The 239952-nt window shown below is 35.2% G+C and overlaps 2 protein-coding genes across 3 annotated transcripts in view; both read right to left on the reverse strand.

Moving 5' to 3' along the window:
- The window catches only part of LOC136033179 (long-chain-fatty-acid--CoA ligase 4-like), a gene marked incomplete in the record, with an annotated part of 65913 nt that extends 27519 nt beyond the window's left edge, over positions 1-38394 (reverse strand). The window contains 7 exon segments of the mRNA XM_065713879.1: positions 4708-4908; positions 8207-8327; positions 11019-11149; positions 20798-20975; positions 28135-28350; positions 32257-32423; positions 38284-38394. Of these exon segments, the coding sequence (XP_065569951.1) occupies positions 4708-4908; positions 8207-8327; positions 11019-11149; positions 20798-20975; positions 28135-28350; positions 32257-32385 (976 nt within the window).
- Positions 38395-63740: 25346 nt separating this feature from the next.
- LOC136033184 (FERM, ARHGEF and pleckstrin domain-containing protein 2-like) lies at positions 63741-221966 on the reverse strand. Of its 2 annotated transcripts, none has more exons than XM_065713892.1 (23): positions 221889-221966; positions 189402-189602; positions 188286-188390; positions 183001-183223; positions 176516-176639; positions 172173-172260; positions 160127-160285; positions 151025-151188; positions 149279-149353; positions 146445-146548; positions 143019-143168; positions 132404-132615; positions 127522-127611; positions 111824-111957; positions 110535-110616; positions 105335-105521; positions 100433-100542; positions 85226-85366; positions 80713-80864; positions 77440-77570; positions 71665-71810; positions 68620-68879; positions 63741-63923 (listed from the first exon to the last, which is right to left on the reverse strand). In XM_065713892.1, the coding sequence occupies exons 2-23, from the start codon at positions 189558-189560 to the stop codon at positions 63842-63844; spliced, it is 3078 nt and encodes a 1025-aa protein (XP_065569964.1). In that variant the 5' UTR covers positions 189561-189602; positions 221889-221966; the 3' UTR covers positions 63741-63841. The 2 variants fall into 2 exon arrangements, with proteins under 2 accessions (XP_065569964.1, XP_065569969.1); XM_065713897.1 differs by lacking the exon at positions 221889-221966 and adding an exon at positions 207658-207767.
- Positions 221967-239952: the final 17986 nt, after the last annotated feature.

The raw sequence follows: 239952 nt of genomic DNA on the forward strand, positions 1-239952 counted from the left end.
CAAAACGAGTAAAGCTTAAGTTGAATATGCAAATCAAGCTTGAAACAATTATATTATTTTGCTATTGAAGCATAAATGAAAGTCAAAACGAACAGAAATTAAATAAACAATCATAGCAAACAAGCAAACATCAGTTACTAATATAAATGAGTAAAGAAATCTTAAAACGAGTGAAACTTAAATTGAATATGGAAATCCAGCTTAAAACGAACAAAACCTCTACAAAGAAAAGTTTGGGGTTTGCCTCCTTCTTCACTGTAAAAGTCTAAAACCTACAACGTTGTTGGCACTTTACTGAAAACTATATACTTGAACAGTCCTGAAAAGTACAAATAAAATCGGACCGAATGCATGATATATAATGCTATTAATTACTGAAAGACCATCAGTTTCAGATTTTATTACACTGTAATTTTATTTTCATTTTCAATGCTGCAAAAACTGGAAAAAAAAAATTTGTAATACAATTCGTTTTCAGTGAAGCACTAATGATGTAGTACGCTTTACGAGTTTTACAGTTAGGTAAGGGGGCAGTATCTAAACTCCTGTTAGCAGTGTAGCTAAATTTGTCTTGAATAGTCTTGGAAAGAACTAATATATTAAACTAAATATTTGATATATAATAATATTAATTGCTGAAAGCTTATCAGTTCAAAATTTAATTTTACTGAAATGTTTATGTTTGTTTTCAATGTTTTATAAGTAAAAAAGAAAATATTTGTAATATAATTCGTTCTCAGTAAAGTAGGTTTTAGACTTTTACGCTGAAAGGAGGAGGCAAAACCCAAACTCCTCTTTGTAGAGATTTTTTTTTTCGTTTCAAGCTGGATTTGCATATTCAATTTAAGTTTCACTCGTTTTAAGATTATTTACTCAATTATATTAGCAACTGATGTTTCCTTGTTTGTTTAATTTCTGCTCGTTTTGTGTTTCATTTATGCCTCAACAGCAAAATAACAAACAGAAAGGTTGCCCCTAGCCCCCCCCCCCATTGCAGTTCCTGGCTGAAGGGCCACAAAACAGAGATCAGCACCGCTGTTATGGACCTTAAGAGTCTAGTGTCGTCTTACTTACAATAGCAAAATATTTTTTTTTGTTTTAAGCTTCATTTACATATTCAACTTAAGCTTTACTCGTTTTGAGATTGATTTATTCATTTATATTAGCACCTGTTGTATGCTAGTTTGCTATGATAGTTTATTCAGTTTCTGTTCGCTTTGGGTTTCATTTATTCTTTAATAGTTATTTCTGGTTATTTTGAGTGGTAGTAGGGTTCCATTTCTTCTGATCTTCAATTTAATATGGCTAATACTTTTCTTTAGAAAACATCTTTTCAAAAAATAATTTTTTTAAAATCAATTTCTGTCATTTTTGATTGCCAAAGTTTCAAGTTTTTCAAAAAAAATTCATATCAAAAACCTCTATTTTCTCTAAAATTTTTGAAAGTTTTATGTACATTTTCCTCTTTGACGAAATTCACGATAAAATCAACCCAAATCAGTTTGGCGTTAGGCCGAATCATAGCACCACGCATTGATTAATCTATATACTTGACACCGTTTTCAAACATCTTGAGCTAAATAGTTCCTACGTTGAGGCTGTTTTTGCTAATATTAGCAATCTTTTGACAACTTGATCATCAGAAAGTAATTGATAATGCAAGGGCTATGGGTGCCAGAGATTTTGTTTACGTATAGTAGCTATTTTTTTGTCTGGCCGTGAGCAATGTGTGGTCCTTCCTAACGGAGATTTATCAGGTTGTACCTTGATTTCCTGTGGAGCACCTAAAAGAAATAAATTAAGTCCTTTAGCATTTTAATTGTTTTTAACTATGTTTTACCAAGTTTTGACAACACTTTTAAATTTGTGGAAGATTTGACATTACTAAACCTTAGTCAAACCTCTAATACTTCGGACGTTAAACTTAACTCACTCATTAACAACTTAAAGAATGATCTTCACAATGTTGAACTCAATCAAATCATACCCAAAAGCAGTTTTATGCTATTCTCCTTTTTTAAAAATATACCCTATATCAATAATTACCTTTGCATACCAAATTTAAATACGGTCAAACTGCTTGGTGTGCAGTTGGACAATGACCTTAAATGGAAGTCCCACACTTCTCACTTATTTAAATCTGGTAGTTTTCTCCTTAAATCTTCTCCCTTCTCAGTCCAAAACCTTAAAATAATTCATTGTTCTTATATTAGACCCTGTCTTGAATATGCTTTGCCTGTCTGGCCCCCTGGGTTGACCAAAAACCAATGTTCTAAAATTGAAAACATTCAATAAAGAGCAATAAAAATTATACTTGGGACGTCCTATACTACATACGATGAATGTTTGGCTAGACTTGAGCTTACTACACTGGAATTGCGACGTCACATCCTTACAATGAGTTTTGGTCACAATTGCCTTATTTCTGACTATCATCGACGTCTTCTTCCCCCCTTCAAAGAAAATCCCCTAATCCTTCCTAATACAAGACTTAATGCTCGTAGATCTAAAAATACCCAACTTGACTTGTGTCCCCAAATGTTGACCATGAGGTACAAAAACTCTTTTGTTCCCTATTTTGTTTCGCATTTTAATAATTGATTGAATTTTTTAATTACGTTTATCCCTAATATCTGTTTTGTCATTGTAACTGTTCTGACGTGCTTATGCTAGCTTGTGTGCTATTTTAGCCAATAAATCATATTCTTTCCAATCAAATGAAAAAAACTCTCCAAAGTTTATACGAACATTTCTTTCATAAGAACCATATATGCCCCAAGAGTATAACTTACAACGCCTACCCCCAGGCCCTGGGCGGTTGTGTCGACACAGGAGTTTTTCTTATCTGACGTTAGAATTATTTTTAACAAAATGGCTATCTCAAGGTTTTATCCCTTTCATAAGAGCCATATATACCACCAGAGCATAACTTACAACCCCTGCACCCAGGCCCTGGGAGGTTGCGTCGATACAGGATTTTTTTCTAATCTGACCTTTGAACTATTTTTAACAAAATGGCTATCTCAAAATTTTATCTGATGTTTTTGGGTAAAAAAAGGGTGTGTGTGTGGTAGGGGAGGGGGCTAGGTTACCCTAAGATCTCTTTTGATTCTTAAAAAGTGAATTATAATTTTCAATTTCCAAAAAAATGAGCCCTCTCTGAAGTTTATATGAGCATCCCTCTCACCACGACATAACTTAAAACACCTGCCCCCTGGCCCTGGGGGGTTGTGTCGACACCGGAGTTTTTATTATTCAATTTTGAACTATTTTCTGAATGTAAAAGATGGGTTTGGGTAAAAAGAGCGTGGGGGGAGTTGCCCTCCGATCTATTTAGCTTTTAAAAACTGAACTGCAACTTTCAATTTCCAGTCAAATGAGCCTTGTATGAAGTTTATACGAGCATCCTTTCCATAGAAATCATATATGCCCCCAGGGCATAACTTAGAATGCCTGCTCCCCGGTCCTGGATGGTTGTATCGACACCAGAGTTTTTCTCATCTGACTTTTGAACTCTTTAATAAAATCAGACTCTTTAATAAAATAGACATCTCGAAATTTTCACCGGATGCAATTGGGGTAAAAGGGGCGTAGGGGACTAGTTGCCTTCCAATTTCTTTTGACTCTCGAAAACTGAACTAGAAATTCCAACTTCGAATCAAGAAAGCCCTTTCTGATTTTTCTACGAGTATCCCTTCAATAAGAACCATACGAGTCCCCAGGGCACAGTTTATATGAGCATCCCTCTCATAAGAACCTTGATATAACTTACAACGCCTGCCCCTGGGCCCCGGGGGTTTGTGTCGACCCCAGAGTTTTCGTTATACGATCTTCATATAACGTATTTAAGTATTTAAAAGTATTTAAAAAAAATTGCTATCTCAAAGTTCTTATCGGATGGATTTGAGGAAAAAAGGGCACAGAGGGGGGAAATAAAAAAGGATAAAGGGGTATGGGAGCTGGTTGTCCTCCGATCACTTCGACTCTTAAAAAAGGCACTAGCACTTCCAATTTCCAATCGAGTGAGCCCCCTCCAAAGTTTATGTGACGACCCATCCATATGAAGTGCCTCTGAAAAATAATAATAAAATAAAACATTGGAGCCGTGTGGCCTTTACTATAGGCAACGCTATAGTGTTGCCTCTGATTCGGCTAAAATTGTAGCTGCATCTTGGTCACCAAATTCCATGTTTTTGAAAATATTTTTCTTTCTAAAAAAACAAAATAAAACAATCTGAAGCTAATTTCGAAACTGTAATGAGGCGAATTCATAAAGCTAAATCTCAGCTATCGAATAATACCAAAAATTGTCGTTTTTCGTTGGAACTTGAACTTAAATCAGCTTAACCTAAAAAAAAAGAAGCTGACAACCTTTAGACTGGTCTTCAAAAACTAAAAAGTGAGATCCGAAAATTTCAACAAATAAAAAATAATAAGAACAACCTAATGACAAGTCTAAAATAAAATAAGGGTCTTCATATATAAGCTGCAGCAAAATATTTGAATTTTGAGAATGTGTGACTGGTCAGGCATTTTAAAAAGCAGATAGACAGATATGCAAAAGCAGATAGACAGTATTTCCACCTAAAGACCAGTTGAAACTGTCTTTTGAAAAAGAGCAGATAGATTTTAGACAAGGTAGGCAGATAGATTGGACAAGAAAAAAAAAAACAGATGATGGTCAAAAAGAAGAAAAAGAATACTCACCAGCAATCAGCTCAAGGACATGAGCTAAAGGCAAATATGCCATATAGACATCATTGTTGAACATCTTACTAACAACATTTGTGTATGACATTAGGGCTGATATGATATTTTTATGAGTCATCATGACTCCTTTTGGAGTTCCAGTTGATCCGCTTGTGTACATTATAATGGCAATATCATTGGCAGATGGCCAAGTACCAGCTGGAAACGTAAATATTTATTAGCAAGGATATTCACCTGCGTAAAAAGATATGAGCTGTAAAAAATGATTAACTCAAAATTTCAAAAATATTAAGCAACCGTCACTGTCCGGGATATTCATTGTTACAGCAGTATATGCAGTCAAATAAAGAACGTCCCGTGGCGCATAGTACCTTCAAATATAAAATTATTACAAAAAGAGTCGTAAATATATGTGTTGGTGGCAGTCGTTGAGGATATGTTATCTTGATAGGTTGTTATGTGTGAACTAGACCAGAATACAATTACATTAGATAGGTTGAATAAAAGAGCAATCAATTTTTTATTTTTGTGCTATGGTAAAACAAAAAAAAATCTGTATTTTATTTTTATCCCAAATATGTAAAGTTAACAAGTTTAAAGGCAATCACCAAACTTATTAGCAGAAACCAATTCGCATAATTCCAGAAAAAAAGGGGGTTGGGAAGAACGCCATTCAAAAGTGATACAATCCTGAAGAAAACTTGCACTGCCAAATTCTGGAAGTCCAAGAATCGTCCTACACAATTCTGAAGGCCTCTAACTACAAGAATACGGATATTTTTCCCGTTACAAGTGCAAGTTAATTTGGTTTTTATTTCCCTTCTCACTAGGAGTGGTCATATCGAACCAGTATAAGTTATACGAACTATCATATTACCTCAAGAGGGCTTCCATTCGAAAGGTAATTGGAAATGTGCCCTATAGGAGCAGGAACTGACATACAACAACTAAGCCTTGCTAAAGGGGTTGAACTAGGCCTTGTCCCCCTCCTCTGCTCGACATCTATCGAGACAAGTATAGTGTTGTGAAAAAAATGCAGAAAACTCGTTTCAAAATCAAACTGCTAGATCGAAAAAAAAACAAACAAATTTGACACATGAGTAGAAACTGCTATGTATGTTTATCTTTAAAGTAAAACTTTATCATGAAAATAATTTTTCAAGAATCTCGAAAAGAGCGCAAAACGGTGATTTGTCTTTTTTCTCTCCAGTACTAGCACAGAACTCGAGCATTTTAGAGAGTTCTTTGAGGCCTAGTTTAATGTTTACGTATACCGTATTTCTACGTGTTTTGTATAAATTTGTCTTGACATCGTCATAGTAAAATGTCTACCAAGACTATCATATCATATGAATAGTCTGATAGAATATTCTACCAAAATCATCTGTCCAAAATGGCTTTAGCTTCGGAACCTTTTTCTCCTATGGAAACTTTTCTTTCCCCCAATTTTCCTGAAAATTAAGTCCTAAACACTACATCTCTTGTCGATCCTGAATGAATTTCGACAAACGATTCATGAATTAAACGCCACGCATTTAGAAATAGGGATAGCAATTCACAATTTGGGATCTTTACCCAAGCTTATGTTTTTGAAAGAAATTTGTTGGTGAGAGGTAGTGCGGGCCATAGAAGTCACCGAACTTGTTTATTCTTCCAACCCCATAGAGTTAACTTATTAACAAGACTTCTGTTACAAAAAGCTGCAACTTGTCAACATTCAATGCAACTGCTGGGGGGAAGGAAGGGTGTTAGCGGGGAAGAAGGAAAAATTTCTTCCACCAATTATATGAATTTAATCCGTTACGTGGTTTATTGGTTTTAACAGGGTGTAACTATCCACCTTTTTCCCTAAAATATATTCGTCAAGAATGGGATATTTTATAGTTTGGAACCTTGGCTCAACATATGCTATCGTTCAGAAAGGCGCTAAGACTTTGGAGCTTCAATGAAATGAGCCACCTTCACATTTTAACGATAATCTATCCTACCCAAAGGGACCAAGGGAAAAGCTCAACACATGTTACTTCTCTATTCAATCAAGGCCGTATTCTGGATATACCCTTGCACTGATCATCCCGAAGGTAAATATATTGGAGCTTTCGAATATTCCAATGAAACGGCCAATTCAAAAATAATGCCTGATAATTGAGGAGAGAGTGAGGGTGGGCTAAAGGAGTAACTATAGAGAAGAAAGGCAGAAATTAGATCATTGGCCTCCGATCATATTTGGCTGTTCAGAAAGGCGCTAGGACTTTAGATCTTCAATGAAATGAGCCACCTTCACATTTTAACGATAATTTATCAGAAAAGCAGCCATGGGGACACACTCCTCTTCACTAACTGAAGTGTCCTGTGCTGAGAGTTAAAACCAAATTAAGGACATCCAAGCAATTACAGGCATGGCAGATTACAGGCTTTTTTTTCAGCAGTCAGAAATCCTATTTGGGTTTACTGAAAAGTGTACAGTGAATTGAATTGAAACCGATTTAACTATCAGTTATAGTTGATGAAAACGAGCATCACACAAAAATGTTCTGAATCGGTCTTCCTCGGGTGGGACACAAGGCTTTCTAAATTCTTTATGTTTTCGAAAGTCATATAGCTTTTGGTTCATTGCTCAAGATGGAAATCAAAATGCCCAATACCGATTCTGATTATATCAATCATTACAGTCCTATGTTTCCGAGCAATAGCCTAAACATAAATCAAGGAGATTTTTAGGAGGGAGGAGGGGATTAAACATACGAGGAATATCGCTCTTTAGTAACGAAAGAAACCAGGGCATCCAGACCCCGGGGTTCGTCATATTATTAGAGCGAAGTTCCAATGCAGTAATTTTAATCCAAATAATTGAAAACGTTAAACATGGGTTTCCGACGACATGAAGAAAGCCGCCCCGAGAAGAAGCACACCAGATAAAACCAATATTCAACCTGAATAAGTAAAATTTTTTAACTTGGAATAACGTCATATAGATGACCCGAAAAAAATCGAAGTAAGCTTTTCTCAATGAATAAAAAGGAACAAAGATAAAAAAAAATCATAAGCCTAAATGAAAGAAACAAATCCTGGATTGATACCTATCATTCCTTTTTTTCATGTTTCCTATAGTCCTCACAAGAACTCCTTCACAGTCCTTCTGCAGCTTAAACAGTTTTGCTGTTTATTCAGCACGAGTGCGCTGAATTTATTCTAAAGTGAAATATACCCATTACGGTGAACATCCGAGTTGTATCTATAAATTGGCCCTGCAAAGGCGCCATTTAACGTCAAGTTATCTGAATGTTTTTCAGTGAAGGTTCTATATGTAATCTAGAGTAATTTTCATGATCCAAGATTGCTTTCTAAAAATTTAAAGATCCTAGCTTGAATGACACAGCTGTTAAAGCCCTCAAACACGGAAGTTTGAGTTTCTGTATTTATAGACAGGTAGATTTGTACAGACAGATAAGTTGAACAATATAAATAAATACTGGCAGGAATGAATAAGGAATACCTTTTGTTGACTTAGATCCCAGCTCAATTACATCAGTGTAGCGACTGAATTTTACTTCTTTGTTAAAATCCACAAAACTCAGAGGTTTAAGCTGTCCTTCAAAGACTATAACGTTCTTTACCTGAAGAGAAATAATTAATCACTACAAATATTTATTGAGTCATAACAGATAAATAATCAATTAATTAACCATTAAGAAATAATTAATCATTGCAAATATTAGAAATCTAGAAGAATTAGTCCAAACTCGAGGTAAATTTTCGATAATCAAGTTTCAGCCAAGGTTCAGTAAGTCCAAAACTCGATTAATATAGAGGATAATCAATCATTTGCTTGCTCAAGACAATGGATAATAAAAAATTACCGTCAATTCCTCTTGATGTAAATGCAAAACTGACTAAATGCTGGCTATTTTCATATACTATAAGCATTTCAGGGACTAAATTACTTGCTTTCCGCGTTTTTTGGATTAAATGCAATAACTAATTATTAATCGTATTTGTAGCGGTATCTACAACCAAGTAAATGACGAACATCACTCATAGTAACAAAAAAATAGCCTGAACCTCTAGAAATGACGTTGGATCGCAACAAAAGCACACCCTTGAAATCGCCTTGGCCAAAAACCCTTACACAAGAAATTTGCAGTCCTTTAGCTTGGACAACAAGGAAGATCTATGGCCTGAAAAATGAGGGAAATCACTTGCTTTAGATGGGAAGTACCTTTTTACATTCTAAGGTCACACTGGCTATACATGACGCATGAAAAATAGGAAAAAATATATATAAATAGTAAAATTAAAAGAAAACAAGGGTAATATCAGGTAGTGTTTCTACCTATTTTTTCATTAAGCATCTTTTTCCCGTTTCAGTCAACAATCGCACTTGAGTTCCGGAGCTCACCAAGAGAAATACACTCCTCGCGCAAGAAAAATAAAGAAGTAGAAAGAGTAGAAGCAGAGCAAAAACTAGGAAACATAGAACCTCAAATTATCTTCGTTTAACATCCATTTAAGAACATTATTTACCTTCAAATTAATTTCATGGGAAATAAAAAAAAAGAAAAAAAAGAAGAATCGAAAAAAAGAAAAAAGAAATGCAGAAGGGAGAAAAAAGAGAGAAACGAAGTTTGAATGGAATCTCTTCTACTATCCAAAGACTCGAAATAATTTACCACATCTTCGTAAAATCGGGATACAATAAGACTAGCTACAAAATTCATTGGTTTCAAGAAGGTAATTGTATACGTGAGTAATTATGTATATATATTAGTAAACCTGTTTTAGTTTTATACATATTTTTATCTATATTACTTTAGTTTTAGATTTCAGTTGTTTTATCTTTTATCTACACTGAAAACGCCTTGTTGTATACGGGCAAAATATTCATTTGATTTTTGTTCTCTTCGTTTCCTTTTACTGGCCACAGTCCCGTTTGTCATTTTCAGATTCATTTCAAGAATCGAAAAGGGAAAATAGAGCGACGAGAGAGAGAGAGAAAAAAAAGAGAGAAGCGAAGTATGAATACTTTCTCTTCCACTATCCAGAAACAAAACAATTTTTACCCCATCTGCGTCATAGTGAGGTACAAAAAACTTGCCCAAATTACAGGCTTTTCTTACCCATTTGATTTGTTTATTCTATTTGTCGATATTCTTTTATTTGACTATGCTGAAAAGAGAACTAACACTGCAACATTGACAGAAGCGGCGGATAATAAACAGTTGACAATAAACCCTGAGTTTGTAAATATCATACAGTAGATTTTGTTTGTATCATAGATTTTTTCAGTAGTTAAGTCAAGACTTAAAATATCGCAAGGCTTACAGATAAGAGCGGTGCTATCTCCCCAATTTAATCCCCCCCCCAAAAAAAAAATTAAATAAGGGTAAGGGGCTTACAGTTTAAAGGACACAGTAGTCCTACTCCTTTCTGTAGCAGTTTGTCTTAGTTTTAAGTTTAACTTAATTGTTTTTTTTATTTCCGCTCGTTTTGGGACTTACTCGTTGATCTATAGCAGTATCTGTTATCTTTACGTATAATGTGATTGTTTACTTTTATTTCCGTTCGTTTTTGGTTTGATTGACTTTTTGTTTTGCATTGACTACGCATACGTCTTAGGACAAATGCGTTAGTGTGTGGAAGAAAATATCTGAAACTAAGAGATAAATAGCCTTTCGGTATCTCTAAACACAGGGCCGTTCCTAGGGTTGGTGGTGCCTTGGGAAAAATTAACTATAGCTCTCATTAATTTGATAGTTTTGTTGAAACATTTTTTACTGATTAATGCAGAACTTGAACTGATTTTTTTTAAGCAAAAAAAAAAAAAAAAAAAAACCGAATCAAAGTAAGAAATTCGATCTAAGTGACGATTTGTACTAGTCTCAATGATAGACTCAGCATATAATTTTCTAGGAATGTCGTCATACAGCTGCATTGTTTTCCGGCCTTTGTTTTCAACTAGCCTATGTTGGTGTTGTGCACTTCACTTACACAACACCTCATTGACATTTTCCAGAAACTCAAAGTTCGAATCCTTTGCAAATTCCCTAGTGGTATTGCAAATTCTATATCCAAAATCCAAATATAGAAAATTTATTTCTTTGGGATTTTGATGTTCGCTTTGGTTTCAAGCTGTCAAAGCAAAAAGTATATTTTAAACCCGTACTCTGATTGGCCAATCTTAAACTTTACGCTTGAAGTCGATCAACCTGATTTTCAACCTGACAAAATATGAACAAGTATCACAATAAAATGACCTGGGCGTTAGATTCTAGTACCATTTTCTATATTCAAATAGAAGAGAAATTCACCTTTGGTGTCATACGAAGAATTTGATGAAATTTTGGTAAAAGTTCATGTGATGTAATTATTGTCTCTGTGTCAGTTTCGTTAATGCCATGAATAATAGCCTCTTCTCCAAGATTAGCATAAAGAGTGACACCTAAAAGAAAGATAGCAACTTGAAGAATTGAAAAAAATAACTTAGTAAATTTCTAAATTATGGGATTTTTCTATCTTGGAAAGTAGTTGAGTTAGGAGAATGAGAATATCATGAACTAATTCCGGGCCTAAAATGCTACCAGGAGGGCGTTTTAAAGCTACTAATTCCTTATTTCCAAGGCTTAGAAAATTCTTCAGAATACAATTTATCTATCTTATACCCCATGGATATGTTTTTCCTTAGTTCTTGTTGAGTCTACTTTTCTGAGATACTAGGTTTTCAAGAAAAAAAAAGCTTCAATGACCTGAACTGGACCTTTACTGCTGGAGTTTCCTTTTCCTGTTTAAATTTCAAACACACTGTTGTAAATTCTTACAAAACTTATAGTCCTCTATTTCACAAAGGCATGCAGCTTAGCACACTTTCCTTAGGTCTTCCTTCTAAATAAGATATTGATATAAAGATATTTCCAAAGGTTTCATTTTTACAACACTAAGTATTATTCAAAATATAAAAAGATCAATGCCATTTGGAGTAATAGGATGTGAACTTCGCAGACCTTCTAAGGAAATAATTTAGAGCATAGACCCGTTACTGGGAGGTTCATTTACTTAACTTCTTCCTATTTTTTTTTGTAAAATAACTATTTTACCAATGTCATTACATAAACATATTTTTCGAAGCATAGAGATCTTGCTATAGAAGCTATACAACTATTAATAATTATAATAATGTAAGTTTTTCTGATGAAAGTGTGGTGAAACTTGAAGCGAACTAAAATTACTCCTTCGTAGTTTAATCGACATAAAATATGCAAGACCGTGCAATATGGATTCATATAAACTAGACTGTGATATTTCCATAGCTTTGCAGAATGCTGAAAGACTAACGCTTATTGAAAACATAAAATCAACGCAAAAAAATAAAAATAGAGCAAAAAAGTCCTAAAGTACAGTGCAGAACATAGAAGGATAGATAACAATGTTCTCTGAGGCTCTAAAGCAATATCTTTTCAATGTTCTACATATTTAGAGAAACACTACAAATCAATTTATTTGAGCCAATAGTGCAAATATATACTGCATATATATATATATATATATATATATATATTATATATATATATATATATATATATATATATATATATATATATATATTTCTCATTGATGAGAAATCATCAATGCAACAGCACAAACACAAAAAAAAAAAAAAGACAGAAGGAGAAAACGAAGACTGTTTTCCTAAATTAGTGATTAATATAGACCAGCACTTGAATGAGGCCTTAACCCTACTCATCCATACAATCACATAGGTCAAACAGCATAGCCATACACAATCAACCATAAAGAATAATCCATGGACAGGCAGTCATGTCGTCAATAAGTATAAGTCGTCATTTACCAAACAATAGAAAAAATAATAAAGACAAATAATTCAGAGGCAACAACCCAACACAAGGGCTCATGAAAGGGCCAATGAAATCACCACAAACACATTAAAAAAAAAAGACAGAAAGACCATGAAAAATCTGATGGCATCCTTTTTATTCTTCCTAGCCTTTCACTCTAGAAATGGCAACCTAAGTGCACTTTTTGGATACCATAAGGCACTCTATGATGGGGTTATCCAGTGAAATTTATAGAAAGTAATTTGATATATAATTACATTTCCAGTGATCTTCCAGATATCTTTCCAGTTATCTACATTTCCAGTTATCTTCCATAATAAATTTTTTTTAAGTCGGGTGCCTTACCTCATCTATGTTGATCTCATGCGTCTTTATTTGGAAGATGTGCGTCTTATCTCGTTTGCTGATGATAATGTCTTAACTGTGTTTTTCTCATCTGTGCGAGCAAGTTGATCATCTCCCCCATCTTGGTTTTTATCAAGATTACCATCTGGCATGGAAATATGACAGTTATTCGTCGGTTTATCCATATATTTCCTACGATTGCCTTTTATGGAGCAGTAAGTTCTTATGCATGTATAAAAGAGTGCAGGTTCTACAAAACAAAGCTGTTAGAAGAATCGATATGTATCCAGGATGTAGATGATACCTGTGCTTGTTTTACGTTCCTGAAGCTCCTTAATGTCGGCCAGATAAGAGATTACCAACCTGCAGTATTTGTGTTTCAGTGTATGAATGATTTATAAAAATGCATAATTTTGGAACTAGGCAAAGTGATAATATAGGTGTTGATTCACGTCGTGGTACCTGGTCTTCATTTTCAATGAAAGATCTTGGCCCATCTGTATGGAATGAGCTACCATTAAGGCGGCAGAACACGTACCTCAGTTTAAAAATAATTTAAATGATAATTTTTTCTTGGGGGGATTCGCTGAATTTAATTATAGCTATTAAGTTGGGTAGGGGAGGATGAGGAGCTGGAGAGGTAAGGGGGTTGGAAAGGTAAGGATGGGCAAGGACTAAGGTGGGATTGGGAAGACAAAGTGGGGGAGGGGGAGTTGAGCATTGAAGAGTGACGGAGACTAGATTTATTATTATTATTTGTTTTTATATTTTATCTATCAATAATTATGTTTAATTCAGTTATTTATTGATATCTATTTTTTCATATATATATATATATATATATATATATATATATATATATATATATATATATATATATATATATATATATATATATATATATATATATATATATATATATATATATATATATATATATATATATATATATATATATATATATATATATATATATATATATATATATATATATATATATATATATATATAGTTTTAACTCAATAGTTGAGGTTTAAATGAATAGTCGAGTTGATAGGTAAGTAGTTACGTGAATTTCGCGCGACCGCAAACCCTCATAGGTTTTTTCCAGAGCGAAAGTGGTGTTTAATTCATTTATTTGTGAATTGGCAATAATAAACTTATGTGAACTTCCAGTGCCCCACTAGATGCGATGATGGAAAAGATGGCAAGTAAGTAATACCCATACAAAAGGTGATGTTCCTTGTTGTTCAAGATGATTGAGTTTGTAATTTTTCTATAAAGTGTTTTTGACAACAACAATTCTAATGGGGTATTTCTAATTTCAATCTGATGCTATTTTCAAGGAATTTCGGAGTGTTCTTCAAAAATATCTGTAAATTTGTTTTTAAAATAATATTTCACAATCAATATTGATCTAAATTTATTAATCAGCTACAAATTGCAATGTTGTTGGGCAATATCAACTGTCACTGGGCAATATTTTTTAAGTCCTTTTTAAACTTTTGGCTATTATGGGCCGTGGTTGAAGCTTTACTAGATTACATGTATTGCTGCAACCATGACAAAACAGCACCATAATTTGAATGGAACGAGCCTGAGAACAAAAATTATAATATTGAAACTGTTTTAATCTTCTGTTTAACCATGTCCGAACTCGACAGAATGTCTTCGGGCATAATATTTTCAACAAATATTGTTATAATTATAATTATAAAATTATAATGTTGAAACTGTTTTAATCTTCTGTTTGACAATGTCCGAACTTGACAAAATGTCTTCGGGCATAATATTTTCTACAAATATTGTCATATATAATAACTATTATATTAATATGTTATAATGTTGTTATAATATAATTACTGTAATAATATAAATAGTGTTATAATTATATATTATAAGGTTGAAATTATGTTAACCTTATGTTTGACCATGTCCGAACTAGACAAAATGTCCTCGGGCAAAATATTTTCTACAAATACTGATATATATATATATATATATATATATATATATATATATATATATATATATATATATATATATATATATATATATATATATATATATATATATATATATATATATATATATATGAAATTATTACAACAATTCGAAAAATATAAATTTGAAAACAAAAGTTTGAGGCTTAGTAGAAATCGTTGTTAGAAATCGGACTTGCTTGAATAATCAAATATCTTCTGAGAATGAAAGTGATGATTCTTTGCAATTGCTGAACTTTCAAACATGATAAGAGCAAGAATACACCCTGAACAAATTAAATTCATAACGGGGGAGAATCAACAACCTGGACTATCAAATGAGACAAGACCCAAAAACGAAAATTTACAACTGTTATAAATGATAATTCGTTGGAAGAAAAGAGGTCTTTGTCCCAACACCAGAACACCAGACCGTCATGCAAAACTAGACCAATAAGGGCATCTTAAGAAAAGGGTATTGGCAAATTGTCAGAAGTGGTAAAATCCAAAATGAAGAAGAAAGAAAAATAGGGTTACAAGAAAAACGACTGCGGAGTCATAACGTGCCAGAATTGAAAATGATAGTTATGATAATTGGGTTTTGGATTTTAACTTGGATAAGATCATCAATGCTTACCATGCCTTTGTTAAAAGCTTTACGTTTTTCATAATGATCAAAGACAAGTCAAAGCAAATTAATGGTCGAATAACAAAAATAACAAGAGCTAAGAGCTCATATGGAATGAGCTACAGCAAAATTCTAAGAATCAATAGACTGCTTTAAAAGGAAAATCATAGGCTTAATGCTGGTCGGGATTTAAAATAAGAGCTCTGAGTCACGAGATCCTCCTAGATATCAAAATTCATTAAGATCCGATCACCCACTCGTAAGTAAAAAATACCTCAATTTTTCTAATTTTTACTCTCCCTTCAGCCCCCCAGATGGTCGAATCGGGGAAAACGACTTTATCAAGTGAATTTGTGCAGCTCCCTGACACGCCTACCCATTTTCATCGTCCTACCACGTCCAGAAGCAGCAAACTCGCCAAAGCACTGAGCCCCACCCCCTAACTCCCCCAAAGAGCGGATCCAATCCGATTACGTCAATCACGAATCTACGACATTCATATGCGTTTTCCAAGATTTACTGTTTTCCACTCCAAATCCCCCCAATGTAAACAGATCTGGTCGGGATTTGAAATAAGAGTTCTGAGACATGGGTTCCTTCTAAATATCAAATTTCAATGAGATCTGATCACCCGTTCGTAAGTTATGCCAGTCACTTATCTTGGATTTGTGCTTATTCTTCCCACTCGGTTTCATCCCGATCTCTAAGCTTTAAGCGTTTTCCAAGATTCCCCCCCCCCCCCAATGAAACTGGATCCGTTAGGGTTTTAAAATAAGGGATCTGAGTTACGAGGTCCTTCTAAATATGAAATTTCATTACGATAATCACTTTTTTGTAAGTTAAAAATAACTCATTTTTTTAATTTTTTAGAATTAACCTCCCCCCCACTCCCCCAAAGAGAGCAGATCCGTTTCGGTTATGTCAATCACGTATCTAGGACTTGTGCTTATTTTTCCCATCAAGTTTCACCCCGATCCCTCCACTCTAAGCGTTTTCCAAGATTTTAGGTCCCCCCAACTCCCCCAATGTCACCGGATCCGGTCAGGATTTAAAAAAAGAGCTCTGAGACACGATATCCTTCCAAACATCAAATTTCATTAAAATCCGATCACTCCTTCGTAAGCTAAAAATACCTCATTTTTCTAATTTTTTAGAATTAACCCCCCCCCCCCAATTCCCCCAAAGAGAGCGGATCCGTTCCGGTTATGTCAGTCACGTAATTAGGACTAGTGCTTATTTTTCCCACCAAGTTTCATCCCAATCTCTCTACTTTAAGCGTTTTCCAAGATTTTACGTTTCCCCATCCCAACTCCCCCCAATGTCAACTCATCCGGTGGGGATTTAAAATAAGAGCTCTGAGACACGATATCCTTCCAAACATCAAATTTTATTACGATACGATCACCCGTTTGTAAGTTAAAAATACATCCTTTTTTCTAATTTTTCCAATTTAATCGTCCCCCACTACCCCCCCCCCCCCAGATGGTCGAATCAAAATGACACTTTCTAATTTAATTAAGTCTGGTTCCTGATATGCCTGCCAAATTTCATCGTCCTAGCTTACCTGAAAGTGCCCAAAGTAGCAAAACCGGGACAGACGGACAGACAGACAGAATTTGCGATCGCTATATGTCACTTGGTAGATACCAATTAACATAAAAACGTAATTTCACAAAGTCGCTAATTCTAATTTTATGTCATTTAAAATATTTAAGGGGTTGATTGATGAAAATGAGGACTGATAAATGTGATTAAAAACTAGTGAAAGAATCTAGACAAAACACTAGAAACTGGAAAAGACCTATATATATATATATATATATATATATATATATATATATATATATATATATATATATATACATATATATATATATATATATATATATATATATATATATATATATATATATATATATATATATATATATATATATATATATATATATATATATATATATAAATAAAAATAAGTTGTCTGTCTGTGTGTCTGTCAGGTGACGTCATGTTTCTGTGTCGACTGACGTAATGAAGTTAGTTGTCGTCATTTTTGCTATGACGGTGACGTCATTAAAGATATTTAAGACATATATGTTCACGTAGAAATCTATTAATGTTTAAGTTTAAAATGACTGATGAACTTACAATGGCAAAAGCCGATGAAGATGCTCAAAGAGTCTATGCCAAAAAACTTGCTGCTGATAGAGAAAGTCAGAAAAGAAAGCGTGCCGAGGAATCAAAAGAACAGCAAGGAAACAGGCTTGAGGCTGATAGAGAAAGAAAGAACAGAAAGCGTGCCGAGGAACTACCAGAGCAACGCGAAAGCAGACTTGCTGCTAAAAGAGAAAGTGAAAAAAGAAGGCGTGCCGAGGAATCACAAAAACAGCAAGAAATCAGGCTTGCTGCTGATAGAGAAAGTAAGAAAAGAAAGCGTGCCGAGGAATCAGAGCAACCTGAAAGTTATCGCCTGGCATTCAGGTACAGCCCAGTCGATGATTATAGCTTGAGTAGATGTGTTCAAATCGGGACAATGTCTAAAATTTGTCCCTATTGCAAGGCCTTGAAATTCAATGGTGAAACAATGGGAATGTGTTGCGCCTCAGGAAAAGTTAAACTTCCTCTATTGGCTGCACCACCAGAGCCATTGAAGACTTTCCTTACTGGAACTACGTCAGAATCTAAGCGTTTTTTGTCACAAATCAGAAAATACAACTCATGTTTCCAAATGACGTCGTTTGGAGCCCAAATCGAAAATCCAGATCAATTTATGTCTACTTCGAAAACAGTTAGAGACGTCAGATATGACTTTTGATTTTACATCAGAAATTTATAACTACACTTTAGTTATTATAGAAGATTTGTGCGTACGTATGGCAAACAAACCTCTTAAGGATTTGGGAATGCCTTCACCTAACCGTATCGCTGCTGTTTCGACATGTGTAGAATTGGATCGTGAACAAAGTTACAGTACGAGTGATCTATTGTCGTATGTACAAAATAACATTTCCAAGTTAACGTCGGAACAAAAAGACATTTATGATACGATAATGCATTGTGTCGATAACAACGTTGGAGAAATTTTCTTTTTGGATGCGCCAGGAGGTACTGGTAAAACGTTTGTGATAAAACTGATTCTGGCATCAATTCGATCAAGAAATGATATAGCATTGGCAATTGCGTCGTCCGGAATAGCCGCAACATTGCTGCCTGGTGGAAGAACTGCTCATTCCGCTTTGAAATTGCCTCTGAATTTGCATTCTACAGAAACTCCCACGTGCAATATTTCCAAATCATCTGGGATGGGTAAAGTATTGCAGCAATGCAAACTTATTATTTGGGATGAGTGCACAATGGCACACAAAAAATCGCTCGAGGCTCTGGATCAATGCTTGAAAGATTTGAGAGGGAGGTCGAAACCCTTTGGCAGCACATTAATATTGCTTGCGGGAGATTTCAGGCAAACATTACCCATAATACCTAGATCAACTCCTGCAGACGAAATGAATGCTTGCCTGAAAAATTCTAATTTATGGGCACACGTAAAAATATTAAAATTAACTACAAATATGCGTGTCCGATTGCAAAACGATGACTCTGGTCAAACATTTTCAGATCAATTGCTGGCAATTGGAAACGGAAAGCTCCCAGTAGACTCAATTTCAGGACGTATACAACTACCTGCTGATTTCTGTAATTTAGTGACGTCCAAAAATGAATTGATTGAAAAAGTATTTCCGAATATTCTAAAAAATTATAAAAATAATAAATGGCTAAGTGAAAGAGCGATTCTCGCACCCAAAAATATAGACGTCCACGAAATCAACAATATTGTCTTGACCAAGATTCGAGACCAGGCAGTCCTTTACAAGTCAGTCGACACAGTTTTGGAACCAAATGAAGCGGTTAATTATCCATCTGAATTTTTAAATTCCATAGATCTTTCAGGGTTTCCACCACACGTGCTACAACTAAAAATAGGCGTACCAATAATACTTTTAAGAAATATCAACCCACCAAAGCTTTGCAATGGCGCGCGACTTGCCGTAAAAAAACAATGGAAAACTTAATAGAGGCCACAATCTTGACAGGGCCTTTTGAGGGTGAGGCTGTTCTTATTCCTCGCATTCCCATGATTCCAACGGATCTGCCTTTTCAATTTAAAAGATTGCAATTCCCAATTCGATTAGCATTTGCAATCACCATTAACAAAGCTCAAGGTCAATCATTAGAAAAATGTGGTATAGATCTTAATACTGATTGTTTTTCCCATGAAATATTGTACGTTGCATGTTCGAGGGTCGGTAAACCTGACAATCTATTTATATGCAGCGACAATTGGACAGCGAAGAATGTTGTATATTCGCAAGTTTTACGCAGTTAATTTGTATTGTATCTATCTATCTATCTATCTATATAAAAACGAGTTGTGTGTATGCTTGTTTGTTTGTTTGTAAAAAGAGCGTTTGCATATGACGTCATTATTAGTACATACGGCTTTGTATATGCACAGACAATGGGAAAGCCAAGAATGTTGTATATTCGCAATTTTTACGTAGTTTAACTCCTGCAGACGAAATGAATGCTTGCCTAAAAAATTCTAATTTATGGGCACACGTAAAAATATTAAAATTAACAACAAATATGCGTGTCCGATTGCAAAACGATGACTCTGGTCAAACATCTTCAGATCAATTACTGGCAATTGGAAACGGAAAGCTCCCAGTAGTGGGAAAGCCAAGAATGTTGTATATTCGCAATTTTTATGTAGTTTGAAACACATATATAAATCTATCTATATTCACAGGTGGGACACAGGGACACAACTACAATGGCGCGTAACGACTTACGCGCGCGGGGGGGCTTGGGGGGGGCGCGAAGCGCCCCACCAACTAGGTGTTGGGGTGCATTCCACATAAATGTCTAGCAGGAGTTTATTCTTTTGGACCTTTTAAAATAAATCTGAGGAATTAAACTGAATGAGTTCAAGGTTTAAAATTCAAGTTTGGTCTTCCCAGCCAAGGAAAAGCGGTGCTAACGAAGAGAAAAGTATATAGAAAAAAATCAACAAAAATGACTTCATGATAAGAAAAGAAATTGCTTGGCAACTTAGTGCTGAAAGACTGGAGGAAAAGAAGCAAAAAAAGCAAATAAAAAAGTTTAATTATCTGTGTTCAAGTTTTAGGTTGTACCCGCTTAAATTGAGTGTAGTAGTAAATATCTTTGAAAAATTTAACACCCACTTCACAAATGCTACAAAAAAGCGAAAGGCAAAAAAAACTCACAGGTCATCCCACGTCTTAGACATCCGAACGTGGCAACAAGCCATTCGACTCTTGTTTCTGAGAATATGACAACTCTTTCCCTATCTGTAACACCAAGTTCCGCCAATCCACGCCCAAAATTGTCCACGTCAACATCCATGTCAATAAATGTCCGCCATCTGTAATCGCCAAGAACAAACTGAAATCATATAAAATCAAACAGATAAAGATGGAAAAGAGAAAAGAACACCACAATATGTCACAAAGCAATAGGATTTAGTTATTAAGATAATAGTTTTATGAAAACGAGCCAGGGAAAACTTTGCGATATAGATAATAATAATAATAAATCATCAAATCCTACTGCCGCAACTACAACTGACAATTCACTATAGCACCGAGACACCTTAGGCCAACATAACTACACAAGTCCCTCCATTCTGGTTTGTTCAAAGGTTTACTCTTAATCCCCTCTCATACAATTCCAATTTTCTCTAAAATCCTTCTTTGTTACCTCTTATCGCTCCATTCAGAGGCGACAATCTGTCGGTCTTTATTCGTAAAAATACCCTGGCCGTCTCAATGTTTCTTTCATTACAGCCCTAGAAAGTGGGATTGGACCATTTTTTTTTAACATCTTGTTGTTTGACATTCAGTGAGTCAAACGGATATCTATTACAATCAATGACCAATTCCTCTGAAAACACATGGAATTTATCTCTGCCTGTCAAAGCACCCACGCTTCAGAGCCATACTTGACCACTTTCATTACCATGACTGCCAATATTCTTATCTGGGTCCACAAACGTACCGTTGCATTCAATATGCCGGGAAACCCAAAAAGGGAGGTTTCAAACAACTCTCAGTCAAAATAATACAATAGTCCACATTTGTCCCGAGATGTATGGCTAAGAATTTGTCCTTATTTACTGTTTTTTCAAGAGTCATCAGATCCAGCCATCGATTCTAGGGGTTTTACTAGTCATAAAAAAAAGAGATGATGCCAGGGCGAAGCCACAATTTCATGCATTTTGTGTTGTAAAACAACAATTTTGAACTGAATAACTACAAAAGGCTTTAATTGAGTAAATTTCTGTTAATGAAGCAAACATTTGAAAGCAAAACAGAGATTTAGGCAGAGCCACTCCTAAGGATGGAGCTACCGGGGCAGTTGCAACGGACACCTTAGCTTGGGGGGCGGTGTACCACGACTGAAGAATTGCTCACTTAGATCAAACTTTTCGCTTTGATTCGTTTTTTTTTGCTTAAAAAAAGTCAGTTCAAGCTCTACATTAATCAATAAAAAAATGTTTCAACAAAACTATCAAATTAATGAGAACTATAATTAATTTTTTCCAAGGCACCGCCAACCCTAGGAACGGCCCTGTGTTTAGAGATACCGAAAGGCTATTTATATTATCTCTTAGTTTCAGATATTTTCTTCCACACACTAACGCATTTGTCCTAAGACGTATGCGTAGTCAATGCAAAACAAAAAGCCATTAGAGACAATTTAGATGGTCAGAATGGTGGTTGTACTTTATTGCACATATACTCATTAAATACTAGCGAGAAGTCCGATAAATTTGCTTTTTTTGGAGGGGGGACACGAAATGTCCCAAATATTTTAGCTTTCCACGAAAAGTTCTTAAGATCAATGTAAATACAGAGAATTAACCTTCCGGGACTTGCAGCGTTTAAATGAACATAATTAGACTAGGCGTGCAACAAAGGGCTGATAGGGGAGAGTTAACCTGTTATAGCAAAAACGGCAGCTTTACTGAAAAGTGGAATCATTTCATTATTGAGACATTGAGACAAATAGTGAAAATTGAAAAAATAAAGCGCAAAAATATGATTTAAACTTGTTTCTATTCAGTTATCCTGTTAGCTGTTAAACTCTCAGTTAAACTGATTTTATTCATTTATTACTCCCAGTTTTCTTGTGCTACAGAAGCAACACATTGGTTTTGTCCTAGTAGTCTTTTTTCTAAAAAAAAAAAAAAAACAAAAAACAAAAAAAAACAGCCAGATCCAAGAAACAGCCCGCAAAAGTGCTCAGAAATATTTGCACCAATTGTGAACAATTTCAATAATTCACTTATTAATCCATGTACGATTAACTAATTGGCTTAAATTTGGGAACAAACAAATTGGATACAATGAATTTGACAACCATTAGTAATACAGGACACGCTTTGTAAATATACATAAATCTCTAGCAAACAGAAGATTCATGCGTATAATATGGAAAATAGCAGCTCATTAAATTGTTCTTCCACACAGAGAGGCTGGGACCAGGGCTGTCTGAAAGAGAGGTCAAGGGGTCCATGACTCCTTCCGTTGAAAGGTCAAGTCTTATCCATTCTTCTTATATTTTATTTTTCCTTGGTATTTGCATATTTTTAAAGTTTCAAGTATTATGTTTGCTCAGACTAGAGACACTTTGAGATACTAAAATGTAAAAAAAAATAATTGGATCATTTTGATGCAGTTTGCTTTAAGAAGCACAGAAAGGCAATGGAGACCACGGAATCAAACGGGGGGGGGGGGCTATCCTAGACTTAGATTATGCTGATGATGTAAGCATTCTAGATGAAAATGTGAGTGAAATGAATGAACTTTTAGAGGTTAAGCGAGTTCAGGGTGCTAGAATAGGTTTGAAAATTAATGTTAAGAAGACCAAGTCAATTAGGCTTGTAATAGGTGAAGATGAAAAGGTGACATTGGGTAAGGAAAAGTTTGTCAAATGGACAGCTTCACTTACCTTGGTAGCATTATTAGTAAAAACGGCGAGAGTAGTAAAGGTGTTAAAAGTAGAATAGCCAAGGCTCTGGGTGTTTTTTCACAGTTAAAAAAAAGTTCGGAAGAGTAGTAAGACCAGTCTGCAAACTAAGATTAGAATATTGGAAGCTACAGTGATGGCAGTGGTAAAATATGGCTATGGAGCATGGGCACTCCTAAAATCAGAGGAAGATTTGCTGGATGTTTTCAAGAGAAATTCTCTGAGGATTGTTCTGGGTACCCGGCTGACACTCCGTATTTCAAACAGTAGGCTGCACAACAAGTATGGTTCAATTCCGCTTTCTAGGCTATAATACGAGAAAGGTTGAGATGGCTAGGGCACGTTCTGCGGATAAATGATGACAGATTGTCAAAGATCGTCCTTTTCGGCCAACCGTCTAGGGCTAAAAGAAAAGCAGGTCGTCCGCGGTTGGGGTGGTAGGATGTCATAAAGAACGTTTAAAAGAAATGAGAACATTCTGGGAGGGTGTAAACAGGGAGACTTTGAATAGATTGGGATGGAGGAGGAGCGTGCGTAGCTTTGTTGGCGTCAGGCGGCTTGGTGCTGCGGTGAGTTGTTAGTATTAGTAGTAGTAGCAGTAGCCATAGTAAAGCCTAAGACTAGCAAAAATACAATCCTATAACAATTCAAACTTAAACGACCAGAAATCATGGGCAGCATAATAGAGCTGCCTAAAAAAAAACGTAATTATTATTAGAAGCTATGTGCTATTATTTTTTCCCATGAAGCCCCTTCGTATAGATATAACTGTCATAGAAATTTGGGAGAATTGATTCAATTGGAAATTTAATATTCTACTGGCCTTTTTAAGAGTCAAAAATGATTGGAGCAGAGCCAATTTTTCTATCATAGTTGAATGGTCCAGCAACTATGCCCCTGGGAATGAGAGAAATCCCCACGGCCCTTGGGACAAGGGCTGCAGGCTTTGAATTCTGCCTATTGTTTACATATTTGATTCGCTATTGAGAAAGGAGGTTCTCTAAGGGTATTAACCTGAAGTTTTCAGGGAATGCTTAGGACGTTGAACTAAATAAAACAAACTATTTGCATAAAGGTTGTCAAAAGGGCGAATAAACCATATCTCAGGAACGGCTTAGGATATTAAGTTGATACTTCCAGGGCAAGTTAAACTGACCAAAACGCAATATGTACATTCTACTACTACAGCTACCACTATATCTACTACTATTGCGAATATTATTATTGCTAAGGGTATTAAAGTGACACTTTCAGGGAATTTTGAGGGGATGCAGAAGCAAATCAAAACAAATATAAGTTGTCGAATGACCGGATACCTTTGGGGGGAAGAAGTGCGTGAGAGGGGGGGGGGGTTGCCCTCCAATCGCTTTTGACTTTTGAACGGGGCACTATAACTTTCAGTTTCCAATCGAATGACTTCCTTCCGAAGTTTCTACGACAACTCCTTCTCTACAAAGTACCCTGGTAAAAAAAAAAAAAAAAATAATACTAGAATGAGAAGCTAAAACCCTGCATTCCCAGTTTAAAGGTAATCGATTCTAAAAAAAAAAAGTAAAGGGATTAGATACCTGTGCCAATATTTTCTTTTTTTCTGGTACATTTAAGGGTATATTACATATGTACATTTAAGGTTTAACTGGCTGTAAAGCCATTATAGTTTTTTTTTTATAATGAGTAAGTAAAGTATTCACATTCCTCAGAGATCTCAGATTCCTAATCTTCAGGGATCAGGTCTTTAGAACTCAGGCCTTTCAGGTACATGATTTTTAAGATCTCAGATCTTCAGGGATCTCAGATTCTTCATCAAGTTGTTGCTAATGCAACACTAATGTTGGCAAAGCTAAGAAACGGTTGCTGCAGCATCTTTCGCTGCCTATGCAACTTATATCTAGTTTTTTTTTTGTTTTTTTTTTAACGTAAAAATTAAACTATAAGCTGTGTGCTTAAGAACATGTTATATACGCTAGGAAATTTTGAACAATAGACAAGCAATGCTTTGATCCGAAAACGTTTCAACAAGTAGAGTTGATCACTAAAACAAAGAACTTAAACGAAGATTACTGCTACAGTGTTTTATATTCAGAATGATAACTAACAAAATCTCAACGTACAGGAAAAAAAGAGCATATTTATGGAAGACACGAGAAGCAAAATCTCTAGAAGCGAAAGTTGTTCGCGAAGTGGAAATTCTATTGGTATTCTATTAGAATTAGTACAGTATATAAATGAATCAAACAGTTCGTGGTAACGAACTGTAGTAAGGAGCGACCCGGCTCAATAGTAACCAAAACTCTAAAAAATGGAATTTTGATACCAATAGTTACATCAAAAGAATCGCATTTTAATGCTGATTAAATGCCCTAAAAGTCATACAATCTTAACGAAAATCACACCATCTGATTCAGTGTATCAGAGAACCTTATTGTAGAAGTTTCAAGCTCCTATCTACAAAAATGTGGAATTTTGCATTTTGCCAGGAGACAGATCACAGATGCGTGTTTATTTGTTTTTTTTTTTTTTTTTTTCCCAGGGATGATCGTATCGACTGAGTGGTTCTAGAATGTCGAGAGAGGGCTCATTCTAACAGAATTATAAAGTTCTAGTGCCCTTTTTAAGTGACCAAAAAATAGGAAGGCACCTAGGCCCCCTCCCACGATCATTTTCCCCCAAAAGTCACCGGATCAAAATTCTGAGATGGCCATTTTATTCACTATAGTCGAAAAGCCTAATAACTATGTCTTTAGGAACGACTTACTCGCCCGCAGTCCCCATGGGAGGGCCTGCAAGTTACAAACTTTGACCTGTGTTTACATATAGTAATGGTTACTGGGAAGTGTACAGACGTTTTCAGGGGGATTTTTTTGGTTTAGGGGGAGAGTTGAGGGGGGGGGGGGTTACGTGAGAGGATATTTCCATGGAGAAACTTCTCATTGGAGAAGAGAATTTCAATGAAGGGGGCGCAGGATTTTCTAGCTTTATTTGAAAAAACAATGAAAAAATAAATATGAAAAGTTTTTTCTACTGAAAGTAATAAGTAGCATTAAAACTTAAAACGAAAAAAAGTTATTACGCATATGAGGGGTTTACCTTCCCGTTATACCTCACTCTTTACGCTAAAGTATTTTTAGTAGTTTCAACTATTTATTCTACGGCCTTTGTGATTCAGAGGTCATTCTTAAGGAATTGGGACAAAATCTAAGCTATAGTTTAAAGAGCAAGGTATCGACGAGGGTCGATACCCCCCTCATATACGCTATAAAAACATACGAATATAGAAGTTCGTTACGTAAGTTAATTCGTAAGTTACGTATATTTTTTACCAATGAAAAGGTTTGTAAAAAATTAAAAGTTCTAGTTGCTTTTTTAAGTAACCAGAAATTTGGAGAGCAACTAGGCCTCCTCCCTCACTCCTTTTTTTCTCAAAATCTTCCGATTAATTGCAATTAATTAATACACAAATTTCGTTTTAATTATTTATGTGCGGAGAGCCAAGATCAAAACTTGCATTAATACAAAAACGTCCAAAAATTAAATAAGAAAAAAACAAGTTTTTTTAAATGAAAGTAAGGAGCCACATTAAAACTTAAAACGAACAGAAATTACTCCGTATATGAAAGAGGATTCTCCTACTCAGTGCTCCGCTCTTTACGCTAAAGTTTCTTACTGTTTTAAAAATAGAGTTAAGAGAAAGAGTCAAACTTTAGCGTAAAGAGCGAGGCATTGAGGAGGAGAATCCCCTTTCATATACGGAGTAATTTCTGTTCGTTTTAAGTTTTAATGTTGCTCCTTACTTTCATTTAAAAAAAAACTTGTTTTTTTATTTTAATTCTGGATAGAAAGAGCTAGAGTTAAGAATTAATGAGAAAATATAAAAAACACAAATATTATTTGATAGCTTTTTGCATATTTACTTAAGTCAATCATTAAAGAGTGAATTATTTTAACTGCCAAATTATTTTGTTCGCGGGAAAAGTTTTTGGAATGATTTTGTGTTTTAAAATTTGAGATCCATTTTCAAAGTCTGTATAATTGCTGCACATTCTCGCATCCCTACACAATCGTAAGTAAAAGTTCAAATAGATAATATTTGAATATATATGACTTTCTGGAAATGGAACATGATTAATTATAATCAAAACCATTCACTTTATCATACATGCTAAAAATTAATCAATTTTTATCAGATATGATAATGTTTGAACCCAAAACTTGATCTTCTATATCAGTACCTGTACCATTCTTCAGTTTAGATTTAATTTCTACTGTTTCACAAACAGTAAGCAATATCATTCTAAATGATCTTGAAATAAATAAATAAAAAAAAATGCTTTAACAGACTCCAAATACTGTTCGTTATAATTACAAAAAAGAAGCTGCAACAGATATAAATTGTCCCTTGACAGTAAGTACAAAACCTGACAAAAAAAAACATGAAACAATTTTTGGCCCAAAAACACCAATTCTCCTAAATTTCAATTATATATATAGGCGATACTGTTCTTCTTGGCTTTCCTAAAGAAGAGACGGGTTGAGATCAAATTAAATAAAGCTATAAAATACTTGAATGGAATACTTTTTTAAAGATCCTTCCATTTGGTTGAACTTCATCTTCCTCTGCGATGAGGTCTCTGCTTCCAATCGCGGAACGTCGCCCATGCTGCGCCACGGCAAATTTAAAAGCTTTATCCAGTGTGTCTATCTTGTTTTTTGTAAACTGTAGGAAGATTTCAGATACTTCTGCTGGATTTCTGAATGTAATAGAGTTTTCACTTTCTTCAACCTTGATTGCCTAAAACACAAACATTTATGACGTTTATACCAGTGGTCGTAAAAAAAAACGGGGGCTCACTAACGAGAACAGCCAATGGCTTCACCTAGAAAAGGATTTGTCACTTAGCACCACCTCCTACAAATGGGGAGCCCATACCCGATGATTACTTTAATACTAAATACATATCATCCTTGAGCCTTAACCAACAAGCGGAAACTATTTGGACTCCTTTGAAAAATAAACGTGACAGCCTGAGTGTGACCCCATCACTTGGTAAATTTTCTTGTCTAGACTTTCTCCTCTTTGCAAAAAAAAATTGACTATTGGACTTGATCCACAGCTTTTCCATAGTATTTGCACTACTTTTATAGTGTGAGAGCCTTGTGGAAATGTTTTAGCCCCTCAGCACCCTTGAGAATGTAAGAACCTGCAGGACAGCATGACAGTATACAATTAGAGTTAATCCGCACAGACAACAATTTGATCCCTTCCCCTAGACTCAGATAAGAAAATAGTTAAATCATTGTTTGAAAAAAAAAAGTTGACACACTTAATTTTATTTAAAACATGCTTCTCTGCACCAAGAGACTTTTTCTGAAAGCCGTAAAATAAAAAGAACAGAAAACCTTCTTGAATACTGCTTACTGTTTGAATTTCAGCAAAAGACATAAACATTTAAAATATCGAAATGAATAACCAAATAACCTATAAGGCATAACTATAACCTTCTAACAATATAGCTGTAGGGCACTAGTTCGTTGGATACATTGTTGTCGAGTTACTTTTCATTTCTTATTCCACACGTCCAGAATTTGTGGCATCTTCCTACCAAATTGGTTGTTTCCACAAATTTAGAGCAATATTTTTCTAAAGTTGTAATCAAATTTGGTCTCTTATCCCTGAACTTGGCCAAATTAAATCAAAATGATAAATATATCAATAATTTAAACCAAATTTTATACTATAAATGTATTATAATATTTTATAATATCCTGGTAATTTGTATTGCAAATATCATACAATACAACTTTATCATACTTATCAGGCACGTACGCAGGGGAGGAGGGCCTTTGGGCCCGGGCCCCGCGAAATTTTGTGAAATGTTTTATTTCCCCATGGTTTCTTTGGATTTCTGGCAAGATTAGGACGTTTATTAAGAATCTAGATGCATGTGTGAAACCTTATTTCGTGATTTTACATCATGTAATTATCCGGTCAAGTCACTGCTCAATTCACAATTCAATTCAAATTCAACAGTCAGGACATTTTCTGTCTAAAGTTTTACCCTCTTTGAAGTAATTAGCGATTGTACTGTTATTTTTTTGTTTTGTTTGTTTGTTTTTTTTTTTTGTAAAGAGAGTTTGCTTTCGACAGCAAAAAAGAATTATCCTTGATATTAGGGCGTTTATCCCCCCTTTTCAGGACAAAGTACAATTTTTAATGGATCAATTTTGGAAACTATCATTTTTCATTAAAATCAACGTTTCCGCAATAGAAGAACTACCCCCCACAGCACCCATATTGCACTGTTAACCCTAAAATGTCTCTTTCAGTGGGATATAATAGATTATTCACGGATTCTAAATCGCTATGAACATAACCTGAGCCTAAAACGTACTTTTGAGGCTTCAGTCTTCTTCCCCCATCCGCGAAAAGAAACACCGAACTCTTTTTCTAGTTCATTTTTCTGACTTAAAACGATTGGAGAACAGATCAACCGACACCAAATGTGCGTTAGGGGTCCTTATATACCCAATTTCCACTGGATCAGCGTTTTAAAATCGCCATTTTGTTTAAAATACTCGAAAGAACAGATACGATTGTCTCCGTGGTTAACGTGGTACCCATAGTCCCACGAGAAACAGCTCTAAATTATGCCTTGATACTCTTAAAGAGCTCAAAACACATATTGAAATGAGATTCCTCCATAATTTCTATGATTGCTTGTTTGATACACTAGGGAAAAAAAATAATAAAAAACCAGATAACATGAGAAATTTTGCATTTCTTAGTTAGGGACTTGGAAATTCTGTTTAGAGAATGTTAGGAGTCCAGAATTAGACAGTGCAGTTTCCACTAAAATCAGATCGATTTTGGTTGGACAGGGGGCTTTTTTTTATAAAATAATAAAAGTTTACATTCGACTAACTTTTAACGGGTACCATTAAGCTTATTAAATTTGACATTGTTAGAATCACAGTAAAGTGAATATTCTAGGATCTATATGTGGCCACCAAACATACTTAATTTTTGTTTCTTTAGATTTTCCATTACTATTGATTACATAGAAAACATGGATAGGCTTATGTGGATTCAGTGCGTCAAAATTGTAACAGAAATGTTCAAAGAAATCCGAAATAGTGCCGAGGGAAGGTTCCATCAGCTGTTTCTGGAAGCAACTAGGCAATGCAGAGAACTAAAAAATACTCTTATCATGCCACAAAAGAGGAACCTTGTCCAAATTCCAAGTGATATCCCAGCAGAAAAACATATAGAATTTTACTATCGCAACTCCATTTTCCTCCCATTTGTAGATCGGCTAATACAATCAATTGAATCTCGATTAACAAATCACAAGGTCATGCTGAAAGGCCTCAGCGGAATACTGCCATCTTTAGTTGTGAAACAGCCTAGCGGCGATCTTAAAGAACTGATCAAATTATATGCCTCAGATCTAACGAGTTCAGACTCCGCTGTGATGGCTGAATTTGAACTATGGTGAGCTAAATGGCTGAAAGTAATACCCAGTCTTTTCCCAAAGACAGCAGTGCAGAGCTTGGCTGAGTGCAAACGTGGAATATTTCCAAATATTCGCAATTAACTGAGCATCTTTTGTGTCATTCCACTGTCTACAGCATGTGTTGAGAGGTCATTTTCCTAGATGAAAAGGATTAAAACGTATCTTTGCAGTCGGATGAGTGAAGACCTTGGACTGAATAGCTTGGCACTCTTGAATTTCACAGATATGATCTTGTATCAGTTGATGAAATTTTGGAGAAGTTTACTATTAGCTCTGCTTGTAGGTTACAATTTAAAGTATAGATAAAGTTAATCTGTATTTTCTGATATACGTGCTTTTTGCATTTATTTATTTGCAGTTGGATGAGTGGCACTTGACACTGAATGGCTTGGCACTCTTGAATGTCCACAGAGATGTTCAAGTGTAAGTTGATGAAATTTTGGAAAGATTTACTATTAGCTCTACAATTGAAAGTATAGATAAAGTTAATCTGTATTTTCTGATATATGTGCTTTTTCCATTTATTTAGTTACTAAACAAAAAATTGCTACTTTAAATCTGCTGTTTCAAAGGTTTTGCCCCCCACCCAGAAAAAAATTCCTGCATAAGTGCCTGATACTTATAATTATTCAGATTACATTAATAGCAATCTTATTATAAAATAGTATAAAGTAAAAGATACAAAATCCCAATAGAATGCAGTTAAATCCAATTTGGAGCAATTCCATTTTACATTGTAGATTTCAAACATCTAACTTTGCATAAGGAATTTCGTTAAGCATTTTCAAGTGACGTGTCATTTGATGTTCCGCCAGGATATTAATATATTATGATATTAATATGATATATATAATCAACATATGCAACTAAAAGTTAACAGATCATTAATGTTTACTTGGGTATAATATCCATCAAATATTCTTTTTTAATCTATAAGATCATCCAGACTAAAAGAATTAAAAAATGCAGACACTACACATTAATATATATAACCCTGCCCCAGAAGCACAGTTTCTCACTGAAAATCACTGCTTTCAAAGGGACAGACTTGAAACGATCTCAAAAATAAAAAAAAATAAAAAAAGAAAGGCCAAAATTCTCCCCTCTAAAATTACTTAGTGGAGATTACTATGTTATGAAAGGTTACTTAAGGCTAAAATAATATAAAAAGAATATACACTTACAGATTGTTTTGTAGCATTTTTTAGCACTTTATCTGGGCGTTGAACCAACCAGTAAATTGGGTATGTGATGATATCATAAATAAACACTAAACCTTGTAGAGCCTTTATACTGACAAAAATCCAGTCCATTTGAGAACAGATAACAATATTAAATGCCAATGATAATTCTAGAAAGAAACAAAACATCTTAAAACCTAAACAAAACTTCTAAACAAAATATGACATTTAATGATGTCTGGCTAAAATTTCCAACTGTGCTCAGAGAATGATATTTTAAAGTTAACCTTGAACTAATGTGGTAGATATATGACATTTAAAAGTGCCTGGCTCAAATTTCCAACTGTTCTCAGAGATTTACATCTTAAAGCAAGAAAAAATCTTTGAAGAGGCAGAAGTTTTACATGTCAAGCAAATATAGTTTATATAGAAGAATATTTTTTGTTTGTTTATTGATAATTAACAAAAAATAAAAAAATCAGAAAATAAGTTTTCTAAAGAAAAGTAAAGGTCATATTAAACTTAATAGCTAAAGAAATAGAAAACTACAATAAATCAAACTAAAAAAAACAAAAAACAAAAAGAAATTACTATTAAGGAATAAATGAAACACAAAACAAACCAAATCATAGCAAAAGGACATAAAACAGATACTAAATAAACCTAAAAACAAGTAAAGCTTAAGTTGAAAATGCAAATCAAGCTTAAAACTAAAAAAAAAATATTTGTTCTAGAGCCCTTCATCCAGGCTCTAGGGAGGGGGGGTATGTTGACCCTGGAGTTTTTGTTATCTGATTGCTGGACTATTAAAAAAAAATGCTGTATCAAAATTTTGATTAAATGAGTTTGGGGAAAAGGGGGTGTGGGTGAGGGAAAGGGGACAGATATCTTCTGTTCACTTTTGACTCTAACTTTCAATTTCAAATCAACTAAGCCACCTATGGAGCTATTTCAAATACATCAGTTGCATTTAAGGAAAAGAGGGTATAGCAGGGGGGGGGGGGGGTAGATGTCCTCTGATCACTTTTGATTCTTCAAAATGTAACTCAATTTCCAACCTAATGAAATTTATATGGCCACCCCTAACATAAAAGCCTTATATGCCCCATGGACATAACACAGTTGAGTTTTTCTCAACTGAAAATAAGATGCAACATTAAAACTTGAAATAAACAGAAATTCTCTCATTCCTTATTTTTTTTACACTGCCATAAAGCTTACTTTTTAATCCATCAGCCCTTGTGTTTGAGGAGCCATTCTTGAATAATTGGGACAAAAGGTTAAAGTCTAGAATAAAGAGTAAGTAATGAGAAAGGGGCAGTGCTATTGCTCTATATATATTGAGCCAATGGTATTGAACCCTTGAAAATGATAATTTCTTCCTATGGTTTTTGGGTATAAAAAGGGTTATAACATTGGTTTCAAAGTTACAATTCCATTATGAAATCCATTAAAGTTACATAAGCCACAATTATTGACTTGTCAAAATTAAGTAGGATAAAAGATTTGAAACAATTCCTCCCTTTTCTCATCTGCCATGTTTATTCTGTTGTCTTTGATATATTATTATATATAGGTGAAATAGCAGTTTTTAAGTGGCCTAGCCACTTAATAAATTACAAAAATTAAATTGTTATTTACCTTAATTACCTTAATTTGCACTTCGGAGCAAATTAAGATCTGTAGATCTGTTGAATGCTCCTGAGTTGAATCGGTGATGTCTCATAGCAGGTATGAGCAGGACGGAATGTCCCACTCATACTTCCAGTCTTTCATGGCCCACTCTTTATCCAGTGCCTTCTTGAATGCTTTGGGGGTGGGGGCTGAGACTGTTGCTTCACACAGTTCATTCCAGGGGTTGACGACTCTGTTGGTGAAGAAACTTTTTCTGGCCCTGGTTCTGACTGACTGCTTGAACAGCTTCTTTGAGTGTCCTCTGGTGCACTGTGGGGGGCCTGGGTGGATGGGCAGGATCTTGGCATATGATGAGTTCAGCAATTTGCGGGTCATCATCATGTCGCTACGGTTGCGCCTGTACACGAGGGTAGGGAGGTTGAGAGCCCGTAAACGATCTTGATAAGGTTTGTCTCCAAGGTTTGTGATGGCCTTGGTTGCTCTCCTCTGGACTCCCTCAATTAGCCTGACATCTCCTTTGTATGTTGGGAAGGCAGTGCACATGCCAAAATCCAAAACGGGTCTGACTAGTGCCTTGTAAAGTTTCAGGAAAACTAGTGGGGATCTGCTGGTAACTGTTCTTTTGATCAGACCTAAGTTTGTGTTGGCCTGGGACACGCTCTTGATGGTGTTGGCATGGAACTTGAGAAGGCTGTCAACGATGACCCCAAGGTCGTGTTCCTCTGTGCTGGTCTTGATGGGTGAATCGGAGTTGGAGGCATGTTCATGCATATGGTATTGGGCGCATGGGTTTGAGGATCCAAAGTGTAGCGTGCTGCACTTGCTTATATTGAACGATAAGAGCCATTTGTCTGCCCACAGCTGGATTTTCTGGACATCTGTTTGCAGGGATTTTACATTCACTGCTCCAAATAGCTTTGAGTCGTCAGCATAGAGAGACAAGTTGTTTTCCACCTCGCTGAATATATCGTTGATGTAGATGTTGAACAGTGTAGGACCAAGAACAGTTCCCTGCAGTACTCCACTGATGACATCACAGGGCTCGGAAAAGACTTTTTCACCTCCAACACCAAATAGCCTGACACTCTGGGTTCGTCCTGACAGGAAGTCCATAAGCCAATCAACCAGGTTGGGGTGTAACTGGGCAGCAGTAAGCTTTTCTCTTAGCCTTTTGTGTGGGACTTTATCAAAGGCCTTAGCAAAGTCTAGTAAAACTAGGTCCACTGGCAATCCTTTGTCAAGCAAATCTGTAATGATGTCATATGTTTCCAGTAAGTTTGTTTCAACTGACTTTCCTGGTTGAAACCCATGCTGATTAGGGGATAGGATATTGTTGACTTTCAGATGTTCCAGTATTGCATCATTGACCACTCTTTCAAGGATTTTTGCGACTACTGATGTGAGACTTATAGGTCTGTAGTTTTCTGCTTTAAGTCTGCTGCCCTTTTTGAATATTGGGGTCACAAAAGCAGTTTTCCAATCAGATGGTACAGATTTGGCATTAATAGACTTTTGGAATAGGTCAGACAGTGGTCCTGCGATGATGGTTGCCAGTTCCTTCAGCAGTCTTGGGTGCAAGTGATCTGGTCCAGCTGATTTATTTGTGTCAAGATTTTGAAGCCGTTTGAGGATGTTGGAGGGGTTGATGCTGACTTGCTCCATCGTTGTGGGGGCTTCATAGCCCGGGCAGTTTGGCAGGGGGCCTTCCGGTTCACAAGTGAAAACTGAAGCAAAGTGCCTATTTAGTTCGTTTGCTACATCAGTTATGTTGTTTACGGTAGTGCCACAGGGTTTCACCAGTCTGGAGATAGTTCGACAGGAGTGGTTCTTACTAGAGACATAATTCCAGAATTTTTTAGGATTTGTCTTACTTTCTTTGGCAAGATTGGACTCCAGATTTTCGTAGAGTTTTCAGGTGGGGTTTCTCAGCTTGTTTCGTGCCTTGGTGAATTTTGTGTGTTGCTGCAGGTCTCCTGACTGCCTGAACTTTTTCCATGACCTCTTTTTCCTGTTTATTTCTCTTTTGATGTCTTTTATCATGTAGGGGAGGGATCTAGGTTTTGGTTTGAAACTGGTCTTTGTGTGGGCATCCTGAGCTTTCAGCAAAACACCCTTGAATTTGGTCCATTGTTCGTCAACTGTGCCACTTAGTACATTTGGCCAGTCTGTAGTGGATAATTCATTTCGAATAGCAATGTAGTCAACAAACACTTTTTTGACTAGCTTGTTCTTAAGTACCTTCACTTTCAGCATGAGCTCTATAGTTAGGTGATCACTTTTACCAAGGGGTGGTGAGTAATCAATACTTTGAACTAAGCTTTTGTCATTCAAGATAACCAGGTCAAGTGTTGTTGGGGCGCTGAAACAATCTGTATCTAGTTGGTTGGTCAACTATCTGGTGTAGGGACAATTCACTGAGGCAATTTAGGAAAGGCTGTTGCTTGTCTTGTTCGGTTGGAGTGGCACCACATCCAAAACCGTTTATCCAGTTTATAGATGGAAGGTAATATTTTGGAAGGTTTATATTTTGGGTCTTAATATCTTATTTTAAATGCCCCTAAAATGTTGGTATTACTGGAACAATTTTTTGGGATCATGAAACTATTGTTAATACATGCATTTTGACTTTTTGAACATCTTTTCTCTCTTGCAAAACTACTGCAAACTCACCATTATGGAGTTATTCCAGCCCAAATATTCTTGTATTTATATATACAGAATTGCAATCCTTTCTGTTTTCATTGATTGGATATTTGAAATTGTAAATCTATAATAGTTTAGAAACAAATTGGGGCTATATATTTGCACATTATGGGGGTGGTGATAAAGCATAGCATATATTAAATATGTAAACTAACCACTGCTGTATTCAATATATGCTATGCTTTACCCCCCCCCCCCTAATTTGCAAATATATAATAACTCCATAACAGGAGCTCCTTACTTTTGGCTGAGAAAATACAGGTCTATACCTATTGAAACTTTTGACACAACAACATTTTACCTTAATTTTCAGTTACCAGTTGCTTTTTCTCTGCCTTTAGTTCTTTAGTTTCTTAACCTAACCCCTTTCCAAGATAGCAAAGAAGTCACTAGACTAGAATTCAACCCTTTTTGTTTTATTTTGTCTTTAAATAGATTAAGATGAACAAAATAGAACATCAATGAAATCAAAAAGCAGAAAAATGCATGGAGAATATATAATTTGGGCTAGTATATATAGGCTATTAGCAAATTAGGTAAAATTCTAGTTAATTGACTTTCTGCTATCTTAGAAAGGGTTTAGGTTAGGGAAATGAAACTTTCAGGGATTGGTCTAAAGGCTAAAGTAATATCCTGGGAAGGTATTTTAAAGTACCCACTTCTATCCCTTCTCCCTCTAGAGGGCCATGAAACTTGCCTACATGACAGGTATATACCTATTGAAATTTTGACAAAATGACATTTTACCTTAATTTTCAGTTACTAGTTGCTTTTTCTCTGCCTTTAGTTCTGAAAATGCAATTACTGTTATTTGAGCAGAATTTTGAGCCATATCAATGTTTTTTTTTCAAATTTAGGAAATATATTTGTATATCTTTAAAACCTTATAAAATAGAATTGAGCAAAGTTATGAAGCTGAAAACAATTTTGTTGTACTTTAATTAAGCAGAAGATCAATTTTGCAAGGTTTCACTTTCATAACACATATATTTTCAAAGGTCAGGGCCCTCTAGAGGGGGAAGGAGTGGAGGTAGTTGCTTCAAAATACCTTCCCAGACATACTTTTAGTCTATAGATTCATCCCTAAAAGTTTCATTTTCCTAACCTAAACCCTTTTTGAGATAGGCTAGCAAGAAGTCAATTAACTAGAATTTTATTGCAAATTAGAGGGTTGGATTATATAGGCTATGTAAGCAGTTTATAATTTGTTTTTAAACTTGTTTTATAATTTCCCAGTAGGCTATTTTGTTCTGGGAGAAAATGACAGTAAACTAGTATCAAAATTATTATTTGGAATGAGTTATATAATAATAGTCTGATCAATAGAAACATGCTGGACATTGAAAATTAATATGTTAATTGTTTTAATTGTACAATTATGTAAGAACATAACATTTTGTTGCCAAAGAGGAACTGAGTAGATAACATCTGATCTAGGAGTTAGCTTAATACAGTTATTAGCCTATTCAAATTACTCAAGGTTAACACCATTTAAACTCATAGTTAATATCTGACAAGAAAATCTTTTAGAAAAATTAATTATCCCATTTTGTTATAGGCCTAGACACTATTAGGCTATGACATTAACCTAATATTTCAGTTTCATTCACATAAGGAGGTCTAGAATTTTATTGCAAGTGACTTAAGGTATGTAGAACCATCCATTTCCAAACTATTAAGCTTCCGAATTACCTAATATATTATCCAATTTCAAAATTTACAATCCTTCCGCTATCAGACTTATCAAAATTTGAATCAGGGTTGCCGATACATCCAGTTTATGTTATTACTCAGGGTCTCTATTAAGTATAACCGCTGCTTAAAAAGTACTACCTCCGCAAAGCATTTCCGAAATTAATGGCACTACTCAGGATCTCCAATAAGTGCTACTGCTGCACAAAAAGTACTATATCGCCAAGGATTTGCACGGAACACATCTTAAGGAGCACATCTTATTAGAGCACCATAGTTTTTCTTTGGCTTATCATATAAGCTAAAGTACAAAAATTTATTTCACTGTAAATAGTTCTCCTCGGCTGACTTATTATTAAAGGCAGAAAAGGGCAACTTACATCAGATGTAATAAAAATTAGAATTGTTTTATCTCTGGATATTAGCTTTTAGGGGCCCATGATTGCTTAATGTAGTAATTCCACGTTCAGACTATCCATTTTCTGGAGAAATTGGACGGAAAACTGAAACTAGTAAAAATAGTCGACAAAAGCAATTTTTTTCTAAACAAATATATTCAAATTTGTTGGTTATACTTGTCAAAAATGTTTTATTCGGAATCAAGACCTGCCAAAATTTCTTTTTGAAGCATTGGTTATTAGATAATTTACACTTTTTCTGTTGAAAGGGCACTTAAAAGCTAATTCTATTTATTGCTTATTGTCTCTTTTTTGGCACTTACCAGAAAACTAGTCAATAGTGTCATTTCTTCTCCCGTTTTTAACGAAATACGGTAATGAATTGTTGGGAGGTAAACGCTACAGGTTGTCACTCAAAATTTCAATTACAGAATTTTTAGCTATTAGAGATAATAACTAGTACGATAATAATTCCCTCGTGATTTTATTCCATATGCAGTTGAAAGCTTATGTTGTGGAGAAATTTGAATCACTGGGATTTTTAAGTTGACAAATATTTTAATAAACATATATATATATATATATATATATATATATATATATATATATATATATATATATATATATATATATATATATATATATATATATATATATATATATATATATATATATATATATATATATATATATATATATATATATATATATATATATATATATATATGTATATATATATATATATATGCAATATATAAATGTACATGAAAGTGGAGAAAATATAAAATTCTCTTAAGATATCAGTTAAGCTAATCTGTCCCAATTTTGAGTTAAGAATTTCTTCTCACCTAACATGAATGTTTCTTTTGCAATTCTTTTTGAGGCTGATATTTTAAAAACCGATGTAAATACTAAATAAAAAACACAAACATAAGCAAATATTTGGGGGTAGATTGGAAGGTTTTTCCAAAGTAGGTTAAACCTATTGAAAAGGCCATTCTTGCACCAAATGTCATTTGAAGGACGGAATGGGCTATTAGAAGCAATTTTGAGGGAATTTACTCGACGTGATCCAGGCATGTCTAAAATGGAAGAGTATTCATTAATGGTCTAGCGGCTAAGTAACAGGGAATAACGACTTAACAGAACAAATATATTCTTATGTATATAGTATTTAAAACATACGAGATAGTTGCATAAGAGGCAAATACAAAAATTAGCATATCTAATTTTATAAATAGACAATACATAGCGTGATTTTATTACGTTATTCTAGGAGTTGATGCTATGGATTGTGTAACATAAATCCTTGTGTACCAGAGGCTAGACAGTCTTAAAGGATACAGGTCTGAGCTCCCGCCCAGGCGGGTTTTTATAATTTTATAACCCGCCTGGGCGGGTTATAATTTTGTAAATAAACAATACATAGCGTGATTTTATTACGTGATTTAGGAGTTGATGCTATGGATCGTGTAACATAAATCCTTGTGTAACAGAGGCTAGAAAGTCTTAAAGGATACAGGTCTGAGCTCCTGCCTGGGCGGGTTTTTATTATTTTATAACCCGCCTGGGCGGGTTTTTATAATTTTATAACCCGCCTGGGCGGGTTATAATTTTGTAAATAGACAACACATAGCGTGATTTTGTTACGTGATTCTAGAAGTTGATGCTATGGATCGTGTAACATAAATGCTTGTGTAACAGAGGCTAGAAAGTTTTAAAGGATACAGGCCTGAGCTCCCGCCTGGGTGAAGTGAAGGCCATCAAAAACTAGCAAAGTGTGCTTTTTCCAGATAAGGAGTCCACAAAGAGCTTTTTTGTCTAGTTAAATGATAAGCTCTCTACAGTTTTCTGAAGATGCCTATAAAAGTATGACATGTTCATATTCAATGGAATATTTAATTTAGATCCTAATAAGGTACACAAGGTAGGAAATACATTCTCACTAAGATATATTTGTCGAGATCAGGGCTACTGTATAGTTTTCAACCCTTGGGGGTACGTTGGTAACACCCCCGTGGACGCAAAGTTTTGGACCTTTTTATCGTTATGAGTAAAAACTACTATCCAAAATTTCAGATCCGATGACTATGGAGCACCCAAAAAAAGAGCACAGGATGAATGGTTACCCAAAGGGGTCCCGGCTCTTTAACAGAGACGAGGAGCCGGGATCCCCCTAATGGAGTTTCAAAAATTTAAAGAGCAATCTTCAGACAGATTTGAAGGTAAAAATACAAGTAACGGAACGATCTAATGAGGCAACAAACTCTAATCTCCATTGCAGCAAGAGGCAAAATTGCCACTTGATATAGGTGGTCCAAGGCCTGCCCAACATTCGCCATTAGCTTTGATATGGAAAATAGTATCAGCAAAATGTGCTTTTTAGGCTTCCCAATCTACGCCGGAAAACCTATTGATGATTGGCAATCGTTCCAGCAATGTTTGCTGAAATGTAATTCAAAGAGTTTGCACAGAGCACTTGAAATGACAATAGGTTGAAACGAAGCGCAGGTAACGGCAGTTTTCCCTCGTAAGGAATTCGCTTTCGATTTCTAGTAAATCGAAACTAAAGATATGAAAATGGACAGCAAAACTGAAGTACAAATGAGAGTGAAAAATAAATCGGTCAACTAAAAACTTATGCAGTCAAATACACCCCTAAATCCTAAACGTAGGGTTCAGGTTTAGGCAATATTTTGACATATCATGGATAAGACGTGGATCCTTCGGCTGAATATTCTTCAGAGTTCTGATACTGAAAAAAAAAAAAAAAAACATTTGCCGTGTTAACGACGTCATATCCATATGAGTTTAAAACAAAAGAAGAAACAAAAGAAACAAAAGAAGCATGGGTAAAAAATGGGCGAAAACTACGCCAAAAAAGGCCATCGATTATAGAGCTGTTAATGTTTGAACGAAAAGCGCTGCTAAATTGAAGTAACTAAGCTAGTCTACTTGTTTGCATGGCTCAACGTGGAGACACAAACACAATCTAAAATCTTACGAAAACCTTGGTTTTCCTGGAAGAATAGACGCAAAACAGATCCAGGGGGCAAAATTTGCCTGTACTTCGATGTCCCTGGCACTTCAAAAGAAATATTAAGCTGTTAAGTGGAATCAACTGTGGGAAAACAAAACTTAATCTTTTTCTATTTTGGGTTAATGTTTTTTTCAGAAGTTTAGAAGAAATGACAGAAAAAATAAACTTTCTGTTAACTTTTCTTTTGTCTTCAAAAAATGTAATCCTGACTTTTCCTTATTTATGAGACTTGTATGCTTGTGTAGATGTTGAAATTACCAATTCAAAAAATCAGATTTCATTTTCGATTGCCTCAGTACTTTAAGGTTTTTAGAGACCTAGCAGATTTATCGAAATAATTTGGGTTTAAATTGAATCTTTTTTGGGCATCAAGTCATGGATAATTGTAGAAAAAGCCAAGACAGATAGTCGGATTGAGTGAGAGGCAATTCGGGCATTAAACCCTCTTATTAGGATTGTACAAAAATTATGTTAGTTCGTTGTTAATAGATAGATTAAATAAAAAAAAACTAATTTTTTTAGCTGAAAGTAAGGAGCGACATTAAAACTTAAAACGAACAGAAATTACTCCGTATATGAAATGAGTTGTCCCCTCCGCAATCCCTCGCTCTTTACGCTAAAGCTTTAAATTGTTTTAAAAAGTAGAATTGAGGCAAAGAGTCAAACTTTAGCGTAAAGAGCGAGGGATTGCGGAGGGGACAACTCATTTCATATACGGAGTAATTTCTGTTCGTTTTAAGTTTTAATGTCGCTCCTTACTTTCAGCTAAAAACATTAGTTTTTTTTTATTTAATTTCTGAACGTTTTTGAATTAATGCATGTTTGGTGTTGGCTCTCCGCACATAAATTATTGAAATGAAATTTGTATATTAATTCTTTTTTTGGCTAAATGGCTTTCTCTTAGTTTTGATCAGACGAATTTGAGAAATAAGGGGTGGAGAAGGAGGCCTAGTTGCCCTCCAATTTTTCGGTTACTTAAAAAGGCAACTAGAACTTTTAATTTTTAACGAACGTTTTTATTAGTAAAAAATATACGTAACTTAAGAATTAACTTACGTAACAAACTTTCATAACCTTATATTTTTATTATGTATACAAGGGGATTTGTACCCTCGTTAATACCTCGCTCTTTACACTAAATCGTAAGTTTTGTCCCAATTCTTTAAGAATGACCCCTTAAAGAATAAATAGTTGAAATTACTAAAAATACTTTAGCATAAAGAACAAGGTATTTATCTCCTCCTAAATACCTCGCTCTTTATGCTAAAGTATTTTTAGAACCCCTCATATGCGTAATAATCTCTCTTCGTTTTAAGTTTCAATGCTACTTCTTCCTTTCATTTGAAAAAACGTTTTCATGTTTATTTTTCATTGTTTTCTTATAGTAATGCTAGAGAATCCTGCGCCCTTGTCATTGAATTTTTCTTCCCAATGACAGATTCCTCCAAGGAAAGATCCTCCGACATAGCCCCCTCTCCTCAGCCCCACCCCCAAACAAAATAAAATCCCCCTGAAAACGTCTGTGCACTTCCCAATAACCATTACTATATGTAAACACTGGTCAAAGTTTGTAACTTGCAGCCCCTCCCCCAGGGATTGTGGGGGAGTAAGTCATCCCCGAAGACATAGTTATTATGGTTTTCGTCTATGCTGAACAAAATGGCTATCTCAAAATTTTGATCCGTTGACTTTGGGAAAAAATGAGCGTGGGAGGGGGCCTAGATGCCCTCCAATTTTTTTGGTCACTTAAAAGGGGCACTAGAACTTTTTATTTCCGTTAGAATGAGCCCTCTTGCGACATTCTAGGACCACTTGGTCGATACGATGACCCCTGGGGAAAAAAAAACAAAAAAAAACAAACAAATAAACACGCACCCGTGATTTGTCTTCTGGCAAAAAATACAAAATTCCACATTTTTGTAGATAGGAGCTTGAAACCTCTACAGTATGGTTCTCTGATACGCTGAATCTGATGGTGTCATTTTCGTTAAGATCCCACGACTTTTAGGGGGTGTTTCCCCCTATTTTCCTAAATAAGGCAAATTTTCTCAGGCTCGTAACTTTTGATGGGTAAGACAAAACTTGATGAAACTTATATATTCAAAATCAGCATTAAAATGCGATTCTTTTGATGTAGCTATTGATATCAAAATTCAATTTTTTTGAGTTTTGGTTACTATTGAGCCGGGTCGCTCCTTACTACAGTTCGTTACCACGAACTGTTGATAGATATAAAAACTTTATTATATTTCCATGCTTCATTCCTAGGGCAAATCTTTTACGAAAGTAATATAAAACAACTTCCATGTTTAATAGAGAGGAGGAAGGTTTCATAAAAAAGCTATTTGAATGATAGATCATATTAAAATAAAAGGAATATAAGAAAAGAGGGGAAAGCATTAAAATATAAATTAAGGAGGTGTAAAGTAGAGGCCCTAGATAAAATTGCCAAAAAAACTGGAAGATGCGACCAACCGGCATAATAGTAAAATCTTGTACTGGCATGTTAATAATTTGAGAGAGAATAGCCAATCTGAATCTGCCCCAGTTAAAGATAGGAGCAGAGCCACAATAAGTGATAAGGAAAGAATTAAAGAGATATCAGAAGAACATTTTGACAATCACTAAACCATGATAGAGTTACAGGAAACGATACAGAGGAAATGGAAAAGTTTGCAATATTTTTGCTTAGAAGGAACAAGAAGATTTATTTTCTGAGGAAGGATTAGTAACAGTAATAAAAAAAAAACAAAAAACAATAAGACCCCATACGCTGATAGTACAGTAATTGACTTAATATTTTTTAATATGGAGGCTATAAGTTTAGAGATAAGTAACTAGAGATAATCGATATGATTTTTGAAAAAGGGATGTGCCCATCGATTTTAGGTCTAATTAAACCCCTCTATAAGAGTCACTTTCATTATTATAGAGGCATTACCCTGGTATCTGTAGGAAGCATATTACTTAGTGTATGATACTTTTTAGACTTAAAGCTGCTGTAGATAAAGTTTGAAGAGAAGAACAGTGTGGTTTTAGAAAGGTTAGAGGATGCGTCGACTAAAGTTTCACTCCTAGATTAATAATTCAGAAATGCCTGAGTCATCAAACACCTTCAGTCCTCAGTTTTATCGATTAGGAGCAAGCGCTAACTTCAGCAGATTGGAGAGCTCTAATGAAAGTTTTTTACTTGTATGGTATACCAGATAAAATCATTAAAGCGACTAGTGTTATATACAAGAGTAATGTTGCTGCGGTAACATTGCTTAGGTTAAAGCTAGGAAATGGGGTTAGAAACTGATTTCATGAATAAACTTTTATAGGTTTTGCGAGTTGAGAGTGCAAGAATAGGCTTGAAAATTCAAATTAAGAAAAATAAGCCGCTAAGACTAGGAATAAACAAAGGTAAAAATGTGATGTTTGGTGTCGAGAAGATCGATCAAGTGACACATATGGTGTCAGTAGATGGCCCTTCTATGTCAAAAAACTCCTGGACAGCATAGGTTTATCGCATGGAATGGAGGAGATGGCCCAGTCATGGATCACAAAGTCTTTCTGTTAGAGATTCAAATAAGGCTGGAAGACCAAGAAATTCAGAAATGGTGGAACGATCTTAGCCAGTCGGAAAGCTTAAGTTCTTACTATAAGGTGACAGAAAATTATGATGAAGAGTTATATTTTAAATTAGGTATTCCAAAAGAATCCCTGAGGTCTTGGATGCAGGTGCGATCGAACCGTCTCCCTCTTTGTAGTGTTTGTAAAAATAGGTGTCACCCGAAAATGCAGTATACTTGCCCAAGTTGCGGTGATCTGGATGGGCTGGACCATATTCTTTTCAGGTGTCAGGGGCTTGAAGTCGTCAACAAACACTAAAAGTTGTAGTTTTCGTCAATAAAAATATAATATGGCGTGACTTTAGGTCTTTTAATAAGACTCTTTTAATACAAATGCTGATCTAGAATAAAAATTTCTTAAAGATACTGCAGTTAGTGACAGTACACTCAAAAGCAATTGGTTAAGAGGAGGCTAAATCTTAAAAAAGAACAGTAGAATTTTCAATTTTCCATTGACAGGAAAGCCCTGCACAGGAAAGGCTCTATTTTGAATCCATGTGACTTTTTACTATAAGCAAGGCTATATGATTGCCTCTGACTTGAACAGGAGAGTAGATATTTTAATATCCCTTCAAATTAAGCTTCTTTTCTGTCCACTGACCAACATTACCGTTATTTTCTCGGCTATTTTTTTATATTTTTATATAGTTATTTTTTCCTTATTTGTCATATATCAATTCTGCTTGTAGCCTTTTCTGTCTTTAACAGCTCACAGTACTAATATACTTTTATTTCAGCTTCTATTTCACCATTTCAAAAATTGCCTATACTCCAATGCCCTTTATCCTTCTGATAATAAGAGATTGAAGTCAGATAGACGGCCCTTTAAACAGAGCAATGGAGATATACAGAAAACAAAGTAATATATAAACCTGTTACTGTCAGCCTCTTCAAGGTTTTGTGCTATGAAAGTTGCAAGTCTGTAGTGATGCTTTGCTTGTTTTATGACAGCCATACCACTACTCTTTTCTTCCCTTGTGCTTTAAAACCAGGAGGAAGTTTTACGGCGATTCCCTCAAGACGCAGTTGCTATTATTTTTCATCAAGATGCAGGTGTTCGTTGCGTATTAAAGAGCCTTTGTTCAATATAACCGTTTTAGTTACATAAAAGGGAGTGTTCTCTCAAAGATGCACGTGTTTGTTATGTTAATTATTGAAAGAGCCTACGAGGGCCAGAAAAAAACCTCAGGGTCCCCAATCAAGATACAAACATAAACACTAAATCATAGTTTTTTCATTTGATTGTCAATTACTTAAAAGCATAAGGCTGTGGGGAAAAGCCTAAGGGGCCCTACAAGTAGGGATGTAGTCCAAATTGACCAAAATGTACATAGTTTTTTTTTCTGCCTTAAATACAGGGAATTTGATTTTATTGTTGCTAGTACACAATTTCTTGTTATTTATAAGAACAAAGGTGAGTCGTTATACAGGGTAGGCGTCTATTGATTTTCATCATACAAGACTTTGTTTACTCGCATAGCGGGACTGAGTAATTCCCTTTTCTCTCAGGGGGGCAATAAAAGACGCTGCCAGAGGGGGGAAATTTTATAAGTTTTACATCAGAGGTGAACAGTGCAACACGATTTTCTAAAATGGACACGGCCTGAAGATACAAACAGCTAAGCTTCTATACCTATTAAGGGAGTGGTAATTCCCCTAAGAAAAATAGAGGTGAGATTATACTCAAATGATTCTGATATGTATGATTCTAGATATGGGATAGCAAATAAAGCCCTAGGCCCTCTCTCATAAGAAAACCAACGTCGCTCATAAAATGATCTTATTTTCTCACATCAAAATATGCTTTACTGTAAAACCTTTATCCCCTATTAAACCGCTTTGAAGCTTATTCCAAAAGCTGGATAAACATGACATAAGGATATATTTGCGATACTTCCGTCAGGTAAGGGATAGTTTCTAGAAAACAACCAGTATCTTGCTAACGATTCATTCTTGATAGAAGGTAAATTTGAATGGTCTGATATTGAGGGTGACTCCTGATTTAGATATAGTTTTCTTATTATCAAATCGACGAGTTATTTTTCAACAATGAATTTTTGATTTTTGAGGAGGGGTGGCCTATTTTTATACTCAAAATGTGACTAATTCCATTTTAAACGGTCACACATCGTTTGGGTAAGAGGGCAAACATAAATTTTACATGCTAGTTAATTGCCGAACAGGATCGCTTTTCTAACACCTGCATTGCATGATGAATTGTTTGTCTAAGAAAATTGACTCCATGCATCCATAGCTATATAAAAACGTCTTATATTATGCTTTAAATGCGGGATCGGATAATACTTTTTCCTTATAGCAAAGGAAAATAGGGAAACAAGGCGCAGTTTGAATATAATGATGAATTACTGTGTAAGACCCCTTCCTCCCCTTATTAAGGCCAGATGTAACCCTAGGCTATAGACTTAAACTTTGCTGATTGTATGGCTTTGTCTCTAGGCTAGCCTAGGTTATTTATTATGCTTATTTATCATAGAAATGGCTCTTATAAACATATTCCAAACAAAATAGCCTAAATCCCAAAAAACAGCAAAAATTGATAAAATTCTCGTATAGCTATTTTTTCTTTCTTGAAAAGGGGTTAAATTGGGAAAATTAGACTTTCAGGGATGAGTCTACAGGCTAAAGTTTGTCCTAGGAAGGTAGTTTAAAGTACATACCAGGCTAGGCCCATTTTACGACCCTTTAAAGAAATAAGTGGGAATCATTGTACGCACATACAAACCAAACTCTTCATGTTCAATTGATTGCCCCACTGTGGAATGGATTTATAATTGTTGGCCCACAATTGAGACACCTTAGCTTCACTAAAAATTTTTTGGCAGCGGAATGATGGCCAGTTTTTTAAACAACAGTTGAAACTTTTTCTATACTTTTCTTTTTTAGAAAAAGTTATTTTTTTCATAATTTTCTTGTTTAACCTCTCGGAATAAGGAAAACAGTCCTTTCTATCATTAATTTATGCTTTCTATCATTAATATATCAGGGGCAAGGTCACTGAGTTAAATTTAGGTAATGGGCACAATACATGTTGAAACTAAGATTTTAAGGCTCAAGCTATTCGGAGAACTAGAATTTAATTTCTATTTCAGAAAACGTCAGAGCAAGAGCCTCGTCTGGCAAAGAGGAAGAGGACTATCCAATGCGATGAGAATACGGTCCCCCGAGAACTTCAGACCCTTCAAGACCTGCACCTCCCATACATGATGAAATTGCCACCCCTGCGGCCCTATGCAAGATGGAGGTTTTGGACCTTTTACGCTCCACATGCAAGAAGGAATGTCACACCTTCTTTACCATCCAGCCACGGCAAATTTGACAGTCCAATAGCAAATTCTTTCTTATTTTTTTTTCATATTGATATTCTTTCATATTTTTCTAAAATAGCAGGAGCCTAAACACTTATTATGCCTGACTTATTTATTATGTGAACAGCATCTTAGTGACAAAAAACTTAATTTTTAACTTTAGGGTAAGTGGCACGATTCTGAAAAAAGTAATAATATTTTTCCTTGTATAATAGTACGTCGGATCCCTTGTATGGGGATTTAACCCTCTAAAAACAGTTACAGACTTTAAAACAAGATTTTATGGACTTTGAGGAATCCATAGCCTCTATGAAATAGACTTTTCATCGTACTTTAACGCTAAAAACTTAATTTAGTTCGGTAAGGTGAATCTATTCTTTTAGAGAATAACTCCAAGTTTTCACAAATGAAAATAAGATATTTTAGATTCACCTAGAGAGAATTCTATTGAGTAGTTGTAATTTCTAGGGGTAACCTGATATTCCACTCCCTTGTTATTTTCAAGAAAACCTAACTATATAAACAGCAATTTAGCACTGTTGTACTCTTAAAAGTGAAGCTTGTTCGGAAAGGGCAGGTTTGAGGACCCTAGTCTTCAGCTTAACAGTATATTTTTCAGCTAAAGGTATATTCTTTTTTCAGGGTAATAATATATTCCTTTTCAGGACAGTTATTATCTTAAGTATCTCAAGAAAATAAAATTTTTATTCTTTTCCCTGATTCTAGACAACGATGATGACGAATAGATGGAACAGCTACTGGCCGACTTCTTTGGGACCCTCAGTATTGGGTAATTTCTGGTGCTTATACTTTTAGCTGGTAGCAAGGGCCTCTAGGTAAAAACGAGTACTTTGCATCGCGTTTATGGAATAATTCCTGGCTGTTAAACCTTTGGGTGGTAGTATGGGGTCTCTAGGTCTAAAGGATACTTTGCACCTCATGCCTGGAATTATTTCTGGTTCTTAAAGATTTAGGCAATAGCATTGGTTTTCCATGTTCGGACAGGTAATTTGTGTCCTCAAGAAATTTACAGAATAATATTATATCCTTTTTCAGCCTATTAAAAATTCATTTTCAGGATGAAATCAAAAGTGTTTCAAAGGGGCTATAAGCTGTTATTATTTTTCTAAGTTCACATACCAAAACTATCATCCTATCATCGACACTGTCATATTGTAGGGGCCTACAGCCTTTATTAGGATGGCGAATCGTTAATGGAGAGAGAACAGGTCCAAGTTGAAGGTAAATGAGAGGGAGGTTTAGTGCGGGGGTGACCCAAAAACGTTTCAACTCCCCTAAATTTGATTTTAGATGCCTCTTTGCGGGAACTCAGCCTTGGCAAAGACTATGAATGGGTTGATTATGAGCTACCATCAAGCGAGGTCGAGAAAGTACCCACCCCGTGTTCACCCCCTGTTTTGTCAGATATTTCTAGGGCTGAGTTTGAACACCCCTTCAAAACACTTACAAGTGGTAGTATCCGTACGGATCAAATTGATATTATCCACTCCTATGTGGGCAAGATTTGAGCCATTCTCGACAAACGATATTGGGACACAGGAGGTAGGCACAGAATAAAAGCATCCATCACTTGAAAAATACAGATTGAAAACTAAAAGTCTGGAGAGTTGTATCTTTATTACCTAAAAAGAGAAAATCAGATGCCTCATTCGGACTTATAAAATTTTGAGGATGTCTTATCAGAGTGGGTGGGCAATATCTTTAATCAAGGAGAAAATTAAAATGAGATGGGAAAAGGTTCAGTAGTTCTATCTATTGAAAGTTTAGATTGAAACAAAATTTAAAAAGGACTTTTTTTAAGAGACGGGAGGGAGAAGGGTAATTTTATAAAATATAATGCAGATTTAGAGGGCTATGGGTGTGGAACACTTTTATTTTGATACAGGCTTAGAGTGTTTCAAATACGTGGTCCTCGTAACACGGCATAAGCCCATGGTAAACGCAGGTGAGACACATTTGGACGATTTGGCAGTTAATGGGACAGGGACGGGGCTGAGTTTCCCAAAGTAGATTTTAATTGTTTAAAGGGGCAATGTCCTTTAACACTTAAAGGGGAGCACATTTTTGAGAGGACTAAGAGCATTTAAGATTGCTATTTCAATTTTACAGTACGGTATTAAATATGAAGAGGGCAACTTAAATATGAAAAAGGAGGTAATACATTCAGTGAAAGCTCTGTCTATTGAGTCAATGAAACACTGAGTATAGCTTCTTTAAGATCCTGCCAAAGACCCCGACTCAATTGGATATTTTTTGCAATTCCACACATTACTCGGGTTTTAAGTCAAGGAAAGGAGGAAAGTTCACGCTTTTATTGTGAAATATTGAAAATTTGAAAATATTATTATTGTGAAATTATTGTTATATTGAAATTAAAACATGATTTGAGGCACTATAAGCGTCATGAATACCAGTTTATGGAGTCGGGTTTGGGCAACAATGCCATCTTGCTCTGCAAGAATTTCCAAAATTCACTCTTGTGAAGCGACAAGGTGGAATTAGATATCAAAGCCAAACTCATGGACGTGTAAGATCCATGAAATTCGAACAGTGTTAAAGAACATGAATTTATTGCACTCTCTTAGACCCAAGTGCAAAGACATGCTAGTAATACCATGTCATTGGTAAAGATTTTTATATATTGGGCCACGGCTCCAATACGTAAAACATCCAGCGTTGGCACGTTTGCAAAAAGGTGAAGTCGTAGGTGGCACATGGTTCAATGGTTTTTTCAATATAACATCATACCCAAATCATCCGAGAAGTTCCTGCTTTTAGAATTCAAATAGAAAACAATTGTAAATAATTATATGTACTTGAATGAAATTCATTTTTTAGATTCACATATTTATTTTCATACATCCTCGAATCAATTAATTCAAATATAAATAAGTGATATTTTAATAGTTTCCCCCTCCTTAAATAGCACTTTCCAGGTGCATGATTTATCAAAGATTAAGGGCACATACGCGTATGAGTACTACAGCTCCGCTTCGAGGCTACGCGAGGACTGAATGTCGCCGATCAAAGCGTTTTATGATTCACCTCATCAATGCCGTCAATGCACCGCTACCAACTATTATTTTGCTAACAAAGTTCGGGCCAAGAGTAGATGTAAGAACGGGGAGAATTATTGTAAAATGTGGCCGGCAAGTGAAGTTGTTGGATATTGTCTCTAAAAGCACGGACAAAATCTATCAGAAATTTGGGTTTGATTTGGGGTATTACTTTTCAAATCCTCATCTGGTGATGGAATTACTTCTTAAAATCAATAAAGAAGAAATAGGGTTGATCATCGACGAGGATTAGCATTATTTGTAGAGAGATCCATTTGGGGAGGGTTTTTTTTCACGGGGATCATATCCTGGAAACCAATCCGATTGGAGCTCGCACTGGTGAGAAGTCAAATGCGGTTTTTCTGGCTGTGAACTCTCTATATCTGTACCACGTGGGAATTACAAATTGGTGGACAAGCCTTGTAATTTAGGTTTCTCCAACATTGCCGCTGTTGTAGAGAATTGACAGCAATGATGTTTTTTTTAAATTGATGTTGAAATACAAGTGAAACTTCATGACTGAATAAAGCATTTCGTTTCTCCTGCATAAATAGACTGGTGCCAAAGTATGAGGATACTCTGATTCCATATAATGTTTTTTTGGTGGAAGATGAAGGGTTTGCACTGCAAACCTTCAAAAAAAGCTTATGGGCGACCTTCATCCGAAATGGAATATTATTGTACATCACGTTCTTTGGTGGTGGATGCCGGCAAACAGTTTCAGGGTCATATTCAAACAGATTCAGATATCCCTTCAGTTTAATCAGAAGCCATACTTGAAGACGTTTATTGACACTTTTATCAATAAACTGTCTGAGGCAAAGACGAAGAATGGAAAATAGATCTTTAAGCTCATTTTACATTCAGCCGGCGGTAAGAAGTGTGAGAGTGTGTCCCATAGGAGACATTTGACGTTGTAACTAATCCAAAAGAATGTACCTGAATCAGTACCCACCCGAATTTCACATCCTTCACGATAATAGACTCCAATATGATCCTTTTACATAGAAAAGATGCGTAGTTTTAAAGAAAAATATTGCCACAGGCAGTGCCATTTTAGAAATTTCAAAAAAAAACTTATGTTGGAATTTTATTACAATATGTGTAAGCTCCAATTGCCAGGGGAGGGATAAGCTCAAGCTTATAATAGGGACACAGATTCACTTTTGTTAAAAGTTAAGACCGAACATTTACTCGACGATTTGCAAAACGGTGAACACATTAGCTCTCGAATGGACTATACCAATCAGAACAGTACATTTATCTGAAGCTAGAGAAAGGCCAAGCCCTGAATAATTTATTATGTTTTAAATCCGAGACGGGGAGCGATTTGATTTCCCACGGTGTGCTTGCAGGTCCGAAGGTGTACTGTTTGCAAATGCACAATGAGGATAACGAAAAATTCCGCAAAGGAGTGCTTACACACTATGCAAAAGAAAAATTTTGCATTAGCGTCTGTAGAAACTATGTGGAGAATAATTAAATCGAAGAGCAAATGTCATGGCAATTCGCTTTTTAAAATTTAAAAACTATAAATTATAGATATAAAAATAGAGTCGAAAAATGTCATGTCAGCCCTATCGGACAAGGTCTATGGGTGCTCGAGCGATATGAAGGTACAACCACACTCCCATTATCTTACTTCAGATCGAGGTGTTTGTGTAGAATATAAACAACGCCCCGGTCTGGAGAAAATTCAACAGTAGGTGGTAGGAGGGACCCTTTTCGCATCTCAATAGTTTCCATTACAATATTTTTTTTTCTCAAACTCCATCCCAATAGTCCCCAGCTAAGCAATGTGCTCTTTATATGTACTGTTTTTATATGTGATGTTTTTGGAAAAAAAGTGGAATTGTTGTTTTAAAAACTGTTTGTTATCATACTATGATATTACCGGCCCCCCCCACCACCAGCCTCGCAGCCGACCCTCACCCACTGCAGTAGTCGCTTCCATATTTCGGATGGGATCCTTTTCTAAGTGCTTTTTGAACTCAACCTTTGGTTCAACTAATTCATCTTTTGGTTCTGTAGATCCAACCTTTGGTTCAGTAGACACATCTTCTTCCTGTTCCGTAGATTCGATCTTTAGTTCCGTAGATTCGTCTTTTGATTCTGCAGATTTCCCCTTTGGCTCAATAGATTCAACCTTTGGTTTCGTAGACTCATAGTCTGGTTCTGTAGATTCAACCTTTGGTTCCGTAGATTCGTCTTTTGATTCTGCAGATTTTCCCTTTGGTTCGACAGATTCAACCTTTGGTTCCGTAGACTCATAGTCTGGTTCCGCAGATACAACCTTTTTGGTTCCGTAGACTCAACCACCTTCATTTCGGAATACTCCTCAGAGGCTTCGCTTTGGCATTCCTGCTTCGTTTCGGCATACTCCTTAGTTTCTGGAGTAGCTATGTTCTTATCCTCATTGACTGTTTCGAGGTCACTCATCTTATTAGAAAGAAAGTTGCTTTTTTCTCTTGGCTCTGTGAGAGTTGCGAGTGTTGCTCTATCAAGGCGAAGCTTTACTTTAATAAATAAAGCATAAGTATGCAATTGTGGTGCTGAATATTAGATACGAATAGCTGACGAGTATGCTTGAGAGATGAACCAGCTGAGAGTCCCCGCTAAGTTATCTGCTCGACAAGTTTGACTTCAGGACTCCCCTTACAGAAGCTCTTCAAGGTTCTATTTTCCAGGGTTGAGATCCAGACCTGAATCAGCGTATCTTCAGTTTAATATTTCAAAAGTAATGGACATTTTCTTTAAGGATTGGCTGACGTTCAGAATATCATAAGCACAAAAAACAAGATAATGGTTAAGACCAAGCAGAACACAAGAGGAGGGCCACTGTGCCTTAGGGTCTAAAACATAATTATTAAAGTGTTTTGGAATATTATTATTAAAAGTATTGGGGATGGAAGTAACGGTGCTTGTCTGGAGTAAATACAAATTGGCCCACGAAGAACAACCCCATTGTGCCTCTGGATAGCCGGCTAGCCACTGGAAACCCAAATACACCTAGGCACTGTTGGGTTGTCAGCTCTCCTGCTGAAACTTCTATTGCTACGAATGGAACCAGAAATTGCTCTTTTCCAAATTGTCGTCTGGGGGACAGAACTTAGTATAATGGGTAAAACATTCAGACAGCAGAATATCCACTAGTAAGTTAAAGTTACTGGAAGAAGCTACTTACCGGGGAATTATTTTCCAGAGTAAATTTCGGTCATTTCTCATTTTATCGGCTGATTTATTTATTATGTCTTTCCTATGCTGAGAAAGGGTGTCTTTGAATTTTTGCTTAGCGGAGAGTCGAATCGGATTCAGTATACCACATCTTGGTCGTCCACACTCGTTCCAAATGTGGAACCACAACTTCGCTTTATTATACATTTCTACTAGAGCCAAATTTTATTTCATTCAAAGCAATACCAGGACAAATACAGGCCAGCAGAACATTTTTTTTCGACCGTTAATGCACTGTGAAAAATTTCTGCACAGTAAATATCCAAAAGCAAATGCACAGCATTTTTGACCCGCTATCAGACCAAATACAAATTCTCAAAATAGGATTCGCACTTGATACACAGTCTTCTTATTTCTATTTTTTTTCTGTGAATTTCGTTCTTATCTACAATGTTTAAATAGAAATATCTTTGCTGCCAATTTTTCTATATTTAAAATTTAAAATAGTTTGACTGCTTATATTATTATAGGCTACTGTGTTTTGATATCGCACAAGCTTTCAATAGAATTTTGCATAAGTGTCTGTTCAGAAGACTTCAAAGGCGTGGAATTTGTGGTCGTTTGCTTGAATGATCTTGGAAGTTTCAGAGGCAACTGTTATTTGCCTGTAGTCCTCGATTTGCCTGTATTCCCCGTCATTCTAAGCAATACTGGGACAAATACAGGCCAGCAGAACATTTTTTTCGACCGTTAATGCACTGTGAAAAATTTCTGCACAGTAAATATCCAAAAGCAAATGCACAGCATTTTTTTTGTAGTCCTAGATTTAACACCAAAGCTGAAAATGAGGTCAGATTTTTCTGCAGAATTCGACCTGAACTCTCGACAAAAAGTTATCCGTTAATTTTATTCCAATTCCGAAGAAAACTTAGCTTTTACCACTACTAATTGATCCTGGACTATCATATGTGCAAAGTGGTACGAAAAAGCTAACTGAGATAAGCAAGTGACCAGATACTTGATATTCAGACAAAACTGATACTGATGTAGTTCCAACATATTTAGATGTACCATGTAGTAGCTTTAAAGTAGAGGGTGATGCATGAATACAAGTAAGCATAGGGAAGGAATTTCGGTACCTGTGTATTATACGCCACTCACTCAAATTTCCAATGTGTAAAACTCGAGAACAAACCAGTTTTTCCGTTAGTTTCTTCGTTGCTTTAGAAACAAATTTGGGTTATATATTTGTACATTAGGGGAGAAGGGGTAAAATATAGCGGGCTACATGCAAAATCTATTAGGTAAAATCATTCTGCACATTTTGAAATAATTGTTTTTGCTCAAATTACGTAATGTCCCATCTATTATGTAACTTGTCTTTGTCTTGTCTCACGCTAAGCTGAAAGAAACCGGTTTGCTCCCGAATTTTACACAGAGTAAACTTGAGTGAGTGGCGTATAATACACAAGTGCTAAAATGCCTTCCCCCTACGAAAGAAAACAACAAAACTCAAATAAAATTCGCGAATTTGGAAAGCCTTATTTTCTACGGGGGGCGGGGAGGTATTTTCCTCGGGAGGGGGGACGCCTATCACCCTGTCTATTTTAGCTGACTAAACTACTACTTCTGCCAGTAGGCCTCAGCTTGAAATCTTTTACGGCAATTTCTCCATGGTTGTGCTTTTGCGCCTTACTTTGCAAGTTAATTCTTTTTGCCATTTGATGCTGTATGATCTCTAGGACAAATCTATATGCACTTCGAACCAATTTTTAACGGCATTACGAAACCTAAGCTTTATGACGCTGCACGATTTTCGCAGCTGTAAAATGAACCTTGTTTTTGCTCTTGCGCGGCCTGAACGCTATCGTTGAAAAACGTAGACCTAAGTGTATCTTTCACGCAACTCGGAAAAGAAATGAATAACATCCATAGTCACAAGATTTGAACGTGACTAAAATTAAAGGTAATTAGATTTCAATTTCGTAAGTACATCTTGGCCTTGTAGTTTGTTTGGCTGAAAAACATGTATTTTGAAATCGTAGTTAAATTCTACTTAAAAGTGCAGTAAGTGATTGATGCAACTATATCCGGTTGGTAAAGCGGGCACAATGGACATGACAAGTGTAGTGACTTTGTGTGTTATGTTTGCGTGTAGATCTTAAGAATATCTGAGTCAGCTGAACTTTAAGTCGCTATCTTGAGAGCTCAAGAGATTAACTGTATAAATAGACAGCGAATACAAGAGTTATTGTGACTTGAGTTTTACACAGCGTAAACTTGAGTGAGTGGCGTATAATACACAACTACCAAAATTCCTTCCCCCAACGGAAAAAAACAACAAAACTCAAATAAAATTCTCAAATTTGGGAAGCCATATTTTCCACAGAGGGAGGGTGGTATTTTCCTCGGGGGGGGGGGGGGGTAAACGCGTAGTTAATTCTACTTAGAAGTGCAGTGAGTGATTGATGGAACTGTATCTGGTTGGTAAAGCGGGCAAAATGGATATGACATGTGTAGTGACTCTATGCGTTATGTTTGCGTATGAATCTTAAGAACTTTAAGTTGCTATCTAGAGAGCTTAACTGCATATGTTAATCAAGAGATTAACTGCATATGTAGACAGCGAACACAAGTGTTATTGTGAATCCAGAATTGAGTTTATTTTGGGCAAAATTTATAAGATGTCTATTTCTGGTAAACTAGTTTTAATCATGTGGTGGGAACCGAGAATTTTTTTTTTTTTTTTTTTTTTTTTTTTTTTTTTTTTACGGGGAGAGGTATAATGGTTCGATTTCTTTATATTTTCTTTGCACAGTTAGTTTTATGCAAATTATTCATTTTGTGTTTCTTAACTACAAAAGACTGAGTCAAAGGATAGCTCCAGATATAGCTAATTTGACAGTCGTTTGAAAATGGGAAATTTTACTGAAAGAGTTCAGTTTTACATGGGCGTTACCTTGGTTGGATAATTGTAGTTATTGATCAATGTGCAGTGCATTTATTTTCAGTTACTTTGATTAAGTAATAAAGTATAATTTTTTTCTCAATTCGAATGGCCTGGCAATAGGCCTGTGCGGTAGAACTTAACATTGTGTCTCCCTCCGAGCACTAGCGAATCCAGCCCCTCCCCTCATGAATGTTTCTGGCGCCCTCATTCGATGTTTTTTCACTCTTTTTGTAAATAAATTTATCAATTATTGGCATCCTCGTCACACTGCCCCCGTCCCCAAGATTTTTGCTCTAGATCAGCCTTTGCCTGAGACTAAGGCCTATTAAACGACTCACTAGAATCCAAATTTAGCTTTTGTACAGTGATGCTTTATAAAAGAGCTCATTTAGTGTATTTTCTTTTGGAAACAAAGTATATTATCCGAAGTAAATCATCGGCTTTACAATAAGAGTGGAGCTTTTACCTTGTCAGCACCTATTTTTACAAATTTTGTAAGAGACAAATTAGGAAATTTGACACTACACAAATAGCTGATGACAAACTAGGTTGTTCTTGCAATATTGCGAAACTGCTACATAAGGCAAATCAAATTCCCATGGAGACAAGTTTCTTTTATCTGTCGTAAGAAAAACTTCTGGTAAGATTAGCACACCAGAGTTCTTCGTATGGCTAAATATATCCCCCTCACTTACAATGTTTTTCGGAGAAAAATTGATGACGTGACTGAAAATATTGAAGAAAATTTGTCTGAGGTTCGGAAAAAGACATATGGCTTTCAACTCGACGAGTATCTTCTACTAGGAGAATTAGAGACAGAGCGCATTTATTTTTACATGATTTGAGCAATTGTTTAAAGAAATGCATCACAGAAAAGCTTTAGTAAATTTACTAAAGATGGGGTTCCTTCATTAAGAGGTAAATACGTAGAATTTCTTTCTTGTTAGTAAAATAATCAGTACCAGACGTTTTTACAATACATCGTCAGCACGCAGTTGCCAAAAAATCGAGCTGTCTTTTACACGATTTCTTTAGTATTATTTATAAATGAGCGAATAAAATTAAGAGGCAACACCATACTTTCTGAACCTTACGTCAACTCTATACTTAACCTAACCTAACCAATGATACTAACAAGGAATTTGAGCGTCTTCTTGTATATAGGTGAGTAAAATAATTATTACCGGGAAAGTTGATCGCAAGGTTTTATTCTCTGTTCAATACATGCATGCAGTCATAAAGGGAAAATAAACGTAGGGACTTAAGTGAGTGGGCAACTTTTGGCATGTACAAGACACTGCATACCTAACTGAATCATTCTGAATATTCAAAAGAATAAAACTTACAACAGCAAAATTTAACAACAACAAAAATGTCATTGAGACAAAATCTAAGGTCTGTTATTCTATAGAGAAGATAATATGAAAAAAACTTCGTTTTCTTAAAAAGGCTGCGTCCCAAAGTCGAACCTTAAAACGTACAGCAATTAGGAGAGGCAGTTGGGGGGCTGCCGCCCCCCAAACCCCCCGCTTTTAAAGACTCTTTTGTACAGGTTGTTTGTTGTGGGGGGACTTCATTGTTACTAATTACTAGTTTCGGCGCAATGGTTCTCCTGTCCTCTTGTGTTTAACATTTTTCGAAGTTATTCCATTATTCATTCATTTCAATTTTTTGTTAATTAAAAGAGGGCCTTACCGAAGCCAAGAGCGGGGGGTTAGGGGGGCGGCAACTGTCCTCTCCTAATTCCTGTACGTTTTAAGGTTCGACTTTCGGACGCAGCCTCTTTAACTCTTTAAGAAAACGAAGTTTTTTTCATATTATTTCTGTACGTTTTTCTACAATTCATGGTGGATATAATTTAATAATTCCTGTACTCCTCGTACAGGAATTAGGAGAGGAAGTTGGGTGGCTGCCGCCCCCAACCCCCCGCTTTTAAATCATTGTATAAAATAGAAAAAAAATAGATAGAATGACCGAAATGTTTCTTTTGCTCATAATAAGCGAATATTCTGTTATCTCTCAAATGATAAGCAGTCCAGGTCTTTAACTCATTAAGAAAACGAAGTTTTTTTCATATTTTGTGAAAAAAAACCGCCCGATAGGGGACTTGAACCCTTGACCCGAGGATTAAAAGTCCCACGCTCTACCGACTGAGCTAACCACCTGCATGTATGTAAATATAACTTTTAAAAATTTCAAATTAACATGGGCTCTTATGGAGAAATGGGTTAATTAAGTGGCTAATGCGTGGTTTCTGGAAAACAGGGAAGGAGTTATCGGATCGAGCTGAAATTTCGCGGATAAGCTCCTGGGCCGTAGAGGACTTTAACTTGTGAATTTCAGCCCGATCGGACAACGTTAAAGGGGGTGGGGTGGGGGGTTGAAACTTTCGGGGGGTTAAGATTTTCCTACGAAACTTTCAAGGAAACTTACTCGGAGAATTCCGCATCGAATGAGTCTTCGTACACCCAGATCCGATGTCGGCTGTGACCTGTAGGCGTGGCAGAAAAAAAAGAATATGAAAATTAAGTGGCTATGCGTAACCCGATCGGACAACGTTAAAGGGGGGCTGGGGTTGGTGGGTCGAAACTTTCGGCCAGATTTTCCCCATGAAGGAAAAGTCGGAGGGGGATGAAATTTGGCAGGTTTCTTAGTTGGAGCTCGGGCTACGAAATGCATCCCTCCCCATCCCTCTGCGACTACTGGAACCGAAGATCGCTTAACGTTGTCGTGGTTCGCCTCTTTATAGAGGCACGAGTGTGCCTCCTTGAAAAAATCAAGAAAAAATTTGCTTTCAAGAAAAAATTCGCCTCATTTTCCAAGCATTAAACTACACACTGATAATGCAGATTCATCTAGGGTGGATCTCTTGATTTATTGTTTTTCAAAAGTTTCTATAAGAAGTTTGGAAAATTTCTGCATGAAGACAAGATTGAAATATACCAAGATCTTATAATATGAATATACCATCCTGGGTGCTGAACCTATTTACTTATGCTTATACAAGTGACACAAATCCTAGTTCAAGCAGAATAATTGCTGTAAAAAAATACTTTAAATTGAAACCTTTCTAAAAAAAAAAATTATCATTGCATCATCGGTTGGAGAATTACTTTTCTGAAAGGTATCAAAATTCCTGGAAAACAATCACGCTTCACTGTCTTGCTTTCCTATCATTGCTGAACGCCGATTTAATGCAGATTATAAACTTTTTACTAAGCAAAGAAGTCACCAGGAACTTTAAGCAGTAGATATTTGATACTGTACCTAAGCATAGAATCAGTGAAATAGTGAAAAAACACTAATGTCCATCCATCTACTTAAAACTCTGAGTAAGATTTGATTTAACATCTTTTATTGCACCATTAGAACTCATTTAATGTGATACATCTGGCAATTTACAACATATAGTTATAAAACCTACAGTAATAGAGTTATATATATATATATATATATATATATATATATATATATATATATATATATATATATATATATATATATATATAATACAAAGAAAACACTTTAAAGCAAGCTGATGCATGGCGGAGGGAAAGTAATAAAACGAAGGAAAGTAAAACCTACAGAAAAAATCATCAACAGATTAAATAGTTTGATCATCTTCAAAAACTTACTTCACAGTGCCATTGAAATTAAACAGAAAATAAAACGCATTCACCTCGATCGTCAAGATCCCCGCTTCGGATTGGAATATTTTGGTGAAAACTAGCTAAGAGACCCTCCAAAGTGAATATTTAAGCCAGTTCAAACAGGAAAGCCGCAGCGTAATATATTCACAATTTCCTTAAAAAGCCATCATCTAAATGTAAGGTAAAAAAAGAAACGTGGAGTATAGCAATAAACTTTAAGGTCCCTACCGGCGGAGCTGATCTCTGTTTAATGCCCCTTCAACCAGGAAGTGCGATGAGGGGTAGGGGAGATGGTAACCATCCTGCACTTTCGTACACCCTTCCTGTCTACCTTCCCCACATTTCTTCAGCTACCCTTCAGAGCTAGATCGACTCTGGCTACGCTTACAGAGTCACACCACTAATCCCATTCCAAACTAAATAGCCAGTGACACCCGGACTCGGAGAAAGGGACAGGAGAAAGAGAATATAGTCTAGTAAGTAAGAATGTGGTCGAATATGTGAAATGGTTGGGATTCGTCGAATTTTTCCTCACACAATTCTTGCTCCAAACCGGTAGACAGTAATTAAATTAATTGTAGATAACTTCCCTATTTTAATCTGTTATTCTTCATATTAATTGATTATTAATAATAGTTATTATATAGTTGAGAGGTCCTTATTTCCGAGTTTCATTGATTCTTCCAGTTACGAATCAAATTCCTGTCGCTGCAAAAAAAAAAAAAAAAAAAAAAAAAAAAAAAAAAAAAAAAAAAAAAAAAAAAAAAAAAAAAAAAAAAAAAAAAAAAAAAAAAGTTCACCATACAAAAAACCTGAAAAAAAGAAGAAGAGAAAAAGAGATTCTTCAGTAATGCCAAAGACTAATTGAACCTGCATTAAATCAAAGGTGTAAAAAAAAAAACAATAAACGAGAAACAAAAATACAGTAAGGTTATACTGTTAAGAATGAAGCAAGAATCATGTTTTTATTGTAGTTGGTTTCGAGTGGAAAAGAGATTCCTAGAAACCTTTATAAGAATGGATATGTTTTTTTTTTATAACAAGATCAATTAGCAAAGCAAAATTTAAACAAAACAAAAACGCGATTATATTTAACTTAATTTAACTGTAACTACGACTGAAGAAACAAGACCTACATGCAGACAATATAAGTTTGAGGCATGCGTCGTGATAACCTTCTAAGAAAGCCATTTGGAAAGCCCAAGACCCAAATTTCGATGGAAACTGGAGAGGAAGAAAGAAAATCCCTCCCGAATAAAACCAAAAATACACATTTTTGACTAATTCTAAAATCACTCACTTCGCTATTCCTTTACGTAGTTTGCCTAAGTGATGCTTTAACAATATTAAAACAAAATAAACTTATCCTGGTAAAAATTTCTTTCACAATCCCTAGATCCCTAGATTTTTTTTCTGTCAGTAGTATGCTATCGGGTTGAATAAATGTAGCTGGGGATTAATCAAATATAGACAAAGGATTTCGATAAAATGCTTTGCATCTGAACTTCTCATTGAGCTCGGCAAGGATCCATGCTGCCATATTTGATAAGTGGATAATAAATATTACTATTTAAATCACTGAACCCTAAATTCATGGCTATTTGAAAAAAAAATTGGGGGCTTTAAATGAAGTTAAGCAAGAACAGTATTGACCAACAACGTTTAGTATTAACCATTAGGTTTTTTTTTTTTTATATTTCTTAAATGTTTCAACTTAGATGTTTAAATGATTCAATGTTTCAACAGCACTTTATAAGACACAAAATGATTGCTAACGAATACAATTGATAAGGGCACTAAAACACAGCAATAATAATAGTAATAAGGTAAAGGCAAATAATACGGCACTAGAATTTACAGTCCTACCAGTGGTGCTGATCTTCATTTCATGGAACCTTCCGCCATGAGCCGCAATGGAAAGTTGGGGGCCTGTCTTCCTGTGCTTCCGCCCAACCTTGCTGTTTACATTTCTCGGATTTCTCCAGACACCCATTTAGAGCTGGGTCGACTCTGGCTGAGCTTGCAGAGCCATGCCACTGACCCCCGTTCCAAACCAAATAACCAGCGTCATTAGGACTCGAACCCCTGTCCTTACGGACAAAGGATTTCAAGTCAAGCATGCTAACTATTCGGATAGGACAGCTCAACTAGGCTAAGACTACTTTGATTAATTGATTAACAATTCCATATTCAAGAAAAAGAAAACTAGTAGAGTAAAAAGGAAGCAGTTACTGCAATTCTATGTTATTTGCAAGTTGGAGTTAGAGTATACTAAGAAAAAATATATGAAATAATTCATAATCCAATAAATATTCAAAAGCTGAAAAAATCAGTAGTCCAATTTTCTGTGATTGGGTAGTTTCAGCCGTGATGTGGGACTTTGTGTACTTCGACTTATTACTTCAAGCCATCTGAAAATAAAAAACAGTCTAACTATGTAAAATAGTAACATTTGATATGTGCTGCATCAATTTCGTCTAAAAAATCGACAAAGGAAAGTGGAGCTCTGGAGTAAGTGATAATAAGATGTTCTTAACTCATCTGAAACCCTCGAACACTTAAGTAAACACTAGAGCATATACAAAAGGACGTGGCAAGGTTCGGCAACTCTTAATTTATCTTTTAATTTTTTTTTTATTGCTTTCCTTCTTCCCTATCAATTACCTAAAATAAGAAATGCCATGTCTCGCATTAAACTAAGTAAAACCCTAAATTAAGTAAAACTAACTAATGGAGAATTGAGAAGAGCTAAAATTATTTTCCAAAACAGTTGTGACTATGATAAGATGAACTTCAAAATAGTATCTTGAAAATAAGGCTTTCCTAAGGGTTTAATTTTAACTTACTTTTTATAATGCCAGAATTAAAAATAATAGACTACCAAGACGAAATACTAAAAAGAAAAAAAATCCATACATAAACTTTTGTAAGAGAAAGAATTACACTAATAAAATTTACTGCTAATAATTAAGAGAAAATCAGAATAAACACAATTAAAAACGAAAGATGTTTAACTCGTCAAGCAAAAAAATAAATATTACTTGAAAAATTTAGGATTATTTTTCGAAATAAAAATACAGACCCCGAGATTTCACAGCATATCACAAGAAGATTACTGCAGAGGTTTCGAGTTCCTATCTCAAAAATAGTAGAGGTTTGCGTTTTTTCCCAGAAGAAAGATCACGAAAGTGTGCTTATTTGTTTTTTGTTTGTTTGTTTTTCCCAGAGTTGATCGTATCAATCCAATTATCCTTGAAGATCAAGAAAGGAAGCTTCGAACGGAAATTAAAAGTTCTACTGCTGTTTTAAGTGGCCAAGAAGATAGTAGCAAGGGAAAGTGATATTTTTCTCCGTTTTGTTGCACCAAACTATGAATTTACCCCTAAGAGGAGTAACTTGCTACCGAATGAAAAATTTGAGACAGCCAATCTGTTCCTAAAAAGTGGCATAGTCTATACAAAATAAACGTTTAATATAGACACTTATTTAATTGCTTCATTTAAATAAGTCTATTTACTGGATGTTTTTATAACATCCTGTTCAGTGATGTTTAATTGCCAATCAGATTTTATGAGAAGCGGCTGTGGATCATTGTATTGAAGGGGAGGTGTGGTACCACATGCCTCAGAGTGAATTATCATGCCCAAATGTCGATGATATTTCGGTCTAAAATAGAAGGGTGTGTGGATGGGGATATTGGCGGAGCATCCCTTTCATTTAGACTAAGGCTTAATAAGGACACTGAGGGGTGATAGCTCCCTTTTTACCACGCAAAAATGTTTCTTGTGTTTACTTTAAAAATTTATATATCTAAATTGATTTGTTTGCCTTTAGCAGCTAAAATGAAGAGGTGGTTGGCCATTTTGTAGACGACGTAAGATGCCTCAGAGATATTTTTATGCTATATTTTTCTGTATTTGGCCGATGGGTCTTAAATACACGCATTTATGTATGTGTGTATCCCAAGAATATAGAATTGATCAAATATTTCTCCACAGCGAGAATACCTTTAGAGATCCTGGCCGGATGTAACCACATCTCGCATATGACGCAGAAACTATATTTTTGATTCATGGCGTTAAACTGATTCGTACTAATATTTACACCCGAAGATGGATGGATTTTTTGGACCCCATTTAACCTCTGAGGATCAGGATCTGCAGTATCTCTTGTTCGCTTACAGGGAGATTAAACAGACCTTGGCGGGTTTCTGACTATTTGAACTAATCCACTTTCATCACGTAAGAGGACCACAACAAGTGACGTGACACGAGAGAGAGGAGGAGAATTAGTGCGTCTGAATCAGTAGTTATCTGGTAGTGGTAGTAGTACCTGGTCAAGATGAGGCAACTACTTTGAAAAAAACAACTAGACTACCGCGTGAAATTATTGTCAACTCAAAGAAAAAAGCGTAAGAAGTTTTGGTACTAATCACAATCGGAAACCAAGAGAGCGAAGCAGCAGCGGAAGTGCTGGCTCTCCTACAGGGTGGAAAAAGCGGACTGAGATACACCAGAAAGTCAAGAAAAATTCCCCCAAAATATCCTGAAGTTTCAATTACATGGTAGAGTTTCCAAAGAGAAAAAAAACTTCTCTATATATGCCTCTTTAGAAAATGCCAAAAAGCATATATAAATGAATTGTTTCTTGTCCAAGCACATGACCATGGGGAAACAACGCTCTGGGATATGATGACGGTCTATGAAGGAACCGGAAATGAGAGAGTCTTCATGGAAGGCATAGAGACTTCCATCAATGGAAATTCAGATCCTAATCAGAAAAATAAATTTACTGTATATATGAGGAGATTCAGAATAGCTCTCTCGGACAGACCAGAAAAGAACAATCTCGTGAGGAACAAGATTGATACCGAAAACAACCCACTCATGCAGAAGAACCCCTACCGATTTCTAGCGGTAAAGAAGCTCATGGTGAGAGCCAAAATCGCAAAGGTAGTATTATAAGAGCGTCAAAGAGTGATCACCGACATAGAACAGTCAATCTAAGGTTGAACTTCAAACAAACTGCAATAGTTTGGATTTTGGTACCATTCGAAACTGAAAAAATCTCTACAACATATAAGAAGTTGGCTTAAATCGAACGAGGCAAAATTGAGCGTTTTTCGGCTTTTCTTTTAAAATGATGACTTTTTAAAAACGACTTAATTTGGACGTATAAAAAGTGGGAAATAGGTAAATCTGATACGAAGCACTCATGTTCAGTTCCCCCGCTCTCATCCATAAATCAAGCGTCGATATAGGTCTGGGAGCAGCACTACGCGACGTTGAATTCATACAGGAAAAAACTGGACTGCTAATGCAGAAAAGAAGTTTTGTCCATGTCAATTTTCACTGTTGATATTGTGAAATGTTGCTACTGCTTAAGTAGGAGGTAGATCTTGGAGATGGACGGAAGTTGTAGACGTTGCTACTTTCTGCTGAAAGACTCGGTATAAGCAACTGTCAAGATGGTAAGTAGATATTCCACTGCACAATAAAGAAAGAGGAACCTCTCCAGCTACTTCTGTTCCTTGAAAGCATCAATTCGAGAAAATGTTGAAGCATTTTCCTTAACCTTTTCTTTATCTACCAGCCGTTTAAGGGCAATCCCTTTGCCAAGTCCATGTGGACGGGAAGTTGCGTCGCAGCCAAGAATTGCATGAGCAAAAGGAAGCAGTTTGCAGGTTTCAGTCCCAGTCTTCTTAGCAATCGCTTCGATGTCCCAATTTGCACCTGACGTGGTTGGCTTAGACTCACTGTGCAGGTAGCAAATTTTTACTTATTAAAGACTCATCTAAAGAAAGATTTTAGAGAATTTTTGGGGCTAGTTGGATACTATAAAGAAGCGAGGAGTTCCACGGATTAATGGTCAACATTACATGTACGAGTTTATAGCCATTTTAGGTAAAAGTTTGAAGAATACATTGTATTTCAATTGCCATTTCATATAAACAAGTTCAGGATATTTCAGTTGAAAGCATTAAGGGTACAGAGTATTTCAATTTCGATGTCATTGAGCCATTTAAGGTGAATTATAAAGGTTATTGGCGTACGAAAGTCAATTTTAATGAACAGCTTTTGAAAACTTTCAATTAGAAGCTTCACCGCTACATGGTGTTTGAACGTCCGTGTTAAAAAAGAGGTTCTGAGAAATTCTTGTTAGAAGTTTCAAGGCCACACAGTGTTTCAACTTCAATATTACACAAAAAGTTCTAAGCAATTTCAGATATAAGTTCTAAACATTACGTGGTTTCCAAGAAATTTAAACAGTTATAAATTTATTATTTAAAAGCCCGCTTGTGCGGCTATTCAGATGGGTACCAACCCCAGCAATAAATCGGTACCCGGAGAAGGTAAGCAAAATAGGGTGAGTAAAAGTACTGGATGACTAGACCTCAGCTCTCCATTACAGTTCCTCGCTCAAGGGCCATGACACAAAGAATAGTACCGCCGGTTTGAACTTTTGAATCTAGTGTGCGCATCTTTTACGTATTTTCTAGTGTGCGTAAAAACGGGGCACAACTTTAACTGCTGTCGTCCTTTACTCACATAAATAAAACATCACAAACAGCATTTTTGAGTTTTAGGTTAAAAACTATGGGAAGGATCATTAAAGATGGTGAATTTAACTCAAAATTCTTGTGTTTAAGGGAATAAATGGCGATTTTAAATAAACACATTAGGAACATTCCCGCTGGTTCTTCAAATTTGTTGTTGGAAAAATTAATACATGATATGTACTATTGTGATATACACCATGGTAACACCATTGGGAAACAGCAAAATTAAAGAAAAAGAATAGATATAATTGATAATGAGAACATTTAATGACAAGAAAAGACATAGCGTTTTAGTGTAAGTTCAAATTTAGTTCCCAAGAGATGCACTTCACATATCAATATTTGGCAATATAGTAGTTTGAACATTTCAGAAAGATTAGATTCTGTTCACTTTAATCTGTCTAATTTTTAGTTTGAAGGGTTATTTTCTATCTTTAAACCATTATTTTACGTTTCTTACGTAGTGTATATGTCTCCCTTTGCTCCAATCACTTTATTAAGTCAAGATAATATTCTTATACGTTTACTAAGATCAAATATAGAGTTACCTATTGAATGTGAATTCACTTTCGGCCCTGAAAAAATATACATGGGATTTAAATTGGAGTTTGAAGACATAATCCTTGTGGATGTGATCCTGATCGCCCGGCGAACTTACAATGTAGCCAAGAAGAGGCAAACTTGCTAAAGGAAAATCCTCTTGGTAGGTCTTGTAAAAAAACAAGCAGAAATTGGACAATACGACCCAGAGCTTTTGCCATCCATTTGAAGTTTTGAATTTTCTCAGCAAGTAGCCAGACAATTGACTCTAAAGAAACGAAAAAACAAATATTTTCGAGTAATGAAAATAAACATTTAGCAATGTCTAATATTTAAAATCAACGCTCTTAAAGCAACCACCCACTGACCGAATGCGGCCAACAAGAACCTTCCGTGTTGGTATTTTATTTTTATTTTTTTTTATTAACTATTGATGTGATTTTGACTGTCAATTTGTGCAAAGACGCAGAGAGTAGATGCTATTGCTGTTACCAGTCAAAATTTAGTACTAACCCTGACATAGCAGTGTGATTTACACATTTGAAACAAGTACTTTCATTGAAGCACCATTATCTGAAAAACATAAAAATAACTTAAAAAAAAAAGCAGCAGCTTCCATATTGAAAAACTCACGCCATTCTTAGTGGACGAGATTCCAACAAATTGGGATGACAAAGGATAAAAAAAAATCGACAGAAGGGAAGGAAGGATATGTCTTAATATTTATGAGGCAAACATGGCTCTAGTCAAAGGGTTTAAAAAAAGGCAGCCAGTAAAGGGAGTGATTTCTTAGAAAGGGATCAAGAAGAATAATAATATTTTTTGTGTCTGTATTGGGCAGTAGCGGTTTTAGGCCTCATAATCTGGGGCGGGGGGAATCAAGGTATACTATAAGCGTAAAAATATAGAATAAAAGGAACTCCATGTCATATGTCACATAAAACGGGGAGGGGGGGAGCAGTAGCTGCGACCCCTCTGCCCAGGCATAGAGCCACCGTTGGTACTGGGGTTTTGTAGTTACCTAGCAAATTCCATAACTAGAATATTACCCAATGCGCGACTCCTAGATAAAACTATAATTTTTTCTTTTTTACTTTTTTAAGTTTTTGACTCAAATTTGTCATGTAAGTCTAATACTTACATAAGTGGGTGACTGGGAACTGGTATATTTGGCTAAAAAGAACACTTAAAAAGAGAGAGATACTTAGAGAGAAGAAAAGATTCAGTTGTCTTAATATGCTTGAACTATCAGCCTCCTAGGTTACATCATATGCAATTGTAAATAAAAAGACACTGTTGTAAGGAGGACAAACAGTTTACCAACAGTAGGAACAAAGGAGGACAAACAGTTTACCAACAGTAGGAACAAAGGAGGACAAACAGTTTACCAACAGTAGGAACAAAGGAGGACAAACAGTTTACAAACAGTTAAAAGGAGGACAAAAAACAGTTTACCAAAATGATCAATAAGAATTTGACTTCAAAAATTGAGGACTTTGATCATGAAAAGCGAAAGTGACAGGATGACAAGGAACAGAAGATGCTTCAAATGTTTCTTGAAAGGGTTGGCTTGTGGTTTTATTCTAACATCGTAGCTTTGAATAATTTGAAGTCCATTGCCCTTACTTCCTCCAGAGTGTTTTCTCAGTTTTTAAAAACATCTGCAGATTCCAGAATTTTTGAAGCCAGTTTCGCTTATCAAAACCCCAAAGTTTTAGGGATTCAGATTGTTTTTGCATAATTTGTATTTTTGTCGCGAAGCAGTTTATATTTATCTCAATAGGGGTAATCGTTATCCTTATTGAGGGGAAGGGATTTCACTCTAATATAAATCGAAGAAGTCCATGGAAGATTTTGTGATATAACCTTTTAAGTATAATTGAATATTTTCTTTTTAGAGATTCCATCTTTTTTAGAGATTTTACAAGGTGCATTGTGCATATTTTTTTCTAACCGGAAAACAAACAAATATTAATTCAAAAGAAATTTTTTCTACTAAAAGCGAAGTTGAAACTTATAGGGAGTAAAAAGAACATCTTGCATTTTAGAAACATATATCTGAAACCGTTTCAAAGAAAATAGCTCTAGATGTTTCCCTATATTTATTAATTAAGTTTTATTTATTTATTTTATTTATTAAGTTTTGGAAGCCAGTCTTTTACCGTAAAATAAGGTAGGTTGAGTTTTTCAGGAGAATAAAAATTCTATAATAATACAGCAGTTTTGTGGATAGTAAAAGACTTATGAGAGCTTTATAAATTAGTCTTTTATTTTCTACAGGCTACAAATGAGTTTTTTATTCTTAATTGATACTTTCTGAGCACAAACTGTGTAAAAAACTATATACTTTCTGATTCTTGTACGCAGAACTGATTATTAGTATTTTTCTTATGGGTATTTTTCAAAATAACTGAGCATACTTTTATACAGGAGTATAAACCTTTTTAATATAAAGTGGAAAAAGTTATAAAACAAAATAAAGACAAAACTTACTGTAAGCATGGCCATCCCCTTCTACAAAATATTAACCCTATTCTACAAACTACTATTATAATTTTATAAACTATTATAATTTTATAATTTTATAATGTTATAAACTATTATAATTTTAACTAAGTTTTCTTGCAGCACAAATATCTTTAGCTTACAAAGAAAAAAAAAGAATACGAAGCGTTGAGTGTTAAAATTAGATACGTAAGGAGTGACACCATCCTTACACAGTGCTGGCATCACTCCTCCTTCATCTCAAAACATTACTTTGTGAAAATTTAAGGTTAATAGCAGTGTCAAAATTGAACCCGATTAAATTTTAGTATCAAAATTAAAGTGTCAAAATTCAACCCGATTCAATGTCAGTGTCAAAATTGAACAAGATCCAATTTTAGTGTCAAAATTAATGTATCAAAATTGGACCCGATTCAATTTCAGTGTCAAAATTGAACCAGATTCAATTTTAGTGTCAAAATTGAACCCAATCCAATTTTGGTGTCAACATTAAAGTGTCAAAATTGAGCCCGATAACAAGTAGAAGATAAATCTTTAATGTTACTAACTTCCAGTGAGAAAGCCAAGTCTTTAGAACCAACAGAGGTATTTCTATGCCAACAGACGTGAGCTGTTGAATTCGATCGTGGTTGGTTCGTTTGCAACTTTCCATCATCATTACTATCTGTTGATTTATTTAAAGCCTCATCAGATCCTGAAACAAAACAAGCGCTTTTACAGCAACTATATAAAATAAGCATCTCTTCTCAGAAATAGAAAAGAATAAGGTTTAATTTTCAATTATACCTTATAGCAGGGACGGGGGGGGGGGACAGGGGGCATTTCCGACAGAAAGCGCCCAAATATTATGACAAAGTTTTACATTTACCTTAAGACAACTGATGTTTGGAAACTAAACTATAAAACTCGGTTGTAAAACAATTGGATTTTTACAAAAAATAAACACATTATCAAACATGTGACTGAATAGGATACATAAACGCCTAATTTGAATATGAATATAAGCTTTAGAATTAAACTTCCTATCAGTAACGGACACAGGAGAAAGGAGTGAAGGGTCATAGGCGAGGGGGGAGGGGCCCCCAGGCCAATATTTAATTCTGATGGTAGCAATAAAAAGAAAGTCTTTTAAAGAACTGTGCAATATTTTCGAAGCAAAGTAATATAGGGTATAAAGTTTTTTATTTTGTTATGTTCAGTCAGAAATCGAACCAGATTTCCCACAATGCTTCTATGCTGTCCTGGAAAAGTTCAAATCTTAGAAAAGGCACCACTGGGTCCCTGACAGTGCCTACCTGCCCTGCCACTGGGTCATTTTAAGTGTGTTTTTTTTCGTCTTTTTCCACCCTCTTATTACAATTCATATAATTCACTTATGCACACACATTCGTATTTGGTCCCTCCTTTCCTGTAAGAATGAACTCACTGCTCAGATTATTTCTGTATGCTTATTCGGACTAGGTCTAGAACTTTTTGGAGTTTACTAACTTTTCAAATATATGAAATGCAAGCCAGAAAAAAATGGTTTATTGCGTTCCGTAGCAAATCAAACTTGAATGTTGGGAGATATTCAGACATTCTTGTAAGTTAAGATTTAAATAATTTCTTAGACACTTTGCTTTTTCGTGAGGATTTTTGCATCCAATCACCCTTAATTTTAATTCTCTTAAATTTTAAGATTATTTTCTTTTGAGCTATAAATCAGATCAGACTAAAATAATAGGAAATACTTCTTGTTGCTAGGAAATTTGAACTGTATGCTAATTTTATGACATCTATAGGTATGACGAATGAAATGTGCCTATGGATCTTGCACCCAATGTTTTTGAAGAGAAAGCAATAAGATTGAACTAAAAAAAAAAAATTCTAGTTAAATTTGACGAAAATTAAATGACTTCATTCTTTTTTTTGTAAAGAAAAAAAGAGATAAAAATTTTTCCCGTTAAAATTCGACAGCGAATGAAATGTTATGACGAATGAAATGTGTCAATGGATCTTGCACCCAATGTTTTTGAGGAGAAAGCAATAAGATTGAACTCAAAACAAAAAAAAATCTAGTTAAATTTGACGAAAATTAAATTACTTTATTCTTTTTTTTGTAAAGAAAAAAAGAGATAAAATTTTTTCCCGTTAAAATTCGACAGCGGCGCAGAAAGAAGACATAATCATAAAAACATATACAAGTGTCCATTCTGACATTAGACATTTGTCCCTAATCGATCCTTCAAAGAGAAGGGGAGCTTTATTGAATGTTGAAAACTAATATCGATATTAGCTAAAAGTAGTCATAATACAAGAAAATATCGGGATATTTTCAAAAGAGAGTGAATCAAATAGTTCGTGGTAATGAAAAGGAGCAGCCCAGCTCAGTGGCAACCGAAACTCTAAACAACGGAATTTTGATACCAATAGATGCATCAAAAGAATTTGATTTTTATGCTGATTTTAAATATATAAGTTTCATCGAGTTTAGTCCTACCTATCAAAAGTTACTAGCCTGAAAAAAATTGCCTGATTTTCGAAAAAAGGGGAACCCCCCCCTGAAAGTCATAAAATCTAAATGAATATCACAAAGTCACATTGAGCGTATCAGAGAACTCTACTATAGAAATTTCAAGCTCCTTCTTCTTCATTAGAAAGCAATTGGCTCAATCATTTGGTGTCCATCTGGCTTTAAAGTTGGTTGGTTCTCCACCATGGCATTGAATTTATATTCTACCAAGGGGGAGAGAAAAGTTTTTTTTATTGTTTTAAAAAGTAGAGTTGTGAGAAAGGGTCAAACTTTAGCGTAAAGAGCGGGGCGTTGAGGAGGGGACAGCCCCTTTCATACACGGAATAGTCAATGTTTATTTTAAGTTTTAATGTTGCTCCTTACTTTAAGCTAGAAAAAACCTGTTTTTTCATTAATAAAATATAAAACCTAAGCAAATATTTTGGCAAGATTACTAAAAGTCATCTTCAGCAAACATAATGTAAAACAAATAAGTCGATCGGAAATTACTCACTCAAGAGCACTTCGATAAAATGTTGATAAAACTAAAACCACAAAAAATATATAAAAATATTTCGATGAAATCTTGACTTGCTTCTGTTTATTAGAAATTAAATAAAATGAAAACAAGTTTTTTCAACGGGAAGTAAGGAGCGATATTAAAATTTAAAACTAATAGAAATTACTCCGTATATGATAGGGGCTGTTCCCTCCTCAACGGCTCGCTCTTTACGCTAAAGTTTGACTCTTTCTCTCAACTCTACTTTTAAAAACAGTAAAAAACATTAGCGTAAAGAGCGAGGCGTTGAGGAGGGAACAGCCCCTTTCATATATGGAGTAATTTCTGTTCGTTTTAACTTTTAATATCGCTTCTTAGTTACCCTTAATTAGTCCTAGTTACCGTCCAATTTTTTGGTTATTTAAAAAGGCAACTAGAACTTTTAATTTTTTACGAACGCTTTTATTATTAAAAATATACGTAACTTACGAATTAACTTACGTAACGAACTTCTATTTTCGTATGTTTTTGTTAAGTATATGAGGAGGTTCACCCCCTTGTCAATACCTCACTCTTTACACTAAAGTTTAAATTTTGTCCCAATTTCTTAAGAATGAACCCTGAGTCACAAAGGCCGTAGAATAAATAGTTGGAAATAATAAAATTACTTTAGCATAAAGAGGAGGAGTTGAACCCCTCATATGCGTAATAATTTCTGTTCGTTTTAAGTTTTAATGCTGCTCCTCACTTTCAGTTGAATAAACATTTTCATATTTATTTTTTCATTGTTCTTTGAAAAAATCATTCCCCCATCATGGAAATTTTTTCTTCCCCCATGACAAATTCCTCCGTGGACAGTTCCACCCGCATAACCCCTCCCCCAACCAAAAAAATCCCCCTGAAAACGTCTATACACTTCCCAATAACCATCGCTATATGTAAACACTGGTCAAGGTTTGTAACTTGCAGGCCCTCCCACGGTGACTGTGGGGGAGTAAGTCGTCCCCAAAGACATAGTTATTAAGTTTTTCGAATCTGCTGAATAGAATGGCTATCTCAGAATTTTGATCCGATGACACTGGGAAAAAATGAGCGTGGGAGGGGGCCTAGGTGCCCTCCAATTCTTTTGGTCACTTAAAAAGGGCACTAGAACTTTTCATTTCCGTTAGAATGAGCCCTCTTGCAACATTCTAGGACCACTTGGTCGATACGATGACCCCTGGGGAAAAACAACAACAAATAAACACACACCCGTGATTTGTCTTCTGGCAAAAAATACGAAATTCCACTAGGAGGACCTCCCACGGGGACTAAGTCGTCCCCAAAGACATAGTAATTAAGTTTTTCGACTAGAATGAGCCCTCTCACGACATTCTAGGACCATTGGCTCTATACGATCACCCCTGGAGAGAAAAAAAAACAACGAACAAACAAATAAACACACATTTGTGATCTGTCTTCCACATTTTTGCAGATAGGAGCTTGAAACTTCTACTGAAGGGTTCTCTGATACGCTGAATCTGATGGTGTGATTTTCGTGTTGATTCTACAGCTTTAAGGGGTGTTTCCCCCTACTTTCTAAAACAAGGCCAATTTTCTCAGGCTCGTAACTTTTGATGTGTAAGTCTAAACTTAATGAAACATATATTTAAAATCAGCATTAAAATGCTGATTTTAAAATCAGCATTCAGCATAAAATGCAGTTCGTTACCACGAACTGTTTGATTTCACTAAAAATTTTGTTTGTGCAATATTTGCTCTTCTTGGATACTGCTCCATTTTGAATTGCTATTTGCTTTGTTTTATATTACATTTAATCCTTTTTATAATTAAACTCGTGTACATAGGGTTAGGTGTGTAGTCTATGTACTCATCGCAAATTAGAATCACTTCGTCAAAATGCGCGGAATGGGTGGAATTACAAAGAATGTAGTGGCTTAATGCTGAATCCAAAGATACTGACCAAATAGGAGAAAAACTACACAAGAAGTGCGATAATCAAAACAGTACATCGTAGTAAACTGTAGGAAAGGAGCGACTCGGGCCCATAGTAACTGAAACTCTAAACAGGAATTTTACTAACAATTAATACATCAAAAGAATCGACTTTTAAAGCTGATTTCCTAATCGCGAAATTATTTCAGTGTAATGATACCCACCAAAAGCTACGAGCCTCAAATTTTTTTCACATTTTCGAAATAGGGGGGAAATGCCCCGCCCAACAACCATTAGGTCTTAATGAATCTCACATCTTTAGATTCACCAAGTCAGAGAACCCATATTAGATTCACCATTTTGCATATAATTCTGCCGAAAAACATTTCCCAGAAATAGATTACGGATAGATGTTTATTTGTTTTGCTATCAGTTTTTGTATTTCAGAGTTTAAATAAGTTGTCCCTTCAGTACTTCTAGGATATGCTTTCCCGGAATTCTGCTTACCACGTATATGCTAATAGAAACGTTGACCATCTGAGTCAAGAAATCCGAATCATGAGTTTGGTAATTTGTCGCTATGATGTGGCAGTTTTACCCAATAAAAATGAACGAAAAATTTGTGTAAAAACGGAAGCGGCAACACAGCCTACACTGGGAGCCAAAGCAGTACTGAGCACGTATGTTGGTTATAAACACAAGCTATCAAAAAAAGAAAGAAAAAAAAAGAAAGAAAAAAGTCTTCATAAATGCTTGTTGGTCACATAAGAGTTATCAAACGATTCATATTCCCAGAGCTAAAATGGGAGTTTTTATTCTTATTATATATTTATTTCTTATTAGTTTATTTATTCATTATTAATTTATTTATTAATTATTGATTTCTTTCTCATTTATTCATTTAAGCTTTTATTTAGTTAACTATTTATTTTTGTTATTTATATTCTCATAAATCTTGCGCGCAAGCCAAGTTCTTAGCGCGCTACACTTGAGACTCTTTGTCCGCGAGGACAAGGGTTTGAATCCTGGTGTTGCTGGTTGTTTATTTTGATCGAGTGTTAGTGGCAGAACTATTTAAGCTCACACAGAGTCGGCCAAGCTTTAAATGGGTACTTATAGAAGCTTGGGGAAGGTAAACAGGAAGAGAGGGCTTAAGCACAGGATGGCTGGCCCCCTGCCCCCCTCCCATTGCATTTTCTGGCTGAAGGGCAATGAAATGAAAACCAATACCACCAGTAGGGATTGCAAAATCCAATGCCATATTCTTTATCTTTTTTTGCCTTGCCTTATTAATCTTATCATTTATTTATTTTCCTTGAATTTTTATTTTCTTTATCTTATTATTATCTTCATGCATTAGTGGTAATAAAAAGGTAATAAACGAGAAATAAAACAGACCTTGGGACTTGAGCGATAAATTGTGAAAGAGATAATCATCACTTTTATCTTTTGAATTTTGCATTGAAACCAAAAGATCTTCAAGCCAACGATTTTTCTCAGCTTCACTCGAGGCAGCCAACAAAAAAGACCTAAAACAAGAAAAGATGACCGATTAATGTTAGTCGCACCCATGCTAAAAATAGAAGCCTCAAAACTAATACTTTTACTTTCCTCTTTGAACTCTTTATTATTATCGGTATTCACTGAAAACCCGTCTTACCAAAAAAAAAAAAAAAAAAAAATGACCGAGAACTGCAAAAAAAAAAAAAAAAAACAGAACAAAAGACAAATATCACCATACAACTATGACAAGGCAATTATAATTCAAGAAGTTAGATCCAAGCATGTCTTCACTTGGAAAGTGAAGACTGTTGATGACTTTTGAATTGCGTGTCCAAAATGAATATCTCAGTAGGTATTTTGCGGAATGGAAAAAAGTGGAGAGAATTTTCAATTTATCAACATTTGTAAGAATCTTCCAGAAGGTTGTATATATAAATTTTGCAAATTCTGAATTCTGTTAGGGAAAGGGTGAGTATAGTGTAACATTTTAAGTTGAGTATGGAGAGAAAAGTTAGTCTTGCACAAGTAAAGGACTCAACACCATCATTTTGATGAGCGCTTAGAATCGAACTGATGGCTGCCAAAAGTTAGAAGAGGTTTGTTCGAAACAAAAATTGCAGTTTTCTCCCCTTTTTATGAGTTGCACGTGATTGAAGGATAACAAGTCCCTCTCTTCGCCTTTTTACCTTGCATTCCATTATGACAAAACATGTGACAAACCAGTTCAAATAGTTAATCCAATGATACAGATTGAAACGTATAAGAAATAAGTTTCAAGAGCAAAACTCCCTGGGACTCTAGGAGCTCTAGCAAAATTTTAAGAATCAATAGATTGCTTCAAAAGGGAAATCAGAGGCTTAATGCCGGTCGGGATTAAAAATAAGAGCTCTGAGTCACGAGGTCCTTCTAAATGTCAAAATCCATTAAGATCCGATCACCCACTCGTAAGTTAAAAATACAACAATTTTTAAGATTTAAGCGTTTTCCAAGATTTTAGGCTCCCCCCAATTCCCCCAATGTCACTGGATAAGGTCGGGATTTGAAATAAAAGCTCGGAGACCCGATATCCTTCGAAACATCAAATTTCAATAAGATCTGATCACTCCTTCGTAAGTTAAAAATACGTCATTTTTCTATTTTTTCAGAATTAAACCTCCCCCCCCCCACTCCCCCAAAGGGAGCGGATCCGTTCCGGTTATTTCAATCACGTATTTACGACTTGTGCTTATTTTTCCCACCAAGTTTCATCCCGATCCCTCCACTCTAAGAGTTTTCCAAGATTTTAGGTTTCCCCACCCCAACTCCCCCCAAAGCCACCTGATCCGGTCGGTGTTTAAAATAAGAGCTCTGAGACACGATATCCTTCCCAACATCAAATTCCATTAAGATCCGATTACCCGTTCGTAAGTTAAAAATACCGCCTTTTTTCTATTTTTTTTTTCGATTTAACCGTCCCCAACTCCCCCCCCCCCAGATGGTCGAGTCAGGTAAATGACAATTTCTAATTTAATCTGGTCTGGTTCCTGATACACCTGCCAAATTTCATCGTCCTAGCTTACCTGGAAGTGCCTAAGGTAGCAAAACCGGGACAGAAAGACCGACAGAATTTGCGACCGCTATATGTCACTTGGATAATACGAAGTGCCATAAAAAATATAACTTAAGTTAGAAATATACTTTTTTTCAGAGAGAGAATAAAGACCGACATTGAAACTCAAAACAAAGACAAATTTTCTGTTTATGAGCTGTGACAGCCCTCCTCAACCTTCACTTTTAAAGTTACAGTTGAACAATCCCTCCCAAATACTTCAACAAAGAATGTTCTACCTAACAAAAGATTAATATGAGAAAATTTTTCACAATGCCTTGAGGATGGAAGGGATATCAGTAAAATTTTCTCTCTAAACGATACGCAATTCTGTCAATAGCAATTCTCTTTTAAAGAGCCTTGTCCCCTTTTTCTTTTGAAAACTCAGGCAAATAATATTGGGGTTTTGACTTTCAATAGATAAATGGTAGATAAAATATGAATTTTATATAATCAGAACCATCACAAAAAGTCAATTTTTTTTTTTCAGAGTTTCGGTTAGTATCAGCACGAGTCATTCCTTACTTACAGTTTGTTATCACAAACTATTGTTTAGGGGATAGAGATCTAAGGTGAAAGAAAGAGAACAAGCTCCTGTAGTACGAATGACGCAGGTAATTGGGACTCTGACAAAAAAACAAGAAATAATCAATTCATGATATTCTGAAGAATATATAAATTGTTTTGACTGCCCAACAGTTAATTCTGGAATATCTGAAATGTTTAGAATTTTTACTGGTTTTCGATTTTTGTATGGGAGTTAGTTTTGAAACCCTAAGAATACAACATGAAAACTTTTATACAGATTAATAATCCTAATTTGATGAATGAATTTGATGGTATTTATGAGTATTCAAAATTAAGAAAAAAAGAGTTTTGGATAATACACGCATATCAATTGCTTTACTAGGTCAAGACAGGATATGAAGCTCACTTCGCAAGCCCGACTTAAAGTCTTCTGTTATTATAAAAAAAAGGTGAGAATACCAACTAGCTTTCAGGGAACGGGGGTCTTTAGCCCGTGTGGCATAGTTTTTGTAGAATGGACTTCGTAGCTTTATCCAAACTGTCATGTTTGCATACATACAATCATACTCTTATTACTAATATATTAAAAATTTATAAAACCAGAAAAACAACGCCGAGAAATTTAGGAAACAAGTAACAACTGTACAATCCAAGAAACTGCATAAGCTTGTGTAAAACGAATACTGCAACCTGTTCCCCTACTTAGGAGCCAGTTCTGATCAGTTAATATCTCGTGAATGCAAAAACTGAAACAAACTCAACAACAAATTGGACCTCCCAGCTTGTATACCTGAAAAAAGGTCAAGTTACACAGCCCCTGTAGAACTGCGTTAGTGAAATCGTGACGGCAAGTTTTCACAACTCAGGACTAATCCGTGCCGACTGTTCAGCACTAGCCGAGTATAGTGCAGTTCTAAAATTTTGATCCAATCTGCATTTGGAGCTGCATGGGTCCCCATAGGCAAGAATGACCTGACAGTTCTAATTAAAAGAGCGCTATTCCATGTTTTTTAAACCGCCTATACAAAGTGGCTTAAAAATTAACAACTTACTTATTGGGTGCAAAAATGGTGAATATATGCTGCTGCCCAAGCTTTGGCTCTGTTTCTTCGATACTAATTCCTCGTAAGGGCAAATATCCATGGACTCTAAAAACTTGCCCTGAACCAGATGATCTTGAAGCATACACAATAGCATCCGAAAACTTAAAAAAAAGGTTAAATTAGCAGATATTCCTTCATAGATTGAAAGACGAAAAGACTAAAATCTTACCTCGAACTTGATTTTATCCTACTTGATGTTTATACCGTCACATATTTTCATGGAAAAAAAAAAATATAAGCTTTATAGCTTTTCCCGTGTCCCAGTAGCTCTAAGAATCAACCTTAGAGGTGCACAAAGACCGCACCAATCATCTACTTTGCAGTATTCACCTTACTTGAAAGTATTTAACCCAAGACGATTTCAGCATGCCAAGTTGATTATAGACTGCCATTTTTTAATCCGTAACATCATTTTTAACTTATTGCTGAACGTCTTTTCAGCGTTTCAAAGGGAGTAAAAACTGTCAGACAAAATTGCTATAATTCAATAGCTCCTCTTTTGACATTAATCGCCAAATGCAGCCTGAAACGTCATCAAATAGCCAAGATAAGTCATTAAAGTGGAGGCTAATGCTACCTCAAATGATTGCATTGCCATGAATCAAAATATATTGTTTGGTTCAGCTAATGTAGGCCTTGAAGAATGTGATCCTCTATCTGATAGTGAGTGACCTTTGCTGCCAATATGGATTTTTTAGGACCGTAACATTACTTTTAACTTTACAGACGAATGTGATACTCTGTTTGATACTGAGTGACCTTCGCTGCCCATACGGATTTTTAGAACCGTAACATCATTTTTAACTTTATAGATACACTCAATGAAAATATTACGACAGTTTGACCAGTGTCAACCAAACTTTTACAAGGCGTCATTCGGGGGTGGTCATCAAACCCTTATCTAGCCACACCACGAAGCAAAACTACGACTTAATCGGTGTAAAGGTTACATGAGCCTCGGTTCGATTTTCAATTTCTATTCTGCAAGCGCTAGGCATGACCGTACCTTACTCTTTCATTAAATTAGTAAATTAAATTAAATGAAATTAAATGAGTAAATTAAATGAGTAAATTTTAAATAAATTAAATAAATGAGTAATTAAATAAAGACTCTTGTCTTTATTTAATGATTTTTTCCTCCCACAACAGTGTTTGATTCTTTTGGCCCAGCATCCCAGAAACTCAAACAGCCCCCCATCTTTTCCCTTACAAAACTTACCCTCAAACGGTTGGCAAATTGTATTATTTGCGGTCCTTGCCCAGGGGCTTTGATGTCATGACGTCCCGGTGGCACATTTATAGTACTTTTCGACTATTTTGGACAAAAAGACTATGTCAAAATTTCGACTGGCTATAGCCTGAAAGGCCAGAGGAAGAAGACTGGTTGCCCTCGAATTACTTTCGACACTTAAAAACGTACAAAAGTTTACAATTCCCAATCTAATAAGCCCCATTCCAAATTCTACTATATGATTTTTACCACCTTTCCTGGCAATTTGATGATTCCTGTTTGGGGAGAACCACTATTTTTTCCTTTGCACTGAATTGACATAGCCCGATAAATTAAATATATTAATTTTCATACGATCAGAAAAGCCCCAAGACCCTTTTTTGGGTTGGGGGAAGGGACAGGATCGTGCCACGGAGAATTTATCTGCACATTAAGTTACTCTTGGCCCAAGGACTTTTGGGTGTAAGTTCAAAACGGATCAGTGACAAAGAACGTTTGACCTTTTCCTGGGTTATTACCCCATCTCTTCTCATACAACAAAATAGTTGATCATATTAACCTAGACATCGATCCATGAAAGCTTTGAACCTGTTACGGACCCAACATTAAGCAAGCCTCCTGTTTTTCTATTATATAAATCATTGTGTAAAAACTTATTAATTTGGCTTATTTATGAACTCTTTCCAGGCTTTAGGGTCAATCCTCCTTAGGGGCAAACTTATTTTAGCCTCTAAACTATCTTGAACCAAATGAATATCTCAAATTTTGATCAAATGGCTTAGAGGTTATGGAGACTGGGTAGCAAAATGGCACTAGAACTATCAGCTCCCAGTCGACTGAGCCCTTCCGAAGCTTCTATAACTACATTCTCCATACGAAGTGGGCGGGAAAAACGACAATACACTGCAGACGTTTGGCTCTTTACTACAGGTAATGTATCTGCATTGCCTCTGATTAATTCTTTTTTCCGTATAAGAAAGACTAAATAAAATTACTTCTAAGCATTAAGAGTTTACTAATACAAAAGTTTTAACTTGTACTAACTTGAGCCAATCACAATTTCTCAGAGAATTTTTCATCCGATCAGGAAATTTTGTGAAAAATCTGACTGACTTCTATTAGCACTAGCTAAATCTCGGTGTTAGAAAAAAGGGCTTTAAGGATTTCCCTCCGATTCCTTATCTATATAGCAGAAATATAAGATTTTCTATATATCAGAAATAGTAGAAGTAAACTTTTTTTTTTTTGGGGGGGGGGTAAGTTATAAAAATAATCATTTTAACCAAAAAGGTATCATAACCCTAAACCCTAGCAAACACAAGTGGATTTGGTAGGAGGGCTTAGTTCAGTTCCCCCATATCTAAGATTTGTAAATTTTCCTAGTAATATCTTATGTTTTATATATGCTTTTTGTTTTCTTTGAAGTTGCCATATCTTACATTTGTTATTTTATTAAGATGTTACTGACCGTGACGAAGTAAAGAAAGAACTCTCTACACTTGCTGCTGATATATAAAACAACCTGAAGTTAGATAGAACAATACAGCGTTGAATTACATTACTTACTTACCACATTACTACGATTATTTACTGCATTTAATACACACAGCAATTTTTCGTGCTTCCAACGTAATTTGATAGATAATCTGTTCTAAAAAATACAAGCCTTTAAATCATAGACTTTGTATACTTTGCTAGTAGCGTAGTTATTAGTAAATTTCGAAAGTAGCGTTAAAAGCTCTTTCTAAATAAATGGATGAGGCTGAAATGAAGTTAACACATGAGGCTAAAATCAATCCAAGTTCATCTTATAGACAGAAATCAGATGTAATTCGGCACCTTTATAAAAGCAAAGAAGTGATCTGAATAATAACCTTAAATGTAGATTCTAACAGTGATTCCACATGCAGTGATTCCACATAACAGTGATTCCACAGTTGTAAGTGCTGTCTTACGTGCTGTTCATACATGTTAAGCCTTTAAATCATTTGTGTTAAATCAGAATTATGGGTTAAGCGTTGTAACAACTGAAGAGCTTTTATATCACTGCATGAGCGACCTTTAAGATTCTTACTCCACATTCATGAATCCGCTTTTTTTCATTTAATTAAAAAGACTTGGCGGATATCATGGTATTCAACACTTGTTTTAAGACAATTGAGGTCTGCTAATTAAATATGTGCAAACCGTTTGTTTCTATAGCCCACAGTTTTTCATATATTTGACAATAACTATTCATATATTTTTAACACTGCATCAAAGCAAACAACTTGTAGACAAGCTGAATAGAGTACTAATTTTTTAGATACCTGAAAATAACTATCATATATTTTTCATATATGTTCATATTTTTTTTTTAACTAATCATGTATATTTTTTAATATTGTATCAAGCCAAACAACTCGTAGACAAGCTGAACAGAGCACTAATTAGCACAATATATTGCATCATCTAGTTTAGTTCTGTAATATACAGTTAAGTTTTGTATATAAAGCTCTAATATAAAGTTTCGTGATTTAAAGTTACAACACTCGATCGACCTGATATCGTTTATTACGGCGATAGAGATACTGAATTTATTTGAAATAATTACTTTTGCAGAAAACTATTACAGCAAATAGCACGCAACTGATAACCCAAATAAACAAAGTAGTTGAAATTAAATCACTTTCAATTTAATATATTTTTATATTTTTCCGAAGAGAATAGATCTAGGTTTATACAAGAAATTAAAGCTAGAAACCCCAGCCACTTTCTGAGACAAAAACAATCATCATATCTATTTGCCTGCAGCACAGCTTGAATTTTATAATAAATAAAATTAGCTTGCACTACGATTACCACCTACGATGCTTGAACTTTTCCAAACGAATGATTCAAAATTACTGGAAGAATGAAAAACATTTATTTTTCAACTATTTTCGACGTCTCTTTCAATGTAAAAAAAAAGAGACACAACATTCAAAAATATAATTCGTCAAAGGATCAAGCTGATTTTTGGCTGTCAAATGATAGGAAAGTTGTCCGATGGCGAAGCATTATACAGTAGAAACACGGAAAAATATCATGCCAAAAGCTTGTAAGGGGACTACAAACGTTACAGTAGTCGAGATTCTCTCAAGATTGGAACAGCCAAACAATTTTATAGTGAAATAAAAAAAAAAAAAAAAAAAAACGACCAAAATGGCTTCAAAAATAGAAAAAAAAAAATGAAAATAGGAACTTGATTACCAGGAAGAAAATCCTGGGCTGGAAACCTCGTCTGGAGAGTTTGTTGAGACATCCTTCCCTGATGAAAATCCTGTCACTGTGAGCCAGTCCCTCTAGGCCAATTAGGTCCCTTTGAAGTTCAGAGAGTTTGATGAAATTAGCCTGGATAAGTAAAGTATTAGAATCAAAGAAGAGAAATAGAGAAAAAAAATAACATGTTTCTATCACTAAATTATTCTCACAACACAATGAGGAAAGAAAGAGAAAAAGACAGCAAAACAGAGACACTAATTAGGCTGATAAAAAAAAAAAACTAACCAAACAGGTAAAATCAGGGATGGACCAACCAAAGGCACACTTGTGAGCCTGGCTATTACTTCCACAATCTTGGTTGAAATTCATCCCAAAGGAGATGCAAGGACTAGAAAAACGCTGTCAAGAACTTAACATTTATCTTCAAATAGCATGGGCCTAAAACTTCGACTTTCCTCCAAGATGTTATAATGACAAAGATCCAGGGACCCACCACGCCATACGGGAACAGAATGAATTTGGAACCATCCTCCCTCTACAAGACACAATTAGGAGACTTATTTGCGCTTGCATACAATTAAATATTCTGGTAAATGTCATGAGGGAGAAGAATTAAACCAACCCCGTTTTTTCCCAACTTTGGGGTTGGGACTGGTCTTGATCCCCAGAATCGCTCAACGTTACTGCACATCAGAAAACGAGAGGGTAAAACTTGCACTAACCCTCATTTCTATTCGCACTTGGGTTAGATCCAGTAACACTATCTGGTAAACATGTTGATGGCAAGAGTCTAGACCCCTTCGATTCCAATACGCTCTACACTGTCCTATAGAAAGCCCAAAACGAACAGAAATTGATTAAATAAAATCTTTACAAAGACGAAGTTCTGCAAAGAAAATGAAGAGCTACATGAAACCAAAGACTAGCAGAAAAAAGTGAAGCAACAATTCAAAATTAAAACCAAAACAAATCCCTATTAATGAATAAATAAGAGCGAACAGGAATTTCAAATGAATAGTCAAGTAAAACTTGAATCGATTGAAAATTACCACAAAGAGCAGCAGGGATAAAGCCCTCTCAGACTTATAAGGGCTAGACCGTCTTCATTGCAATATGTTTGTTTTGGGTCTTATTTATTCGTTGATAGCGATTTCTATTGGTTTTAAGTTTGAATATTGATTCTATCTTATTTCTGCTCGTCTTTCGTTTAATATAGCTATTTACTTCTCCTTGAAAAATTCCCTACTAAGATATAATATTTATTTTAATTAATTAAATACTAGACTGAATGCAATAGTAGTTATATCTTTCCGTACGATTAATAAAAGCTCATTCAACACTCAATAGGTAAAAAAACAAATTCTTGTTTAGGAAATAGCACATACTTTTTTTCTTCTCAAATTTAAGCAGATTTCTATTTCTACGTTTTGATAATCCTTACATTGGATGAAGGTCTGAATTGTTACCTTTTATTTATCCAATTTACCAGTAGCTACTACCATGAATAAACATTCATGAACTTATTTAGCGGCTAATGATCACAAATGAAGAGCAAAATATATCCTAAAAGCTGTAGTTCAGATAGAAAAGGGTATACTAATAAATTAAAACTTATGTAACACACACACACACACACACACATATATATATATATATATATACTAGCTGTTGGGGTGGCGCTTCGCGCCACCCCAACACCTAGTTGGTGGGGCACTTCGCGCCCCCCAAGCCCCCCACCCCCCGCGCGTAAGTCGTTACGCGCCATTGTAGTTGTGTCCCTGTGCCCCACCTGTGAATAGATATATATATATATATATATATATATATATATATATATATATATATATATATATATATATATATATATATGTTGCATATAAATAGATTGTCAGGTTTACTGACTCTTGAACATGCAACATATAATTGTCCATGGGAAAAACAATCCGTATTCAGATCTATACCTCATTATTCTAATGATGTGTCCCTGTGTCCCGGTCGTCATTTATATTCCCTGTGTCCCGGTCGTCATTTGTGTCCCGGTGTCCCAGTTTGTAATTTCTCTTTGAGTGTCCCGGTCGTCATTTATATTCCCTGTGTCCCGGTGTCCTGGTCGTCATTTGTGTCCCGGTGTCCCGGTCTGTAATTTCTATTCGAACAATCCCTGTGTCCTGGTCGTCATTTATATATCCCGCCTGTGCCCCCGGCGTCCCCGTTGTAGTTGTGTCCCTGTGTCCCAGTCGTCATTTATATTCCCTGTGTCCCGGTCAGTCGACACACAAACATGACGTCACTCGACACACACACACACACACAGACAACTTATTTTTATATATATATAGATATATATGTTGCGTATAAATAGATTGTCAGGTTTAGTGACTCTTGAACATGCAACATATAATTGTCCATGGGAAAAACAATCCGTATTCAGATCTATACCTCATTATTCTAATGATGTGTCTCTGTGTCCCGGTCGTCATTTATGTTCCCTGTGTCCCGGTCGTCATTTGTGTCCCGGTATCCCAGTTTGTAATTTCTCTTTGAGTATCCCGGTCGTCATTTATATTCCCTGTGTCCCGGTGTCCTGGTCGTCATTTGTGTCACGGTGTCCCAGTCTGTAATTTCTATTCGAGAAATCCCTGTGTCCCGGTCTTCCTTTATATATCCCGCCTGTGCCCCCGGCGTCCCCGTTGTAGTTGTGTCCCTGTGTCCCGGTCGTCATTTATATTCCCTGTGGCCCGGTCATGATTTGTGTCCCAGTCTGTAATTTCTCTTTGAGGTTCCCGGTCTTCATTTATATTCCCTGTGTCCCGGTCGTCGTTTGTGTCCTGGTGTCCCGGTATGTAATTTCATCAGTTGACAAATATGACGTCACTCGACACACACACACACAGACAACTTATTTATATATATATATATATATATATATATATATATATATATATATATATATATATATATATACATATATATATATATATATATATATATATATATATATATATATATATATATATATATATATATATATATATACTAGCTGTTGGGGTGGCGCTTCGCGCCACCCCAACACCTAGTTGGTGGGGCGCTTCGCGCTCCCCCAAGCCCCCCCGCGCGCGTAAGTCGTTACGCGCCATATTAGTTACGCGCCATTGTAGTTGTGTCCCTGTGTCCCACCTGTGAATAGAGATAGATATAAATATATGTTTTTAACTACGTAAAACATGCGAATATACAACATTCTTCGCTGTCCCATTGTCTGTGCATATAAATAGATTGTCAGGTTTACTGACTCTTGAACATGCAACATATAATTGTCCATGGGAAAAACAATCCGTATTCAGATCTATACCTCATTATTCTAATGATGTGTCCCTGTGTCCCGGTCGTCATTTATATCCCCTGTGTCCCGGTCGTCATTTGTGTCCCGGTGTCCCAGTTTGTAATTTCTCTTTGAGTGTCCCGGTCGTCATTTATATTCCCTGTGTCCCGGTGTCCCGGTCGTCATTTGTGTCCCGGTCTGTAATTTCTATTCGAACAATCCCTGTGTCCCGGTCGTCATTTATATATCCCGCCTGTGCCCCCGGCGTCCCCGTTGTAGTTGTGTCCCTGTGTCCCGGTCGTCATTTATATTCCCTGTGTCCCGGTCGTGATTTGTGTCCGGGTGTCCCAGTCTGTAATTTCTCTTTGAGGTTCCCGGTCGTCACTTATATTCCCTCTGTCTCGGTCGTCATTTGTGTCCCGGTCTGTAATTTCTCTTTGAGTGTTTTTTCTTTTTAGTTTTTTTTAGTTTTTTACCTTTTTTCTTTTTTCAGTTTTCTTTTTCTTCTTTATTTTTCAGCGTCACTATGAAGTACATATCGACGAACCTTTGTTTTTTTAACTTAAATCTGGTAGGCATTGATGACCTTATCCAAGTCAAAATCCCAAACCCAATCATCATCGCTATCATTTTCAGTTTTGATATGTTTTGACTCTCGCTGTCCAGGTGGATTTTCATCTAACTGCGCGGTTTTGCGTTCAAATACCGTTAATGACGTCACCGTCAAAGCAAAAATGACGACAACTAATTTCATGACGTCAGTCAACACAGAAACATGACTTCACCTGATCCACAGACAGACAGACAGACAACTTATTTATATATATATAGATATATATATATATATATATATATATATATATATATATATATATATATATATATATATATATATATATATATATATATATATATATATATATATATATATATATATATATATGAGTGTGCGTGCGTATATAAACTCAAGATCGTCAAAAGCTAAGGGGTAAAAGTGGCCTTAGCCCTAAAATCAAAAAGTTATAATTTTCACAAAACCTGTACCTATAGAACATCCTCATTTCTGTTTAAAAATTAATTTTAACAAAATAAGTTTTCTTTAAGAGAAGCAAAGAGCGAAGGGAAACTTAAAACGTACAAAAATTATTGCTACACAGTCTATCTAGCATGTACTGATAAATCTAGTGCGACTAAACCAACTGATAATATTTCACTATCTTTGTATGATTATAGGAAACTAGGGTTTTACTGAACACACAAAAAACATAGGATTGTTGGTACTGTAAAAGCAAACCGATTAAGATCACTTTTTGAAAAGAATCAAGAATTTAGATATTGTTGCTGAATTTTTTTTTCGTTCAATTTTTTTTCACTTCATCACAGTGAGCTCAATCCAAACAATGAGGTTCTGAAAAGGACATTTCAGGATTAATTTGTAGACCTCTGTGAAGTGAAGCCATTTTGATACTATTAAGACTATAAACTAACCTTAGAATTTGTATCATAACTTGAAATTTTTCGTTGTACAGAGAGCAATAACCGGATTGTTGGAGTTCATATTATGTCTTATTTGATTTTCATTTCAAGCGATAGTAAAGTGGTTGTTTTACAATTCAAAGTTGTATATTATTCACTGTTCGTATAATAGCTGGTGAGACCAAGATGTTACCTGATAGATCTATCCGTTATTTTTGTAGGTTGTTCAATGACTTTGCGATTATTAAAATAACATTTATTTTTATGCTTATGTTTTTACGATAATTTTAATTGTACAGTGAACCTCAGTGATATCACAACTGGTGCAAGACTAAGAAAACTATATAGATTAGTTTATTGTTGTCAGGCTCACTTTTGACTCCCAAATCAAAATTCTCGTTCTTATGCTTGACTTTTGTGTTTTCAGTAGTGCGCTAATACTCTATAATCCTAGAAGAATAAGGAAACATGATTAGTTGTTTTATTTGTACTAGTTTTGTTAATATATATTAGATAGGCTGTGAATTAATAATTTTTGTCAGTTTTAACTTTCATATTCGCTCTTTACTTCCGTCCGAAAAACTGTTTCTTTGTTTTTAAAATTAATCTTTCTTTGTTTTTGATTAAAATTTAATGTAGAAACAAGGCTGCCACGACAATTTCTGTTTATACGGAATAATGTACGTTCGTTTTAAGTTTTAATGCCACTCCTTAAGTTCAGTTAAAAACTTATTTTTATTATAATTTCTAACTATCACCGATCTAGGGGATGTAAGACACCTCTAGAAGATATTGCAAACAACCTTGACAGCAACAATAAACGTTCTGTCTATAACATACAATTCATTATCCATACTTCACAAAACAATACATGTTTTTCAGGAACGTTTGTTTTTCGAAGAATAAAAAGCTGTTTTCGCTCGGCCAGACTTGAAAAAAAAATGTTTTCGCTTCGGCCTCGCCTGAAAAAACAATAAGGAAGACAAAGCTCTATAAATCGCCTACTGACTAGCAGAAACTAGAAGGTTACCGAAATAAAGAGAGCTATTTAAGGGCTCATTTAAAAGCTTGTATTTATACCCAATCGCTTTTTATAAATTTGTCTAGTTAGCGCATTTCCACAAAGTGCCCATTCGGTTGTTTCCTCCATTTTTTTCAAAAGAGAAAAAGTGCCCTTTTCAATGGAATGACCAAAAAAAAACGTGTTTTTTAAAACCTAGGTACGACCAACAAGAGCTAAGAGCTAATATGGCACTTGTGACGAGGTTGGAAGAGCAAAGAGCTCATATGGTATGAGCTCTGGCAAAATTATAAGAATCAATAGATTGGTTTGAAAGGAAAATCAGAGGCTCAATGCCGATCGGGATTTAAAATAAGAGATCTGAGTACGAGGTCCTTCTAACTATCAAAATTCATTAAGATCCGATTAAACCATCCCCCCAATCCCCCCCGGAAGGTCCCCAGATGGTCAAGTCGGGGAAAACGACTTTATCAAGTAAATTTGTGCAGCTCCATGACACGCCTACGAATTTTTGATCGTCCTAGCACGTCCAGAAGCACCAGACTCGCCAAAGCACTGAACCCCACCCCCTAACTCCCCCAAAGAGAGCGGATCCAGTCCAGTTACGTCAATCACGTATCTACAATATTTATAAGCGTTTTCCGAGATTTCCGGTTTTCCCCTCCAACTCCCTCCAGTGTCACCAGATCTGGTCGGAATTTGAAATAAGAGCTTTGAGACATGAGTTCCTTCTAAATATCAAATTTCATTAAGATCTGGTCATCCGTTTTTAAGTTGAAAATACCTCAATTTTTTTAATTTTTCCAAATTAACAACCCGCAACTCCCCCAAAGAGAACGGGTCAGTTCCAATTATGTCAATCACGTATCTATAACTTGTGTTTATTCTTCCCATTGAGTTTCATCCCGATCTCTCCACTCTAAGCGTTTCCCAAGATTTCTGATTTCCCCCTCCAACTCCCCCCAATATCACCGGATCTGGTCGGGATTTAAAATGAGAGTTCTCAATCACAAGATCCTTCTAAGTATCAAATTTCATTAAGATCTGATCACCCGTTCGTAAGTTACAAATACCTCATTTTTTCTGTTTTTTAGAATTAACCCTCCCCCCCCAAAGAGAGCGGATCCGTTCCAGTTATGTCGATCACGTTTCTAGGACTTGTGATCATTTTTCACACCAAGTTTCATCCCGATCCTTCACACTAAAAGTGTTTGCCAAGATTTAAGCCCCCCCCCCCAACTCCCCGCAATGTCACCGGATCCGGTCGGGATTAAAATAAGAGCTCTGAGACACAATATCCTTTCAAACATCAAATTTCATTAAGATCCGATCACTCCTTCGTAAGTTAAAATACCTCATTTTTTCTATTTTTCAGGATTAACCCTCCCCCGAACTCCCCCAAAGAGAGCGGATCCGTTCCGGTTATGTCAATCACGTATCTAGGACGTGTGCTTATTTTTCCCACCAAGTTTCATCCCAATCCCTCCACTCTAAGCGTTTTCCGAGATTTCAGCCCCCCCCCAACTCCCCTTTCATCGACCTAGCTTACCTGCCATTGCCTAAAGTAGCAAAACCGGGACAGACAGACTGACAGACTGACCGACAGATAGACAGACCGACCGAGAGAATTGGCGATCACTATATGTCACTTGATTGGTAACAAGTGCCATAAAAAACTAAGGGGGCAAGGATGTCCCTTTCCCGCAATTACTGCCGTTAGAACTAGCACACAGGCTTCACCGCAGAGTGAAGTTTGAAGGTTAAAATCAAAATGAAGTTTGAAGTTTTGTACCATAATTAATTCAATGGTACCATTTTATGCTTCCAAGCTCTTGCAATTAAGAAGTGGCACCAAAAGTTTCATTTTTAGTGCTCTATGGCACTTATGGATGGTAAAATTGAAAAAAAAAAACCGTAAATATGAGTAATGTGTTTAAAATGAGAATTCCTGGGATTTACTTTATAAACGAAAAGTATAGTCTGAAAAAGTATAATAATAACAAGGGACAAACCATGATTGAAAGAGACAAAAAAATCAAGCTTAAATCGAACGCATGATAATCTAATTTGAATTCAAGCACTTTATTAACAGAACCACGCCTCGAATAATGTAATTTGATATATTACTCAGGACTGGTAATTGCATAGTTTAGTAAGGGGGCATGGAGGAAGAACTTGCAGGAGATGGATATTGCAAACCTCCAGATAACTGTTTTGGACCATAGTTATTACAATGATTCCGTTTTATACTTCCGAGATTTTCCACTTCAAATTTTATGCAAAATTTATAAAAAGCGTGTAGATATGGAAATAGCTTTCAAATGAGCCATTAAGCATCTCTCTATAATCCTAGTAGCCCACAAGGTCAAAAAAGGCCACAAGGCCACTGCAATAAAAAGAGACAGATCAGTGCTACCAATACAAAAAAGTGATTTTCCTTGTTGTTCAAGGAGAGGGACTGTAATTCCACTGCTGATTCCAATCGTACACTTCTTCATTTTGATCTGACACCATCTCCGTTGAGTTTCAGGCTTTCTTTCGAAATCAAGACAAATTTCTTTTTGCAATAAACTTTTACTTTTAAGACAAACCGCAATAATAGTGACCATTCCTGAGTCAGTGTTAGATGGCAATTTTTTCACTAGGCAGTTTTCTTCAAAACACGCTCTTTTTTTACTGTTGGTCACTATGAGCTGTGTTTCGCTCTTTACTAGGTTGCAGCTACCGCTGCAGCCACGATCACTGTTCTTGTTTTTTATACTGGCCTTCAGGTGTTTTCAGTAGCGCTAGTTCATACAAACATATACAAACACAGGAATATATTATATTGGTTTAGTTGCACTAGTTTTATCAGAATATGATAGATAGACCGCGAACCAATGGTTTTTGTTCGTTTTAAGTTTCAAATTCGCTGTTTAACTTCCTCTGGAAAACTTTTTTTTGAATTAATCTTTGCCCATTTTTAATCTAAAATTAATGTAGAAACAACAGTGTTATTTTTATATACATTTTTTATTAGGGTGAGGGACAGCCCCCCTTATATACAGTATAACTTATACTCGCTTTCAGTTTCAATGTTGCTCCTTCCCCCAGTTGAATTTCATAATTTAATTTGTGGCAGTTTTTCATTTCCTATCAGGCAATCCCCCCTGCATGTAAAATATCTCTTGCTTTCGTTCCCATGGAAAACTTTCCGTGGAAAATCCCTCGAAAAAAAAATGTCCAAATATTTCCCAATAACAAATACCAGGCTATGTGCGAACAACGTGACAATTGAATAACTTACAACCTTTTCTTTGGAGACTATGGAAAATAAAAGAAACAATGAATTTATAAATTCGAATAGCTTTATTTTTTTCTGAAATACTGAAAGAAAATGTAAAAAAAGTGATACCATTTTCTTCCAAAATCACCAGAAAAAAAAAAATCAAGCTCAAAATCGCTCAAATTTTGGTGGTTAATCTTTATTTTGGGCGTAACAGGAAACACAAAACTGGTTAAGAACTATCATAGCTTTAACAATGGTAATTTTCTCCACATAATCATACAGAAGGCACAAAATCTTTAATGAGTTGAACCTTTGACGTCCTAATTAAAGTCTAAGATTTTCTATGCTTTTATGTGCTGTTATTTTTTCTATATGTAAGATAGGCTAGGTGGATTATCATGAGTTGTTATGTTTAGAACATTTATTTATAAGATATAAATCATAACAGGAATTTGCAGCAGAAGTACTTACGGCTTTCTTTTTGCTGCAATAATTTATTAGTAGTGTCATTTATTGGTACTTTTGTATTATTAAGAACATACTCAACAAGTGATGTTAGGTTCTTTCGTGAAACAAACTACGATGCAGGTACATTTTATGAGAAAATCCGGTTTCATAGCCACACAGACAAAAGGTTAGGTTGCAAATCTAAGCTGTAATTTCACAATTTTCCTAATATACCTAACCTAACCACCTCTATACATAAAATATATAATTAAAATGTACCTTTATCGTAGTTTGTTTCACGAAAGAACCTAACACTTATTTAGTGTGTTCTGAATAATACATAAGAACCTTTTTATTTATGTTTATATTGTGGATAAAAATAAAACCTACCTACCTTCCGACTAAACTACTAACTCTATTAATCTAATTTAATATATTGGATTTTGTTGTACCATAATTGCGTAACTTCCAGCCCTTTTCCCAGGGACTATGGAGGGCTATGTCAAAATTTTGATCGGATGACTTTAGTTGAAGAGGGCCTTTTGGAGAGAGGAGCTAGCATCCCTCCAATTTTTTTGGTCACTTAAAAAGGACACTAGCAAATTAAATTTCCGTTCTAATGAGCTATTAAACATCTCTCTATGATCTTCTGGTCGCCCTTAGCCTCGCCAGAAAAAAAAGAATAAAAACGGGAAACAGATCAACGCTATCTTTGCAAAAAAGTTATTTTCCTTGTTGTTCAGGTTGAGGGAGTTTTATTTTCCTGTACAAGATTTTCGACCATACAGATCCCAATGGTGCATTTTTCGTTTTGCTCTAAGACCATTTTCGAGGGGTTTCAGGTTTTTTTCGAACTCACTATAAATTCCTTTTCATAATGAATTTTTACTTGTAAGATCAACCGAAATAATAGTTAACATTCCCCAATCAGTATCAGATGGCAACTTTTTTTTTCAAAATACGCCTTTTCACTGATTGACTAATTAAGCAATAAAAATGTGTTTATTCGTCGACTTATTTGTTGTTTCCGTGAAAGCCATGACCGACATCACATACATATTCGAATATATGCAAAACTGATAGAAGGGTCAAAGTGGCTTCAACCCTATAGAAGCCGAAAAATTATACAGAATTTCTATCCGTTTATTTGAATTATATTTCCCCTACCCACCTACTCGAAGTTCTATGTCACAACTACTACTAAAATTTACTTGAATTTTTAAAATTACTAGAATTTGAATTAATTACTTAATTACTAGAATAAAATGGGTTGTCCCCTCCGCAATCCCTCGCTCTTTACGCTAAAGCTTTTAATTGTTTTAAAAAGTAGAATTGTGGCAAAGAGTCAAACTTTAGCGTAAAGAGCGAGGGATTGCGGAGGGGAAAACCCATTTTATATACGGAGTAATTTCTGTTCGTTTTAAGTTTTAATGTCGCTCCTTACTTTCAGCTAAAAAAATTAGTTTTTTTTTATTTAATTTCTGAACGTTTTTGAATTATTGCATGTTTGGTTTTGGCTCTCCGCACATAAATTATTAAAATGAAATTTGTATATTAATTCTTTTTTTGGCTAAATGGCTTTCTCTTAGTTTTGATCAGACGATTTTGAGAAATAAGGGGTGGAGAAGGAGGCCTAGTTGCCCTCCGATTTTTCGGTTGCTTAAAAAGGCAACTAGAAATTTTAATTTTTAACGAACGTTTTTATTAGTAAAAAATATACGTAACTTAGCAACTTACGTAACAAGTTTTCATAATCTTATATTTTTATTATGTATACAAGGGGGTTTGTATCCTCGTTAATACCTCGCTCTTTACACTAAATCTTAAGTTTTGTCCCAATTCTTTAAGAATGACCCCTGAATCAGAAAGGCCGTAGAATAAATAGTTGAAATTACTAAACATACTTCAGCATAAAGAGCGAGGTATTTATCTCCTCCTAAATACCTCGCTCTTTATTCTAAAGTATTTTTAGAACCCCTCATATGCGTAATGATCTCTGTTCGTTTTAAGTTTCAATGCTACTCCTTCCTTTCATTTGAAAAAACGTTTTCATGTTTATTTTTCATTGTTTTCTTATAGTAATGCTAGAAAATCATGCGCCCTTTTCCTTGAATTTTTCTTCCCCCATGACAGATTCCTCCAAGGAAAGATCCTCCAACATAGCCCCCTCCCCTCAAACCCACCCCCCAAACGAAATAAAATCCCCCTGAAAACGTCTGTACACTTCCAGATAACCATTACTGTATGTAAACACTGGTCAAAGTTTGTAACTTGCAGCCCCTCCCCCAGGGATTGTGGGGGAGTAAATCATCCCCAAATACATAGTTATTATGGTTTTCGACTATGCTGACAAAATGGCTATCTCAAAATTTTGATCCATTGACTTTGGGAAAAAATGAGCGTGGGAGGGGGCATAGATGCCCTCCAATTTTTTTGGTCACTTAAAAAGGGCACTAGAACTTTTCATTTCCGTTAGAATGAGCCCTCTTGCGACATTCTAGGACCGCTTGGTCGATACGATGACCCCTGAGAAAAAAAAACAAACAAATAAACACGCACCCGTGATTTGTCTTCTGGCAAAAAATACAAAATTCCACATTTTTGTAGATAGGAGCTTGAAACTTCTACAATAGGGTTCTCTGATACGCTGAATTTGATGGTGTGATTTTCGTTAAGATTCTATGACTTTTAGGGGGTGTTTCCCCCTGTTTTCTTAAATAAGGCAAATTTTCTCAGGCTCGTAACTTTTGATGGGTAAGACTAAACTTGATGAAACTTATGTATTTAAAATCAGCATTAAAATGCAATTCTTTTGATGTAGCTATTGATATCAAAATTCAATTTTTTAGAGTTTTGGTTACTATTGAGCCGGGTCGCTCCTTACTACAGTTCGTTACCACGAACTGTTTGATAAAATATAATTTACGAAAAAGCATTTTAAACCAAACAAGAGCTATCCTTTCCCAGCTATATGACAGTCTCAAAAACAAGGAAGTTTCAAGTTAGCTGAATGGATAAGTACCCTCGGCTTTTATTTTCTTCAGTGAAAAAAGGGTATTTCTGCAAATATTGCGCTTTGTTTGCTTGTAACCAAGCCGGAAGGGGTCTCACGAAAAATTAGGGCAGCTTGTTATGGAGCCTCACGTGAATTGGAGAAACGCCCTAGAATAATTTTCTAAAAATCAGTCAAACGCGTACCATAAAGACGCTGTTATTTGGGGGGAAAGTTATCTGGCAATAGTAAGCAGGTAAAAGTCCTCTATAGTCGAAGTCTTGAATACTCAGAAAAGAGATGAAATAAAAATAAACAAAAAACGGCTTCGTCTCATCACAGACACAATACTGTAGTGTGGACGGCAAAGACTTGCGCTGCACGGTGACGAGGATTGGGAGAAATTGACCTTTGTAGACCTAGTAAAAACCATGGAAATTTCAGGACCTTGCTACGCTATCAAATGAAAGACGATCCAAAGAGGTATTTGAAAAAATTGCGGGCAATGCCCAGTACTGCAGCTTTCTAATTTAGAACGAACTAGTCGATATTTGTGGACAGATCATTACTACAAAGATTGTTGATCAAGTGAAATCGGCTCGGTTTTCACCATCCTCGCGGACGTGACAACCAACATACCAAGGCAGGAAAAGATGGCTCCAGGGCTTCAATTTTGGGACACCAAATACTTTTCAGTTCAGAGAAGTGTTTTTCGAGTTTGCTGTTGTTAAAGGCTTGCGAGGTGAAAGCCTTGGTCAATTTATCCTAAGTCGAATGGAGAAACTTGGTCTACATATGGAACTATACAGGGGACAATGGTATTATGGGACTACAAACATGAGTGGGCATTTGTCACGAGCCCAGGCTTTTATCTCGAACAAACATCCATTTGCCAAGTATGTTCATTGTGTCACCCACTCCTGAGCATGCATTGACGGACTCGAGCAAGATCCCTGATATAAAGCGCTGTATGATGGTTATTTGGGAAACAGTTAATTTCTTTCACTTCAGTGCTAAGCGAAGCGTCTTAAATACTTACACTGAAGTCAATCTTAAAGGAGTGTACGAAACTCTATGGGTCGAAAGACACAATGCAATACAGATATCAAAACAGTTATGTGTTCCGATCTTTAAGGTCCTAGAAGACATAGAGACAAATGGGGACTCCGTGGCGTTGTCAAAAGCCAGAAGTCTGCTCAATAATACTCTAAGCTTGAACTTTTTAGTAACCTTTATTGTGATGAATTTTTTCTGGGGTAAACACTGAGTTTGTCTAAGCTCCTGCTGTAAGAAAACATCGATATGTTTATGTACATTCAGTGTGCAGAAAGTATGACAGAAATATTTCTAGAAACACGAAATAAGTCCGGGGAGAAGTTCGGTTACCTGTTTTGGAAGTCACGAGCAAATGCCAAGAACTGGAAATCACCATTGTCATGCCACGAAAGAGATATGTCGGCAACATCTCACATGATATCCCGGCTGAAAATCACATAAAATTTTGCTATCGAGTTCCCCTTTTCATCCCATTCGTAAACCAACTCATACAATCACTCGAATATCGATCCACAAAGCACAAAGTTATTCTGAAAGGCCTTAGCGGAACCCTGCCATCTTTTGTAGTAAAAAAGCCTATTGGCGATGTTAAAGAACTGATCAAGTTATATGCCCCAGATCTAACAAGCTCGGAGTCCGCTATGAAGGCTGAGCTTCAACTATAGCGGGCAAAGTGGCTGAAAGTGCCTGTCTTTTTCCAAAGACGGCAGTGCAGACCCTGGCTGAGTGTGATCGAGGCATATTTACAAAAGTTCATACGTTACTCCGCATTTTCCGTGTCATCCCAACTTCTACAACATATCTTGAGAGGTCATTTTCTTCAATGAAAAGGCTAAAAACCTATCTTCGCAGCCGAATGGATGAAGGCCGACTAAATGGCTTGGCACTTTTGATTGTCCATCGAGATGTTTCTGTATCAGTCGATTAGATTATGGAAAAATTTGCTCTTAGCTCTGCTCGTAGATTGTAATTTGCATATAGGGTGAGTCTCTATTTCTAGATATATGTACTTTTGGTTTTTATAGATGTTACATAATATAATGTGACTGAATCTACTGTTTTAAAAGATTTGCCCCCCCCCAAAAAAAAAACAAGTTCCTGCATACGTGCCTGCTTGCTGCTGATGCGGTTAACTTGGATATCTTACCTTGTCTATTAGTCTCGGTTGAACTCGTTTACAATAATGAAGCTAGGATTCTTTTATTTTTTTTTTTTTAGTTTCTTCCTTTTTTATTTACCTTTTCTTCTTATCTTGTTGTTCTTTTTATCCTAAGTTAAATTTAATATTTATTCCCCTTTTCAATTTCCCTGAAAACAGCAATTAGTCATGGAGCCGGGATATTCAATTACTTTTGGTCTGTGATTCGTGATATTTAAAAAAAAATATTATATTTTTTATTTCTTGTATGATAAAAAGTCATACAATCATTGTTGACGTTCTATATAGGAGGGGTTATCTCTTCAATTTCTAAGGTTGCTCCTTACTTGTAGTTGAAATTTTTGTGTTTATCCTTTTTAAACACCATATCCAAGGTCATCCTTATTATAACGAGATGTGCAGCTCTGAGGAATAATAATAAAATAGAAGACAATAATGAAATAGTAAAACTTACAGTGTTGCGGATGTATTGTGCTACCAGATTAACTGTGGGTCGAATAATCTGAAGACTTTCGGTGCACGCACCATGATCCATATGATCTGTCGAATAATGATCCAGAAGCCCTGCAAGTAAACGAGGTAAAAAAGAGAAGAATTTTGCAAAAGTAACATAATTTTAACACAATTCCTCTAATTTTCTTCTAGTCTTTAAAGTAATAAAGTTCATGGATAAACTATTTTTTTTTTTCAATGAAACTTTTACAGATAAACTTTAGTTAATACATGGACCCTTCAGTTTTTTTAGAATCTGGTGAAGGAGTATACACACAATTTTCATCAATATAATGCCAGGTGTAGGTGTTTTGAAGTCCCAACGGAATATCACTACGGATGAATTTTTTGGCTCATTCGAAGTAAAAGTTTTTTCCGGTAAAAATTGTTTTCCATATGCACCGACGGCAAATTAACCGAAACAATGTCTTAAAATTTATTTTTTTCAAAAGCAGTAATTCTAAGGAAATATTAGTCCTGAGTCGATCCTCTTTATAGTTGCGCAGGAATGGGAGAAGGGGCAAAGGGAGCCATGTCCCAGGACAGCATATGAAAAGGGGCAGTGGCAAGTACTGCGATATTTAATAAGTGAAGTTCGAATTTAGCGATCGCAACAGTGAGGTACGTTGGCGTCGACAAACTCCCGCCTTCCCGGTGACAGTGTAATAAAAACCAGATGAGATCAGTAAGCAGATAATGAATCTCACCTCCCACAAAGATCAAACCAGCCAATTAATATGTGAAGATTGAAAACCAGGGAGTTAAGAGTAGAGGAATCTTTTATAGATTCCACTGAAACGAGAAACAAAACTGCGGAAGATATAAATTATACGATACTTAACTTTGACACATAAACACGTAATGACACGTAAACTTTAGGCTGATAATCTCAACATTTTAAACTGTGGATAGCAAGTGTGCAATAATGGATAAAACATATCAATCGAATCAAATCCTGCCAAGTTCGTTCCTTGTCCAAACAATTTGCAAAACCTAATTTGCGTAAATGCGTCTTCAGGAGTAGTAATTTCAGTGACTTAGTTTGTTACGCTACAGTCCGGCTACTTTTTTTCTATATCGACGTCCCGATAGGAAGTTCTTCTTGAATCCGTAGTGAAAAGTTTAAAGGGGATTCCGCTCCCACGTTTGAGCGCTAGAGGTGACCAGAGTTGCCACCCGGTAAAAAAAAAACTAGATTTTACTGATTTTTTGATTGATTTGGTAATTCTCTTCAACAGTCTAGTGATTTATGTGCTGATTTAGTGATTTTTGTCGGCATTATAAAAAAAACTAGAAACAGCGATGAACCACTAGTAGTCGCAATCCTGGAGGTGATGCTGTAAATTATATTAAGATCATTACTAAGAAAATTTAACTGTACTTGAAAAATTGAGGGAAACAAGCGAAAGCTTTAATACATTTTACAGATGCAGGAGGTTTATTAGTCGATATGCTATTGCATTAGTTTTTATTCTATTTAAGTTTCTGGGAGCATGTACTATGCGAAGTCAATGATGCTGAATAGTAATTACAAACAGAGGGACTAAATTATAATTAATGTTCTCCAAAAATACTGCTACTACTAAAAACTAACCGCAGCACCAAGCCGCCTGAAAAACAAAGCTACATACACTCCTCCTTCATCCTAATCTATTCAAAGCCTCCCTCTTTACACCTTTCCAGGAAGTTCCCATCTCCCTTAAATAATAATAATAATTTTTAAAATTAAAGTTCCCATTCCCAAAAACACGTGCTTCGCAAACTGTATTAGGAGCAAAACAAAAGCCATTCGAGAATGACGCTATGATATATTAATAAATAATAATGTGAAGAGCATGGAATTTCCTTTGAACCCACCAGACGAACCAGGAGGAAACACATATTTGGCGACAGAAGTAAAGGTGTTCAGTTTTCGTATGAAGATGACTTGAAGCGAACTATGTTTCCTTCAACAGACATAGTAACTACTGAAAATTTTGAAAGATACCAACAGTGGCACAATCTAGCACAAAAATATGTTTTTGTAAGACCTGAGGGATGATGAGGATGGACAAACTTAACTTAGTCCAAGCTCCTCAAGACGTTAATAAAGAAGAATTCAAAAATGAGCACGTGCGTCAACAGGCTTTCACAGCTGCAACAGAACAATATTGCAAGATTTACTCTCTGGGCTTATTAAAATATATTATTGAGTTCAAACGTGAAGATGGATTACCAAACTACTACTACTACTACTAATAACTCACTGCAGCACCAAGCCGCCTGAGGCCAACACAGCTACGCAGGCTCCTCCTCCAACCTAATCTATTTAAAGCCTCCCTCTTTACACCCTCCCAGGAAGTTCCCATTTCCTTTAAATCCTTATTTATGACATCCTCCCAACCCAGACAAGGACGACCTGCTTTCCGTGTAGCCCCAGACGGTTGGCCAAAAAGGACAATCTTCGGTAATCTGTCATCCTTCATCCGTAGAACGTGGCCTAGCCATCTCAACCTTTCTTTCATTATAGCCCCAGAAAGCGGGATTGATCCACACTTTTCGTACAACCTACTGTTTGAAATACGGTCAGTCAGCCGGGTACCCAGAACAATCCGTAGGCAATTTCTCTGGAAAACATCTAGTAAATTTTCATCTGCTTTTCGGAGTGTCCATGCTTCAGAGCCATATTTGACCACTGTCATCACTGTAGCTTCTAATATTCTAATCTTGGTTTGTAGGCTTATCTTTCTATTCTTCCAAACTTTTTTTAACTGTGAAAAAACACCCTGAGCTTTAGCTATTCTACTTTTAACATCTTCACTGCTCCCACCATCTTTACTAATAATACTACCAAGGTAACTGAAGCTCCCAACCTGATCAATCTTTTCGTTACCTAAGGTCACCTGTTCATCTTCACTTATTCCTAACCTTAGTGACTTAGTCTTCTTAACATTAATTTTCAAGCCTATTTTAGCACCCTGAACTCGTAAAACCTCTAAAAATTCATTCATTTTGCTCACACTTTCATCTAATATGCTTAAATCATCAGCATAATCTAAGTCCAGGAGCGTTCTTCCTCCCCATTTGATTCCATGGTCTCCAATTGCCTTTCCTGTGCTCCTTAAGACGAAGTCCATCAAAATGATCCATATAAAGGGGGATAGAACACAACCCTGCTTAACTCCTGATTTAATACAAAACCAGTTGCTAACCTCATTTCCTACCTTAACCGCAGCAGTATTATTCTCGTACATAGCGCAAATCACTTTAATGTATTTTTCTGGTATACCATATAACGATAAGACCTTTGTTAACGCTGTTCTATCAACAGAATCGAAAGCTTGCTCATAATCGATAAAACTAAGGACCAAAGGTGTTTGACAACGAAGGGACTTCTCAATTATTAACCTAAGAGTGAAAACATGGTCGACACATCCTCTACCTTTTCTAAAACCGCATTGTTCTTCCCTTAAAACTTTGTCTACAGCATGTCTCAGTCTAAAAAGTATCATATTACTCAGTAATTTGCTACCTACAGAGACCAGACTAATGCCTCGATAATTCCGACATTCACTCTTGTCACCTTTCTTATACAGTGGTTTAATTAAGGTTTTCCTAAAATCATTGGGTACTTCCCCTTTTTCAAAAATCATGTTCATAATCTTCAGTAGCTTATTCCTAACCTCAGAGCCACCATATTTAAGGAACTCATTAATCATACTATCAGCACCTGGGGCCTTATTATTTTTTAATCCTTCTAGTACTGTCGCTAATTCTTCCTCACTAAACAAATCTTCCTTCACATCCAAGGTATCACAAACTTTTTCATTTTTATCTATATCTTTTCCTGCAACTGTATCTCGGTTTAGCACATTCTCAAAATGTTCCACCCATCTTTCTTTAACTTTTTCCTTATCACTAATTGTGACCCCATTTCTATCTTTAACTGGGACTAGTCCGGATCGGCTACTCCCTTTCAATTTATTAACATGCCAGTATAATATTTTACTATTATGCCGTCTAGCCGCATCTTCCAGATCCTCAGCAATTTTATCCATCGCCTCCATTTCACATCTCCTTAGTTCATATTTTAATGCTTTCTCCACTTTCTTTACATTCCTTTTGTTTTCATACGACCTATCGCTCAGATAATTCTTATACAAACCCCTTCTACTCTCTATTAAACCTAATATAATCAATCAAAAATCATCTCAGATTGTCTATGCCCACGTTAAGGCAAGCAAATTTAACTATTCTGGCAATTGAAAATGACAATCATATTCAGATTGACAATTGTACAAAAGGTTTTGCTATGAAAAAAAGGACTAAAAGTGCATTTTTAATCATTAAAAATTTGAAGCCGTATTTTTTTTTTTTACTTTTACAAATTTCCTTGATTAATAATTAAAATAGTGAAACTACAAATTTCCGGTCTGCCTGAGACAGGAAAAGCTCACGCTACACCACTACTTCTTTATTACCCCCTCTCTTTCTTGACTTTCTTGTCGCATATTGACTTTCTTGTCAGTAAAACCTAAGAAATATTACTGGAACCTGAAAAGGCGAAACAAATAGTTCAGCTATTGTTATTAGTAACTGATTAGTATTAAAAACTGATTTAGAAGTTACTGATCTGTTAAGTAGCCTTCATTAAATCCTCGAACTTATTTTTACACGAATCTGTCCATAAAAATACTCGGGACATTTGCACATACACTATATAGATTTCACTCCAAAAATTTACTATTTTTATGACTTTGACAATCCATCCTAATCACCTCTTTTTGAATTTTCTAAGGCCAAAGTTCTGAGGATATGTCCCCATTGACTATAAAACTAAAGACAGGTAAAATATAAATAGTAAAACAATTTCATTGGAGCTTACTTTCCAGCAGGGAGTGAATATGCAGAATCCTTTGCAGGGGCTTCAAAAAGAAATTCATCAAAGGCAAGTAACAAACTTTCTGAGATTCGAAGTCCTTAATTATTTTATCGAACTTTCGACTGTTACGCGTCGCTTGTTCCAACTTCTCGAGAAGGAAGCCATGCTCAGATATGTATGATTCATACAGCTAAAAAAAAACATAGAATCATTCAATAAATGACACCCTAAAAAATACAGTTTCAATGGGAACTTAGAACACCAATCGGGTACTATCATGACTTCAAAGTAAAAGATTTGATGTGCGTCAATGGCTATTTTATACAAGATGGCCTACATTAAACACCATCCCTCCAAGAAGCTATCTCGGCTTGTGCCACCACTTCCCAAGCTGATACAGCACACAGAGCAAACACGATACGGTTAGATTACCCATAAGAGAAGAACCCTCGCAGTGGTTGATATAAGATGAGCTTTGACAAACAATGCACCTTAATTTGGGACGGTCTCGCCACAGAGGTTATACCCAAAAAACCGTTATTGATCCCTTTAAAGGAAGGCCAAAAGGCGCAATTTTACCAACAAACCTAAAGTAAAATGTTGAATACCGAAATAAAAGACCATAAATTTTTACCGGACTTGCGCCAAGAATCATATCAAACAGTTCGACCCGGCTCAATAGTAAACGAAACTCTAAAAAACGGAATTTCGATGCTAAAAGATATATCAAAAGAATTGGATTTTTATGCTGATTTTAAATATACAAGTTTCATCAAATTTAGTCTTTGTCATCAAAAGTTACGAGCCTGAGAAAATTTCCCTTATTTTGGAAAATAGGGGGTAACACCCCCTAAATGTCATAAGAACTTAACGAAAATCACACCATCGAATTCAGCGTATCAGAGAACCCTATAGAAAAAAAATTCAAGGTCCAATCTACAAAAATGTGGAATTTCGTATTTTTTGCCAGAAGACAAATCACGGGTGCGCGTTTATTTGTTTTTTTTTTTTTTTTTCCAGGGGTCATCGTATCGACCAAGTGGTCCTAGAGCGTTGCAAGAGGGCTCATTCTAACGGAAATAAAAAGTTATAGTGCCCTTTCTAAGTGACCATAAAAATTGGAGGGCACCTAGGCTCCCTCCCACGCTCTTTTTTTCCCAAAGTCAACGGATCAAAATTTTGAGATAGCCATTTTGTTCCGCATAGTCGAAAACCATAATAACTATGTCTTTGGGGATGACTTACCCCCCACAGTCCCTGGGGAGGGGCTGCAAGTTACAAACTTTGACCAATGTTTACATACAGTAATAGTTACTGGGAAGTGTACCAACGTTATCAGGGGGATTTTTTTTTGGTTTGGGTGTGGGGTTCAGGGGAGGGGGCTATATGGGAGGATCTTTCCTTGGAGGAATATTTCATGGGGGAAGAGAAATTCAATGAAAAGGGCGCAGGACTTTCTAGCATTAGTATAAAAAAAACAATGAAAATATAAACATGAAAGTTTTTTCAATTGAAAGTAAGGAGAAGCATTAAAACTTAAAACGAATAGAGATTATTACGCATATGAGGGGTTCTAAAAATACTTTAGCATAAAGAGCGAGGTATTTAGGAGGAGATAAATACTTCACTCTTTATGCTAAAAATTTTTTAAGTAATTTCAACTATTTATTCTACGGCCTTTCTGATTCGGGGGTCATTCTTAAAGAATTGGGACAAAATAAGATTTGGTGTGAAGAGCAAGGTATTAACGAGGGGACCAACCTTCTCATATATACATAATCAAAAATATAAGAATATAAAAGTTTGTTACGTAAGTTAATTCTTAAGTTACGTATTTTTTTTTACTAATAAAAACGTTCGTTAAAAATTAAAAGATCTTGTTGCCTTTTTAAGAAACCGAAAAATTGGAGGGCAACTAGGCCTCCTTCCCCACCCCTTATTTCTCAAAATCGTCTGATCAAAACTAAGAGAAAGCCATTTAGCCAAAAAAAGAATTAATATGCAAATTTCATTTTAATAATTTATGTACGGAGAGCCAAAATCAGACATGCATTAATTCAAAAACTTTCAGAAATTAAATAAAAAAACAAGTTTTTTGAAATGAAAGTAAGGAGCGACATTAAAACTTAAAGCGAACAGAAATTACTCCGTATATGAAAGGGGCTTTTCCTCCTCGACACCCCGCTCCTTGCGCTAAAGTTTGATTCTTTCTCGCAACTCTACAAAAAACTTTTTTTTTTATTTAATCATTAAAAAAACGAACCGTAAGAGGTAAATGATTAGTTCATAAAATGTGAACACATAATAAAAAAAGAGAAAAAAGTAGAAATTTGTTGCTCAGATGGCCATTCTTAGTATTTTACTTTACCAAACGGCTTTGCCGATCATCAAACTAATATAGTCCAAACCTCCAAGCTAATTTGACACAGTTTCGAGGTAAGAAGATTTCCAATAATCAGAACTACAGAATAATTTGGTGCTTTCATCTTATTCGCAGTTCTTTTAGGGTAGTCTACAGACTTTCATGGGACTTTAAATGGCAACACTTTAGTGACATTAAATTAGTAACCAATGACACTTCGTAAAATCTCTCTCCACAAACTATCCTCTTATTAAATAAATTTATTATATATATTTATTCAGAATTTCAAAACTTCTATTTGATAGAGCTAGGCCGACGGGTTCTACTTGCCGTAGTATCGGTCCTAAATTATTTTTCTGGACCAGTCGTTTTATAATTATGAACTCTTAAAGGCAGTATGATATTTTCCTTATTGTTTTAAAGTTGAATCCGCAAGACTATATCTTCAAAAGAAAGTAAAAACCTCGTTGACTGTTAGGTGCCATGTTTTTTTTTTCTTTTTTTTTATTGATTTTACCCAGACAGTCCTTTATTTTTTTTTTAATTAAGCACCAGCTACTACCAAAACCTATTTAGCTGAATATGGAGGTCTTTTTCCTTAAAACCTCAATCCGTGTTTTTTTTTTGTTTTTTTTTTTTTACTGATTTTTCCCAGACACTTCTTTTTTTTAAAATTAAGCACCCGCTTATACAAACACCTTATTAGCTGAATATGGAAGTCTTTTTCCTTAAATACTGAATTCGTTTTTTTTTACTTATTTTTCGCACATTTTTTTTTTTTCAAATTAAGTACCCGCTACTACCAAAACCTTATTAGCTGAATATGGAGGTCTTTTTCCTTAAAAACTGAATTCGTGTTTTTTTTCGTAATTTTACAAGATCTATATGGTTGTTTACACTTTTTCTTATCTAATTCAAATCAGATTGCATATTCGCTGTCCTTGGTACTTTCAAGCCTACCAATAGTAGGGACCCCCCATCAGAAATACGTATGAGAGAATTATTTGGCGTACTGTCACCACAAGCAACAATCTCAACCCCCCCAGCAATTCCAAAATAACCTTTTCCCAGTTGTTTTAGATATATAAAAAATAGCTGCCACAAAATAATGACAAAACGTCAAGTAACGACACGGTAAAATTTGACACAACAAATGGGGAATAAGTTAAACGGTAATGCTTAAAAATTCTTCTGTTTAATGTCTCTTAATTTCTCTATAAGAGAATAGCTGGTGTGATCCTAAGCTGGTAAGCATTTTATTTTGAATGAATTGGTAGAGGTAGACTAATTTTAAAGGCTAAGTTAAAGAGGATAAAGTTGTCATTCTATGATTTTGTTAGTTAGCGAAAACTGTCTTTTATTAGGAGATTGTTCGTCATTCATTAAATAAATTTGTATTTTAAAAGTCAAGTACTATCATGTACTGTTGTAGAAGGGGTGTAAGCAAACTATAATTGTAAAACAAGCATTTGGAGAGGATGGGTGCTTAAGAAATATAGTCGAAAACCAGTTTTTAAGGGTGAAAAATTCTTTAATTCTTTAGAGAATAAGACTGGACATGAGACATTTTTTCTATGATTACAAATTGGTTCTAAAATGTCATTGATTATAAATTTTATTGGCAAATGACTCACTTACGGTTGTTAGGTATTTAGCTTTACTTCTTATAATTATCTTGAATTTTATGTCTTTTCATTGATTTTTGTTTTGTTGGCTTTTTCTTTGGCATTTTCCATGAATATATTATTTTGCTCGCGCTGAAGAAGAGAGGCGGCTGTCCTCTCAAATTATTCGCTTTACTTGTTTTTGCAGTATTCTCGTTTGGCTTTAAAAGAAACCATTTCTGATCATTTGTTTCTTTATATTAGCTAAGACAATTTTTATGTTTTCAGTAAAGAATTGACCTGACCTCATAAGAATGTATTTGGCTTTTAATTTTCAATATGAAGATTCGAGAACGTTCAATAGTAAAACCACACTTGATAGGTTTTAAACTCAATGTTTAACATTCCAACATTCTGACACTGGGATCTCAGCCCGATTGAAGATAAAATCTCAAATTTGACTTGCCCAGCTTATTATTCTATCAAATAATTCACAAGTTTTGCTGTTTTATTTGCTATGGGCCAAATTTTTAGTGAAGCAATAGTTGCTTTGTCTTGTCTGTTGTAGCCGTTAATATATTAGTTGTACACACATTTTGAATAGTTTACTGAATGAGTGAACAAATGTCCACCAGGTAGATTTTTACCAAGTTTTAATCTAGTAATAACTGAAGAAATTTAATCTTAAAAATAAATTTGGAATTTTTTTTTTAATTGTCTTCTTCAGAAACATTATTTTGAGTGTGAGCAATGTTATGTTCGTTTAGGCATGTGGGACGTGTTGGTTAGATGTACCCAAAGATATTAAACACATTAAGGAATTAATGTTTATTAATACTAAATATTAAGGACTTAATTAATTTATACCCGATTTTGCCTTTATATTTCCATTTTTTAAATCCTGTAAATTTAAGAAAGTTATGTATGTTTAAAAATTAGAATCAACCTATAATGAGAATTGACCCTAAACAGAACTCAAACCTCTAGGGACAGAGTTATTAATTGAAATCTGTAGTATTTGTAATGTATTTTTTCCCTTGTTGTTATTCTATTTTTGTTTTAATAAATTTCTCCCTCTCTCATGGATCAAAATTAGGTTGAGCTTACAACCTCTTTCCGTAGTGACATAAAAGGGAGGGACGGAGAGGCTTTTTCAATATCATCAGCTGTAGATAGGAAAATTATTGCTAGTTAATGAAATACATTTCTGAGTTTCTTCCCAGAAACCCTACTTCACCTTTAAGTTATCCGTCCATTTGAGTATAACGTCTCCTATTCTTTCATTGCTGGGGCGAATTGCACAGGTATTGCGTCCTTCCCTGTAACAACAAAAGGAAACGAATATTAATATAGGTAAAAAAAATATTAAATAATAATAATGATAACATTAACAAATATTAATATTGGTAAAAAAAAAAACAGAACCGCCGACACTAAGACAAGAGATACGAACTCAAAATGCTTAAAACACATGGCCAAAAAGAAGCACGGTTATTGGAATATTTTCCCATGCATATGAGTAATACCACCTTTCATTAACAGAAAATTCAGCTCTTTTTTCTTTTCGTGGGATTTTCATCTAGTGACAATGTTTAGCAGAGTGCCGTAGAGTATTTTACTCTTCTAGCTAACAAATGTTCTACCACTGAGCCATTCCTCCATTATTTCATGTTAAGATAATATATAAAGAACATTCTAACCTTATAACTCATATTTTCGTAACAATTTCAAGAACATAAATTCCGTTCAAGATTCAAAATTTATCGTCCTTTCAAAAAAGTCCAATCTTTTTTAAAAAAAAATTAAATATTGGGGCTATCACATACGCATAATCCGTTTGAAACCCCTTTATTTTATTTAAAGCACTAATATTTTCAAGGAATTCATTCTTACTTCAATTCTAATTTCAGCTACTACTACTAGTAATTATAATTCTTCGTAAAAACTTGATATTTTAATAGAATTAATTTTTTAATATAGATATTTTTGTATTTGCATTTTTATTGGAGCATAGTGTAAAAAGCATTTCATTTTAGTAATGTTGAATTCAATGATAATTAAAAGAAGTAAATAGAGGTCAAGCAGGGTATCAAACCAAGTCGATACTGAACTAACACCTTTATCTAATAAGTGAAAAAAAATTGGTTCTACTTTCTAATAATTCTAGTCCAAAATAGGTACTAATTAAGGATAAATAATTGAAAAATACTCTCAAGTTTTGGGCTTTAGTGATATATGTTTGAATTTGATTCCAATGAATTTAAGTTCGCGTGTAAATATTTCTATTCTAAATTATACGTACTAATTATTCACAAATAACAAATTTTTCTTAAGTTTTGACTTTTTATGAATTGTATTTATTTAACCCGTCAAATTTTCGGTTATTCCAAATGAAGACAGGAAGCCCTCACAAACCAAACGATTTCTCTATGACATAGAAATTAAACATTAAAATAATATGAAATAATATAAAAGATAGAGAACAATATTAAGTTTTCCGCAAGGAAAAAAATTCTTATGATTTACCAAAGCGATATTCGTTGTTCCAAATCCTTTAGAAACAAGCAGTGGGCATCATATATAGGATCCAGCAGTTCAAATATTTTTGCAAGCGAATCATTGGAAATTCCTTCTGAAGTCGAAACTTCATCGCGAAACCACTAAAAGAAGCGAAAACAAAAAAAAATTAGACACTAGAATAAAGTAAATAATATAAACAAAAACTTTTAAATGAGTTTCAGAGAAACTGTGGAATCCTTTAGAGCAGTAATTATTACTTTTTTTTTATTTGATACTTTTTTAGTTTTTTACATTTTATGACTATCAAAAACGTTTTAAGACTGAATTTGAGTCGATGTTGCAAATGTCTTTAGTATACAATATTACATAAATTGAGATAGGAGTAGCAATTTGTAAACAACAACGTTCCATGGACCAGCCGTAACATTAAACTTATTCCAGAATTAACTCTCTCCTAGAACTTCTTGTTTTAAGATTTAAAAAAATGCTAAAGGTGTAATGACTACTTGACAAAAGTATTAAAGAATATCTAATTTTTTCTTGCATTTAGGCCTTTTTGACTCGGAGACTTGAGGATGCAAGCTTTGAAGCTATCAGAAAAAAGTTTGGGCCTATGGCGAGTCCCATTTTTTTAGTTGAAGGAAGTTTGTTCAGAATAATTTTTTATCCGTTAATTTCCTCTTGCCCCGAAGACTACTGGGTATAAGTTTCAAATTAATCTTTAGTAAGAAACATTTGATTTATTTATAGGCCTCACAACGCCATCCTCCCTCCCCCTGAAACAAAATTTACGATTATAATGGTGCAGAAGACAGACGCTGAGAGTTTTGAATATCGCAAACCCAAGATCAAAAAGTCTCCCTTTTGACATTCTAAAGCCATTTGCAAACTATTAGCAATTTGAATTTTTACTGTCCTTGTATCGAGGGTTCTAGGAGTAATTTTCATACTGGAGGTATATTTCTTGGGCTTCTTTGGACTGTTTTGAAAGAAAGGATGACAATAATAGGCAGCGCAATAGCGCTACCTAAGAAAAGAACAGTGATAGCACAATGCTTTTTTTTTCTTTTTATTTGTCTTAGACCAGGGCACTTCGTATTGAAAGAATTGTTGTAGAAACTTCAAAAAGGGCTCATTCGATTAGAAATTTAAAAGGTTATGGACCTTTTTGTAGTCGAAGGCAATTTGGGGGCAACTAATCCCCCTCCCACGCCCACCATTTCCACAAACACATCCAATCAAAATTTTGAGATAGCTATTTCGTTCAGCGCAGTTTAAAGGTCCAAAAATCATGTCTTTGAGGATGATAGCCCCCCCCTCTAACAGCCCTAAGGATCAAGGTTGTAAGTTTTTCCCTGAGGGCATATAAGGTTATTATAGAGAGCGTTGTCGTAGAAACTTCAAAAAGTGCCCACTCGATTGGAAATTGAATGGGCTAGTGCCCTTTCCAATATCGTAGCCAAAACTGATCGGAAGGCAAATGACCCCCCCCCACACCCATAATTTCCCCTAGAAATCCCGATCAAAATTTTGATATAACCATTTTCTTAAACATAGCTGAAAAGTTTTTCAATTATGTCTTTGAGGATGGAGACCCCTCTCCCCCCCTTACAGCCCTTATGACAAGGGTTGTAAATTACACCCTTGGGGCATATAAGTTTTATAGAAAATGTTGTCGTAGAAACTTCAGAAAGGGCTGATTCGACTGGAAATTGAACTGCCGTGAGGATGGAAGCATTATTTAGAACTCTGGTTTTTATATTCAGTGAACAACTTGGAATAACATATGCAGAGCCACATTTACTGCCTCTTACCGAGCCATCAGTGTATATTTGGAGAGAATCTGGATACAAAGTGGTCATTTTCTCATGGAAAAGTGCCTAAATTTAGTTTGACAGGTGAATTGCCTTTTACAAAGGTATTAACTCTAGTGAAACACTTGGAGGTGACGTTAGCCATCCTGAGGGAGGATAAACAAGAAAATGACTGAAATAGGGTGAATCGAGTTTCCAAGGTAGGACAAGCTCGTTAAATATTTCCCATGACCTTATAAATGTCAAACTATGCGAGATACCATCTGAGGCAAAAGTAAGCTAAAAATAACATGCTCGTGACCTATTGTTTGTAACTTGCTGTACTATTTGATGATCAGCACATTCCGTCTTTTTAAAATAGTGGTTAGACCGGCTAAGAGTTTCACTTTGTTAGAGGGGCACTGGGCACGAAACCCTAGGACAATTTTACTAGCCGTATTTTGAATTGTTTCTTATTTGGCAAGACTAGTCTAACTACATTCTAGACATGACTCAATGGTATGCTCAATCTTTGAAAGAATAAATCTCTTGTAAAAGTCAAAGAGTATTTCCATGGAGTTAGCCCACTTTGACCCCGCCAGGCACTTAAGGATGAGTCACCTTAGCGTACATGCACTTTTTAAACAGTTGATTTGATTTTGCCAAGTCAGTATTGGATCCAGGTATAATCCGAGAAATTTAGGTGCTACAGCATATTCTATTTCCACATTGTTGACGAATAATTTTGGTGGTATGACAGACTTTTTGTTGTGGAATATGATTGAATTTGTCTTAGACTTGGAAATAGGTGGGGAAAATGCAGAGAAAAGGCTGCTAACTCCTCTAATGCTAAGTTAATATTATTGGCAATAATATTTACATCTCTACCAGCTGACAAAAGAATCAAGTCATCTCTAAATTCAACCGTGGATATTGAGTCGCTGCTGAACTAACCTCACTTAAAAGTAATAAGAAAAGAAGGGGTCTGAGTATGAACGACTGTGGGAGCCCAACATGCGATGATGAAATACTGGATAGCTCATTTTGCGCATGAATTTTGCAGCTTCTATCAGATAGATATTGAAGAGGAACTTAATGACTCCACCCCTTTTAGAGTGTGACCAATGAGATTCTTGCAGACGTGGTCAAAAGCTGATTCAAAGTCAACTATAACTGCTATCGTGATCTCACCGCTATTTATGACATTTCTTACAGCTGCTTCAAGCTGGATTACATTACTTACAAAATTACGCCCCTTACAAAAGCCAGCCTGGGAATTCGGTAGAACTCTATCAATTTCCAAAAACCATTATAACCTCCTATGCAGCATCTTTTCAAAAAGTTTTCCAAGGACTGGTATAAGTGAGATGGGCCTGTAGGGACTGATTGAACCTGGATGTTTACCTTGTTCACTGATTCGGACTATAATGACCTGTATTTTGTAGGGAATATTTCTGTAGTTCATGCGTAGTTATATACTTCAAATAAGGCATCATAAAAAATTTCTCCAGCATTTATGGTCCATTGGCCACTTATTTCGTCCTCTCCAGGCGCAGAAGAGGAACTGGACGACCTTAAAGCCTTCTTTAGCTCGGACTTAGATCAGGGCCTCCTCCTGGCCACTCAGCGTGTCCCCAGGTGCTGATAGGGGAACGTCCTACATATATTTATGGTACCTCCATAGGAGGCACGGACCAAGGGTCCCTAGAGGTCAATAATGAAAATTGGGACACTCTCACCCGGGGCCATAAATGCAGGTGGACAAGGAAGAGGCCCCTCAAATGTATACACAACAGGGCCCACTGACGTGTCCACACGTCCTTGGAGTTACAAACCTTTTCCCAGTAACAGGTTAAATTGCATGGTGACACAGAAAACCTTCGCGGGAGGATCCTCTATAGGAGGAGAACTGCGACAGGACGTAAGATCCAGATCTATGAACAACGGCCCCTGCAAAGGGCTGCCTCGACCCATTCGGATACCTGCAAAACTTGGGACCTTGCGGTCAACTCTATTCTCACTTGAGGAACGGCACCCTCGAGGAAATTATAGGCATATTAAACGCTACAGCATTCTTACGGGATTCAGATTAGTGGATAATTCTTCTGGGCTCGGTCTGTTTTGACGGGCGTTTTCGGGCTGAAAAACCTCTGCCTAGCTAATTTATCTACTATGGGTTGCCTCCTAGGTTGAGACTGTCTTTTTAGGATTTCGACTCTTGGTGATAGAAGAGCATCGCCAAGTGCTGAAAACCATGTTGTGGCCAAGGTGAGCCCACGATTGCACAAGGCCTCCATTCATACTGCAAGTCCCAGGGACTTTTTGCTGTCCGGTTGTAAGCCGGCTTAAGCGCTTTGGTGTAGACTTGAGAAAATATATTGAGCCCCGTCCTGCACTGGTATCCGTCAAAGTTACTTTTCCTGAGGCCAAACAAACTTCAATGATTAAAAAAAAAAACGAAAATTGGAACTTGAAATGTTACGACGTTAAAAAATGACTATCGTATCGCAATTTTGACTGACGAATTCAGACGAAACGAACTGGACTAATTGGGAGTCTCAGCAAATCATCTCCCAGGGGTAGAAAGCATAGAATTACAAAGGGTGACGGGAAGGATGGGGTACATAGACAGGAGTAGGGCTAATGATGAATAAGGAAGCTGGTATCCGTCAAAGTTACTTTTCCTGAGGCCAAACAAACTTCAATGATTAAAAAAAAACGAAAATTGGAACTTGAAATGTTACGACGTTAAAAAATGACTATCGTATCGCAATTTTGACTGACGAATTCAGACGAAACGAACTGGACTAATTGGGAGTCTCAGCAAATCATCTCCCAGGGGTAGAAAGCATAGAATTACAAAGGGTGACGGGAAGGATGGGGTACATAGACAGGAGTAGGGCTAATGATGAATAAGGAAGCTGTTAAGTTATGCTTGTTTAGGCTGGGAAGGTATTGATAATAGAATACCAATTGCTCATTTTATGACTAAAAAGTTTTGGGTGTCAAGTGTAGTAGGATATGCCCCTGTAGAACTGACTGACGGAGATACTATTGACTCAGACGAATTTTATTTACACTTACAGGAGCAAATAAATAGGGTCCCAGTTAAAAGTATGGTGTTTTTCCAGGAGATTTTAACGCCCAGGTGGGTAGAAACAGGAATAGATGGTATCCTAGCCTAGCTAAATTTGGAGTAGGAAAAGAAAACAGAAATGGATACAGACTTTTGCAATTTTGTATTATAACAATCTAGTTATAACCAATGCGGTGTTTGGTCAAAAAATGGGCCATAACTTAGCATGGTATTCACTTGATGGTAAGACAACAAACTCTACTGATCATATTATAAGTAAATCGAAGACTGGCAGGATCAATACAAGATACATGGATATATGGAAGTGCTGTTATTGATGTTAAAAGTAAAGATCACCATCTAGTAGTGTCTTGGGTTAATTTAAAGCTGAAATTTCGGAAGGGTAACTACCTCCTGGAAAGTTGTGATGTTGAAATACTCAAGGATGAAAATTTGAGAGAAACTGTCCAGGAACGCTTTAATAGCCTACTAAACTTGAGAGTTTAAAATTTGACAAACTAAAAATGTTTGTGATAATTTTAGAAAAGCAATTTGTGAAGTTGCTGATGATGTCTTAGGGAAGAAAGAAAGGACTGCTGCTAGGAATACTAGTGAAAACTCTTACGTTAATAATTAAGACGTGCCTGAGTTGTCAAACACCTTTGGTCCTCGATTTTATAGATTATGAGCACGCGTTCGATTCTGTTGACAGAAGAGCTTTAGCAAAGGTCTTATGCTTGTATGGTATACCAGACAATTACATTAAAGTGATTAATGCTATGTACGAGAATAACACTGCTGCGGTTAAGGTATGAAATTAGGTTAGCAGCTGGTTTTGTATCAAATTAGGAGTTAAGCAGGGTTGCGTTTTATCCCCCTTCACATGGATCATTTTGATGGACTTCGTCGTAAGGAGCACAGGAAAGGCAATGGGAGACCGCGGAATCAAATGGGAAGGAAAATCTCTCCTGGACTTAGATTATGCTTATGATTTAAGCATCCTAGATGAAAGTGTGAGCAAAAATAAATGAACTTTTAGAGGTTTTGCAAGTTCAGCGTGCAAGAATAGGTTTGAAAATTAATGTTAAGAAGATAACAGAAGATAAAGAAGAAATAAGTGAAGACAAAAGGTAACACTGGGTAAAAGAAAGATTGATCAGGCGGGCAGCTTCACTTACCTTGGTAGTATTATTGGCAAAGACGATAAGAGCAATGAAGACATTAAAAGTGGAATAGCTAAGGCTCATGGTGCTTTTTCACAGCTAAAAAATCTTAGAAGAATAGGAAGATAAGTCTGCAAACTAAGAATATTGGAAGCTACAGTGCTGACAGTGGTCAAATATGGCTCTGAAGCTTGGGCGCTTCGAAAAGCAGAGGAAGATTTGCTAGAGGAAGATTGCCTTCGGATTGTTTTGGGTACCCAGCTGACTGACCGTATTTCAAACAGCAGGCTGTAAGAAAAATGTGGTTCCATCCCGATTTCTAGGGCTATAATGAAAGAAAGGTTGAGATGGTCAGGGCAGTTCTGCGGGTGAAGGATGACAGATTGCTGAAAGTGCTCCTTAATAATAATTTGATACTATTAACTGGTAGTTTGATACATGATATTACAAATTACCATAACAGTGTTTTTCAATAAGATCAGGGTATGCATTCAATAAACCGAATGTGTAAAGGATAATTCGTCTTTTTGCTTTTATATTTTTACCAACCGTCTAGGGCTAAATGGAAAGCAGGTCGTCTTCGTTAGGGATGGGAGGATGTCATAAAGAAAGATTTAAAGGAAATGGGAACTTCGTGGGAGGTTGTAAAAAGGTAGGCTTTGAATAGATTGGGATAGAGAAGAAGCGTATGTCGGTGAGTTGGCCTCAGGCAGCTTGGTGCTGCCGTAAGTTGTTGTTTGTACTAGAAGCAGCAGTTTTTGAATATTCGAAATATTCATAAAACGGCATTCTTGAAAAAGAATGTGTCTTGATTTTGCTTTTTTTTTTCCTGAGAACATCATATAATTCAGATGCTGTGACATTTACTAGGCTACAATCTACAGGTTGGCGCCGAATGGGGTGGGGGGAGATTATAAGGAAAGATTTAAGGGAAATCAGAACTTCATGAATTGTTTGGGATGGAAGAGTTTGTGCAGCTGTGTTGATCACAGGCGGTTTGATGCTGAAGTTAGTTGCAAGTTCAGCCGATTTCAGCCAATTAACTGTTTTGCACGTAATCCCTCATTTTAAGCGAAACAAATTCTAGGGTTTCAACATTCCCCCCCCCCTCTCTTAAAATTGGAGAATTGAAGCCTAAAATGCTATTCTGTCGTGTTCTGACTTCCACTGCATGCACAATAGGACCCTTGACAAGGAACAAGACTTAACTGGGCTAAAAACGGGTGGCCTTATCAGATACATAAGGAAAGTTAAATATTAATTTTTTTTATTTTAAAAAGTGTATGATTAAAACCTTTTTTGGAAGTTTTATTTTCAGAAGTTCTTACTTTGATTGTTCTTCAGCAAAATACAATACAAAAAAAAAAAAAAAAAAAAAAAAAAAAACACAATCTATCCATTGGCTGATATTACTCTTTTTTTTCTCGGTTATTTAATTATAGTTTTTTTCTTGTTTCTCATACGTCAAGAAAACAAACTTGCTGAAAAATCCTATCGATAAAATAATATTTAAAACCTAATATCATGAAATAAATTTTGAATCAGGCTCAGCCACAGCATAAATTTAAAACAGTAGCGAAACTTTGGTTCGGAAATGGGACATATCACAGCGCGCGCTTTGGTAAGTTACCAAAGCATAAAAGCAATAGCTTCAGTTGCTACTTGGCATTCAATCAGATTATAGTGAAGGCGGAGTCATGAAGAAAGGTGTACGACTGATGTGTCCTGAAAATCTTTAATAGAGAATACAGGAATTTTCGATACTGTGTAATATTTATGCTGTGGTATCAACTTCCTCACCTCACATAAGTTCAGCCAAGACCGACAAAAAAAGAGTTATTCATTCATACTACTTGAATTGACTAAAATCGGAACAAATTATTATAGCTATATATGCCTTTTGTGCTGCTAATTTTACATCCCGGTTCGAGGCGTGTTCATTTAGACTGAATTTTACTTTACTGTGTAGTAAACCGTTTTTTTATCATTAATTTTGCATGGATAGGTTAGCGTCCTCACCCAAGTCTCTATTTAGGGACACATTATTATTTGAATCTCGTTTTATTTCAACTGCTTCACGGACAGTTTGTTTGATTCCTAGGTCATTCCTAATTATGATTGTCTCGTCAAATAGTACAAAATGGTTAGGTTATAAAAAACGTGGTTTCTTAAAGCTGAATCATAAGATGTTGAACTATCATTAGGAATTAATGTTTTCCTGTATTTTCTTTGTGCTGCTGTAAACAGTGTTCATAAGTTTTGGTGAGTTGTCCCAATGTAAGTAATTTCCATAACTGCACGGTGTTTGATATAACCCTCATTGACAGTTACCTTACCTTAGACTTTAGATCCTCCAGAGCCAGGAATGGCACATAGGGCGTCAAAAAATTATCAATACATATACTTACCCTAACAACTTCCTTGCAACAGCCAGAATAGAGCCTCAGCTCGAAAGTTTCCAGATGCGGCTTTATCCGCGCTGTTACAAGGTAACTGACTGGTAACTGAGGGTTTGTACTTAGCAGAATTAAGAAGATACCTAGCAGTTAAATTGCTTTTGAAAATAACACACATATTATTTTTTGATTTTTTTCTTCAGTTTTGAAGTAATTTGTTGACTACGGCTACGAGACTCAAAGCTTTAAGATAACGTCAAATTGATATTTGAGAAGTCAGGTTATTAATGAGAGGAAAAGGGTAACATTTCCGAAAAGTATGTCTACAGATTATGGGTCTTGAGCAAGGGCTTATCCAAGATTTTTGTTTGGGGAAGGGGGTCAAAAAAGCTTTTAAAAATACATTGAAATTTTGTTTGAATGCATTTTGTTACGTTTTTGTGAGTCAGACAATTTTTTTTTTTTTGGGGGGGGGAGGGTTCAAACACCGTAACATCCCCCGAGATATAGTCTTGCTCTGAACGGATATTGAGCACTCAGAACCCAAATGTTCTAAATTATGCAAACAATGAGGAATAGAAATAGCAAAACTCATAAGGGTTAGAAGGTCAGATGTTAGATACTTCAAAGAGGTAAATTTTAGGTAAAACTCAGGTCAGTAGTTTGATGCAAAGGTTGGGCCCCTTGGCAGTGGTCTCAAGTCACGAAAATTTACGGTGGGGAACAATAACATTCAAAATCAAGGCGTGGGTAACTTCAATATTTTTATTTTCATGATTTCAGTGAAAATACAGAAAAAGCTTTTTTTTTTCAAAATCTATGGGAAGAGGAGGGGGTAAAAAAATTTAGGTGTGGTAACACCCTCCTAATTTACCACCAAAATAGACTAGGTAAGTATCAGGGTGACAAACATCATTAGAGCCGAAACATTCAAGCTGGGTTGGGCGCATAAAGGGTATCTGAAAAACTTGAAAGTAAAAATAATGACGAAAACAGGGGTTATAGGATTTTCGAAAACAGCTTGCTAACCCTCCCAAACAGCGGCTAATCGATATCAAAAGCCAACCAAGTGATGGTTTTTAAAAGATTTTCCTAGTCTCTGGTTTTCTAGACGTTTGAAACGATTGACTTAAAAGAAGACACAAATGATTAAAAGTAAAGTTACATTCAAATAAGAAAATTAAACTAATTTTCACAGAAAAGAATATATACACAAAAAAGTTTTCCATACGTAGGCTTGACTAGCATTTAAAAAAGTATATTTTAGTTAAAAAAAAGTAATATTGCTGAAAATGTTGATAGTTTTCAGTAAAGTGATATCAGAACTCACTCAAATTAATTTCAAACATTAACTCTTAGAGGGCGGACACTGAGTGGTAACAATTAAAATTAAAACAAAAATTGTGAACTTGTCTGTTCCCTAGTTTGTGCGAAGAAAATCGATAGCAAGTCTTCCTTACATAGGAAATATTATAACAGGTATATTTTCCTTTGAGGAAAAACATTTATTTCCTTTGAAATAAGAGAAGACAGAATCAATCGCTGTAAAGTTAAAAATAGGCCTTTATAGTGAAAGTAAGTGCCAGAATAATTCATTAGGTAGCCTCTTCATCTTTAAAGGCTGAGAGAATACAGAGAAATTTTATGCATCCTTTAGACTGTTTGTGGGGTAACTTCCCCCTTCTTTCCTCCCCCCTATTGGCAGCTCTTATCAATGCAGCTGCAAACAGTCATTACTATACACGCCTGTCCACCACATTTAATAAGCTAATATAATTGTTACATGCTGACAACCTTTTCATCTGCGCTATTTTATTGGTCTGAAAACTACCAAAAAAAAAAAAAAACGGTGGCCTCAATGTAAGAACATTTTGAGGGTGAAAAAAATATTTTCTAGAATTTAGGCGAAGTGGCAAAACTGAAAATACCAAAAAAGAGCATTTTTCCAATTACAACTACTACCAGTAACAACTGGCCGCGTTAACAAGCCACCTGAGGCAAACGCAACTTTGCACGATCCTCCTCCATCCGAATCTATTCCAAGCCTTCCTCTTTATATCCCCCAAAGAAGTTCCGAATTCACTAAATCTTTCCTGACACCCCCCCCCCTCAACAGAGGATGACTTGCTTTCTGTTGAGTCCTAGAGGGCTTGGCAGAAATTACGATCTTTGGCAATCTGTCATCTTTCATTCGCAGAACGGGTCCTACCCATCTCAACCTTTCCCTCGTTACAGCCCTAGAAAGCGGAAAACACCAAACTTTTCATACAGCTTACTGTTTGAAATACGGTCAGCCAGAAGGGTACCCAAAACAATTTGCAGACAATTTCTCTTGCAAACATCCAATAAATCGCCCTCCGTCTTTCAGAGAAAAAACAAATCAGAACCATACTCGGCCGCTTCAACTGTGAAAAAAAAACCCCGGGGCCTTGGCAATTCCACTTTGAACATCTTCATGGCATCCGCCATCTATACTAATTATACAATCCAGGTAAGTGAAGCTATGTACCTGATTAATCTCACCTCTTCACCCAACATCACCTCTTCACCTTTACTTATTCCAAGTCTTAGCGACTTAGTCTTCTTAAAATTAATTTTCAACCCTACTCTTCCACCCTGAACTCTCATAACATCCAAAAAATCACTCATTTTGCTAAAATTTTTATCTAGGACACTCAAATCATCTGCACACTCTAAGTATAGGAGACTTTTATTTTCCTACTCAATTCCTTGCTTTCTCAAAGCCCTTTTCGCATTTCTTAGGACAATATTCATGACAATAATCAATACGGGGTTAGAACGCAACGCTGCTTAACTTCTGATTTAAGCTCTTCTCTTAAAACTTAATCTGCAGGATTTCTAAGTCTAAAAAGTATCATAATATGCTCTGCTACGTCAGTTTGCGTTTCATTGAAAACTATATGGATCTTGAATGCAATAATTTTGTTTTTCAAAACATCGACGAAAAATAAATACAAAATAATGATCAAGACGACTCGAAAGAACTAATGAAACTGAACTGAACATTTGATATACAATGATATTAATTCTTGGAAACTCAGCAATTAAAATTTTTATTTATCTGCAATTTCTATTTTTATTTTTTAGTGTTCAGTAAAGCGCAAATGAAGCAACAAGCTTTAGTATTTTACGATTAGGGAAGGGGAAAAAGGGTGATAGTCAACGCCTGTTAGTAGTAATTTGATCGATTTTAAATAAGACCTGAACATTTAATCTAATTTATATTTATCTAACTAGTTTTAATATATATTTATTCACCTATATTAGTACCTGCTGTCTCTGCGTTTTTCATAATTGTTTATTTTAACTTATGTGCAATATGGGTTTCATTTATTCTTTAAGTCTAATTTTGGGTTGTTTGAGAACTATTATAGGAATTTATTTCTGAAAAACAATTTGATAGAGCTCGTTATTTTTCATGAAAATCTTCTTTTTCGAAAAGCATTTTTTAATTAATTCCTGAAAAGCCTGATACCTGGTTTAATTGAATGTTAGTTTAGAAACTTTTCATATCTAATTATCCAATTATAAATTTCTTATATTCAATTTATCAAAGGCAGGCAAATATCTGAAACAGCATTCAAATTCCGACCCATTTCATAATGGACTACCTTAAGATACTCTCCTAGGTCCTCTCCTGTTGGCAGTTATGACTAATGGTCTCGCCAGGGAATTTGCTGCCAATATCCTAACGGCCGTAGGAACCTGCCACAGAAATTTAATGAACAACCTTATAAGCATCCTCAAAGGTACTCCGCATGAAAATGCAGACTTAGAAATGAATCAACCCTCTTAATCCACGATAATGCCGATATGGTTCCTTAAATCCAATACCCGTTTTAGTAATCCCATTCTTCCTATAATTAAAGCATTCTCCTTGAAATTACTAGCCATCCCAGTTTCTTTTAATGTGAAGTGGGATATCCATATTAAAAATATCATCCACAAAACTATTGTATCAATTCTCCTCCTTAAGCTTCTTATTAAATTGTGCATCCCCCTTGCGATTCCTTAAGGATTTATACTTTCTTTAGTCTCCTCATCTTGAATATGCTTGTTCAGTTTAGTACACTCGCATTTCCGAAAAGGAGTCGGATGAAATGAATCCATCCAAAATAAGGCCCTGTGAATAATTTTCAAAAAAGGCAAAGCTCCATTCTCTAATCTTCTAAAAAGAAGTAAAGTTAGAGAAGTTTGAGTACAGATGAGCTACGTTTTCCCTTCGCTTTTCAAAAAAGGCAATATCAAACCCTTGCATGAAAAAAATTTTCCCCAAAAGACATACCCCACTCAGATTTCACCCGCCCAGGCCTGTTTCGCAACCTGTACCTATCTTGTTCCCAAATGGCTGCTTTGTCCTCATAGGGATAAAACAATTTTTTGCCATTATGTTACCCAATGATCAATAAAACCAACCAACAGTTTCCCTCTTTTTATTTTTTGCACAAGTTCCCTCCCTTTCCTTCCTTCTTTTGTTTATATTGTCTCTTACAGATCTCTTTGTAAATTAAATTAAAAAATAAAAACAAACAAGTTTTTCAAAACAATAAAAATTATTTTATTGTTTACAAAATAAATAAATGTTTTATTTGTTTTTTAATTTTTGACACGTCAAGACACTCTTTTTTTCTATTTCCTTTCTTTAATTTTATGAGTAATTATTTGTTTCGCGTTATTATGTGTTTATTATTATGTATTTGTGAATTATTTCGCTAATGTATTCTTTAGTCACTTTGCTTGCAAGTTTTGCCTAAAACAAGTTATGTTTTTAGTCCAACATTGTCTTGCCATTTATGAACTTATTGGCTATTTTGTTTTTGCTGTTGCTGTTCGTAGAAAGTTCGAATTTCATCCCTAAGGCTGTTCTCAACATATTGCAGATTTGCTATTTCGATAACCTGCATTCATTTAGTATCTTTCAATCTACACATAGTTCCCAACCCCGAGTCAAAATTTCAGATCCACTTGACCCTACCCCAAAAATCTTTGAAAGTTTTAATTCGATCCTCAAGCCCTTCCAGGGTATTGCAGATACTTTGAGAGCTGACGGGCGCGCAGGGTCTTTTAATTTACACGGTAATCGTTTACTCATGATTCACCCAAGTGCATTTGCCGCAGCCAGAGCATACCCTTAGCAAACTCTAGGAATCATGTCCAAGCGAGCAACCTCTAAAAACTCTAAGGTAATCAGACTATCAAGACCAAACATTGACACCTTTTCCACTAGAACGCGTCTATGAATTAAGGAATGGCTTACATAGTCAAGGGCTATTTTCCCATAGGCTATGGGTCATATGAATCTCAGAGTCATACATATTAGATCGCTCCCCATTTCTGAGCAAAAAAAAAATATATATCAAAACTTGACCCAATATCATTGGGGCTACGGGGGTTCGAGTGACAGAAAAGAGGGAGGTAACAGGGAGGCTGGAATAAGCTCCAACCCGAGTTTCTACAACCACTCTTTCCACATGAAGTTGCAATGGAAATTTTTGTTTCCACCTTTACTGGTCCGTCTCACAGAAAACTCCTTAGCCGAACACCTTGAGGAAATGAGTTACGAAAGAGTAGAAAGTGTGTTGGCCCTTCTTTTATCGGAGGAAGGGGGCATGTCCAGAAATTTTCTTTTAAGCATGGACAACCCCTTGGCCTAATGAATTACAAATTTCAAACTAGAGAGCTAACTTCTACTAGCCCATTTCTGATCACCAAATACCAAACCAACCAAAACTAACACAAAAAGAGAAGAAAATTTCCATCTTTTGACCTAGGCACCGATCCCTGAAAGTTCAGGAAATTTCATGCTTAGTATTAAGCAGGCCTTATACCTTTTATAAGTATAAGATACTTATAGTATAAAGCAAAATAGTTGTACCTTGAAACAGTATCAAGCAAGGCTTAAGACACTTTTCAGTATAAAATGTAACTGCAAACGATATGGGTTTGTCTTTTTTTAGGATGTCATAAGTCATAAGGTGTCAAATCGTAATATCAACTGGATTAAAAAAATTTCACATGAATTCAATTCTTCCTTCCTGTTAATGTATCAAAGAAGCTTTATTTCATTGGATCAGTTTTCTGCTTGGGTGTAATTTTGCATGGCATCATAAATACTGAAAGAACTTCTTTCCCAGCTTTTCCCCAGTCATTTATATTTTTGCTTTAATTGTGCTGTTATATAATTGAGTATTTAAATTGTGTAATTCCATAGCTATTCTCTAATTCTTTAGTTTTAAGTCACATTTTCGTTTTGTAATTCCATATTATTTTTGCTGTTTCTTGTTCCAGGCCTTTTTCCTTCGCTGTTCAGAGTCATGTGTCATCTTCTGTAATTTTTTAAAGTTGTAAATACTAAAAACCAACTCCTCCTTCCTGTGTTTATCCTTCACAGACTTGAACATGCTAATATCCTCTGGTAGGACAATTAATTTGATTTCTGGAACTATTTCATCCTACTTTAATTTTTTTTTTAGATTTGACTTGCATTCAAACTGGAGATGTCGCAAAGTTTTTTCTGAAGTATTGCATAATCCATATGTATATACATACATATATAAATGTATATATATATATATATATATATATATATATATATATATATGTATATATATATATATGTATATATATGTATATATATATATATATATATATATATATATATATATATATATATATATATATATATATATATATATATATATATGTATATATATACTTTTTTTTTACTGTTTTTAATATTCAGTAAATGACGACTTATACTTACTTACGACACGACTGCCTGTCCATTGATTATTCTTTATGGTTGATTGTGTATGGCTATGCTGTTAGACCTATGTAATTGTATGGATGAGCAGGGCTAAGGCCTCATTCAAGTACTGATCTTTTTTTATGTGTTTGTGCTGTTGTATTTGTGATTTCTTTTTTCATTATATACACATATATATATATGTATATATATATATATATATGTATATATATATATATATATATATATATATATATATATATATATATATATATATATATATATATATATATATATATTAGGGTATCGCTGAAGTGCTGCTTCTGATTTTAGCAACAGACAAACCTGAGTTATTTTCTGTTCATGGTTCACAGCCCCAACAACATTTTGGTCCCAGAAGTTAGAAGGTTATTTTTTCTAAAAAAAAAAAATAACATTTATTTTTTCTGTTTTTTCCTACGAGTTTTATACACAATACGGATCAGTTACGACAAAAGCAACAGAACTTACCAAATTGAGAGTTTCCAAATCCTTCTTGTAGGTTCTTTCAGTCATTAAAACTTCCTTGGCAATGAAATAGCTCTTATCGGATGGAAATCTCTATAAGTAAACATCTAATGAAAGGAAGCACAGCTCAATATGGTGAACAGTAAATGATACTTACACTACTTCAATACTTAAAAAAGGGATTCGATTCATATAGACTGGAAACAAAAATAGTGCTATATCATAACACCTCACAGGAATATAGATATTTATTTTATCTAGTGCACAGCTACTGGAACGGCAAATTTTGAAGTTATAAGGTTGGGGTACCCAAACCGGAATTTCTCGATTAACTCAAGCACCTCCTAGAAATTTGTCCTGTGTTGGTGGTGCAGTTGTTGCCATATTGGCGCTGTGTTACCGGTACCGGTCTCAAAGGCAGGACGGGCGGCAAAGCCCTTTAATCATCAGGTTTAATTTGTCTTAAATGCTCTCTCGGGTACCTCATTTTGTCTTAACATATGGTATGATCAATTGTGGTATAACAAGTTGTTTCTGGCGAAAAAACAAACAAAAAAAAACAGCTTCAGTTCGAGATAATAAAACTTAAAATTCTGAACTATAATGTAAACTACACTTGAACTATAATGTGAACTATAATGTAGGGCTATATTTCAGTTTTCATAGAAAAACTAAATTTACCTTGTTTCTTTTTTCTTTTAGAAATTACAGTTCTGGAAGTGTTTAAAATGCGAGTCATATTTATTTGTTTATTTTGCAGTTTATATTTTTTTTTCTCTTGTTCGTTAGTTGCCGTTTTTTTAGATGGTTTTATTTATTTAAAAAAAAAAATTCTCACTTAAAGTTTTTTCTGTTGAAAAGGGCTCTCGAACATGGAGCAAGATGTTCGAGTTTTTTATTATTTGAAGTTTAGTTATTGTTTTTTGGTGTTTTTGTTTCACTGCTTTATTTAAATTAAACCCGTTTTTCTGTCTTATTATTTTTTTTTTAAATTCAACAGCATTTAGATTACCAAAGAATAATAAATTTGCTCTAGACTTTCTTTTTGTCTTGTCAGTAGCGGATTGAATGAATTACTGATTTAATTATAATTTGTTTAGCAAATCCCTTCCCTATCTCCGTGAGTCAATGTTTTTTTTTCGTTTTTCTTTTTTTTGTTTTTTTTCTCCTTCTTACTTCTTTCTTTCGTTCTTTCTTTTCCTCTGTGCTCCCTTAGAGTTATTAAAATATAATTTTGTTTTAATTTTTTTACTATTAAAGGAGACGTAACGAGTTGCCTCTCTGTCTTCTTTGTATAAATTGATGTACAGTATTTTTGGTTAATATATTCAAGTCAAGAAATTCCAGTTCTGGAAGTGTTTAAAATGTGAATTATATTTATTTGTTTATTTTGTAGTTGTTTGCTTTTTTTTTTCTCTTGTGTGTTAGTTGCCTTTTATTAGATGGTGTCATTTTTTTATTTTTTTTTCCTTAATGTTTTTTCTGTTAAAAAAGGCTCTTGAACGTGGAGCCGAAATATTCGATTTTTCTATTATTTAAAGTTCAGTTTTTTTTATTATTTTTTTTTTCACTACTTTATTAGAGAAAGCGTTATATGTATTTTGGTTTCAGTAGAGTGCAAATTACGTTCTGGTGTTTAGAAGGCCCATAGGGCGTTTCACTAATCCAGTTTGTGGCAATTTCTAATCAATTTGAATTGGTTTTTTATTGTAGTTTCAGCGCATTTTGAGTCTCATCTATTTATTTATGGTAGCTGTACGCTTGAAAAATTATTTGACTTTATGTCTGCTCATCTTTGGTTTAATTTTGGTTTTTGTTTTTGTTTTGTTTTTTTTTTTTTTTTGCTACTCATTGGAAAAGTTCTTTCTGAATATATTAGCTTAAGACCTTAGGCGTTCCTGATACATTGCAGATATGAACTTTGGACAAAATTGGATGCAAAAAGTGTCTTTCGATTTAGCTTAACATCCCCAACACCATACCCTGTGTTTCTCCCTAGTCACTGCCCCGACGTGTCATTATGATAATCTGGATACACATAGTTTTATTTTAATTTAGTTTTACGTTCTCCTCAACGTTCACTGAAGCTTAATTCCCTATTTCATTCCTGAGATATTGCATCTGTGCCAATTTGACAACCTGGATGCACTTAGACTTCTTTTTAATTGGTTCTATCATACTAGTAGTAATAGCAGAAGTAGCACAAGTCACAAGTAGTTACTGTTAATAGTCTTTTGTAGTCGTAGTTACAGTTCCAAGTAGTTACAGCAACAGTCCCAGTCGCAAATAGTCACAGTCACCCGGTCATGTTTTCGGGATTCCAGTTGAAAGTCATTGAAGTCGCAGACATATGTAGCTGCAAACGCCAGTAGTTGTTGCAGTCGCAGTTGCATATATTAGCAATAAGAGAGTCAAGTACTTAGAGTCGCCTTTGCAAGCAGTAACAACAGCAAGCAGTCACAAGCAGACAGTTGCAAATAAACGCAGTTGAAGTCATAAATAGCAGTATTAGTTCAATAAATAGCAATCGTAGTAGTAGAGGTAGCAACACTGGTTGTAGTACCCCTAAAAGGTTCACCATAATCTCCTTAGCCCTTACTGAAATGTTGCTGATACATCGTTCTTACAGTTTGCATGTATACAACGCTTCATAACCAGTCCTAAAAGTCTCAAATTAATATCCTAAGCAGTTCCTGGGATATTACTGATACGCTCTTTTGACAATGCGCATGGAAATTATAAATTTTGATTTCGTTCAATATCCCTCTCGGCAGTCCATGAAAGTTTCACTTTAATACCCTTAGCCTGAGTAATTGTAGTACTTCAAGAATACTACTACTAGTAGAAAGCACATACTGCGTTTTTGTTAGTTCAACATTCCCCTCAACATACCTTAAAAAATTCACCTCAATACTCTTAACCTTTTGGTTAGTTCAACATTCGCTCAAAGTGTAAACTTAATGAAACATATAATGTTTTGAATGAAACATATAATGTTTCGAATGAAACTTAATGAAACTTATGAATTCGAATGAAAATGTTTTGAATGAAACTTAATGAAACATATAATGTTAAATCAAAACATATAATGTTTTGATTTAGTTCAACTTCCCCCTCAATGTTCCTAAAATTTTCCCCTCAATACCCTTAGCCTTATGAGCAGTCATAGTAGAAGGACTAGGAATAGCAGTAGTATTTTTGGAACCGTAGTAGCAGTATGTACACATTGCTTTTTGGTCAGTTAAACACCCCCTCATAATGCCCTGAAAGTTTCAACTTAATATCCTGGGCCTTTCCTTGGATTGATGATATACCCTTTTTGACAATGTGCATGCCCATAGTATGTTTTTGATTCCGTTCAGCATATCCTCAACATTCACTCCAATATTTGCCTTAGCAATTTTAGCCTTAGTAGTAGTAGTAAAAGTAGCATTAGTACTAGTATTTACAGCGGTGGTAGTAGTAGTAATAGTAGCATGCACATAGAGCTTTGCGGTTAGTTCAACACAACATGCCATGTAAACTTAGACTTTATACTTTAAGCAATTCCTAATATATGACTGATAATGTCCATTTGAGAACCTACATACATATTGCGTGTTTTGATTTAGTTCAACTTCCCCTCAACATTCCCGAGATTCTCATCTTATTTCCATTAGCCTCAGTAATAGTAGCATAAGAAGTAGTAGTAGTTAAAGTAACAGCATCGTGAACTTACTGCTTTTTGCTCATTTTAACATTCCCCTTATTATTTCCTGAAAGCTCAAACAAATACCCTACGTTGTTGCTGAGATACGCCTTTTTGACAACCTGCATGCTCTTAGTGTGTTTTAATTAGTTCAACACTCTTTAATTTTTCATGGATCCTTCACTTTGATAACCTTAGTCTTTCTTGACTCCAGGGATCAAACATGCCCCCTCCCATTCAATCCGACGAGCCACCTCAGAAGTTTCTTTGAAAACTCCTTCCATATGAAACTTCTTGGTATAAAAGAAAATCATACATACATTTCGCTCTTTATTTTGGCAGCCGAAGAACTTTTTTTTTGAGGGGGAAGAAGAAATTTCTCCGGGGAAGATTTTCCATATGCAGAATTGCATTCATTTTTCAGGCTTTTCAATTTTACGAGGGATTTGTTGGGGAGAAATTTTCAGAGGGGAGGATATTGTCCGCGAAATAGTTCAGAGGGTGGGATTTTCCACAGATGGAACTTTCCATGGGGGAGGGGGAAATTTCCGTTAAAAATTGTCAACTGAGGGGATGAGGGATGGTGGTATTTCCAGCGTTATTTAGCATCGAGCAGAAGTTAAATAAAAAAATAAGTTTTTCAAATGAAAGTAAGGAATATTTTCCAGGAGGAGGAATTACACAGAGATTTCCCAGAAGAAGTTTTTAATGAAGAGGGAATTAACAGGAGATAATTTGTTTGTAGAGAATGACGATTTTCCGTCGGATATTTCCCAAAGAGGCGGAGCGGGATTTCCCGGAACGATTTAGAATACAATCATAAAATTGAACCAAAGAGAAAAGTTTTTTATAACAGAATTCAAGGAGCAACATTAAAAATTAAAATGAACACAAATTATTCAGTATATCTATGGGGTAGGGGCTGCCCCATCCTCAATCCGCCACTTGTTAACATAAAATGTTTTAGTGCTTTAAAAAGTTTTGTTCCAATTCCAAGACCCTTGTGTTTCAGAAGTTGTTCTTGAAGAATTTTGACAACATTCCATCTTAAGCCTAAAGAGTAGGGGATTAAGTAGGGGTAGCCCCTTCAGGTACGGAATAATTTCTGTTCGCATTAAGTTCTTCTTATTTGATCTAAGTTATGATAGTACTTATGTTTTATGTTTACTAAACACAATTAAAAGAGTAAAAGCGTACCCTACGGCGAGTATCAATCTCTACTTCGTTGGGTGGTTGTCCACTAATAACCTTGCTATTTTCTATCATCAGCTGAAGCTGTTCGACAAAACCTTCACGTGCAGGGTTTTGAGAAAGACTGGGTGTCTCAGCATGACAACTATCATCTGATGACGAATGATCCGGCTCTTCAGGTAGTTCGCAAGTTCCGGACTTATTACGGAGATTCTCGTCTAAATTAACAGAATTAAAAAATAAACTTCAACAAAAACTCACGATTTAGTATACACAGGGTTCAGTACTAAAGTGAACCAAGTTACGTTTTCATGCCTTATACATGCATATCATATTCATGCCTCAGCATGGCTCCGAAAATATTACCAGTACACACACACACACACACACATATATATATATATATATATATATATATATATATATATATATATATATATATATATATATATATATATATATATATATATATATATATATATATATGTGTATCAGCTCATTTATGACTAATATTATGAGGTAATTACCAAAATGTCCACAAAAAGTGAGAAGTGAGAAGGAAAGGGAGAAAAGGAAAAAAGAGGAGATAGAGAGAGGGAGGGAGAGAACGACAGAGAGGGAAATGAAGAGAGAGAGAAAGAGAAAGAGAAAGAGAGAGAGAGAGAGAGAGAGAGAGAGAGAGAGAGAGAAAGGAGGAGGGAGGAAGAAAAGAGAGAGCAACAGAGGGAGAAATTCGGAAATGCCTGCTATAATAACATTGCGACCCATATTCTTAATAATATCCTATCATAACGTGTTGTTGTCCACCCTATTTGCGATGCAGTAGTTGAAATGTATCAGTGGATGTTTTAACGCACTGAAAATACTTTTATTTCGGTGGAAAAGCGAATCCAACTAATAAATAATTTTTAAATTATCTCATTTGCAATTAGAAAGCTGTCACAATCTTTTTAGAGACAGTTATCCCCGGTACTAGAATATAACGAATTGACAAAGATTTGTTAGTCACTTAACTTGAAGAACTATATCTCGAATGCCAATGTTCTGGTTTGGTCCAGCTGATTACTGAGGTCCCCGTAATATTCGCATTTAATGGAATTCGAATTCAATCTTAAGCAATTTTTTAACAGTATAAAAGTACTTAAAAATTAGATGGTGGGTTATAAGCAATCATTCCCAATCTAAAAAATTAAATAAAAAACAACTAGTTTCTTTTCAGCTGAAAGTAAGGAACAACACGAAGACTTAAGTTTTTTAGAGTTTTTGAAATCTTCTTATTCTAATTCAACGACCTTTGTCTTTTAGGAGTCATTCTAAAAAAAAAAAAAAAAGAAAAGGGACAATTGTCTTTAGTTGACCAAATTTATTTTTAAAATTTAATTTCTGTTTTTTTTTAATAATGAGAGGAAATCTGGCTCATCCTCCATTCAAAATTCCCACGTCCCGAGAGAGCACTTCGTGGAAAGTTCCTTCTACGTAAGACACCCCCCTACGGAAAATTTCCTCCAATCGTTCTTCAAATCATGCCAGAAGTCCTCCCCCCCCCTTTCATAAATTTTTTTCCTATAAATTGTAAAAGTGAGTCGGCGAACAGAAAAAAAGACAAATAAAAATAATTCTAATAATTGTTCTGTCAAATTCCCCCAGTTTAAAATTTCCCCTGAGAAGCTTATTTTCAGAAACTTTCCTCCTTATGAAAACCTACCCCCAGCAGAAAATCCCCTGTCCCCAAAATGTCTGAGCACTTTCCAATAACAAATAGACCTACTATGCGTAAACAATAGGCAAATTTCAGAACTAACAGCCCTTTCTCCAGGAGCAGAGGGAAGGGGGCAGAGTGGGTGGATCATGTCATCCATAAAGGCATATTTATTGGACCTTTAATCAATGCCGAACAAAATGGCTACCTCAAAATTTTGATTAGACAATTTTTGGGAAAAAGGGGCGAGGGAGGAGGGCTACCAGCCTTCAAATCATTTTGGTCACTTGAAAAGGGCACTAGAATTTAAATTTCTATTCGAACAAGCATTCTCCCGATATTCTAGGACAATTCGTTCGATATGATCACATCCGAAAAATAAAACACATTCGTGGTGTTTCTTCTGGTAAAAAAATATAAAACTCCACATTTTTGCAGATGGGAGTTTGTAACCTTTACAATAGGGGTCTCTGCTACGCTGAATCTGATAGTAAATTTTATTCATTGACTTCTATGGAGTGTTTCCCCATTTTCAAAAATCGGGCGAAATTTCAAAGGCTCGAAGCTTTTGATGATTCGCTCAAATTTGATGGTAACTCAAAGAATCTTATATATTTTTAATCAGCATAATAATCCAATTCTTTTCATGTATGTATTGATATCAAAATCTTTATTTTTAAGAGTTTCGGTTACAATTCGACCGAGTCTCTCCTTGCTCACAGTTCGTTACCACGAATTGTTTGAAAAATTCTAGGAATTCGCCAATCCTTAAAAACCATTATCTAATGACAACTATTTCAAAAACAATGGCTATATATATATATATATATATATATATATATATATATATATATATATATATATATATATATATATATATATATATATGTTTAAATGAAAATAAAAAGATATGCTTTTTTAGAGTTTGGAAAGTTTCACAACCATAACCATAACCAAGAAACAAAAAAGTATCTTAACATACAATAGGCATGCCACAACGACTTGTATATTCTTATGTGTTTTGTTAAGCAATGCCAAAATGAATTAAATGCATATAGATAATATAAACAAGCCAAAAGTAAAAATGGTTACAATCAGCATAAGATAAATACTACCAAAAAAAGCTGCAGGTTTTACGCGTTTGAGTGCAAGTGCCCGCGTTGGATTCATTTATGGGTGGAAATAAATTATATCTAAACAGAATCCATATATTACCTTTATTGATTTTTTTAGGGAAGGGGGGCAGTTTACTCAGAGATATTATTCGCTACTGCACAGACTTATTTTTCTAAGCCATTGTCACTTACATTTCGATTACTTCCATTTTTTTTATTGCGAACTTTCTATTCTAATTACTCTAGACGAAGAACCATCCATATTTGAGGAAGTTAGATGCAATGTTAAACTTTTTATTTATCATTGAGCTTATTTAAGGAATTATAAACTACACCAGAACTTCATAATTATTAAACCGAACGCAATGGTAAAGGCAAATGGTAAATGGCAAAGGGGGACTGTGTTACCAGGAACCTTACTTGTTAAAAATATCAGAACTCTATGAGAAATGATCAACAATCTTCAAAATCATGAGATAATGAGACTTGAGTCATAGATTAATTTTAAAATCCATATTAAACACTGAAAAAAGCAAACATTAATAAGCAGGTAATGAATATCAAAGAACTCATATAATTCAAAATATCTTAAAGTAATTGAATAAATGAAAAGTATAGAGGCCGACGTTTTTATTAACATTTAATGCATTTGATTCAGAAAAAAGTAAAGGAAGTGAAAGACAAAAAAAAAAAAAAAAAAAAAAAAAAAAAAAAAAAAAAAAAAAAAAAAAAAAAAAAAAAAAACTTGAATTGTTTAAAATACCAAAATAGAAAATTTTTTACGATTACATTTATAATATTTGTAAAAAAAACGTCAGTTGAATATACTTTAACTATCAATTATAATAAATTTGCTAAAAAGAAAAAAAACATGAACAAGTCCAAATACTCTTTCTACAGCTGAACAAATTTAGCAAAAAAGAAGAAAAAAAGCGTGTACGAGACAAGCTATAATATTGATGTAGCTTACCATAGTCCTACGCTTTTAAGCAGACAGAATGGCATGGTAAAAGTTAGTTATTATTTGACTTGAGAGCTATAAACACTACTTTGTTTGAAATGATCAAGATAGAGAAATATGCCATTTTAATGATAATAGCTTCGATTAGAAGCAAAAAAATAAATAAATAAATAACTTAAACAAAGACGTTGAAAGGACTGTAATTCTATAAATTGGACGAAATACAAGGCATCAAAGGAGGTGATATCGTCTCGAGTAAAACTTTAGCATTGCTTGTTTCCTGATAATAAAGTAAAATAAGCCAAATTCGACAATTAATCAACAATATAATGCAGAAAAAAACAATACCAAAAGATTGCACAATTTCAAATCGAAAATATTAGCACACACTTCAAATAATAGGTTTGGTGTCTCATTTAAACAAGTTTAACACTATACAACAAATATAGGTTACAAATTATGTAACGCGTCCCAACTTCTCAAAAAAAAAGGAAGAACTGAGAGAAACCCAAATATATAAAGGTAAGTCCCAAATTAAAAAAGTTTTAAGAAATCCACCTTGGGCACGGGGTTACAAAATGAGCTGGTTAAAATAAAAATTAATTAAAAACTAACTAAAGAATTAAAATTAATTTATAAACAAACTTAAAAAACACGATAAATAAAAAAAAATTTCAAAAAGCTACAAAATAAATAATTGAAACTGGTTAATATTCGTGAAGAATTGCGAAATATATTTATCATTACAATGAATCTGACATTGTTCTAGAAAAAACTAATAAAATAATCCAAAACTAATCCAATAATAATCCTACGTTTTTATTTAGTTTAGATATTTAAATATTATATTATAGTTTATATAATCCTATATATATATATATATATATCCTACATATCTATATATATATATATATATATATATATATATATATATATATATATATATATATATATATATGTATACATATATTATAGTTTATATAATCCTATATAAACTATATACTAATATAAAAAAAAATACAAACTAATCCAGAATTTCAAGTGTGTGTCATTCCCTGCAACTCGGAAATGATATATTAAATTTCATAGCCCTTAAGCAAATTCTACAACATCCCGACACATAATAAAGTGTAATTTAATATGTGAATACACTGACAAATATGAAGATATCCGTACACCCATACTAAAGAGTGATTGACTTGGCTCACTTTAATGCTAAACCATTCGCACGCAAGCTCAAAAGGGCATTAAACGATAGGATAAGACTACAGTCGTATTTCTTCGACGAGTTCCCGACTCGTCGTTTAATCACGAAGGAGCTATCACACTGAAGGGATTGAAACATTTAAAGTTACTACCAATGAAAAACGTAATGAAAGAAGACAAAAAACTGTAGCTTCTTTTTTAGCCAGTACATATGAGAAAATCACACTTATCCCGAAAATTTTTAATTTTCCCCTGACTCAAGATCTTTTTAATGAAAACAAAATAGAATTCTAGGTGGATCGATTTTCTTTAAACTTCATAATCCGAATAAAAATACCATAATGTTCAACAGTTCTCAAAAATATATTGATTGTCTCGTCGGCCTAGTCAAAAATTTTAGAACACCAAGGGATAGCAAAAAATTACATTTTCGCATCTAAGCTCGTACAATTTTATGCCACTTGGGATAGAAAGTAGAAAGTCAGTAAAACAGAGACGAAGACGATCAAATAGAGGACAAGAGATGGTTGTGCTTTCGAATACGCTTCTCAGTAGCTTAAATAGTAGCCTCGAGGGACATTTTTTCAACACATTAGTCTAAAACATACAGGTGTGTCTGTAAATACATGCATTACATGCTCGGTAGTAACAGCGTCTATAGGGACATGGCCGGAATTCTATTTTAGTAGGTTCTAATATTCTTTACAAACCCCTGAAGGAGCAAAAAGTTCATTTTTTATCCGTTAAAACAACTGATATCAAACCATTTTATCAAACAATATACTTTACAATCTGGATGAGTCACATTAAATTGCTCTTAAAATGTCTTAAAAATAACATATAAACTTGAAAAATTCACATTTAGACAAATTAACCTCCTCTTCAAAAAGTTAATAAAAGATAAATATAAGAATATGAACTCAAAGAGGGGCGTTGTATGCCTTTGGCTTTCAATAAAACGGAGAGCAAGAAAAACCTTTTCCTATAGTTCAGAAATTTTGAATAAGCTAATTGAAACTGTCCCGAGCACTTACCATAAAATTACACTTGGGAGCATATTTTCAAAATTCGAAAAATATAAGTGGTTCAATTTATGGAAAAGAGCAAACAACTGCTAAGATAGTTTCGAATTTTGTTGATGCGTTCCCAAAAATAGTTAAAAAAAAATATCTACCAAATTTGGCACAAAACTCTCATCGTAGCCATATTTCGCTTGTTGATTTGGCATCTTAGAACCTGTTGTACTCTTTCCAAGCTAATGCAGATTAGGTGCCTTAATCTGTATATTTAAGTCCACCTAGCACTGAGGTCTGATCAGCAGGTTTTAACCAGAATTATGACAGTTTTCAAAACTGTACATATTATTTTTATTTGAGGGAGATTCGAGTAAAGTTCGTTCATCACTCTTATTTGAATTACGAAAATTAGAGTCCTCACAATCTGGAGTAGAACATCCTTGATTAGCAACTATTTTACACGACACGGCTTCCAAACAAGGATCAAATGAACTTTCAAAAACAAACGAAGAACAATGATATTCGTCAGGATTAAGAGGCCCTAATATCTTCTCACCACAGACTGGATCATCTTCAGCTTGTCCCCAACTGCTAGAAACTTCGCTAATAGTATTTTCGTCCCCATGACTAGGCGTAGAAGCGATGTATCTCGAGTCTGAAACCTCACTTATTTTACTAAGCACGCGTGCAGGATAAACAAAACCTCCTATATCCATGCCTGAAGGCCAAAGAGATAAAGGGGGACACTCTTCTTCTGATCCATCATTCGATACAGAATCAGGGTAATCTTCATACATCAAATCATTAATACGGTCTACTATCTGGTCTTCCATGCTAGTAGTACTACTCAACGTGTCTTGTCGCGTAAGTATATTTGTGTTTCCGAAACTCGTAGTGGAAGAACTTGTTAAAGCTTCGAAATTAAACCCTATGACAGGTGAAGAACTCGTATCTCCATGTCCAGATTCACATTCTACTGATGTTTGATTAATTGTTTCGAAGTTTATTACCACTCCATTTTGAGTGCCACTTTTAATTGATTTTTTGCCAATTCCAAAATTTACAATTTCGCCAGATTCTAGAATTTGGACTTTTTTACAATCACTTTCCTCAAAAGATTGATAAGGAGACAGAACGTTGTCCGAAACAACGAGTTCAATATTTGTTTTTCTTTGTTGGATATCTTCTAAAACCGATAAAGAAGTTCTTGGTGGCTTTACTGGTTCGATATTATTTCCTTTGGTTTTAGAACGAGAGACTAAAAGCTTGTTTTCAGAATTGGGCGATCCTCTATCTAAATATTTAAGTTCATAACAAGTTTCAGATAGAAAAGCAAAAGCACCCTCGGAATTAGCTGTAGCAGGATTATTTGTATTACAATTACTACATTCTGTATATGCTCCTTCTTTATAACAACGACCATTCTGCGGATCTATGCATTCACTGCACGTTCTAGAAGAGGTTATACTTGTCAACACTTTAGATTGGTTAAAACATTCAGTACAACTACTAAAACTTTCTGAATTCAATGATGAGGACTCGCTTCTTTTTTTGGCAGCTTGTACACCAGATTTGAGCGCAGAAATAGGGTTACTTATACCAATATATGATTGTTCATTGAATAGCTCTCCAGATACATGAGCTTTTGGCCTCAAATCTTTATCTTTACTGGGATCCGGACTTATTCTGCTCGTGTTTATGCATGCCGTTTCCAAGCCATGTATTAGCAACCTGTCTTCAGAGTCTGTTGTGCATGCTCCTTCATAACAAACAATTTGGAATGACTTGTCCGAAATAAGATTAATATCTTCTTCAGTCCTTTCAAACTCCTCATTCAGCAAACTACTTTGTGACGATACAAGCTCCAAAGAAGGGAGCTCTTCTATTCCCAAAACAAGAGATCTTTGAAAATCTTCCAGATAGCTGTCACTGTTTGCAATGAGAGAGCGTTGACTCTGAGAATTTACGAGAGCCGTCTGACAATTAGTATCTATTATGCTTGACTGCAATGTTTGAACGTCTTTGTCAGATATCTCATGGGTATTAAGTGTTGTCAATCCTTTACTGTCATTCGACGACGACCTGCTTTTTTTCCAATAAATCTCTTCTGTAAGATTTATTGCACATTTATCCAGGTTAGTGCAAACCGACTTGGAATTACCAAAATCTTCATTTTTAGCTGAGTTTAGTTCTTTCTCGAAACACCCTGAATCCTTATCTGGGCAAATAGATATAAGAACAATACTTGAATCTTCAATTTCTTGAATTTCTGGATGCACACTCTCACTGACTTTCATATCATCAGTTGACACATCAGCAGTACTACTACCCTCATCAACGTCGCCATGCGCTTCTTTTGACACTAAACCCTTAACTTCAAAACAAAATATAGCGGTCGTAGACTGTGGACTTTCGGTAATGTCAGGGCTTGGCTCTGAACCTATATTTGATATGTTAGCTAGAGCATCAGGTAACAGATGGTTTCCAGAGTCAATTGACAAAATATGCTGTGACAACAATGAAATCGACATAGTATTAGTAGAGGGATCAGTAAGCCCCAGATTCACCATTTTTTCCCTTTTAGTCGACTTTTCGATTGCAGAACTAGAATCGTCAATATCCTCAACAAGGCATTCAAATTTAAAGAGGTTTGTAACAGAATCTGTGAAAGCAGCATTATCATTTAGAAGGAAAGCTCTTTCCTCTTTTGGTGTCGAAGCACCTACAGGAGGGAAATCGCAAAACGGTACAAGGCAATCTGTTTCAAAAGTATTTAACGTGGAATCGGAATTAAGAAATGAGGCTTCAGTAGGAGCTCGATTCACTGAAGTTCGGGTAATTGAAAGATCAATATTATTATTTCCATTTATCAAAGGAAAAATATTCAGTTGCGGGGCTATTACAACATCGCTGTCATAAAGATTCTCTCCGAGATTTGTCAAACAAACGTCACCTCCTGCGGGAAATAGGAATATATCAGCACTGCAAGTTCTGTAGAGCGACCGATGCGATTTATTTACATCCAAATGCGTACTTTCTAAACTTAGCGTCATAGCTTCCTTTGAAAGCTTGTTACAACCGATTTTACCAAAAGTTGGAGAACGCAAAAATGCTCCATAATCAGGTGGAACTGTACAAGAATCAATGCTGTACGCACGATGCACAAGCACCTGGGCCACATACTCACTACCGGGAATGTCAAGACTTGAAGCAGTTATAGGTCCTTTTGTAATTGGAAATTCATTTGGAGTAGCAATTAAGGGTACTTTCAAGTCAGGCACGTCTACAAATGTGCACGATTGATTTACAAGACAACCCAAATATTTTTCACAAAAACTTGTTTCTTTTATTGTTGAGGATTTATCACTACAAGGAATTTGAATTGATGACTCTTCGGTTGGGCTATTATTTATTTCAAAGGAGGAGTTCACTAGAGATGATCCATTCTGCTGTTTTTCTTCAGTATTCACAACTATTTTACTTTTGGATCTGAAAGGCTGTTTCAATACCTTTGTTGATGACTGATCAGTGTCATCATCGACCCATTGATCTTCACTCTCATCTTCGCCGCTGAAAATAACAAAATCATTTACCTGGTAGTGACCGCTATTTGGCAGCGGATGTATTCCTTCCGACACCATTGTTCTAGTTGTCATTACAATCACTTTCCTTTTCGTCTCTACATCTTGCCTATTACTATTTAATTCTATCTGGGACGTATTAATACAATTTTCTTCATGTAAGCTATTGCATGAAAGGAAAACAGATGAGCTTTCTTGTGGTATATCTATAGCTTTCAATTTGGGAATGTCTGCCAAGGATTTAGCGAATTGCAGTTCAGTGTCTGGAACAGCAAGAAACAAATTTTCGGCTGCAACTAACGAAGCTCTTCGAAAATTATCTTTGCCTTTTTCTGGAACGTTACAGTCCACATTAGAGACAAACTTGGTTCTAACTGGACTAAAAACCGAATCATTTTCGACATTATCAATTAGAGGTAGCTCACACGGAGGCAAATTTGTACAAGTAAAATCAAGCGACTTAGGTCGGTTAGACTTTAGTCTCTTGTCAACACCATCGTAAAGAATCAGTGAAGATGAAGACTGTGTGCGGGTCATTAATCTTGAAGAGCGATCAATAGTCTCTACTCCTGCTTTGACTTCAGAAGTATTAAATGGATCAGGTATAGCGATACATTCGTTAGACTCATTTAACTCATTGTAATCCTCAGATGTGCATCCGAGATGACTATCTGGTCTTTCATCTGTGAGCTTTGGTAAAATAAAAAAAGCCGGTGCAATATTACATGTAGGGCTGTAAAATGATTCACACGATTCACTTTCAATGAACAAATCATGAGACACTTGTTTATGGGGCTTGTCCTCTTCAAGTAATTCATAAGACTCTTGAGACAAATTTTCATCGGTGTAGTCATTTGAGCCTGACCTCAAACATTTTGTAAGAGTACATGCCAAACTAGAAGAAGCAGGCGTACATATATTTTCCCTTGCAAAATCATGAATAAACTGTAAAGAAATAGTGCTGTTACTTATGTTGTAAAATTCTTCATATTCACAATCGTACTTTGACAAAGTACTGTTACTATAATATAGACTTTCCTGACCTGAGTGATTATAGATGTTATGATTCTCCTTCAGATCTGCTTCTTTTGAATGATGAATAAGGGCATGATGTGGAGATTGATTTACTTCAAAGACAGGTGGAGCGTTATCCAAGTTAGGAATGTGGCCAAGAGACATAGAAGCAAGGCTACCTAAAAAAACAACAGAAATTAAAATTCAATCTAGATAACAAAAGGCACAGGGAGGCGTGGAACAAGCTCTGAAAATATATCATCATGCTCCTCAGGATCCTTTGGTGGGTTTTCACCAATAGGAATCATTTTCAGAGCCAAAGGAACAGGAGAAATAGGTAAGGCTCGGATGAAAAAGTTTCAGTACCTCAAGCTAAGGGAAAGGCAGATTGTTGTTTTTTGTTGTTGTTTAAATAGCAGTTGAATTAGTATTTATAGAGAAAAGTTGAATCGTAAATTTAGTACGAGGTATAACAATAACTTTCTTTAATGTTTTGCAGTTTTTGGATATATTATGTACATATTTTATGGAAAAGAAAGTTTTAATGATGGAAAAGCTTTTTCTTGTTCTGTTATTTTTTATTGAATAATGATAATTAGTTTTGCTTTAATTATTATTTTTCATTATTCTCCTTTTTGAGAATAAAGAGATTTTTCTAACATTTCTTTTTTATGGGCGACATGATGGGCCAGCGTTTGGACAATATTTGTAACGGTAAGAAAGGCCACCGTAAGAAGAGTTTCCATTAGTGGGAGGACAACTTTAATCACGGAAAAGCCAATTTTTTTGTGATTTTTTTTTGTAGTAGATGGTGCTTTGAAGTGTGTTCAGTTCAGTTACACCTAAGATTTAAAGCAAGTTTTTTGTTAAAAGTTGTCGTCGCTGAGAGGAGTAGAGGTGAGAAAAAAAAAAGAAAAAAAAAGAGAAAGCCATATTTAATCCAAGTACATTAGTCTTGGCTAAAATGAAGCCATATTATTCTATTATTATTACTATATATTTTATTATTATCGTATTATTTTTTATAGATACTTTTTATGCTTAGATATATCCTCAAAAATCTAGTCCCGCGAAAAGCCTTAAAACCTTATTTGCTCCCTGCTATGAAGTTAGGATAAAATCTAAACATATTCAATTGTGTCTAGACTACCTTATATAACTGAGTCTGATTCTGGCAAAAAATTAGTTTTTACCAAATGTTCCAATTTCTTCCCAAATAGATTATTGAAATGTCTTTATTTCAACTAGAAAAACAAATAGTCTCAAAACAGAAAAACAACCAGAGATACTGGTTCTAGATTCTTTACGCTTTCAATTACACATGTTCGGTCAGAATATTTAATACTATGTCAAACTGAACATCGAAATTCTTTTTCAGTGGGCGCTAAACACTAAAAAACGTAACACCCTCTTGGGTGGCCTTTTCTGAACATTTTTAAAGTATTTTTCCTCTTTACTGTGGTCCATAGAATTTGATCGTTTCCATAATCTTTTATGGACTTAAAAAAGGTGTTTTAACAGAAAAAGAGATTCTTTTTTGTGGGTGCTTAACATTGACAAGGGCATTACCATCTTGGGTGCCTTTTCTGAGCATTTTTTAAAAAGTATTTTTGCTCTTTCAATAAACATTTCTGGGTTCCATAATTCTTTCATGGACTTTATAAAAGGAGGTATTCAAACACAAAAGAGATCCTTTTTTGTGGTATTTAACATTGTCAAGGGCACCACCATCTTGGGTCACCTTTTCTGAGCATTCTAAGTATTTTTGTTCTTTACAATAACTTTCTATGAGGCCATAGATACAATTTTTTTTTACCTGTCATTTCGTTTATTATGGGCTAAGTTTAGTCATTTACTATTACTTTTTATAATGTTTGTTATGACAGATAATAAAAGAGAAGAGAAAGTTAATTGCTCCGCAGTTGTATGGAATAATTTTTCAAGCATTATTGTCGCGTCTTAAACACCACAAACTGAATAATGCATTTATATTAAAAGTTGCCACAGCAAAGTGACTAAAGGACTCTCCTTCAATGCTGAAGCTGAACGATTCGAGTTCAGAGCACTCCATGGTAACAAAGTGTCGTTATCCATTGTCTCATATGAACTTTATAACTGTTGCTATGATTACTGACTGTAAGAAAAAACCTATGGTTTTTTCTTATTTGCAATAGTAAGAGACAGACTTCAGAGACACACCTGCAATAGTAAGAGACAAACCTCAATCATCAGGCAGCTAAGCGACTCCACTATATACTGTTGTTTGTTCTTTTTCAGATCGATCCTTTGTGTAGTGCAACTCGGATATTTTCCATTGCATCTGTAAATTGTTTTACAGGGTGCTAGTCCATAACTTAGAAGCTTTCATTAAACATACAACATTTCTTTCGGATATTACAATAAAGTTTTGAAAAGAGCATTTTTAGCCGACTTTTCAACAACATCAGCTGTTTCAAGGAAAATTTTAATGTGTGATTTTGAATATTTTCTATAATCCATTACCCAAAATGATTCTCAATTTACGAAGATCAGCCTGCATTTTTGCCATCTCTTTGGACTCCTGGATATACTTTTTAAGTTTATCTTTATGGGTTATTTGGTGCAGCCTAGGATAGGTTTTAATTTTTTTTTTTAGTATTCGTCACCAACGTATTATAGCAGTATTTACCCATTATTCTAATGCTAACTTTTTTTTATGTTTTTTTTTTTCAAAGATGATCATCATTATAATAACGCTCCTTGATATTTTGTTTGGCTCCCTCAATTATTGCTTCTATATAAAAAATAATTTTTTTTTTAAATGATTTTTCTTAATCACGAAAAGTTTTTAAATACATCTGTTTTCTTTAAAATGAGCCATTAAACCGCTGTCTATAATTTTCCGGTGCCCCGCTAGCTGCAGAAAAAAAAAGAAAAGAAAAAGATACCGTCGATGCAGAATATCGTAGTCCAAGCTATCCTATTTTTTCAAACCAACGCATTTTTCTCGTTATTCAAGACAATGAGCTGTAAGTTTTCTAAATAAGGGTTTCAGACAAGGCAATTTTAATAATGAAGTTTGTATTTCGATCTGACTCAATTTTTAGGAGTTATGGGCGATTTTATTTCATCATTTGGGATGTGATCGTCTCTTACAAGGTTGCTAGCTACCACTACAACCTGGATATACAAAATTTTTACAAGGGCATCATCATCTTAGATGGCCTTTTTGAGCATTTTTAGTGTCTTTGCTCTTTACTGTAAAAAGCAAAATTTATCATGTTCCATTGTCTTTCAAGGACTTTAAAAAGAGGATTTTTTTTAAGGAAAGCAAAATCGTTAGAACTTAAAAACAAGCAGAGATTATTTGTGTGTGTGTGTAACGGGGCTGCTACACGACCCCAAATGTAATCTATATAACAAAACTTTATCAGGTAAGTACAAATGACGATTGGAAAATCAAAATTTATATTTACCAGCTGTCTCATTTATAACTGGAACAAGAGGTTGGAGTGAATTACTGTTTCCAAGGGTATTGGAACTGGTACACTGAGGACTAGTATGCCTAAATGACTGGGACCTGAAATAATGAACTTTTGCAACGAAAAATTATTTCCAACAGTTCTCATACCACAAACTAATATATGAACTAAAAGCCAATAAAATTGTCTAGACTAAAAAGATCAGAGAGAGAGAGAGAGAGAGAGAGAGAGAGGAGAGAGAGAGAGAGAGGAGAGAGAGAGAGAGAGAGAGAGAGGAGAGAGAGAGAGAGAGAGAGAGAGAGAGAGAGAGAGAGAGAGAGAGAGAGAGAGAGAGAGAGAGAGAGAGAGAGAGAGAGAGAGAGAGAGAGAGAGGAGAGAGAGAGAGAGAGAGAGAGAGAGAGAGAGGAGAGAGAGAGAGAGAGAGAGAGAGAGAGAGAGAGAGAGAGAGAGAGAGAGAGAGAGAGAGAGAGAGAGAGAGAGAGAGAGAGAGAGAATGATAATGAAATATCATTAGAAGCTCCATCAGAGTTACTGAAAAAAAAAAAAAAAAAAAAAAAACACTTATTTATTGATTCACAACTACTGTTATAAAATCTATACCACTATAGTGAAAAAGATAGTTGACAACTATTAAAATGTTTTAAATCGACAGATAACATTATTTTCAACGGCTAGTTACATTTCTATCTTATATTAAGAGGCAGCTAAAAAGTTGTAATCCTTTATTTCGTATCAAACAGAAACACAGAGACTGAGAGGGAAAAAAATTCGTTGGAAATCCCATTAGATTAAAAAAAATCTTTTATTGATTCAAACTTATGGTATATAATCTATCTCGCTAGAGGAAGATTGCTAAAACCATTGAAATGGTAAAAACCGGCAGGCAAAACTTATTTTATACTGACTATACAACTTCGTGCTGAAGGTATGTCCAAAGCTACCTAGGATCTACTACAATGATCTGAAAAAGTTCTAGAAACTTTGATGTTGGATAAGATGTTGTCAATAAGAAAATTTTGACGTTAAGGAGATAAGATATAATGGTAGAGAGTTGACAGTTTAATCAATTAAAGAAGTTTAATGAATTAGATTAGTAAATTGCATGCACTGAAATCAATTACTAAAGTATTTCTTTTAACACCCAGCTGAAATCAAACTAGATCTTGCTATCTTTCCAAACTCCTTATCGCTTATTTTCAACCAATCTATTCTCAAGTTAAGCTTAGTGTTTGAGAAGGGACTGTTGAGTTGTGAGCTGAGTTGAGCAGTTTCAGTGCTGCCTTAATATTCACAGTTAGAATAGATATTTGGTTTGAAGTAAAGTATTGTTGTCCATTGCCTCATTTATAATATACAATTTGGCTGCCCCTAATGTAACCAACTATAATATCACCTTCCAGCTCAAACATGAAGAAATATTGATTCCCCAAATAATAGAGCCCTTTAGCATGGTATTTGTTTCATAGCGTGTTGGATTTAAGGAAGGATTTCAGAGGGGGAGGGGGGTAACATTTAAAAATTAATTAATTTTCTGGATCTTGAAAAGAAAGTTTCTTGGAAAACGGCGGCTTGGAAAACGAACCAGCAATTAAATAAATTGGAGAACCGTGTCATCTAATTTCTAATTTTAAGAATTGCATTCATTGCAGACACCCTTTGAGATTTAAGGGGTTCTTGATGTGTTTGATTATGTGATTGGGAAGGTGATTCATGGCTTATTTCAGAGATTATTAAAGTATCGGCTTCTCTTTTGAGTTAAGTATTGGCTTTTCATTTATTTCTCAGCTGTTCGCTAGTATCCGTCCATGGCAGTTCTATTTTTTTTCGGATTTTGTGCAAATCACGGATATTGACGTATTTGGTTTAAATTCTTACGATTTTTGATTTATTGACTTCTTGTTCACAGTGACTTTCTACGTTTGTTTTCTGGTTTTCCTTCGTCATTTTCCTTGTATATATTATTTTGTTCTCGCTGAAGAAGAGCAGCGGTTGTCCTCTCGAAATATTCTCTTTGTGTGTTTTTTTAGTATTCTCATTTGGCCTTAAAAATCTTATTTTTGATCGTTTTCTTCCTTTATATTATGGCAAGCCAATATGGTTTAAGAACTTATGGAGTATCAGAAAAATTCTGAGGAAAAATGAAAGTCTTTAGAGCTCATAAAGCGCGCTTTTATTCTTGACAATAGGGGCTATAAATTACCAAAGATAAGATGAAACATCAGAAGCAAATATACGAAAGAATACCATGCAGGAGACTACAACTTATGTAACTGTATATACTTCTTTTTGTGAAAAATTGATAGGAGCTATAAATTACCAAAGATAAGATGAAACATCAGAAGCAAATATACGAAAGAATACCATGCAAGAGCATACAACTTGTGTGACTGTATGTACTTTTTTGCAAAAAAAATGATAGGGGCTATAAATTACCAAAGATAAGATGAAACATCAGAAGCCAATATACGAAAGAATACCACGCAGGAGCATACAACTTGTGCGACTGTATGTACTTTTTTTTGTGAAAAAATGATAGGGGCTATAGATTACCAAAGATAAGATGGAACATCCAAAGCAAATATACGAAAGAATACCATGCAGGAGCATACAACTTGTGTAACTGTAATGTACTTCTTTTTGTGAAAAAATTATAGGGGCTATAGATTACCAAAGATAAGATGGAACATCCGAAGCGAATATACGAAAGAATACCATGCAGGAGACTAAAACTTATGTAACTGTATATACTTTTTTTGGGAAAAAATGATCCTAGGAGTAACATTCCTTACACCGAGCCGAGCCGAGAATCTGATCAGTAAACAGCTTACCTTTGAAATGACTGTCTTCTTACATAATTTTCTCTGACGTAATCAATAATTTGCTTCTGAGTTCTACCACTGTATCTGTAAAAGAAAACTTTAATTTCCAAACTGGCAATATAGAACTATGCTTTAGCTTTTTCATAGATTCTCAATACAGCATCATCAACCCTAGTAATGTTTTCATTCTCCTTTTAGGCCTTCATATAATTAATCCTTGTCGGCAGGCCGTGAAAGGCCAAATGAAATGAAGGTGGTCACCGAATGGAATGAGAGCATGTCAAAAGATAAGATTTAAAGAAAATGGGGACTTCTTGGAAGGGTATAAAGAGGGAGGCTTTAAATAGATTAGTAAGGAGGAGGAGCATGCATACCTGTAGCTTAGTATATTAATTTCTTTTGTACTTTATTGCATTTATTATCTTTTATTACATTTATTACTTTTTTTTCACGTACATTTCTTACCTTCTTTGTCAAACTAACACCCTGACGGCTGAAAATACCATAATTCAAACAAAACAATGGATTTTCTAATCCAGTCATAGAAAGAAAATGACAAAATGGTCGAATCAATAGCTTCACACTAGCAAAGAGCAAACTACGATCCCAAGTAGCCGGAATTGAAAACAAAAATGTGTTCTTAAAGAAACTGAAAGTGGCAGCTGTTTCTCATGTGGCACTATTCTGAGAATGGTAACTCTTATTTAGAATAAACTTCTGTGGGATAGGGTTGGGTTTTACTAGATTACGATTAATGCTTTAACCATAACAAAAGAGATCATGCCAAAACAAAATGGCATTTTCTTCCATTTTGTGCCACAAATCATTAATTTTTGAACAAATAGGATCAAAATGCTGCACCTACAAATTCTAAGACTACCAATAGATTCTTCATAGTCTACAACCCTCAACTGGAGGTTCTGAGCCCACACCCAGAAATACAAGGAAACAAGGTTCTTTCCTTTTGCAAAACATGTTATTATTTGAATTACAGACCCCTCAAAGGCGAAAACTTGAAGCTTGATAAGCAGAGTTTGGAAACGGGTGACTAAACCATTGTTTTCGCCAAATTTAGATCCAGAAAAAAATTTGTGGAACTGATCTGTAAGTAAAGAAAAAGAAAATCTGTCTATGATTATCATTATATAGTTAGTTAGGTATAGTTATATTAGCATGCATCTCTTAATTTACTTCTTTTTTTGCTTCTGTTATGTGTATCTGCTTCACTGTATAGCAGAATATCGCATCTTGCATAGAGATGTTTAATGGCTCAATGAAAATCAACCCCCTTTTATAAATACGTCTCAATAACTAAATACAAAGTGTCATATGGCACCGCAAACGGTACGTTTTGTGTTGTTTTGGGAAAACCAGATTTCGGGCATTCACAGCAACATACCTGCAAAACTAGCTCAAAGAAACTGACTATAATATCCGAAGAATTCTGAAAACTTGTATTAGGCTGAAAACTGTGTACTAAAAGTTATCGATAACATTGCCAGTGAAAGACTATCGAGACTTTATACATCAGTCTTCTATTTTCTCGAGGCTAATTATGGAATTTTCTCCTCTTAGGAGAGCATTTGGCTTTTTTGGGTGGTAGAATTGTAGTTTTTAAAGTAATACAGATATCTACACAGATAAAAGTCTGCAGATGCATTCACTTAAAATTTCAACTAAGTACACCCTAGAACACCCACCTATTCATTATATCAAAATAAACAATAACTGTAGATGCACAAAAAGATTGCTTACCGGAAAGATGACCCCCGACTGAAAATCTTCGCTTTTTGCCGAGGAACGTTCTTAACATTGATGCATCTGAAGAAAGCATGATGTTCAACACATTTTTTCCAGAAACTTTTGCATTCATTTCTACCTTCAAATGCAAACTCAATCATATCTTTATGGAAGCCATGCTACAAAGTAAGATACATTTATACATTTCTAAAAAACTTTTTCATTTCTAATGAATGAAATATGATAACAAATTTAGCATTTCAAAAAATATGCTAATCTTTAAATATAATGTTTGGTTTCAAGTGTTCATTATTCAATGTGCCTGTTTTTTAGGCGGCTTATTAACTTAGCACTAAATGCACCCACCTTGGAAAACAATTATAAGGGAAATTCCCATTTTCATAGGGGATGGGGCAATGATAATAGCATGAAAAATAGCTTCGGATCTACAATTATTCGGATCTTGTATTAGAAATGGTACTACACGTTTCTAGTCAAATTTTTAGAAACGATAGCCTGTTTTAGGTCGAATATTCGTCACCATAGTTGCCAGCATTATTACTGGTTAGTGGCAGTATAATTGCTCCCACATTGTAATTATTTTTCTACATTATCTGGCGTCTATTCGAGTAGTAGATCGAGCGGAAGCAATGGACAGAGGCAGCAACGCAATGATTAAAAAGATAAGTAATCCACATAAGAAATGGATTAAGATTAATAGTGGAAAGATAATCTTCCGAACTCAACGAAAGTTTAAGTGCAAAAACGGTCAGCAAGCCCTAAATTTTTCGAACATGGCGTGCGGACGCAAATAACCAATATTTGTAGCACTACAGTATATGGTGACCAAGTTATGTTCAGTGAAAAGAAAGACAGGTTTTCCAATCTCTTTCACAAAACTACTTAAATCTCATATTATTCTATTCGCTGTAGAGAGTAAAACCATTAGGCTATTGGACGTCTGGGTATTTGTGACCTCATTCATATAGAAAAATTTCACAAATTCGGACCCTAAAAATCAAACTAAAAAATTTATAACATACTCATCTTAAGCAAAATTTAGCATAATATTTGTGAAGCTTTTCATACAAAAAATATTTTCTCATAACTAGAGCCATAAGCAATCAAATTACACACAGATACTCATCTTCAGCAAATTTTTTTTTTAACTATTCCATATTATTAGAGACGTTATTTATATGAAGACGTTCCCCTAAATTAGGACCCTAACGATTCTAATTTATAAGTTAGTTTAAAATAATCAGCTATATTTCACTACCAGTGATAATAAAAACATAAATTTATAGCAAATTTCACAAAGATACAGTTCTAGTTGTATCTTATTATACCCTTCTATTCCTCAAGCAAGCTTATAGTCTGTAAAATGTAACCTCTGTTAAATCACTCTCTAATAAAAGACTATATAGTATTACAACAGTAGCTTACCATCTTTAAAATTTGTCGTTTTTTAAGACTAAAAACACACTTATATAGCATGACAAACATGGGAAAATAGAAAAACTTTCCTCTTCTTTTATCCGTGTTTGACTTTGAACGGATCTTGGTTTTCTGGGAGCAAAGACAGAATAATTATGAGTAAGGAGATACTGGAGATACCCAAGGGTTTCAACTGTCAGGGTTCTCTAATTTCACAGCAACATTCACCAATTGTAAAATAATTAAAAAAAAAAGGGTAGAACAGCTGCCAACTAGAAACAAAACGACCTAAGATATCGGTGGTTATCTATGATTTTCCAAGGTTACTAGTTCGAATATTTCTGTAAATTTGCCCATGGAATTTCCTGGTCCTAATCCTTGTGTGCTTTAGATTTATTATGGGTGCGTGTTCAGGGTTAAATGTGGCACCACATGGGAGCATTCAGGGCAAAATCGATGTTTTGTACTTCAAAACTTCTTTTTTTAGTATTTATTTATTCTACTAATAATTACAAAATAAACTATATTTACACACAACCGCCCGGGGAAGGCTCTAAAACCCTGATATTGGACGGCTGCAATCTTCTGATTCTCAACTAATAGCAAAAATCATTTAGAAAAAAAAACTCAACTAACAAATAATACCAAAATCTAAAAACAAAACTAACAAATTATACTAGAATCCAAAAAAACTACCCTCTCCCAATAAATGTTTCGTAAACTTTACTTTAAATGACCCAATGTATTCAGCCTCCCGAAGGCCAACTGGAATATAATTCCAAATAACTGGAACAAAGTACCTAATTTTGTAACCTGCACGTGTGGTGTCTCAGCAGCAAAACTATCCGCCTCCCTTGTCCAATACCTGTAGAACGAACGATTTGCGCGAAAAAAAAAAATCAATAAGCATAGAACATTCCAACATCGATAAGTAAAAACAGCAGTTTGATAATCACAAATCTGGCCAATATTAAGCACTCGCACTCGTTTTAAAAACAACGCAGTATCGTCCACATTTTCTACATAATTACCAAGAAGACGTACTGTTTCATTTTTGAAGAATCTGCACTCTCTTAAAATTTGCATAAATTAGTAGACCAAAGAACACAACCATAAGAAATATAAGGCACAACAATAGTATTGTACAGTAATAGAAGAACTGATAATGGTAAAACATGCTTTAATCGGTGCCAAATTCCCAGACCTCTCGCAGCTTTAGCTGCAACAAGATCACAATGGGACCTCCAAGATAAATTACAATCAAGCTGGAAGCCCAAATAACGCACTTCATGCAGCTGTGAAATGGCCCTACATTAAAAAATACATCTCCATTAACACTTGGCTGCTTACCAACTCTTCTAAATGTCATAAATTAATTTTTTTTTTTTTAACATTCACTGTTAAAAGGCTCAAATTTGTAAATACAAAAAAATACTTCAAAACCCTATTCACTTTCAAAACAGATCATGAATGGATCGACAAGACACAGATGAAGCAAGTATTATCCGCAAAAGTTGTAATAAACACTCAGGTAAGGGGAAACGCATTGAATAAACATACATAAAATACAGAAGTGATTCCAAGATAAAACCCTGGGGTACACCACACTTCACTTGAGAAGGCGAGGAAAAAACATCATTTAATGCAACTTGAAGAGACCTACCACTCAAAAAACTATCAAACCACTTCAAAAAAGTTACCACGAACTCCGAGGGATTGTAGACGTTTGAATACAATTTTAAAATCCACTGTATTAAAGGCTTTTCTAAAATCAATAAAAAATATTTAAAGGAATTCCACCACGCTCAAAGCTTTTATTTACAGTATCACAGAAGGAATACACGGCGTCCGACGTTGAGTGACCTTTCCTAAAGCCAAACTGGGTTTCACTTAACAACCCAGTTTTCGTAAGGTAGTCATAAAGTCTTTCATGTACAATTTTTTAAAATCGTTTTGGAAACAAGGGTTCGATTGATATGGTTCTATAATTTTCAATATCTAGCTTAGAACCACCTTTGTGGATGGGGATGACCTTTTCCCTCTTAAATGCATCAGAGAATACGCTGGTTTGGAGGGAAAGATGGATTATGTGGACGAGGCATGGTAGTAAATAGTACATTACTGATTTCAAAGTCCTAAGATTAATGCCATCTGTCCCTGCAGAATTATATTTGATTGTGTTCACAACCTTCAAAATTTCGTCTCCAGTACACGGCCGAAATTCATTCTCACTTCCAGTTCCTCTATCATCCACAAATTCATAGTCCATGAAATCACCATTAGAATTCATCAGCCCTTCCGCCTGTACATTTTGGCCAATACTTAAAAAAAAAACGCAGCAAATATTAGAATTAATCGTTACATCATTAACAGTTTTTCCTTGAATCAGTAGCGAAATGGGCGGAACTTCTTTCTTCTTTCCCAACAGATCATTAATAACCTTCCAAGTTCTTTTAGCATTAAATTTATCTAAACTCAATTGATTCGCAAAGTATTCTTTATCAGCTTTTCTTCTCGTCGACATCACTTTATTACGTATTCTTCTGAATTCTTCTAGTTTTCGGTACACTCACTATCTTAATAATTCATATACAATTATACGATTTCTTAAATCTGACACTTCAGGAAATTGCCATGGTTATCCAGGGCTCATCTTTATGTGGTTTCAAACATTTCCATGAGCAAGTCATATCATATATTGACTGTATGATCCCCATCATGCGATCAAATGCACCAAAGCGTCATTTTTCATATCTAAAATTTCACTCAAATCAATGCTGCCTAACTCTTCACCAAAGCTTTGTAAATCCTCTTTTTTTAATGACTGAATTTTCACTTTTTTTTTTATTCGTTTCTTTTTATTCGGCCACAAGGTACCATTCCGACAAAGGGGAAATGGTCCGAACAAAAATATAAAGCCACATCAGTATAACTGCGGTACAGATACATAGAATCAACAAGAATATTATCTATGAGATGACTGAATAACTCGTAACACGTGTTGGAATATTCACAAGGGGGAAAAGATCATGAGAAGCCATCAAATTAAAATAATCAAGATTTAATCCATTTAATGAAAGCATATCAAAGTAGAAATCCCTCATATAAAAAATAGAACTCCTTAGTTTGCTGTTACACACGCAATATCGTTACTTGAAGACAAGATATCTTCAAATTTGCAATCAAGTGAGCTCCTCTCAAGATATACAATAAACACTGCTGAACACAATCTCCCCCCCCCAAAAAAAAACAACAACAAATTACTAAACGCGCAGCCATGACTATGCGTCTTATAGGGCCTTATACGTTAACATTATCGCACTCAGACATATTGAATAAGACGTAGTAACTTTCATAGTAGTGTAAATTTAGGTATGCATTCGTTTCAATACGAAACCAAAAAGACCCTAGCTCACAAGAAAAAAAAACAGGGAAAAAACAGACAATAGTAAATTTAAAATCACCATTACAAAAATAAAATAGGACGAGAGGAACAGAACGCTACTAAAAATTGATTGCAGCACCAAAATGCCTGAGACAACAAAAAACACACTATTTATTTTTTCGTTACCTAGCATCACCTCTCCATCCTCATTTGTTCCTAGTCTAAGCGACTTAGTCTTTATAATATCAATTTTTAAACCCTTTTTCGCTCCCTGACTCTCGAAACCCACGAAGAATTATTTATTGCAATATTATTTTCCGGAGAGTTTTAGGATATTTTATAATTCTTATGATATTATAATTTATATAATAATTTATGTAATAATTTAGGATAATCTACATTCTTTTTTGATACCACGTTCTTCTCTAGCCTTTGCTGTAGTTGTTGGGACAAAATCAATCAAAATAATTCGTATAAGCTGGCATAAGACAAAATCCTGCTTCACTACAGGGGTTTCATCGAGCAAGCTACTAATCTTGCTTCCTACGCGCATCACAGCAATATTATTCTCGTAAATATTACCAACCACTTTAGCTTGCTTCCTTGATATACCATTGGGGATAGTGGCCACACTTTGAACGTGGTACCCATGAGAGCAACAAGCCTTGCTAATAACTATCCACAAATAGGTGCCTACTACTTCTAATTTTAGTCACAGCGTGGCCAATGGCCGCATTGTACAGGGTCTCGCCATAAAATGAGATATTTTCTGGAAAATGCTACAAAGATTAGATGAATTGAAGGCAGGTGACATTGCATACAGAGGCAGAGGGGACACATGATTCTATGTGGAGGTTGAGGGAAAGGGTTGAGTAAATAAAACTATGTTGTCTCCATCCCCGAGGCCAACAAACAGTAGAGGGGCCCAAACCTATTCTAGCTAAACGAGAGCCTGCCATAGCATTCGGCGCATAATCTCATACCCAACCAATGCTAAATGGATGGCAAATCAGACCGAAAACTGAAGTACCATGTGGGAGGCTCCAGCCAAAAGTTGTACCTAGGCAACATCGATATGATTTTCTACTGTGTATTGGAGGTCTGTAGTGAAGATAACTATGGAAAATGTACAATTGTATAACGATGAATGACGTGAAAGTCACAGACCTTCCATCCGTAGAAGGCATAAACGTGGACTCTGATTGACTATTTAACAGTAATACATCTGGGTTAATGTTTGTGAAATATACAGCCATACAGCCCCAACCTTCTGGGAGCAGGCTATAGATTCATGAGCTGTTACTAATGGATGTAAAAATAATAGATGAACGGGAGATTCTCCTAGACAGAGAAAGCAACGGCAATAAAAAAGAAAAGATCACAAGATCTTTTCTTGTGAGCGGCAATCCAACGTGGGAGAAAAAAGTTCTTTTATTAATGTCGATTCTGGGGGTCAAGTTCCGCTTGACGCTAGTGACCGCAGAGCGGTGGAAGACAGTATCCCCCCTTTTGAGAGCCAAATCGGCCGAATAGGTCTCAATGTGGAGGGAGGCGATCTCCGAAGGAGAGGAAAAAAATCGTAGAAACCTAGACACTCCCGAGAAAAGTTCGTTTACAAAAGAGATGCTCTATCTTAAATGCCATGCCAAAGTGCAACAGCCGATTCGTCTGGACGATGGGGTCAATGTACCTGTAAAGACAAGCAGGATAAAAAAAACATTTTTTTAAAGACTGTTGTTTAAACAAAAGATGAGCTTTGCAAAGGCTGCTAAAGTTACACCAATCATAATTGCATTATACATGGTCGGGAAGATAAAGCTTTAAGCAGAAATAACTTCTGTCCTGACATTTTCTCAACAAAATTGGATGGGAACTCAATTAAAATCTTAAGATCAAGATGAGAGGACAGCCGCGTTGTGAGGGATGTGACGGATTAGAAAATATAGCTCTTTCTCAGGAAATCGATGTCTAAAGAGAAAACCTAGCTATGGCGAACCCTTGGTGTGAGCCAACTGAAAGCCTATTGAGCTTAATGGTGAGACACAACCGGATGTTTGATGGGAAAATATCAATTTCGCAAGTTCTCATATCAAAGAAGTATGTGATGCATACTCACAGGACCTTTAACATGGAACTAGAAAAATATATTGAGAAGCGTGGTTTTGACTCGCTATTGAGATGAGATGGCATATGAGTCTCAAACTGTTATACAAGTAACTGGTTAGCTGTATCGTTCAAATGAGGGTGTGACTTCACCATTTACTGAGGGAGGCTAAGTCGGACATAAATGACAAATGAAAAGTTTGTTTAACAGAGAGATACGAGTCACAAAGACAAGAATATTGGTAGATCAAGTTGCATCATTGTCCGGTGACTTCATATTTAGCCCTACGAGGTTGCTACCCTATGACACAAATGAAGACAGTTGTAGCGATGGTGCTGGAGCTTTGGACTGTGTTACAAAAAAGGAACAGAGGAACAAAAATCCATACGCATGATGAGGTGAGCTCTGCTCCAAGAGCGTGGATTTCTTTATACAACCTAGATACTTAAAAATATTTACAATTACTGCTCTGAGAATATTTTAGCCATTAAAATTTTATCGTAGGGTGTTTAGCTTAGTGTATATATATATATATATATATATATATATATATATATATATATATATATATATATATATATATATATATATATATATATATATATATATATATATACCTCATACTGAAATAGCAACCCCAACGAAAATGACGAAACTGTTGGAGATCCATAAAAAAAGAAAGAATCCCAATCGTGGTCTCATCTGATACTTATTGGTCCCGTCAATATACGGTATAACCCGGTAAGAATTGCAATGCAAAAGTTTCTTTCCTTAACCAAATCGAAAAAACTCCCTGATTCCGAAAAAAAAGTTTACTGACCAAACCCTTCCTGAAATCGGCCAAATTTGACGTTGAGATCGACAGGCGAACTAAAAATTGAATTTCTAAACAGCTAATAAAAGTAGATAACTAATTTACCTGGGTTAAAAATACCGTCAGACAAAAGTCTGGTATCAGATTATCTTTCCAAACTCTTTTTAAGAGTTTATCTACTCCGTTTATCTTAAGTTTCTCGGGATGGAACGCATAAACGAAGGAAAACCTCTAGCGTATCGGACCTGCCTAGGCTATTTTGATCTGGCACTTACCCAAAATTCAAATCAATGAATTGTTGGGTACTATTAATAAAGCATAAAATCATAGGTATAGAGTAAAAAAAAACTACAGGTACACTGAATTCCAAGCATAAAATTGAACAGGAAATTTGGTAAAAAAAAGAATGATCAGCTTTATTTAGCCTTTGATGGCTTTGTTTTTTTCCTCATTAACAATGAGATACAGTTTGTGCATCAATTCACGCAGTTTGTATCAATGCACTCTATGCCGGCTCAAGTATATTTTTGGTCGTGCTTGAAGTATCAACATATGAAGGACCTACAGCCCAAATTACAGCTGCGTTGAAAGAACTAAAGCAGTCACTGGGGCTGGGGTCTTTCATTTTACACTGGGGCATAAATTGGGGCATAGACTCTTGCTGTAATTTAGGTAGCTCAACTGAAGCTCAGAATAAGATAATTAAAAAAACATCATGAAAATAGAGGCTACTAATTGTCAATATAAACCATATGTCTGCATCTTTTATAAGGAATGCACTTTAGCTTGGCATTGTAGCCTCTGAAACCGGGAGTGTGAATGGGTATAAGCTAAATAGAATCGACTGACCACCTTGAGTTTTCGTTAATTATCAATTAGGCCTGCTTCAGGCCAAGATCGTTGTTTTTAGGCCAAAAATAGTAAAATTACAGTGCTGTAGGATGATCTCTTTTACTACTAAAAGAGGAATCTAGAACTTAAGATTCTCAATTGAATAAGTCAACTTCTAACATTCTAAGGTAATACAATCAAAACCAATCAATAATCAAAACAATCAGTGACTGTTTTTTGAGTATTGATTAAATCAATACTAAAAAAAAACCACAACAGTCTGACATTCTAGAAATCAGGTTGGATCAATAAAAGTTCAATTTGATTATGGTAAGAATAGTAAGACTTTTGATTTTATGAGGGGAATTCAATATTACCCTTGTTACTTTCCTGGTTAAATTTGCAAAATGTTAGCAGAAATAAAATGTAGATCAAATATATACATTTGTTAGATTGTAGAAAATGCAGAAAGGGAAGAATTACAGAAATACAAGGCAAAATACTTCAAAAATTTAGTTACAAAATTCACACAGAAATACACGGTACCTGACTTCCGTCTGCATGAAGTTTAATCAGAAACTTCTTTCTTTTAAAAGATAGCTTCCTGATTTTGGCCCAAGAAAAAAGGTTTATTTTTGTTGTCTGTTGAAACACGCATACTCCTTGATGGGCAACAGCCAAACTTAAAGGCACTCCCTCGTGATCCTATATATGAAAAAGGAACGAATAAATAGATAATAAAACAGTGCGCACGGCTTTCAAAAAAGCGTTTAACAGCTTCAAAGTTTTCTAAATTTCCTGTTTATTTAAACTTAACCTCTGCCATATACACACACACACAAAAACATAAGGTCATAATATTTGTCAAACACATTGACATTGGCAAATACTAATAACTGTAATACCTGAAAAAGAACAAGATACAAACCGCTTAACAAAAAAAATCACTACCCCCCATCCGTTGCAACCTTAATAAGACAAACTATATGGACTAACATTGTTATTTCTCCAAGTAGCTTCCACATCCTCTAGAAAACCCAGATCAGAGTGAAAATACACTGATTAAATATATGGTCTAAATGAAAAAGTTCAAATTATCAACTCGTGAATACAACATTTGAAATGTGAGAAACTTAATAATTTGGTTATGAAGTGGATTTATCTTCAAAACAACTCTAAAGAAATGAATTTATGAAAAGCCGATTAGATATAAAATTTTAAACTTTTGGTTACTATTGGCTATGGTTCACTTTTAACTAGGTTGCAGTTACAGTTGCAAACCTGATATACTACTTACAAAAAGTGTTTCAACAATTAGACTTGGGCGAGTAAAGCCAGATAAAATTTGTAAAGGCCATTACAAGAATCGCGTTGGAAATAACAAATAATTCGAGATTCAATATGTTTAAGCGCAAAATAACAACGGCCTAGTTGAACTTGGATAGGCACCTGGATAAGCAATTTCGAAGCTAATATGCCAATAATGTCGATCAGCCTCGAAATGTAGATCAGGTATCTTAAGGGGTAATAAAAGGATCGGATACCTGCCTTTTCAATGAAATTTAACATAATACCTTTTTCAGTAACAAAATTAAAAAAGATAAAAATAACGAATTGATCAAACAGTTCATCACATTTTCTGAGCAAAAATACGAACGAAGCAATCCAGACCAAAAATAAAAGCACTAAAACTAAATTTAAAGAATTAAAAAATATAAGCCTCACTGAGAAAGAAAAATGATTTTTCTCAGAGAAAAATCCTTGAGGAACAAGTAAAAATAAATCATCCCAGCAACAGCAAACTTCAGTTAAAAAGGGTAGAAGGTTTTAGGGGGTTGCACTCCATTTCATAGAAGGGATAATGTCTGATCGCTTTTATATAGCTTCATTTGATTTTTTTTTATCTAATGATGCATAGCACATTTACCAATAGTTTAGACTGATGTCACGATGTTATATACACAAAAGATATGACAAACTAGCTCTGTAACCAGCAAAGAGCGAATCACTATTTCTATTAAGAATTTAGAATGATATGAAGAAATCAAAATACGTAAATCAAACAGTTCGTTATAACACTAATATGTCAAAGCCCTTAAAGTCCTAGAACGTTAATGAAGATCACACCATCAGATTCAGCGTATCCGAGAACCGGCTCCTATCTGCAGAAATGTGGAATTTTGTACTTTTTGCCAGAAGGAAGATCACCGATGCGTGTTTATTTGTTTTTTGTTATTGTTTTTTTCCCAAGGGTGATCGTATCGACCCAGTGGTCCTAGAATGTTGCAAGAGGGCTCATTTTAACTGAAATTAAAAGTTCTAGTACCCTTTTCAGGGGACCGAAAAATTGGAGGGCAGCTAGGCCCCTCCCACACTCGTTTTTTTTCTAAGGTCCATCGGATCAAAATTTTGAGATAGCCATTTTGTTCAGCATAGTCGAAAAACCTAACAACTATGTCTTTGAGGACGACTTAATCCCCCACAGTCCACGGGGGAAGGGCTGCAAGTTTATGAACTTTGCCAATTGTTTACATATAGTATTGGTTATTGGGAAGTATAGTGACGTATTCAGGGGAAATTTTTTCTGATGGTGAGGGGGTCGAGTGGATGAGGTTATGGGAGGGGATCTTTCCATGGAGGAATTTCTCATGGGGAAAGAGAATTTCTGTGAAGGGGGCGATGGATTTTCCAGCGTCATTTAAAAAAAACAATGAAAAAGTAAATGAAAAAAAAGTTTTTTCAACTGAAAGTAAGGACCAACATTAAAACTCAAAATGAACAGAAATTATTACGTATATGAGGGGTTCGTCCCCTCCTCAATACCTTGCTCTTTACGCTAAAGTATTTTTAGCAATTTCAAAAGAGCTATTTATTCGAATTAAACGTCCTTAGTGATTCAGGGGTCATTCTTAAAGAATTGGAACAAAATTCGAACTTCAGTGTAAAGAATGAGGAATTGACGAAGGGCCGAACCCCCTCAAATACATCATAAAAATATAAGAATATAGAAGTTCGTTACGCAAGTTAATTTTTTAAGTTACGTATATTTATTACAAATAAAAACGTTCGTAAATAAATTTAAAGGTTCTAGTAGCCTTTTTAAGAAACCATAAATATTGGAGGGCAACTAGGCCCCCTCCCCCATCCCTTTTTTCTCAAATCGTCCAATCAAAACTTTGAGAAAGCCATTTAGCCAAAAAAAGTAAAATTAATATGCAAATTTCGTTTTAATTATTCATGTACGGTGAGCCAAAATCAAATCCTGTATTAATTCAAAAACGTTCTGAAATTAAATTAAAAAAACAAACAGTTTTTTTCAGCTGAAGGTAAGGAGCCAAATTAAAATTAAAACTAAAAGCGAACAGAAATTATTACTTATATGAGGGTTTCCTCCCCTCCTCAATAACTCGCTCTTTACGCTAAAGTATTTTTTAGTAATTTCAAAATAGCTATTTATTCTAATTAAATAGCCTTTGTGATTCAGGGGTCATTCTTAAAGAATTGGAAAAAAATATAGAACTTTAGTGTAAAGAGCGAAGTATTGACGAGGGGGCAAACCCCCATATATGTAATAAAAAAAAAGAATATAGAAGTTCGTTACGTAAGTTAATTTGTAAGTTACGTATATTTATTACAAATAAAAACGTTCATAAATAAAATTAGAAGTTCTAGTGGCCTTTTAAGCAACAAAAAAATTCGAAGGCAACTAGGCCCCCTCCCCTGCCCCTTTTTTCTCAAAATCGTCGGATCAAACCTTTAAGAAAGCCATTTAGCCAAAAAAAAGTAACAATAATATGCAAATTTCGTTTTAATTATTAATGTACAGTGAGCCAAAATCAAAACCTGCATTACTTCAAAAATGTTCAGACATTAAATAAAAAAAAATAAAAAAACAAGTTTTTTTTCAACTTAAAGTAAGGAGCGACATTAAAACTTGAACAAACAGAAATTATTCCATATATGAAAGGGGTTGTACCCTTCTCCACGCCCCGCTCTTTCCGCTAAAGTTTGACTGTTTCTCACAAATCTACTTTTTAAAACAGTAAAAAGCTTTAGCGTAAAGAGTGGGGCGCTGAGGAGAGGACGACCTCTTTCATATTTGGAATAATTTCTGGTCGTTTTAAATTTTAATGTCGCTCCTTACTTTAAGTTAAGAAAAACTTGTTTAAAAAAAAATAAAACCAGAAAAGGTCTTTTTTGTCAAAAATCCAACTTTGCTTTAATCCAATGACTTCTCACTTTTAAAAGGACACCTAAACTTATAATTGAATTCGTCCTCTTCTATATTTTAATCACAACCCCTTGTATACGACATTGCCACAGAAAAAAAATAGCTAAAGGGCTCCAGAGGTGTTTTGAAAGGAAATGTTTGGGATAGGGGCAATGGATTTTACAGACTGTTTACCTACTGATTTGGATGATTCCGATATTAAATTACTTCATCTTTTCCCGACAGAGACCGATCATCTTCCAATGATTTTATGTGATTTATTTCCATATTATTTCCATTTATATGTGATTTATTCCATTTATATGTGATTTATTCCATTTATATGTGATTTATTTCCATGAATACATTTACTTAATGAAAAAAAACCTTTAAGATAGTTGCGTTTCACACCACTGTGTTAGAAACTCTTTTTTTTTACAACCTGGCAGACAACATTAGGGGGGTCCCCTTCGTGACTATTAGGGAGGGTCCCCATCTTTATCTATTGAGTGCCCCCATCGTGCAGAATTTTGATATTATCCAAAAGTTTTATTAGGAATCATAAAACGACAGGTTAACTAAGCCGAGACAGGTCAATAAAACCAATTCAGTATAAAATTAACCCATTACTTGAATTAGCTTCACTTAAATATACCTTTCTTTTCATCTCTGATTTTAAAGAACGGTTATACTTCACCCCACCCCTAGAAGATCCCTCTGAAAAACCTTAGAAAATTGCAGTTTTCAGAGGAGGAGCAAAAATGCTTTTTGTTTTGGTTTTCTTGGTATTTTCGGATGATATTGTTGGATCTTCAAATTGAGAGGGACAAAGATTAACCCTCATCCCCTGCTTGTTAGGCTAAAAGTACAGTATGTGGCTATTCTGCATATCGATTAATGAGGGCCTATACATATTTTCTCCAGAGGCAAACCAAGTCATCTTAGCGACAAGGCTGATACAGCAACGCATACTCCCCCACGCCACCCCAACATTTTATTCAACTAATATCTAGGCGAGATCTAATTCGTTCAGGATGATCATCCACTATTTTCTTCCTTTGCCATTCTCGAGCGCAATTTAGACAACAGATTCGTCCGCTGTGGGCATCAAGCCATCGTTTATTGTAAAAAAAAAACAAGACAGATAGTCTGATTGAGTGCGAGGCAAATCTGGCATTAACCCCCTTATTAGGATTGCATAAAAAGGATGTTAGTTCATTTATTAAAAGATAAGTTTATTTATTATCTGTCCATACGTCGTGACTGACATTACTGACTTTCATGACTGATATTAAACCTGACATATATGACGACAGTCGTCACCGTCTTGTTTCTTTTTCTATGCATATATGCATGCACATTTGTCAAATAAGTTTGTTGAACTTGCGAGCAATTTTTCGGCCACTTCTGAATGTTCAGCTACTTTCAATTTACTTCTGTATATGCACATTTGATGACAGTGAAGTAACACAAAATCAAAATTCTCCGTCTTGTTTCCTCCTTCCCAATTTTTGACAAAGACTGTATCTTCATATAAGAGAAGATATAACACAGGAATGAGGTTACGTAGGGTGTTGTCAAACAGTTCGCGCTAACGAACTGTAGTATAGTAACCGAAACTCTAAAAAATGGAATTTTGATACCAATAGTTACATCAAAAGAATTGCATTTTAATACTGATTTTAAATATAAAAGTTTCATCAAGATTAGTCTTACCCATCAAAAGCTACGAGCCTGAGAAAATTTGCCTCATTTTAGAAAATAGGGGGAAACATCCCCTAAAAGTCACACAATCTTAACGAAAATCACACCATCAGATTCAGCGTATCAGAGAACCATGTTGTAGAAGTTTCAAGTTCCTATCTACAAAAATGTGGAATGTTGCATTTTTTGCCAGAAGACAGATCACGGATGCGTGTTTATTTGTTTTGTTTTTTTGTTTGTTTTTTTCTAGGGGTGATCGTATCGACTGAGTGGTCCAAGAATGTCGCGAGAGGGCTCATTCTAACGGAAATTAAAAGTTCTAGTGCCCTTTTTAAGTGACCAAGAAATTGGGGGACACCTAGGCCCCCTCCCACGCTCATTTTTTCCCAAAAATCACCGGACCAAAATGCTGAGACAGCCATTTTATTCACCATAGTCGAAAAAACCTAATAACTATGTCTTTGGGGACGACTTACTCCCCCGCAGTCCCCGGGGGAGGGGCTGCAAGTTACTAACTTTGACCTGTGTTTGCATATAGTAATGGTTACTGGGAAGTGTACATACGTTCTCAGGGGGATTTTTTGGTTTAAAGGGGAGGGGGTTACAGGGGAGGATATTTCCATGGAGGAACTTCTCATGGGGGAAGAGAATTTCAATGAAGGGGATGCAGGATTTTCTAGCATTATTTGAAAAAACAATGAAAAAATAAATATGAAAAGTTTTTTCTACTGAAAGTAAGGAGCGGCATTAAAACTTAAAACAAACAAAGATTATTATGCATATGAGGGGTTTACCTCCTCGTAATACCTCACTCTTTACGCTAAAGTATTTTTTAGTAATTTCAACTATTTATTCTACGGCTTTTGTGATTCAGAGGTCATTCTTAATGAATTGGGACAACATTTAAGCTTTAGTGTAAAGAGCGAGGTATCGACGAGGGTTGAACCCCCTCATATACGCAATAAAAACATACGAATATAGAAGTTCGTTACATAATTTAATTCTTAAGTTGCGTATATTTTTACCAATGAAAACGTTCGTAAAAAAATTAAAAGTTCTAGTTGCCTTTTTAAGTAACCAAAAAATTGGAGGACAACTAGGCCTCCTCCCTCGCTCCTTTTTTCTCAAAATCTTCCGATTCATTGCAATTAATTAATACACAAATTTCGTTTTAACTACTTATGTGCGGAGAGCCAAGATCAAAACATGTATTAATTCAAAAACGTCCAGAAATTAAATAAAAAAAACTAGTTTTTAATAAAAATGAAAGTAAGGAGCAATATTAAAACTTAAAACGAAAAGAAATTACTCCGTATATGGAAGGGGCTTTTTCTCCTCAACGCCCCGCTCTTTACGCTAAAGTTTCTTACTGTTTTAAAAAAATAGAGTTAAGAGAAAGAGTCAAACTTTAGCGTAAAGAGCGAGGTGTTGAGGAGGAAAAGCCCATGTTCAAAAAAAGAAAAGCCAATGTTCAGTACATAAAATATAAGGATGCACAGTCGAGTAAACATTTATCTATCTGGGCAAAAGGTCAAGTAAATGTCGTGGCGAGCAGATTACAATTTTTAGAATGATTCCGAATTGAAGAACTGGACTGTGATAAACCTGTAGAAATGACATCTTGCAAAGATAAAGCAATGAGGGATATGGATAGAATACGGAATTAACAATCATGAAACTAAAAGATTATCAATAACAATTTTGGTTTTTTCTTTCTAAGTTTAGGCTCTATTTTTTTGTCTGCGTTTGTTTTTGATTATGGTTATGTTTGTCTGTTTATTTCTATGTCAATATCAAAATAATAAAATCAAGAGATTAAAAAGTCGAAAGTAACTCCTTAACGAGTTATTAGGGTATATATTTTGTCTTGTATCTACATTTGGTCTCTTTTCAGCAATGACAAACGCTTTTCTCACATCCTACCAGTTTAGATTGTTACAACCGTTACAAAACTGTTACGAAGTAATAGCTAAGAAAACTTTAGGTCAAGTATACATCGCATTGGGCAGGCTGAAATCTTTAGGATATTTTATTCTCTTTTTTTTTTTAAAGAACCAACCAGAATTAAAACGATGAAAATAATTCAGAATCTTCATTTGTATTGACTAAGTCCGTCTTTTTGCAAAGGCACTAGGTCTTTGGTTAAACTGGCTGAATTCAATAAAAAACTTAAAACTAGCAGAAAAAAACTCTTGGAAAAATTAGAACTATTAGAATTCAGTGCACTCGTTGGGTACTTGTCAATCAGTAAATTGGAGAAAGTTAAAATTGGCGCTTAATGAAAGTATCACAGCTTAGAAAGCTTTTTTTTCTTGTTTAGCAGATTAACTCTTCTTTAGTAGAGTAACAAATTATTAGGAAGATCCAGGAAGGTTCCATATTTTAGCTTTTAAAAATTGTATTGTCCAATAGCAAAGAATTCAGAATAAACATAAAAATTTTGCACAGTTTGGTTGCACTACAATAAGGAGGCTGTGACTCCTCGAGGAGCAGTCGTTCCTAGTTGAATACATGTCATTATTAGTGCAAGAAGTTGCTTACTCCATTTTACTAAGTGTAAAATGTGGTGGAAAAGAGCAGGACAGCCCTATTTCATTTCCTTCTTCTATTTTCAATTAGAATCACTGAAGTAAAACACGCTCCAAATCCCGATAAAAGGTAATTTTCATTTAACTGCCTAAAAATAATGCCTAAATATTGATTGTTATGTATTATTCACCAATTTTATTCGCCCTGCTTATTTAACAACATTGTTATTTTGTTGTTTTTTTCGGGGAGGGGGATTTTCTGGCATCAAGCTCTGAGATCGCTATCTGATTGTAGATAAAATATGCATTTCTCCTCAAAACTTTGTCAGATCTATTACTAAAAATACAGCCTTGAATTTCCCTATTTGCTTTTGTCAAATTTGCGCTTGCTGCCTATCTTTGTTTACTGCGACTACTACTATCTATAATTCAATGCAGAATAAGGCCACCCGAGGCCAACACAGCTTGGGACTGTCCTACAACACCCAAACTTTTTCAAAGCTTCACTCCACCCCCTTTCCATGAAGTTCTATTTTTATCTAAATTCTTATTTATGACCTATTTGCACTCTATTCAGATATCATATACCTTCGGTTTGTACCAAGATGAATGGTAAAGAAAAAGCACCCTTTGCTATTGTCATCCTTCATCCGTAAAAAAAAAGAAGAAAAGACAACTCTAACTATTACTACTACTAACAACAATTGAATACAGAATAAAGCCACCCGAGGTCAAGACAGATGGGGACGGCCCTACAACACCCTAACTTTTTCAAAGCTTCACACAACCTCCTTTCCATGAAGTTCTATTTTTTATTTAAATCTTTAGTTATGATCGATTTGCACCCCATTCATATATCATCTTCCTTCGGTTTGGACCAAGATGAATGGTAAAGAGAAAGCACCCTTTCCCTATTGTCATCCTTCATCCGTAGAAAAAAGAGAGAAAAGACAACTCCGTCTGTTACTAATACTAGCAACAATTCAATGCAGAATAAAGCCACCCGAGGCCAAAACAGATGGGGACGGTCCTACAACACCCTAACTTTTTCAAAGCTTCACACAACCCCCTTTCCATGAAGTTCTAATTTTTATTTAAATCTTTAGTTATGACCGATTTGCACCCCATTCATATATCATCTTCCTTCGGTTTGGACCAAGATGAATGGTAAAGAGAAAGCACCCTTTTCCTATTGTCATCCTTCATCCGTAGAAAAAAAAGAGAAAAGACAACTCCGTCTGTTACTAATACTAGCAACAATTCAATGCAGAATAAAGCCACCCGAGGCCAACACAGTTGGGGACGGTCCTACAACACCCAAACTTTTTCAAAGTTTCACTCCATGTCCTTTCCATGACGTTCTATTTTTATTTAAATCCTTAGTTATGACTTATTTGCAAACCCATACAGATATCAACTTCCTTATTTTGGACCAAGATGAATGATGAAGAAAAAGCACCCCTTCGCTATTGTCATCCTTCATCCGTAAAACAAGAGAGATAAAACAACTCCGACTGTTACTACTACTAACAACAATTCAATGCAGGATAAAGCCACCCGAGGCCAAGACAGCTGGGGACGGTCCTACAGCACCCAAACTTTTTCAAAGCTGCACTTCACGTCCTTTCCATGAGGTTCTATTTTTATTTAAATCCTTAGTTATGACTTATTTGCACCCCATTCAGATATCAACTTCCTTCGGTTTGGACCAAGATGAATGGTAAAGAAAAAGCACCCCTTTGCTATTGTCATCCTTCATCCGTAAAAAGAAAAAAGAGAGAAAAGACAACTCCGACTGTTACTACTACTAGCAACAATTCAATGCAGAATCAAGCGACCCGAGGCCAACAAAGCTGGGGATGGTCCTACAACACCCAAACTTTTTCAAAGCTTCACTCCAAGTCCTTTCCATGAAGTTGTATTTTTATTTAAACCCTTGGTTATGACTTATTTGCACCCAATTCAGAAATCAACTTCCTTCGTTTGGACCAAGATGAATGATAAAGAAAAAGCTTTCCTTTGCTATTGCCATCATTCATCCGTAAAAAAAAGAAAAGACAACTCCGACTGTTACTACTACTAACAACAATTCAATGCAGAATAAAACCACTACTACTAGCGACAATTCAACTCAGAACAAAGCCACCCGAGGCCAAAACAGATGGGGACGGTCCTACAACACCCAAACTTTTTCAAAGCTTCACTCCATGTCCTTTCCATGACGTTCTATTTTTATTTAAATCCTCAGTTATCACTTATTTGCACCCAGTTCAGATATTAACTTTTTCGGTTTAGACCAAGATGAATGGCAAAGAAAAGTGGCCTTTTGCTATTGTCATCCTTCGTCCATAAAAAAGAAAGTTCATCCACTACTACCCTGGCAAAATGTGACGTTCCCTGCTGTCTCAGGTGGGAGGCTTTCGCTCTTCATTAAATGCTCTTCAACAGCAACTATTTCAAATATGTACTTTTTTATTTAGTTGGACATCCTTTTTTAGAGGCTTCAGGCTCTTGTGAAAATCCTTAAAAAAATTCTCGTAGGTAAAAGTTACTTATCACTTGAATATGGACGGGAATTTTTTTTAAAAATAGTATTACATGACAAATAGTTTTAACTTTCAGTGTAACTTATAAGTTTCTTTCAAAAGTTTCGTAATTTATATAAAATTTCCTTTTTAATAGAAAAACAAATTTGAGGTGTTTTGCCTGACAAGTTTTATACAGTCTGTGACTATCTATTTTTTTTTTCGGGCAAAGGAAAAGGTTTAATTGGGTTTTCTTTTCAATATTTAAATTTATAAAACTTGTTCAAAAATCATTGAAATAAACAGATAATTATGATTAAATAATAATAAATTACTATAATAATAGTTAATTATAAATTGATGAAAGTTCCAAAACAGAAAACAAAATTAAAAATTGTTGGTATCGTCATTTATTTTTCTCCACTAATAGCTAATCCCTTATAAAATGCCATTTCTCTTTTAAAAAATGACGCGACTCCTTCATACAATATGGTTACTCCTTTATGAATAACAATACTCTATAATAAAATACCACAAATCCCATATAAAATCACAGATTAGAAGATTTTAACTGGTTTTCTTAGTTGGAATAGTAACGAACGAGCCACACGGATTCAGGTGGCGAAAACACTAAATGTTGACATCATACCCCAGCAAGCGAATTTTTCAACATATACGAGAAGTATATTACCTTGTCGAAAGATACTTACTGTATCATCTTGAATTTGATGATTCAGGTTTTTGTAAAAAATTGAATTTTATTGTAAAATTATCTGTTGTTACAAACAAAAGAGATCATTTTCCTTTTTACTGATCACTTCAACGTTTCTCTTATGAAGTTTCAATCCCCATTAGCGGCAACAGAAAAATACAAGGAAGAATAAGGATGAGGAGGATTATACCAAAAGAAAAACTTAACTATACCCAATGCGCCAGGCGGTAATTCTCCTTTAAAGGGTCTTCGGTCATGGAGATTCCAATAGTGCATCTTTTATTCGATCTAACACCATTTTTGTGTGGTTCCAGGGTTTTATTCAAAATTCCTACAAATTTCTTTTCACAACAAAACTTCAACCATTAAGGTTAAATGAATTATATTATCATTAAGGTTAAATGAACTATGTTGGGGTGAAATATACATTTTGATTTTTACTTCCTTTAAGAATTATTTATATATCTATATCAGTATGTGTGATATTTTTGTTTGTAATTAAGTCAGCATTTATTTAAGTTTCTGTTTATTTTGGGCATCATTTATTCTCTGGTAGCGATTCCTAGTCGTTTTAAGCTAAAATTATTATAGTACTTTATTTTTGCTCGTCTTTGCTTTTAATTCGGCTCTTTATTTTTCTTTGAAAAACATTTTTTTCAATTTTTATTTAATAAAGTGAAAAAAAAAAATACACAGAAAATTCAATTTCAGACGAGATCACATGACGGGCGAAGGCCCAAACTTTTGACCATAGAGTGTAAGCGGATTATATAGGGGAAAGAATGCCAAGGTCAAATTGCCAATAACTGGCCTAACAAAGGGGTACTACTACTGAGAGCCAAAGGCCCAATTTGCAAACAATAATAATGATATAAAGAGTTAGAATATAAAAGATGTTATATTATACACTTACCTTTGCAGGATGCATTCTCACTCCATACAATTCACACCTTCTTGCTGTCTCCAGTAGATTCAAGTCAGCCTCTGCTGGCGTCTGACCTCTAAAAGCAAATTCATGAAAGCATTAAATTTCTTTATAAGCAAAAAGACAAAAAAAGAAAGAAAGAAGGGGTCACTGAAGAAAGGAAAGTGTTTCAAAAACATATATTTTCTTGAAAATTTAAAACTTCTAGCCATATATATATATATATATATATATATATATATATATATATATATATATATATATATATATATATATATATATATATATATATATATATATCTATATATATAAAAATAAGTTGTCTGTCTGTGTGTCTGTCTGTGGATCAGGTGACGTCATGTTTCTGTGTTGACTGACGTCATGAAATTAGTTGTCGTCATTTTTGCTTTGACGGTGACGTCATTAACGGTATTTAAGACATTTGTTCACGGAAAAATGTTTAATTGTAAAATGACTGAAGAACCTACAATGGCAACAGCCGAGGAAGCTGCTCAAAGAGTTTATGCCAAAAAACTTGCTGCTGATAGAGAAAGTAAGAAAAGAAAGCGTTCCGAGGAATCACAAGAACAGCAAGAAAACAGGCTTGCGGCTAAAGAACGCAAAACCGCGCAGTTAGATGAAAATCCACCTGGACAGCGAGAGTCAAAACATATCAAAACTGAAAATGATAGCGATGATGATTGGGTTTGGGATTTTGACTTGGATAAGGTCATCAATGCCTACCAGATTTAAGTTAAAAAAACAAAGGTTCGTCGATATGTACTTCATAGTGACGCTGAAAAATAAAGAAGAAAAAGAAAACTGAAAAAAGAAAAAAGGTAAAAAACTAAAAAAAAACTAAAAAGAAAAAACACTCAAAGAGAAATTACAGACCGGGACACAAATGACGACCGAGACAGAGGGAATATAAGTGACGACCGGGAACCTCAAAGAGAAATTACAGACTGGGACACCCGGACACAAATCACGACCGGGACACAGGGAATATAAATGACGACCGGGACACAGGGACACAACTACAACGGGGACGCCGGGGGCACAGGCGGGATATATAAATGACGACCGGGACACAGGGATTGTTCGAATAGAAATTACAGACCGGGACACCGGGACACAAATGACGACCGGGACACCGGGACACAGGGAATATAAATGACGACCGGGACACTCAAAGAGAAATTACAAACTGGGACACCGGGACACAGGGAATATAAATGACGACCGGGACACTCAAAGAGAAATTACAAACTGGGACACCGGGACACAAATGACGACCGGGACACAGGGAATATAAATGACGACCGGGACACAGGGACACATCATTAGAATAATGAGGTATAGATCTGAATACGGATTGTTTTTCCCATGGACAATTATATGTTGCATGTTCAAGAGTAAGTAAACCTGACAATCTATTTATATGCACAGACAATGGGACAGCGAAGAATGTTGTATATTCGCATGTTTTACATAGTTAAAAACATATATATATCTATCTCTATTCACAGGGACACAACTACAATGGCGCCTAACGACTTACGCGCGCGGGGGGGCTTGGGGGGGCGCGAAGCGCCCCACCAACTAGGTGTTGGGGTGGCGTTAAGCGCCACCCAACAGCTAGTATATATATATATATATATATATATATATATATATATATATATATATATATATATATATATATTTATAAAAGAAAAGAAAAAAAGCCAAAATGACCAAACGGTTTTTCCAATGATACTTAAAATAAACAGAATAAAAGAAAACTATAACGAACAAACGAGAGTAAAAAAAAACAATAAACAACAAGGGTCAAGACATTCCACCGGACCTTACAAAGCGAATCTTTTTGTAAAGAAATCCTCCTGAACAATACTCGTTCTTTAACAGACAAAGTTGACAAATTCGAAGTAATTCTTAAATGAAAAAAAAAAAGAATGTCCAAATAGCAGCAATAAAAGAGACTTGGCAGCTGACCAAGGAGTTTGGTAATATTGCTAGTTACAATTGTTTCTGAACACAAGGGCTGAAAGAACCGATGGTTGTTTAGAGTTTTTCCCTACGAAAAAATTTGTAAAAAGTGAATCTGGGTAACCATGGGTTATTCCAGTAATTAAACAGCTCATCATAGAACGCTGTAATCATGTGTCCATAGTGCCCGAACAAGAGCGGTTAGAGACAAGATCGCGTACCAATGTCGAGTCACAGGGAAGCAGTTCGGTCGACTCAGGGAAATTAAGACAGAAAAAAGAATAAAGAAAAGAAGTGATTCTGGTTTAGATGTGTAGTTAATATAATTTACAAAAATTCATATCATTGCTATTGCAATGTTTCTTCTGCATTCCTGCAAAAGGTTTGATCTTGATAAAGCAACTTTCATTCTTGAGAAAACTACTCTAGAGTTGAGAAAGTATATCTTCATTATTTAATTAAGAAGTATATTTTCATTATTTAATTATTTTTAATTAAGAAGCTTTCAGGGAATTTTGAGGGGAATATTGAACCAAATTAAGACACACTAAGTGCACGTTGGTTGTCAAAAGCGCGTATCAAAAATATATCACGAACAGCTAAGAGTAGTAAGTTTAAATTTTCAAGATAGTTCGAGGGGAATGTTGAACTAACAGAAAAAGAATTATGTACATACTACTACTGCTATTACCACTAACGCTAAGATTACAAGAATGATGCTTTCAGGGAATGTTGAACAAAATCTGAGGGCATTTTCCACATCAAGGTTTATCCACATCAAACGTTTATAGTAAGTTGTTGTCTTGATCACTAAGTAAAAAGAAGTTAGCATTCAGAACGTTTTTAGTAGGTTGTTGTCTTGATCACTATGTAAAAAGCAGTTAGCGTTCAGAACGTTTTTAGTAAGTTTTTGTCTTGATCACTAAGTAAAAAGCAGTTAGCATTCAGAACGTTTTTAGTAAGGAGTTCGTAAACTTCAAATGATGAGCTTTTTCCAAACTTCAATAAGAGTTACGGGAAGTTTGGTGAAACTTGAAGGAATGGATCCAGAGCCTTAATTTAGTCTGAAACAGGTGTTTTAAAGTATATATTTCCACCTCTTCCTCTTCCAAAGATCACTGTCTTTTGATAAACTTGAGAAAACTGTGTGTTACAAAAGTGAAATTTTAAAAAAGAGATTAATAGTACATATAAGTCCCAGGAAAGCTCATTGAGACTGATACCCTTGCTAAACATGATTTTTAAGGTTTTAAAAGAATTTATAAATTTATTTTTTGGATTTGATTTCAAAATCTAGAGTGAAAAAAAGTAAACTCAAACTAAAATCAAGATTTTTTTAAGTTAAAGGAAGTAGTCTGAACCGATTTGTCGTTCAAGACATCTTGCCAATTGTTTAGGTTCCAGATCAACCCCTGAAGGCTCTATTAACCTATATCTAAGGTTGCAAAGAGCCCCCATCTAGAATCCTAAAGAAAAAAGTCAATCACATTTAATGACTAGTTTTTAGAAGAGTTATTTATTAACTTGGCAAGGATTTTTAGACAGAATCACTTATTCTTGCTCAAGAGTAAGAGGTATAGAGAGAAACTACAGCCCTCCCCCCAAAAAAGTACAAGAAAATTCTACCACATCCTCTTCCCCCACGGTTTGTACCTTTTTGTATCTATGGGCACACTTAAATCACCAGCAACATCGACATTCCATTGATTTCTTTTTCTTTAAGATCACAGTAAAAAATTTTGTATCACTATTATTGAATGTTTCGTTTCTTATTTACAGGATTATATCTGGCATAATGAAATACGCACTAGTTGTTACCGGACATGCTGGTTGTGGAAAAGTAGTTTATATGATGTTATTAGTTAAAGTAATCCTGTGATACACTCTATATGTTTGTGTATATCTAAATTTAAATTTTTCAATATTTGCAAATATTTGATTTTTGCATGACATTTTTTGGGGTTTCAGGCTATTTTTCGAAATTCCTAAACATTTGCTTTTCCAACGACCTTTTATTGTTTTAAGACTAATGTTTTACTGTTTTATGACTAATCAAGATAATAGTTACCATTCCTGAATCAGCTACAAATGCCGATTTTGTCCCACAACACAGTTTTTTAAACTCATTTTTAAATTTTTAGTTACTATCGGCCGCGGTTCATTTTTTCTTGGGTATCAGCTCCCACTGAAATATTGATACATAATTACAGACAAAAAAGACAACTACATTTATAGTATATATATAAAAAAGAAAAGCTATGTGTCTTGTGCTGATAGCTGCAACTACAACTGCAACTGCAACAGCTACAATTTTAAATGGACCAAAAATCAAAATAACTTACATGTGCTTCCTATGATTTTCCATGATCCGTTTTTCCATCTCTATGTCTTGATGCGGAACGAATTTGTGAGCAGATAAATAATAAGAATCAGGATAATCTTCTGAGGCAAAATCACCACATTCGGCTAAAAAGAAATGTACCACGTCTTTAAGTCAAATGTCGTTGGCAAAAAGATTCTACTTTCTGATCAAACGTTCAGATACGAGGTTTTTTGGCCCACCACTAATATTATTTCTCAGCACCTTATCATAAAAGATAAATAAAGCTATTAAAATAAACTAAAAAGAAAATTAAGTTGTTTCAATCTGTGTTAGATTGAACTAATGCTAAGATTTGCCGAAACAAATCTTACGTATAAGAAATGTAATAAAACGGACGCAGAGACAAATTAGTTCATCCCCTGACAACTAGCCAGAAGAAACTCATCCAACGAAAACATAGACATCAAAGAAAATTGTATTATTGGAATTCAAAAATTTCACCTTAAAAACACTCCCACCATATCTATCTACTCTGTATCATCCAAGGTAGGAAGAAAGACAGTTAAAGCGGAACCAAGATACCTGGTGCCCGAAAAAGAATGTCGTAAATGACAAAAAAAGGAATCAAATCTGTCAGGTGTATAAAAAAAAAAAAAATAAAAAATACCATGTCTTTAAGTTAAATCTTGCCTTTAGCAGGACTTATTACTTTTTATCGAAGCCTGTTTATATATAAATATTTTCAAAATTGTTTACCAATATGTTTTAAAAGTATGTTTGAACTAGGAAGTGATATTCATACACATTCTACGAGACAGTCCGATATAATTCGTCGTCCGCTTGCTATTACCCGTAGATCTCAATTTTCTATTCGGCATCTAGGACCCCATGCATGGAATTGTTTACCGACGACTTTGAGAAACATGGATACTTTTCTTGAATTTTGGCGGGAATTAAAGCTATTTTGCCTTAATATTTATGGTTTTAATAGTTGAGTGGACCTCAAGTGGAGCCAAGATGTTGGTTTTGTTTTTGGCGATACTGGTCAAGTGGTTTTAGTTTCTTTTTGTTTTGTCTCTTTTGAAGTGTATTTCCGTTTCGATTGAAATGCAGGGTAATTAATTTTTTTTCTTCTTTTCTTTTCTTTTTAATTTTCCTTTTCTTTTCTTTTTTATTTTTTTCTTCTTTTTCGTGTTGTTTTTATTTGTATGTGTATTGGGGTTGTAAGCCGAAACAAGCTTTGCTTCGGGCCATTTGCTTGTTTTGTTTTGTTATTATATTAATAAACCCATCTTTCTCTCTCTCTAAAAAAAAATGTCGTCGGCAAAAAGATTCTACTTTCTGATCAAACGTTCAAATACGAGTTATTTCGGCCCACTAGTAATATCATCTCTCAGCACCTTACCATTAAATGTGTTGTATAAATGTTATGTATAAGAACTGTAATAAAACGGAAATGAAACGTAGATATAACAGAAAATTGTGTTTTTGGAATTATAAAAAATTCACTCTTAAGAACACTCCCACCTACCTACTTTGTATCATCCAAGGTAGGCAAAAAAAAATAGTTAAAGCGGTTTCAAGATACCTGGTGGACGACAAAGAATGCCATTATTGACAAAGAAGGAATCAAATCTGTCAAGCGTACAAAAAAAGAAGCAAATTCACTACGTTAATTCCTATTGTAAATAAGCCTGATAGAAAGCAAAATTATCGAATGAGTTCGTGGAGACATTTCTAACAAAAAAGACTTTAGAATGCCTATCTAAAAATACTGATAGTACCATCTTACCGGTAAAAAATTAAGGAATTTTTTTTATTTTTTTCGACCGGAAAAGCAAAATTTTCAATAATCATATGAAACACAAGCGAATCAAATAGATGACAACATGAAAAATTCCTATAGTGAAACAAAATAAAATCTTTCAAAAAAAAATGTCGATTTCAATCAGGTTGTAGATCACCCAGTAGACGTTGATCATTAGTTATATATTATTAAGATATGTTATTAAGGGATTCTTGGATTGCGAATTTAATAGAAATGGTAAGTTGATTCAAAAGTTAGTAGGTAATTACAGATTGCCCTTGGGACCAGTCGGCTTGTCTGGTCACTACGCCTTATTTCTCAAGGCCAAGAATTCTGCGATAAAACTCAAGCTTTCACGGATCACTACAAGACCAATAACTGACTCTGCAATCCGTGAATATGGCCGGTGAATTGCCGAATTTGACTTCCCAGAGGTTTCAAAGGACATTTCTCTTGAACAAAGGGTGTGTGCTTTCAGTGAAAAATTGCACTCCAAGTACCTGGAGATATTTCCAACAAAGACTGTGGTTGAAAGAGAATACGAGACAAGCTATGGATTACGCCCACTATCAAGGCCCTGATCCACGAACGCAGCTGCCTTTACTCAAGGGGCAAGAGAAATCAAGAAGCGATCAAAAGAAACCTAATGGTTGACATGATCAGATATGCAAAACGCAAGTATGGTCGTGAAAAAGTTGATCCCCTGCTCAACACTGAGCCTGCAACGTGGCATCACTCAAAGCGATGAGTGGAAATGTTTCAAAACCAGTGTCAAGATATTTGACGATAATGGGCGAATACTGGGGTCTAGTGACGTTAATGCATTTCTTACCTCCATTTGTACCACTTTTTCAGCCGTTACCCCCCCCCCCCCCCCGAGAAAGCCTCGCTTCTTGATGATTGTCCCAACAAAGGCACAATAGCGCTCAGTGAATTTGAGGTATATAGTGAAATCAGGAAAGTGAAGACAAACGTCTCTCCTTTCCCAGGCGAAATCCCTGCAGAGTTCATATGTGAATTAGCTTTGTTCCTAGCCCTGCCACTCTCAGTTCTTATAAACCAGTGTTCTGCGTCCGGGACCTTCCCTAGATCGTGAAAAAAGGCCCACATCCGTTCAATTCCCAAAGTGAACCCGCCCAAGTCGTGTGATGATTTAAGACCAATCTCCCTAACGCCATGCCTAGCAAAAGTGACAGATTCGTTCATCTTGCGGCGGCTACTAGAGCAAGTAAGACAGACTATCAACAAATACCAATGTGGCGGACTCCCAAAATGTGTGACGTCTATATACCTAGTCAGAATGTACGATCAGATCCTGAAATTACTTGAAAAGCAAGGCTGTTTTGTCGACCTAGCATCCATCGACTTTCGCAAAGCTTTGATCTCCTATCACACCTAGTGGCCTGCCAAAGTGTACACGAAGAGGACTGTGACTCAGAATGGAGTAAAATAACCTACGGTGCCCCACAAGGGACGAAAGTGGCAGGAATAACGTTTCGTGCCATCATCCACTACTTGCTGGTAAAATATACCAACATATACAAATTTGAGACGATTTGTCGCTCTTAATCGCCTATCTTCTTCATGGCAATGTCCCCACTAAACAATTCCTCGAAATCACTTTCGATCTACTATGTTCACAGTGGCCTGATACGAAATCGACTATTAACTCTGTTAAGTCAAAAATACTTAGACTGAACCCACTGAAGAGAGACTTCGCCCCCCCCCCCCCCCTGAAGTTCATTTTCCTGTTGTGAGGTGAAAATACTAGGTGTCATTTTCTCGCGTGATTGTACCTTTACTACCCATATTAACAGTGTGACCCGTAAAGCAAACGCATCTCTGCAAACCCTTTCAAAAATCCGTCGCTTCGGGTGTAACGCCCAAAATCTTCTACGGGCATACATGTGCTACGTACGTCCCATACTTGAATACGCCTGTCCTGTCTGGGGCCCGTCAGTATTAAGAACCGTCTATTTAATGCAGGAGCTGGAGTCAGTCCAAAAATGAGCAACCAGGATCATCCTGAGTAATAGAGACATTTCCTACCACGATGCCCAAGCAACCCTTGAACTCCAAAGTTTAGAATTCCGTTTTGGTGACCTTATCCTGAGGTTTGGCAAAATGTTGCTGTCTATTCCTACTCACCGTGACATTTTACCCCCAGAAGCCCTGACAGTCATCCGTATGAGACAGAAGCTAAAACTTGTGTCCGTGCGTGCTCGGACAAACCGCTACCAGAACTCTTTCCTCCCTTTTTTATGTCAATATATAATAGTGCATAATAACATGTTTTGTATTTAAACATAAAATTAGCGATTTGAGCTACGATTGTTGTTTAAATAAACCTTTCTCTCTCTCTCTCTAAACAATTGCTTCTAGATCAACTTTCTTTAGCCTTTCAAAGAAAGACGTGGAACTATATAGTGAAACTTTTAGGATCAATTAAAATATCAACTCCTAAAACTCTCTGAAGCTTTAATATACCTAGAGCACGCACTTTCACCTTAAATATTAAGGAAAAATTGCCTAGAAAGTGGCTGTTTGCCCCATACAAGTTTGTACCAAAGATGATTGTTTCCCGGCTACGTAATGACCTTCTAAACGTTTAATTAACTGACACATTGGGTACTTTCACCCCTTTTTTTGAAACTACTTTCAAATTAGCTTACTACTTTTTCAAACTACTTTACAACTATTTTCTTGTAGTTACTGACTTTGCATATGTACCTAATTTCCAGTGACCTGGTGAAAAACCAGCCTACACTAAGTGCATACGATACTGATAATCAGTAAAATCAAAACATTCAACACCAAATAACTTTTTGCAAGACTCTGTGGGCAAATGGGACCGGATGTCAACCGCATGTGGGCGTAAAAAAAAAGGTCAAAAATGTTTTATAGAATCCTTTTAAAGGCACAAAAGGGTTGACACTTTCTAGCCAATTCAGGTAAAGTATTCCTGGCCGACTGACAAGCAATCTACGGGTTGAAATCTGACTGATGGACTGAATGAATCAAAATATCATCATAATTTAAGAAGATGATATGTAGAATGGTGTGAGACAGAAGAGGGTTTGGTTTTAAGGGCCGGAGGAACACCATCCCGTAATTGAAGGTAAACAAAAGACAAACATGACACAATATAAAGTGAACCCAAATTAAGCAAGGATCTATTTGTATGTAGGAGAAGGCTCCTTACTTTATAGAGTAGTATCAGAGGGGAAGAAAATATTGATATCCTTATACTTAGGCAATAAGTGACGCAAGACCGAATTCAAATGTAAAACAAAATTTTTTTAAATCAACCTAGAAAGAATATGTTTAAGCTCTCTAAGATTTTTAAATTCCTAGATATCTTCATTTTACTTTAATACCTGAAGGAGAAATTCTCTTCAAATAAAATACCCTCGAACCAAAGATAATGACAACTAGGTCTACTACTGGGAAAAACCTTAAAAAGGTGAATTTCTGAAACTTGCGGGAAAGCCCAAGAAATTGACGTGAAAATCAGAAGGTACAATTAGCAACATTTAATGCCAGGCAATTTACATCGAACCACAAAATTGCTCTCTCAAAACAATGTACTGAGCTTATTATGGACTTCAGGCTCCGTTCTGACAACAATGCCAAGGATGTTTCTCGTCAGCGGAGGTAACAAGAATGTCGTCATAGACGACATTCAATGCCAAGGATGTTTCTCGTCAGCGGAGGTAACAAGAATGTCGTCATAGACGACATTCAATGCCAAGGATGTTTCTCGTCAGCGGAGGTAACAAGAATGTCATATACGACATAGATATGATATAGACATGATAATGTCATATAATGTCATAGACGACAGCAGACTGTTTGTTTTCGGTTCACTATCGTAAAAATAAGATCATTAATGAGACTTGAGCTTATTAAAGAAGCAATTATTTTTCCTACATTTCAGATATAGGAGATAAATGCCTCTTGAGCAACAAGTTCACCCTGAACAACCTAGCCATCAGCCATCAAACTTGGAGGAAAACAAGAAGGTGGAGACAAAGGTTTGACGACAAACTACTCACTTGCCAGGTTTCCCGAATATTCTACCCCCAAAATCAAAAATTCCTGAAATTGATAAAGGCGTTTGACCTACCAAGTCAAAAATATTAAAGTCAAAAAAATATTATATAGTTTTAAAAACGTTCAAGGCGAGCAGCAGCTGAACTTGTCGATAACTTGGTTGACTTTTAAGGTTTGCAAAGGTAAATTTTTCTTCATCAGCTTCTGAGAAGGCCTGAGGTCATCCTACACACATTGACAAAAGAGGTTTTGACCGATTCATAAAATGAGTCAAACTGTGAGCCAAAATCCTTATCTCAGTCAAACATATCCCATAGTGTCTCTGCTAACCGGGATCCAAAAAGAGTTGACTCAGTTTGCCCACATTTAAAGGCAGTTAAGCTCAACTGAGACGCAAACAGTTGTTTAGTCCTTTTCCTTCACTTTTACAAATATCTGTTTTATTTCATAAGAAATAAAAATATAGAAATATGAAATACGAAATAGAAATATTTCGTATTTCGTAATATAAATATTTATATTACTTTCACCAATATAAAACAATTTGAAATGAAGGAAAACTTGAAAGAATAGAATGAGAAAAAGTGAAGAGTTGACGAAAACTTACCTTGAACAATATACCTTGAACAATTTATGAATATTACCTTGAACAATATATGAGGCAAGTAACGCTGATGTGCTGTCATGACAGTGAAGTATGCCTTGAGCTAGGTCACGCTTAATTTGAAGGCCAAAAAGGTATCTTGTAAATTCTTCTTCCAGCTGAGTAGGGTCAGGAGTGTAGAATTTCACAACAAAACGAAGAAGGGGGTCTATTAGACTGAAATTAAGTTGTCGGCAAATTGGTTTTTCAAGATCAAGCCAAAACTGAGAACAAAGAAAAACTATTAGTATGGAGAAATAATTATTGTGTCACATAATAACAGTGAATAAAAAGATGAATTGTTACAGGTAAGCTTCGAAAGTAAATGACGCACATGGAACAACTGCTCAGAAGTACGTAATTCCTCGTTAGTACGGAAGTGGTGGTTTAGTTTATCCCTAATACGTTTTTAAACAACCACTGATGTATCGTTAATCAGTGTAACGTAGCAGCCAGTTGAGGGTGAGCTCGTGTTTATGTCGTGGTGGATTATCAACTGTGTAATATGGATAAAAAAAAAAAAAAAACAGAAATAACACATTAATGCCAATTCACTTATGAGACAACTGTGCGCGAGAATCTTTCCAAAATTGCCGAAAATCTTTCCACCAATTGAAAATGTCCCAAGAACTTTTAATTCAAGCAAAAATGGACCAAAAATCTTGGAAAGGGCAAGAACATGTGAAGAGTCACGTAATTTTGGGAGTCACGCCCTTTTTGATTCGTTAAAAAGGGCCTTGTCTTGTCAGTTTAGAGACCAAATTCCCCACGACTTAAGAAAGCGCGACAAATCCTGTCAAAAGTGAAGAAGTGGTTGGTATTTTTTTTCAATTATGTAGGGATTATTCATCACGAATTTGATCATAGGGAGAATACAATCATCCAGGAACATATGTTGTTCAACTTTTGCGAAAAATATCGGTAAAAATACCCACCTTCTGGGAGGAGAGAAATTGGCTCCTCCATGAAAAATCGGTCAAGCCAACTGTGCGTTCCGAGTCAAGGTGTTTTGGCCTAATTCAGGACTCGAGTGAATCTGCTGCCATTCTATTCTAATAATTTGGTCACTTCTAACTTTTTCAAATTAAAATTGTCTATGAGAGTGAAAATATATGGCTCAATTGACGGCATCTAAGCAAATAATCGGGGTTTCTGAGGCTTCTACGGAAGGTTTTTTTTTTCAAAAATCCTTCCAGAAGTCGAAACGCTACAGGAATCGTTCAGTTTACTGAGAAGAGGACTACTTTCAAACAAATGCAGTCTTAAAACTTTTCAATCACTTTTTCAAAACTTTTATATATATATATATATATATCTATAAGGGAGATGGGACATGGGGTACCTTTGTGAAGAAAATTTTATTCAAGAAGTCTGCATTAATTATCCATTGTGCCATCTATCAGGTGGTATATCACGTGTTTTCCCGAAGACACCAGAAAATATTTTATCAGAGATTTTCGTTAAGAAGTTTTTCTTTGGACTTTGAGTAAGAAAGTGGATCTGGTTTTCATAACTTCTGGACGGTCTGTTGTATGATAATGAGCACGTTTTTATCAGAAGCAGCGATCCTTTTGGCTCCAGAATACTGTTCAGTGACTGATTTACGTTGCCACCTAGTGATAGAAAATTCGATCTCTGTGAAAATTGCGCTGGTTGGGTACTCTTAGACATGTCTTCCTGGGTACCCAGAGACACTTTTTGTTCATTGTGTCCCAGGGTACCCTCATATCTACATTAGGCACCTCCAGCGAAAAGTCAAGCTGAGAGATAGAATTAGGTAACCAAATTACAATTCAAGTGGTATTTGTAGCAGGATTGCCAACAGCCAACGACTAAAAAGAGTGCGAACCAAGGCTGAAATAGACGGAATTTTGCTTAAAAAAGAATGCAAGTCAAAAATTTTGTGTGCACGGCTGCCACCACGCGGGCCCCTCTTCTGACTATTCTGACCACTCTTGCATCACTTTTAAATAATTGTAACTTATCCTGTGATTATTAAATTTATTTCCTTTAATTTTTCAAATGCATTTAAAATAAAGTCAGGAGGGCGCCCTATTGATATCAACCTCTAAATAAGGAGTTGAATAATAATTATCGTTGTTTTTATAGCTAAAAGGTAATGTTCTACTAGAAATTTGCATGTGTTACTTTTGTTTGCTTGAGATTTAACTGAACTATAGTTGACTTCATCAAATGTTTATATAGGCTAAGGTTTTGTGTCGATTTTGTCTGAATGTTTAGAAATGAATATAAGAGGTCCAAGTAGTTGGTCTTGAATTATAGATGACTTCACTATAGTCAAGTCAAGTAGGTTACTGTACCCTAGCAGTACACAAAAAAAAAAAATCAGTTTGGTGTAGCTGCACAAAATAATTCTTCTTCTTCCTCTACTGGATTTTCACCTTCTTGCCTTTTCTTGTAAATTTCTTTTCAATTTTTATGTGAAATAATTAGCTTTGATAGCAGCTTGTTTGGCGGTAGTACTGCTTTGAAGACATTTTTGAAAACTCACACAATCAAAAATCACAAAATAAAAAATTTTAATCAAAAATCACATCACACATTTCATAAAAACCCCGATGCGCAGTTGCCCTGTAGCTTTCATTTTTCTTAACATTCTCATTTTTTCAGAATGCTTAATGAAGAGACACACTAGAATTTCCCTGCGCAGACCGGAAAGCACTAGCCTCACTTGCAATCTAGTTTCAGCTGTGATGCAGTTGTTACATTCTATAAAACGGGGGGACAGCTGTATATATAATTTTCACCCACATGATACATAAAGTAAATATGGTGGAGCAATAACAAATAAAAAAAACACAAAGAGAAAAACAAATACACACACAAAATCAACGGATAAGACGGTCCTTTATATCACATACATATCAATTAGTCGCAAATTGACCGTTCTGGCCTGTAATAGCGACTACATTTATGTTACTTTAATCATCAATAACTAACTCATTAAATACACGAAAAAGAAAAGAAAAAAATATATATAATATTTCAAATAATTGCTCAGGCCCGAAAAATTCTGGATAACCCACTCTCATTCAATACGCTTCTCTTCACCATCTTGATCATTTATCATTCAAAAAATGTATTTTTAACCGGCACTTAAGCTGAGGGAGACTCTCATATTCCCTTATATACTCAGGGAATGCATGCCAAATTGTTGGGCGTTTGTGTCTTGTCACACGTCCCGATCGCGTTGTATTCCTCAACACATTAATCGGATCATTTCCATATAGGGTAGAATACTGAAGGTAAAACAAATTATTTTTAAAATAACTTCTAAACACTTCAGGTCCTAAATTATTCAAGTACTGAAAAAGAAATATGCCCTTCTTCGTATCTCTGACCTATATTTAATAAATTCAACTTTTTAATGCACTATCAATTCCTCGGTCATAATTTCCAATAATCCAAACAGCTTTATTTTGCTGTACCTGTGCTCTCTTATAATCTGTGTAAAAATCACTCGCCCATATCATACATCCATAATTAATATAAGACGATACTAACGAATAGGTACAACGACAGCAGTACTTCAGTTGGAAAAAAATATTTAAGTTTATACAACTTAACAACCTTGTACAAAATTGCAAACATTTTGTCAAAATGTTCGATCAGCAGTTGCATAAAAAAAAAAATTCGTAATATTACTTATGACGAGGGGGATTTTAAATCAAACTGTTGGAAAATATAGTTTCTGGTCTTCGAACAACTAGCGCTTCACAAAAAAAAAAAAACAATATGGGTAACAGTTTTCCAAATAGCAATGGAAAATCCTTTCATAATCATTTTTTTTATACAAGATGCGACATGCTTCTCCTTTTGTGAAATTGAATAAAAAAAACAAACAAGTGATTTCAACTGAAAGTAAGAAACAATATTGAAACTTAAAACGAGCATAATTTATATAATTAAATTAAATATTAAAATTAAATACATAATATAAATATATATATATATATATATATATATAAACGTGCATCTAAAGAGAAAGAAAGACAAATAAAAAGGATTTTGTATACGAATACAGGGAAATTTTCCATAAAAATTTCTTCCCCACTGAAAGTTCTCCCCGTAGAAAACTCCCCACGAAATATGTCCACGTGTTTCCAGATGAAGAATAATACATGTAAACAAGGAACAGGTTTCAAAACATACAGCGCCTCCCCAAGGGGTTTTAGGAGGTCATGTCTTCCCTAGAGGTATATTTATTGGACCTGACCTTTAAATTATACTGAACAAAGTGGCTGTCTCAAAATTTCAATCGGATGTCTCTAGGAAAGGGGAATAGCTTCCCTCCAATCTGTTTGATCACTTAAAGTTGCCCTAAACTTTAAATTTTTGTTCGAGTGAGCCTCTCCATATCTTCTAGGATTCATGGTTCGATACGACCATCTCTGGGAATAAAAAACAAACAACTAACAGAACACACTCGTGATCTTTTTTTTTTGGAATATTTCTGGTCTGCGCCGTTATCAACAAAGTTAAGAGTAAAATTAAACCCAAAAAATAGCAAAATATACATCGCATGGGGAGAGTCTACCCCCTCCTCACCCCCAATCTCCCTGTTGTGGTCGTAGAAACTTCTGAGGATGCTCATTTTATCTGAAATTGATAGTCCTTGTCCTTTTTTTAAAGTCATAAATGATTGGAGGCCGACACGCCCCTGTCCTAGAACCGTTCGTTGATATCTGATCTTTTTTTTACCCCTTAGGACATCTGATCGACATTTAGGTACTTTCTCTAATTTCTGTGGCTGCTAAATTTTTCATGTGGGGGAATTATCTATTAGAGGGCGTAGAATTAACCGCAGAGAGCTTTCAGGGGAATTTAACACAGAGGAATTTTTAGGAGGAAGATTTTTCAGCGTGATATACATTTTGGATGTTACAATTTATGCCGTTTATTATTTAACTAGGAGTCTTTATAAAATGGGCTACACAATGTTCGTACAATAAGTAGAAAAACAATACATGACCGAATATGCTAATTAAACTATTTTACAAAAATATTAGCAATTATGTTACTTTCCATGATAATTACGCAATTTAAAAACCTAAGAATTATATTAGGATGAGAATCGAAAAAAAAAAAAAAAAAATTGTAACAGAAACGATAGCCTTGTTCGCAACGGAAACGGTATAGATGGCAGTCAAGGGTAATATTAGGGTAAATCAATGACTTATGTCAATTACAAATTAAAAAAAAGCACTACATGAGATAAGCAGAAAAGAAAGAATGAACTGTCAGCTATAAAAAAGCATGGCTCACCTTTGTTCCATTTGTATCCTGGTATTCTAATCCGAAGTAGTCAGATTCCAAAAGACTAAGCTGCCGACAAACCTGGTCGAACAGGACCTGTCCAATTGCTTTTGTCTACAAAAGTGAAGTAAAGAAATAATAAAAAAAATATATAAAATCGATAGAAAAACCGAAAGAAAAAAATGGATAAATTCTGAATATTATATATATATATAATTAATTAATTAATTCCAAAAATATAAATCGATAGAAAAAATTGAAAGAAAAAAAAAATCGATTAATTCCGAATAATTTCTTTAGTTTTTATATATCGGACACCTCTTCACTTGTTAAATACACTAACATAACATAAATATTTGCGAAAACGGTCTTTGGTTTATGGATTTGAGTTTTTGAAATATAGAAGAAATTAAGTTCTCAAGAAAAAAAAAGACCTTAGTGAGAAGTTCAGAGAGAAGTCAAAGAGATAAAAACAAGAACTAAAAGCTTCTTTCAGGGGGAATTTTCAAAAATATGCAAGACAATTTTTAGGGGGACAGAGGTTAAAGACCAACAGCCCCCCTTCCCCTGGATACGACCATGAAGATCACATATACAATTTTATTTTCAAGCATATATTAAAGGCACGAATTCGGTGAAGCCATTTTAAATAGAGCCAGGAATAAATGTTCCATCTTCGAGTACAAATACAAGCACGCAATTGGTGAAGTCATTCTCAAGAACATATCCAGGCACTAAATTATATAAAGATTTTTTTTAACCAATCATCATCATTTGATCTTAAAAGACGTGTTTAATCCGACCAGAAAGTAGTCATACCTAAATTTGAAACAAACATGAATTTCAAGCACACAATTGGTGAAGTCATTCTAAAGAACATATACAGGCACTAAATTATATAATGATTTTTATTAACCAATTACTATCATTTGATCTTGAAAGGCCAGTTTAATCCAACTAGAAAGAAGTCATACCTGAATTAGAAACAAACCTGAATTACAAGCACAAAATTGGTGAAGTCATTCTAAAGAACATATGCAGGCACTGAATTATATACAGATTTTTTTAACCAATCATCAATTGATCTTAAAAGGCCTGTTTAATCCGATCAGAAAGTAGTCATACCTGAATTTGAAACAAAGTGATGGAATCATCAAGCATCTGCACCCTCATGGAAATCACTTTTCCACTTCCGGTGGACAATGATCGTCGATTGGATCCAGTTAAAGTCCCATCCACATCAGAAGATGCCGAATGTGATCTCCCCCTTTCTTCGCTTACCATTGCACCAACTGACTTAAGGTTTCAGCCAGATGAGGAGAAAACCTATAAAAAAAGGATCATCATGTCCAAGCATATTTAGCACATTTAATTTGTCCAACTACAAAATAATCTTTTTGCTACAATCCAGATTACCATAAGTTTCATCACTTGAAAGATGTTTCTCGATCAGTAAACAGGCATATGATCAGTAATCCTTCAGGAGTACTTCACATAAAGACTAAAATCAAACAGTTCGTGGTAGTAAGCAAGGAGCGTAGTACTGTAGTAAGGAGGGACCCGGCTCAATAGTAACCGAAACTCCAAAAAAATGGGATTTTGATACGAATAGTTACATCAAGAGAATTGTATTTTTATGTTGATTCTAAATATATAAGTTTCATCAAGTTTAGTTTTAACAATCAAAAGTTACGACCCTGAGAAAATTTGCCTTATTTTAGAAAATAAGGGGAAACGCCCCCTAAAAGTCATGGAATCTTAAAGAAAATCACATCATCAGATCCAGGTATCAGAGAACCCTATCGTAAAGGTTTCAAGCTCCTATCTGCAAAAATGTGGAATTTTGTATTTTTTGTCGGAAGAAAAATCATGGATGCGGGTTTATTTGTTTTTCTTTCCCAGTGGTGATTGTATCGAACCAGTGGTCTTAGAATGTCGTAAGAGGGCTCATTTCAGTAGAAATTAAAATTTTGTGTCTTAAAAAATTGGAGGGCAACTACATCCCTTCACGCTCATGTCTTCAGCATGTTTTCACGCTCATGTCCTCCCACCAGATTGAGCGCATTAGAGAACCCTACTGTAGAAGTTTCAAGCTCCTATCTAAAAAGGCATGGAATTTTGTATTTTTCTCCAGAAAATAGATCACAAATGCGTGTTTATTTGTTTTTTTTTTTTCAGGGTGATCGTATAGACCCAGTAGTCCTAGAATGTCCCAAGAGGGTTCATTTTAACAAAAACTAAAAGTTGTAGTGCTCTTTTTAAGCGACTAAAAAATTAGAAGGCACCTAAGCCACCTCCCACAGTCATTTATTTCCCAAAGTCAACGGATCAAAATTTTGAGATAGCCATTTTATTCAGAATGGTCAAAAATTCTAATAATTGTGTCTTTCAAGACGACTTACTCCCCCACAGTCCCCAGGGGAGTGGCCGCAAGTCACTAACTTTGACCATTGTTTACATGCAGTAATGGTTATTGGGACGTGTACAAACGTTTCCAGGGGGATTTTTTTTGGTTGGGGGAGGAGGGACTTAGGGGAAGGGTTACGTGGGGGGATCTTTCCATGGGGGAAGATAATATCCATGAAGGGGGCGCAGAATTTTCTATCATTATTTAAAGAAAACAGTGAAAAATAAATATGAAAAAGTTTTTTCAACTGAAAGTAAGGAGCGGCATTAAAACTTAAAACGAACAGAAATTATTACACATACAGGGTTCACCTCCTCCTAATACCTCGCTCTTTACACTAAAGTATTTTAAATATTTTCAACAATTTATTCTATGGCCTTTATGATTCAAGGGCCATTCTTAAGGAATTGGGACAAAATTTAAGCTTTAGTGTAAAGAGTGCGGTGTTGACGAGGGGAAGACATATATGTAATAAAAACATATGAACATAGAAGTTCGTTACGTGAGTTCATTCGTAAGTTGTGAATATTTTTTACTAGTAAAAACGTTAGTAAAAAATTAAAAGTTTTAGTTGCCTTTTTAAAGTAGCCAAAAATTGGAGGGCAACTAAGCCTCCTCCCACACTCCGTTTTTTCTCAAAACTATGAGAAAGCCATTTAGCAATAAAAAAAAAATGTGAATTTGGTTTTAATTATTCATGTGCAGAGAGCCAAAATCAAAACACGCATTAATTCAAAAACGTTCAGGAATTAAATATAAAAAAACAAGTTTTTTTTTAATCTGAAAGTAAGAAGCGACATTAGAACTTAAAACGAACAGAAATTACACTGTATATGAAAGGGGCTGTTCCCACCTCAACGCCCCGCTCTTTACACTAAAGTTTCTTACTGTTTTAAAAAGTACAGTTGAGAGAAAGTCGAACTTCGAGCCAAGAGCCCATATGGTATGACCTTTAAAAAATTCTAAGAAACAATAGATTGATTTAAAAGGAAAATCAGAGGCTTAATGCCGGTCAGGATTTAAAATAAGAGCTCTGAGTCACGATGTTTTTCTAAATATTAAAATTCATTAAGATCTGATCACCCACTCGTAAGTTATAAATACCTCATTTTTTACAACTTTTCCTCTCCCTTTAGCCCCCCAGATGGTCGAATCTGGGAAAACGACTTTATCAAGTCAATTTGTGCAGCTCCCTGACACGCCTACCAATTTGTTCCTAGCACGTCCAAACTCGCCAAAGCACTGAGCCCCTCCCCCCAACTCCCCCAAAGAAAGCAAAACCAGTACGGTTACGTCAATCACGTATCTACGACATTTGCTTATTCTATCCACCAAACTTCATCCCGATTCCTGCACTCTAAGCGTTTTCCAAGATTTCCGATTTTCCCCCTCCAACTCCCCCCAATGTCAACAGATCTGGTCGGGATTTGAAAAAAAAGCTCTGAGACGCGAATTACTTCTAAATATCAAATTTCATTAAGATCCGGTCACCCGTTCTTAAGTTAAAATACCTCAATTTTTCAAATTTTTTCCAAATTAACACCCCCCCCCAGCTTCTCCAAAGAGAACGGATCCGTTCCAATTATGTCAATCACGTATCTAGAACTTGTGCCTATTCTTCCCAGAAAGTTTCATCCCGATCCCTCCACTCTAAGCCTTTTCCAAGATTTCTGTTTCCCTCCTCCAACTCCCTATGTCCCCGGATCCAAGTCGAGTCGAAAATGGAGCATCTGAGACATAAGATCCTTCTATATACCAAGTTTCATTAAGATCCGATCACCTATTCGTAAGACAAAAATGCCCCGGTTTTCACGTTTTCCAAGAATTCCGGTTTCCCCCTCCAACTCGCCCCCCCCCAATGTCACTGGATCTGGTCGGAGTTTAAAATGAGAGCTTTAAAGCACAAGATCCTTCTATATGTCAAATTTCATTTTGATCTGATCACCCGCTCGTAAGTTACAAATACTTCATTTTTCCGAATTACCTCCCCCCCCCAAACTACACCAAAGAGAGCGGATCTGGTCCGGTTATGTCAGTCACGTATCTTAGACTTGTTTTATTCTTCCCATCCAATTTCATCCTGATCTCTCCGCTTTAAGTATTTTCTAAGATTTCCTGTCTCCTCCCCCAACTGCCCCCCCCCCAATGACGCTGGATCTGGTTGAGATTTAAGATAAGAGATCTGAGTTACGAGGTCCCTCTAAATATAAAGTTTCATGAAGATCGGATCACTCTTTCGTAAGTTAAAAATACGTCATTTTTCTAATTTTTCAAAATTACCCCCCCCCCCAAATTCCCCCAAATATAGCGGATCCGTTCCATTATGTCAATCACGTATCCAAGACTTCTGCTTATTTTTCCCACCAAGTTTCATCCCGATCCCTCCACTCTAAGTGTTTTCCAAGATTTTAGGCCCCTCCCCCAAACTGCTCCCAATGTTACCAGATCCGGTCGGGATTTAGAATAAGAGCTTTGAGACACGATATCTTTCTAAATGTCAAATTTCATCGAGATCTGATCACCCGCTCCTAAGTTAAAAATATTTCATTTTTTCTAATTTTTCAGAATTAGCCCTCCCCCCCCCAAATACCCCAAAGAGAGCTGATCTGATCCGGTTATGTCAATTATGTATCTAAGGACTTGTGCTTATTTTTCCCACCAAGTTTCATCCCGATCCCTCCACTCTAAGCGTTTTCCATGATTTTAGGCTCCCTCCCCCAAACTTCCCCCAATGTCACCAGATCCGGTCGGGATTTAAATAAGAGCTCTGAGACACGACATCCTTCCAAACATCAAATTTCATTAAGATCTGATCAACCGTTCGCAAGTTAAAAATACTTCATTTTTTCTATTTTTTCCGATTAACCGGCCCCCAGTCCTTCCCAGATAGTCAAATCGGGAAAACGACTATTTATAATTTAATACGGTCCGGTCCCTGATACGCCTGCCCAATTTCATCGTCCTAGCTTACGTGGAAGTGCCTAAAGTAGCCGGGACCGGGACCGGGACCGGAACCGATAGACAGACAGACCGACAGAATTTGCGATTGCTATATGTCACTTGGTTAGTGCCATAAAAAACTTGGTTAGTTTTTATTAAACTTTTTTTAGCGATGCAGCAATCAGGATTTCCCTCCCCCCCCCATCAGACACAAGAAAACCATGGTTTAGGGTACACATCACTGATTGCTTCTTTTTTCGCTTCTAGGCTACTGGAAGGCCTTGGGAAAAGGGTTAAGGGCTCATTTGAAAGTTAAAGTTTTTATCAACGGTTTCTTTTTCAATTTGCCTTATTATGTCAGAGCTAAATGCCATATGGCACCAAAAAATAGAATATTTCTATGCATTCCCGCATAAGATATTACTGATTAGATCCTCTTTAGATAGGTGTGTAAAAGGGACATTGCCAAAATACACAGAAATTTTATTGGGTACATAGATGAAACGACGGATAAGAGTCTCACATAGAATTAAGACTTGATATTTTCTGAAGTCGCAGAGAGATAAACAATGATACAAAAAAAAAGTTAAATTTGGCTTCTTTATTTTTTTTTGCCCCATGTTTATCTGTTATGGGCTTACGCTATCGACAATTACTTCGTTTGGGGCTATTTCATCTGTGGTTTAAAGAAAAATGCTTGGTCCCACTTATGAAAGCTGTTATTTAGGGGAATTGCTGAAGTAAACATAAATTTGATTAGATTCACAGATAAGAGACAGAGTCAGTGGACAGTCAGATATTGCGACTTGGAACAAAGATTTGATATCTTATTAGTTGTATCATAGAGAAATGGAACGTGATATCCTCGTTCAGTCGAGAGAAAGTGAGTTTGTTTAGCAAGCAAGTAGTATGAAGATCGTAATTGCTCGTCAGTTTACTTGTATCCAACAGTAAAATGTTGTAAAAAAAAAATATATATATTATTAGGTGTACAAAAAATCTTATTTAAACAATTGATAATTAAGTATAATACATGTTCTCCTAGAAAAGAAATGTTATTTATTAATCACTAAATTACCCGTCATATGTTACTTGTATCTCAAAAAGAAAGTAAAGACACCCCCCCCAGTGAATTTTCACGCATAAAACTCCCTCTCCGTGAAGAAATTTCCCGGGAAGTTCTCCCCTGTGTATTATTAACGATCATATCTATAAATTTAGACGTATTTGAAAAACTCCACCCGCATACAATTCTCCCCTGAATAAAACATCCCTGCCGAAATTTTCTTCCAGTCCCCCTACCCGACAATTCCCCTTCACTGGGGATCGAGTGCAATTTTTGTGGATAGGAACTTGACATCCCGATAGTAGTGTTCTCTAATATGCTGAATCTGATGGTGTGGCTTTCATTAGAATCACTTGACTTTTGAAGGAGTTTCCTCCCCTTTTTTGAAAATAAGACCAATTTCCTCGGGCTCGTAGCTTTTGGTAGGTTACATAAAGCTTAATTAGTTGCAAATATTTGGAATCAGCATAAAACACCAATTTTCGTATATATATAGTCCATTTTTTTAATTAATTTAAAAAAAGTTTCCACAAAAAAGTTTCTAAAAAAAAGTAAAGGACTCCATTAAGCCAAAAATGAGCAAAAATAGAACCAAACAATCTACCAAGCGCACAACTACTACAAATCAGCATCAATAAATAAATGAAACCCAAAACCAACAGAAATTAAAATAAATAAACGAGCCAAACTTAAAACAAGCAGAAATCAACATGAGTAACACTCAAAACCCCTTGCCTTCCCAATGCCAAAACATATTTTGCACTTTACTGAAAAAAAAATGAATACGCATTGTCAGTTTAGTATACATATACAGATATTTATTCCTTAAAATGTTAATAATATTTGAGTTATTAAAGTTATAAAAGTGAAAACTCTAAAAAAAATTATTCATAAAATAAATTATATTGCAAATATTTCTTTTTACTTATTACAACATTGAAAATAAACGTAAAAATTAGAGTAGAAATAAATTTTTAAATGATCAATGATGAGCTTTCAGCAATTAATATCATTATATATCAAATATTCAGTTTAATTTTATTCTTTCCAAGACTGTTAAAGACAAATATATTTCCACTACAAACAAGAGTTTGGATAGTTCCCCCTTCCTTAGCTGTAAAAGTCTAAAGCCAACTCCGTCATAAGCGCTTACCTGAAAACGAATTATATTACAAATATTTTCTTTTCCAGTTATTACAGCATTGAAAATGAAAATAAAAATTACAGCAAAATAAAATTTTGAACTGCTCATCATTCAACAATTTATATCATTGTATAACAAATATTCAGTTTGATTTTATTTGTACTTTCCAAGACTGTTCAAGACATATCACGGTTGCAGCGGCAACTGCAACCTAGTAAAGAGCTAACCACAGCCCATAGTAACCAAAAGTTAAAAACACGTTTAGAAACTAAAACTGCCAAGTGAAAAAAATCGCCATCTGACACTGATTCAGGAATATTAACTATTATTTCTTTTAGTCCTTAGAAGTAAAAGGTAATTGCGAAAAATTTTTTTTGGATCGTATTTGATGTCAGCTATACTTACAGGCCATTGAGGCCTATTTTTTTCAGCTGATGAATTAAATTTACAGTATTGTTTTTGAATGAAATTACCTACCTACCTACCTATGGTAAATTCGAAATAGTCTGAAAGTCCTGATAAATGGCGCCAAATTAAAATGGAAAGTCTACCATTGGAATCAATACGGTCGAAAACTTGGTTGTGGGAAAATACAACCCCCCTCCTTGAACAACAATGAAAATGACTTTTTTGCATGGGTAGCACTGATATGTCTCCTGTTTTTTAATTTTTGGGGCTTTTTTTTCTAGCAAGGCTACAGGGTGACCAGAACATCATAGACAGATATGTAATAGCTCATTCGAACCGAAATCAAATTTGCTAGTGCCCCTTTTAAGTGACCAAAAAGATCGGAGGACAATTATCCCCCCTCTCTAAAGACCTCCTCCCCCAAGGTCATCCAGTCATAATCTTGAGATAGACATAAAGTTAAAAGGTCAAATACCTTTGGTTTTGGTGATGATACGACCCTCCATAGTCCCTGAAGAAAGGGCTACATGCTGTATTGGCATCGGACGTATTGATATCACGCGTATCGGTATTGACGTATTGTTATTGAGCGTTTTGGTATCACAGGTATCTACATATATTTTTGATAGCTTATAAAAGATAATGCTCATATCTACGTTCTTCCTATAAATTACACCATCAGCAAGTTCCAAATGGCACTAAAAACGGCACTTTTGGTGCCATGTCTCAAATGAAAAATGTGGGACTAGTGGGCTACCAGATTTTTTTAGAGTGAGGTTTAATGACTCATTTAAAAGCTAATGCTCAAATCTACGAGATGTTTATCAATTTTACCATCCGTAAGTGTGATATAGCACTAAAAACAACACTTTTGATGTCACTTCTTAAGTAGAAAATCTTGGAAGTGTAAAAGGATATCATCCTTGTAATAATTATGGTCCAAAACCCTTAACTGGAGGTTTGCAAGAACACCTCTCGTATGTTCCTCACCCACGCCCCCTTAGTTAGCTACGCAATTAATGTAAAAATGTATCAAATCAGATTATTCGAGCCGTGGTTCTGTTAGTGCAACATTCGATTTCGAATTTGTGTTTCGGGAAATGATAGGCGTGGAGGTGGCATTTGTCCTCCAATCACTTTCGACTATAAAAAGGGTACTAGCCCTCTCTATTTCTTATCGAATGAGCCCTTTTTGATGTTTCTGGGACAACGCTTTCTATAAAGACCTTATATGCTCCCATGAAATAACTTACAACCCATGCCTTGAGGGCTATGTGGGGTTGTCACCCTCAAAGACATAGTTTCTGGACCTCTCAACTGCAATAAAATAAAAGGCAATCTCAAAATTTCGATCGGAAGTGTTTGGGGAAATGGTGGGCGTGGGAGAGGGGTTAGTTGCCCTCCAATTACTTTTGACTATTAAAACGGGCACTAGCCCTTTCAATTTCTAATAATGAGCCCTTTCGGAGTTTCCGCAATAACTCATTCGATACGAATTGCCCTGGTCTAACACTGACAAATCAAAAATAGAACAAAATAAATAATAGATTGTGCCAACATCATTCTTTGCTTAGGCAATGCTATTGCGCTGCCTATGATTTCAGATACTATTGGGCCAAGTCGCTCCTGACTTGCAGTTCGCTACCACGAACTTTTTGGAAGATAAAAATTTCGATTTGACCTTGGCTAAGCGAAAACACTCGAGAATTGAATGATTTTAAGTAAGAGACATATTTGTAACTAGTAGCTTGAAAACTAACTCAGTCAAATATATAAAGATTACGAAATACGAGAGTAAAAAATCTTTCAGTATATAGCATACACATATTGGATGTGTTTTATAGAGTAATTCATTTGTGTTTCGCCGCTTCTCAGAAAGATCGACAAATGGTATATAACAAACCCTCCCCCCTCTCAATCCCGGAATTTTTGCTGTAAAGGATTAGTATCAACAATGAACAGCCAAGCGAATACTGATGGAAAAGTTTGACTAAGGTCAGAAATTAATCATATTCTCGATTCTTCATTTTAACAAAAAGCGGCCCATTCTTTATGTTATTACGCAAGTTATAAAAATTATATATGATTGAGTCTTTTTTAGTATTTTCAAAGAAACTAAAAATGAGCTTTAAAAAATAACAGAAAACGTAGTTTATCTCGTTGTAGTACAGAGGAAAATTGAGACTCAAACATATATACATATTTAACTTTTCAGCCTATGCAAAGTATATCTATAACAAGAATGTAAACAAACCAATGTCAATGCTTCCCTTAAAGGACCAAATAAAAGGACTTTATTTGCAGGATTATGCGAACTAGGACTTTATGATTTTTTACAATTAAAACATTTTGGAATCTCATTTTATTGTTTAAATTTTCTTTATTACGAATATACCGTACGACTTCAGTGTACTGAGCTCAATCCCATGAATGGTTCTAACATCAGTTATCCGATGTAAAGCCATCTTGGTAACAGGGCCGGGACCAGGATTTTCTTTAGGAGGAGGGACACATAATAGGTTGCTTGGATAAACTTGCGAACAAAGAAATACCCACAATTTAAAGGCAACCTTGACAGTTATACGTCGTAGGTAGGTGGTGAAAATGGTCATAATAATTTAATCTAAAATCTGACGAGGGTTAAAGTTCTAATAAATCTGTTGAAATTAAAATGGTGTGAAAATATTGATACAAACAATAGTAAGTTATAAAAACCGTCCCGCGACAAAAAAAAGCTGTTCACTATTTATAAAAAAATGGTATTTCATATTTTCTGCATAATTTTTTACCTTTACATTTGTGACTACTATAGCGAGTGAGTTAAGCTATTTATTGTCAAGAAAAAAAAAGGGCTTTAACCACCTTTTTGGGGTCATACACTCTTTGTGACAATTTGTACAGGTCAAACTATTTAGCATATCGCCTAATTTTGTGGCATCACTAAGTAACTATGATAGTAATGAAGAGTAGGAAATGAGGATAAAGATACAACTCGTATATTCGTAAAATATTAGTTCTTTTAGGAATGTAACAAGAAAAACAGAACGAAGAGACAGAAATGTATAGAAGACATTTAAAACTAAGGTTTTAAGTATAGGCAATAAATCATTAAGCAATCACTGTCTCTTTTTAAAAATAGTATTTTAATAGACAGTGTCAACTATGCATCGGCACTGTTTCTGTTTTCTGTTTCTGTTTCTGTTTTTTCTTGCCTGTTTCTGTCTGTTTCTGTTTCTGTTTTTACAAAAAACAGAACAGAAAACAGAAACAGGCTACCTGTTTTTGTTTTACCTGTTTCTGTTTCTGTTCTGTTTTTTTTTCATCTGTTTTTTTCCGTTTCTGTTTTTTTTTTATCTGTTTTCTGTTTTTTTTTCTGTTTTTTTTTTTCAAATGCCGCGCTATCTAGCGGGCATGATACCGAAACGCATGATACCTACCCGTACCTACCGTACCGAAACGCACATCTAGCGGGCATGATACCATGATACCGTTGATTTTTGAATTTAAACAAAAAGGGAATAGTTGTGGGAAAAGTCAAAGTCATGGCCAATTGTAGAAAAAAGCTAAGACAGATTGTCCAATTAAGTGGGCAACCCAGTCAAGGTTAATTTTACCCCTTTGATTGCCGTTGTGACTGTCTCCCATTTATGCTACACCTCTCCGTGCATGCATGTCCCTTGACAATGCCGAAATAGAGTCAACCCGTTGACTACGGGTTGACTACTTGAAAATTTTCCTCTCATGCATGTCACTCCACAATGCTCAACTAGAGTCAACCTCTCATGCTAATTCACGGCGGGGTAAATCTGAGCGAAAGAGAGAGAAGCTTGAACGCTATACAGTGGACATGGGCTAGATGGGAACCCCATATGACAATGTCTCTACTGTTGGTATATGTGTAGCGGATGGCTATTACCGCTTGAGCAACGGTCTAACCATTGACGGCTTTAAGGATTCGTGCTTTAAGCGGCAAACATGGGCTCAATGAAATCCCATATAAAAGAGGAATATAGCGTTGGTATTTACTTAGAGCAATGGGTTACCGCTAGAACAGCGGTCCAACAAGCCACGGCTTGAAGGCATCCGTACTTTAAGCGGTGAACCTAGACACCTTGGTATGTGTGTAGCGGAGGGTTATTACCACTTGAGCAATGGTCTAACCATAGAGCGTTATAGAGCATTGGTATTTGCTTAGAGCAATGGGTTACCGCTATAGCGACGGTTTAAATAGCCTCTAACTTAAGCGGTGGACATAAGCTAGATGGGATGACTCTGTGTCTGTCTGGTATATATTAGCAAGCAGCGGTCTAAGTAGCCTCGGCTTGAAAGCATCCGTGCTTTAAGCGGTGAATATAGTGTTGGTATATGCTTTGAGCAATGGTTTACCGCTAAAGCAACGGTCTAAGAGCAACTAGGGTAAATTGTCAATTATAAATGACACTTAAGCTTGAAAGGAATATAGCGTTGGTATCACCCGATTGGACACATTTTATGACAAATTTCGCCCCCCCCCAAAAAAAAATACGCTAGTGTGTTGAATTACACGAAGTTGCTCATCTTTTGTATGTGACTACAAGGATTTAACAAGAAGATGTTTTCTTTCCTGTTAGAAATAGAAGAAGTAAGGAAAAAACAGGAAAAACAGCTGTTAAAACAGCTGTTTTTTTTAAAAAAACAGCTGTTTTCTGTTTTTTCGAAAAACAGAATAGATTACAGAAACAGGTCACCTGTTTTTGTTTGACCTGTTTCTGTTTCTGTTCTGTTTTTTTTCTAACTGTTTTTTTCTGTTTCTGTTTTTCTCAAAAACAGAAACAGTGCCGATGCTTAGTGTCAACTTGACGAAATCTCAAAAATTTACTAATCAAAATTTTACTTTTCATAACAACGTAGCGTATCTTTCCTTGTTTTAAAGTCCGGTATATTTCGCTTAAATTACAGAATTCACAATTTTAGAAGAAAAGGTCTATTTCTCTATTTCCACTCCCGCCATATCTATTTATTAAATAAAAAAAACTAATTTTTTTAGCTGAAAATAAGGAGCGACATTAAAACTTAAAACGAACAGAAATTACTCCGTATATACAATGGTTTGTCCCCTCCGTAGTCCCTCGCTCTTTACGCTAAAGCTTTTAATTGTTTTAAAAGCAGAATTGTGGCAAAGAACCAAACTTCAGCGTAAAGAGCGAGGGATTACGGAGGGGACAAACCATTTTATATACGGAGTAATTTCTGTTCGTTTTAAGTTTTAATGTCGCTCCTTACTTTCAGCTAAAAAAATTAGTTTTTTTTATTTAATTTCTGAACGTTTTTGAATTAATGCATGTTTGGTTTTGGCTCTCCGCACATAAATTATTAAAATGAAATTTGTATATTAATTTTTTTTTTGGCTAAATGGCTTTCTCTTAGTTTTGATCAGACGATTTTGAGAAATAAGGGGTGGAGAAGGAGGCCTAGTTGCCCTCCAATTTTTCGGTTGCTTAAAAAGGCAACTAGAACTTTTAATTTTTAACGAACGTTTTTATTAGTAAAAATTATACGTAACTTATAAATTAGCAACTTACGTAACAAACTTTCATAATCTTATATTTTTATTATGTATACAAGGGGGTTTGTATCCTCGTTAATACCTCGCTCTTTACACTAAATCTTAAGTTTTGTCCTAATTCTTTAAGAATGACCCTGAATCAGAAAGGCCGTAGAATAAATAGTTGAAATTACTAAAAATACTTTAGCATAAAGAGCGAGGTATTTATATCCTCCTAAATACCTCGCTCTTTATGCTAAAGTATTTTTAGAACCCCTCATATGCGTTATAATCTCTGTTCGTTTTAAGTTTCAATGCTACTCCTTCCTTTCCTTTGAAAAAACGTTTGTTTATTTTTCATTGTTTTCTAATTGTAATGCTAGAAAATGGTGCGCCCTTTTCCTTGAATTTTTCTTCCCCAATGACAGATTCCTCCAAGGAAAGATCCTCCAACATAGCCCCCTCCCCTCAGCCCTACCCCCCAAATAAAATAAAATCCCCCCTGAAAACGTCTGTACACTTCCCAATAACCATTACTATATGTAAACACTGGTCAAAGTTTGTAACTTGCAGCCCCTCCCCCAGGGATTGTGGGGGAGTAAATCATCCCCAAATACATAGTTTTTATGGTTTTCGACTATGTTGAACAAAATGGCTATCTCAAAATTTTGATCCGTTGACATTGGGAAAAAAATGAGCGTAGGAGGGGGCCTATATGCCCTCCAATCTTTTTGGTCACTTAAAAAGGGCACTAGAACTTTTCATTTCCGTTAGAATGAGCCCTCTTGCAACATTCTAGGACCATTTGGTCGATACGATGACCCCTGGGAAAAAAAATCAAACAAAAAACAAACAAACAAATAAACACGCACCCGTGATTTGTCTTCTGGCAAAAAATACAAAATTCCACATTTTTGTAGATAGGAGCTTGAAACTTCTACAGTAGGGTTCTCTGATACGCTGAATCTGATGGTGTGATTTTCGTTAAGATTATATGACTTTTAGGGGGTGTTTCCCCCTATTTTCTTAAATAAGGCAAATTTTCTCAGGCTCGTAACTTTTCATGGGTAAGACTAAACTTGATGAAACTTATATATTTAAAATCAGCATTAAAATGCGATTCTTTTGGTGTAGCTATTGATATCAAAATTCAATTTTTTAGAGTTTTGGTTACTATTGAGCCGGGTCGCTCCTTACTACACTTCGTTACCACGAACTGTTTGATTACACGGTCGATGTCAACCTCAATATTTCGGCGAACGTTTATAATGGCTGGTCCTGTCAGTCTAGAGCCCTGTCAGCTTAGAGCTCTTCGTTAGTATTTCCTCTTCTATTCATCCTAAAACATTCGAATAAAACCCAAAACCGCCAGAAAAATATGAACTCTAATAAAGATGCATGTAAATATTATCTTTAAACTAGGTAAATGAGTCGAAATACTCCTTAAAAAACAAATAATTATGTGTTCGTTATTTTTGTATTTCATAGGCATAGATTGGTGATTTGAATTCTCAGGGTTTCAAGCTGTGAAAGATTTCTGAGATCTTGAGATTGAGATTTTCAATTCAAACGTTTAAATCTCGATACGTCTTTTGAGCACAAAAATAAAAATTTGAAATCTGACTCACGTTTAGCATTCAGCAAGAGAATCCTCCTGTAAAAATTTTGAATAGTAATATTGTAGTTGCATTCCGTTTCTGTGATTAACTCAAGTCGGGTGAATTTCCACTTTTTATCAACATTTTATTAATAAATGTTTGAAACAAAATCGATGCCATTCCACTGATTCAAACTGAGAATTCAGAGACCCATCCATACCGGCCAGAAATAAAAAATAAACATATAATTATTTGCCTTCTTTTCTAAACGATTTTTCGAAAATTTTTTTGTCTTAAATGATTATTCCGACCTTGGAAGGAGTATTTCGACTCGTATACTTAGTTTTAAATATATACATATACGAACTTTTACTAAAGTTCTAAACAGTTTGGCCTTTATTTTAATGTTTTAGGATCATAGGATGTTTAAAGGATGATTAGGATGATTTTTTTTTATTCTTTAAAAAGTAGAGATGTGACAAAGAGTGAAACTTTACCGTAAAGAGCGAGGGGTTGAGGGGGGACAGCCCCTTTCATATACGGAATAATTTCTGTTCGTTTTAAGTTTTTATGTCGCTCCTTACTTGCAGTTAAAAAAAAACTTGTTTTTTTCTTTGATTTTTGGAACAAGATTCGAACTTAAACCAGCCAAAATAAATGGCTTACCAAAAATAAATTGACGAGAAATTTCTCTGAGACCTACAGTACTTTTACTGGTTCATCAAAAATAAATTGCCATTTTAAGATAAGTGGGTTCATGGAGATAATAGTGAATTCGGCTTTTATACCATTCCATTATTTTATACTACATATCCATTCCATCCTTTCAGATAAGTAGATTCATCAGAATAATAACGAATTATTGTTCAGTGTAGTTGAAATTTTGTTCAGTGTTTGTTCATTTTGTTCAGTGTAGTTGAAAGCTCTGGAAATTCTGTCTTGGACAACCCCCATACCTTCTCAAGACAAGAACATAATTTGCACATTACTGAAGAAAATGGCTATGGATTGTCAGTTTAATACGCATATAGGTCTACTGATATATATCTTCCTTAAAATTTTAATAATTTATTAGAAATAAAAAAATTAAAACGTTTTAAACGTTTTTGTTTTTTAAATCATGCAATAAATAACCGAGTCAAACTCAAAACGAACAAAAATTAAAATGAGTAGAACTGACGACCCCCATTTCTTCTCAAGACCAGAGCCTAATTTGCACTTTACTGAAAACAAAATAAATTTAAATATCTTTTCACTTTGTTTTTACTTGTTTCAAATGGTTTTGCTAGATACATGCAGGGGGAAGTCCTCCCCATCCCATTTAAAGCGCGAGTGGCTGTTGCCCTTTTTAAGAGTAACAAAAGATTGGAAGGCAAAGTCCTTCTCTCAAGCCCATTCATTTTTCAAACAAATCCAGTCAAAATTTTGAGACAGCCATTTTGTTCAGCATCGTAAAACGGTCCAGCAACTATGTCTTTAGGTATAATAGGCACGTCAATCCCCCCCCCCCCCCAATTATGCAATTAGTCCATTATGCTTTAAAACAAAATGTTTTTATATGTAAATCAAAAGGCATTGTGTTAAATGGTTGCCAATAAGAAACCTCAGTAATATATCGAGAACAATTAGGGGTATTAAGTTGAAAATTTAGGGATACTACTATTACTACTTCTGCTCTTACAATTCAAATAAATAAAAAGAGTCTAAGTGTATCCTGGTTGTCAAAGAGCATAGATATAGTCTTTTGGGAATGGTATAAAGTTTAATTTTTCATGTCAACTTCAGAAGCTATAAAATTTAATTAAAAATACTGCGTCAAGATTAAAAATGTTGAAATTGTGTCTCCAACATACAAATATCAACCCATACCATGGATTCTTAAAGGAGAAAACTGAAAAGATATACAGTATTTTTTTCTATGAAAAAGACTATGTCAATAAAAAACTAACAGAAATTAATTTGAAAAAATTTTTCCACCAGACAAGTTTTCAAAGAAAAGTAAAGAGCTCCATTAAGCCAACAAAGAGTAAACAATAAAGTCAAATAATCTTCCAAGCGTAAAACTACCACAAATCACTATCAATAAATAAATGAAACTCAAAACGAACAGAAATTATAATAAATAGTCGAGTCATTTCAAAACGAGCAAATATTAGAGTAGGGTTGATAACCCCTATGCCTTCTGAAGATCAGAACACAATTTGCGCTTTACTGAAAACAAAATAAGTTTGAATGTTTTCACCTTTCTTACTTTCACACATAAGAATTATGAAACCTTAACGAAGAAATGTTAGTATTATCAATTTGACTGACTAGAGACAGTCATTTTTTTTTTGTTTTTGTTTGTTTTTTTTTTCAGTAAAGCGCTAATTGCGTTCTGGTCTTGAGAAGGCATAGGGGTTATCAGCCCTCCTCATGCTGATTTTTGCTCATTTTAGGTTTGACTCGGCTATTTATTGTAATTTCTGTTCGTTTCGAGTTTCATTCATTTATTGATAGTTATTTGTGGTAGTTTTACACTTTATTTTTTTTTTTTTTTACTTTATTTTTGCCAATTCTTGGGCAAATATAGCAACACATTCTTCCTTAGAATTAAATAAAACAATACACATGTTTTTTCAACTGAAAGTAAGGAGCCGCATTAAAAATTAAAATAAATATAAATTAGTAACTATATTAGGGGAGCCGCCCCCTCCTGACTTTCTCGCTCTTTGCGCTTAAGTTTTTTAGTGCCTTAAGAAAGCTTATCTTATAGCACTAAATCTTAAGCGCCTTAAGATTTAATATCGCTCCTTCATATCAATTGAAGTAATAATTGTTTTTTTTTTTTTTAATTAATATCTGATCGTTTTTAAAATCAAGCTCGGGCCCAGTAGATATGATTTGGGTACTGGGTCCACAAGCCCCCAATTTCTTGTTGTTAAATTGTATACATCAATTAGTCTTCTACGCAGCTATAGCCCTCGAGACATCAACAAGAGGATTCTCTGAATTTTAAATACACACACACATGCTCTATATAAATGCACATATACATTATATATATATATATATATATATATATATATATATATATATATATATATATATATATATATATATATATATATATATATATATATATATATATATTTATATATCAAATTATAGTTAAACAACAGCCCCCCCCCCAATAAAAAATAAATAAATCTCTCCCTTTGCTGAAAATTAAATATAAAAAAAAACAAGTTTTTTTAACTAAAAGTAAGGAGCGACATTAAAACTTAAAACGAACAGAAATTACTTCGTATATGAAAGGGGCTACTTCCTCATCAACGCCCCGCTCTTTACGCTAAAGTTTGACTCTTTCTCTCAACTCTACTTTTCAAAACAGTAAAAAACTTTAGCGTAAAAAGCAGGACGTTGATGAGGAAGCGGCCCCTTTCATATACGAAGTAATTTCTGTTCGTTTTAAGTTGTAATGTCGCTCCTTACTTTCAGTTAAAAAAACTCGTTTTTTTATTTAATTTCTGTACGTTTTTGAATCAATGTATGTTTTGATTTTGGCTCTCTGCAGAGGAATAATTAAAACGAAATTTGCATTTTTTTTTTTGGCCAAATGGCTTTCTCATAGTTTTGATCAAATGATTTTGAGAAAAAAAGGAGTGGAGGAGGAAGCCTAGTTGCCCTCCGATTTTTTGGTTACTTAAAAAGGCAACTAGAACTTTTAATTTTTTACGAATGTTTTTATTAGTAAAAGATATACGTAACTCATAAATTAGCTTATGTAACGAACTTTTGTATCCTCATATTTTTTTTTACATATATTAGGGGGTTCACCCCCTCGTCAGTACCTCGCTCTTTACATTGAAGCTTAAATGTTGTCCCAATTCATTATGAATGACCCCTGAATCACAAAAACCTTGGAATAAATAGTTGAAATTGCTAAAAAATACTTTAGAGTAAAGAGCAAAGTATTAGGAGGAGGTGAGCCCCTCATATGCGTAACAATTTTTGTTCGTTTTAATGCTGCTCCTTACTAAGTTTTAATGCTGCTCCTTACTTCCAGTTGAAAATTTTTTTTCATATTTATTTTATCATTGTTTTTTTTTTTAATAATGCTAGAAAATCCTGCGTTCCAAACTTCCAAACAATCTTACAAAAAAAAAAAAAACACCAATACAAAAATAAAACTCAATTGTTATTATTGGAATAGGGCATTCTGTCACTGCTATATTATCCACTAATAGTCAATGCGTTGCTGGGGGATAAAATAAAAATGTAAGGCAAAGAAAAGTTTTATTTTAGTTCCTACCGATCGATTCCAAGAATGAATCCCAATTTATAGAATGTTTCAGGAGAGTGAAACGGAGTGACTGCAGAAGTTTGTCTGGAAAATGAAAGTTCTCCGAATCACAAACTAGGATGAGATGAAACTGGATAGAATAAGCTTGCACCAATACTTTTACAGAGACAAACTTGCTCCAAGAAAATTTAGTCCTGAGTTCTATTGATGTACTATGCGGTGAAATACGTATCCTAATATATTTGTTTTGTATCCAAATGGTACTTTAACATAGCCGTGTTATTTAGCCGAAATTTCTGCTTTTGGGCAGAAATTTATTCTGCATAATTAGAACACACATAATAGCTTCTCTCTTATAATCTCACCAGATTTTTCTACCAAGCGATTGTTTAATGAATTATAGCGAATTGCCTCAAACGATCAGATAACTATCCTCTTCAAATTATGGTACGCACAAATGTCACAAATGATATTAAATTATGGTACACGCAAATGGTAGCCTACGCACAAATGTTAAAAATGATGTTAAATCATGGTACGCGCAAATGGTACGCACAAATGTCACAAATGATGTTAAATTCACCACGTATTTATTCAAATACGTGTTTATTCAAAAGAGTGTCCAAGTGATTTCGGAGCATTTGTGTCTCAAGATTTATTGATTCGTCGTAAGGATTTCCCAGGTTGTTCGTTTAGGGTCAAATTGGGTGCCATGAGCCCATTTTTTCTCAACCGGAGCCAGTCCCCTCCCCTCCCCCTTCCTCCAAAATTTTGCACAACCATATATATCTTACCTCTTTCAATGAATGATGATACACAGGCTACATAAAAATTGATCCTAAATGACTAACTGTTAATGACTAAAAAAATGAAAACCACAAGCTCAGAATATTCACAGACATTTTGACATTCACAATTCTGGCATTCGTAACCAAAAAAGCTTATTTCGCTCCCCCCCCCCATCTGCAGTTATTAGCTTGGTAATGATAATAATTGGTAATTTGCTGGTAATAATTGGTAATAATTAAATAATTAATAATTGGTAATAATTAATAATTGGTAATAAATGGTAATAATTGGTAATAATTGGTAATTTAATTGGTAATGATAATAATTGGTAATTTGCTTTGTTTTTCAAACATGTGGTGACGGCACTCCGCTACAGAGACAGAGGATTTTAGATCATCTTAATGAGATCGTTTCTGTGGCTGGGCCTGACAGAGTGGATGGATATCTGCTTGGTACCCTATTGGACCCTAGGTTCAATCCCAGCGACCGTAGGGCCGACTAGAATGATGAAAGAAAGTTGATACCCATTAAATATATGTCTTTTGTCATAAGCTTGACCATACATTCTAGGTGTATATAAGATAGTTTTTTAGAAGGAGGAGGGGGGGGGTCTGACAACCTCCAAAAATGAATTTCAAGCACTTCATTCCCAAAAAACAAATTCCAGAAGGGATCATCATGACTAGTTATAGTAGCCCCCCCCCCAAAAAAAAAAACAAACAAAAAACATGCATTTTATAAGTTTAGCCTTATTTTTCAGCCTTTCCCCTCGTCTTAAAAGTTCGCTATAAAATCTAAGTCCCAATAATAACTGAATGGTCTCTTCAAGGCCAATCACCGTTATTTTTATCCAATACTTTTCTTCCTATTCCAAGAAAATTACCGACCGTGAGGTACTTTGCCGGCTTTGGTAACTACAAAAGCTTGTTTTGCTTTTTCCTCTCACTTCTGCGGTTATTAGCTTGGTAACAATACGAGTTGGTAATTTGCTTTTTTTGAACATGTGGATTGAAAAAAAAGATAAAATTCCCCATAAGCACCATAAAATACAAAACACTATTTTCAAGCCAACTAAATGGCTTAAAAAGATAACAGGAATAAACCAGTCTAGCTTCGAAACTAAACTTTCGAAGGCACATACGACGTAGGATTCATGCAGAGTAATGACAGTAAAAATCTTTCAGATAAATAAGGCAAAAAACCTGAGATCCCCTGGAAATAGTTCTAGAAAAGTAGATCCAAAAATTCCAAATTATAATGTTTTTTCTTTGCATTGAATTTTCACTTTTCATGGAATTTCTGGGAATTCTCTGTGTGTGTAAAGTCTGAGTTAAGAAACAGACTGAAACAAGTCCACCTGAAATCCACCAGATAGAGAGAGAAAAAAATCGGAGCTTTCCCTGAATATCATTAATTGTTAATCCACCTAAAGAGATTGTGAACTCTCACTAAAACCTAATAAGAAGTTAAAGCTAATATACCAGATGCATTTTGGGTATCTGGAAACAGTCTGACTTATTTGTCAGGGGGGTCTCCTGGAAATAATTCTAGAAAAGTGGATCCAAAATTCTGAAGTATGATGCTTTTTTCTTCTCCTGGAAGTAGTTCTAGAAAGGCTATGGCTATTTGCGACCTTGACAGCGACTACTTCTACTTACAAAATTTCCAGGAAATGTTGAGGAGGGTGCTGAAAACGGTCAAAACACAGTATGTGTGCGCTAGTTTTCAAAAGGGGGCATCAACAATATCTCAGAAACGACTGAAGTATTAAGCTGAAACTTTCAAGGCATGCTGATGGGGATATTGAAAAGTGATCAGAGGGAACTAGTCAACCCCTCACACTTTTTACATTCGCACCTCCTCAACACTTGAAGAAATTTTGAAATAGCCATTTGATTAAAAAAAAAAATTTGAAAAGGTCTAATAGCTATACCTCTAGGGATTCCATACCCCCACAACCCCAAGGGAAAGGGTTGTCAGTTATGCAATTTAACCATTGTTTACTTACAGGATTTAACATTAGAAAAGAGGGAATGTTTTATCCTGGGCAAGTCTGAAAAGGCTAAGGGGGTTAAGATGAAACTTCAAGGAATGTTGAAATAAATCTAAAGACACTGTGTATCCAAGCCAGCAAAGGACGCATCTGCAATATCTTTGGACCTAAGGGTATTAATCAGAGGCGCCATTTGGGCCAAATCTTGGGGTGGGCATGGGGCATTTGACAGAACTTGAAACTTTTATTATGAATCCAACCCACTTTCAGAGTTTACAATGATTTATAGCAAATAGCATAATTACCCCAAGGGTCGTAGGGTAATTACGCTCTTTGGCTAATAGGCGTGCAGTTAGTTCAAATCATTTGAACGAAATGGAATATGTTGGTTATAACGGATAATTATGGCCGGAAAAGGGCCCTTTGCAGTGGAAGCTTGGGACCCCCTGGAAAATCAGGGGTGGGCATTTGCTCATCCCTGACCCCCCCCCCCCCAAATGGCGCCTCCTGTATTAATTCGAAACCTTAAGAACCAATAGCAATACTACAAGTACGGCTAGAACTACCTGATACTGTGGCTACTTGCGATTTAAACCACAATTACTTGTGACTACGATTGCGGCTACTTACACCGTGACTACTTACGAATGCAGCTGCATCTGACTGCAACTAATTTCCACTGCGACTACTTGCGACAGCGATGGGGACTAGTTGCTATTGTGAAAGCTATTACTTACGACTGCAACTACTACTACTATTACACTGCTTTTAACTGTGACTGCTACACTGTTACTATAAATGCTACTACCACTACTACTACAATTGAAACGAATCAAAAGAGTTTGTGCCTCCAGGTTGTCAAAAGGGCCCATATACAATATCTCAGGAATAGCTAAGGTAATTAAGTTGACAATTTCAGGAAATATTAAGGGGGTGTTGAACTCAATCAATAGACAATATCAGCATCCAGGTGCTCAAAAGAGAGAATCTGTAATATCCATCTATGTAGTATCTGAGAGTATCAGTAGAAAGTATACTATATTATCGATAAATTGTATCAATTTTATTCGTCGATCAATTTATCGATACACCGATAGTATCGACTTTATTCATCGACACGCCGAGCATATTATGTATAAATTGCTTTAAAATCAACATCTTAGTTCAAGAACCCTTCTAGACTATGACTTTAAATTGAACGAAATTTACACAGTAATTATATTGAATGTAATCAGCGACAACCCTCATATCACCTTATATAAATCAAGAACTTAAATTAGAATCAAATATTTCAATTATTAAGCCGAAAATTTGAAAGACTGGAGAGATATTCATTATATTAACCAATAATAACATTTGTTATATCAAAAATGAACCAAAACTAATTAAAAAAAAACCTACCCAAAAATAAGTTTGTCAAAGAAAAGTAAAGAGCCATACTAAAACTTAAAACCACAGGCAATTACTGTCAAAGAATGATAGAAACCCAAAACGAATAGAGATTAAAATCAATAGTCACATGATATACAAAAATAACAGTTACTGATATAGATTACAAATTAAATCACAAAACGAGTAAAAACTAAAATGAATACTCAAATTAAACTTAAAAGGAAGAAAAATTACACCAAATAGAACTTTTGCCATTGCCCCCTCCCTCTAAACGTAAACTGTCTAAAGTCTATAATGCCATTTGGGCTTTTCTGAAAGTAAAAGACATTTTAATATATTTTTTTTATTACAAAATTGAAAAATGAAAAAAATTCTGTTAAAAAAATCTTTAATCTTGAATTTCTGAAGTTTCCAGGAAATAATATTATTATGTATTAAATATTCGCTTCATTTACATTAAACACGCAAATACACTAAAAAGCTCTTTTTCTTGAAGCGTTGCTTTGTGAAAGTTATATTTTGATTGAAAAGGTCAGATTTCAGGAGTGGTAACTCCTCATATTCAGGGTAACCCAGATTATATTATCGAAAAGGAACTAAAATTACATAAAACATACATTTCTAAATAAAAGTAAAGAGCAACATTAAAACTTAAAACGAGGAGAAATTTATTTCATCAATCAGGGAGCTGTTCCTTCCTCAAACCTTCGCTCTTTATTATATTAAATAATAAAAAACAAGTCTTTTCAACTGCAAGTAAGGAGCAACATTAAAACTTAAAACGGACAGAAATTGTTCCGTATATGAAAGGGGTTGTCCCCTTTTATATAGTTTTTTATTGTTTTAAAAAGTAAAGTTGTGTGAAAGAGTCAAACTTTAGCGTAAAAAGCGAAGCATTGAGGAGGGGACAACCCCTTTTGTATATGGAATAATTTTTATCCATTTTAAGTTTTAATCTTGTTCCTTACTTGCGGTTAAAAAACCTTGTTTTCTTATTTAATATAGGCCTAATAAAGAGTGAGGGTTTGAGGAAGGAGCAGCCACCTGATTGATGAAATAATTTCTCCTCGTTTTAAGTTTTAATGCTGCTTCTTACTTACAGTCGAAATTTTTTTTTATTTATTTTCTCATTGTTTTTTTTTTTCATAATGCTAGAAAATTCTCTTCCCTCATCATAAATTCATCCATGGCAAGATCTTCCAAAGTAACCCCCTTCCCCCGATCCACCCACCACCAAACGCGAAAAAATTCCCTTGAAAATTTCTGTATACTTCCCAATAACCATTACTATATATAGGCCTAAACAATGGCTGAAGTTTGTAACTTGCAGCCCCTCCCCCGGGGACTGTGGGGGATTAAGTCGTCCCCAAACACATAGTTATTAAGTTTTTCGACTGCGTTGAACAAAATAGCTATGTCATAATTTTTGTGACTTTAGGGAAAAATAAGCATTGAAGGGGGCCTATGTGCCCTCCGATTTTTTGATCATTTAAAAAGGGCACTAGAACTTCTATCCGTTAGTATCCGTTAGAATGAGCCCTCTCGCGACATTCTATGACAACTGAGTCAATACAAGCAGCCCTAAAAAAAAAAAAAAAAAAAAAAAAAAAAAAAAAAAAAAAAAATCCCTCATCTGTCTTCTGGCAAATAATAAAAAATTCCACTTTGTTGTAGATAGGAGCTTGAAACTTCTACAGTAGGTTTCTCTGATATGCTGAATCTGATGGTATGATTTCCATTAAGAGTTCATTACTTATAGGGGGTATTTCCCCCCTATTTTCTAAAATAAGGCAAATTTTCTCAGACTCATAACTTTTGATGGGTAAGACTAAACTTGATGAAACTTACATATTTAAATTCAGCATAAAAACAAGATTCTTTTGATGTGCCTATTGGTATCAAAATTCTGTTTTTTAGAGTTTCAGTTACTATTGAGCCAGGTGACTCCTTACTACAGTTTGTTACCACAAACTGTTTGAAAGTTTGAGTTTTTGTCCCAATTCTTTGCAAAGTATTGTTCAAACACAAGGGCTGCTGAACCGGAAAAAGAAGTATTTCTGAAACTTTAAAGCAAAGAACAGGGAGTCAAGGAGGGGAAGCTTCCCTGATATACAGATTAATTTCTATATATCTTAATAAGTTTGCTCTTTACTTTCATTCAAAAAGTTTCAGTTTGCTCTTTATTTTCATTCAAAAAACTTGCCTTTTTAACATTATCAAAGACAGCAACTGCTGAAGAATAAAATTTAAAGAGATGAAGGTAGGTAATGAGTTTTTTAAGGCAACAAAAACATAGGACGGACTCAGTTTTTTATTCTCTCAATTAAGTATTGTATTTGTTTTTTTTTTCTTTTTACTTTTTGTGTTTTTATTACTTTGTTTTTCTCTGGTTTTTTGTTCATGTCTTTGTTCAGAAACTGTGGACATTTCTTCTTGTAACTTCATCTTAAAGCGGGCGCTAAAGAAGGGAAGTGGTTGTCCTCCCAAAATATTTATCTTGTTCCGTCTGATACTTTCAGTAGTAACCCCACTATTGATCTTCATTTCATTGATTCTTTATACTTTATCATGGAAGCCAACGTGGTTTACGAAAGTATCTATGTTCTGAAGATTTCACCATAATCCAAGATCAAAAAGTTGTCAAGTTTTATATTTGATTCTTGAAATTCCAGTCAGAAATTTTGATATCGACTGGGATTTTCATTTGAACATCCAAGTAACAATCAAGACAGAAAGATTTTTAAGAAAAAGCAAAACTTCAAATTGAGAAGACCATAGAAAACATAGTTTTTACAATCTAGATTGTAGATTGAGAATCCAAATTGTAATGGGAGAAGTCTCTCAGTCTACTCCCAGTGCCGATTTTTCAGTCGAAGGTTAGGGTAGATTGTAGATTAAAAATCCAAATTGTTATAGAAAGATTTTCAGTCTACTCCCAGTTTCAATATCTCAGCAGAAAGGTACGAGTAGATTGGAGTTTTTAGAATATGGATTGTACATTGAGAATCCAAATTTTGATGGAAAGACTTCCGGTCTACTCCCACTGGCAATTTTTCAGTGGAAAGTTAGAGTAGATTATAGTTTTTACAATCTGGATTGTAGACAGAGTCCAAATTGTAATGGAAATACTCTCAATCTGCTCCCAGTGGAAAGGTAGGGTATACTGTAGTTTTCACAATCTGGATTGCTGATTGAGAATCCAAATCGTAATTGATAAACCAGAGAATTCAATTGAGAATCCAAAAAGAAACCAGATTGAGAATCCAAAAGTAATGGGAGAAGTCTCAGTCTACACCCAGTGCCAATTTTTCAGTCAAAGGTTAGGGTAGATTGTAGTTTTTACAATCTGGATTGTAGATTAAAAATCCAAATTGTAATAGAAAAATTCTCAGTCTACTCCCAGTTTTAATATTTCAGCAGAAAGGTACAGGTAGATTGAAGTTTTTAGAATATGGATTGTACATTGAGAATCCAAATTTTAATGGAAAGACTTCCAGTCTACTTCCACTGGCAATTTTTCAGTGGAAAGTTGTTGTAGATTGTAGTTTTTACAATCTGGATTGTAGACAGAGTCCAAATTGTAATGGAAATACTCTCAATCTGCTCCTAGTAGAAAGGTAGGGTAAACTGTAGTTTTAACAGTCTGGATTGCTGATTGAGAATCCAAATCGTAATTGAAAAACTACCAGTCAACTCACAGTGCCAATTTATCAGTGGAAAGATAGAGTAGATTGTAGTTTTTACAATCTGGATTGTAGACTGAGAATCCAAATTGCAATGAAGACTCTTGGTCTACTCTCAGTGCCAATTTCACAGTAGAAAGGAAGAATATCACCTTGTTTGAAGCATAGTCATGAAAGCATTTTAAATTCTGCAATATTAACACACAGTCTGAGTAGTGTGGGCCCTATGCCCTTCTTACATCATCACCATACAGTAGGCATATTGCACCTTTTTTATACTGTATTGCTCACTTATCCATATCAATTTTTATGTATGACTTGTGTGGAAGGGCTTAGGGTTTAATAGTGCATGTGAGCTAGAGCAAGATTCTAAGAGGTACACATTCTTGTCTGTAAAATACAAGAAATAGCAAATGAAAGTGGAATTCAAGTTAGCAAAATTGACCATTTGGCATTGATAGTGGGCTGCAGTCAATTCAGTTTTTTTTAGGAAGGGGGGTTCTTGTTGTTTTCCAAAGTCTTAGGATATTGCTTTTCTTCACTTTTGAGAGCTCAAAGGACTCTTAAAGTGATTTTTCCAGTGGCTTAATATCCCTAAACACATACTAATTTTTTGTGCTTGAATTCTTGAATATAAAAGAAGAAAAAGTTACAACAACATACAATCAATAAAACTAAAATGAAATTTTAGTTTAATAGTTCTAGCATCCTGACTTTAGCAAAGTTCAACCAGGGCTGATAAATTAAGTCATAAATACGCCTTTGAGCTTAGCTGTCAGAGAAGCAAAATTAGTGCTAAAACATCTTTTTAATTATTCTTCTTTCATTTCAATGAGTTGCCTTGTTTCACCTCACTTTATTTATCAATCCTAATTGAACTTTGCTGAAGTAAGAATGCATCTAACCTTACTATAAATAATTTTGAAATCGAGAAAATGTAGTAATATTTTGTAAAAAAAAAACTGATAGGCTAACTCAAACTTTAATTGAAAATTTGTCATTTTTAAGAGCTCAAAAAGTGCTTAAATGTGACTTTGCAATAGAAGCATTTATTATATTTGTAAAGGGCATAAATAGGCATCAAGTGGTATGTCCACTTTATTGGTGAGTCAATAAATATTAACTATGATATGTTTTCCTTATTGTTCTTCTTGTTTTTGATATTAGTGATGAAAAGGCAGTGTGGTCTTCACTATTATTTAAGGGTAAAATTCTAGTTGAGCAACTTCTTTCTATCTCAGAAAGAGATTAGGTTAGGAAAATGAAACTTTCAGGGATGGGTCTACAGGCTGAAGTATATCCCGGGAAGGTATTTTAAAGTACCCACCTCCACTCCTTCCCCCTCTAGAAAGCCCTGAAATTCACCTACATGACAGGTCTGTTTACCTATTGAAGTTTTGACAAAACAACATTTTATCTTGATTTTCAGTTACCAGCTGCTTTTTCTCTGCCTTTAGTTCTGAAAATGCAATTCCTTTTATTTGAGTAGAATTCTGGTCTACTTTTATAGTACTAGAATTGTTTGTAATAAGTTTTCTTCTTAATTTAAATTCTCAAAGGTGTTTTCTATAAGGTGTTGGCTTGTGAGATGTTTCAAACAGGCTAAATTGGCTACTTAGGTCTACTTTTATAGTACTAGAATTGTTTGTAATAAGTTTTCTTCTTAATTTAAATTCTCAAAGGTGTTTTCTATAAGGTGTTGGCTTGTGAGATGTTTCAAACAGGCTAAATTGACTACTTAGGTCTACTTTTATAGTACTAGAATTGTTTGTAATAAGTTTTCTTCTTAATTTAAATTCTCAAAGGTGTTTTCTATAAGTTGTTGGCTTGTGAGATGTTTCTTTGCATGCTAGGTTTTAGCAGAGGACAACAGAGCTTGTATATGTTATTTTTATCATTTACTTTATAGTCTAAATTAAAGTAAAGTTGCAACTATTTTACTGCAGCTATCTATTAGTTGCATTAGTTAGTTAATTATTAGATAATCATGCTGGGCTTTGGTAGAAGACAACAGATAGGGGAATGCCCTACAGATAAGTAGAGTGGCTCCATAGGAGGCTTAGACCAAGTAGGACCTTGTCCCAGGCAGGTCCATAATAGAAATCAGGACACCTTCTCCTGGGGGTCATAAATACAGGTGGTGGAGGAAGAAGGCCCCTCAAATGTATACTCAACAGAGCCCACTGCCATGTTCACATGTCACATGAGTTACAAACCTTCTCCCAGCAATGGATTAAATTGCATGGTGATGCAGAACACCATCATGGGAGGATCCTCTATAGGAGAACAACTGCAGCAGGGCATAAGACCCAGATTTATGGACAACAGCCTCTGTAAAGGGCTGCCTTGACCCTTTTGGAGTACCTGCAAGACTGGGAAACTTGCAGTCAATTTTTCCCTTGAGGAAATAATAGCATAGTAAACAACACAGCACTCTAACAGGATTCTGATTATTGGATATTTTTCTGGGCTTTGTTTGTTTGATGGGCGTTTTTGGCTGAAAAACCTTTTCCTAGCTAATTTATCTACTATGGGTTGCCTCCCCATAGTAGCATAATATTTGTAGGCATGAATATATAATGAGTCACAGGTAATAGGCTTGGGACTGTCTGTGCAGGATTTCAACTCTTGTTGATAGAAGAGCATCACCAAGTGCTGAAAACCATGTTGTGACCAAGATGGGCCCAGGATTGCACAAAGCCTCCAACTTACTGGAGGTCCCAGGGACTTCTTGCTGTCCAGTTCTTAGCCAGCTTAAGCGCTTGGTGTAGACTTGAGAAGATTTGTTGATCCCCATCCTGCACTGGTATTTGGGATCACTGCTTTTCCTGAGGCCAAAATAATTTCAAAGATTTAAAGAACATGAAAATTGGAACTTGGAATGTTACAACATTAAAAATGACTATCGCATCGACATTTTGACGAATTCAGATGGTTTGAACTGGATTTATTAGGAGTTTCAGAAACTCATATCCCAGGGGTAGGAAGCATGAAATTAGGTGACATAGAATTTGTTTCCTCAGGCAGGAAGGATGGGGTACATAGACAAGGAGTAGGGCTCATGATGAATAAGGAAGCTGCTAAGTCTTGTTTAGGCTAGGAAGGTATTAATAATAGAATACTAATTGCTCTTTTATGACTAAAAAGTTCAGGGTATCAGTTATAGTAGTATATGTCCCTGTTGAACCAACTGATGGAGATACTACTGACTCAGATGAATTTTACTTACAGTTACAGGAGCAAATAGACAGGGTACCAGGTAGTAACATGGTGTTTTTGCTATCAGATTTTAATGCCCAGGTTGGTAGAAATAGGGATAGATGGTATCTGCCTAGGTAAATTTGGTGTAGGAAAAGAAAACAGTAATGGCTATTTGCTTTTGCAATTTTGTAGGTATAACAACCTAGTTATAACCAATAGTGTTTGGTCACAAAATGGCCCATTAGTTGACATGGTATTCACATGATGGTAAGTCAGCAAACCTTATTGATTATGTTATTGTAAACAGAAAACTAGCAGGATCAATACAAGATACTAGGGTGTATAGGAGTGCTGTTAAAAGTAAAGATCACCATCTAGTAGTGTCTAAGGTTAATTTAAAGCTTAAATTTTGGAAGGGTAACTACCTCCCAGAAAGTTATGATGTTGGTTGACTCTAGGATGAAAATTTTAGAAAAAACTTCCGGGAACAGTTGAATACTAAACTTGAGAGTTTAAAATTTGACAATGTGGAAGATGGACAGAATAATTTCAGAAAAACAATTTGTGAAGTTGCTGATGGTGTCTTAGGGGAGAGTGCTAAGACTGCAAATAGGAATATTAGTGAAAAGGCTTTAGGTTTAATAGAGAGTAGAAGGTGTTTGTATAAGAATTATCTGAGTGATAGGTTGTATGAAAACAAAAGGAATGTAAAGAAAGCAGAGAAAGCATTAAAATATGAACTAAGGAGATGTGAAGTGGAGGCCATGGATAAAATTGCTGAGGATCTGGAAGATGAGGCTAGATGTTATAATAGTAAAATATTATACTGGCATTTAATAAATTGAGAGGGAGTAGCCAATCTAGACTAGTCCCAGTTAAAGATAGAAATGGGGCCAAATTAGTGATAAGGAAAAAGTTAAAGAAAGATGGGTAGAGCATTTTGAGAATGTGCTAAACCAAGATACAGTAGCAGGAAAAAATATAGATGAAAATGAAAAAGTTTGTGATACCTTGGATGTGAAGGAAGATTTGTTGAGTGAGAAATAATTAGTAACAGTACTAAAAGGATTAAAAAATAATAAGGCTCTAGGTGCTGATAGTATGATTAATGAGTTTCTTAAATATGGTGGCTGTGAGGTTAAGAATAAGCTACTGAAGACTGTGAACATGATTTTTGAAAAAGGGGAAGTACACATGATTTTAGGAAAACCTTAATTAAACCACTGTATAAGAAAGGTGACAAGAGTGAGTGTTTTAATTAACAAGGCATTAGTCCGGTCTCTGTAGGTAGCAAATTACTGAGTAATATGATACTTTTTAGACTGAGAGATGCTGTAGACAAAGTTTTAAGGGAAGAACAGTGCAGTTTTAGAAAAGGTAGAGGATGTGTTGACCAAGTTTTCACTCTTGGGTTAATAATTGAGAAGTCACTTTGTTGTCAAACACCTTTGGTCCTCAGTTTTATTAATTATAAGCAAGTTTTTGATTCTGTTGATAGAAGAGCATTAACAAAGGTCTTATCATTATATGGTATACCAGGAAAATATATTAAAGTGATTTGTGCTATGTACAAGAATAATACTTCTGCAGTTAAGGTAGGAAATGAGGTCAGCAACTGGCTTTGTAAGCATGGTTGTGTTCTATCCCCTTTATATGGATCATTTTGATGGACTTTGTCTTAAGGAGCACAGGAAAGGCAATTGGAGACCACAGAATCAAATGGGGAGGAAAAACACTCCTGGACTTAGATTATGCTGATGATTTAAGCATATTAGATAAAAGTGTGAGCAAAATGAATGAATTTTTAGAGGTTTTGCAAGTTCAGGGTACTAAAATAGACTTGAAAATTAATTTTAAGAAGACTAAGTCACTAAGGCTAGGAATAAGTGAAGATGAACAGGTAACATTAGGTACCAAAAAGATTGATCAGGTTGGGAGCTTCAGTTACCTTGGTAGTATTATTAGTAAAGATGGTGGGAGCAGCGAAGATGTAACAAGTAGAATAGCTAAGGCTCAGGGTGTTTTTCAATAGTTAAAAAAAGTTTGGAAGAATAGAAAGATAATTCTGCAAACCAAGATTAGAATATTGGAAGCTACAGTGATGGCAGTTGTCAAATATGGCTCTGAAGCATGGGCACTCCAAAAAGCAGATGAAAATTTACTAGATGTTTTCCAGAGAAATTGTCTATGGATTGTTCTGGGCACCCAGCTGACTGACTGTATTTCAAACAGTAGGTTATACAAAAAATATGGTTCAATCCCACTTTCTGGGGCTATAATGAAAGAAAGGTTGAGATGGCTAGGCCATGTTCTATGGATGAAGGATGACAGATTACTGAAGATTGTCCTTTTTGGCCAACTGTCTGGGGCTACATGGAAAGCAGGTTGTCCTTGTCTGGGCTAGGAGGATGTCATAAATAAATATTTAAAGGAAATGGGAACTTCCTGGGAGGGTGTAAAGAGGGAGGCTTTAAATAGATTAGGTTGGAGGAGGAGTATGTGTAGCTGTGTTGGCCTCAGGCAGCTTGGTGCTGCAGTGAGTTATTAGTAGTAGTAGTAGTATGTGCATATCTTTAAAACCTTATAAATTGGGATTGAGCAAAGTTGTTAAGCTGAAAACAATTTTGTTTTATCCTACTTCATTCAAGCAGAAAACCTATTTTGCAAGATTTCATTTTTATAACACACATATTTTTGAAGGTCACCAAAGGTCAGGGCCCTCTAGAGGGAGAAGGAGTGGAGGTAGGTACTTCAAAATACCTTCCCAGGACATACTTTAGCCTGTAGACCCATCCCTGAAAGTTTTGTTTTCTTAACCTAACTGCTTTCTGAGATAGCAAGAAGTCAATCAACTAGAATTTTACCTAGTTTAAGTAATGAATATAGAGCTCCAAAGATCCTACTTCCACCCCTTTCCTGTCTAAAGAGCATTGAACATATACAATCTTTGTACTTTAAAATTAATGTACAGAGAAATAGATGTATTTCCTAAATAAGTTGAAATTAAGCTAAAAATTCATTTTTTGAAAGTTTGATTCACCCAACTCAAGGTAGTAGGCCTAGCAAGTCTCTCGATCAGATATTTAAACAAGACTATCTAAATCCTAAGTTAATTCACAAGGGAGTTTTTATTGGAAGAATCCAGCTGACATACACATCAAACTGATTATGTAAAAAAAAACCTTTGCTTTCTCAATCAGGTTGTCTATATCTAGAATAACAAACGACTTTTTCCCGTTTATTTATATTCTCGTTCTTCTAGTAAAAACTTTGTTATTGTTGTTTTTGATTTCGATGTTTCTGGGCCGCAATCCTCAGTAGACCAAACTTGTGATTTATAATTCTCTTCAAAACAGTGGGATACTGTGCTAAATTTCGCCACCGCGGTGGTTCTCTTTTTCAGACTTTTGTATCTCTTGCTTTCAATAAAATTCCCTCTGTTTGTGTTTTCATTATACCTGTTGTTGTACCCAAGGATCACAATATCGTACCTTTTAACCCAATTTGTGTCACAATAGTAAAACAACTTTGTTGTTTGTGTGTGCAGAACACAGAAAGTTAAGACTAAAAAAAATAGACAACTACTTCTTGCAAACACCTTATGGTATTCAAATCAGACCCAGTTTGGGAGCTGTAACTAGGACAAGATTTGAACAATGGATGCCACAGTACATCTAAATGGCAGTTGATTCAACTTTCTATTCATTACAGTTGGCGGGGCGTCACAATGGGTGGGGCAACAGCCCAAACTTTTAGAGGCTCGGTGAAAGTTTGACAAAAAGTCCAAAATTGGATATACATAATATCTCTTAATTTAGTTTTACGCCTCCTGAAGTTTCTCTGACAAAAGATCTTAGAACCCTTACCAAAACATTCACTCTTACTTTAATAATTGAGAAGCGTCTAAGTTTTCAAAAATCTTTGGTCCTCAGTTTTACAGAGTATGAGTAAGCGTTCAATTCTGTTGATAGAAGAGCTTTGGGAAAGGTCTTATCTTTGTATGGTATAGCAGACAAATACAGCAAAGTGATTAGTTCTATGTCAGAGAATAGCACTGCTGCGATTAAGGCAGGAAATGAGGTTAGCAGCTGGTTTTGTTTTAAATCAGGAGTTAAGTAGGGTTGTGTTCTATCCTCCTTTAAATGAATAATTTGATTGACTTTGACTTAAGGAGCACAGGAAAGGAAAAGGGAGAACACGGAATCAAATGGGGAGAAAAAATTCTCGTGGACTTAGATTATGCTGATTATTTAAGCATCATAGAATAAAATGTTAGCAAAATGAATGAACTTTAAGAGGTTTTGCGAGTTGAGGGTGCTAGAAAACGTTTGAAAATTAATGTTAAGAAGACTAAGATCTTAAGGCTAAGAATAAGTGAAGATAAAAAGGCAACATTAGGTAACGAGAAGATTGATCTGGTGGACAGCTTTACTTACCTTAGTAGTATTATTAGTAAAGACAGTGGGTGAAGTGAAGATGTTAAAAGTAAAATAGCCATGGCTCAGGGTATTCCTTCACAGTCAAAAAAAAGTTTGGAAGAATAGGAAGATAAGTCTGCAAACCAAGATTAGAATTAGCTCTGAACCATGGGCGCTCTGAAAAGTGGATGAAGATTTACTAGATATTTTCCAGAGAAATTGCCTGCTGATTGTTTTGGGTACCCAGCTGACTGACCGTCTTTAAACAGTAGGCTGTACGAAAAATGCTGTTCAATCCCTTCTTCTAAGGCTATAATTAAAGAAAGGTTGAGAAGGCTAGGGCACGTTCTACGGAAGAAAGATGACAAATTGCCGAAGATTGCCCTTTTTGGCCAACCACCTAGGGCTAAATGGAAAGCAGGTTGTCCTTGTCATAAAGAAAAAATTTGAAGGAAATGGGATTTTTCTGGGAGGGTGTAGATAAAGAGGCCTTTGAAAAAATTGGGATGGAGGGGGAGCGTGGGTAGCTGTGTTGCCTCAGGTGGCTTGATGCTGCGGTGAGTTGTTAGTAGTATTAGTAATAATACTAGGAGCCTGGGTATGTGCAATATATATTCTCTATGTAACTACATTTCTTGACTCCATTTAAGGTTGTAACTGTAATTCTTTTGAAAACCAGGCTATCCACAAATTTTGCACCCTTTAGTACAACTTCATCAACTAAGTGTTATCTGAAATACCTACAAGGAGCCTGGATAAATTCAATATAAAAGATCAACACGTCCGTGTTTGTTCTTTGTGACCCAAACATCCTTATTTCTCTGAGGTGAAAACTGTAGTTTCTTGAAAACTACAATTTTGCACCCAGTAGTTTAACTCCACTGACTAAGTTTCATCTCGAATGTGCTTAATAGTAGAACTATTCCGACTCTCATTAAAGCCAGGATAGGTTCGACATAATGACTCTAAGCCAAGCTATACACAAATTTGGCACTGTTTAATTTAACTCCATCGACTAAAACCCATATCTTAAATATTTCCTAGGAACTCGTCAAGGTTCGACATTTACGCTCGATACACCTTGAATATGCTTGTCTTGTTTGGCATCCTGGCATCTTCCATGATGAATAAAAAATTAATACATTAAAAAAAAGAGCCCTGAGAATAAGCTGAGAAATCCTTAGTTCAAAGAGCGGCGAAGGTGCAATCCTTCTATTAGCAAAGACATCATTCTCGCTTCTTTAAAATAGGCCAAGCTGGAAACAATTGAACACAGGAGAGTTATGTTGTAGCACCGGTTTGCAAAAATGCTATAACAAACACTCACACAGAGCCTCCCGAAAGACACTCCGCACCTTGACATCGTCTGCCACGCGCTGATTCGTAACCTCTTTCTATCTTATCCTCTAATTTGTTGCTGTACCTCCAGGTATGAAAAAACCTTTGCACGCTTCATTACTGATAAAATAAACCCCTATTTTTCTTTTTTTTTATTATTCGAACTGGTTATACCCAAGTTTTATGTTCGTTTGATTCTTTTGTTCCCTCCCCTTTTTGCATGTTCTCTTTTATACCTTTTTAACTTATATTTTAATTCCCCCCTTTTTTTAGTTGAGTCAGTTTTTAAATTTTCAACTTTCTGACATTTTAATTTTGACTAATGAATGGTTTTCCCATTTTGATGCTATTGTTTTGGCATTGTTTTAGCAGTTTTTTGGATGTTGTACTTTTTTCCTTTTATTTTTTGGTAATATGCCTCCGAAATGCGAATTCGGCACCTCAGAGATAGCTATAGGAATCTTCTGAAATGAATAGCTTATCTATCCTAAACGTATATGCATTTTTTCGTTTCAACCTAAACATCCTAATGATTATAATGATCAGGTCGTAATTGCTCTATTTTGAAAACCAAGCTATGCACATATTTTTCTCCCTGCAGTTTTTCTCCATCGACTAAAAACCTTATCTAAAAATTTACTAAGGGCCTGGATAGGTTTGATGTGTATGCTCTACGTATCTGCAGTTCTTCATTTCGACATAAAAATCCTTAAGACCAAAGGCCGTACATATATAACCAAATATGTTATATATGTCTTCGTTTATATATGTATATATATATATATATACTAGCTGTTGGGGTGGCGCTTCGCGCCACCCCAACACCTAGTTGGTGGGGCGCTTCGCGCCCCCCCAAGCCCCCCCGCGCGCGTAAGTCGTTACGTGCCATATTAGTTACGCGCCATTGTAGCTGTGTCCCTGTGTCCCATCTGTGAATAGAGATAGATATAAATATATATTTTTAACTACGTAAAACATGCGAATATACAACATTCTTCGCTGTCCCATTGTCTGTGCATATAAATAGCATTTATATTCCCTGTGTCCCGGTCGTCATTTGTGTCCTGGAATCCCAGTTGTAATTTCTCTTTGAGTGTCCCGGTCGTCATTTATATTCCCTGTGTCCCAGTGTCCCGGTCGTCATTTGTGTCCCGGTGTCCCGGTCTGTAATTTCTATTCAAACAATCCCTGTGTCTCAGTCGTCAATTATATATCCCGCCTGTGCCCCCGGCGTCCCCGTTGTAGTTGTGTCCCTGTGTCCCGGTCGTCATTTATATTCCCGGTCGTGATTTGTGTCCGGGTGTCCCAGTCTGTAATTTTTCTTTGAGGTTCCCGGTCGTCATTTATATTCCCTCTGTGTCGGTCGTCATTTGTGTCCTGGTCTGTAATTTATCTTTGAGTGTTTTTTCTTTTTAGTTTTTTTAGTTTTTTACATTTTTTCAGTTTTTTTTTCTTTATTTTTCAGCGTCACTATGAATTACATATCGCCGAACCTTTGTTTTTTAACTTATATCTGGTAGGCATTGATGACCTTATCCAAGTCAAAATCCCAAACCCAATCATCATCGCTATCATTTTCAGTTTTGATATGTTTTGACCCTCGCTTTCCAGGTGGATTTTCATCTAACTGCGCGGTTTTGCGTTCTTTAGCCGCAAGCCTGTTTTCTTGCTGTTCTTGTGATTCCTCGGCACGCTTTCTTTTCTTACTTTCTCTATCAGCTGCAAGCCTGTTTTCTTGCTGTTCTTGTGATTCCTCGGCACGCTTTCTTCTCTAACTTTCTCTATCAGCAGCAAGTTCTTTGGCATAGACTCTTTGAGCAGCTTCCTCGGCTGTTGCCATTGTAGGTTCTTCAGTCATTTTACAATTAAACATTTTTCCGTGAACGCATGTCTTAAATATCTTTAATGACGTCACTGTCATAGCAAAAATGACGACAACTAACTTCATGACGTCAGTCGACACAGAAACATGACGTCACCTGACAGACAGACACACAGACAGACAACTTATTTATATATATATATATATATATATATATATATATATATATATATATATATATATATATATATAATATATATATATATATATATATATATATATATATATATATATATATATATATATATATATATATATATATATATATATATATATATATATATATATATATATATATATATATATATATATATATATATATATATATATATATATATATATATATACATATACAATCGTTTATATAAACGAGCAATAATTGTATATGTAAATTTTTTTTTCGAAAAAGGCTTCAAATTTTTTCAGGAAGATTAGTATCCTGAAATACTCGTGCATAAAAAATGATCTAGATTTGTCAGAAGTCTGAGAAAATTCTTTATGAGCCTTATATTTGATTTTTTCAAATGGCGTCATGCACTATGTAAGCACATCACATAAGCATTTCTTATGACACTACATAAGTATTTTCTTATATGACACTAGCTGTTGGGGTGGCGCTTCGCCTCTTTAGACACCCTTCGCCACCAACACCTAGTGGGTGGGGGCGCTTCGCGACGGGATAATGCTCAATCCTTATAATGACGTCAAACTACAAACATGCATGACGTCAGTCAACACACAACACAAAAACAACTTATTTTTATATAGATAGATATATATAGATGTCCATTCATATTCCCTGTGTCCCGGTGTCTCGGTCGTCATTTGTGTCCCGGTGTCCCGGTCTGTAATTTCTCTTTGAGTGTCCCGGCCGTCATTTATATTCCCTGTGTCCCGGTTGTCATTTGTGTCCTGGTGTCCCGGTCTGTAGTGTCATCTTATAATGACGTCATATACAAAGCCTTATATACTTATATCCTGCGAATATACAACATTCTTCGCTGTCCCATTGTCTGTGCATATAAATAGAATGTCAGGTTTACTGACTCTTAAATATGCAACATATAATTTTCCATGGGAAAAACAATCCATATTCAGGTTTATCAGATCTATAATGATTGCCCTTGAGCTTTGTTGATGGTGATTGCTAATCAAACATTCCCTGTGTCCCGGTTGTCATTTATATATGCCCCCTGTGCCCCCCGGCGTCCTCATTGTAGTTGTGTCCCGGTCGTCATTTATATTCCCTGTGTCCCGGTCGTTATTTGTGTCCCGGTGTCCCAGTCTGTAATTTCTCTTTGAGTATCCTGGTCGTCATTTATATTCCCTGTGTCCCGGTGTCCCGATCGTCATTTGTGTCCCGGTCTGAAATTTCAGTCATTCTACAAACAACTTCATGACGGCATAATACTCAATCCTTATAAAGACGTCAGTCGACAAACATGCATGACGTTAGTCAACACACAACTCACAAACAACTTATTTATATATATATATATATATATATATATATATATATATATATACTAGCTGTTGGGGTGGCGCTTCGCGCCACCCCAACACCTAGTTGGTGGGGCGCTTCGCGCGTAAGTCGTAAGTCGTTCGCGCGCGTAAGTCGTTACGCGCCATATTAGTTACGCGCCATTGTAGTTGTGTCCCTGTGTCCCACCTGTGAATATAGATAGATTTATATATGTGTTTCAAACTACGTAAAAATTGCGAATATATAACATTTTTGGCTTTCCCACTACTGGGAGCTTTCCGTTTCCAATTGCCAGCAATTGATCTGAAAATGTTTGACCAGAGTCATCGTTTTGCAATCGGACACGCATATTTGTAGTTAATTTTAATATTTTTACGTGTGCCCATAAATTAGAATTTTTCAGGCAAGCATTCATTTCGTCTGAAGGAGTTATAATACGTAAAAATTGCGAATATACAACATTCTTGGCTTTCCCATTGTCTGTGCATATACAAAGCCGTATGCACTAATAATGACGTCATATGCAAACGCTCTTTTTACAAACAAACAAACATGCATACACACAACTCGTTTTTATATAGATAGATAGATAGATAGATACAATACAAATTAACTGCGTAAAACTTGCGAATATACAACATTCTTCGCTGTCCAATTGTCGCTGCATATAAATAGATTGTCAGGTTTACCAACCCTCGAACATGCAACGTACAATTGTCCATGGGAAAAACAATCAGTATTAAGATCTATACCACATTTTTCTAATGATTGACCTTGAGCTTTGTTGATGGTGATTGCAAAGGCTAATCGAATTGGGATTTGCGATCTTTTAAATTGAAAAGGCAGATCCGTTGGAATCATGGGAATGCGAGGAATAAGAACAGCCTCACCCTCAAAAGGCCCTGTCAAGATTGTGGCCTCTATTAGTTTTTCCATTGTTTTTTTTTACGGCAAGTCGCGTGCCATTGCAAAGCTTTGGTGGGTTGATATTTCTTAAAAGTATTATTGGTACGCCTATTTTTAGTTGTAGCACGTGTGGTGGAAACCCTGAAAGATCTATGGAATTTAAAAATTCAGATGGATAATTAACCGCTTCATTTGGTTCCAAAACTGTGTCGACTGACTTGCAAAGGACTGCCTGGTCTCGAATCTTGGTCAAAACAATATTGTTGATTTCGTGGACGTCTATATTTTTGGGTGCGAGAATCGCTCTTTCACTTAGCCATTTATTATTTTTATAATTTTTTAGAATATTCGGAAATACTTTTTCAATCAATTCATTTTTGGACGTCACTAAATTACAGAAATCAGCAGGTAGCTGTATGCGTCCTGAAATTGAGTCTATTGTATCATAAATGTCTTTTTGTTCAGACGTTAACTTGGAAATGTTATTTTGTACATACGACAATAGATCACTCGTACTGTAACTTTGTTCACGATCCAATTCTACACATGTCGAAACAGCAGCGATACGGTTAGGTGAAGGCATTCCCAAATCCTGAAGAGGTTTGTTTGCCATACGTACGCACAAATCTTCTATAATAACTAAAGTGTAGTTATAAATTTCTGATGTAAAATCAAAAGTCATATCTGACGTCTCTAACTGTTTTCGATGGAGTATATCTTCGGACATTTTTGACTTATATTTTTCCCATAACTCTGTAGGAGCTGATGGAGAGCAAGTGCACGAATATGACTTGGGGTTGACGTTTCGCACGCGTCATTGATGCAGTTATCCCATTGTTGGTCATTCTCCAATAAATTCAGACCTTGGCATGCACTAAGGTAAGTGTCATGTATAGTACCGTTTACAGTTTTCAAATACTCAAAGGATGTCGGACCGGGTACATTCACCAAAAGCAGGCAAAGAAAGAAGCATTCATGTTGATTGGGGTGAACGGTGTAGAGTCTTTCTATCGTGGTATCTTTGAAGATGGTAGGTTGGCCGTAAACCCACTGGTTATCTACTTCGATGGTGGTACCGTTGCCATTGTAGGTTCTTCAGTCATTTTACAATTAGAAATTTCTCCTTCAACGGTCTTCTTACAATTAAAAATTTGTCTTTGAACGATATTCTTAAATACCTGTGTCCTGGTCGTCATTTATATTCCCTGTGTCCCGGTCGTCATTTGTGTCCCGGTATCCCAGTCTGTAATTTCTCTTTGAGTGTCCCGGTCGTTTTTTATATTCCCTCTGTCCCGGTCGTCATTTGTGTCCCGGTCTGTAATTTCTCTTTGAGTGTTTTTTCTTTTTAGTATTTTTTGGTTTTTTACATTTTTCTTTTTTCAGTTTTCTTTTTCTTCTTTATTTTTCAGCTTCACTATGAAATACATATCGCCGAACCTTTGTTTTTTTAACTAAAATCTGGTAGGCATTGATGACCTTATCCAAGTCAAAATCCCAAACCCAATCATCATCGCTATCATTTTCAGTTTTGATATGTTTTGACTCTCGCTGTCCATGTGGATCTTCATCTAACTGCGCGGTTTTGCGTTCTTTAGCCTCAAGCCTGTTTCCTTGCTGTTCTTTTGATTCCTCGGCACGCTTTCTTTTCTGACTTTCTCTATCAGCAGCAAGTTTTTTGGCATAGACTCTTTTAGCATCTTCATCGGCTTTTGCCATTGTAAGTTCATCAGTCATTTTAAACTTAAACATTAATAGATTTCTACATGAACATATATGTCTTAACTATCTTTAATGACGTCACCGTCAAAGCAAAAATGACGACAACTAATTTCATGACGTCAGTCAACACAGAAACATGACGTCACCTGATCCACAGACAGACAGACAACTTATTTTTATATATATAGATACTAGCTGTTGGGGTGGCGCTTCGCGCCACCCCAACACCTAGTTGGTGGGGTGCTTCGCGCCCCCCCAAGCCCCCCCGCGCGCGTAAGTCGTTACGCGCCATATTAGTTATGCGCCATTGTAGTTGTGTCCCTGTGTCCCACCTGTGAATATAGATAGATTTATATATGTGTTTCAAACTACGAAAAAATTGCGAATAAACAACATTCTTGGCTTTCCCATTGTCTGTGCATATACAAAGCCGTATATACTAATAATGACGTCATATGCAAACGCTCTTTTTACAAACAAACAAACATGCATCCACACAACTCGTTTTTATATAGATAGATAGATAGATAGATACAATACAAATTAACTGCGTAAAACTTGCGAATATACAACATTCTTCGCTGTCCAATTTTCGCTGCATATAAATACATTGTCAGGTTTACCGACCCTCGAACATGCAACGTACAATTGTCCATGGGAAAAACAATCAGTATTAAGATCTATACCACATTTTTCTAATGATTGACCTTGAGCTTTGTTAATGGTGATTGCAAATACTAATCGAATTGGGAATTGCAATCTTTTAAATTGAAAAAGCAGATCCGTTGGAATCATGGGAATGCGAGGAATAAGAACAGCCTCACCCTCATAAGGCATTATTTTTATAATTTTTTAGAATATTCGGAAATACTTTTTCAATCAATTCATTTTTGGACGTCACTAAATTACAGAAATCAGCAGGTAGTTGTATACGTCCTGAAATTGAGTCTACTGTTTGACTGCATATACAAAGCCGTATGTACTAATAATGACATCATATGCAAACGCTCTTTTTACAAACAAACAAACATGCATACACACAACTCGTTTTTATATAGATAGATAGATAGATAGATACAATACAAATTAACTGCGTAAAACTTGCGAATATACAACATTCTTCGCTGTCCAATTGTCGCTGCATATAAATAGATTGTCAGGTTTACCGACCCTCGCACATGCAACGTACAATTATCAATGGGAAAAACAATCAGTATTAAGATCTATACCACATTTTTCTAATGATTGACCTTGAGCTTTGTTAATGGTGATTGCAAATGCTAATCGAATTGGGAATTGCAATCTTTTAAATTGAAAAGGCAGATCCGTTGGAATCATGGGAATGCGAGGAATAAGAACAGCCTCACCCTCAAAAGGCCCTGTCAAGATTGTGGCCTCTATTAGGTTTTTCATTGTTTTTTTTTTACGGCAAGTCGAGTGCCATTGCAAAGCTTTGGTGGGTTTATATTTCTTAAAAGTATTATTGGTACGCCTATTTTTAGTTGTAGCACGTGTGGTGGAAACCCTGAAAGATCTATGGAATTTAAAAATTCAGATGGATAATTAACCGCTTCATTTGGTTCCAAAACTGTGTCGACTGACATGTAAAGGACTGCCTGGTCTCGAATCTTGGTCAAAACAATATTGTTGATTTCGTGGACGTCTATATTTTTGGGTGCGAGAATCGCTCTTTCACTTAGCCATTTATTATTTTTATAATTTTTTAGAATATTCGGAAATACTTTTTCAATCAATTCATTTTTGGACGTCACTAAATTACAGAAATCAGCAGGTAGTTGTATACGTCCTGAAATTGAGTCTACTGGGAGCTTTCCGTTTCCAATTGTCAGCAATTGATCTGAAAATATTTGACCAGAGTCATCGTTTTGCAATCGGACACGCATATTTGTAGTTAATTTTAATATTTTTACGTGTGCCCATAAATTAGAATTTTTCAGGCAAGCATTCATTCGTCTTCAATGGCTCTGGTGGTGCAGCCTATAGAGGAAATTTAACTTTTCCTGAGGCGCAACACATTCCCATTGTTTCACCATTGAATTTCAAGGCCTTTCAATAGGGACAAATTTTAGACATTGTCCCGATTTGAACACATCTACTCAAGCTATAATCATCGACTGGGTTGTACCTGAATGCCAGGCGATAACTTTCAGGTTGCTCTGATTCCTCGGCACGCTTTCTTTTCTTACTTTCTCTATCAGCAGCAAGCCTGATTTCTTGCTGTTCTTGTGATTCCTCGGCACGCCTTCTTTTTTCACTTTCTCTTTTAGCAGCAAGTCTGCTTCCGCGTTGCTCTGGTAGTTCCTCGGCACGCTTTCTGTTCTTTTTTTCTCTATCAGCCTCAGGCCTGTTTCCTTGCTGTTCTCTTGATTCCTCGGCACGCTTTCTGTTCTTTCTTTCTCTATCAGCCTCAAGCCTGTTTCCTTGCTGTTCTTTTGATTCCTCGGCACGCTTTCTGTTCTTTCTTTCTCTATCAGCCTCAAGCCTGTTTCCTTGCTGTTCTTTTGATTCCTCGGCACGCTTTCTTTTCTGACTTTCTCTATCAGCAGCAAGTTTTTTGGCATAGACTCTTTGAGCATCTTCATCGGCTTTTGCCATGGTAAGTTCATCAGTCATTGTAAACTTAAACATTAATAGATTTCTACGTGAACATATGTCTTAAATATCTTGAATGACGTCACCGTCAAAGCAAAAATGACGACAACTAATTTCATGACGTCAGTCAACACAGAAAAATGACGTCACCTGATCCACAGACAGACACACAGACAGACAACTTATTTTTATATATAGACTAGCTGTTGGGGTGGCGCTTTGCGCCACCCCAACACCTAGTCGGAGGTGGCGCTTCGCGCCAACCCCAACACCTAGTTGGTGGGGGCGCTTCGCGCCCCCCAAGCCCCCCCGCGTGCGTAAGTCGTTACGCGCCATATTAGTTACGCGCCATTGTAGTTGTGTCCCTATGTCCCACCTGTGAATATAGATATATATATATATATATATATATATATATATATATATATATATATATATATATATATATATATATATATATATATATATATATATATATATATATATATATATATATATATATATATATATATGTTTTTAACTACGTAAAACTTGCGAATATACAACATTCTTTGCTGTCCCATTGTCTGTGCATATAAATAGATTGTCAGGTTTACCGACTCTTGAACATGCAACATATAATGGTCCATAGGAAAACAATCCGTATTCAGATTTATACCTCATGATTCTAATGATTGCCCTTGAGCTTTGTTGATGGTGATTGCTAATCGACGATTCCCTGTGTCGCCGTCGTCATTTATATATCCCCGTGTGCCCCCCGGTGTCCCGGTCGTCATTTACATCCCATGTGATCTGGTCGTCATTTATGTCCCGGTGTCCCAGTCTGTGAATTCTCTTTGAGGGTCCCGGGCATCATTGATATTCCTTGTGTCCCGGTGTCCCGGTCGTCATTCGTGTCCCGGTGTCCCAGTCTGTATATACATTCGTTTTTGAATTGGTCTTTTTTTTAGGTTTTAGTTTTCTGCCTTTTTTTTAGTTTTTTTTAGTTATACCTCATGATTCTAATGATTGCCCTTGAGCTTTGTTGATGGTGATTGCTAATCGAACATTCTCTGTGTCCCCATCGTCATTTATATATCTCCCTGTTCCCCCAGGCGTCCCCGTTGTAGTTGTGTCCCTGTGTCCCGGTCGTCATTTATATTCCCTGTGTCCCGGTCGTCATTTGTATTCCGGTGTCCCAGTCTGTATATACATTCGTCTTTGAAATGGTAAATGATGAAATAAATTTTTGTATTTTTCCCCTTTTTTTCTTTTTAGTTTTTTTTGGTTTTTACATTGTTTTAGTTTTTTTAGTTTTTTTTCTTTTTTCTTTTTTTTTATTTTTATTTTTTTTAGTTTTGTTTTTCTCCTTTATTTTTCTTTTTGTTTCCTTTTTTTAGTTTTTTTTTATTTTTTAGTTTTTTTTAGTTTTTTAGCTTTTTTAGTTTTTTTTATTAGTTTTTAGTTTGTTTTTTTCTTTTTAGTTTTTTTGTAGTTTTTACCTTTTTTTTTAGTTTTTTTTTTACTTATGTCCTGGTCGTCATTTATACTCCCTGTGTCCCGGTCGTCATTTGTGATGGTTTGTTGACGGTGTTTTGTTGATGGTGATTGCTAATTGAACATTCCTTGTGTCCCAGTCGCTTTCTCTTTGAGTGTCCCGGTCGTCATTTATATTCCCTATGTGCCGGTGTCCTGGTCGTCATTTGTGTCCCAATGTAATTTCGTAATTTCGTCAGTCGAAAACATGACGTCAGTCGACACAGAAACATGACGTCACCTGACACACAGACAACTTATTTTATATATATAGATATATACATATATATATACATATATATATATATATATATATATATATATATATATATATATATATATATATATATATATATATATATATATATATACTAGCTGTTGGGGTGGCGCTTCGCGCAACCCCAACACCTAGTTGGTGGGGGCGCTTCGCGCCCCCCCCCCCCCCAAGCCCCCCCGCGCGCGTAAGTCGTTACGCACCATATTAGTTACGCGCCATTGTAGTTGTGTCCCTATGTCCCACCTGTGAATATAGATATATATATATATATATATATATATATATATATATATATATATATATATATATATATATATATATATATATATATATGTTTTTAACTACGTAAAACTTGCGAATATACAACATTCTTTGCTGTCCCATTGTCTGTGCATATAAATAGATTGTCAGGTTTACCGACTCTTGAACATGCAACATATAATGGTCCATGGGAAAACAATCCGTATTCAGATCTATACCTCATGATTCTAATGATTGCCCTTGAGCTTTGTTGATGGTGATTGCTAATCGACCATTCCCTGAGTCGCCATCGTCATTTATATATCCCCCTGTGCACCCCGGCGTCCCCTTTGTAGTTATGTCCCTGTGTCCCGGTCGTCATTTATATTCCCTGTGTCCCGGTCGTCATTTGTGTCCCGGTGTTCCAGTCTGTGATTTCTCTTTGAGTGTCCCGGGCGTCATTTATATTCCTTGTGTCCCGGTGTCCCGGTCGTCATTTACATCCCCCTGTGCCCCCCGGCGTCCCCATTGTAGTTGTGTCCCTGTGTCCCGGTCGTCATTTATATTCCCTGTGTCCCGGTCGTCATTTGTATCCCGGTGTCCCGGTCTGTATATACATTCGTTTTTTAGTTTTGTTTTTCTCCTTCATTTTTTTCCTTTTTTCTTTTTTTTCTTTTTTAGTTTATTTAGATTTTTAGATTTTTTAGTTTTTTTATTCGTTTTTAGTTTTTTTGTAGTTTTTACCATTTTTTTAGTTTTTTTAGTTTTTTTTTTTTACTTATGTCCTGGTCGTCATTTATACTCCCTGTGTCCCGGTCGTCATTTGTGTCTCGGTGCTTTGTTGATTGCTAATTTATATTATATTTATATTTATATTTTTTATATTTATTAATATTTTTTTAGTTTTCTTTTTCTCTTATTTTTCAGTTTTTTTCCTTTTTTTTAGTTTTTTCTTTTTTAGTTTTTAGTTTTTTTTTGTTTTTTACCTTTTTTTAGTTTTTTTAGTTTTTTTAGTTTTTTAGCTTTTTTAGTTTTTTTATTAGTTTTTAGTTTGTTTTTTTAGTTTTTGCCTTTTTTTTAGTTTTTTCAGTTTTTTTTAGTTTTTAGTTTTTTACCTTTTTTTTAGTTTTTTTTTAGTTTTTTAGCTTTTTTAGTTTTTTTTCTTTTTAGTTTTTTTTGTAGTTTTTACCTTTTTTAGTTTTTTTTCTTCTTTTGTATTAGTGTGAAATAATTCAGACGTCATATGCGGACAAACACGACGTCACTCGACAGACAGACAGACAGACATAACCCACAAACAACTTATTTTTATATATATTTATTCATATTTTTTTAGTTTTCTTTTTCTCTTTTATTTTTCAGTTTTTTCCTTTTTTTAGTTTTTTTCTTTTTTAGTTTTTAGTTTTTTACCTTTTTTTAGTTTTTTTTAGTTTTTTTAGTTTTTAGCTTTTTTAGTTTTTTTATTAGTTTTTATTTTTTTTGTAGTTTTTGCCTTTTTTTTTATTTTTTTCAGTTTTTTTTAGTTATTAGATTTTTACCTTTTTTTAGTTTTTTTTAGTTTTTTAGCTTTTTTAGTTTTTTTTTCTTTTTAGTTTTTTTTTGTAGTTTTTACCTTTTTTAGTTTTTTTCTTCTTTTGTATTAGTGTGAAATAATTCAGACGTCATATACGAACAAACATGACGTCACCTGATCCACAGATCCACAGATCCACACACATACAACTTATTTTTATATATATAGATATATATCTATATATCTTCTATCTATATATATAAAAATAAGTTGTCTGTCTGTGGATGTGTGGATCAGGTGACGTCACCTGAAAAAACTGGATCAGGTGACGTCAAAACTGAAAAAACTAAAAAAAGGCAAAAACTACAAAAAAAACTAAAAACTAATAAAAAAAATAAAAAAGCTAAAAAACTAAAAAAACTATAAAGGTAAAAACCAATAAAAAACTAAAAAAAAAAACTGAAAAAACTAAAAAAGGCAAAAACTACAAAAAAAAACTAAAAACTAATAAAAAAAGTAAAAAAGCTAAAAAACTAAAAAAACTAAAAAAACTAAAAAAAGGTAAAAAACTAAAAAAAATAAAAAATAAAAAAAAACTAAAAAAAAGGAAAAAACTGAAAAATAAGCTAAAATAAAGGTAAAAACCAATAAAAAACTAAAAAGAAAAAAAGGAAAAAACTAATAAATGACGACACTCAAAGAGAAAGCGACCAGGACATAAGTAAAAAAAAAAAACTATCTATATATATAAAAATAAGTTGTCAAACTAAAAAAAGGCAAAAACTACAAAAAAAACTAAAAACTAATAAAAAAGCTAAAAAACTAAAAAAACTAAAAAAAAGGCAAAAACTACAAAAAAAACTAAAAACTAATAAAAAAAATAAAAAAGCTAAAAAACTAAAAAAACTAAAAAACTAAAAAAAGGTAAAAAACTAAAAAAACTAAAAACTAAAAAAAACTAAAAAAAAGGAAAAAACTGAAAAATAAGCTAAAATAAAGGTAAAAACCAATAAAAAACTAAAAAAAAAACTGAAAAAACTAAAAAAAGGCAAAAAACTACAAAAAAAACTAAAAACTAATAAAAAAAGTAAAAAAGCTAAAAAACTGAAAAAACTAAAAAAACTAAAAAAAGGTAAAAAACTAAAAAAATAAAAAATAAAAAAAAACTAAAAAAAAAGGAAAAAACTGAAAATACAGACCGGGACACCGGGATACAAATGACGACCGGGACACAGGGAATATAAATGACGACCGGGACACAGGGACACAACTACAACGGGGACACCGGAGGAAACAGGGGGATGTAAATGACGACCGGGACACCGGGACAGGGAATGGTCGATTAGCAATCACCATCAACAAAGCTCAAGGGCAATCATTAGAATCATGAGGTATAGATCTGAATACAGATTGTTTTCCCATGGACCATTATATGTTGCATGTTCAAGAGTCGGTAAACCTGACAATCTATTTATATGCAAAGACAATGGGACAGCAAAGAATGTTGTATATTCGCAAGTTTTACGTAGTTAAAACCATATATATATATATCTATCTATATTCACAGGTGGGACATAGGGACACAACTACAATGGCGCGTAACTATTATGGCGCGTAACGACTTACGCGCGCGGGGGGGCTTGGGGGGGTGCGAAGCGCCCCCACCAACTAGGTGTTGGGGTGGCGCGAAGCGCCACCCCAACAGCTAGTATAAAAATAAGTTGTCTGTGTGTGGATCTGTGGATGGATCAGGTGACGTCATGTTTGTTCGCATATGACGTCTGAATTATTTCACACTAATACAAAAGAAGAAAAAAACTAAGAATGGTAAAAACTACAAAAAAAACTAAAAAGAAAAAAAAAACTAAAAAAGCTAAAAAACTAAAAAAAACTAAAAAAAGGTAAAAATCTAATAACTAAAAAAAACTGAAAAAATAAAAAAAGGCAAAAACTACAAAAAAAATAAAACTAATAAAAAAACTAAAAAAGCTAAAAAACTAAAAACGATTAGCAATCACCATCAACAAAGCTCAAGGGCAATCATTAGAATCATGAGGTATAGATCTGAATACGGATTGTTTTCCCATGGACCATTATATGTTGCATGTTCAAGAGTCGGTAAACCTGACAATCTATTTATATGCACAGACAATGTGACAGCAAAGAATGTTGTATATTCGCAAGTTTTACGTAGTTAAAAACATATATATATATATATATATATATATATATATATATATATATATATATATATATATATATATATATATATATATATATTTATATATATATATATATATATATATATATATATATATATATATGTATATATATATATATATATATATATATATATTGCGAATATACAACATTCTTGGCTTTCCCATTGTCTGTCCATATACAAAGCCGTATGTACTAATAATGACGTCATATGCAAACGCTCTTTTTACAAACAAACAAACATGCATACACACAACTCGTTTTTATATAGATAGATAGATAGATAGATACAATACAAATTAACTACGTAAAACTTGTGAATATACAACAGTCTTCGCTGTCCCATTGTCTGTGCGTATAAATAGATTGTCAGGTTTACCGACCCTCAAAGATGCAACATACAATTGTACATTGGTAAAGCAATCTGTATTAAGATCTATACCGCATTTTTCTAGTGATTGCCCTTGAGCTTTGTTGATGGTGGTTGCAAATGCTAATCGAATTGGGAATTGCAATCTTTTAAATTGAAAAAGCAGATCCGTTGGAATCATGGGAATGCGAGGAATAAGAACAGCCTTACCCTCATAAGACCCTGTCAAGATTGTGGCCTCTATTAGGTTTTCCATTGTTTTTTTTACGGCAAGTCGCGTGCCATTGCAAAGCTTTGGTGGGTTGATATTTCTTAAAAGTATTATTGGTACGCCTATTTTTAGTTGTAGCACGTGTGGTGGAAACCCTGAAGGATCTATGGAATTTAAAAATTCAGATGGATAATTAACCGCTTCATTTGGTTCCAAAACTGTGTCGACTGACTTGTATAGGACTGCCTGGTCTCGGATCTTGGTCAAAACAATATTGTTGATTTCGTGGACGTCTATATTTTTGGGAGCGAGAATCGCTCTTTCACTTAGCCATTTATTATTTTTATAATTTTTTAGAATATTCGGAAATACTTTTTCAATCAATTCATTTTTGGACGTCACTAAATTACAGAAATCAGCAGGTAGTTGTATACGTCCTGAAATTGAGTCTACTGGGAGCTTTCCGTTTCCCATTGCCAGCAATTGATCTGAAAATGTTTGACCAGAGTCATCATTTTGCAATCGGACACGCATATTTGTA

Source organism: Artemia franciscana, chromosome 1, assembly GCF_032884065.1.
Source record: "Artemia franciscana chromosome 1, ASM3288406v1, whole genome shotgun sequence".
Taxonomy (NCBI): Eukaryota; Metazoa; Arthropoda; class Branchiopoda; order Anostraca; family Artemiidae; genus Artemia; species Artemia franciscana.

Excerpts from the sequence above, each read along its gene's own strand:
- LOC136033184 (XM_065713892.1), bottom strand. The coding sequence starts at position 189,560 with ATGGTAAGCGAAGAAAGGGGGAGATCACATTCGGCATCTTCTGATGTG. Across the intron at positions 172,261-176,515 it reads GAAAATCATAGGAAGCACAT|AGGTCAGACGCCAGCAGAGG; the intron begins GTAAGTTATTTT and ends ATTTGCTTTTAG. Across the intron at positions 146,549-149,278 it reads AGAAGACAGTCATTTCAAAG|GTCCCAGTCATTTAGGCATA; the intron begins GTAAGCTGTTTA and ends TCATTATTTCAG.